The 271,018-nt window shown below is 35.7% G+C and overlaps 3 protein-coding genes across 3 annotated transcripts; 2 read left to right on the forward strand and 1 right to left on the reverse strand.

Annotated features, from left to right (window-relative positions):
• Nucleotides 1-64,452: 64,452 nt before the first annotated feature.
• On the forward strand, nucleotides 64,453-209,157 carry LOC129943302 (protein NDNF). Its single transcript, XM_056052634.1, has 10 exons — nucleotides 64,453-65,000; nucleotides 78,706-79,099; nucleotides 182,630-182,715; nucleotides 192,940-193,171; nucleotides 193,410-193,588; nucleotides 199,545-199,789; nucleotides 199,922-200,152; nucleotides 200,263-200,402; nucleotides 200,547-200,684; nucleotides 208,855-209,157. The coding sequence occupies exons 2-10, from the start codon at nucleotides 78,891-78,893 to the stop codon at nucleotides 209,033-209,035; spliced, it is 1,641 nt and encodes a 546-aa protein (XP_055908609.1). The 5' UTR covers nucleotides 64,453-65,000; nucleotides 78,706-78,890; the 3' UTR covers nucleotides 209,036-209,157.
• Nucleotides 118,927-121,925, reverse strand: LOC129943298 (uncharacterized). The gene is made up of 4 exons (XM_056052623.1): nucleotides 120,819-121,925; nucleotides 120,192-120,750; nucleotides 119,690-120,064; nucleotides 118,927-119,621 (listed from the first exon to the last, which is right to left on the reverse strand). The coding sequence occupies exons 1-4, from the start codon at nucleotides 121,713-121,715 to the stop codon at nucleotides 119,179-119,181; spliced, it is 2,274 nt and encodes a 757-aa protein (XP_055908598.1). The 5' UTR covers nucleotides 121,716-121,925; the 3' UTR covers nucleotides 118,927-119,178.
• Nucleotides 209,158-239,414: 30,257 nt separating the features above from the next.
• Nucleotides 239,415-250,805, forward strand: LOC129943301 (tyramine receptor 1). The gene is made up of 3 exons (XM_056052633.1): nucleotides 239,415-239,790; nucleotides 239,866-240,189; nucleotides 249,457-250,805. The coding sequence occupies exons 1-3, from the start codon at nucleotides 239,455-239,457 to the stop codon at nucleotides 250,675-250,677; spliced, it is 1,881 nt and encodes a 626-aa protein (XP_055908608.1). The 5' UTR covers nucleotides 239,415-239,454; the 3' UTR covers nucleotides 250,678-250,805.
• Nucleotides 250,806-271,018: the final 20,213 nt, after the last annotated feature.

Below are 271,018 nucleotides of genomic sequence, written 5' to 3' on the forward strand. Positions count from 1 at the left end.
AGCTGGATAAACCGCTCCGTACAGGCCTGGGCTCCGAATATGTCGAAGAAGCCCTATAAGGTGTTCACTAAGTAGTTCAACCTTACTGGAACTGTAGACGCCACCGTTGATTCTATCTCGAGAATTCGTCCGCTGCCGCCTGGATAAGGAGAGGTGCCTTAGTGGAAACACCTCTCCCCCCTCTCTCGTTTGCTTTGGAATTGACTTTCTTTAAAAAGAGTATTCTTAGTTCTATTTAATATAAAATATAACAGCACTCTATACATTCCGTTCATAGTTTTAAAGCTCTTGGAGTGCTTTTTAGTTCTAATCTCGATTTCATGGGACTTGTTAATTTGATCTTAGTAAAACCAAGTCTATATAAAGATTTGTCAAACGGTGCTCTACAAAAGTTCAGAAACTTTAGCGTTTTACTCTCGTTTTGTTTAGCACTTTAAATGTATGTTCTGTCCGCCCTTATTTCAAATATTAAATCCAGGTATAGTGACTTTTTCCACAATAATATGATAGAATTTGCTTAACGTAACTTCATACCTTTCTCCTTAAGAGGTCTACCATATTCTGATCCTTACAATTTTCTTGCATATGAACATTGGATAAAACTTATTTATAAAATTGTATAAGTTCAATGAAGGTTACCACAATACCCGTAGTTGACATGAACTCAAACCTCTTGATTTTAGTATGAATAAGAAGATTCTTAAAAACACATTAAAGACGTTTATACCGTCACTCTGGGCTATATCTAGAATATATTATTCAGAACTTTTTTGATCTTCAAATGTTCTCCTTATTCAAACTTCAAAGGATAATTACTTTAACTAGTCCCTTCGTTGTAAGGCTTTCTTAAGTTCTAAAGAGTTTATTTTTGTTTATTGTGGTAAAGTAACAAGCCACAATTGTACAACTCCTAATATGTTCACAGATAATTAACAAAAAGCCATCCACGTGTATATTCAAACCAACCAACTACAACTAAATATAACATCCTGTATTAAGGGCAGCTTATAATATGTAAGAAACAAAATCTCATCAATTATTCCTGTAGAACAACCCACACGTGGCCACAGGGGGGTTGAATCCACTTAATTATATCTTAAATATTAAACCATCTTATAAGATTATGTATTATGGAAGGTATCTCAAAAAAAAGTACTTCATTGACTTCAACGCAACAATAATTATAATTATACATATATTCGTAGACTCCAAGTTTGATTCTGATTTCTAACGACAGTGTTAAAGAAGGCGTTAAGTAGTTTTCTCATCAATTATATTGAACATGACAGTTGTCAGCCATTTTGATGGCATTGCGAATTCATCTATAGATATCCTTTTATCCTTTTACCAGCCAGACTAATGCTTTCCGAAAATAGTCCTTGAACTTTTCATAAAATCAACTCAATTCTCATTTAGTCAACTGATATAATATTATAATGCTTTTCGATACTTAATTAATCATTAAGGATCTGTTTTGTTTTTTTTTTTTTCTTCGGAGCTTATGAATATTGGTTTCATTATAAAAGCCCTTATACCTAATTAGAGTAAAATTATAAGCCTCTAGGTCAAGAAATTAATGTTGCAAGATTTATTTGATATTAAGTTATGGATCATTATTTACTTTTGTATAAATCCCTTTGAATATACCATAAATGAAGGATACACGAATTTAAGTGAGATATTATGTTTTTTAACTTTTATGGTTATAATGACTTCACCCCACACCACTCACCTTCATTCAATTGAAATGTAAAATATTGAAATAATATTTCTTTTCTTTGCATTCTTTTGTATTTTTATATGTATTCTTCTTGGAGAATAAAATTAACTCCAAAGATTGCTAGAAATTAATATTATGAATAAGAACGCAAGAGAAATAAATCCCCTTGAGATGGAATTTATTAAATAACTTTAAAGTAAAGTATTTTTGAAATCAAAAGTAAAATCATTGCATTTTTTGAATTTAAAACTAATTCATGTGGCAACCGCTTGATGGTATTGCATCATATGGACTAAAACTATATCTTCAAAAACTTTTACAAAATATTGGATCTTATTTTCTTCTCGGACACACTTAATGATGTCATTGCTGAAAATCTAGCCAATAGTCACAGCAGATTAAAATTACAATATTCCTAGTGCATTGAGACATTACTGTATTTTCTTAAATTTATTTTATGAGACTACACATTTAAAAAATCCTCATCATAGTTCGAAATAACTGATTCTGAAAAAAAGGAGACCCTCTTAACTGCACCAACTATAGAGGCTTCAGTTTACTTAACATCTACAAAATCTTCTCTGCCGTATAATATGTGAACGTCTAAGGCCCATTGTCAACAATCTGGTAGGTCATTATCAGTGTGGTTTTAGACCGGGAAAGTACACAGTCGATCAAATATTGACAGATCCTGGAAGAAACGAAGAACATCAAATCAACACCCACCATCTTTCCATCGATTTCAAGGGCCCAAATGACAGCATCTAGAGAGAAATCCCTGCCAAACTCGTCCGTTTGTGCAGGATGACCATGGAGAATTCACGCTGCTCCATAAAGGTTAGAAACAACTTAATAGAACCTTTCGATGTCAAAAAAGGTTTTAGACAAGGTGATGAGCTGTCATGTGATTTTTTTAACATCGTGCTTGAAAGAATAGTGCAGAGCTCCCACGTCAACAACAGAAACTTTACTTTTCAAAAGTGTTTCCAATTACTGGCATATGCTTTTGACACTGACATAATCGGAAGAATTCAGCGTGATTTCAATTGAGGCATAGGCGGTAAAAATGGGTTTAACGGTTATTGAGGGCAAAAGAAAGTACATGCTGTCATCAAGAAAGGACCTAAAACACCGACGACTCGGTCAAACCGTCACCATCGTTGAGGTAGTTAAGGACTTCGTCTACCTATGCTCCACAGCTAACCTCAGTATTGTTTGCCCGATCCTGAAAAAAGGAGATCCTCTAAACTGCAACAACTATAGAGGAATCAGTCTACTTAACATCGCCTATAAAATCTTCTCTGCCGTAATATGTGAACGTCTAAAGCCCTCTACAACTTTTAGAATAAATAACATGTCTTTGTTAACGAACATAGCTGAAGCAATTTCAGAAATGTTAGCAATTTTTTTCAAAGTAAGAAACTCCTGCGAAACGTTAGAATTATTGGTCCATAAAATCAAATTTATAGATCTGAATATAATCAGCAGTTCGGTCTCTGAAAATGATTTCATTAAAGTTTCAAAGCTTGACGTTGGTTGTTGCTCAGATTCATATATTGTACCTTCCTATATTTAAAATAAATGCTGTCCTATTTATGCTATCCTGTTCATGTAGTCTTTTATATGAAAATCTCACATTCTTAATTTTTGTTGGGAAACCAAACTGAAGACCATAGGCTTCAACGATAAATTTATTATGTTGGTTTCTTCTTACTTATATAACACATTTGGAGTACCACAAGGAAACCACTTGGGACCATTACTATTTTAGATCTTTAACTATTTATAAACAAGTCAACGGTTACCAACCTCCTTCGTTTTACCTCTTTTAGTCTAGATTTATTTGAAAAAGGAAAATAAGCTTACTATATCGTCACACTTCGGAAAGGATTTTGATAAATTTTGACATAAGATATTAGTTGCTAAACTAAACCAATGGGTTTTAACTACAAATTTGTTATGTGGGTTTCTCCTTACTTATACAACAGATCGTAAACCGTTACACATAGGAAAGTGCGGTCATCACAATTTAACAACAAATCTGGAGTACCGCAAGAAAACCACTTAGGACCTTTACTATTAATTTTTTATGTAAACGATTTCATAATCCAATATGAAACACTTATCCGTTTGAATTTACGCGGATGACATACAAATTTTCAAATGTATCAAATTTAGGTGGTGCAAGGCAAGGCAACAGTCCGTAGAGAACCAGTTCTTAGTTGCCATTCTTATGTGCGAGTCATTTCAGGGATAGAGGGGACCTACAGTTTTTTATGTCGCATCCGAATAACGCTTTTCGTGACAAGAATTACTCATGGAATATTTGCCAATTCTTAACAAAAGGAGTAAGACATAGTTAGGCGAGTTTAATGGTCCATTGTGATACCACATGAGGCTTTCTTCTAACCTCAATAAAAGCAGTTTGAGTCCCTTACGAAACGTGACTGGTGGATTATGTTAATATGATTTGGATCATTTAGATAGTTATAAAAGAATATTTCGGAGGAATTTTTTGCGTTTTTGAGCTAGAGCAGGGCATTTACTGAGAAGGTGAGGAACTGTTTCCTCCTCTTCCTTATCCATACAGCTTCTGGAAAAGTCATTTGAGATACGCCAAGCCGCGTGGCGTGCTTTTCTATTAAACAGTGCCCGGTTATGACACCGATTATCGAGGTCATATGCAATATGCTTAGTGATATCAAGCACCTTAAACAAATAAACTAGGTGGCGTAACAGTCCGTTGAGAACTAGGTCCTAGTGACTTACAACTTTCAACCATTCCTATGTAAGAGTTCAACTGCCTTACAGTTTCCTGGAATGTCTCTATGCCCCGTCAAGGTGAATATTAACCTAATGTGCCATTTCCATTAGAGATGATCGACACTTATGGATTGTTATAGAGTTTGAAGAGACATAGTCCAGAGATTTGACAGGGACTTGACTATCTGAGAAAATATGGATATCAGATGTTGATATCACGTTTTCTTAAAGCCAGGACAAGAATGCTTTTATCGCCAAAAGTTCCACCAAACACGCTACAATGATTTTCCCGAAATTAGAGACTTTTATTTCAGTAACCAACACCTTCTTTTGTTTTTGACCCATCTGTATAAAAGTCGACGGTTTCGTCTTCCAAGAATGCTCTATCCTCCCAGAAAGATCTGGAAGGTATAGAAATCTTGAAGTTTCTGTCGAATTACAGTTGCCTTGGAATTTATTCTTAACACTTAAGAATAACGCAGTGGTGAATGTTTTTGTTAATACACTGCAACTTAGGTTTGAGGTGAATAGCAGACCTTGCAGCTACTTGTTTACTAAATACATATATCAAGAGGTGTTAGCTAAAGTAGGGTGTCCAGTGCCGCATCAGTTGCGCTTGTACGAACGATCCGTTTATACATAGGCAAGGTGAAAGTTGGACTTTTTTTGTCACGGCTTACAGCTTTTTCTAAAGCAGTCCACCATACTGCCACACTGTACGTTAAAATCGGTCTGATTACCGATTTGTATAGATAATGTATGATTCTGCATTGTAAGCCCCATTTATTACCAATAGCTTTTATGCAAGAAAGGATCTATCATAGCTTTTTTGACTCTTTCTTGTGCATTGCGTTTCCAATTTTTTTTTGTCTAAAATAAGTCCCAGATACTTAGCCTCGTCTGAAAACTTTAATTGGTATCATTTAATATAAGATTAGGTATGGTTGGAGTGGCTGTCGAGATGTCATTGACGCACGTAGACCTCAAGGGTCAATTGTGATACAACTAATGAGGTTACTCATGGGAGAGTAATGAATTTAAACAAACCATTTTGTACTCTTAATGAAGTTAGAGAGACGTTTTGTGTCAATAGTTGCCAGTTCACTGGTGTTATCGAAGAAGGGATTACCGAGGAAGCTATTCCTTCTAATGGAGAGTGCTGGACATGTACATAGAAGGTGTTGGACCGTTTCCTCTTCCTCCTGGTCCATGCAGCTTCTACAGAAGTCATTTGTGTAGACCCCTAGCCTCAGAGCATGTCTTCCTATGAGGCAGTGTCCCGTTATTACTCCAATTGTAGAGCTTATACTCTATCTGCTCAGTGAAATCAAGCCTTTCGATCAAGGCCTTATTTGCTTGGTTGCTAGGCAGGTGGTACTTTGTGACCATCTAGCATTTGTTGTTTCTAGAGCATATTGCTTGAGAAGATATTTGCATGTAGCAAGTGGTGTTCCTATGTTATGTTTTTGTCTAACATGAGGCAGAAGTGTTCCGTTTTTGGCGAGCTCATCGGCTTTACAATTTCCCGAAATGTCTCTGTTGCCCGGCACCCAAATGAGGTGAATGTTAAACTGTTACGACAATTGTGGACTGTTTTAGAGTTTGTGGAGACAGAAGCGAGAGATCTAAGAGTGGCTTGGCTGTCTGAGAAGATTCGTATATCCTTACAAGATATAACGTTTTCTTTGAGCCAGGATAGTGCTTCTTTAATCGCCATTACTTCGGACTGGAATACACTACATTGATTGGGAAGTCTATATGATAGACAGAGATTCAGTTGTTCCGAATAGATACCACGTCCAACTCCGTGATCGGTCTTTAAACCGTCAGTATAGAAGTGTACCGCATCGTCTTCCAGGGGTCTCTCTTCTTCCCAGGAGGATCTTGAAGGGATGGACACATGGAAGCTTTTACCGAATACCATTTTTATACCATTTGGGGTGGTATAGTCTAAGCGATCTGGGATAGATCTGAAACTGTCTAGAATAGTAGTATGTCCAGTATTGTTACGGGTCCATTGAGAGGCGGCTCTAAGCCTTACACATGAGTTGGCAGCCACCTTTTTAGAGAAGATGTCAAGTGGTGTTAGGTTTAAAAGCACTTCCAGTGCTGCGGTTGGTGTTGAGCTAAGTGCTCCGGTGATGCACATACCTGCTGACCGCTGGACTTTGATGAGCTTATTTAGATTTACCATCTTGTCCAGTGCGGTCCACCATACGACAGCTCCATAAATGAGTATCGGTCTGATTACCGAAGTGTATAACCAGTGGGTTATTTTTGGGGAGAAGCCCCATTTTGAACCTATAGTCTTCTTACAAGTAAAAAGCACTACAATAGCCTTTTTTACTCTTTTATCAATATTTGCCTTCCAATTTAGTTTTTTGTCTAAAATGAGGCCCAAATATTTAGCTTGATCGGAAAAGCTTAATGGTATTCCTTTAATCTTGGGTGGGCTAATCTGAGGAATTTAATATCTTCTCGAAAAGAGTATTAATTCTGTTTTGTGTGGGTTGACGTCCAATCCACATTGCTTAGCCCATTTAGTTAGCCTGTTTAGGGCATTTTGTAAGAGTTCCGAGAGAACTTGGGGGTGCTTCCCAGAAACGGATATTGCAACGTCGTGAGCATAGGCAATCACCTTGAAACCCTCTGCTTCCAATGCTGTAAGTATGTCGTTTACTACCATGTTCCATAAAAGAGGCGAAAGGACTCCACTTTGGGGAATGCCTCGATTCACCGATCTGGTAGTAGTAAAACTACTCATGTTAGAAATTATTGTCCTGCTTTTGAGCATGAGACTTATAAGATCTATATGTGATTTCTCTAATTTCAGCTTAATATAAGGAGGGTAAACAAATGTAATTTTTATTTCCTCGAAAATAGGACTAATTCGGTTTTGTGTGGGTTAACATCCAGTCAACACCGATTAGCCCAAAGTGTTAGTCTGTCTGAGGAATTTTGTAAAAGTTGTGTTAGGTTTTAAAATGCTTTCCTGAAACCGCTATAGCAACATTATCCGCGTAGGCTATCACTCTGAAACCCTCCGCATCCAGACACTAGACTCCAGAGGAGAGGGGATAGAACACCACCTTGTGGTGTCCCTCTACTAACGAATCGTCTGCTAGAAGAGTTGCCCAGTTCTGAGTTAATTAATCTGCTAGTCAGCATTAAATAAATTAACTCTCCAAGCGAACTCCCTACGTTTAGAGATGTTAGTGCAGATGTGTCCACGTTATTGAAAGCTCCTACGATGTCAAGGAAAGCAACCCATAGTGAACTCTCTATGATGGAGTGAGTATTTGATGGTGCGTATGAATGTGTAACGTCCATTTCCTCCGATTTACCTTTACAATAGGCTTGTTGAGAAGAAGACAGAAGTCTTGTATCAATACTTGCCCTTAAATCGATATCAATCAATCTTTCTAAGGCACCCGTCAAAAGTCTTTTAAGTGGTTTAAATGTAATATCAGCTTCAAACTTTAGCGTTTGTTATTTATCGAATTTATTTTAGTAATCAAATTAATAAGTTTATATCTCTTAGGCTTCGTAGATTTTAATATTGTCAAAAATAAAAATTACAAAGTTTCGTAACGTGATGTTATTTAGACCGTTGCAACCTTTTAAGCTGTCATTTTTAACAATTTACAAGTAAAATAACGCGCTTAAAGAACGCAAGACTTAACCACTTTTAGCAAACAGTAAAATTAATGAAAACATTTCAGCAAATTAGTGATGTCCTGAAGATAGCTTAAAAACAACGCTCTTGAATTGATTCAAGAATTTAAAGATAGAATTGTCGAAGTTATCGATAACATACAGCCGAAAATCTAAAATTTTATAGAAAGGTCTTGGTGCTGTAGCCCAAAGCTTTAACACTATTTTGGCAGTTATTGTTTTCCATTACTTGACATTCATTCCTCTTGACAGTAAAAAAAAAACTTTTATGGAATTCTCTTGAAAAATATTCGTCTATTATTGGAAAACTTTGTACATTTATATCTAAAAACTTTTGTTGCTTTTTCAGAGGCTGAGTGTGAGCATGTCGAGTGTTCATTTACTATTGCAAGTTTATAAGAGCATTTTACTTTAACTCCTTTGAAAATGTCTTCATTCTTCAAGTTTTTCAACTGCTCACTTTTAAAAGAACAAATAAGAAACAGACAGTTTTTATCCGAAAATAGTTTTAAATGGGTTTATGATTTTAATAAAAATGATTAAGCTTCTTAATTTTAAGGCCATTTTGTGTTTAAGAAGACCAGTTTTTTAGTGAAATAAATTTTATTTGTTTAACAAGCAACATCTCAAAAATTAAAATTACATTAATTCCTCAATATCACATATTTGATCCTGTAATCACCTCGTAAACATCATTCTCATAAGGTCACTTCCTACACCTCAGAACTCTTGTCTCATATACCCTCGCATTGATAATATGAACTGCAGCGCAAAAACGCATCAATTTACCAAAGATACATAAAAAAGGTTCCGCTCATCAATAATTCAAGAGGTGCCCCGTCCAATCAATCTCAGCAGGATCACCGAACGCAGTATACAAAAATAGCCCACAAAACTTCCAAGTTGCAACTATTACTCCAACAAGACCATGAATCAGTGAATCAGAGTTGTTCCGTGAGAAGAACAAACAAAAAAAAAAAAACGTCACCGAGTTGATTGGCCCTACCCAATATCAAAACATCATCATAGCCCCCTGGTTGACATAATGATGTTTTTATCTTCCGTTTTGGACATGGGCCCGTCTTGATTTGATTGCTGTACCGCGATGCTTTATACACAACATCACCAACATCCATCGGCTACTCGAAAATCCAACTTCGAACTTCTGTGTGCGGGCTATCGTTCTTTAACCATATACGTTGCTGGCGCTGCGCCACCGCTGCCACCGCCGCCGATCACTGTTACCTTTGTTTCTGATGTACACCGCCACCCAGAAGCACCCATGTGAGTGTACAAAGTTATGCAAGTCGGTCGAAACGCATTCATAATGCGGTAATGAGCCAATTTCTAGAGTGAGAGCCTTGAGATAGAGGATTGGCCCTGGGAAATCCCACACACTGATCGCAAGATAACCTTATTTTGTATGTATAGGAGGTATAGGTACTTTTTTTTTGGGAAGCTGTGTAAACGGTTCTGTATTTAGGCCACCGGCATCACCCATCGCCATCATGCATCACCAAGTGCTTTCGCTTCGTCATAATAATTCTCCGCGAGTTTGAGAATCTTTTGGACTAAAACAGAGTAAAGATGATGAAATCGGGACCAATGACCATGTTTTTGAGAGTGATTTATATCCGTGCACTGATCATGACGTTGGGGGTCCGTTAAATCATGAACGATCCTTTCGATTGAATTAAAAATCAATCATAATATATTTCTTGTAATTGGAAGCAAATTTCTTCCTTTTTTTGTTACAAAAAAAAATGGGTAGGGGTTGTTGCTTTGTAAGGTTTGTTTCAGTCACATAATTTTGCTTAAAACGAACAAATTATTCCGAAGTTTCAAAGTGTTTTGAGCTACAAGCTTAGTTTACCTTCGAAGTTATTTAGATGCATCACTTTTTTAAATGTTTAAAAAACACATATTTTCAAATTAAGGAATTTCTTAAAGTATTTAAAAAACAGCGCGAACTTTACTAAATTTTAAATTTAATAAAGGATGTCCCAAGGCTAACAACTGATTTTATTGGCCGAAACAAATTTACGGCTGAAAGTTAAGGGCTGATAAAAATCTTACACTATAAAACAAGATGTCTTCATTATTGATTTACATGTATTTCAAAAATACTGAAAGTTTGGAGGCCGGGCCTAAGACTGAAAAATGCTTCTTCAAATGTGACGAGATTATTTAAAAATTCCAGAAGACAGGATCTATTCGAGACCAAAAACAAGTCGCTCAAATGTCAACTTCGAGGCAGTGCAGAATCTCAATTCGGCTTTCGTGGAAAAGAATTGAAAATGTACATGCTTAAACAATTCGTTAACACAAAACTTAAGCTGAGTGGATATTGAGCACCAACAATTATTAATAGATAGATTCTTTATTTTTGAACAGATAAGGCTTCACAAAAATTTGCGTAGTACCCAGCTTGTTCAGATATTTGATATTGGATATGAATCTACAACAAGATATTTGACCCACCCACGGGATATCACAGTTATTTATCTTTTGCTGATTAAGTGATAAAGCACAGGCTTTTCTTTTCCTGGTCAAAAAGATTGCCTGTGTTTTTTCAGCATTTAGACTTACTTTCCATGTTATGAAGCATGTTGCAAGTCATTTTCAATTTTATACCCAATTTTATTTGAACTGTAAAAGGCGGTATCATTGGTATATCGTAATGTATAATAATGGACTTAATACTGACCCTTGAGGTACCCCCGATGTTATATTTTTAACTGGAGAGAGTTTTCTATTTAAATTGACATGAAATTGGCTGTTTCCAAGTAAGCTTCGTATTAGTTTTATTATATATAAAAGACAACCGAATTATTAAAGTTTATGAAGTAGACCATCATGAAGGACAAGACCCGTTGATTGTTTTGCCTTCATTTTGTCTTTAGCATGTTTGCAAATTCTAAGAAATTGATGTGTCGTATAATAACCTTGCAGAATCCAAACTATTGGTTTGGCACAACATTCGAAGACTCGTAAAAATCAAAAAGTTTCTAATATTTTTCTAAAACTACTAAGAAGGCTTTTTTTGGTCGATAACAATTAGGTTTGTTTGGTGGTTTTTCTGCCTTGAAGATGGATATGATTTTCGCAGTTTTCCATTTGCCTGGAAAGTATTTTATCTGTAGACAAGCGTTAACAATAAAACATTTAAAGATACACCAATTATTGGTAGCTCCTTAAAGTAGGAATTTTTCGGAGTATCTTCTCCTGGCTTACGAAAAATAATAACAACTTGGATACAAGTAAAACCAGTTCATGTACTACTCCTGGTGCTTTATTGTTCCGCATACCATGTATTCGTATTATTCCTTTAATATCATCGTTTCTAACAAAAACATCTTCAATTATTGGCCAAATATCCTTAGCGAAGTAAGCATATTGTTGCCTTGATGGATATGTTAACCGCCAAAATGCTCGCTTTTAGGAGTTATAACATCTGATTGGTTAAAAACAACTTGTCACTGTTTAGTGTGAATTTTGAGCAGGAGGAACAATTGGATCATACTTCTTTGAAAATGACATGACGGTGGTAAAGCAGTGACTGTAGTTGGTGGCCGATTTTGCTTTATGATAATACAATTCTTTTTTAAGGACATCGGATGATATTGATGTGGTGTCAATAAGACGGTGTCACAAGACTTATTGCCTGTGAAACGCACTTCAATTTCTGTATGATGTATTTCCAGGTCGTATACTCTCTCATTTCGTTGATCAGAATTGTCTCCTTAGATAGTGTTTTTAACACCATCAAATTTCTTTTCATGGAGTTATTAACTTCCCATAGGAAGTTTTTGCAATGGGTCGATTTGTCTACTTAAAAATGTTGACATTTCTCGACGTTTCAAGGTCCCTTGAGTCGAAATAAAAGATTTTTAGAAAGATGTCTGTGCATGCGTGTGTACGTCCGTATGTTCGTGACGTTTTTTCGTTGTCCATAGCTCAAAAACCAGAAGAGATATCGACTTCAAATAAATTTTTCAAAAAAAATCTTTTAAAAATTTGAGATTATGGCTTTCAACTTATTTTAACTTATAAAAAATATTGTTGTCAACATTCTGAAAAATTTTGAGAAAAATCTAATTGACAGTTTTTTTACAAAAAATAAAAACCTAAATAAAAATATGTAAAAGTTGGTAAAAATTGATTTTCGACTCAAATATCTTTTCAAAAATATTAGATTATGACTTCCATTTAATTTTAACTTATAAGAAATATTATTTTTAAATTTCTGAAAAAAATTTTGAGAACAAATTGAATAGACAGTTTTTTATAAAAAATAAAAACTAAACAAAAAAATTAATAAAAGTTGTTAAAAATTGATGTTCGACTTAAAAATCTTTTCAAAACTTTGAGATATTGACTTTAAACCGCTTTATTCTTTAAAAAAATATTGTTGTCAACACTCAGTAAAATTTTGAAGAAAATCAGCAGTTTTTTTTAACAAAAACTAAAAACCTAATTAAAAAACAATACTAAAACTTGGTAAAAATTTGGTTTCGACTCAAATAGCTTTTCAAAAATGAAAAATATTTGCTTCAAACTTATTTTATCTTATAAAAAATATTGTTTTCAACATTCTGAAAAATGTTGAGAAAAATCCAATTGACATTATTTTTTATCGACAGACGGGATGGGAAGTTATCAGTGTGGGTCGCATCCCAGCCTCTTTTTTGGAAATAAAATCATTCCTTCGTTCAGGAATGCCATTTACAATATACCGAAGAAATTCATCAAACATAGTTTCTAACTGATGATAACCCATCGAGTTATTTAGGTTCAAGTGACTTGAGTTGTCACTTCTGGGAGCAGGAATATTAGTTTGATTTTTGTTTAAATGACTTTTTAATATTCCAGAACGGTTTACTTGCATATTGCAGGCTTTGAAGTTTTTGGTTCCAAGAATTATTTCTGTGAGTGTTAATCAACTCTTTTATTAGTGAATTAAGTACTTGAACCTCAGACAGCAAGCCACAGTCTTTTGCTCTCATCCATCTTGTTAGTAAACTATTTTGTATCTTTATTACTCGAACTATTTCTAAAAGCAATTTATTCCAGCTTTCATAACTTCCTCAGAAAGTGAGTTTGGCATAGATTGAATTTTGTTGCTTAAATTTTGTTTATCGAGATTCCAATTGACTTTTTTGAAATCAAAAATTTAAGTGATCTGAGCAAAGTTCTTTTAGAACTATAGGTTGACTAAAAAGTCTCGGCAAGTTAGTTAGATATTTGTAGGGTATTTATTGGTTCAGGTGGATATAAAAAATCGAATGAATGTCTTGTATTTAAGTCAAAAAGTAGATTACCCCACGTATTGGCTCTGAGACACTTCCAATGTCTATTTCTGCTATTAAAGTCACAATCAATTTAACATGATCATTCAAACTAATGAGTTTCCTAACATCGTTATTAAAATCAAAGCGATTTTGCGGAGCTGCACCTCCCGAAAAGTAAGTAGAATATAGTTTTTTATTGATGACATATGCAATTCACTTAGCTCTCTTTTGTTTTCAATTTTAAAGGTTGGTAATATTTTGCTTAACGATGATTATACATTCTGTTTCTTTTTATTTGTTGTTTATTTAAAATTATTGTATGATTTCATATAAGCTCGGCAGATCCTTCGCCCTCCAATTAGTTCGTGATTCTGGAGCTTTGTTCTGCAGTTATCTGAACATGTCCTTTTGAGTTTTGCGAAGCACCACTTTTCAATTTGAAATCTAAACAAAGTGGAACGAATTAATAATAAAACAAAACAAAATGACTTAAAGTAAACGGTGATTTTTTAAGAGCTTGAGAACTTTTAAAAAAAAAAACGCATAAAATTTGCAAAATCTCATCGATTCTTTATTTGAAACGTTAGATTGATCCATGACATTTACTTTTTGAAGATAATTTCATTTAAATGTTGACCGCGGCTGCGTCTTAGGTGGTCCATTCGGAAAGTCCAATTTTGGGTAACTTTATCGAGCATTTCGGCCGGAATAGCCCGAATTTCTTCGGAAATGTTGTCTTCCAAAGCTGGAATAGTTGCTGGCTTATTTGTGTAGACTTTAGACTTGACGTAGCCCCACAAAAAATAGTCTAAAGGCGTCAAATCGCATGATCGCGTGGTCAACTTACCGGTCCATTCCTTGAGATGAATTGTTCTCCGAAGTTTTCCCTCAAAATGGCCATAGAATCGCGAGCTGTGTGGCATGTAGTGCCATCTTGTTGAAACCACATGTCAACCAAGTTCAATTCTTCCATTTTTGACAACAAAAAGTTTGTTAGCATTGAACGATAGCTATCGCCGTTCACCGTAACGTTGCGTCCAACAGCATCTTTGAAAAAATACGGTCCAATGATTCCACCAGCGTACAAACCACACCAAACAGTGCATTTTTCGGGATGCATGGGCAGTTCTTGAACGGCTTCTGGTTGCTCTTCACTCCAAATGCGGCAATTTTGCTTATTTACGTAGCCATTCAACCAGAAATGAGCCTCATCGCTGAACAAAATTTGTCGATAAAACACATTTCGAACCAAACACTGATTTTGGTAATAAAATTCAATGATTTGCAAGCGTTGCTCGTTAGTAAGTCCATTCATGATGAAATGTCAAAGCATACTGAGCATCTTTCTCTTTGACACCATGTCTGAAATCCCGCGTGATCTGTCAAATACTAATGCATGAAAATCCTAACCTCAAAAAAATCACCCTTTATATATTAAATTTCATTTAGGTATGTTGCTTAAAAAACAATCCAAAGATAACAATAACATCATCCAATTCCAAAACAAAAGAAATACTCAGCACTACAAAACAACACTTAGACAGCACTTAGCAAGCACTACAAATACAATGAATTTCTATGAATACTAAAGTCAGACTGAGAAGTGCATGCCTTCATAGTGATTTTTTGTTTACAAACTGTTTATCTTTGGGCAGGTTCAAGCAACATAAGGGACTTCATTTGCAGTCAACTTCATTCTTTGAACGTAAATTTTGACCAAGGCAACTATATAGTTACTTTTTTACTTCACAAACCTCAACTTTGAGTTCATAGTACAAAAAGTACCAAACAAATTACAGTCTACGAAAAATTCCCTAGAAAAGCTACAAGTCGATCTCGATTTGTATTATGTATTGTAAAGAAATATGAGTTATTTCTTTTCCAAATTGACAAGGAACCCTTTTTCAGAAAACATTAAATAAAGTTGTGCAGAAAATAATTAAATCAAAGAGTAATAAAGTTCAGCTTTCAGCTTAATGAAAAAAAACATGATCAACTGTCATTTTGACATTAGTAGACTTGACTTGCTAGTTGGGTAGATTTTTCTTGACTAACTTTCCATTAAAGTTGCCTTAATTGGAAGGTAATTTTTTGGCAGCTGGTCAATCTGATACTAGAGACTTATATCCCTTATGTCGTCTTAACCTGCCCATTATCATATTTTAATATCACAATATGAGAATTTCATGACACTTTTACTAAAAACTGCATGCATACATGAAGATATTATGGGGACTTCGAGATTTAGTGGTGATTTTGGTAAAATGAATTATTTAGTTGGGGATTTCGTCCATTTGTCTTACGTCTCTGGGGATACTAACAAAATGGATTAAAAGTGTTTCGGGCTATTATCCCGTGCGGATTCTTTTTTTTGGTGATTCAATACGAAGCCCGATTAATTCTTGTCATAAATATTATTTTCTCAAATTAGCCATTTGGATTTGGCTCGAAACTGTAGGTACCCTCTACCTCTGACAACATTACTCTTACACAGGAATGGTTGAGAGTTTTAAGTCAATAGGCCCTAGTTGTCAATTTACTATTGCACCACTTAATTTATTATATTTATAAAAACATCAAATTCTTTTCGATTTCTCGGCCATTTTGTAGATGTAACTGTGACAGTACTGTCAATAAGTATTTTTTCGCTCCCCACGTTAAATTCCAAAAATGGTCAAATGTAGATTTTCTATCTGCTTCTGAAAGAACACCACATTTCAAATTATCTTTGCTCGTGTTTTAGCGTGAACATTGTTCTTTCATCGGACGTGGTTGTTTTTTAATGTCGTATTGCCATGTTGAGTTGTCTTTTCTACGTCTACCGAAACACTTTAGCCCTTTTTCTCTTAGTTTCAAGTTTTTCTGTGACAGCCAAATTTCTTTGTTCAGCCGAAATCTTTTCCTTCGAGACAAAGCTTTTTTAGGAAAATCTGTGGATGTTGTCGAGATCGAATCAGAATGTTGTGAATATTGAACAAACCCCATACCAAAAACATAAAAAGAGGCTGGGATGCGACCCACTCTGATAACTTCACATCCCGTCTGTCCATTTGTCTTGCTTCAAAGTTTGTCTATATGTACTCGTATCAATTTTTACCAAATTTGCGTACTATTTTTTGTAGATTTTATTTTTTATGAAAAAACGGACTGTTGGATTTTTATATAAAAATTACTGAATATCAAAAACAATATTTTCTGTGAAATAAAATAAGTTTGAAGCCAATATTTTTAAGTTTTGAAAAGCTATTTGAGTCGAAAGTAAATTTTTACGAAGTTTTAGTATTGTTTTTTTTAGAGTTTTATTTTTTGTAAAAAAAATTTTTTTAAAAATGTACCAAATGTTGCACACAATATTTCTTATGAAATAAAATTACTTTGAAGCCAATATTTAAAATTTTTAAAGAGATTTTTGAGTCGAAAATCAATTTTTACCAACTTTTATACATTTTGTTTAGGTTTTTATTTTTTGTAAGAAAACTGTCAATTCGTTTTTTTTCAAACTTTAACTGAATGTTGACAACAAGATTTTTTGAAAGATAAAATTAAATTAAAGCCAATATCTCAAAGTTTTGAAAAGATATTCGAGTCGAAAATCAATTTTTACCAACTTTTATAAATTTTTTTTTAGGTTTTTATTTTTTGTAAAAAAACTGTCAATTCGATTTTTCTCAACATTTTTCAAAATGTTGAAAACAATATTTCTTATAACATAAAAAAAGCTTGAAGCCTAAATTTCAAGTTTTTGAAAAGATATTTGAATCGATATTCAATTCTTACGAACTATGAGTACTGTTTTTTTTTATATTTTTATTTTTTATAAAAAAACTGTCAATTAGATTTTTCTCAAAATTTTATCAGATGTCAAAATCATTTTTCCTCGTTGCACAAAATTGTTTTAGAGATGAAATCATATTTCAGTCGTAAAATTTTGGAGGTGACAAATTTTTTTTTTCAGTTTTATTTATAAAAAAAAATCGTTATATTGATTTTTTTCAAAAAATATACCTGTTTGGTATCACGTTACAATATATTATATAAAATTTAATTCAAGTCTCTAGAGTTTGTGGTTCGTAAGATATTTAGGGTTAACCAAAAATTTCACCTTTTTTTCAAACTGCTGTGAGAGAAATTTTACAAACATCTACCACTATCCAGTTACTTAGGAGTATTTCGAAAATAGTTTCACAAACACTTCATTTAAACAATATCACAACACGTGCTGAATTTCCAGGAAAACTGACTTAGCAGATTTTCGCATATCTATTTTTGAAGGTTTGGATATAGCAGGAATACGTACACTGATATTCTTCAATAACGAAGTTGAATTGGACTTACCTACGTATTTAAATGATTTTTAAAACATTTTTTTTTCTGTAAAAAATTACATCAAAATCTCAATTTTACCCAAAAGTGGACTTAGCAGTTTTACATATATAACCGACGCATTTCTATTGTTCTGAGCATAAAGTCAATATTCATCCGTCATAAACATAAGAATATACTATTTGGTGCCCTTAATGAGTTAAGGAAGTATCTCAAAAGCTTCTCTACTTCTTCAAAACGCTTGTGTAACAAAACTTGAGCTGCATAACACACGATCGCTTCACCGTAGTTTTAAAAATGTGATATTTAGCTTTTTTTCCACGTCTTTGTTGTAAGGACAGTTTTTCATTGCCCTAGTTTATAGTGCTTCAAGTTTAATGTTCGTTAAATTTTTACTCTGAGGTTATTGTATTCATTGACGACCTAAATATAGGGTCCGCCAAATAACATTTTTGTTTTAAAGCTATAAAAGCATCGAGTGTAGCTTCGGTTGTGTGGCACGTATCGCTGTCCTGTTGATACCAAATGTTGCCAATATCCTCCTCCTCCTTTTGAGAATACAAATTCGTTCAACATGGCTTAATGACGATCTCCATTGGCTGTAATGGACACTCCTTGCTCATTTTCGAAAAAAATGTCCTCTGGACCAGTTTTGGGTTATCGGCTTTTCAATGTTTGCGTGCGGGTTTTCTGTGCCCCAAATGCGTCAAAATGAGCTTCATCTGAAAAGATGTCTTTTTGGTAAAATTGGAATCTTCTCTAAGCGTTGTTCCCAGCGGTGTTCAAGCGTATACACAACCATATTCGCTAAGCGAAAAGATAAAACTAATTGGCTAAGCGTTACCATTCCTCAAACAATATATTGATCATCAATTGGGGACTTGAAGGGGATTCAGCAAAGACAACGAAGTTATCTGCGAACTTAAGAACTTCGGTTCAATAATGAACTGACACATTTACTTCTCCTTGCAAAACATCTTCTATATCATATATCAACAAAGCAAACAATGTAGGACTAAAGCTCCAGCCTTTTTTCAATACTACTTCTATTGAAAATTTTGTTTCCTCATAAAATTGCAGAAGTTGAATCGTACAATTGTTCTAATCAATTCCCAAACTTTTTAAAAACCCTTCTGTTGTACAAAATTAGTACTATCCTGCCTATGGTGTCGAATGCCTTAAAATCAACTAAGAAGCTATGTTGATCAGTGAATATATCTGGTCAACTGTAGAAAGCCAGCTTGTGACTCACCTATTTGTAAACCACTTTAGAAAGTATAAAGGGTGTCCCACGGGAACCGGATCAACTCGTAAACGCTTGATTTTAGGTATCCCCAATGGAAAAAGTCACATGACACGTCCCCAGAGCGTGACACAAGGCGGTTAGGGAACATCTCGCTCAAGAAGGCGATTGTGGGTTTAGAAGTGTGAGACGGGGCCACATCTCGCTGAAACAAAACATCTCCTTAGTTGACAATTCGTCTTCTTCTGCGTAATTAAGGTCTCAAAAATTTATTTATCATGTCCATGACGGTTTCTCTGTCTTCTTCAAAAAAATAGAGAACGATGATAAATTTTCTTGACATTGCGATAGAAGTGCGGCTCATCGCTCATGAGCAGCAACATATCGTCTTTCACTACAAACAACGAGAGCATCTCCAATGCGAATGAAGAACGCTGTGCGTAATCAGTAGGTTGCAGCTTCTGAACGATTGCCAACTTGTACGCATGAAACTTAAAATTATGCTTGATAATTCGACCCACTGAAGAGGATGAAATGTGCAGTGATTGAGCTCGCTTGCGCACGGAACGGCCAGGGCTCTGGAGAACAGCTACCCTCACTCGGTCAGCGTTTTGTTCAGTTGCAGCTGTCCGTACGGGGCCAGGTGGTTTCTTTTTCATTACACTGCCCGTACTCCGAAAAGAAGTAACCCATGTCATAATTGTGTTTCTTGAAGGAACAGTACCGTGACGTCCAATGTTGATTCTGATTCGGAAAGCCCGCCGCACTGCCACCACCGATTGATTCCTCCAGTGCGAGGACACGATGAACCGCTTCCCAACGATTGTCGTAACTAAACGGCACTACCTGAGGTTTCTAACGAGCCCATCCCCACCTCGCTCGACCGGTTCCCGTGGGACACCCTGTGTTTGTTTGGATTTCCACTAAAGAATTCAACAATGATAATCACTTGCATTCTCACTGATAAGCCTCTGTTCTCATTCTTGAGGAAATATAGCTGACGAGAAAAGGTAGTTTTCGGTTTTTTCCTTTAAAACTAACTTTAGACATAACTCAAACTAACCAAGTTACCTCAACTGCAGATATACAAGTACAGAATATGTTTTGAAAGATACGTCCAGTAAGTTAATGAGTAAATTCCTCCCTTGAAATAAATATTTAAGTACATGTCCGCATATCAAAACTAGATAAAGCTCTTTAAGCACTGCAATCAGTCTCCGCCTGCCATCAGCCAACACAAAGCCATTGCCACCGAAGGATACGTCCTCTCTGTCTCTGTCTTCTTCTCTCACTCTTTTTATGCAAAGAAGGAATTAATCTACATTCCAACACTTTATACAGACAGAAGTTGCTATACAGAGAGCTTCAACTCGCTTAAAATCTAATTATTGAAATGTTAACGTAAACGTTTTGAGTACCAAGATTTTACATTGTGTCACCAACATTATCATTAGGTATGCTGACAAGGACAATGATGATGACGTTTATGTTGCCACAATGTGTTTTATTGTATCTATGTGCTATTACTGCCTGCTGCAATTATATTGTTGTACATATGTATGTGTGGGGCTGTGTGTTGTGCATTTTGTGACGACAATAAGCCAGATTACATTCAATGTGCAGTGCATCAGGCAGCACAAATGGAGAGGACTGCTCCGGCTACGTCATATCTAAAAAGGATGCTTCTAACACAATGTCTCAATCTACCATCTCCATCCCTTTATTTACAACCCCCATATCCGTCATCCCAGCAGCAAAACCCCCCTTCCCCCTCCAACACACTACTTGACAACGGTACCCATGTCAAGATTATTATTAGAGAATACTGATTGCACACATTATTCAATGAACAGGATGTCGCATCCGGAGAACCGGAAGGGCAATTGATTTACCTTAATCCAGGTGATTTAATAAATTGACATTTGTTCTATTTTGTGTTCTATGTTCGGCGTGTTGTCCTATAGTTCTGTTTCTGTGTAGGTAGAGACGAAGTTGGAGCTGTAGGTGGATCGTTAATGTGCTTAATGGGTGATTCCCATCCATTCCAAGGATGCATCTAATGGCTACTCCTCGTTCTGCACGTATCTGTGTGTAAGCATATATGTTGCACATATGTGTGTAGTTGTATTTTTGCTTCTTTGCACATTGACATGTTGTCAAACATGGAATGTTATGTAGGATCAAATTGGAAATTTAATGGATGATGTGCGATGGCTTTGATAGTGTTTCAATTGCATGATTGTTCAACTGGAAGTCGACAGGATGCAGCAGCAAGCGCACGCAAACCTAGAGGGTTCGGTATATTGGTATAAATTACAAATGAAATGTTAACTGATTTTTAAATGAAAAAGTACAAAAAGTGTTTTGTTTATTGAAAGGTACCTACCTAAATTTATTGAAATAGTTGTTTGACATTTAAAACAAAAATGAGGGCTGGGATGCCGCCCACACTGATAGTTTTCCATTACCACATTAAATTTTTTGTTAGAAACGAAATTTTTCTTATTTGATGAACGTTGAAAAGTATGTACACAAATAAAAATGTGACCTGTTTTCATTTACACAACATTTTAAATGACCAATTTGCACATTTCTTCGACCCTTGATGACTTCATGAATTTCATATATAAGGTTTCGAATCTATCTAAGGATATTGGCATAATAGTAAGTAGGTTAGGTTAGAATGAGAGGATGACAGTTGATGTCTTTACAGTCACAGTTAGATCAATACAGATCCATTGTGATACCCGTGAGTATTGCTAATCAAGCTAATAAGAAAAACCTATATGTTTAGTTAGTCAAGCCATTTAGAGGCTTTGACGAAGTTTAGAATGTTCGTACCTGGCGTACTAGAGAGTTCTTCTCAATCCCCGAAGAAGTAGTTGCCAAGCAGTTTTTTCCTTTGATGCACTTATTCGTCACCGCATCCTCTGCAAAGATCATTTGAACTGATTCTCGTCTTTTTCATATGACAACCTAACAGATTATGTCCGGTGATCATTGTCACAAGAGAAGTGATCCCTTGTTACTTACTTACTTACTTAAGGTGGCGCTACAGTCCGCGCGGACCTGGGCCTCAACCAACATGCGTCTCCAGCCAGCTCGGTCCCTAGCTAGCTGTTTCCAGTTTCGTTGACGTCCTCTCCCACCTGGGTGCGCCACCTGAGTCGCGGTCTTCCTCTACTGCGCCTCGGGATTGGATTCGAAGACTTTCCGCGCTGGAGCATTGATGTCCATCCGCTCTACATGACCTAGCCATCTAAGCTATTGGACTTTAATTCTGCTAACTAGGTCAGTGTCGCTGTACAGCCTGTACAGTTCGTCGTTATATCTTCTCCTCCATTCTCCATCTATGCGTACGGGACCAAAAATCACCCAAAGAATTTTTCTCTCGAAGCATCCTAAGACGTTCTCATCTTTCTTTGACAGGGTCCAGGCATCAGCGCCCTAAATGAGAACCGGGATGATGAGTGTCTTATAGATGGCGATTTTAAATGCTCGAGAGAGGACTTTACTTCTCAATTGCCTTCTAAGTTCAAAGAAGAAGCGATTTGCAAGAGTTATTCTTCAGCGCTGGTGTCGTTGTCTGTATTAACAGCGGTGCCTAGGTAGACAAAGTCCTTAACTACCTCAAAGTTATAGCTGTCCATGGTGACGTTTTTTGATGACAGCATATACTTGGTCTGGCCCTCATTGACCACTAAACCCATCTTCTTCGCTTCCGTTGCAATGCTCAAAAACGCTCCACTGACATCACTCTTTGATCTTCCAATTATGTCAATATCATCTGCGTATCCGAGTAATTGGATGGACCTTTGGAATATTGTGCCTCTAGTGTTGACGGTTGAGCTTTGCACAACTCTTTCCAGAACGACGTTGAAGAAGTCGCATGACAGTCCATCGCCTTGTCTAAAACCTTTTTCGATATCAAATGCATCGGTAAGATCTTTTCCAACCTTGATAGAGCAGCGTGCATTCTCCATCGTCATTCTGCACAAACGGATAAGTTTGACAGGGATGCCAAAACTAGACATTGCTCGGTAGAGCTCTTCCCTATAGATGCTGTCATACGCGGCTTTAAAATCGATAAAGAGATGGTGGGTATCGATTTGAAGCTCCTGGGTTTTTTCCAAGATCTGCCGTAGTGTGAATATTTGGTCGATAGTGGACTTTCCTGGTCTGAAGAAACACTGATAAGGACCAATCAGGCTGTTGACGAATGGCTTCAGACGTTCACATAATACGGCAGAGAGGATATTATACGCAATGTTAAGGAGACTGATGCCTCTGTTGTTGGCGCAGTTTAGAGGGTCTCCTTTCGTGTGTATCGGGCACATTATGCTGAGATTCCACTCATCAGGCATGCTTTCTTCCGACCATATTTTAAAAATGAGTTGTTGCATGCTCCGTACCAAGTCATCGCCTGCTTCTTTGAATAGTTCGGCAGCGATGCCGGCAGCTCCAGCAGCTTTGTTTGACTTAAGTTTAGATATAGCTATTTTCACTTCGTCAAGGTCGGGTAGGCGGAATTGTTGATCTGCGTTATCCCTTGTGCTGCACAAGGGATTCTTTCCATTATTTGTTTGGTAAAACAGGGCCAGATCTTTCTTGTAGTGCCGCAGGCCTTTCATGGGCCTTGATAGTTATTTTTTTTGAGATTTCCTGTTTTAAATAACAGGTTAGAGTGCTAACTAGCTGAGCTTGACTTACTTCAAGCATTGACCCTAATCTTGCTAATTTATCAGCTTTATCGTTGCCTAGTATATCGCTGTGGCCTAGGACCCAGCAGGGTCTAATGTTGTGTTGTGTACCTTAAGCTCTTCGCGGCAGCATGAAACAAGCTTTGATTTTACCCCAGTTGCAGTAATCCTTCTATTGCCGCTTGGCTATCAATGTAAAGGTGATATTAGCTCGTGGTATCGCCATCATTGATACCTTTTTAGCAGCTGTTGTCACTGCCAGGACCTCCGTTTGGAAGACGCTACTGTAGTTTGGAAGCCTAAGCGATGCGGTTAACCTGAGAGCTTCAGAATAGAAGCCTGCCCCTACACCAGTGTCCATTTTGGAGCCATCGGTATAGATAGCTATTGACGACTCATTGGAGTATGGTATATTATCTATCCATTCCTCTCTGCTTGGGATGGCAACCTGGAATGGTTTATTAAAATCAAGTCCGGGTATTTTATAGTCTGTTGTAGTACTATTACCCATAACTTTATGAAGGATAAGGGCATGTCCTATGGAACTGTTTATACAGACTTTAGATTGACTAAGTCTCAGGGATTGGATCTCATTGCTCCCGTAATGGAAGTGCACGCAAGTCTTTGAATTTTTGTCAAAGTTTTCAGGTTTGTGCTCTTTTCTAAAGCTTTCCACAATACCAAATTAACATAGGTTAGTATTGTTCTTATTATTACCGAATACATCCATCTGATAATTTTAGGGTTTGGTCCCCAGGTTTTCCCGAAAATTTTATTGCAGTAGTAAAAGGCAATCGATGCCTTTATGAATCCTATCTTTAGTGTTCAAGTTCAGTTTTTTATCTAAGATCACACCGAGATACTTTACGTGATCAGAAATTTTAAGAGGGAAGCCTTTAATTAAAGGTATTTGAAAATCAGGTAGTTTGCGCCTGTTAGTAAAAAGCACTAGGTCTTTTTTAGCTGGATTGACTGTCAGCCCACAGCTCATAGTCCTTTTGCTTACCAACGAGAGTGCGTATTCGGTTTGTTTACTGATAGTGGCTATTATCCTTACTCCACTTGATTTCAATTTAGAGAGTACCTATGCCGTTCATGACAAGAACCCAAAGTAGCGGTGAGAGAAATCCACCCTGAGGAGTGCCCCTAGATGTGGTTACTCTCACCCTTTCTTCCGCTAGCTCAGAGTTAATTTGTCTCTTTCTGAGCATACACATTATCTACTGTGTTATTGCCTTTTCGACTTTGTGGTCGTCCAAGGCTTGCTTCACTGTTTCCTTCTTCACGTTATTGAAGGGTCCCTCAATATCCAAGAACGTTGCAAGGGTGTATTCCTTGTCATTCAGTGATTTTTCTATGACGCTGACAACACTGTGTAATGCTGTTTCAACGCTTTTTCCTTTAATGTAGGCATGTTGAAATTCCGATATACAGTCCGGTTTCAGGGTGCTTTGGATGTGTATATCAATTAGCAATTAGCAATTAAAAAAAAAAACGATGTTAGACTAATGCGTCTATAGTCTTTGGCCTCCATATGGCTAGGTTTACCAGCCTTAGGGATGAAAACTACCTTTACCTCACGGCACGATAAGGGAACATACCCCCATTTAATGCTATTATTGAAATTGCTATCAGAGAAAATATTTTTCTATTCGTTCCATTTTTCGAGCCTTACAACTCTTCCCCAAAATATTTTTGCAATTACATTCATGAATGAAATTTCTCTGTTATTTTCAGGATAGTCTAATGATCCTTTCTTTGGGAATAGGGAAAATGACGGACTTTTTGAACAATTAAGGTAAGTCGAAATTCATAAATATTTTATTGAAAATAATTTTTAAATAGTTGAGAAACATAGAGGTTGCTTTTTTGGAAAATTCGAAAGGAATTCCATCTTCACCTTGCCTTGTTTTTAGCTTTGTTTAACACAGCTTCAATTTTTTTTCATCATTGTGGAAAAGAAGCTTAAATAGAGTGACAAAGGTTTCGGTAGAAATACTCGCACATATTTTATAGTTAGTTCCGTTGATTTCTCTATCAAGGTCGGAAAAGATCTTACCGATGCATTTGATGTCAAAAAAGGTAGACGATGCACTGTCATGCGACTTCTTCAACATCGTGGAAAGAATTGTGCAGAACTCAACCGTTAATGCTAAAGACACAATCTTCCAATGGTCCATACAATTACTCGGATCCGCAGATGATATAGACATGATTGGAAGATCAAATCCTGATGTCAGTGGAGCGTTTTTGAGCATTGCGACGGAACCGAAGAAGATAGGTTTAGTGGTCAATGAAGGCAAGACCAAGTATATGCTGTCATCAAAAAAGCAAATTGAACAACAACGTCACCATGGACAGCTATAACTTTGAGGTAGTTAAGGACTTTGTCACCTTGGCACTGCTATTAACACAGGCAACGACACCAGCGCTAAAATCAAACGAAGAATAACTCTTGCAAATCGCTGCTTCCTTGGACTTAGAAGGCAATTGGGAAGTAAAGTCCTCTCTCGAGCATCTAAAATCACCATCTATAAGACACTCATCATTCCGGTTCTCATTTATGGCGCTGAGGCCTGGACCCTGTCAAAGAAACATGAGAACGTCTTAGGATGCTTCGAGAGAAAAATTCTTCGGGTGGTTTTTGGTCCCGTACGCATAGATGGAGAATGGTGAAGAAGATATAACGACGAACTGTACGGTCTATACAGCGACACTGACCTAGTTAGCAGTATTAAAGTCCAACGGCTTAAATGGCTAGGTCATGTAGAGCGAATGGATATCAACGCTCCAGCCCGGAAGGTCTTCGAATCCAATCCCGAAGGACGGCGCAGTAGAGGAAGACCGGAACTCAGGTGACGCACCCAGGTTTGAGAGGACCCCAACCAACTTGTCGTGCGAAACTAGGGACAGCTAGCAAGAGACCGAGCTGGCTGGAGACGCATGTTGGTTGAGGCCCAGGTCCACCCGGACTGTAGCGCCACCTTAAGTAAGTAAGTAAGTTCCGTTTTTTCGCAATTTTCCAGAATTAGTAAGGCCTTGTTCAGAAGATTTTTTATTATCAAAAGCATATTTTTTTGCATACATAACATTTTGTAACTTGCGTTCGCTTCCAGATACCAGCTTCTCAATTGTAAATCATTTGATGACCGCAGTGCTTTTAGAAGAGCAAACGATTTTTTCCGGGCTTTGTAGCAGTCATAGTCAAACCGCATTTTTGCTTGAATTTTAATGTGGGTGAGAGTGATTTTTTAGGCGTTCCCAATTCTTGTGATAACGTCTAAAAGATAAATACTGTCACATAAATTAAATTTCAATTTTTCGTGGCACCTAATTGTTGTTGTCGTTCAGAACATTCACTTTGGATATCTGCAGTTCAGATGTAGTTAAGTTGATTTTTTGATGGAAATCCGGATCATTTTGATGTATTTCACGGAACCAATTACCGAAGTGTGCAGGTGATCGAGCGAATTGAGTTCTTATGTCAACTGATTATTAAAAGCCTTCTTTAATAAAACTATGTAATGCCGTTTGGAGAAGTCCTCGTTTGAGATATCTCCAATCTCCAAATGGTGTTACATAAAAACTAAAGTCTTAAACATGAATATTCCTACTTCTAATTTTGTGACGCACACGTCACGCTAGTAATTTTTCCTAACACCAGTCGGATTCCTACTTTTGCAATTATCCGCCGGCTAAACGCTTTGGTAATTTTTGGATTGCATCATGAATAATGTTTCTTTGGGGCCTGAATTATCCAAGAAGTATAAAAAGAAATCTCAAGTTCTGAAATCTGACTACGAAACTGGCCATGAAAATTATCTGTATTGCTGATCAATGTATTCGGATAAACTTAGTCTAAGCCTTTCCATCGACATCCTAGCTGTGTGCGGAATGCCATCTTCCAGTTATAATTGTGTTAAATCATTGTATCCTGAACCCTGCTGCGTAACAGACTAATCAATCATAGGGCAGTACGGCGGCTGCAGAAGTGACTGTCTCACTTTGGTTAAAGAAGTAAGTGCCAATTATACCGCTCCCTGAAATGTCACACCAAACTGTCGTTTTTAAACAACGTTAGCGTTTTTGAAGGCGTTGTCTAGAGTTGTTCGGACACCGGTATCGAATATCGAATTATTATGCAGGGAAATATGCTTCAATATATGAATTGTGTTTTAAAGCGTAAGTGTTATTTGAAAACGTTCCAACATTGTTCTCGCGAAGGATTCTAGCAAATTATATTGACTTTCTTCCTTATCGACTTATCGTAGATATCGAATAATTTTATTTCAAACTTGAGACACATGTTCTGCCGTTGTTACAGATGTTGGAGGCAGAAGAATTGGTCTATTGACCATTGTGCCTTCTTGCCTGAATCTTTGTTCCATGATCAGATAAATTGCGTGCTTGACATATCTTATCTTAGTCGTCGATTATACAAATGAGTACAAAAAGCGGGACGTGCAAGTACTAATGATTAACCGAACTTTACATATTTCTGCATCACAAACGCTCGGAGTGCTCTCCCGGCAGCAATTGAAAGTAGAAAAACTCCGGGTGGACATACTATATTTTTGGTTTTAAAGTCTTACTTACTTACTTACTTAAGGTGGCGCTATGGTCCTGTGTTAACTAGGGCTTCTCCCAACAAACTTCTTCATCTAGCGCGGTCCCTAGTTAGATGTCTCCATTTTCGCGCTCCAAGTTGTGTGAGGTCACGTTCCACTTGTGCGCGCCACCTGATCCGCGGTCTTCCTCTACTGCGCTGTCCTGTGGGTGTGGATTCGAAGACTTTCCGGGCCGGAGCATTGGTTTCCATGCCCTCTACGTGACCCAGCCATCTTAGTCGTTGGACTTTTACCCTTCTGGCTAAGTCTAACTCGCTCTACAGCCCGTACAGCTCGTCGTTCCATCTTCTTCTCCACTCTCCTTCGATGCATACGGGACCGTAGATCAAACGAAGAACTTTTCTCTCGAAGCGACCCAAGGTGCTTTCATCCGCTTTTGTCATAGTCCATGCTTCTGCACCGTAAAGCAGGACGGGGATGATACGGTGTTTTCTGCGTTTAAAGCGGAGCCTAGGTAGACGAAGTCCTTGACTACCTCAAAGTTACGTCTGTCGATTGTGACATTTTGACCTAGACGTCGGTGTTGTCTGTCCTTTCTTGACGACAGCATGTACTTTTTTTTGCCCTCACCCATTTTTCCTGCCTCTGCCTCAATAGTCACAAAAACCCAATTGATATCACGCTAAGTTCTTCCGATTATGTCAATGTCATCAGCATATGCTAGTAATTGGACAGACTTTTGAAAGATACTGCCTCTAGTGATGACGTGTGAGCTCTACACTATTCTTTCAAGCACGATGTTAAAAAAAACCAAAACCTTTTTTGACATCCTATTAAAGTCGTTTTTTTAAATAATCAAATGTTTAATAAAACCAAAACTTATTTTTTTGAAGTGCAAGTCTTACAAGTTATAAGAGTATATAAATATTTCCATATATGTTCAACTAGCTTTAACCCTCTCTTCGTCCGCATTAAATATTTTTTTTTGGATAGTAGTATGAAAAAATCCGAGCTGTACTTTATTTGTACGTATGTTTCAATTGTGCCGAGTTGGATGAGGTCATACTAAGTGTGATTGTCATAGCTTAGGTTAGGTTAATACATTTTAAGAAGAAGATAGGTTACTGCAATACATTTTTATATGAGACGTTTTTTGTTTTTCCTTGCTTGGCCATAACGTCGAATTTGTGGGTATGAGACTCGTGAGCACGCTACATATAATTCTTCATGGGAAAAACAGTTTTTGTTTTAAGTTGACAACTACAACTTTCAGCATTTGCCCCTGAGCTTTATTTGTTGTTATTGCAAATGCTGCAGTCATTTAAAATGAAACCTCAAATCGGTTGGAATTATCGGAATGCGGGGAATAAAAACATATTTTCCCTTTGCTATTCCAGTTATCTTTATAGCTTTTATAATATTCCGTCCTAGGTGAGTAATCTGTAGCCGTGTACCAACACATAACTGGCGTCAAGATTTCTCATTAACAGGACTGGAACACCAACCTTTAATCTCAACTTAAGAGGAAGCACCCCTGATAATTCCAAAGAATCAAAAAACTCTATGTTACTTGCTCCGTGTCCATAACGATGTCTACTGAGAGGTACTTGAATATTTGACAGATTGACAGATCGAGCCGTTAAAGTCTGTTGGCATATAATCTTCTCCAACTTTTAGAAGAGCAGCGGCATACTGCCCTGCTTAAGAATCTTGTGTAGCTGTACTCGCATATTCGTAGTTAGACAAAACCTTTGTACAGGTACCCATAACACAGAAGCTTCAAATATGCGTTTATTTTATCTGCCGGTGTACCTCTTGTAATCACCGGCAGGGTCTGTCTAAAGTCACCAGCTAAAAGAACCACCATCCCTCCCATGATAGCCCGGTTGTTCTTGATGTCTTTCTTCGTACAATCTAGTGCTTTAACTGCTTTTTGTGGGGCATTGTACCTTTATCCTAAACCAACAATTAACACTGCTGCAACATTCTTCCACGCTCACTATTTTTGCTGATATTACATACTGGCGTTTCCTGATGAGCTAAGTTCAACGACAGTTTCAGAACCTTGTGCGCTGAGGAAGCTACTTCTAAAGCAACTCCATTGTTTTCCCGAATTTGAGCTAACAATAGATTCAAAAAAAAAAAACTTTTTCCTGTGCCTGCTAGATCTTCTAAAAATAGTTAATCATCTTCTCCGCTGGTAATTTTGTGTATAATTGTGTCAAAAACTATTTTTTGTTCTGAATTTAAAAGTGGAACATCCTCTGTTATTTTCTGCTCTAAAGCGAAAGTATCATAATTTTATTTTCGAACTTACTTCCTCAATTTTCTGTGGTCTGGTCATCCCAAATTCAAAAAAGTTAACTCCTCATTGTATATTATATCAGTCGGATTTTGTTCTTGAACTCCATGTAAAATATCATCCGCTATATCATTTTTAAAGTTATCCCACAATTGTTGAAAATTTGATAGTCCACATGTTGCTACTAATGTAGAAAAAAGCTTTCGCAGGCAGATTTGCATTGTGCGGCCTTTTCTAGAGTTAGTTCCCAATAGTTGTCGTTTTCTAATAACCTTCTGGTTTCACACGTCTCTCGAAATGTTGTAAATTCTTGATCATTATGATTTCTTGGATCATTAAAAGAGGTTTACCCACGCACGTTATGCAACATCATTCTCAAACAGAAACGTTTCATGTTACTAACATGGGCCGTGTATACTCGCCCTAAGGAATCTCCGGATTTGACACTAGGCCCATTTTTAACTGGCACTTCTTGAACGCGACTTTTTCATTCTTTTCGTGTTGCATTTAAGGCCTAATACCTTGGCTCCTCGAGGTCAAGAAGCGTTATCACAAACTCATCTCTTGTACAAAGTTAAAAAAAAAAGTGGTAAGAGTCGTTTTAGGTGGAGAAGATAGCCTCTCTTGTAAGTTATTTTCCGTAAAATAGACACTTTCGCGTTTTCTAAATGCACACTGAGGTGAGTAACAGAGGGGTGCCTTCCATGTAAGGAAAACCCTAACAGACGCCACACAGCATCGTTGCTGCTGACATAACGGCCAGACTGATAGCTTTGTACCTCATCCACGTAATTTGCAGCTTCCAAATTCCTGAAATTAAATATTGCTGAGTCGCTGCCTTCATTAATATATTTGCAAATGTATTTAATAATGCGTACTGCCGTTTCGGAGTTTAACCGATGCATTTTGACCTCCGTCTGCTGGCGTTCTCTTACGATACAACGAATAACCATAATCTTTGTGGACAGTCTCTTTGATTAGCTGGTGAGGGAGGTTTTTAGTGCATTGCCCATCCTTTATCAAAGGGCTTTGATGGTTTTCAGGACCACCAGGAAAGAAGGCGTAAAAGTGATCAGCCCACCTGAATTTTCCCATGTGGATGCTTCATTTTCCCCATACCCTTTCTCGGCTATCAAAATATCTCCATACCAAATTTCATGCAAATTGGTTCATTAGTTTAGGCGTGATTGAGTAACAGACAGAAAGACAGTGTTACTTTCGCATTTATAATATTAAAGTATGGATTTACAAAGTTCGCTGTTTTCAAATTTCAAGCAGTAAAAGCAATTTTTAAGAACTTTCAAACAGACAAATAAACCATGCTTAAAAATAATGAACTTATTTTGGTATAAATCCTAATAAATAACCCTAATAACAAACTTTTAGTCATTTAAATGTTTGTAAAACTTATTTAATAAAAATTTTCCTAAAATTCAAAATCCAATGCACGTAAATATAATATATTGCCACTTTTTTTCAAAATTTTGAAATTAAGTTCAGTACATGTACAAAATTTTATCACAAAACAGTTTTAATTTGCCTTCGCATAGGTATACCTCCTTTACACCCTTTTTTGTTGTTGGCCCGTTCCTTACCTTCTCGCCAAAATATCTGGTTATGAATGCAAACCACAACCGCGCTTTCCAATCAACATCTTTCATAACATTGTCCCACTTTGTAATGTGACACCATCCTTCTTTTCACAAATTCACATCACGAACTGGCTGTAAAAAAGAAATTTCCCTTCATTATATAGTCGACCCCATTTTGTACCCCGGCCCAGCACCCAACCCTACCCACCACCTTCAATTTACCTTCCTTCCTGCCGCAGTGCCGCATCTGTCTTTATTACAAAACTTCTTATATAACCAGGTTAACAGCAACATTTTTAAGTGTACTATGACATTAGAGCTAAAAATTACCTGCATTTACGACAACTTTATCGAATGACACTAGGATTATTTGGTGTTAAGCCCCGAAATCTCGCCAGAACTCCCACACTTGCCATCTTTTATACCATCGACCTTTCCTCGTTCCACACTTATACAACTCTGTAAGGCTATCTATATCCGTTTTATGTCCTTCTATTTTCAAAAGCCAAACCATACCATGGATGGTGGGATGCTATGATGCTTATAGATACTTGGATGCTGTGATGTGGCGGCAGCGGCAGAAGGCGTGCTGGTTCCTGGATAGAAAAGAAATTATGCAAAACAGTCACGTAAAGCAGAAGATTACACCACTTCCGATAGAGAGTCAGAGTAGTTGCGAAGGCATTAAATTAACACCAGGATTACCGAATCCCTATAATTTTGACCTAGGACACCAAACAACCCCAGGAGACGCTCACACTTTGCGCATGGAGTCGACAATGCCACCACCAGCATTCAGCATCCAGGCTGATGCCTGAGTACCATCACACACAAAACAAAAGCAAGAGCAAATAGTTTCAAGCACTATAGAAACGAAACAGACAAAACCCAACAACAAATAGGTATCTCTATGTTCAGTTCATCTTCTTTATAGGTGTATAGGTATAACTGTGGAAAAATATCCTGCACAAGGACGACAGTAATTTCACTCTTGGGTATTTAAATGGGTTTGCGGGAGTCTCGAATTTCTTATAAAACTTTCACCGTTCGTTGTGTGGAGCAGAGCAGAGTTGAGCGGGGCCGTGCTGCTGTGGAGTGAATCCAAATCCTTGTGGGTCCTTCAGTCGAGTCGCTCTTCTACTCGTATCTTTATCGTTTCTCGCTACGTGCTTACATACAATGATGTTCCTTCATCTAATGGCATCGTAATGGGTAACCCTTAGAGACATCAGTCCAAAGAAAGGGTACGAGAAAGAAGTTGGGACTCCACCAATGCCGCCAACGATTCACCGCACCAGAACTAACATTAAAATTATATGCATAAGGGAAAAGGGATGTACGTACCTTCATATAGTTAAGACATGAACCAAAAGTCTGAAGAGAGAAGGAGGAAGGAGTTTTTAATTGCATTTTGTTTCGAATAAATCCTTTTCATGATTTTGTGTGTACAATAATAATCGAAACTTAGTGTTGAGTCTTGATGGAGACAGTTCTATAACGACCGACCCGACGACAAGCAGTGTGCATGACGATGACGACAAGGACATTATGCAAAGAAAAAAGATAAAGTAAAGAGTTAGAGGTACCAAGAGAACAAAACGTGACGACTTTTGTGGATGATGAGACAGAAAGACTGAAGCTCATCCTTTTTAGCGATTAATAAAGTAAGACTTCTCTAATTAGAAGTCGAATCCTTAATCCTTAAACAAAATAATGTGAACGAAATGTAGTTGGAAATCCATAGTTATAAACGTAGCATGTCCTTCTTTTATTTTTCTCTTTTTTTGGGTGTCCCCAATCAAAGGACAAGGCCAGGGTCGGATTAAGGAGGCACAATGTATTATATGCCTATATTAACGAATACAATAAAATTTAATTAAGGATATAAGAAGGAAAAAAAACAGTCCTATTTAAGGATCTCAAGCAAAGCCATGCATGTAGACATTATTTTATGAAAGATACAATCTTGTATAATTAACATATATCTAATTTTACGTGTTGGAAAGGCTGAGATTTGTGTTATGTAGTTCAAGTTCGGACATCTATTGGTCTGTTAGTATCCAAGGCGCTGAATTGTGAAAGAGATTTTTATCAAACTTAGGCCTTAAGATTTTAATGGGATTTTCTGATTGGAAATCTTGAAAGATTGAGTCGTAAATAGTTCTTGAAAAAATCAATATGCGGGGATCTCCAATAAGAGGTTTCACTTTGATGTTACAATTAACAAACATTGGCCAACTCTCATTGTTTATGAATGTCCTTGGTTACTTCGAAAATTCCATCTTACATAGATTGTGGATCATTACATAGAACTTAACTTTAATGTAGCTCCAAGTAAAAACCAAAGCTATGTTCTTACTTACAATAAGTTGCACTTCAGTCCAATGTTAACAAGGGCTTCACCCAACAAACTTCATCAATTAGCTCGGTCCCTAGCTATATGTGTCCAGTTTTGCGCTACACATCTGCGATTTTCCTGTACTACGCTGTCTAGTGAGTGTGCCTTCAAAGACTTTCCGGGCCGGAGCAATGGTTTCCATGCGCTCTACGTGATCCAGCCATCTTAGTCGTTGGACTTTTACCCTTTTACTTCGATGCATTCCTGACCGTAGATCATAATGCTTTCTTAACCCAAAGAAACAGCGGTTATCAAGAGTTATTCTTCGTCTGATCTCAGTGCTGGTGTTGTTTTTTGCGCTCATAGTGGAGCCTAGGTAGACGAAGTCCTTAACTACCTCAAATTTACGTCTGTTGATGGTGACGGTTTGACCAAGACGTCGGTGTTATAAATTGTTTTTGACAGCATGTACTTTCTTTTGCCCTCATAAACTGTTAAACCCATTTTTGCCACCTCTGACTCAAACTCACAAAAGCCCCATTGACATCACGCTGAGTTCTTCCGATAATGTCAATGTCATCAGCATATGCCAGTAATTAGACAGACTTTTGAAAGATAGTGCGTCTTGTGTTGACGTAGGAGCTCTGTATTATTCTTTCAAGGATATTGGAGTAACCTTTATGGTCATCCTGAACAAAACGAAGGATTTTGGCAGGGATGTCAAAACTAGACATGGGTCTTTAAAGCTCGTACCTGTAGATTCTGTCGTATGCGGCCTTGAAATCGATGAAAAAATGGTGGGTGTTGATTTGATGTTCTTTGGTTTTAATATTAGATTGACTGTGGACTATACTAGTCTAAAACCAAACTGAAAAGGACTTATCAGTTTGTTGAGGCTGGGTATTAGACGTTCACATATTAGTTCAGTGAAGGTTTTACAAGCGATGTGAAGTAGACTCATGCCACTATAGTTGATGGTCAGAGGGTCTCGTTTTTTCAGAATCGGGCAAACTATACTAAGGTTCCATTCATCGGGCATGCTTTCTTTCGACCATATCTTACAGATAAGTTGGTACATGCTCCTAACCAAATTATTCCCAGCGGCCTTGAAGAACTTGGCATTCAAGCCATCTGCTTTACTTCGTCTAAATCGGGAAGACGGGATTGTTGGCTTTCGTCGTCTGTTTTGAATAAATCACCCTGCCCGATAGCCGAATTGGGTTCCTAATCGCCATTATACAGTCCGCAGAAGTGGTCCTTTCACATCCTCAGAATTTGCTGCGGTTCCAATATGATATTTCCACTTTCGTCTTTGCAGCCTTCGGTTCGAGGTTTATGAATTTGTGAGTTTCGTTTCACCGACTCATAAAACTTTTGAACTTCATTCCTGCTTTGGCACCTCTCAATATTTTCCACCGCACAGAGAATTTCGAAAGAGGTTACTTGTGACTCGGTTGGAGAATTATTTGGCGATCTCTTGTGGTTAAAGGCGTACGACTTTGTACTTTCTCGCAGCGTCTCCTTGTTTTTCCTTGGGTCTGGAAACCCAAAGTGCTAACTTGGCTACAACGAGTTAGTAGTCCGAGTCGATGTAAGCTTATGGGAAAGTTCGGACATCCATAAGGCTGGAAGCGTATCCAGTAATGTAATCAATCTGATTGACGGTAGGGTGATCTGCAGAACTCCAATTTCCTTTTTGGATGTTGAGGTGTGGAAAATTTTACCATGACGTACCTGTGATCACATTTTCGAAAATTATCACGTTCAGAAAATGTTGGCCTCAAATTCCTATGATTGTTTCGTTTCTTTTGTAACACGTAGTTCTACGATGCCATCATATTGTAGTCTACATATCTCGGTAGTAGTACCCGTGGCGTGGACTGTCATGCTGGAATTCTTGGGTTCAATCCTTTCTTGGGCCAATCAAAGTTTATTCACAGGTACAGCTTCTTACGAGAATCTGACAAATCCTCCAATAGAAATTCTTCTCATTAAAAGTTCTTGCTCAAATAAGCTGCTCGGATTCGGAATTTACCTCCAACCCTAACATGACTAGGTCTGTTGCGCCACATAATTTATTTTTTGTAAGGTCATATCACATTACAATTGCACCGCCACAAGCTACCGATTTCTAAGGATCAGGGATGTAATTGTCCGTAGTACAAAGTCAACCACATTGAGGAAAATCGGAAAAGTATCAAATAAGCTAGAAAGATCTGCAACGGTAATACTCGACGAACTAAATGTTTACCAGAAATGACGGCAACAGAATTTACAAGTTCAAGAATTTAGTACAAGTTTCAGGTTATTTGTACAAAATTTACTTACTTGGTTCAAAAGCTCGTTTATAATGAACCTTTTTAAGTAAGCTTGATGGATAAGGCCAACTTGCTTGCAATTATCCCTCATTTTCTTCCAAGATATTCCTCAACCACTGTATAAGCTTCTTCATCTTTCGTATTCTAATGGTTCTAAATGGGTTGAAACCAGTATTTGTCCAGTCTGTCCCTAAGAAAAGCCAAATCCTCTTCCGTCAAGAAATGCTGATCAATTTTAAGTTTAAGAAATATCTTGAAGAGCAAAAGCATACCGTCAGTATGGCTTTCGTAGCAACAGTTCTGTTGGTGATCCCATAGTTAATCTTACCAAACAATGAAACTAATCCTTACATCGATCTTTTTAGAAAAGGTGAGATTATTGCACTTGACATTTCCAAAGCATTTAATAGAGTTAGGCATCAAGCTTGTTTATAGAAAATGTGTTCTTTTGGTATTGATGAATCTTTTATATGTTGGACAAGAAACAACTTTTGTAACCGTTCATTAAAAGTAGGATGGGAAGGTATTGAGTGTGACATTGATAAAGTAAATGCTGGTATTTCTCCGCTTTGACTCCGAATATCTGATAAGCGAAACATTTATATCACTCGAACATCGCTCCAATATCTCGTGCCTTTTAATGTTTTACTGATATTTTTCCTTACCATGTTCTGTCGAATAAGCCAATTCAGCCATAATACTCACACTTCCAGGAATGCTCATCAGTTTAGCCAAGAGATCAATTGTTTTCTTTAAAAGCTTCAAGTCTGTTGTAATGTCCATTGTTAGAATGATTAACCCTTTATCAACGCAGTGAAATACAGCAGCAATATTCTCAGTTGTTCTTAAGTGTCTCATAATTTGTACTAACAGCTCAAATTTTCCACCAATTTTACTATTAGCTGCCCAGTTGCTAGACGACGGTCCCTCAACTGCTCTAATTTCTGTTAAAGCACGTATCGTTCTCTTTAGTAATGGCTTAGTTTTAACTTGTCGTACGTTGAAAGCTAAAAAAGTGACAGAAATCTAGCAGAAATCAAACTTATTTATTAAAAATAAAACCTCTTCGTGGAGAACTTTTTATTATGCATGATATTTTTTAAAACGAATTTTAAGAGTTCCTCGGGTAAGTCATTTGGGCACATTATTAGATATTTTATTTATTAACCACCTTGTATAACCTGATTTTTGCTCTGTTCAAATTTAAAGTTCCTAAATAGTACCGAGAACATCTATTTCCATTTATCAATTTATTCCCTGATGTTTTTTTTTTTTCTGAGCCTATTAAACTTATATTAATAGCCTCAAATTTGTCATCAGTAAATACACGTTAACACTTACATAGGCTGATTTATTTTCTTTACTGATCCACTCCTGTTCTACTATAAGTCTTATTTTTTCAGATAGCTTTCCTAAGTATAGTGATGGCGAGGGAGAAAAGTCTCCCATAAGCTCATCATTAAATTCGTTAATAATGATGGCAAAAGGACTCACTTCTCCTCTGGGAGGATTTGAATATTCTCGAAAAGGATTTGTCGAGTAAATTATTTGGATATCAATATGGATTTTCTTTGTACAAAATGGGATAATAGAAGAGAATAAAGAAAGAGAGATGTAAATAGGTATAGGATACATTCGTATAATAGTTTTGTTAAGGCATCATTGAAATTTAAATTTTGCCCTAGAGAATTATTCTGTTACAATGTTACAGATAATCCCTTTCAGAGCTCATGAAATTTATTTTGGATTTGTTAAGCTTTTGAGTTTTCTTATACAACGAAAAGGATGGCGGCTCGCGTTATTTAACTTTGAAAGTTTTTCTTTTTTTTTTTAGTTGAAACTCAAATTAAGGCTTTTCTAAATTTATACAGTTGTTCGAAAGGATAATTAAACGTAAATAGAAGTAAAGCTGATGAATAGAAAGCACCTTGAAAAATTAATTGGTTGGTACGACGACGAAGCATTTGTAAATTAAAAGTGTGCTTTGGTTTAAAATAAAATAATGTAGAAGAAAAATGTTTTGAAACGTTTCTTGTCCTTCAGTCGAAGAACGTTTTATATAAAATAAATTTATTAATAATTAAAAAATAAATGTATTGGAGCCACTTTCCGAAGGTTGAATTTATAATAATAAAAAATTGCGTATACGCCCAAGTGAACAACTCAATCTTAATTGCAGATTCCAAGGTAGATTAAATAGTTTGGTACTCTTGTTGACTGTTTTGGAATACAAAACTCATGTGCTACTAACATATACATTCAAATTTTCTGTAATGATAAGTCTCCCAAAAGGCCAGTTTTTCTAATAAGTTTTCGAGAAGCTTAGGTTTCGGCAGAGTGCTTCGTTAAAAGTGCTTTTAAAGTGTAATAGTAATTTTACGTAGACTGGAAAATAAAGGAAAAGATAATGGAATGCCCAACCGCACTAATAACATCTATTATTATATTATATCTGATATTTCTTAGTCAAATTGCCAATTAAACCAATTTTTTGTTTGTCAGTGTTCAACATAACTTGGGAATTTTTTATTTCCAACTCGTTATTTTGAGTAATTGAATTTCGATTTTCGACTTCTGATTTCTCAAAAAAGAAGAAGTATACTAAGGAATTAGGATACACAAATCGATTTTTTTGGTTTTGAAATATAGATTCATACGTAATGTTAGAAATTGCTTTGTACTTTGCAAAAGAGTGCTTTGATAGTCTAGATTAAAACTTGAATTTGTGTAAGTTTAAGGAAAAAAATATCTCTATAAAATTATCGAAGCAAAATGATTAACACGGAAAGTTGCGGAAAAACCTTAATTTTGTTTTTATCGAATGTTATTCAAATTTCTCATTTCAAGATGATTTAATATAAGATATAGATTCTTCATTCAAAAAAATAATACGAGACAAAATATAAGTTTTCAGAAATTATTACTTTAAGAAGAGTATTCTATAGGAGCTTTGTTCCTAAGTAAAGGGTTTTTCAATGAAGGGAGTAAATGGCGTTTGCCATGTGGCTCGTAGCGCTCGAGCCGTACTGCTGGAACAACATGTCGTCTAGGCCAGTATGGTTTAATTTGAGACATGCAAAATTAGTTATTATCGTTATGTAGCGCTCACAGTTGACGGTTGCCGCCTCACTAACGTCGTTTTTAAAAAAGGACGGACAAATTACGCCTCGTGCCTCCCCGAAATCCACACATACGGTAACTTTTTGAGGATGCATTATTACCTGGAGAACCTCGCTTGGGGTGGTGCCGTCCCATATGACAATTTTGTTTGTTAACACAGCCATTCATTCAAAAATGCGTTTCGTCACTAAAGCTGATTTTTCGGCCAAAATTGGTGTCCTTTTTCGAAGGATTCGAAGCCCAGTCAGCGAACAAACTGCGTTGTCTATGGTCATGAGCGTTGAGCTTCTGGGTTAGTTGGATCTTGTACAGGTGTAGGCCAAGTTCTTGTGCACGACAAGGTATACACTGCCACAGGTTATATTGTACAATTTTATGGATCGCACCAATGTTCTCGGCCGATCTTGCGTTTCTTGAACGTTTGGGTGTTACATTTTTGTTTACTCAGCAGGTCGTTTCAAATTTGGCCACCAAACGTTTAAGAGCCTACTGTGAAGGGCCACCACGTCTGCTGTAAAATGGGAGAATGCGCGCAACGTTTGCGTTAACAAACATACAATCTGACAATAATGTTTTACTATTTGAACGTGCTGTTCAATCGTGTTGCTTGCCATGATGATTTGGCATAAGTAACTTAATAATAAGCAAAAGATTTGACAGATGGCTTCAAAATCTAAATGTGCCAATTGAAAAACTCATTACAATTTCAAGACTAAAAAAGAAACATAAAATAATTCGAAAATATGCGTTCCTGTTAGTTTTTCAAAATCTTGTTATGTATGTACATGATGCTCCACTTAAGTTGGACTTATGACGAAATGGTCCATCTATGTTGAAGCTTTATCAAATCTACGAGTATGTACACTCTCTAATCGCTTCAGTTAGTTCTTACACGGAAAGAAATACATTGCGAATATAACAATGTCAGTATGAGTGTGAACGCAATACTGTATGGCTTAGAATATTTCCATTGGATAAAAAGTTGTAAGCATAGTTAACTTGGCCATAATGAGAATAGTAACGTCGACAATCGTTATAGCCGATACGTCAATGCCAGGACCATACTGATTGGCGGCATGTACAATGCTCCTAGCAGAAAAGTTTATACATTATTGTTATGTCCTTTATACTTACACTATTGACAGAAATCCAATAAAGGCATCGATTATCACGCCATAAATTATTGCGGGAAAGACAAGTAGCATTGCGACATCTCCGATACAGTATGGGGCTGAAGGCAATGCTGTCTCGTCAAACGTACTATGAGCCCTTGCGTTACAAGCAAAGATTGTGGTACCATACGGTATATTACATAATCCCATACTTATAGAAGTTGTAGGAATATCACCGACCATTTTTTAGTATGGGACCATAGGACCAGGCCATACTAACATTGTCATAAATGTCATACTCTTCTTTCCGTGTAGGAATCAAACGAATTAATCCCTCTACCTGTGACTTGGCGTTATGCATTTTCGCCCAAATCAAAAAATCGTTAAAAACTCCAAAGCGAATGCCATAACTCCAGATATTTTTTTAATAAAAGAACGCCCAAATTGTTAGCTGTGATTTTGCCAGAAAGATTATGACTTCTATTGCCTTATGTCTTACCACCCAACGATATTGTATAACCCAAATCATAAACATAAAGCTCCAAAAGAGAAACGTCGAACAAAATATTGGCGTTAGGTTTTTTTCGGCTGAATTAAAAATTTCGTAGCGCCAAAAACAATTTTATCAAAATTTTGCTGTTGTATGATTTGGGCAATATTACCGAATATTTGGGCGTTAAAGGATTTCTGGGTTTTATGAAAAATTGCATTCAGTCTTATTGCTCAGTAAAACAACATCAAGATATTAATAATGTCAAATGCCAAAAACTTTGTCAGAAGAAAATTTAAGAGTATCATAACTTTTGAATTACTAATTCTAATACCGCCCAACAGATGTCATGTGTTTCAAAATTTGGGTATTCTGAACAATTTTTTTTTTTTATTTTGGGCACTACTATATTTTGAGTATTAAATTTTATCGGCCAAACCTAAGCATTCAAAAACGAAACAAATGTCAGATCGCCAAAATTGGAACGTCAAAAAATCGTAAAAAATATGTTCGGTCTTTCAAAAAGCTAACTAAAGCGAATTGAAACAATATGGTTTGCTTGTTTACAGTATGAACACATTGTATTATGGGTTATAAATTGTTATATACATCTGTATGAGGGACGTGATTTTTTCTCCTTCTTTGTTGCAATTTCTATTGCTGCGAAGAACGCTGCAAAAATTTTAAAAATATATAAAATAAGAAAGATCCTGATATCAAGAATTGTCTAGCTTTTTTTGACGTAGTTTTTTCGGATTCAATTTTCGGTAGTCTGTAATTTTTATCGGTATCAGCCTGCTGACTCGTAGATTTGAGCTGATGCTGGAAAATATTTTAATCTGAAAAAAGTCAACAAATCTAAAAAAATGTAGAGAGTCAAATGTTTGTTTCTTGAATTAAAGGAAATTAAGGTGCATTCATAAAGTAAATAAGTTTTTTGAACAGAAAATAAAATCTAGTTAAGGTAAACAAATAAGTTGTTTGAAAACTTTTGCTGTGACAGTCACAAATTACACGTTTTAGAATCTCTTTTTACTTCAGTTATCAAGACTTTAATATTAATAGATATGAAACATGCGTTGTGTTTTTTCAATTAACCAATAGTTTATCAAAAGTGTCACTTTTGCTGTTTTTCGGACATTTATATCGTTGAAATTCGTGTTTTAATCTCAGTTCTGGAGCAAATTTACTTCAAAAAGTAGATTTCTTTATTTTTTAACATCTTAAAAGTGTTTGTATTCAACAGGAAATCAATTTTAAAGGAAATAAAATGCCCCACTAGGTCTCTAGAACTTTCTTATGTCTTCCAAAAAATCAGTTCAAAAGTATTTCCTAAAATATTTAAATGCCATTTTATTTTTCAAAAACCTAAGTTCTTAATTAAAGTTTCCAAAATCATTACAGGTTTTTTTTTTTTAAATTAATGTTTATGTCTACAATTTTATATGTTGTCCTTAAAACATTTTACATTTAAATAAAAAAAATGTTCATCCCTTTGTGAGATATCAGGTTTTAAAAAGAAAATATTATTTTTTTTTTAAATCAAAAATAATGACATTTTTGATCACCAAGAATCACCATCAATTGGAACATTTGATCATCAACAAGAGCTTGTACTGAAAGAGTAGATAATTGAAATCGGTCAATTAGTTCTTGAGAAAACTTAAACACAATATAACGGTTTCATGAGGTGTTCCCGTCTGAAGCAATACCAAAATAGGTTTTTCTTGTAGAAAGAAGACGAATTTAGTTTAAGTCTGTAGGGGCAAAGACAGACAAACGGAATTAATGGGGGCCCGTTTTTTTCGACTTTTCTACCATCATTATGCCTTGTTTGATTCGAAATTTTTTACGGATGCAATACTTTCCATATAGTTCTTATTTTTCCCAAGTAAAAATCATTTCAATGTTCACTTCTTATGAGCGTCCAAAAAAATAATATTTAATTGGAAGCTAGTTTCATTAATTCAAAGGCAACTCAATATAAAATTAACGATCTCTTATTCAAGATTTTTAATGGAAGTTAACCAAAGCCTATAATTAAAATGAAAGTTATCAAAATATTCTTAGAGTGATTTTATATTGCCCAGGTTTCTACTATTACTTGCTTACTTAAGGTGGCGCTACAGTCCTGTGTGAACTAGGGCCTCACCCAACAAACTTCTCCATCTAGCTCGGTCCCTAGCTAGATGTCTCCAGTTTCGCGCTCCAAGTTGGGTGAGGTCACCTTCCATTTGTACGCGCCACCTGATCCGCGGTCTTCCTCTAATGCCCTGTCCTGTGGGTGCGGATTTGAAGACTTTCCGGCCCGGAGCATTGGTTTCCATGTGACCCAGCCATCTTAGTCGTTGGACTTTTACCCTTCTGGTTCTGGCTAAGTCTACTTCGCTGTACAGCCCGTACAGCTCGTCGTTCCATCTTCTCCTCCACTCCCCTTTGATGCATACGGGACCGTAGATCACACGGAGAACTTTTCTCTCGAAGCGACCCAAGGTGCTTTCATCCGCTTTTGTCATGGTCCATGCTTCTGCACCGTATAGCAGGACGGGGATGATAAGGGTCTTATATAGCAACACTTTGGTCTCTCGAGAGAGGACTTTACCACTCAATTTCTTTCTTAGTCCAAAGAAACAGCGGTTAGCAAGAGTTATTCTGCGTTTGATCTCAGCGCTGCGCTGCTGTTAGTTTCTGCGTTTAAAGCGGAGCCTATGTAGACGAAGTCCTTGACTCCCTCAAAGTTACGTCTGTCGATTGTGACGTTTTGACGTCGTCGTTGTATATCCTTTCTAGACGACAGCATGTACTTTGTTTTGCCCTCAATTAGCGTTAAACCCATTTTTGCCGCCTCTGCCTCAATACTCACAAAAGCCCCATTGACATCACGCTGAGTTCTTCCGATTATGTCAATGTCATTAGCATATGCCAGTAGTTGGACAGACTTTTGAAAGATAGTGCCTCTAGTGTTGACGTGTGAGCTCTGCACTATTCTTTCAAGCACTATGTTAAAAAAAATCACATGACAGCTTATCACCTTGTCTAAAACCTTTTTTGACATCGAAAGGTTCTGTTAAGTTGTTTCCAACCTTTATGGAGCAGCGTGAATTCTCCATGGTCATCCTGCATAAACGGACGAGTTTGGCAGGGATGCCAAAACTAGACATGGCTCTATACAGATCATTCCTGTAGATGCTGTCATATGCGGCCTTGAAATCAATGAAAAGATGGTGGGTGTCGATTTGGTGTTCTTGGGTTTTTTCCAGGATCTGCCGTAATGTGAATATTTGATCAACTGTGGGCTTTCCTGGTCTAAAACCACACTGATAAGGACCTATCAGGTTGTTGACGATGGGCTTTAGACGTTCACATATTACGGCAGAGAAGATTTTATAGGCGATGTTAAGACTGATTCCTCTATAGTTGGTGCAGCTTAGAGGGTCTCCTTTTATCAGGATCGGGCAAACAATACTGAGATTCTATTCATCGGGCATGCTTTCTTTCGAATATATATTACAGATAAGTTGGTGCATGCACCTAACCAACTTATCTCCAGCTGCTTTAAAGAGCTCGGCATTCAAGCCATCCGCTCCAGCGGCTTTATTAGACTTCAACTTAGATATAGCAATCTTTACTTAGTCTAAATCGGGAGGACGGGATTGTTGGTTTTCGTCGTCTATATTGAATGGATCATCCTGCCTGACAGCGGAGTTCAGGTCGTCGTCGCCGTTATACAGTCTGCAGAAGTGGTCCTTCCATATCCTCAGCATTGACTGCGGTTCCACTATGATGTTGCCACTTTCGTCTTTGCAGCCTTCGGTTCTAGGTTTATGTACCTGTGAATTTCGTTTCACCTCTTCATAAAACTTTCGAACCTCATTCCTGCTTTTATACCTCTCAATACTTCGACCGCAGGCTTCTCATGCCCTCTCTTTTTCCTTCTGAGAAGTCGGCGTTCCTCTCGCCTCTTCTGCTCATAGAGCTCACGAGCAGCTCTCGTCCTTTAATGCAGCTCCGCTTTGCGTGCCTGTTGTTTGGCTGCATTTGCCTGCCGACATTCCTCATCAAACCAAGGGTTCCTTGTTGGTGGCTGTTTGTAACCGAGCACATCAGTGGCGGCTTCTCTGATTGCATTTTGGCAATGTTGCCAGTGGTTTTCGATACATTGTGTTGGCGGCAGAGAACTTCGAGAGGGGTAACTTGTAACTCGGTCGGAAAAGGATTTGGCGATCCCTGGCGATTGTAGCCGTTCGACGTTGTTCCTTCTCCCATCACCTCCCTGTTTTGCTTTGGGTCTGGAAATGCGAAGTGCTACCTTGGCTACAACGAGGTAGTGGTCCGAGTCGATGTTAGCTCCTCGGAAAGTTCATACATCCACAATGCTGGAAGCGTGTCTGACGTCGATCGCAATATGGTCAATCTGGTTGACGGTAGATTGATCTGGAGAAGTCCAAGTTCCTTTGTGGATGTTGAGGTGTGGAAAACGCGTACTCGCTACCATGACGTTTCGCCCCGCAGCAAAATCTATGAGCCTGAATCCATTGTCGGAAGTGTTGTTGTGCAGGCTGTTCTTCCCGATTATTCCACCAAAGATGTCTTCCCTTCCTGGCTTGGCATTAAAATCGCCCAGAACTATTTTAATATCGTATCTAGGGCACTGCTCATATGTTTTATCTAGGAGCTCGAAGAACATATCTTTGGTGTTGTCGTCTTTCTCTTCTGTAATGTTGCCGAATTTAGCCTTGATGCGTATGGTCATAAGGCGTCATTGATGCACCTATAGCTAAAGACTTCTTGCCTAGGTCTGGCTCCAATGACGAAGCCGCATCCAAATAAGGGCTGTTGGTTTTCGTTGTAGCAGTCATAGCAGAGTAAATATCGCAGTTTTACATCCTCTTTTTGCCCGGCCCATCCTGGATGGCGGTGATATCTGCTTTATATCGGTCTAGGGCCTCCGCTTATTCTTCGGCCGCACGTGGTCTGTTAAGGGACCTAACATTCCACGTGCATATCCGAAGTTTGTTGTCCCTTATTCGTTTGCGTTTTTTGTGAACAGTTAATCCGTCCGTATCCGAGGCTTGTTGGTGCTTCGCAACTATGAAAGCTTTTACGTGGCCAGGAAGTCACGCAGAACGCACAGGTTTCTACTATTAATTGTTCAAAAATGTTATAGCCGCAGTAAGAATTCGTTAAGGGTGGTTAGCAAAAAAGGAGGTGAAACTTGTTGTAGTAAAATTTACCGGAATAATTGTATAAGCTTTTTGGCTTATATGACCCCCGCCCCCAGGGTCATCTATTGGTCAACATTTAATTAATTTGTGCTAAGTTTTTGGAATCGAGATGAATTTCCGATTCATATTATATTCTTTGGTTTGGTTAATATGACATTTTATTTGAACTTTATGACGTTTTCTAAGTGATATTTTTTGGGCTTTATGTTATTTTATGATTTGGGTTATAAATATGTCGTTGGCTGATTAGATATAAGAATTTCGGTAAATCTTCTTCTTCACTGGGAGTAGTAAATCCAGTTGCCATATCCGTATTTTGTTCTTAAATATTTATAAAGTTAGCAAATAATTCCGTGGGGAATTTCAAACATAGTATTTTTCAAGAATTTGAAATATTTTAAAAAAAATATACAGAAAGTGAGTATACGTCCAAGTGAATCACTACGGTATATCACAATACCTATGTTAAAATTAAGAAGAAGCAATTTTAACTTTATAATTAAATATAGTTACTTTGCATACATGTTTGTTTTGATACAAAACCGCCTTCAAGTTTGTGCTCTTAAATTAAGGCATGATTTAAGCTAATTATGAAGATCTGAGATCTCCCACTGCTAATCGTCTAGATTTGATCGACGCTTTGATTGTTTTGTCAATCTTAACATACAATTAATTTCACACCTAAATAATAAACTGCCAGTCAGAAAAAAGGGGTTTCAAGAGAAAATATTTAAGTTGAGTTAAGTCCAATATTGCCCAAACTTAAAGTCCGTTTATATGTGTAAAATTGAAGATCACATCAGATTCTAAAACTTAAATTTCAATTCTGATCTGAATGTGGGTCGTTTTGATTCGATTAAACCTGCAAAGTTGTTCAATTGAAAGACAATTCAACTTTAGTCGGAACTAAATCCGATTTAAATCCAACCTAAACAATTATTTAAAGTTCAGAACGATCTCAAAATCTTTTATCTTACTTTCGAAAGGTTCAATTCACAAGTAAAACACAAAACGCATCACGTACCTATCCAAACTTGAAACATCACCTGATGGCGCTTCCCCGTCATCGCACATCATTATCATGATTGACATTCCTGCGTTGATTGATCGTTGCGCTGGTGGTATACCCACTACCCACCAGCACCAGCATCAGCACCATCAACCGATATCTTGGGAGAGTACGTTCATCAAGATGATGATGATCGCTGCCCCTCCGCCGCAGTCATTACGATCGTCACTGATTAATACAACAAGAAAATATAATGTTAAAGGAAAAACTTCTGTGTCCCGGAGTCCGAGTTTGGGTTTGTTCAAGTCCAACTCCAACTCGCAAGTCGAAGTCCAAGTCCGACCATAACCTTCCTTCCCATTGTTGAGCTGATTGTGCTGGTGCAGTGCAGTGTGCGGTGATGAGCTTTTGGTATTAATGCCAAAAACGGAGATCTACCTATCAACAACAAAACAAAACCAAAGACCTCCAATTTCAGCTTGATACCTGCACGAAGATGAGCTTGAAGACGAGGAGGATCGTTTAAAATGCGTGATGAAACCAAGCGGCGATCATTGAGTATCTTGTTTGTTTACTCGCATGTTAACAACGTAAAAACAATTTCAGTGATGATCTGCTGTGTTGTTGCGTACCGTACACGTTCACCGCGCAGCTTAACCACCCCAGCTCCTTCGACAGGCATCAGCATCACAGATTTTTCGGTAACACAAAGGTCTTAACCAACTTAAGCATCACTCAACCCGATACATATACCAAGTATTTCTCTCTCGATTAGCCTGCAAGGCACAAATTAATTCATTGCAGTTACGTACCGTACAACCTTACAACCGTGTGGCCCAAGAAGAACCTGCAACAATGTTTTCAATTGATTCCTTCCGCTGCACCGCCCTCAGTGATATGTTATGAAGTCCGATCCTCCGAACCTCTCCGATCTGAAGACCCGTTTCTCTTTGCCCTTTCGTCTTGATGGAATTGTAATGATCACTTGTCCACGCTCACATTTCTGCTGATTTGGTGCCTTCATGGAATTTCTGGCACACGCTTTACCTGGACCTCAACGGAATTCGGTTGGATAGCTCAGCAGTCGCAGTCAGTGATGTGTTCGAATGAAACCTGCCAGAATGCGTGCACACAGCTCGTTTACCGGAAAAGGAATTCCGAGGACCACATTAATGGTGATAGCTTTGGTGATGGTGGTGGTGGTTGTGGTGGCGGTAAAGTGGAACGAGAATCTGTGTGTGAGAGAGCGCCTCGGGAAGAGATAAATTAACAAAATTATTAGGTTTTACGCGGCCCTCAATAGCAGTTAATTAAGTGCTTATTTATGCTCCTTATGCGTTCGTTGTTGCTTCTTGGGGTTGGGTTGAACTTCCTGCAGGTTTTTAATGTGCATAATGGTCGCTTTGTGAGAGAACAAACGAAGGCTACGGCTATGGCTACAACTACGGCCGGCCATATAGGAATAATTGAATAAGGATTAGGGTCGGTTGGTCGGTGATGATGGTTCCTTGGGAGAACACGCGTGCAAATTGGAAATTGGGACAAATTGCAGGAGGAAGAATTATTAACGGTGTGGTTGGCCTTCTAATTATGAGTAATTTAGCTATGAATTTAATATGAGATAAATCTACCGCGACTTAGTTGATTCTAAAGGCGAGCGAGAATAACACAAAACCCTGCACGAGGGTGGATGGATGCTGCTGGTAAGGATATAATACGTCAGACTGCGCGAATCGAGATTATAATTGATATAAAGCTTAGATAAAAAACTTGAAATTCAGCAGCGTGTTACTGTTGATGATGAAGCGGGTTTAGTTAGGGGAAAAGAGTTTTATTCATACGTGATTTGAGAATATATTATAAAAGTCTTCTTAATCTTATATAATTATTATTCAAATATTTGATGGATTATTTTCTGATGTATATAACAACTATTTAAATACTTAGGTTCACGTATAGGGTTCATGTGGAAGATAATAACAATACTAAAAAAATGGACGAAGTTATAAGTGGTAATGATTAAAGAAAGTTTTCCTTGAGTTAATGATATAGTCACTCAAGAATAATAAAAATGCTCTTTTAAGGGCATGAACCCTTTTAAAAGTTGATTAAAACACTTAAATTCATTAAAAGAGTAGTTCTTGGTCGGATTACCACTGGTTTTGATGAGCTTCTTGGTAACTCCAAAATGTAAAAGAAGTTAAAGTTTTCTGGTGTTGGGGAATCCAAATTATGAAATGGCTAGCATGTAAAATGTCCCCTGGTGTACTTATTCACTCCAATCTTTTCTGCGAGAAAGTTTTGATAAGCAAAAATATCAAATTAGTTTTATTAAAAGTTTTGAAATGTTGAAGTGACCTAAGGGTTTAATGGTGGCGGCTATTTTGTTTTGAAGGCATCTCTCAGATCTTTTGTTTATTATTCAGTTGTTTATGCCAATCATCCTGGCAATTTACACGATTGAACAGCAGTATTAAATGATACCACTTTATAATCAAAGCGGATTCTCGTAAACGCAATTTTATGGTAGACGTGGTGGCCTGTCACAGTTGACACTTCAACGTAAACAATCAGCCAACACCCGTTCAAGGAAAGCAAGATCGGCTGAGAACATCGCCGCGGTCCGTGAAAGTGTACATCAGAACCTGAAGCAGTCTATTCCCCGCCGTGGACGAAAACGCGGCCTTTCGCAGTATTCAACTTGTCAAATTTTCCTTCGGGGCTTAGGCCTACACCCGTACAAGATCTAACTGACCCAGGAGCTCAAAGTTCATGGCAATATACAACGCCGTTTGTTCGCTGACAGGGCTTCGAATTGTTTGAAAGAGGACCAAAACTGCGCCTCGTTCAAGCAAGACGGCTCTACGTGCTACACAGCAAATGCCACTATTGATATTTTGCATGAATGATTTGAGGGTAAGGTTGTCTCTCGCAGGGTGATGTGAATTGACCACCAAGGTCATGCGATTCGATCACTCTAGAATTTTTTCTGTGGGGTTTCTTGAAGTCGCAGGTCTATCCAAATAAACCACAATCGGACGAGATGCCCTAAAGGTGAACATAACACAGGCTATTGCTCAAATTCAGTCGGATCTATGCGGAAGAGTCATTGAACCACTCGATGTTATATTCCACACTAAATGGCATACATGTGCCTGTGAAATAAAAAAATAATTTTGTTAATACCTCACACACAGCTTGTTTTATTCCATTTCAAAAAAATTAAGGTTGCTCCCTTTCCCACGTTTTAAGAATGAAGTGGAGTTTTATCGAAATTACTCCCGAACCATTGATTTCTTTGCGAAGAGTTGGGAATACAAATTTAAACTCCTCTAGATTAGGTTAGGTTAAAGTGGCTGTCCAAGATGGAAACGGACACACTTAGGCCAGTTTAATGGCCCATTGTGATATTACATGAATTTTGATTCTTCCTCCTAGGCTTAATGGACCCATCTTAAGTCCCTGACGAAACCTAAGCGGCTGACTATGCTGATTTGATTTAGATCGTTAAAGAAGAATTGTCCTAGGTAATTCTTGCGTTTTCCAGCCACAGCTGTTTTCTCCTCTTCCTCGTCCATACAGCTTCTGCAAAAGTCATTTGAGATTACGCCTAGTCGCGTGGCATGGTCTCCTATTAGATAGTTTCCGGTTATGACACCTTGAACGTTTTAAATCCAGTGTTGGACACCACCTCACAGCGTTTTGCATTAGCAGCAGTTTACAAGTAGCGATTGGAATGCCAGTACTTGCCAAACGTAGTAGGATGGGCTGCACTGTACCGTTCCTGGCGAGTTCATCTGCCCTATAGTTACCTGGAATGTCTCTATGGCCCGGCACCCAGGAAAGGTGAATATTAAACAGTTGTGCCATCTCCATTAGAGATGATCGACATGATCGACAGTTATGGACTGTTATAGATTTTGTAGAGACAGAGTCCAAAGATTTGATAGCGGCCAGATGTTGATATCACGTTTTCTTTAAGACAGGACTTGACTTCCTTTATTGCCAAAAGTTCTTCCTGAAACACGCTACAATGATTAAGAAAGTGGAATAGGAGACTTAAATCCACCAACCTCTTCTCCTCTAATTCTACATAAAAATGTCTCCACTTTATCCGTACAATTTCATACAATTGATAGATTAGTAGATCTATATCTCTAGGTTATGTTTTGAAAAACTTTTTTTCCATTAAAGAGTACATTTTTATTTTTTTGGAAATACATATCATCGTTTTATAATTCAATTCAATTAGATTTTTAAGAATTTGAAAATCCAATTTTTTAAATAACTTGATAGAGCCTTAAACAATACAAATTTCTCAAACTTTGCTCGTCTAGCTTAAGAAGAATTTGTAGATAGTACGAATATTTTCTGTTAAATAACTTCTGCAAGACCTAGACCTTTCGTGATGAATCAAATAGAACTTTTTAAAATAAAAGGTTTCATTTTGAATAGCAATATATTGACACTTTTAAAGCTTTCTTCTTTTAGCATTTTGACAGATCAAACTTCATAATTCATAAAACTTAAACGACACACGCTTCAACTACATATAGACATTCAAAAATGTTGAAGACTTTGCTGTCCGAATTCGTAAAAACTAAATTACTTTGGCGTGAATACCTTAAAGACCTGCAATAGTGAATCTGTTAAACAAATTTGAGCTTTTGGCACTGCGTCCCGTATTTTCGACGGAAACCCAGATAACATAAAAACTCATGTTTAAGGGTTTCTAAGCTGAGTTAACCCATGAACACAAAAATCTACATCGTATCTTCGCTGATTGGGTTCTTGATCATGCATCATTTAGGGCTCGGAAAATTTAAGACTGTTTGTTGAAAAGAATCAGAATCTTCACGGTTTCAATGTTGGGTGTGGTTTTTAGGCACGCGATGGTGGTGTGAGTGGATCTTACTTTTTCAAAAAGTAAGCTGGTATACATTTTTCAGTGAACGTATTGTACTATATCATCCTATTACACTGCTGAACAAGGTGTCCTTACTAGCAATAAAATTGACAAGAGTTTTAATAGATTTAATACAATTCTGACTTTAAAATGAATCTATCACTTTGGGTTTTGATATATCACTTTTTAAAATTTGGAAAAAAAACACGAATATAAGGCTATTTGAGGATATCAAAGTTTATGGTGTAGCATTTTTTCATAGAAATCCGTAATGGTTTTCCAAACATTCAATCTCTTCCTTCAATATTCGATTGTAATATTCTATATTATTTGTTTTAACATTCGAAAAATCTTCAGTGCGTTGGACTGTCATGCCAGAGGTCTTGGGTTCGATCCCTGCCTATGCCATCTAAAGTCTTTTCACGGGTACTGCCTCTTGCGAGGAATTGACAAATTCTCCAAGAGTAACTCTTGTTATGAAAAAGTGTTTTCTGAAATTATCCGTTCTGATTCGGTATATAAACTGTAGTTACCCTCCATTCCTGACAACATTACTCATACACAGGAATGGGTGAGAGTTGTAAGTCCCTAGGCCCTAGTTCTCAACGGATTTTTGCGCTGCCGAATTTATCATTCGTTTTTATATGTACGTTGTTTAAAAAATATTTTTTTCAAATCGTTTAGGCTTTGCTTTGCATGCCGTCTGCCCATTGACTTCTGTTTCAAAATTAACAATGTTTATCTTATTGAATTTTTTTTTAAATTTAGAATATAAATTAAATACATTTCTGTTTTAAAAGGATTCGTTTATAATATGATTGCGGTAAGATATTGTACATCGAAAATAACTAATAAGGTCGAATATTTCTTCTTATTGCTGCCGAGCAAACTTCTGCGTATTTCATATAATATTGGACACTTTTCTATGAAATGGATTACATCATTCCTTACTCTAAAGCTTTAAAGGCGGCAGTAGATAGGCAGATTCTCCCGATTTGGTATATAATTAAGACTTATAATTTCTCCTCTCATTTTGAAAATAGCCGATATCAGCTTTTGTTTGTTCTCGTTTCGAAAGTAGTTACGTTCGCATAAATTGTGATTTAGATGGTTGTACGTTGATCTAAGCACCGATGATGTAGCTTCATTAATAGTGTCGACACTCAGTGTTTCATCTAATTATGCAATAAGTTTCCAGAGTTTGTCATCGCAGTATATACCATTTCAAGCATTTTCGGGAGTCTTTTATCTGGCATATTAAAAACTTTTTCGGTATATGTAATCAATTATGACTTTTAATAGTTTCGATGAAGAGCGGTGATAGTCCTGTCTCAATTGGGATCATACAGTTTGGTGTGTTTTTCGGTAAACGAAAGCATATTTTAATGAAGAACCTCTGAAATTTTTCGACCGTTTCAAACTTCTCCTTTCCCCATACCTCTGCTGCATACATAATAATAGATTCCGCCACTGCACTAAAGACCTTATATTTAACACTATGTGATATTGAATGGTTTGATCACCATTTCTTCCATGTTGTGGATATTGTACTTTTAATCAGCTTTTCCTTCAGGTGTGTTTCCATATTAAGATTGCTGATTATGGTGAATCCCAGATATTTGAAAGTTTTAACAATCTCGATGGGTTATCTGTCATATCACATTCCTGATTGTTCTGCCAGAACCATTCCGGAATCTCATCATCTTAGATTTGCTCAAATTGACTATCAGATTCCATAAGTCGGTTAGTCATCAACTGTAGTGTTTCGGGCGAGTAAGCAGACAGTATGATATCATCTGCAAAGAGCAAGGCTTTGATGAGTGTCCTTGATACTTCAATTCCACCAAGAAGAAAATCAATCAGGTCCTCTTTGTACAAAGCAAAAAGATTTGGGCTTAAATTGTATCCTTGCTTGACTCGAATCTTCGATTCGGAACTCTCCGACTTTTCAGCGCAATTCCATACCGCTGCCTTATTTTCAACATAGATGCTTTCTAGTACCTGCCCAAATTTGTCTAACATCCCATAATATGAGAATCTTGAAGAATAGTGATCGCCGTTCAACGGTTTTAAAAGCTGCCTTGAAGTCGACAAAAAAATACGTAGAGCTCCTTTTTTTGTTTGATAGAGGTTGCCGCTTTGCTCTGCAGTACAAAAATATTGTCGATAGTCGAGTAGCCACTTCTAAAACCTGCCTCAAATTCTCCAAGCAACTTATTATCATGAATCCAACGGGTCAATCGGTTATTTAATAATGTTCCGAATATCTTATAGGTGGCGTTGAGAAAGGATATCCCACGGTAGTTGGTTGGATCATCAATGTTGCCTTTCTAGTGTATGCGAAAAATTAAGGGATTTTTTAACTGTTCTGGAATACTTCCAGTATCCAAAATTTTATTGAAAGTCGGTGTAAAATTTAAAGTTAGCCTTTCTGTTCCATATTCAAAGAATTTCAGTGGTATACCATCATGTCCTGAAGCTTTTCCGTCTTCAATTTCTCTAATACTGTTTTAACTTCATCATGAGTTATGACACTATCCAAAATTTCATTCGATTACGAAGGTTAAGCGTATTGGTAAGGAAGTGTAAGCCTCTCTGGGCTCAACAGTAACATAAAGTGATTATGCATATTACTTTGAATTCTGCGTTTGCTACAATATACATTTTTTTTTTGAACGAATGGCAGCTGAGTTTTCTAAAAGCTTTTAACCATTCGAACGATTTTTGCGTGCTTTTTCGCAATACACGTCAAACAAATCTTCATAATTTGTTATATTTTAGCTGTCGTAAAGAAAATTGTTAGATAGGTTTTTAACAGAAAAATTCAATAACCTTTTCAAAGTAAGTTTTGTTCTTGTAACGAATTCGAACTCCGTTTTTTTTTACAAAGTTTTGTTTTGTTCGTAGTCTCGAAAAAAAACCTAACCAAAAAAAGTTCCGTGGACGTGAGATTATTCGAACGGGTAAACACATTTAGGGAAGTTCCCGTAGCGTGATGATTAAGTGCGCAGGACTGTCACCCTAGAGGTTTTGAGTTCCTTGCAAAGTGACAAGTCGTGCAAGAGTAATTCTTTTCATGAAAAGTCCTTTCTCAAATAACCTTTAGGTCCCCTTGATCCCTGACATGACTCAAACACAGAAATGGTTGAGAATTGTAAGCCACTAAGCCATAATTCTCTTTCTTTTTTCTTGTGCTCGTAGTAACCTTTAAATAAAACCGGTATCATGAATATCTAATAAAAAGTGTCACCAACTTTGCTGCGCTAGGAACCATTTGTTTTCCTTTCCTATAAAAGTCCAAGAGTCACTTGGATAAAGGCTTTAAAATAACCATTGTGTATCAATTTATCAAAATGGAATCATGTCTAAAACTAAGAACTTAAACTATAATAACCATGACGTTATAGCTCTTAGCATAAAATATATTTATATTTTTATTCGATGTTAACACTATAAACCATTAAGTTCGACTCTCATGTAATCCAATTAAAGGGCCTTATCAAAGTCTACAACAAAAAAAATGTCAACACTATTATGTATTCGATATCACGTCCCAACTACCTAAGACCTTCATAACCTTATTTAGCTTGCATACAGCTGTTTGCCTCTGTAAGAAAAAGGTCTATATGACCTTCAGTCTATAACTGTTTCGTGTTAACATGGACTATTAAGTTTACGAAAAACTCTAAATTAATTTTGAATAAATGCCATAAGGTCCATTCACGCACAGTTTGTTTCTATAAACGGGCCAGAATTTCAATCGTAGTTTTTCGCAGTTCATTTAAACTTAAAACAGATTAAAACAATGACAAATTGTTGGCGTATTATTCAAATAAGGTAGTACCGAAAATTAACGCAGTTTTGACATTTTTTGAATTTCATCTGGCCCCTTTTTTAAGGCTTCTTGGTTCTTATGAGTGGAAATTAAATAAAAATCAACTTATTGTCTCGAATATTAAAAAAAAGAAGAAAAATCACAAATTGTTTGCTAAGCGCTCATCTGAAAATCACTTTTCCAAATTAATTTCCCATAATAAAGAGACTAAGAATTTTCCTTCTATAACAAAATTTCCATCTCATTTAATTTATTTAAATTGGAAAATCATCTTTTATATCTTTCTGTGTATTTAAACATTTTCGTTTTCTTATTTTTGGGACAAGAGTCCTTTGTCCTGTGTGGACTAAGAAAATGAAACAAAATATAAGAAAGAAAAAATGAGTTTTTACTCTAAGTGTTTTCCAATGTTATTCTAAAACACCATATTTTTTTTTGAAAATCTTTGTATTTTTTCGTCATCTTATCAGATCCCTTGGGAGCTGATGCGTGAGTGCTCTTATTCTATAAGATGATGTACATTTCTTTGGATGTTGTCCAAATTTCCAATTAAAAAGCCTTCCATTTGAATAATATAAGAAAAAATATACGTTGTAGGTACCTACTATACTCTCAAACAGTGGCGTGCAGAAAATTTATATCTAAACAATTTCACAATTTCTTAGTGTTAAAAAATAGGTGGACTAAAATGTATCAAATTTTATTTAAGTTAATAGTTCCTCGTGTCTTTGTTCAAGAGTTTTTCAAAAAGAGGTTGGATTGCACGATTTAAGTGTTGATAACTCTAAAACAAAGAATCTGACAGCTGACAGTTGAAGATTAGTAAAAATAAGGCATTGGAAATAAGAGCGGAAATTCTTTGAAGAAAATTAATGAAATGCGAAAAGTGCTGACAGAGTATTTGTTCAGAAAAATAATAAGTTCCCTTGGACGAAATTCGGACAAAATGCAATGTTTCAATATTTTGACAACTTTTTAGTTACGAAAGCATTCCTACTCATTTACAAATTTCTTTATCGATCTCGGTCCCGAAAGTTGGTTGAAGCCACTTCCACTTCTCTGCACTACTAAAAGAATAAAAGCATTTCAAAAAGTAATTTTACAAATGTCATAGCGAGAAAAACGAGCTTAAAGATGAAAACAGGTCATGTGAGCGGTCGTTTTTTAGTCTTCTTCGATTCGGAGAGTATTAGACGACTGTACCAAAGAGTGTCGTGAGTCCTCCCTGTACTTGAAAGCGTAAACGATTTTTGGGACGAATCTTCTTTTGCACTCGTGTAGTTGAAAGTGGCTTTAACGTACAGAAACCCTCTGGACCGGGTAGTATCTCGCCTACTCTTCTGAAGTAGTGTTCTTCAATGCTGGGAAAACCTTTGCGTAAGCTTCTTCATCATCCCTACTCTCCAGGTATGTATGCTGTAGGTTTGAGAAGTAGGAAAACGAAATCCTTGCTGCAGGAGTATGTCCTTGCTAGATGGCAATCTAGATGGACTAGTAGTGAGAAGGCAATTGTTACTTTTGAGTTCCTACCCAATGTAAAGCAGGCATTTGGTGGGAGGTTTTTTGTTCACAGAAAACTGCTCTTGTAATGCATTATTGCATAAAATTAATCGTGCCTCGAAGTCTGAGTGGTCCTGTGGAGGGGCTTTCGAGAATTGGCTAAACGTCATTATCGAGTGTTCCCTCTACGAGGATATAAAGAATCTCTCTGTTATGGGAGTAGAAGGTTACGAGGGAAACTGGAATATTAATAGCATCCTCTCTAATGTGGAGGCTACTGTAAATCTAGCAGCGTTCGCCAATGAGGCCTTCAGGAGAAGAAGGCTTGTTAGGTTGCTTTAGGTTGCTCTAAGTTGCAATATGAAATTGTCGCTGTTCACTTGTTGTTTTTGCGTCGTGTTGTTGTCCTGCATTACTCCCAGTTCTTCAAGTTGTGGGCACGCAGGATAACATGAAGGCTGCCAGGCCTTAGACTGTAATTAGTCGATCTGAAAGAAACTTTCACGGTTTCGAAGCTCGACGTGAAGCTATATTCGGGTACCACGGGAGACAAGAGCCACTGGGTCTTGTTGGTTCTGGTGTCTCATTGACACTGGTCGGCCTGGCACAGCCTGTCTAAGAGGGAGCCCCTAGTGGGAGTACCGTGGTGGCTGTGGTTGCCATATGCGGAGCTAAATCTTGTTCAAAGGGTTCTGTTTTACACCTACGACCTTTAGAACAAACGAAATGCAGTTCATGCCTTACACATGACTGTGAAATTGTACTGGGGTAAAACTCGTACTGCCTTGGGTTTTTGGCCAGGACTTTTCATTCGTCCTGATATTGTAAACGGAAGGTGTTCACGTTAAGCATATCAATAATATATACAGGTATGTTTCTAAGTGTAGTACCCTTGGCATGATGGTTAGTGCGTTGTACTGTCATGCGAGAGGTCTTGGGTTCGATCCCTGCCTATACCACCTAAAGTTTTTTTAGGGCTACTGCCTCTTGCGAGGAATTGACGAATTCTCCAAGAGTAAGTCTTGTCATAAAAAGTGCTCTCTCAAATTTGCCATTCGGATTCGGCTTAAAACTGTAGGTCCCAGCCATCCCTGACAACAATACTCGCACACACAAATGGTTGAGAGTTGTCAGTCACTAGGTCCTAGTTCTCAAACGGACTGTTGCGCCACCCAATTTAATTTTGAATTTTAATGTTTCAGAGCGAATGGAAAACAGCATTTGTCCAGCACATCTCTAATTATTGTCGGATTGCACTAACTTCTATTCTTTCCAAGTTCATGGAAATGCTGACTGATTATCAGCTGATGAAATATCTCCAAACACGGAAGATTTTAAATGACCGGCTTTCGATGTAAAAGGTGCAACGGTGATTTTGTGGTTTATCTAACCGAACAGTGGAACAAATATTTCCATTCGGTTGGGGAGAGTATATTTATTACACTTGATATTTCAAAAGCATTTGATAGAGTTTGCTTTTAGTATTGAAGAATATCTCCCTTATTGGATTATAAACTACCTTTCCAAAAGTTCTATAAGAGTTGTATTGGATAGTGGTTCAAAGTCTGAAATTTAAAAAATTAATGCTGATGTTTCTTAGTGTTCCCTTTTGTATGTGACACTGTTCCTTTTATTCATAAACGATTTCCGGTCTCCCACTTCTAATCCATTAAACTGCTTCGCTGATGACAGTATTCTATATTTTTTTATATTAGTTTTTAGATTCATATTCTTGTGCTTTGGATGTGGAATTTCAACGGTCGATTATAATAAGCTCATTAAGTTCCGATCTCGACAGCATTCCCAAATTTAATGCTTCAAAAACTTCATGCTGCTTCCTATCTTTAAAGCATAACTCACCCCTGATGCAGCTATCCACGAATGGCACTTGCATCCAGGCAACTAATCAACTTTCAGTACTCGGTTTGATATCCCTTATGGAATTATCACATATTCTACATTGCCAAATAACTGCTAATTGCTTTTATGATTTCTCCGACGCACGGTACATGATTGATTTCACCCTTTCTGATTTGGCTGTGATTAAAAAAGCCTCCAAAAGTCCAAAACCTGAATATAACTCGCGTATGGGCTGGGCAGATACCTTAAAAAAAAGCCTTTTGGATAGAATCCAATTTTGAAAATGATGGGAGACACAATTTTAACCGAAACATTCACATCTCTCGCACACAGCCCCCTTTTTTACTGTCTTTCGTTGTTTTTCCGATAATTTTACAAACATCTCAAATTTTTGACAAATGAAATTCAAATTCCATAATACTAGAATTTCCTTACAGTTTACAGTCTGTATAAAAAAGGACCTATATAAGATTTAAAAAAGTTTGTCTTTAAAGATATAAATGACATTTGATTTGTCAAAAAAGCCTAAATTTTTCATTTTTTTTGTTTGAAAATCGTTAGACTGGTTTTATTTAAATTAATTTTTTTATATATACAAATTTTCCATTTCTTTTAAACACATTTTTGTTATTCAGTTGTTTAATGATTTAATAGAAATCTGGTCTGGACGACACATCATCTTATATTTTTTCGTTAGCTTGTCTCCCTTTTTTGGTTCTCATACGAAACTATTTTTAACAAATAAGGTGTCAAAACACAGAGAATTTTCCATAGACTATTCAAATTGTATTTAATTGAATATTAATTTATAATTTGTTGAAAAAAACTCAACTTTTTATTATAACATAAATATGAAATTCTCAGAAAATATTATGTTAAGGAAAATGGTTTGTGTATTTGAATCAACTTATCGAATACACACCATTTTTTGTCGGTAAGCTAGTTTCATCCCAAGACACAACTCATCCTAGGAGAACTCATCCCGGAAATGAAATCAAAAACAATTGTTTGTGTATTCAACTAATTCGTTAAAAGCTTTTTCCTACGGATAGCTTTATTTTAACTTCATATACGAAGAACCAGGATGGAAAATAAATTATCTGAGAATAAGAAAGAGGCAGAACATTCTATATTTAAATTGTAAAGCGATCGCCTATTGGTTGTGTAGTTAGGTATGTGTCTAAAACGGATAACTAGTAGTTCATTGGCGTGCTCAGCTTTATGCAGATACATAGATAAGACATGTTTATGATGATAATGAAGCCATCGTTGGTATTTACAACAGTTATAGTTATAAAAATACATAAATATGTACCAAATGCATTTATTTGGATAAAAGATAGAAATTTAATTAAAATTTTGCCGAAAGAATCCGCTCTTTTTAATTAATTTTGTATATACACAATTTTTCAATTTTGTTTTAAAAATATTGTTGGTATGCAGTTGTCTAGGGATTGTAAATACTACATTTAAATGTTGAACCGTTTATGAGTTATAGAATTTTGAAAAAAAAATTCAATATTTTCTTAAAAATTGAAAGAAAAACAATTTCGCTTTTGATAATCAAATATTGTTATGGCAATATAAAAGCTTGTTCAAAATACAAATAATTGAAATATGTTTATAAGTTGCTGAGAAAATTAAAAAAACAAAAAAAAAAACGGTTCTATGAGCGGTACGTTTCCGGAGCAATACAAAAATATGTTTTTCTTACTAAAAGAAGCCAAGTTGAAAAAAAAAAATGTTATGAAAAATTAAAAAAAGAATATCGGTTTATTTTTAAGAAAATTCGAATTTTTATTTTGAATAAAAAAATTGTATGGGTGCCACTGTTACTTTTGATCTTTAAAAAAATGAAAATAACGCCTGACGCGAATCTGCTCAAAACCTTAACTTACAAGCTTGAACTCAATCAACCCAATGTTTTAGGCTGTTGGAGCGTGGACAGATAGATAGGACAGACGAACGGCATTGGGGGACCCACTTATTTCGACTTTTCTACTATCGTAATATCATGTTTGATTAAAATCTCGACTTCGAAATTTTGCACTAATGCAAAACTTGCCATATGCATAGTTCCTATATGTCACAAGTAAAAATACATATGGTCTTGACATTTTAGGAGAATATTTTTGAATATATACGCTGTCCAAATAGGAAACAAAATAATTTTTTAAAAATTGTACACTATCGCCCCTCAAAATTTTTAAAGTATGATATTTTATCAATTTTATAAATAGCCCAAATTCATAATGCCCCAAACTTTTAATGTACTGTAATACACTTAAATGAAGCTTTGTTAAGAAATAGTTTAATAGAAATAATTGTTTTCTATTGTTTGAATTTTTTAAATACTGTTAATTTATAGGACTCCACAATTGTTGGTATTTTTCAGATGGTCAGAAAATCAAAGCGATTTTTCAAAGATTTAGGCATAAATTCATTGTTTATGTACAACTTAACTCTATAAATTGTATGGCTCTCCTTGCACCCGCCATTTTTTATAAATATCCGATAAATTATAACTCAATTAAATTTTAAGCAGAACTTATGACCTAAAACTAGTCCCAATTTGTTTGCAATAAAACTGTAACGTTATTAAAGCTTCTTAGAAAATTGACCGATTGTTTAATTTTGTTTACAGAGGTAAAACTTTCCGTCAAAAATTTGAGCGGAAACCAGATGTCCAGTCTTAAAAGAAACAACTAGGCCAAACTTAAACTCCTTTCTTTTTGTGAAATGTCACTTCCCTCATGGCTTGGACTAAACAAAAACTGATATACACTACTTTAAAAGTCAAAAAGAAATAACACCACAAAGAAGCTCCTAAACAAACCTCCAGAATGTCATTTAAATTCATCTAACAAATTAACATTACTAAATAATTTGCACCGGACTGTCTTCAAATACAAACAATAAGATTTCCTTCTTTCAACCTATGACAGTTAACTTGAACAACAAAATTTAAGAATAATTCCCTTGAAAATTAATAACAAAAGAATCGCACAATAAAAACAAAATAATAATAATTCGTTGACAATGTACTTTCGCTTTTTTCTCGCGCAAAACTTTTGCCTGAAATAACGAATCAGCTAAGTCCACTAACCCAGGGAACACCATTTGCTGTACCTACATATAGAATAAGTTCTCCTGAGAATTGTTGTAACCGAAAACTTGCGCCGGACGACAGGTAGACGACGGAATATCCCCCACCCACACCCAAGCCCACACCGACCGACAATAGCATGATGAGGAAATTCGCTGACCGGGAATTCCGGGAAATCCCTGTGTGTTTGTGTTTATGATGCATCCACCAACCTTACCGTCGCTACTGCGACATCCAAATATATCGTGAAGCCGATGACGGATAAGCAATAAATTTATTAGACCAACTAATTGCTGTCGTTTGCTATAAGCCCGCCAAACAACAAAACTACGTGGAGTCCCCCTCCCCGCTTTCTTGTTCCGCTTCTGAGATAGTCGTGTGAGCTCCACCAAAACCATAGCTTAAGTAATGTTTCCCAACATGTTGCAATCTAATTTTGTTGCACACGCGACCACAACCACCCCTTGGGGGGTTGTTCTTGTTGGTTGAACGTCTTCTGATTCGAAAAGCTCTCAGAGATGACACACGATGCGCGACCCCAAAGAAAAGAATCATCTATCTATTTATCTATCTTTTGCTTTTCCCAAAGAACCGATAAAAAATCTTATGTCGCCGACGTCTGCGTTTCGTTTATTCGTTTCGCAGCGATGCGATGGCGATATGGCTATAACGTCGGTCGGTGTCGTGCAATGTTCTAAGGTTTAGGTTGGTGTTGTGAGTTGTTGGCGTCGTTGGTTGGATTGAATTGGATTGGATTTGGATCTCCCCAATGTGCAGCCCCACATTGAAACGGCAACGGAAGGGACGGGGACAGGGAGGGGTAGGTTAGAGGGATGGCGGGCAGCAGATACCTACCATTGACGGAGTCGTAGACGACTTGGGAATTGTTTTTCCTCTGCCTTTTTTTCCGTTTCGTTTCGTTTCTTGGTGTGGTGTTGTGAGGCGAATTGATGGTATGGCATCGGCATGGCGTATGGAGGTATGGAGCCGGTATAGGGCTGGCTTGGGGCTTCTGCTGACTTCTGTTGCCTAATCCCTGCACTCCCTGTCTGTGTCTTCCTTCACTGTACTATGTTCTGTTGGTGCTACATTCTGGTGCGGTCGTGTGTGAGCTTATACTACGACGAAGGCGATGGCGATGACGACAACGAAAACGACAATGAAAACGACAACAACGACTACGACGACGGCGAGCGACTACGGACGACGGACGACGGAAGAACGAACGCTTCTCACCAAATCATTTTTCAATCTTGTGTTGTTGTCGGTCGGTTGGGTGCTGGCTCTGCTCTGCTGTGCTGTGCTGTGATGTGCTTGTGCTGTTTGGTCGAATTTTCGTAGGGTATGTCAGGAAGGAGGGAGTTTTGTATGTTTGGTGCTGTTATGCTGTGCGATTGTTGTTATTGTTGTTGTTATTGGATGATCGGGTGCTGCTGGTCTTCTCTACGCGTCGAGTAAAAGTCAAGAAGCCTCGAGCAGATGCAACGTGGTCGCCGCAGCAACTGGTCGGCTTTTTCGGGAATTTCTTCCTCACTCGCTTCGAGCAATATTTTTAGCTTCACATTTTCGATTTACGTATCGAACATCAGAGAGTGTAGTACTTACCGAATATCGAATACTCAATACCGATTGTCGTACTCGTGTACTCCTGTACTCGTACTCGTAGTCTTATAGTCGTTTAGTCGTTTAGTCAAAGTCGAAGTATTGTAATTTCGTAGTTCAATTCAGTCGTTGGGTTGTTCTTGTTCGTGAACTTTGGTGCTTAGAGAGTGTGTTATTTTGATTTGTATCTTTTTCTGCGAATCCTGTATTTATAGGTGATTTGTTGGTCATTATAGACTCGTTGACGGACGGACGCGACGCACAGTGAGAACAGTGAGAACGAGAGCGGTGTAGTAGTTGATTCGTCCATACTTACTTACACCTTATTCAAAATTCCGAGAGTGCGTAAAAGTTTCGTGCCGGGTTTTCGTCGTGTTTATCGTGTGTTCGAAACAGAGTGAGGTGAATTTTGTTGCAAGGGGTTGATTTTGGGGAGTTGGGCAAGGTGGTAGCTTTTGTCGGTTAGGGATGGTGTGACAATATTTGTTCTGCGTTTCTATTACACATATTGATTGTATTGATAATTGAGCTTTTACGCTTCGAGAGGTATTTCCATGCGTTCTTGTGTTTCGTAAAATGTGTGATGTGGTGTTTTGATGGGGGTAAGTGCTGGAGGTGGTGGCGATGGTGACAGGTGTGTCACGTATAGTGGGTGGTTAAGGGTTGATTCAAAGATAGATATACAAATGGGATTTAAGTCTTTAAACCGTTGGTTTTATTTTGTGTGGATAGTGTTGTTGTTTTCCTTAACACAGAAGAAAAATAAAAACAAAAAAAAAGAGGTGTTGGGAAAAGAAAAACAATATAGAGCCTATTTAAACGAGGTTGGGTTCGTGTGGCTACGCATGGATGTATAAAGGTGCGCACTCCGATACGATTTAAATAGACAGCTGTATAAAGTCAAAGTAGGTATTTTGGTGGTTTGAAAAAAAAAAAAAAACAATATGAAGGAATGGATTTAACGGTGTTGTGTTTCACGAAACAGTGTTGCATTGAAACCTTTGGAAAATCAAATCAATATAGGATTAGGAATCAGTTTATGACACTTGAGTTTGTTTCTTTTTTTTTTGTTTTTGTTACTGTGTTTTGTAGGTAATTTCATTTGGAAACTGTTTATTTTGTAGGTGAATTTATTTGGGTATAGTTTTTTGACGGAATTAAAGTTGATAGATTTTCTATTGATTTGCTGTCAAATTAAAAGGTGTGTAGGTATTTAGTTGTGTAGAATAAGACCAATAGCATTATTAGTGACACTTAGTTGACTTAAAGTGACAAAAAAAAGGTTTCATAAGATTGGATTTATGTCTTTTTTTTGTATTTTAATTGAATTAGGTAAAATAAATGGGACGGTTTTCATGATACATATAAGTATATTGATAGAATGTGAATTTTAGAAAAATAATAGGTATATAATATTTTGTATGTTTACAACAGAGAATGATAATATGTGATTTACAAAATATAAACAATTGAATTGTTAACATTTAAACACGAAATTTTAAAGTAGATAAATATATATTCTAAAAACAATTTGAAATAATCAAAAGACACAAAATATAGTATTTTAAAACATAGCCTTAAATGTTTTTCTATAAAACAGTATGAGATGAATTCGGTGAGATTTTTCGATACTAAAGCTTCTTTACAAATACGAAGTGTGTTAAACTTCTAATATTTATAATTATAACTAAATTTCCGTTCATTTACAATTAAAATAAAGTATACTTAAGTAATTAATGATAAAAAGTATCATAAAAACAAAAAAATCTATGAACATAAATAACCTAAAACCTACCTGTTGCTTTAATATTTGTGCTAAGTGAATGCTAACTCTTCTTAAATTTATTAAAACATTAAAGCAGTTTTATTAAGTTACTCATTCATTGTTTTAGCATCTATTATTTTTAGTAAAGTTTATTACAGTTTAAACAAATACTAGGTACCTTTTTTTGCCCAAACTATCAATGTTAAGAAGTTCTAGATGCATTGTTTTTTTAAAAAAAAAAAGGAGATTAGTATTCTGCAAGTCAGCACAAAGATTAAATTATCAAATAGCTTGTAAATTGGTGGCTACTAAAATGCTTAACATTACATTTTTCAAAATTAAAATTAAATATTTTGCAAAACTTTTTTATCCCATTCCTGATGAAAAGCAAAACAAAAGTCGCTTCTTCAATTTGAGCGATAAAAAAATATGTAAAATAAACTGTTCGTTCGTCCAATATTTTGCTAAAAGTGGATCAGGTAAAGATGATTCTGAGTACTTAAAGTGTACCTAATTTTTTCAATAACAAAACTGACTTATTTGATAAAAAAACTATTCAAAATAATGTTTTTCACTTTCTCACACAATATGAGTATTTTCGAAATCAAACACCAGTATTTCTGAGATCACAACGAATTTTTAAGTTCAAATATCTAAAAGTGGATACGACCCATGAATTATTAGTGGTTTTGTTTTATATTTTACTCGGGTTTATGTTGATTTACAACACATTTTTTAATATCATTAATTCGGTAAATTTCAAATTTCAGTAGAAAGTGGTTTCAAAGACCGCATTTTAATGGGTGTTTATGGGCATCACCCATTCAATTTTGAATTGTCTTTGTTATGCTTAACTTTATGTATAATTATTTTCTTTTTAAATTTTCTAATTTTTTTTGAAGAAAATAAAGACAGGTTAAAGAAAAATGGTCTTAAATTACTTTTTACATTCAAAGGGGATTAGCACTCACCCTTATAAGCTCTAAATAGAATGTTAGTTAGTTAGTTTTGAATATGAAAGTATTCTATAACATTTTTCATGTGGGGGAATGAAAATGGTTACGATATTTCTTCCAAAAAAAATAAGTCATTTACAGACAGTTATATGCATATCATTCAAAAACAATCAATTGAAGAAATTAGGTGGTGCAACAGTCCGTTTAGAACTAGGGCCTTGTGGCTTACAAGCTTACAACCCTCAACCAATCCTGTGTGCTAGTAATGTTGAGAACCTACAGTTTGATGCCGAATACAAACGGCTAATTTGAGAAAGCGCTTTGATGACAAGAAATATTCTTGGAGAATTTGTCAATTCCTCGCAAGAGGCAGTACCCGTGAAAAAAAAAATTTAGATGACGTAGGCACTAGACAGGGATCGAACCCAAGACCTGTCCAATGCACTTTTTTCAATTAATTTTTATTCATTATTTCTTAAAACTATCTTAAACCTGGACAAAAATTCATAATTCTAGCCTAATTATCCATAACTTACAACTTACTTACTGGTCCCATACGGATACCCCACGATAAAAAAGAGGCTGGGATGCGACCCACACTGATAACTTCCCATCCCGTCTGTTGATTTGTCTTGCTTAAAAGCTTATCTATATGTACTTCTATCAATTTTTACCAAATTTGCGTACTATTTTTTGTAGATTTTATTTTTTATGAAAAAACGGACTGTTGGATTTTAATATAAAAATTACTGAATATCGAAAACAATATTTTCTGTGAAATAAAATAAGTTTGAAGCCAATATTTTTAATTTTTGAAAAGTTATTTGAGTCAAAAGTAAATTTTTACCAAGTTTTAGTATTGTTTTTTTTTAGAGTTTTATTTTTTGTAAAAAAGCTGTCAATTCGATTTTTTTTTTAAATTTGATCGAATGTTGAAAACAATATTTCTTAAAAAATAAAATTAGTTAGAAGCCAATATTTCAAATTTTTGAAAAGGTATTTAAGTCGAAAATCAATTTTTACCAACTTTGGTTAAATTTTGTTAAGTTTTTAATTTTTGGTTTAAAAACTGTCAATTCGATTTTTTTTCAAAATTTTACTGAATGTTGACAACAATATTTTCTGAAAGATAAAAATAAATTAAAGCCAATATCTCAAAGTTTTGAAAAGATATTTGAGTCGAAAATCAATTTTTATTAACTTTCATTCATTTTTTTTTAGGTTTTTATTTTTTTGTATAAAAACTGTTGATTCGATTTTTCTCAACATTTTTCAGAATGTTGAAAACAATTAAATAAGTTTTAAGACTAAATTTCAAGTTTTTGAAAAGATATTTGAATTAATATTCAATTTTTACCAACTTTGAGTAATTTTTTTTCAGACTTTTATTTTTTATAAAAAAAACTGTCAATTCGATATTTCTCAACATTTTATCAGATGTCAAAAACATTATTTTTCGTTGCACAAAATTGTTTTGGAGATGAAATCATATTTCAGTCGTAAAATTTTGGAGGCGACAATTTTTGTTCAGTTTTTTTGATTTATAAAAAAAATCGTTTAATGGATTTTTTTTCAAAAAATATACTTCTTTGATATCACGTTACAATATATTATATAAAATTTAATTCAAGTATCTAGCGTTTTTGGTTCGTAAGATATTTAGGGTAAACCAAAATTTTCACCATTTTTTCAAACTGCTATGGAAAAAAAACCACCCACGCAATTTTCTTGAGAGCCCTTTCTGCATCTTTCTGCCTTATTGTCTGTATAACAAAATTTATTTGAAATCGATATCTCTTCTGCTTCTTGAGCTATGGACGACGAAAAAAAAACGTCGCGAACGTGCGTACACAAGCACACACAGACATCTTTCTAAAAAATCTTTTATTTCGACTCTAGGGACCTTGAAACGTCGAGAAATGTCAAAATTTTCAATTTGACAAATCGGACCCATTACAATAAGTTCCTATGGGAAGTTATCAATAATACTTAATTCTAATGTCTTTAGGCCCTAAGATTTATTTAACTTTAATTCAATTTTATTTATTAGAAAATTTGCAAAAAAACAAATACCAATATCCTTTTTTATTTTTACTTAAAAACTACGTACTTAAAATTAGGTCCTTGAGTAAAACTTAAAACTAACTTAAACTACCTATTATGCCTGGCAAATCTAACTATCTAACATTTTTTTTAATATATTTTATTGCCATTTTTAATTTAATTTTATTTTATTTTTTGTTTGTGCCACCATGCTTATTCTACTTAAAACTAAACCCTAAAACTATAAAACGAGTGTGTAAGCCGGCCAAGGCTTAAAACCTCATCCCTACTACCTATTATCAAGTACCGATTGAAGCCACCAAAACTGGTTCTCCTGCTTCACGCTATCAGTTCGGTCCGGTTCGGACACAGCCCTACTGAACCGAAGGAGCTCTGCTCAACCTTGTGCCATGACAGGAGTCGCTTATCTACGGGTCGTCGTCCGACGTGGCAGATTAGCGGAACTGCGAATGTATCCTGTATCAGACCGCATCTGTCTAAAATGAGGAATGCCTCTGGTGGAATGAAGCCGATCAAGCGTGCACTCTCAAAATACTCTTCGTTCGAATAGAATGCCCCGAAAATTAAATTGTTGGTCGAAGAAATAGCTCTTGCAATGTGACTTTGGACGAGTTTTATCACGAAATTGTCAATTCTTTTGATTCGAACCCCGTTTTATAGGACCCCATTGGAATAGTACTCCAATGCACTAACCATTATACCACGGGTGCTACTAGAATGCTTAGCCTTACATTTTTCAAAGTTAAACTTAAATATTGTGTTAAATTTAATTCAGAATATTTTAAATTATTAACGTTTTTTTTTAACATTTTAATCATATTCCTGATTAAAAAAGTGTTTCTTTTATTTGAACAAAAATACAATTAAATAGCCTCTCCGCTGTTCCAGTATTTTGTTATATAGGTATCACTCAAAGCTGATTCTAAGTACTTAAAGTTTTATTTAATAACAAACATTCATTATTTTACAAATAAGTAAAATATTTAATATTTTGAACGTACCTTAGGTGCGACAATACTATTTTTTTTTTAAATCCGTAAACCCTTAACCAGCTACCCACCTGTGGGTTCTGAGCACGCAACAAATTTTCAAGTTCAAAAATCTTAAAGTGAGTGCGTCCTATAAACAAGAAAATCCCTGTATTCCGTAAATTTCAAATTTTAGTCGCAAGCGGTTTCAATTTCCGCAAGGGGTGGAAAAGGGCGTGTCCCATAGAAAAAACAACTATTTTTAACTGTATTTAAATTAATATGTTTATTTTTTTTTATATTAATTTAATATAATCGTAGGATTTTCATATTTGCCAATTTTTACAAAAAAATTGTACAAAAAGTGAGAAATTCCGTTTAAAGGGGTTATAGCTACCTCTTATAATTTTAAAGTCCAAAAATATTGCGAGTTAAGCAGGTATTTGAAAGGATACTCGTTTTTTTAAGTTTGGAATATCAAAGTAGGTGATTCACATTATTTAAAGGGGGGATAATGAACTGGCTACTTTGTAGTAGGATATTCCTTCTACAAAAAATAAGTCACTCAAAGGCAGTTATGCCTTTTTGTGACAGGTTGCTTATATTTTACTCACATTTCTACAGTGGAATCAAATGTTTGAGGTTTGAATTTATCAATAAAAGAAAAACTGACAGGTGGAAATTGAAGAAAAATATAAGCATTTTGTTCAAAATTATGAAATCAAAAATCAGTTGGTCATTGAAAACGATTTCTTCATTGAAATATTAAAAAAATAAACTAAAAGAAACCTTCTGATTTGAATAGTTTTTAATTTAGTTTTATTGACTTGGCATTTTGTGTGGCCTTTTGTTAAAAAATCTTGGTTTATAATTCAGTTACGATATTTAAATGTTTGAACGGTGAAATTATAAACCACTTTCCAACCACGAGATCCGTTTAAGATTTGTAAGGGGTTTCTTCTTAATCCAATGATTTTTTTTTAAAACAGGAGAGACAGCTTTAAAATGAAACACATCTTCTCTTTCATTACGGTTACATAAAGTACATAAAATAGGTAACTCAGGACGGTGTTGTTTAAAATTAAGGCGCAATCAGGTTCTGGTGTTAATAACGCAAAAAGTGTACCTGATAAACAAAAGAAAAAGTCTAAAAAAAGAAGCCGAGAAAACTCTGAACTTGTTAGAAATTCAACAAATGTCAGCATCACCCCAATACCTACAGATCCCACCGGAACTCCTCATATACCTCAAATTGTTGTCTCAGATTTAGCTTCCAATAGTGACTCCCTTACAAGAACTGTAATAAACAACTTCATCCCTATCAAAGCCGTTTCGAAACCAAAAATAATGTTTATATCTCGTTTGGACCCAGTTACAACGCCAGAAGATATACACTTAGTATCTACCAAGAGCATAGCTTCCAGCTTATCCATCAGGTGTACTAAGATCAGTAAACCAAATAGCTTTTTTTCCTCTTTTAAATTATAAATGAATCCCACTTACTTTGAGAGACTTTAGTTAAAGAATTTACTCAAAGTCATAAACAGGGTGTTTCTTTGAAAACCAAGTCAAAAAACTCAACAGGCTTGCGCTCTTCTACCAAAACCTAAGGGGACTTCGAAGCAAGACTACTGACATTTTTCTTAACTGCCAATCATTTCCACACGACGTATTCGTTTTGCAGAAACGTGGCTTAATTCAAACTATTCCCACACAGAACTTTTCAGTCAAGGGTTCGAAGTTTACAGAAACGATCGTCATGTTGGTAATGCAAAGGATTTAGGTGGAGATGTTCTCATAGCGGTAAAAAATACATATTTCTCTTCTTCTGTATCTTTTCCATTTGTATTATCAATTGAACTGGTATGTGTAAAGATAATGATACAGACTAATACTTTTTTCATTTCAAACGTTTACATTCCTTTGGAGTCTGCTTATAACGATCTCTCGTTGGCATTAGACTATCTTATAAATTTGTCCAACTCTGACTCTAATATTTTACTTCTAGGTGATTTTAATTTACCACACATTGACTGGATTCCATCCGAAGACGAATCCTGCCTTGAAGCCTCTCCTTCTTCTTCACAAATGGAACTATCTCTTCTCGATAAAGTCCTTTTTACTGACTTACAGCAAACAAGCTGTATTCAAAACTCAAAAAATCGAATTCTCGATTTAATCTTTTCTTCGGACGCTATTAGTACTCTTGTTCTAGAATCTAGATCAGGAAGTACTAATATTGACAAATATCACCCCGCTTTGGAAATTTTTTTTTTTGACTTAAGTAATTACCTTACTGATCACAGTAATTCCTTTGATTGCTTATATAATTTTGGTTTCAGAAGAGCCAATTTCCAGCAGTTGTCTGAAGATTTAACCATTTCTAGAATTGCTGATACACTAGCATTTTCTAACATTGACGAAGGAGTTTCAACTTTTGTTTTGAAAAAAATGTACCCATAAAGAAATCAAGAAATACCAACTTTAGCCATCCTTGGTACACTAAAGAATTGCGTTTACTGCGTAACAAAAGAAATAAGGCATGAAAAACGTATCTCAAAACTCTGTCTAAAATCAACTTCTCTTTTTATGTTGAACTCTTTAACCAATTTAAGTCTCTTTCTAATTTTTTATATCAAATCAAATCAAATGGAGTGGCGCAACAGTCCGTTGTGAACCAGGGCCTAGTGACTTACAACTCTCAACCATTCCTGTGTGCGAGTAATGTTGTCAGGAATGGAGGGGACCTACAATTTTATGCCGAATCCGAACGGCTAGTTTGAGAAAGCACTTTTTCATGACAAGAATTACTCTTGAAGGATTTGTCAATTCCTCGCAAGAGGCAGTACCCGCGAAAATTAATTTTTTAAATTAAGGTGGCACAGGCAGGGATTGAACCCAAGACCCCTTGCATGACAGTCCAACGCACTAGCCATCATGCCACGGGTACTACGAATTTTTTATATGCTTGTTTTTTATATGCTTGTTATGTTACTGATATGGGCACCTCTTTGAAAGAGAATCCTAAAAAATTTTGGAATTTTGTAAACTCAAAGAAAAAATCAGATGGCTTTAACTTCACTTGCAAGAACCTTTCGTTAGATAAAACTGTTGATATCTGTAACGCTTTCGGAACAAATTTCCGGAGTCTTTTGTTAATAGCCCTGAATCTTCACTCCTTTTCGCAAACTAGCTGTAGTCACATACCTGTGCTACAGAGTATATTAAATGCAAACGTACTATTTGTGGTAATCTTAGCTTATTCATTGCTTAAACTTGCACTTTTAAGTTGAAATGAATCTTTAAGAGTATCCAAAAACATAGGGGGAACACCAGACTCTAAATGTAACGTATAGTTGAGTGAACTAATCGTAGTAACTTCTTAACTGTTTCGTAGGGTTGGAATCCCCACACTTGTGCCCATAAAACAGAATAGAAGTTGCAACTATTTGTTTTGAAGTATGTATGTAAAATACTCTTCTTGTGTATAACAACTACCCCAAACCTAACGAAAAGCGTTCTCATGTTAGAATTCGATGAATTCAATACTCCCCGATATTTTTACTCCTCTACAATTTCTATATATCCTCTCCTTGAAAGGCCTTCTCTCACTTCCCGATTCGTGAGTGTCTGCCTTCAACTAGTCTTAGGATCATCATTTTCGATCTGGCCAAGTTGACAGATAAGTTCCAACTTCTACAATACCTTTCTAATCTGTTTATAAGCTGCATACCAGTCTCTTCGAGTAAAACTATGCCATCTGCATAGTATAGTAAGCCTGGAATTTTTGTATGCCGGAGCTCAATTTCATCCGCTTTTGTCATAGTCCATGCTTCTGAACCGTAAAACAGGACGGGGATGATAAGGGTTTTATATAGCAACACTTTTGTTTTTCGGGAGACGACTTTTCCACTCAATTGCCTCCTCCACAGTTCGGCTTTATTTTTTTGTTAAATGTTTCCCAACAGCACATTTTAGATCTCCTCCAAAATGTTCAGTGGGATTTTAGACAGGCTATTGAAATGGCCACTCCAAAACGCTGATTTTTTGTTCTTAAAATACTTTTGAGTAGATTTGGATGTGTACTAAGGGTTATTGTCCTCCTGTAGAACACATTTGAAATTATGTTCTCGTCCGCATAAGGCAGCATCGTATCTTTCATGATATCCACCTACATATTTTGATCCATTTTACCCCCAATCAAATGTATTGGTCCAACGCCATACCAAGAAAATTAATTCCGAAATATAATATTTACGCCACTATTCGTGATCGTTTTCTGGATGTTTTTCATATTTAGTTCTTTCAAAGGAAGCCTTTAAACCGCGTTGTTATATTTTTTTCCTTTGAAAGGTTACCATTCTTGCGATCCCTCTAAACAAATTATCTTCAACAAGTCTCCTACGAACAATTCTGAAAGTTATTGGAAGTCTTAGTTTCTTATTTTTTTGGGGTTGTTTTGCTTGCAATCAACTTGAGAGATCTGCTCATTTTTCTGACTATTTCCCTCAAAGATTTTCTTTTTTGGAAGTTAAGGTTTTGAGCAGGTTCGGGTTACGCGTTTTATCGTTTTTTTTGTCCAACGTATACCTTTGTATATAGGTATTACGGACAACCTCTTCATAACTTAAAATCGAAAACGCACAAGAGCCTGACTGTAAACAACACATCAATAGCGATTTCTTGTACCTGTTCATATGCTTGTTTTTGTTTTTAACTTTAACAAAAAATAAACCGAACGTAATAACTCCAAGTCTGCGCTGAAAATTTGTAGGAAAGAAGGAATGTGATTGGATTGTAGTAAGTACCTTCTACCTAGCAATAACATTCCCTCATTATCATTATAAACGTGTCTGTATCTATCTATCTGCATAAAGCTGAGCACGCAAAATGAACTATTCTTTACCCGTTTTAGAACCCCTACCTAACTACAGAACCAATAGGCGATCGCTTTACAATTTAAACATACATGTTCTGCCTCTTTCTTATCTTCAGATAATTTATTTTCCATCCTGTTTCTTCTAATTTGAAATTAAAATAAAGTTTTCCAAAGGAAAAAGCTTTGAACGAACTAGTAGAATACACAAACAATTGTTTTCGTTAAGTATGATTACAAGTATTTTTATTTCTGGGATGAGTTTTCCTCGGATGAGTTGTGTCTTATAATGAAACTACCTTACCGACAAAAAATGGAGTGTATTCGATAAGTTCATTCAAATACACAAACCATTTCACTTAACATAATATTTTCCGAGTACATATTTCATATTTTTATAATATTAAAAAGTTAAGTTTTTTCAACAAATTATAAATTAATATTCAATAAAATACAATTCGCATAGTCTATGGAAAATTCTCTTTGTTTTGACACCTTATTTGTTAAAACTAGTTCCGTTTGAGAGCTGAAAAAGGAAGACATGCTAACGAAATTTCTATTCAGTCACTAAACACCTGCATAACAAAAATATTTTTAAGAAAAAATGGAAAAACCGGTCTAAAGATTTTTAAACAAAAAAACTGAAAATTGAGGGTTTTTTTTGACAAATGAAGCGGCATTTATTTAACTTATTTTTAAGGTATATTTTATTTTTAAGGTATATTTTATTTTTAAGGTATATTTTAAAATCTTAGATAGGTACTTTTTCAAACAGACTCTTTTCATAAAGGAGCAAGTTCGTGCGATCCAGCATTTTATTTTGATAAGGGTTAAAACAACTTCAATGCATGTTTAATTTGGTTTTACGTTACTACTGTCTTTGTGTCTATTTTAATCTCCATATCTGTAACCTCTTTCTAAACAACAAACTTCTTTAATTCTCTACTATCTACGAATATTCCTTCGAGTTACAGCATTGTTATAAATTGTACCAATATTTGAATTCGAGACTGGAGCAAACGTCAAAATTCTATCCAGAGTTTTACACTACTTCTTCTTTCTTCTGTTTGCCAAAAAAAAACACACATATTCTCTATAGAAAGTTTTTAAGAAGTTTTGGGCTAATATTCATTCTCATGACATAATTTGTCATTCCTTCAAACTCTTGAAACCCTAGTTTTATAAGTCAATGTTTATATGTTACATATTAGAAGAACGAATTGTTCAAATTCCATTGACGTATCCCAAAAAAGTAGTATTGAAAAATAATACTTACTATAAACATGTATATGTAGATTTGACACTTCAACACTTTCCTTAAATGAAAATGACATTTTGGTACCTCATTCGGCTTTAAATGTTTTTTTACCAATGAATAAAATTTATTGACTTGAATAAAATATAAATAACATACTTAAAAAATTAAATTAAAAAGTTGTATTTTAATACTAAACTTACCTAACTTTAGTCATGTTTTCCTTAAATTCAGCAAAAAACTAAAAATGTTCCTATTCTATACAATAACGAAATACATATGTTAGTTTGTTCTACTCACGTGGCTTCTATTTATAAAATGAGAAACCCTCAAAAACTGCTTAATTCTCCATTCAGGCATTTGACACCTCAACCTTGATCATGATCTGTTCATGTGCGGATGAAAATCTTGTAGGTGTCACAAAATTGTCTAGCATTATGATTTACGTCACAAGAAGTTATAAGCTAGCGGCTGAATTTATACCAATGAATGCCTTAACCATGAGCTTAAGAGTATAATATTTTGAGAATAGGGCCCCGAAAATAATTGTCAAAAGAGGTTATGATTGTTTCCCAATGAAAAAGGATTTTTTTAAAACTCATTTTAATAGTTGTTTAATTTTATACAAATTATAGATAAAGTAAAATCGAAACCCCGACATTTTTAACCTCCAATTTTTGAAAACTGTCATGCCAAAGGCCTTTGGTTCGATCCCTGCCTATTAAATACAATTTTTTTTTTTTTACGGGTACTGCATCTTGCGAGAAATTGATAAATCGTCAAAGAGTAATTCTTTTCATGACAAGTGCTTTATCAAATTAGACGTTCGGATTTGGCTTAAAACTGTAGGTCCCCTCCATCCCTGACAACAGTACTCGCACACAGGAATGGTTGAGAGTCGTAAGGCCCTAGTTTTCAACGTACTGTTGAGCCACACATTTTTTTTTTTTGAAGACTTATTATTTAACTCGCTAGCAGTTTTCTAAATATGGAAACAAATAATAGCTTAGCTTTTAACTCCATTCTTTACAAACATTGCATCTAAACACTTCTATACAATGACAGTTCGTCACAAAGCAAACAAACCTAAATCTTGTCAACGAACCTATTAACTTAAAATGTCCAAAACAAAGAAGTCATATTAAGCTTATTACTTAAAGTTAAATGTTCACATGTAGTAAAAGATTTTTAAATTTAGAGAACTATCTGTTGAACTTATAAAATGAAGGAAGTGCTAAACATTTTTCAAAATCACCTGAAATGTTGAGCCATTAATCCCAGTCTTTAGCTCAATCATTTATCTCTTGTGCCTAACATAATCTTCAACACTGTTAAAATCCGGCACTGACTTCACTGTTTTTGGAAGTTCCTAGATCTGTTCTGTATTTCATCATTTTGCGGTTTGGCATAACGGAACATCTGGGAAAAACTCGGGCACTTGATATTCAGAGAACATTGTCAAGTATGTAGAACCATATTTTATTTGCTTGTTAAGAATAAAGATTAGATTTCAAATGAATTCAATGGAGGCTTGACTTGTCATATGCTGTTTTTTTTTTCTTTCCTTTTTTTTTGCTCCAAAAAGAAAAAACTTGAATTTGAATCTGAATCTCAAATCGGCTTCTTTTTTCTTTTTCAAAATGTGTCTCATATCAGCCTGTCAATCATTAATTACCCACATGGAACATCATCTTCTAACAAACGTTCAATCCGCGAAACATCTTCATCTTTATCGTCAAACTTGTCAAATCAATTAACCACCCAAATTGTTGAACATACTCTCGAACATATTGAAGAAGTTCAGTGTCCTTTTGGTAGCCTTAGGCCAAGCTTATAATGTATAGGTACATATATTAGTTTTTGATAATTTTAAACATTTCTTGGAACTCCATTTGAGCTACGAAGGCAAAAAAGTGGGAACCTCTGCATCTCTGCAAAAATTGATTGTCTTCTTAAACTGCAGCTGGGCGGTCCGTCGGCCGCACCGGTGGCATTAGAAATTTGCAACCAATTGAATTTTGGACAATTTCTAAGAACCAATCCGAAAACTCCGATTCATTTCAATCAATTAGTGGCAATTTAGGGAAAGCATCAACTCAACTGCATATCGCCACACAATAGTGCGAAACACAAAAGCGGGAATAGCTAGCCGGCGGCGCGCGCGGAGGCGTTCGCTGCGTGGCGGCAGCTATTTGATGACAATATTTTATTTTTGCATTTCAGATTCAGATTTCACCAGAAAAGATTGACCGTGAGTCGTCGTCAGGGGGAATTGAAATTGAAATTGAAATAAAGTAAAAGTAGGTTTATTGAAATTTTTGTATCATATAGTACTGACTTTCCGGTGACATATAAATAAAAATAAATTTAAAAAACAAGCAACAAAAATAAAACAACAACATTCGAACATGGTCAATATCCAAAGGATGTACGCGTCCATCTGGATTTGGCTAGTGAGCGTGATAATTTCGAGTGCAGCATCAAATGTAGTGCCTGATTCGAATAGCCGATGTTCGGCGCGGAAATACACATCGATTTTGAATTCAATCGATGATGTTGAGGATTTGGAAATCGACGTTCCTGTCAATATTGCTTTTGAAACCATGCAGAAGAAGAGGTAAGTTTTTTTATTTTAAACTTTACAAAATGATATTCGTGTAGTCAACACCTACATTTATGTATCTTTGTGTGTATATTGTATGTACAAACGAACCTATGTTGGTGCATAGTATTTGGAAGTTCGTATAAATTAAAACATCATTGAAATATTTTGTATCAAATTATTTCAATATGAGTTCATTTCCTTTTAGTTTTTTTCTTTTGTTCAAATTTTTAATTATTATTGATTTTCGAAAATCGTCATCAATTTGATTTCAATGTTTTATCCTGTGATCTTTAAATATTTGGTATAAAAGCTCACTGTAGTTAACTTTCAAATCAAATTATTCCTTGACTTAAGATAAAAACGTACAGATGATTTTCTGAAACAAATTATTACAAATGTCTAACAATTCTGTGAACAATTGTGATTGACAATATTTCTAAAAATATAATTTCCAGCAATTTTCCGATGGAGTTGAAAATTTCGTTCCGTAACACATTTTTTTTTCAGCTGAAAGTGTGACCTTTACGAATCAATCGCTTAACTATCGCACAACGCATACAAATTGTTAAGACTTTTTAAAGGGTTTTTATATTGGTGCGGGTAGATTTTGGCGGCCATTTCGTTTTGGTGGCATCTGTTAGATCTTTTGTTTATTATTCAGATGCTTATACCAAACCATCATGGCAAGTAACAATTCCCAACTGGGCAATCGAGTGTTTCGGAAAACGAAACTTGCTTTTTCTGTTTGTTCAGTAGATGAATATCAATTAGGTAAAGCAATATTTTCTATTAAATCCATATCAACTGGACTTGACAACATACACCCAGACTTTTTAAAAATCCTTCTTCCTTTCATACCTCCTCACATAACCAACATTTTCAACACCATCATAATGACCTCCATCTATCCCACCTCCTGGAAAAAAATCTAAAGTTATACCCATCCCTAAACGATACAGAGCAATAGTTATCCTTCCTTTTTTATCTAAGGCTTTTGAAACTATCTTAAGTAACCAGATCAAAAATTATATTGAAGATTCACGTCTTCTTAACCCTCTCCAGTCGGGATTTAGATCTGGATACAGCTGCATCTCAGCCCTTTTAAAAGTTTCTGAAGATATAAGACAAGATTTAGACTCTAATTATACAACTGTGATAACCCTACTTGACTTTTCCAAACTCTAGCCTTCTCTGTGATAAAATGACGACTTATTTCAATTTTTCTGATACAACCAAAAATCTTATTTATTCGTATTTGACTAATCGCATGCAAGCCGTATCGTGTAAAGGTAAAATGTCTTCGTGTCTTCCTGTCAATATAGGTGTTCCTCAAGGATCTATCCTTGGTCCTTTACTGTTCTCTATGTTTATTAATGATTTGCCATCTGTTTTATCTTACTGCCAGTTTCACATCTACGCTGATGATGTACAATTATATATAAGTTTTCCTATCGGTATGATTGAAGATGCGATAAAAAAAAACATTGATTTATGGTCAATATTCGATGGCTCAACTCGTAATGAACTTGTACTTAATCCAGAAAAAACAAAAGCCATTCCAATATGTAAAAATAAACCCCACCTTGTAAATTTTCCACCCCTTTACTTAAACGCCTGCCAAATCGAATATGTCACAAATGCAAAAAACCTAGGTATAACTTTCTTAAGTAGGCTAACGTGGGACACCCATATCGTTACTGTTATCTCCAAAATGTATGCTTCACTCCGAGGACTATCTGTTACTAGATCAATTCTGCCTCCTCAAGTTAAATTAAAGCTGGTTAAATCACTTATCATACCAATAGTAACGTATGGGTGTGAGATATTTGCAGATCCTGACTCCAACTCGCTTCGTAAGCTAAAGGTAGCGTTCAATGCCATTGCTCGGTTTGTTTTCAACCTCCGAAGATACGATCACGTTTCGTTTCAGGCTCGTCAACTTTTAAATTGCAACTTGGAAGCTTTTTTTAAATATCGGTGTTGTTTGCTTCTCTTCAAACTAATTTTTAACAAGACTCCAAATTATTTGTTTAATAAGCTCGATTTTTGCTCTTCAAATCGTTGTACCTTATTGCGCTAACCCAGGTTTACCTGTTTGGCAATACGGAGGAAATTTTACGTTTATGATGTCAGACTGTGGAATAAACTTCCCAGTCACAATCGAACATAGAAGGGCTCATCAACTTTGTTTTGAATATTTCTCAAACTTTTTTGTAATTTCTTCTTCTTGTGACTTTAGTGTTTAATTTTGTTTTTAATTGATTGTTATTGAATAAATTATTAATAGTTTGCTACAATTGTTTTGCACATAGTGTTTGCATACTTGCATTATCCCTAATAAATATTGTATTATATCTTGTCCTATAAGTCACTCTTGATGTACAGCTGTTTTTTTTTAATCAATAAATATCAAAATAAATATCAAATAACACAATTGACCAGCACCTTCAAATGATACAATTTTACTATCAAAATTAATGTTTGTTAGCCCGAATTACGCCCATTTTACGGTAGGCGTGGTGGCCCTTCACCAGTTGACTCTTCAACATTTGGTGGACAAATTTGAGACGTCCGGTTTAGCTAACAATCAGCAAACACCCGTACCTTCAAGGAACTCAAGATCGACCGAGAGCATCGCCGCGGTCCTTGAAAGTGTACAGCAGAACCCGAGGCAGTCTATTCCTCGTCGGCTTTTGACAGACTTTAACTTGGCAATTTTTGCGTTTTGACTTGGACCTGCACCCGTACAAATGCAACTGACCCAGGATCTCAAAGTTCATGGCCATAGACAACGCCATTTGTTCGCTGAGTGAGCTTTGAATCGTTTGGAAGAGGACTCCAATTTTGGCCTAAAAATCATCTTTTGTGACAAGATGTAGACGCCCTAATTGAAAAACCCTATACAAAAATGGTGATTCTGCCAAAGCCACATGTCGTGTTTTAAGGGGAGATTATGGTTTACATAATCGTCCACTTATGCAGCAGTTGGCAAAATTGTGAAAAAATTCGGAGACCCTGGATTGGTTACCGATATTGTAGAGTCTGTCCATAATTGTTTCGCTCATACCACTGAAAATATCGCTGCTGTAAGTGAAAGTAGTTGTTCTCATGAATTAGGACATCCATTTAAAGTCCAGTTTACACAACAACTCAAGCCAGCATACACAACATCGTAGATACGTCGAATATGTGCTTTAGCAAAAAGCGATGGTTTACGATTTTTTGAACAAAATTTTCTTCAGCGACGAAGACCATTGCTCACTTGGTTAATAAACAAAATGTTGAATCTAGGGTTCTGAGAATCCTTAAGCAATTTAAGAGAAGCCATTATATCCACAAAAAGTCACTGTTTGGTGCCGTCTAAGGTCCGGAGCGGAGATGTGATTGGATTTTACTTCTTCGAAAACGACGATGGAACTACTGTCACCGTCAATTCGGAGCATTATGGTCACATTAAAACCGACTTTTTTTGCTTGTCATTGAAAAATACGACTTGGAGAATATGTGGTTTGAATTAGACGTTACAACATGCCACACAACTCGGGTTAATATGGCTTTATTGCAAGAGACATTTCCTGATTTTGTAATCTCTCGTCGTGGCGATATCAACTGGCAACCAAGATAAAACTATTTGATACAGCTGGAATTTTCTTTGTGTAGCTACGCCAAAGCCTGTTTAAATTCTCAAAATGGATAACCCTGTGTAAAAAAGATAGTTCAAGTTTTATTTTTTGAAACTTGAAAAAATAGTTTTAAATAATTTACAAATTTCCAGAAACCTTAAACCCCTTAATTTTCTTGTTATCTTTTGAGTTTTTTTAATACGTTAAGGTATGAATTCCCAAAGACTTGGCAAGCTTACGAAAAATTAGCGCTTAGATCTTAAGAATGAATATCGAGGGTGAAGAGTGCACACATTTTCGATCGATTGAAAAAAAGAAGTAATAATGAGATAATGAGTTTAGGGCAGTAGGTGTCTCAAAATCCATTATAATAAACAAAATAATATCTTATTACTATTAATTTTACTATTCTATTTTCTAAAATGATAGTTCATCAGCCCAGCCAGTTTTGTGGTACAATCCTTTTTTCCCGTCAGTGAAACTTTCTCTTTATATTGTTCTTTCCTTACCGTGTGCATTACCAGCTCGGTTAAAATAACTTTTAGTACATTAAGTGAGAGTAAAAATGTGGCTCAGATCAACTATGATCGAAGATTGTTTGAATATGTAGCATAATTGAATAATCTCAAAATCGTAGTTTTTAGACTGATATACCCATAATATACACAGTGCTCCATACCTACCCTATGCCAACAAGTGAATTCGTATGGTTATCCCAAGTAATACGGTGATTAAAACTAACTCCAAGATTTTTTGCAGACTCCACATACTCAATTCGAACATTACTGAAAACAATGGAAGGAAAATAATAAAATAATTTTTTCTGGATATTACCACACTTTTTAATTTTGTGTGGTTTTAACATAAGACCACATCTTCTCAGTCTTTATCAACGCCCCAATAAGCCTCAGAGGGCAGCGCAGCTCATCTAAACTTGAACTTCATCCATTTAAAATGAATAGTTTTGAATGATTGATAGAAGTTTATCGACATACACACAAAGAAAAAAGTAGAGGACCAAGTATCGAACCCTGAAAAACATCTGGAACATTTTTGTTTTTATTTTATTTATTTCAAAAATCGGTTACAATTTAGGTCATGAGTCTTATAAAGTGTTGCAAGCCCTAGCATTAATTTCAAAATTTGAATAAAAATTACAACCCAAGACTTTCATTTACATATTTATATAAAGAAAAGGAAAATTAACTTTAAGCTTCTAGGCTGCAACCAGGAATCCGTACCATAAAAATGGATATGGAATCATAACAACGTAGATTATAAATATAGCGGGCAATATTGTTATAAGCAACATTCAATTTTCGGTCAAACAGTTTAGTTGACGAAATATCTTAGCAAGTAACAGTTTAGTTTTGATCGGGATGAAATTTCGAGTGACTGGAAGAAGGCGGAGACTTCCATTGACTTTACCAATGGCACTATGAAGGTGGTCATCCCAAGTGAGAGTGCGATGGAATGCCACTCCTAGGTTTCTAACAGTGGTAACATATTCAATGGTTTTGTCGTCAAGTTTTAGGTTTAAACCCGATAGATCAAAATTTTGCGATAGATAAAGAGGGTTGTTGATTTGACTGGGTAAATGTGGAGATCGTTCTTTTTTGACTACTGTGAAATGCGAAACAGATCCTTGTTCGCATTGTTGCCTTCCGCTGAGACACGAAAGAACAAGCTTACGGACTCTAAAGAAAACACAAAGTTAATTCGCATCTTTCTACAAATAATTGAGTTAATAACAGTATTAAAAGCCTTTGAATAATCTAACAGTGTTAACAATGTTACATGATTACTGTCCATTGCAATTCTTATTTCATCAGTAAGTAAGTCGAATTTGCAGCTGCGCTTAGGTCGAAAAACAGACTGATAGGTACTTAACAGGTTGTTAATTGTAAGATATTTTTGGATCTGCCCCAGAATAGTTTTTTCAAACATCTTCGAAAGAAACGGAAGAATTGCAATCCGCAGAAATTCTGTTTGCAGTACTTGTTTGCTTTTTGGGTATGGAAATAATCTAAGCCTTCTTCCATTCTAAATTAAATTCGGAAGTAGTCAATATGCTGTTAAATATGTAGGGTATGTAGCGCAGTATACATGGAAGCAGTAGTCTCAAGAACTAAGGGTCCATTTGGTCCAGGCCAGTAGCATTAGATTTAATCGTTATTGTTGCCTCTACAATTTCTTCCTCTTGTATTCTTATAAAACTTAGAGAGCTGTTGATAGCAGTTGGTTTCCCCTCAGTAATGGAAATAGCGTTTAAGGGCATGGACGTGAATTTTTTAATGAGAACATCACAATCGACGTCTCAAACAGGCTTTTAAGAATTGTTGCCAATACCGATTTCAAGCAGGTTTTTTTTTGCCAAAAGGTAAAAAACAAAGTTTATTTTTATAATAAAGTCTTTTTGCCGGTCCGACCATTACTATAACTTGATTACGTAGTCTGCAATACAATTTGTGGAAGTGTTTTAGTTTGTAACATTTCCATTGACTGTAGGTGGCATCTCGTCCTGACATTAGAGCAGTGATGTGGCTATGCAGCCAAAGTGGAGCTTTATGCCGTTTGACGTTTTTCCGTAAAAATCTGCATTTTCTCACATTATGCATATGGTACCGTGAGTTCCATTCCATTCCATTAATTGGGAGACGTGGCAACAGTACGTCTTCACATTGTTCATATTTCTGTTGACTGAGAGTGTGGTAACATTTATGTCGTGGTGGATTTATGTTTTGAAGAAGAACGATGAATACGCCAGTTTTCAATGTAAAACCGTGCGGTGGCATGCCAGGAAAATCAAGCGGATTCAAGAATTCAGTCGGATAGTTGACAACCTGGTCTTGATTCTCCACAGGATCGATGGACTAATATATGTTGTCGTTGCACTGGGTATTCCATGCTGAATGGTGAAGGTGATAGTATTGCCAATTTCTGTTAATGTCGCCCAAAAACTCATGATGTGTTGAACGTGGTATAATTAGCAGTGTTTGCCGAAAATCAGCAGACAATAAAATAAGTGCGCCACCGAAAATCCGTCTGTTTCCTTTCTTACTTACTAAAAATACATAGTCATACCGATTTTAATAACAGTCGGTTGAACGGGATAGAAGTCGCTATTCTGCAGCGCCACCTTTTGGCTACTGGCATCTTCAAACCTTCTCGTTTATAATTACATACTCGTATATGGAGTTTTTCAAAAAGAGGATACTGCTGCAATTTCACGTTCGATATTCGTACGAAGTTCATCATGACGTAGCCCCGTAGAAATAGTCTTACGACGTCAAATCGCACGACCGAAGCTTCCAAGCAACTGGACTATTTCCCTAAATAATAAACTTGGTTTCCAATTAATTGATTGTGACATTCGCTGTGTGGCTTGGTGGGTTGTCTTGTTAGAACCACATATTCTCCAAGCCCATATCATCCAATTGGGACCAAAAATATTTGGTTATCATTGAACGGTAGCAATCCATATTCGAAGTAACGTGCCAATCTTCATCATCACGGAAGAACTACGGCCCAATGACGCTGCCGATTCATAAACCACACCAAACCGTATTTTTTCAGGATGAAATGATGACTCATTGAGTAAGTTTGGATTAGTGCCTCACCAATACCGCATATTTTGTTCATTGACGAAGCTATTCACCCAGCAATGAGCCTCATCGCTGAAGATGATTTTTTGATGAAAATCCGAATCATTTTCAAGTTGTTGCTAAGCTCAACTCACGGACATACGACGCTTCTGGTGGTCAAGCGGCTTCAGTACTTGCGTCAATTTGATCTTGTAAGAATTAAGGCCAAGATCTTTTCGCAAAATTCGGAAAAACGACGTCACAGAGAGTCACAAGCCCAACGCTTGAGAATGACGAAGTGTGAGAGACACATTTAAGCTTTCTGCAACTAAAGCCTCAGAGGCAGCAATATTTTCGACACTACGGTCACTTCTTTGCCTCACTGGCACGGGAATATTTTGTACTGTGCCTGTGGATTTAAATTTTTCCACTAGACGCTCAATTGTTGATCGGATAGGACAATTATGACGACCATAAATTGGACGTAGAGCTCTTAACGTTGAGGTCACTGACTCTGATTTTCGGTAGTGAATTTTAATAATTTCGACTCGTTGTTGGCTCGTATATCTTTGTATCATAAAATTGCAAACCTTATTCAAGAGAAATTTCAAAAGAGCGGCAAGAAATATGGCGTCATGGGCTGTCCTTGTCGCTCTACTTTTGTAGCGTCCCTGTTGAAAACCCTTTTATATAAAGTTAATAGTAATGTCAGTCATTCATTGAAACTCATCACAGTTGATTGATTTTATCAAAAATGTTGCTTACTTTTAAAACCCATGTTAAAGGCGTTAAATTGTTTAAGAAATATCGACACAATTTAAGAATGTACACCACTTCGTTTACATTTTAAATTAAAAAAAAAACTTATCATTTAAGGTTCGTCTGCATTTATCATCTCACCTTAATCCTTGATTTTGTAAGAAAAAAAAAGAATATTCATAAATATTTTAAGGCAAAATTAATTGGCGTAAAAATATTCAACATTATTTACCTATTTACCTTTTCATATCATAATTCCTTTGTTAAAAATAAAAACGACAATAAAAACACAAATCCTCTTATGATCCCAGCTAAAGTGGCTGCCTTATGACTAGCAATTTAATATAAACTTCTTTTTGTATCCCTTGTTTTCCTATCTCAAGAAAAAATATATGTATATCCTTTCAAATCCACCTTGCGGTTGTGACATGACTCAGTATTATATTGCAAAACTTTTTTTCTCCAATCTTCTAGTTGGAAAAAGGAACCGAAAAAAATAGAACTAACTATTTTCTTTTCTGGACACTTTCCTTGTGTTTTTCCAACATTTCTCTCTATGTTTTCCCTTATACACTCGCCCTTTTCCTATTGTTCGACATCCACAAATTGTATTCGTCACTTAGGCTTCTTTCATAACAAATTTGATGCCATCAATTTGGACCCCCAAAAAACAACCCTCTTTTTCAATTTTGACCAAGGAAAAAACTCAAGATGTAAACTCCTCATGAAAAGATCCAACAAAGGCAAACACAAAAACAAAAAAGCTACAAAAAATACTAACCGAAAACTTTTCCAATTGGCCCTGCTCTGCCTGTCGACCAATTTGTCATTGCTAGCTTCTACTATACACAATATTCGTGCCCGACATCAGCAACTTTTCTGGCCAAACTATGAGAGTATGGAGTGTATGATGGCCAAACTAGCCCCACAATGTGTTCCGTTCTTAATTCCACGCGGACGAACCCAAAACCAACCCCATTTCTCTCCACCACCACCACCACCGAGCAAGTGAAGAGGGTTAAAAAAACTAAAAGAAGACTCAATAGCAATACCTTTCAATAAATCCAACTAACACCCCAAAAGTATTTACCCGAGGCGTCAGGATTTATAATGCCTGATGCCTTTGTGGCCTCTGATCCGAGAGCCCCGCAACTACTGTAGTTGGTAGTTCTAACTCCCTTGCATCTTCTTCATCGTCTTCTACTTTCGCATTATGCGGTTTTGTTTGTTGTTCGGCTTTAGTTCTAAATACATTTTTGCAAATGACAGGCAAAATTTAAAAGAATATAAAATACGACCATAACCCAAGCCCAACCCCTTCTAAGAAGTTTCTACTGCTTCACTTATACTTCTACTTCACGTCATCGTTTACGACGACGAAAGGGGAAAAATAACCTTTGGGGATTTGAGAAATAAGAAAATGAGAAAAAGGATCAAGGAAATTGCAAAAATTAGATACTTTTCTCATTATGAAAAATTTTGGCACGAAATTTTCCGGTATTTTCATCTTATCGAGAATATCCTGGACGTGTGCTATCCGATGTGCTGAGTCTTATTCGAAGGATAACAATTTATATCGCCATTTTTATGGGGTGGCAAATTGGATCGAAGAAAAGTTACAGTGTGTACGAGGAATGTATATAAACTGCATTTGGTATAAATTGAAGATCTTCAGCGTTAACTTAACTAATGCGGGACGGCGTCTTCACTTTTAAAATACCAATAGGTTTGTAGGTGGGAAGTCTTCGTCGTCGTCGTCGCTTTTCGAGTTTATTTAACATGGCTGGATTGTGCTACTTTGGATTTTCAATGAGGTGAAGAAAATTTGTTGACTGAGAAAATTAAAGAGTCCTGTGTATTTCTATGGTATTTTTTGAATCCTTTATAATAGACATGTCAAATCCCCAGTAATTCACTTTTCACAAAAGGTACCATGAATTTGTCAACTTCAATGTTTCGATGAAAAAGAAACAAGTATTTCGAGTATTTTTGTAACATGCACTCTTCAGTATTTGATAAATAAAATATAATTCTCGAGGACTCATTTATTTTTCACATAAATTTCAAATGGGGCCAGATTTGCTTATATTTGTTTCCTTAAAATTTGGACTGATCGATTTTTTAAAATTAGGGACCTTAAAAATCTTAACTAATTGTTTTGGAGTGGTACCTTTCTTTCGAAAAAAAAGAGAAACACATTTCCATTGATCAACCCATGGCATGATGGTTAGTGAGTTGGACTGTCGTGCCAAAAGTCTTAGGTTCGATTCGTGCCTGCCATCTTAAGGTATTTTCACGGGTACTGCCTCTTGCGAGGAATTGACAAAGTCTCCAAAAGTAATTCTTGTCATGAAAAAGTGCTTTCTCAAATTAGCCATTCGGATTCGGCGTATAACTGCAGGTCCCTTCTATCCCTGATAACAGTACTAGTTCTCAACGGACTGTTGCGCCACCCAATTTATTTTTCATTCAATTGATCATCTCTCATGAACGAGGAGAAATTAGGTTAAGATGTGATAAACACTGAACTTAATTTCCCATTAGTGCCCTTAAAAACGTTCACCAGTTTTCTGTAACAACAGAATTAAGAGTTTTGTTTTTTGTAGACGTGTGATTTTCAAGAACAAATAAAACGCATGTAACTTAATGCTAAGGCAAAAAAATTACCCCTTTTTTATAAAGATAGGGGCTAATCATTTGTTTTAAAAATTATTTCGGGCAAGTTGAAGCTGTGGCTTTGTTCAAAAAATTCTATTCCAGAGGCCAATTTTCGAACACTTTTTTCAGCAATTAGGTCCGTATGTCATCAATAACTCACCAATTATTCTCGATCTTATCATCGTAGATAAGCGTCTTCTCATAACCCCCAGAAAAAATAGTTCAGCGGTGTTAAACCGGACAACCTTGTAGGCCTAGCCATAGGCTCACGAAGACTCGAGAAAACGGGTTCAACAAAAATTTAAAATCAATTGAATTGAAATAATATGATTAAGATAGTTTAGATCGTTATAGAAGAATTCTTAAGTTAATTCTTGAGATTTTGAGCTAGCGTAGGTCGTGTACAAAAAAGGTGAAGAACTGTTTCCTCCTCTTTCTCATCCAAGCAGCTTCTGCAAAAGTAATTTGAGAATACGCCTAGCCACCTGGCGTGCTTTCCTTTTATACAGTCTCTAGTTATGACACCGATTATCGAGCTAATACTCGATCTGCTCAAAAATAGCAAGCACCTTGATCGGTTTGAATCTAATGTAGGCAAGATGTTTTTTGTGACCTGACACGCGGTGATGTTGTTCCATCTTGTGTTTGCCTTCATTATAGTGTCCTAAATTAGCAATAGTTAACATGTAGAAATTAGTATGCCATCATTTGCCAAACGTGATAGAATGGGTTGTACTGTACCGTTCCTGACGTGTTTATCTGCCTTACAGTTTCCTGGAATGTCTCTATGGCCCAGTACCCGGCAAAGGTGAATATTAACCTGTTGTGCCATTTTCATTAGAAATGATCGACAATTATGGACTGTTATAAAGTTTGAAGAGACATAGTCCAGAGATATGAAAGCGACCTGACTATCTGAAAAAATATGGATTTTGATATCGCGTTTTCCTTAAGTCAGGGCAGGTCTTCTTTCATCACCAAAAGTTCCGCCTAAAAGACGCTTCAATGATTGGGAAGCCGGAATGAGAGACTTAATTTCAGTCACCAACCCTTTCTTTTGATTTTGATCCATCTATATAAAAGTGGACTGACTCGTCTTCCAGGAATGCTGTTTCCTCCTAGAAAGATATTGAAGGCATAGAAATTTGGAAGTTTCTGTCGAATTGCAGTTGGGATAAGGGGTAGCCTGTGTGCTTTGGAATTGGTTCTAATTACTTAAGAATTAAGGAGTGGCCAATGTTGTTGTTAATACTCTGAGACGAAGCTTTGAGGCGAATAGCAAAAAGGTGTAAGGTAGAGTAGGGTGTCCAGTGCAGCAGATGGGGTCGTGCGAAGCGATCCGCCTAAATATAGGCAATCTAAACGTTTTATTTTATTTATTTTTTCGCGGTTTATAGCTTTCTCAATGCAGTCCAACATAGTGCCACACCGTACACTACAGAATTAATACTTGCCCTTAAATGGATTGAGCTATTGTAAACTAACGATGATAGGTTATGATTTAGAAAAAATGTAGCAAGTAGATTTTCGATTTGGGCGCGTTAATTTTTAAACACTCTTGTAAAAAAAACAAAAATTCTTACCAAATTTTTTTAGATAAAATTTAACCAAAAAAAACAGGTGTCAAAAACGCTCTTCACCCAGGACAAGACACGAAACATGCATATCAATTTTCGTTCTTTTAATGTTAGACTCGAAATATATGTATATTTGTTAAGTTATGTTATGTATGAAATTAAAAAAAAAACAGTTAGTTTACTTTTGACAAAGACATCTACAAAATTTATATTTTGTTAGAACTAAACCATCCACTAAATTGTGTTTTTAAAACTAAGGATTTTTGGCTCAGGGACTTTAATACGTTAAAAAGTATTCCATATTCAATTCGAGAACTCAGAATTTAAATAAATTTTATGCTTTTTCAAATAAAACCACTACAGTAAATATTTGTACAGGTCTTATCAAAAATTAGCACTTGATGAGTAAAATTTAAAGATTTCTTACAGAATTTGAAAAAAAGTTAAAATAGTCTTGCAATTTACAAGTCGCTTCTTCACTCTTTTCCAACGCAGTTGACCAACTCTAGAGTTGATATTCAACATAAAGTTGAAACTCAAGTTCTGAATCCAAATTTAAAAGTTAGTCTGCTAGATTTTTTGAAAATGTAATTTGAGAAATTTATAACAAAGTAGAATAATTTTGTTTAAAATTTGTTATAATTCAAAAAATACGTTCTTAGCTTTTATAACAAATCTTTTGCAAAATGAATGCTGGGCCAGATACAAGTTTATTTTTCAAAATGTAATAAATTGAAGAAAATTATTTTTTTCAGTTTTTGTTAAATTGGTTCTGTCATTCCAATTTTCAACCACCTTTTTGATAGTTCTGAGCTGCAGCTTACGGATTGCCTGGATGATATTGGCCTTAAATGCTTCATTCATTTTCACAATGTTTTCAAAACATGAGTCCATTATGGTTCAACAAAAAAAAAAGTATGAATTGGTCGAATAAAAACTCCAAAGTGGCCAATTGGAATCGTCAAGACGTCCACCAATTACCGAAACGTTGCTCTCAGTCTCATTTTCGAAAAAAATTGACCAATGATGTTAACACTTATCTCACAGTATTAGCTTGGTTTTCGAGCCCCAGATTCTGACATTTCGTTTTTGTTTTTTCGTCAGTAGAGACGATTTTTTTCTCAAAACCGTTGTCCTATTCTAGATGTTTTAATTCCCCAACTGTTAAGTAAAAGTGAAGCGAATGATCGAGTGCCTTCAATTGCTTAGTCAATTGGACTTTGTGAACGGATAATCTGACATTTTTGTGCATAATTCTTCTTAGGAACCTTTTTGATATATACATTAATGTAAATGTTGAATAAATGTTAAAGGACCTTTTGGTTAAGTAAAAACAAATTGTTGGGACTTTTAGATTAGTTACATAAAAACAAAAATGTATTCCGTGAACGGGTTCTTATGCCTGTTAATGGTTTTGATCATAAATATTCATCGATGATTCGCGCGCTGTATTATATCGCTTTTTTTTGTAGAATTCATAGCGGCCCATTTAATTCACACTATTAAATTTGTTCATAACCTCTTCAACTTGCAGAAAGCTTTTTTCAAATTGAACACGCTTTATCTCCGTCAGCATTGGACAAACACCTAGAAAGTGTAAAACTTTCTGTCTCTCATGCTGATTACACAGTGTGCAACGATCGCTAACTTAGTTATCATGTAGCCTTAATTTAAGTCTGATCACTTCTCCTGTAATCCTTAAATATGGTTCCAATGATAGAATTTTTTTATTCCTTGGTGAAATAGTTTCTGTCGTTGAGATTAAACACGCACTTTGAATAATATTGCCTATCTGTTGATGATCGAGCTTTTTCAATATGCGCATACCTTTCATTCTCATCAGTGAAGGATATTACTTGGTAAAGCATCTTCTTCAATTGAACCGCATTTATACTCCAATTCAAGGTCAAGCCACCGTCCGCGGCTAGGTTAGGTAAGTTTAGGTTATAGTGTCTGTCCAAGATGGAAACGGACACACTTAGGCCAGTTTAATGGCCCTTTGTGATACCACATGAATCTTGAGGCTTCCTCCTAAGCTCAATGGACCCAGCTTGAGTCCCTTACGAAACGTGCGAGGCTGATTATACCGTTATGATTTAGATCGTTTAGATCGTTAAAGAAGAATTCTCCTAGTTAATTCTTGCGTTTTCGAGCTAGAGCAGGGCATGTGCAGAGAAGATGAAGAACCGTTTCTTCCTCTTCCTCGTCCATACAGATTCTGCAAAAGTCATTTGAGAATACGCCTAGTCTCGTGGCGTGCTTTCCTATTAGACAGTGTTCGATTATGACACCTATTATCGAGCTTAAATGCGATCTGCTTAGAGAGAGCACCTTGAACGTTTTAAATCCAGTGTTGGCGAGATGTTTTTTGTAAGTTGACACGTGGTAATGTTGTTCCACCTGGTGCCTGCCCTCCTCGCAGCGTCTTGCATTAGCAGCAGTTTACAAGTAGCGATTGGTATGCCAGTACTTGCCAATCGTGGTAGGATGGGCTGTACAGTACCGTTCCTTACAGTTACCTTGAATGTCTCTATGGCCCGGCACCCAGCAAAGGTGAATATTAAACATGTTGTGCCATCCCCATTAGAGATGATCGACAGTTATGGACTGTTATAGAGTTTGTAGAGACAGAGTCCAGAGATTTGGTCATGCCCAAGATACGCCGATACCAGCCAGAAACTTCCTTTGGTTGTTTCCAGCCTAGCTACGGTGGTATCTTTGTCACTGAAACGATGGAGTAAAAATACATTTATGCTACGTTTCACTAGTATGCAAGATCTAGGTTCACCTTTATCTGTCACACAAAGTGTGTAGTATCCAGGAGTCCTGAGTCCTCGAACAACGGATCCTACAATCCATGGCTCTTGGATCAGGACAATGTCTTCCCCGTTACTCGCCAGACGGAGAAGAAGTGAGGCCGAGGCCTTTATGGAGTGTTGGAGATTAATCTGTACTAACTGCAGCATTTTGGCTACAATTAGGCAGATCAACCTCCACCACGGTTTTGTTCTGATCCTCTGAGTCTGAGGATGAACCCAAGAGTTCGTCCTCGCTCAGAAGGATCATGTTAAATTCGTCCTCAGTCTCAATTAAGGATGGACTGTCCACGACTTTTGTAGAGGGTGCAGTCGCGATTGGAGAGGACAAGGGTGCATCGTCACCCTCTGTTAGGAGAGCAGACGACGTCCCAGGTTCACCAACAGCTAGTTCACCTTCGTTAGTTTTTGGAGGCCCGCTTTCCGCGTTAACCTCATCTTTTTTATAAATTCGAATTTTAATGGATTCGAAACCATAGTTTATGCAGCCCTCGTTTAGGGCTAGAGGAGCCAAGGATTCTTTTTTGAGTACCACAATAGCGCTCCTATAAAGACCCTTCACTTCCTCTAAGCTTGGCTATTTTCCAGTTATGCGTCGGAAGGGACGGGTTACACACATTGACCATCTCGAGAATGTCCTCGATACCAGCAATTTCGATCGGTATCCAGATTCGGGCCTGCTAGGAATGTCTTCCACAGCGACAACCTCGAGCTTCGCACCTGGCCAAACTTCACCTAACCGGCTGACAGCAAGCTTGTATAGGTCACAAGACCTCTGGTCGCCAAAAACCATGAGTTTGACATGGCCTTGATGCCAACCCCCATCGCTTATGGAAGGAAGTGGTTCTGGAAGCTCCCTCAAAATGCTCAAAAAGCCACCAGAGAACTTAACCTTGACCAACTGCCAACGATCAGCCGATATAGTGTCATTATCATCGCTCCTGTCAATGCCCGCAACCACGACTTTGTCCTTCGCGACGTCACTGAAACTGGATTGTTTCCTGATGGGATTGATTGGGATGCTGGTGTTGTACACCCGAGGCCGTTTTGGTGTCGGTGCGGCCCCCTCAAGAGACTTTTCTCTTTTGGACGTAGAGTCCTTATTGGACCTTGTTGTAGCAAGTATGCTTTTAGCCCATTCGACGCTAGCGGTTTGCTGCGGTGTCCTTTCAACCCCCGATGATGCACCAGAGGCCTTTAAGATTTTCGCCGCTTGTCGCCTTTGTCTATAAAGGCTTTTTGAGAGTTTTCTATTTCTGGAAGTATTCTCATTTGTAGTGGTAGGGCCATTTATCACAACCCTGCCACTACTGAAATTAGGTATCGCTACCTTTATATTCTCGTTGCTACCAACAGCAGAGGAGGGTTCATGGTTAGCCACTACTCCCTTCTCTGTGTTGGCCGCAAGAGATGCGGCAGCAGGCTTTGACGCCAAGCTGCCGCCTGGCCCTGAAGAGATACCGGTCTCAATTGTTTTTGACAGATAAAGCTTGTTAATCCGGAGGTCGCCAGGTATCCGGATACTCCGTTAGAGACTGGGCTATTTTTGAATTGGGCCCCCAGCCAGGCTGATCATCGGCACGGGTCGTTTAACACCTTAGATCCAGCCCAATAAAGATTAGAGGTGGTTGAGGAGGAAGAGAAAGGGTGAGGAGTCAGTTGATGTTAATTTATCATTCTGATGTGTAAGGAAAAGATTGGGATTCGGTAACAGCAATTCAGCTAGTTTACCTAGAGTGAGAAGGAGTAAAGGAGATAGGACCACTGCTAGCTTTTTCGCCATTACATCGTGGGGCTGGTATGCTTTGTTTATGTGGGAATGGATGATGATTTTGGGAACGATAGAAAATTGAGCAAAAAGCTCAAGAATTGTGTTAATGTCAGTAGAATTATCTCCTCTAAAATTCTGTCACTATTCCGAGCGGGAAACAGCTGTCAGTGTCAAAATGACCTAAGTAAAAACAAGAAACCATTATCTCGTCTACCCTGTAGAATCAGTATGGTTCACAACTAGTTTAAGTGCCTCTTTCATTTTCTTTAAGATTTTAGTTCGGTTACTTCCCATACAAACTTATTTATTTTATTAATAAGCGTGGCGCCCTAAATAATACCAGGTCGCTGGTTTGAAATGGTGTCACAGTCCAACCCTTTTCAATTGGATATTATTCTATTGCAATCCCGAAATCCACTCACAGAGACCACATTTGTCGACGTATGGCTTTTATGATCTGATGATTTCCTTTTTTCTCTGGATTTGTTAGGTAATTTTGAAAGATGGTACATTTCCAGCAACAATCATACAAACCAAGAGTACACCTTCCTCATCCCGCATTCAACCATAACCATCACACTATCACCATCACTATATGTTCTGGAAAGATGACCCTGTTTCCTATCGCACCCCTTGTCCGTACATACATACGAGGAGTATTATTATTCGTTTTTGTTCGTGCTTCTCGATGGGTTTTTGTCCTGATCCCATATTCTGAGTTCTGAAAGTCCAATATGTTCAAACACACGTCCATACATCCGAACACACGAGACATGACCTCAATGAAAGATTCGATTTGTTCAGGTCTTCAGAGTTCTCACATCTGAGCTATTGTTGTTTTTGTTGTTGATTTTTCTTTTGCTTTTGGAATGAAGGGCAAAAAGGGGATGCATGGGGCTAATGGTCATGTACTGCGTTCTACACATACTCACCCCTCAAGCCCCAATCATTTTCAACAAAATTGGAATTGTTTTTCTCGTCTCTTCTTTATCTATCCGTATTTTATATATTTTACTGTAGCTCTGGTTCTGGTCTTGTGTCTTTTTTTAGTCTTTTGATTTGTACTGATTTTCTTTTTTTTTTGTATATTTTATTATTATTTTCTTTTTATTTTGGTTTGAAATTGCAAATTGGTTTTCGGAAATTGCTGTCGAAAATGTTGAAGAACTTTTCTTTTTTTGGTTAGTTGGCACACGTGATTTAGTGATTTATTGTGAAAGTACACCACCGCGAGGGCACCGTGAGTCCTGAGTTCCGTCCCGTGTTGGAATGTTCGTTTGGTTTTGCGCGATTATGACGCTGCTGCTGGCTGTAATACCAGAAGCAGCGCCATCGCCACTGTGTGGCAGGAGGCAAAAGGCAAAGCAGAAAAGCGGCATCGCGCATTCAAAGAAGTGCGACCATTATGCGAAAGCGAATTGCTCATATTCTTGTATATGTAAAAATAAAAAGGTCCAAAAACTTGGATGGGATTTATGATTATTTTGGGAAATTGGGTCATTATGTGTGGTGCTGGTGTGTTGTGTGCGGCTACGGATGGTGTGCCATACGCGCGAATGAACGAGCCGTACTTAAGAGCATCACTGATGGCACTGATGGGTGGGTATGTGGGTATTGGCATGGGTATGGGTATTGGCATCCTCCTCCTCATCGTCATCATCATCAGCAGCACCAGGAATCAGAAGTACGAAAAGAACAAAACAACAGAGCATCATCAGCAACGTTCGCCATCTGCATCACGGAATGGCAATCAAACTGCTAAGTACCCGACCGACATTACAAAGAGCGCAAGAGGGGCCCGAGGAAGAACATACTAGGTTGTGTAACAGAGCATCATCCAGAGGACACGACGAATGCGATTCCCTGCCACCACCCCTAGCCTGTCTCCTCCTCTGATGATGTCGTGGGTGATATGGCATGGCGTGGCGGTACATGCACAATTTCAGTGTGTCATTTACCTGTGATCTCTTGGGGGTAATGGGGGACGACACGTGTGTTTTTGACATTTGTTGCCCGATTTCGTTTTTTTCCGTCTTTTTATTTTAGGATTTCATTTTTTAACTTGCGTCGTCGCGGATTTCGTCGGTGTAGCAGAGCAGTAACTACGAACGTTTACCAATGGTGTTTCAGGGAATCACTTTCAGGGTTAAAGTGAAAGTGATGTGATGCTTGATGCTGGAGTTGGAGGGAAGCGAAGGTGTTTGGTTAAATGTACATAAAAGATGTATACGCGCATACAATATTCATGGAAAACGAATAAAATTCGTTTCTTTTCGTTTTATTTTGAAGAACTTCAAGGATACGCCCGTCATCATCATCATGTGACGAGGAAGGTAAAGTTTGTTTACGATGATGATGATGAAGATGAAGATGAAGATGGTTGACAAAAAACATCGAGACAAAGAAGGAGACAAATTTTGTACATATATTGGAAAAGACTTTATTTTAAGCAGTGTCTTGGGAGTCTTGTCACGTACTTTGAAGGAGTTTTGTCAGGGCATTCGATATTCAATTTTAAATAAGCATTAGGGAAAAATTTGATATTGTATGTGTAGGTATTGTATAAAAGGTATATCCATATATACCTATGTAATACGTTTACCTAAGTAGATACTATGTATATAAATACTTACATATATTTTGCATGACCTATCTCTTGAGGAATCTTTGTGACAATGAATTTATACATACACATTTATTGCTATAGGTAGCCGTTTTATATAGAAGTTGAACCGATTACTGAAGAATTTTAAGGACGGAAAATATACATATTTCTAAGTAGTACACATCTACCTTGTGGTACTAAGAAAAATAAACAATTGATGATTGGAGAATTAAAATTAATTTAATAAATGTGTTCATGGATGCTTAAAAAATCTTGAAAATATATTTTCATTTTTCGAAAAGGTTTTGCTAGATTAAATCGTCCTCTTAAAAGAAATGAAGATCGAAAGTATTATGAGAAGGGCAAACGAAATTCTCAAGTGTGTAAACTTTTAACCGAAGATTGAAAAGACGAAAGTGGAAACATCATAGTGGAACTTCGGTCAATAGTGGAACTCCCTAAAGTTTATCGTAAGAACCAAAATAAATTTTATCGTAAACGACAAATCAAAAGCTTATTGCTGGCCCTTGAAACAACTTGTACCCATAGTCAGTATTGGAAATAATTAATTCAGCTTAAGTTAAGAAAAGACAATAGCCTTCAAGGCTCAATGTGTTATTAGCAAATTTTAATAATTAAGTTTTCTTTTTTATTGAAAATGTCGCTTGCGATTAAATGGCTTGAAGGGCTTGATGTGGAAGCACCACTTCAGAAGACTGTATAACGAGAAGGACTAACCGAATTACGCTGTCAGGCAGGATAATCCATTTAACATAGACGAAGGAAGCAAACAATCCCGTCTTCCCGACTTAGACGAAGTAAAGATTGACATATATAAGCTGAAGTCTATCAAAGCTCCTGAAACAGATGGCTTGAAGGCCGAGCTCTTCAAAGCAGTTGGAGAAAATTTGATTAGGAGCATGCACCAACTTATCTGTAGGATATTGTCGGAAGAAAACATGCCCGATGAATAGAACCTCAGTATTGTTTGCCAGATTCTGAAAAAAAAAAATTCCCTCTAAACTGTACCAACCATAGAGGCGTCAGTCTACTTATAAATCGCTTTCAAAATCTTCTCTGCCTTAATATGTTAACGTCTAAACGTCTAAAGCCCATCGTCGACAAACTGATAGGTCCTTAGCAGTGTCGTTTAAGGCCAGGAAAGTCCACATTCGATCAAATATTCACATTACGGCAGATCCTGGAAAAAACCCAAGAACATCAAATCGACACCCAACATCTTTTCATTGATTTCAAGGCCGCATATGACAGCATCTACAGGGACGAGCTGTTTAGAGCCATTTCTAGTTTTGTGATCCCTGCCAAACACGTCCCTTGGTGCAAGATGACCATGGAGAATTCGCGCAGCTTGATTACGTTGGAAACAACTTAACGGAACCTTTAGTTGTCAAAAAAGGCTTTAGGCAACGTGATCACTGTCATGCAATTTCCTTAACATCGTCCTTTAAAGAAAAGTACAGAGCTCCCACGTCAACACTAGAGGCACTTTCTTTTGAAAGTCTTTCCAATTACTAGCATCTCCTGATGACATTGACATAATAAGAAGAACTCAGCGTGATGTCAATGGGTCTTTTGTGAGTATTGAGGCAGGAGCGGTAAAAAAGGGTTTAATGGTTAATGAGGGCAAAACAAAGTACATGCTATCGGCAAGAAGGGACCTACAACACTGACATCTTGGTCAGAACGTCATCATCGACAGACGTAACTTTGATTTAGTCAAGGACTTCATCTACCTACCTAGGCTCCGCTATGAACTTAGACGACAACACCAGCGCTGAGATCAAACAAAGAATAACTCCTGCTAACCGCTGTTTCTTTGGGCTAAAAAATCAATTGACTAGCAAATCCGTCTGTTGAGGGACCAAAGTGTCGCTATATAAGACCTTTATCATCTCCGTCCTGTTATACGGTGCAGAAGCCTGGACTATGACAAAAGCGGGTGGGTCGTTTCGAGACAAAAGTTCTTCACGTGATCTACGGTCCCGTATGCATAGAAGGAGATTCGAGAAAAAGATGGAACGACGAGCTATACAGCTACGTAGACTTATCCAGAAGGGTAAAAGTCCAACGACTAAGCTGGCTGGGTCGCGTAGAGCACATGGAAACCAATCCTCCGGCCCGGAAAGTCTTCGAATCCACTCCCACAGGACAGAGCAGTGGAGGAAGACCGTGAATCAGGTGGCGCGCGAAAGTAGAGAGTGACCTCACCCAGCTTGCATCGTGAAACTTGAGACAGAGCTGGATGGAGCAGTTTGTAAAGTGAAGCCCTAGTTCACACAGGACTGAAGCGCCACCTTAAGTAAGTGAGTAAGGTTCAGTTAACAATCAGCCAACACGTGTACGTTCAAGGTACCAAAGATTAGGCAAGAATATCTCCGGGGTCCGGCAACGTGTACATCAGAACTCGAGGCAGTCTTTTCCTCGCCGTGCACAAGAACTCAGCGTTAAGCAGACTTCCACTTGGTGAATTTTGCCTCGGGACTTGGTTCAACACCTTTAAAAGATTCATTTGACCCAGGAGCTCAAAGCTCATGACCATAGACAACGCCGTTTGTTCGCCAACTGGATTTCGAATCGTTTTTAAGAGGACTCCAATTTTTCGGTATATCATCAGTAGTGAGAAGGCACATTTTTGATGAATGCCCGTGTTAACAAGCAATTTTCCGTTTATGGGAAGACACCAACCCACGCGAAGTTCACCAGAAGTTCTTCAAAAAGTTACTGTTTCTTGTGGATTTTGGCCCGGCGACGTAATTGGTCCATACATTTTAGAGAACGGCGTTATTGAGGCGATGACTATCAACAGCGATCTCTACATAACGATGATAACTAATTTCTTGAACCATATGGACCTAGAAGACATGTGCTTTCAGCAGGACGGTGCTGCGTGCTACACAGCAAACGCTATGATTGACATTTTTATCATCTACCCGCTCTTATTGAAAAACCCTTTATTTGTTTTAATTAATAATATTAACATTCATAAAGGGGGCACACCCAGGTGGGTGAAGACCTCAGACAACTCGGAGTGCAAAACTGGACATGGACACAACTAGCTAGATGTTGATTCAGGCCCAGTTCCGCCCCGGACTGTAGTAACATTCATACAAAATGGAGTACCCGTACCATGATGGTTAGTGCGTTGGACTTTCAAGCCAGAAGTCTTGGGTTCGATCCCGGCCTATGCCATCTGAAGTTTTTTCATGGTTTCCGACTCTTGCGAGAAGTTGACAAATTCTCCAAGGGTAATTCTTGTCATGAAAAGTGCTTTCTCAAATTAGCCGTTCGGATTCGGATTAGAATATTAGTAACTGATAAATCGAATATGTTTAGGTTAAAGCTTTTTTAATTAGACTTCTCAGCTGTTATATGCTTAAATAATTGTATCATTGAAAATACCTTGTTATCTATAACAACCGTTTGGTTACGTCGTTGTCCGTCCTCCCATAACGATAAGTTGCATATCAGTTTTAAAGACCAAGGCCTTACAACTTGTATATGTACCTAGTGACCTCTGTCTTCATTTCAACTCCAATACCACCTATAAACAGCAATATATTTCCTTCTTTATCATCTTCACGTGTCGTCGGCAATTTAAAGGATTTAACTCAACAACTTGGCCTTACTCCATAATCACGTATGTAAGTATTACTAAAGCTACATAAAACAAAAACAAAAACCTACCTCATATGCATATCTATACAAAAATGCTGGCACCTAAAACCCGTTGAAATTTTTGTCCTGAACACGAGAACAGCAACACCAAAAAGAGCAAAAAATTCAGAACACAAATTTCCATAAATATTGCATCTCTAGATGCCATTGTCAGATGTGACACTTTTTACCCAGAGAGACAATATACCCCCGAACCATAATATGGCCGCTGCAGTAATCCGACTCCGCTCCAATATACATATGAGTGTTATGGAGCCGACATAGTCTGCTCCCTCCAGGTCCAACGCTGCGCTGGATGCTCCTGCTCCTCTGCATATGCAGCAAGTATGTTATTTGCCAATATGAAACCGATAAACATCATGCTGCCACAACATCCGAACATCTGAACATCCCAACTAAAAAAAAACTTCAGATACACCACACAATACACAAAGGCAGAAACCATTCATAGATACTTTTCGATTCATTCATATGGTCGTGGTGTTGTGTGATGTTTTGGTTTTATTTTTATTTTGTGTTATGCTGTTTTAGATTTGTTCAACATTTTTCTCCTTTTTTCCAACTCTCAATGCGATCTTAATTGGACTGGTTGGTATCATCATCATCATCATCGCCACAAGGCGACCATATGGAGGGACGAAGCTCTAAGGCTTGTAGCTGAATCTTAGAGCAAAGGGAGGGTTATCGCGCCCGCCGCTGCCACCGCCCGCCACCGTGCCGCAGCCAAAGGGCGAACGACGATATATTTTTAGCACAGAAAGGCATTTTGTATCTTTTTGTTTGTTTTGGGGTATCTGTGTTGTGATTTGGGATGACACACAGCCAATTTCCTTGCCAATTACTCAAACCAGCAACTGAAAGCGCCCATTAGTCTACTTTATACAAGTGCGAGAACCTAAAACAACCAACTCCACCGCCGAGCTGCCGAGCCGCCGCGCCACACCGATATGATAAAAATCTTTACATCTAAATTTTTCACATTTCCGCTCTCAAGAAACGATGCGGCAAACACGGAAAACAGCACTGACCTTCGATAGTCGTATTTCTGTTGTTAATTTCGTTCTTGTTTTAGTTACTGCAGCAGAGGACTTAAAGATTCAAATTCAATCTTTTAAAAGGGGGGAACTCTTATAACTAGCATTGAAAAGTGTAATAAAGTTGTTTACATTTGTTAAATAGCTTTCCTTTGCCCCGCCGACCTACACGCCGTCATTATCATACCCTTCTGCTTCCATCAGCAAATTAGCTCTAAAAATGAGATCTATAGGACGCCCCTGAAGAGTTACGACTCGCAGTTAGTGGCTCATAAAACTTTGTATTTATTATCCCAGTGAGGCGCAGGTTTTGTTGTTTTTTCAATTTTATTTCCAAAATTAGCGAACAAGTGCGGCATTAGGAACTGAGATTATTTTTAATTTTATGGATAACAATTATGTTTTTTCGTAAGTGTTAACATTTAAAGTATCTGACATAGATTTAGATGGGAGACAGTTTGTTTTTCTGTTGTACCAATAAAAATTATATCGACGGAGAGGTCTTTTAATGGGGAACCACCACCATTAATGCTAATTCAATTTCTTTGTCTTATTTTAAACTGTTTCGGATAAAGCAGTTTTATGGAACGAAAAGTAATTGTTACTGATTTTCTAACAATTAGGTAGAATTTCTGGTAGAAGTTTTTGAGAATTCGTGGTGGAAATAACATTTTCCTGCTTTCAAACACATGATCCCAACCAAAAAACCCTTAAACAAATATTTCAGGAAACTTATAAATTAAGTCGATTAAGAGGCTTATGCATACCGAAGTTAGTAAAGAGGTTTATATCCATGTACATAGTACATACTTTATAGCTTTCCAATTAAACTGAGAAAACCTTATTCTTTCTATGAAGATCTCAATAAAATTGTATCAAAATCAAGATCAAAAATTCTCTACATAATTAAAATTTTGAACGCTAAAGTGAACTTCAAAAAAGATGGTAAAGAAGGTATAAAGGGAGAGTACGGATTTGGATCCAGAAACCAGCAGCGTGGTGAAAAGATGATAACATGGTTATGTCAAAATTGTTTAACCGTCTGCAACAGTCTGTTTAAGAAAAAGACAAAAAATATGTAGTACCGTTTAGTAAAAAAAATATTGACTTAATAGTTACAAAGAAAAGGAAAACAGTTCAAGACGTCGCTATTATAAACCGGTTGAATTTTGAAAGCGATCATCGAATGGTACGTGCTAAAATAAAAATCAGCCACAAGACGAAAAAATACTATAAATCCCAACCTAAAAAGGATGCACCTAAAATTATATCAAATGAAGACAAGACCAGCTACCTTGAGATAATCAAAAGTTTGGAAATCATAAAATTCTTAAGTTCAGTTCAATCCCAATACGATGCTTTCGAAAAAGCTCTGCTCTTCTCACCAAATGAAAATAGAATTAAACCTTTTCCCAAAAAGCCAAATAAAATTTCAATTACCCACAACAAAAAGCTAAGGTGGCGCTACAGTCCGGAGCGGACCTGGGCCTCAACCAACATGCGTCTCCAGCCAGCTCGGTCCCTAGCTAGCTGTCTCCAGTTTCGCACGCCAAGTTGGTTGAGGTCCTCTCCCACCTTCCGGGCTGGAGCGTTGATGTCCATCCGCTCTACATGACCTAGCCATCTTAGCCGTTGGACTTTAATTCTGCTAACTAGGTCAGTGTCGCTGTACAGCCCGTACAGTTCGTCGTTATATCTTCTCCTCCATTCTCCATCTATGCGTACGGGACCAAAAATCACCCGAAGAATTTTCCTCTCGAAGCATCCTAAGACGCTCTCATCTTTCTTTGACAGGGTCCAGGCCTCAGCGCCATAAATGAGAACCGGGATGATGAGTGACTTATAGATGGTGATTTTAGATGCGTGAGAGAGGACTTTACTTCTCAATTGCCTTCTAAGTCCAAAGAAGCAGCGATTTGCAAGAGTTATTCTTCGCTTGATTTAAGCGCTGGTGTCGTTGTCTGTGTTAATAGCGGTGCCTAGGTAGACAAAGTCCTTAACGTCCTCAAAGTTATAGCTGTCCATGGTGACGTTTTGTCCAAGACGTCGTTGTTCAGTGTCCTTTTTTGATGACAGCCCTCATTGACCACTAAACCCATCTTCTTCGCTTCCGTCGCAATGCTCAAAAACGCTCCACTTACATCACGCTTTGATCTTCCAATTATGTCAATATCGTCTGCGTATCCGAGTAATTGGATGGACCTTTGGAAGATTGTGCCTCTAGTGTTGACGGTTGAGTTTTGCACGATTCTTTCCAAACGTTGTTGAAGAAGTCGCATGACAGTGCTTCGCCTTGTCTAAACCTTTTTTGACATCAAATGCATCGGTAAGATCTTTTCCGACCTTGATAGAGCTCGAAGAATATGTCTTTGGTGTCTTCATCTTTCTCCTCTGTTGGGGCACGCGCGCATATTAGGCTTATGTTGGTGAATTTAGCCTTGATGCGGATTGTCGTGATGCGCTCGCTCACTTTGTTGAAACTCAAGACTTTTTGCCTGAGCCTAGTTCCAACAACAAATCCACACCCAAATCGACGCTGCCTTTGTTCTCGGTAGCAGCCGCCGTAGTAGATATCGCAGTCTTTTAGTTTGCGTTTGCCCGGTCCATCCCATCGCACTTCTTGGATGGCTGTAATATCTGCCTTGCAGCAGTTTAGGGCTTCCGCTAATTGTTCGGCTGCACGTGGTCTGTTAAGGGACCTAACATTCCACGTTCATATCCGTAGTTCGTTGTCCTTATTTCGTTTGCGTGGGTTGTCAACAGTGAATCTCCGTATCCGAGGCTTGTTGGTGCTTCGAAACTCAATATATTTTTTACGTGGCCAGGAAGTCACTCTGACGGCACAACCCCCAACCTGGAGGGCCAGATCCTCCAAGGAAAGGGAGCCGGATAAACCGCTCCTTACAGGCCTGGGCTCCGAATATGTCGAAGAAGCCCTATAAGGTGTTCACTACTCGTAAGTAGTTCAACCTTCTGAAACTGTAGACGCCACCGTTGATTCCATCTCGAGAATTCGTCCGCTGCCGCCTGGATAAGGAGAGGTGCCTTAGTGGAAACACCTCTCCCCCCTCTCTCGTTTTCTGCCCCCAGAACTTTCCACTGGGGCTGGAACCCAATCTCTAGTTGAGGTACTAGTCTCCCGATGTTCACCGCGGGGAGGTAAGAGTAGGTGTTGATAGACAGAGGTGGGTTTTGAGAAAAAACCTGTGGACGCTTGTGTCCTCTTGAATGCACATGTCCACCATTTGAACATCAAAAAGCTTAATTGAGGAATGAAAAAATCTTCGTTCATAAAACATTTTTAGATGAAAACGACAAACAAACTCAAATTTTTGAGAAAACGTATCAAAAAACATGTTAAAGATGACATTGAAATATATAATGAAAAAATCTTCGTTCATAAAACATTTTTAGATGAAAACGACAAACAAACTCAAATTTTTGAGAAAACGTATCAAAAAACATGTTAAAGATGACATTGAAATATATGATGAGAAAATGTTGAATATGTACTTAGAAGATAACAAATCAATCAAAAAAGGATATGAACACTTTTCTCAAGGAAAAGAATGAATGATTGCTTTAGATAACAAAAACAAAAAATAAGGGATAGAAACGAAATAAATATGTACGACACAAATTTTTTCAAAGACCTATACCAATCAAAGTTTACTTTTGATGAAACCACTTCAGAAATGTCAGATTTAGATCATTATGATAGCTTTCCAATGTTTTTGAAATCGAAAGTGGAAGAATTGATCAACTGAAGTCGGGGAAAGATTTGGAAGTGACGGTATAAAAGCTGAAATGCTTAAAATTGGAAAAAGCTCGATCTTAACCTTCATTGACAAAAAGGGGTTAAAAAGATGTTATTGAAGATAATTATAGACCAATAAGCATTATATCAATAATAAACAAAGCATACGCCAAAATTTCTTTTAAGAAGTTGTAAGGATACATACAACAGAAACAAACCAAAAGACTATCTTCAACCAATCAACCAACTGATTGAGAAAAGTTGATTTGTTAATTTTACAAGGCATTTGATTCTGTAGAACATTTTAAAATATGGCAAGCCTTAAAGCAGCAAGGTATCCCACACAAAATTATTAGAATCTTGAGAATCATATACATAAGGACTACATCAAAAATAATGAACTTTGAGCTCCTGGGTCAGTTGGATCTTGTTAGGGTGTAGGCTTTAGTACCGACGCAGAATTCGCCAAGTTGAAGTCTGTGAAAGGCCGAGTTCTTGTGCACGGCAAGGAACAGACTGCCTCAGGTTCCGCTGTACATTTTCACGGACTGCGGCGATGTTTCGGAGGATCTTGTGTTCCTTAAACGTACGGGTCTTGGCTGGATTGTTTACTGAACCAATCGTCACAAATTCCCGCAAAATGCGGCCAACGTTTGTTTTTGTATCAGTTGAAGAACCTGTTCAATCCTGAGGAACTGAATAATAAACAAAAGATTTGACAGAAGTCACCAAAACAAAATGGCCACACGGGGCGCCAAAATCTAGCCGCGGCAATTGAAAAACTCTTTACATAATGTTTAGTTTTGAGTTCGAAATTTTAGACCAATTATACGAATTTCCAATTAATTGGTTAAATTCTGTTAAGACATGTTTTCTTTATAAGGGAATTTGCAGTTTAAATATAAGTTGTCAATCTATTCATATCTACCGTATTTCTGCCATTAAATTTAATGATAAGTTCTTATTCATTTAGATACAGTGCTGTTCGAAAAATGTTGGTCAAATATTTTATTACTTTTTTCGAGATCAGTTCTTGGAATTTAGAAACGCTACGGGTTTTTTGGCACTAGGTAGCATCATGTCATTCAAACACTGCATTTAAGTTGATGTTATTATTAATAAGAGCTGCATTTGGTTCGGGAAAGTAGTCCAATACCAACCGAAGTGATTTTGTGGAAAAATATGGGAAAAATCAGTTCGGAACATAAAGCCAATATTTTGTTTCTGTCAATTCTAAATTTGAAAGTATGTGAAATTTCTAAGAGACTGATTATTGCTCAACAAACAGTGGCATGGAATTTGAAAAAAAATATCTTGGGGCCGGGACTACCAGCAGGAGAAAAAAGGCTCAGAAAGTCCAAAAAAGACGACCCCAGCGGAAGACCGTATTCGGCATTCTTTCAGGATTTCAGTGGACCATAGAAACGATCTGTGTCGAGCTACAGGCAAAGTAATTTTATTTAGTTCAGTGAGAAAAAGGCTTATGAAAGGTGGGCTTAGAGCACTCAAGCTGGTGCTGAAGACGGAATTTTCAAAAAAGAGTCAAATAAAAAGATTGATCTGGATTCAGGAGCACCTAAATTAGACTCAAGACATGTGGGACAGTTTCATCTTTTCGGACGATCCAAGCTCCATTTTTGAGATGGGAGGATCCTTGCGCGAAGATAGCCGAAAGAAAGACTAAGCTCTGATTGCATTGTAGGGATGCTTCTCTGAAAATGAAAAAGGTAGAATGAGCTTTCTAGAATCCAAAGTCAATGCAAAAGTTTACCTTCGAGTCCTGGAAAACGTATTGGAGCCCACAGTGCTAAGGCTTTTTGGGACCCTATTAGTTTGATTTTTCGAAAAAAAAATGCTTCTTGTCATACAGCAAAAAAAATTGTTCGAACTTCTTTTTATTTTTACCACGACTGACTACTATTAAGCTTTAAAAAAAAGCTAATTACTAAAAATATTATTTGGATTTTGTTTTTATTTCTAAAGTTGAAAAGTACTTCGAAGAAAATAAAGCCGATATGTGAAGTTGGCCTTTCTACGAGCAGATCTCAATCCAATTGAGAATGTTTGGTCTATAATGAAACTTGAGGTTGCGAAGAAGCGCCTAATTTTATTTAAAAAAATACGGACCTGGAACACGATTCCTGCATCCACATGGAAAAACCTATCTCATCCACTGTCTCTCTGATGTGCAGCCATAATAAAAGCAAGAGGAGAAAAACAAAGTTCAAATTAGATACAACATTCTGTTAAACAATAAAAAAAAAACTCACCAATAAAGAATTTTTCTTCAATCCTTAAAAATGATGCAGGTACCTAAAAAACTTATATTTCGGTGTAATCATTTTTTGCTCCCGTGACCATTTTAGAAAAATCTCAACATTCTTATTGTTTTATAGAACGATTAAACGAAACGATAAAAAAATATTTTGTTATTTCAACACATTTGACAAAAAACTAAAAAAAAAAAAGTTTGGCCAACTTTTTTTGTACGGCACTGTACGTATCCCTTTTCCAAATACCTTATTATAAATTATATAACCACGTAGTTAATGTTGAGCCTATGATTCCGATTCTGCTACCATTGAGATAACAACTTGCTTTAAGATCTATGTAATTAAAATGCTATCTAGTATTCCAACAACTTAAACATTCTCGCTCTTGTCTCTCACAATTTTTTTTAATTATCGAGAAATACAGCTATAAATGTGTGATTTTGATGCTGGAAAATTGTATGAATGCACTATGACACTGCAACTATATCTATTTTATCTTGTATATATAACGCACGATTTTCCTTTCACCCGTAAAGTTTGACACATCGCGTTCAGCCCACTGATGTTATTTTCCATGAGACATATATCGTCGGCATAGTCTAAATGGCTAAGCCTTTCAAACGTTCTCCATTGAATACCTTTCCTCTCAGTTGTACCGACGCTGGCCGTCAGAAAATCATCTATCGCCAGCAGAAAAAGAACTGGCGATAAAACATCCTCTTGTATCACACCCTGACGCATTTCGAAAGAGTCGGATAGCTGCCCATTATGCAACACGAAACACCTTGCATTATGCAATTGTTTGCAACAATTTTTTGCTGAATTCCTCTCCCAAGAAGTGATCTCCATATACATTCTCGGTTAAAACAGACTGCTCAAGAACAATGTGTAAGGTGTTTATATGGTCAACGCACGACCGACCGCTGCGGAAGCCAGCCTGATTCCTCTTGAGTATAGTCTCAATTCTAGCCTTTATCCGTTCGAGGATTAAAGTTGCCAATAGCTTTGGGAAAACGGACAAAACGGTAATACAACCTTTTTTTTGCACCTTAACAATCACTCCATCCTTCCATTCCCTGGGATAGGTTTCGTTTTCCCAAACAGTTTGTATAAGCGGATGCAAGATACTAGCTGCTGTGGCAGGATCAGCTTTCAGGAATTCCGCTGGTACTCCGTCAAGCCCGACTGCTTTGTTGTTTTTGAGGAGATTAATCGCTGTTTCAATTTCCGCTACTGAAGGGAGTTCAATGTCAATACCCCTGCAGGATCTGCGCATCTCGTTAAGTTGGGATCTGTTCAAAGGTGTCTTCAATTGATATCAATAGTGTCCCATCCACATCCATTACAGAATGATTGTTGTTGCTTTTTTTCCCGACAACTTCTTTGACTATTTGGTACAATTCTCGGATATCTGCTCTTCTTGCAGCGTTTTCAGAATCATCAGCGAGTCCATCTATCCTGTCAAGTCTCGCACAACGATTGGCCATCTTGTGTGCAATCCGATATTCGTTTCGCAAATCAGCCTTTCGTTGAGCGTATGTCTCGGCGTTTACTTGCAGCTTCAACCCACCCATGTGACTTTGCTGCACGTCTTATGTTTAAGTACAGTCCCACCAATTACAAGACGATTTGCGTTACAAAAGTCGACAAGCATGTCATCATATTTATTACGTGACCCCAATCCACTTTTTCCCATAACTCGTTCCAGACCTTAATTGTCTGCACCGATTTGAGCGTTGAGGTCTCCCATGACGATTATGATATCGGCTCTCGGAACACTGCGCGGACCCTTGCAGTCATTATTCTTTCAAATATTTGCGCATAGGAAATAAGAAATAATAGCTACTTCGTTCAAAATAATTCCAACACCATGCAGTCTTTGGCCACCCTCTCTTTCATCCTCTCTGGAATACAGCATTCTCGTTTGTCCAGTTTCAGATCTGTATTCAGCTCTTCCTCTCCACTTTGTTTCACTAATGCCCAGGATACTGATCTTAAGGCGAAGCATTTCGCGCTCTAGCTGTTCGTATCTTCCTTCGTCATACAAAGATCCGATTTTTGTACGTATTCCATAGCCAAAAGTATCCATTGCATTTCTTGAAAGACTTCTACTAATTGTTGACGATTCATTTATTATTATGACACCTTGATTGAGGTTTTTGCATGAAAGATTCTGCACCTCCAAATTTCTCATAAATTATACTCGATTTTCTTAAATGTCCAAATGAAACCTCTTACATATATTATGATATTTTCCCATAACAAAGGTTCTTGAAAAAAAAAAACAGAAACCATAAAAACGTGCCGAATTTAAAGTCTAGTTGTCTAGTCAAAAATTCTAGGCGATTTTCAAATAAGCTTAATTGTTTCTCAGAAATCCCCCTTCCAGACATCCAGCACAATCGCTTTCTACTAAAAAACGTATTTTCAGCGCTTTAATGTTGCATCAATAATAATATCATGATGGCACATTGTTTTGGGCTATAGACAATCCTCTTGTGGTTTCGAATGTGAATGGCACATCAAACAATGAGCCTGTCTATACCCTGTCATTATACAAGTTACAAGAAAGCCAATAAATACATCATTGCGCTTGGCTAAAGTAACTTATACTCCAAGAGCTGTAATTAATTAGTTTTCAAGTGACTCAAGTATATTCTGCCCGGCTGCTTGGTGCACTTGTCATGATGTGCTTTTCTTCCCCACTTTACCTCCCCCACATTAAAACCGAAAATAATGTTTCTTTGCATCAAGTTCGGGTTTTGGAGTGGCGCCACTCAAGGAACCCATTTTTACGATGGTCATGAATAAATTACTACAAAGTGCTCATCATCACAGAATTGGGCCATTTAATGACCTAGAAGAGATGGTTGTATGTGAAGTTGCATCCAGCCAGAGCGTCCGGATAATACATTCAATACTTCTGTTTACGTTTGTAACTTGGTTGGATCTTTTTGTTTTTTTGATTTTTTGTTTCGTCATATAAACATGTTGCTGATGCATTCATAGTACTTCAAACTCCCACAACGATTCAGTAACTAAAATTGAGCAATTAAATCCAGAAGAGTCAACACGCCTCGCCGCCGAGTCTTTCAAGAACTGTCTTAGTGGGGATGATGGTGCTGTGCTGGTGCTGGAAGACGAAAACGAAGGCAAACGAATGATCGTAAAAACGTCTCGTTATTACTCTTCTCAGGGTCTTTATTTTGTAACCTCGCTAACCAAAATACGGATACAACACTGCTTACGAAGTGTTTTTCAGACTTAATGAAAGCTTACAGAACTCCTCAGTTGTTGGGCAGCCAATGTACCGAAAGTTCAATGAAACATATTTTTATGGGATGACCCAATGTTCGGAACGTGCTTTTTCAACGTTGACAAAATATATTAAAAAGAACATTTCTGTTGACTTCCATCGTCAAGACATGCGCCACCGGTCACCGCCAAAATGGCACCAATTGATGTTAATTCAATGTTTGCATTAAACGTTGTCAGGTTATTCAAGTATAAAAATCAAGACCAAGTCTCAGTATAATAATGAAATAGTACATTAATCCGATTAAATGAGCTGTTCCTTCGTTCCTTAATGTCAAACCGACTGGACTTATTCTTGGAATGCTGTAGTACATATTTAATATTTTTCCATTTTTCCTTATTTATGGGACACTCTTGTGGCATAAAATAGAAAAATGGGGTTATGGTGTTAGTATAAAAGTTAATCGATATAATGTATTATTTTTATAAAGATCAGAAAGGGGAAATGAAGTTCATGAAAACAAAGAAGGTTTTCAGTTAATTTTAAGGACGTGTTGTAACAAATATTTTATGCTGTTAAAAGCGACCTATGTTTACAAATCAAACAAATATATTGGTTACAATGTCAGCATTAGCTTAATTGGAATTCTTCTTTTAAAAAACTATATCCAAAACAGCAGTGTAAATTCTTAATTTTGAGCTTTACTATTTTTCATTTCAGTAAAACTATGCATTTCAAATGACATCTAAAGTACTTTAAAAAGAAAACCAGAAGCTAATCTATTTACGGCGTGAAAAAATCTTGAGAATATTGACATGTATCATTGTATCCTGTACAAGGCTGGCCACGACCTCGTCAAATTCGAAAATTTTCAAACTCGTCTCGGTCTCGTTCTCACTTCTCGAAAGTTGTTTCCTGAGTAGTCTTGTCTCGAATTTTAATTAGCAGAAATGTAGTAAATTATTTTTAGTTTCAAGGTACTCAGACCTGTTAAGTCCATTGGGAACCCCTTGAGGGTCATAGGGCCTCTACTACACCTGCTCTCTCCAACTTTTACTTAGTGACGCTGATTTCTCCTCGAATGTCTTGCGATATGTGCTTCTCGGTCGTACAGCTCTTCTTCCTTTTTGTGTGTGCGGATTCCACTGCATTGCTTGGCCTGCATTGCAGTCGTTACCTTTCCATTGCCACTTACGCCTTCGTATTATAAAGTCTGTAGGTTTCTGGTCTGTGAAGACATTCACGAAGGTTTGCATCTTTCTTGTAATGGCTGAAGTAACCCATAAAGAAGCACAGATTCGATCGATATTTGTGCGAAGCAGTCGTAGCTCTGTTCTTAAGCTGATAGAGTAATTACTCTTAATTTTTCGAAAACATACCGAGACCATTCTCCTAAGGTATTGAAATCTCTCCACTTTTTCCACCGGTTGCGAGAAAATAAATATTTGAGAGGATGGTCGGGTTCCGAGGCTGATCATTTTTGTTTTACCGGAATTAATTTTCAGTACCACAACTTCTGCTTCTCTGACCAGATATACTCCTTGTTAACGCTATCAAAGGCCTTCCCGAAGTCTATGAACAGCTGGTTTAGTGATGATCGATATTTACCGCACTGTTCAGTAATGATCCGCAGGGTATTGATATCATTAATACAGAAGGATCCAGCGTGGAATCCTGCTTCTTCGGCATCGAGTGTGGACTCAAGATGTTCTCTGATGCGTTAAAGTATGACTTTTGCTTTTATTTTGGCAACATCAGGTAGAACGCAAATTCCTCTCCACTTTTCCCACTTTGTTAGATCTTGTGTTTTTGGAAGCTTGACGATAATTGTCTTCTTCCACTCATCGGGAAAGCTTTCGATGACGTTGGCGCTGCTTGTAAAAGCTGTGCGGGAATTCCATCAAGTCCTACCGCTTTGTTGTTCTTAAGTGCTTTAATTGCGGCAACGATCTCATCTTTACTGGGGGGTGCGGTGCCAATTCGGGGACTAGTTTGTTCAGGCGCTTCAAAAGGCATCGGCTGCACATTGTTTGCAAACAATCGGCTTAAAACCAAGTAAAAGTGTTCTTTCCAGCTTCTGACTTGCTCATCCACCAAAATTATCACAGTACCGTCTGCATACTTCTTTCACCAGCTGTTGCTTTGAGCTGAATACACTGGTCAGATCTTTGGTTATTCTGTAAAAGGTCCTGTTCTCGCACCTATTTGCAGCATTTTCTGCACACCGCGCGAGGAATCCAGCTCATTTCTTTCTTCCCCTTGTGTAGCAGTTATTTGAGACCTTAACTGTTTGCGTTCGTTGATCGTTGCCCAAGATTCTTCTGAAATCTGAGTGTTGTTGTAATGTAATGAAAACATTTCACAGCAATCCAATGGTGTTCGATGTATTCATGTACTGTGTTTCTGATTGTTCTCATTTCGTCAGCCAGGTGGTCACTAAATTGTTGACAGGTCGTGGGATCCTTTAGTCTGGCGATGTTGAATTTGAGGGCTCGTGTTATTCCGTTGGATCTTTGAACTGTAGCTGTTGGCAATTTTAGGGTAGCTATCATTAAATTGTGGTCACGGGCAAGTCCCATGTCGGTGCCTCTTCTGTTTCGGACATCCAAGAGACTGATTCTAAAGTGTCGACTAATCGCGAAGTGGTCAATTTTTTGGAAGACGCTTGCCTGTCCGTCTACACCCAGCTAATTTTATGACACAGTTTATTTTCAAACATAGTGCCACCAATAACAAGGCCATTGTCGTTGCAGAAGTCAATGAACCTCTCACCATTATCATTGCAATTGCCGACATCATGAACGCCCATCACATGCCTTAGCCCGTGTTGTTACTGCGAAACTTAGCATTGAAGTCTCCCATAACCAAAATACTATCTCCGCGGGGATCATTCTTTCTCTTGATTAGATGCGAGCTCCGTCGGGGGGTAAAACTTTATAATGGTGACGGGTCGTACTCTACTCTGAAAGCTAGCTTTGATAAGAAATGTTATCTTGATCGAAGTTATCCTCCAACTCGACAGCTATTGCAATCCTAAAATATTATATTTTATATTATAAAATATATATTCGCTAAAATCACCCACTTATCCTTTCGCCCAAGATAATAATGCCCAAATTAAAAATATCCTATCGCTTTATTTCAATTTCAGAGAGCGAATTAAGGTCAATTTTTAAAGTGATGGAAAACAAAATGGTTTGCCTGTTTATAGTGTGAGCACCCAGCATTATGGCGTATAAACATTAAAATGTACATGGGTGGGCATACCTGCCTCATAAAGTTTGGGATAGGTACGAGGTTGTGTGTATGCAAAGTTACTTTAAATCCAGATTATTTACATGCGAAGAAACCTATAGTGAGCCGAAGCAGGGAAATTGCTGGGTGGCAGCAGACCCCCCAACATACATCACGGTTTATTCGCGTCTTAAAGCCAATCCACATCTTTTGATCTTCTAAATTGAGGCCTTACAAGAGTTAATGTTGGTTTGGATGATATGACATTTAATTTGGGCTTTGTAAAGTTTTCATAGTAATGTTTTTACGATGTTTTTTTTGGGCTTATTTTATGATTTAAGTAATATGTCGTTAGGCGGTAAAATATAAAAATAGTAAAAATCATAACCGTTGTACAAATTAAATGCAACATAGCCCAAAACCCATGCCATAAAACCCTTATTAAAAATTATTATGTTAGGCAAAATGACAACTTACAATTTGGGTGCTCTTTTATTTAAAATGTGTTTTGGCGTTGGGATTTTTCGAGATTTGTTTTTTTACTTTTTGACATTTTAGGATTTGAGTAAAAAAATGTATAGCCTTTTCAATTCCAATTCAAATTTCATATAAAACCTGAATAGACCCACAAGACCGACGAGACTCTCGTCAAATTTCGGTACAAAATATACAGTTTCGTGCGTAAGCTTCAAAAGTAGTATAGACTCGTCTTGTTACCAGCCTTAATAGTGCAGGAGAAAACCGTTTTACTGTTTGTATACAACTATCAAAATCAAAAAACAGTCCTGCAAGAAAGGGGAAAAATTTATTTTAAGGAGTATAGAAATTGTAATTCCGAAACACCGTTCATCATTAACTCTATATTTATGACTGGAGTTTTTTCTTAAGCGTGAAAACAAGCTTAAATCATTCCAGTACTTAAGGACCTAAATGAAAATGGACCAATTGCCATTCTAACGTTTCTATCCCAAGTCGTTGACAGAATTATGATTTTGGCTTCCGTCCAAAGTATAGTTGCACAACTGCTGTAACAAATTTGACAGAAAATTTAAGACAAGTTGTAGACAGTAATCAAATTACTTTTTTTGTCCTTCTTATTTTTTTTAAGGCATTTGACATTGTAAATCACAATCTTCTATGCAGTAAACTTCAAACTTTTAATTTTCAACTTTTCTTCATCGTCCACAAACACATTTTTTTAACTTAAATTGTTGATCATAAGCAGTTGTTTCTGATAACTCTGTATCAAATTTTCTTCCACAATCCTAAGGTGTTCCACAAGGCTCGATTCTCGGCCCAATATTTTTTACCATGTACGTTAATGACTTGCCTAAGTTTCTATAAAGTTCCTCAGTTGATATGTACGCAGATGGTGTGGAGATGCGCAAAAGTTTTTCTTGGGTCCCTTAGAAAACGCTGCTTGTGAAGTAAATGAAGATCTCGACAGGATTCTTCAATGTTCTCGACCGAACTCTCTATCTCACACCATTACGAAATAGTTGTTTAATTTCTGAATGAAAATTCTATATTCACGAGATTCGTTTAAGGAATTCCCTTCCTTGAAACATCTTCAAAATAATTCTAGACAACATTTTAAAGTCTTCAAAATAGTACTCGTTGACAAAATTACGTTTTTCCTGGCCCACAAACAAAACAATACTTTTTCAAAAGATTAAGGTGTCCTTAATCACCTCTAAGTTTTTCTATCACATCAGATTTTTTAAAATACGTTCCTTTAAAATGCTAAAAACAACTACAAACAACAACACACGATGATTTTAAGGCTAGATTAAAACTCACTTTAAACTTATATTTTAATAATAAATTGTATGATGATGTTCCAAATCACGAATCTTTCCTTTCTAGATACAATTTACCCCATTTTAGCATCTTACTTAGTTTTTAGAAATTCGCATTAGTTGTTAGTTTTAGTTGAATCTATATGAAGTTTTGACAAAGCCTTAAATTTGATACTTTTATAGTTTTGAAAAATACGTTTTAGAATCCAAACCTTTATTTGAGCTATTTGCTATTTGCTCAAGTTCTATTACATACCAGTTTTCGACATTGTTTTTTACTTTTTAACATGTTTCAAAAACTTGATATAATATAGGGTCCGCCAAAAAACTTTTTGTTTTCAAACAGGGCGCAATACAACGAGTGTAACTTCGGCTGTGTGGCACATAGCGCCTTACTGTTGAAACCAAATGTTGCCAATATCTCCTTTTCAATTTTTGTAAATAAAATTCGGTTAACATTTTCCGAAAACGATCGTCATTCACTGTAACGGCAAACTCCTTGCTTATTTTCGACAAATGGACCAATTATGCCTTTAGACCAAAATCTGCACCAAACAGTGACTTGTTTTGGGTGTATCAGCTTTTCAATGTATAAATACGTCAATTTTGCTTGTATGTAAGCCCGCCAGGGTCAAAATGAGCATCATCTGAAAAGATGATTTTTTTTATACAAAATCGGCATCTTCTCTTAGCGTTGTTCTTAGCACTAGTTGAAAAAAAAAGTTAGATAGCCGACCCTATACAATTGTGATGAAAAAATATTTGTTACGTTATAAGAGCAAAACTTTATTTCAGAATGTTTTGCCTTTTCTGTTGAAAACCGTTTGAAAATAATGGTTTAGCGTTTCTTTCAGCTTTTTAAAAAAAGAAAGCTACTTCAAAATGTCGATATCATCAAAAAGCCTTATACGCGGGTGTTTTCGAATTTAAAAAAGCCATATCTTAAAAATCTTACGTGATACATTGATTTTGAATACAGATTTGAATTAAAGCCTCCAAAACCTTATCGATTTGTGTAATCCTAAGAAAAATCGAATCGACAGTAAACAACTTTAACAACCACTGCCAAACTGTTCTTAAATATTTAATAAGAATTACAAAATAATATTCTACATTACAATAACAAACTTTCATAAGAACATTCTTTAGTTACAGCAGTTGAAAAATAAAAACACAATTACGAGTAATTTAACTGTATTGTTTTTTTTGCAATTATCGTTGTAATTAATGTTTTTTGAACCATCATCGGTACAAATAAAAAGAGACTTTTTCATAAAATTTCTACAAGACAAACGTAATAAAATAAATATTATAATAAAAAGAAAAACATTTTTAATTAAACTTTTTTAATACACAATTTTAAATACAACCATATCAAAATCACAACCTTATATACATATGCATATTTTATTTGTATGTCTACAACCCCAACCGAATTTAACCGAAGGGTATTGCATGTGTACCTACACAATGCCCCATTGAACCTACATATTTACCCAGAAATCATTAAATTCATATCGAACTCTACATTTTGTGAAATTTGAAGTGGAAGTGGAGCTGGAGCTGGAACTGTAGCTGGAACTGCTGCACATATTTTTGCAATTTTTCCGTAGTACCCTCGAGGCTACTCAGTATTCACAATCACATATTCAGTCCAATCGAATCTTCCTTCTCTTCAATGGGGTGAATCGAATCTGTTCCATTTCAGCACTGATGATGGCTCTCGTTCTCGATTCAGTTTCAACCCTTGTTGATGCTGCTGCTGGTGCAGCCATTGCCAATGCCATTTCCTTCTCCCGTTTCTTCCTTACGCCTCTGTCTTTGCCACGAAGTTCATGTTGATGATGTCGATGGGGCTGATGCTGATGATGATGATGATGATGATGAGGATGCTTCCGTGTCTGATAATGGTAGTGCTTGTCGATTCCCGTTTCAATTTCAATCTTCCAATTGAATTTTTTGAACAGCCATGGCCGAAAGTATCTGTAATTGATTTGCTCCCCGGCGAATGCCGTACAGCTTAGCAGAGTACCGAAAATCAGAAAAACAAATGCACCTTCCAAATGGTGTATCGTCAGGACCATTATTGGTTCTATAAAGGCCAAACAAAAAGTTTATGTTTATAGATTAAAAAAAAAACATATACTCGCACAAATGTACCTTGAAAATCGTCCCTCAACTCGCGTATCTTAACCAATACAGTGTAACGATAGCGAAACTCACTGTCAATTTTATTAAAAAATCCCCCGTCCTGCAGCTGGCGTATGAGCTCGTTGAAATTTCTCAAAAACGGAAATCCACGTTTTGCAATAATTTCCACCGAACTGGAGAACACATTGGCCGGAAAACCATACAATCGATTTAAGTTCCGGTTGCGCAGCATGAACATGCGATTTGCCAATATGACACGTTCACCCATCATCACCGCACGCAAATTATGCGTTCGCGGTATAAAATTATCGCTGTCATTATAACCCGTGTAGATTTCGATGTCGTCCGGATTCTCGAACCAGTCACGACTTTCTGCTGGTCCACCTATTTACAATGTACATATATAAAGATATATAGGTACATAAATATCGATGAACGAAGTGAAGTTTGACACTGCGGTCGACCGTCATCGTCTCGTTCGTCGACCACCAACACCAATAATAATGCTTACCGTACGGAATCCCCTTATGAATAACCTCCTCGATGGTGGAAATCTGGTGTTCGTGGCCAGGATCGGCAAATACCGCAATCAGTTTGGAGGTATAGATGCTCGTCACGTTCAAGCCGTAGAGGCATAAGCCGATGAAGAAAATCCGAGACGTGTGACATTCGGGACGGTCGTGCACGGAGGCGCCTAAAGTCACACCCCACGAATTAATAGCTGTCAGGCTGGTGGATTTATGGGCCTCCTTCTCTGGCAGGATGCAGCCGATTGTCAGCCAAAAGAACCATGTGATTAGGAAGACGAGTTCTATATACAGCCACATTTGTGGCTCATAGATTGTGTAGAGAGCCGTCGATGCGGGTCGAACCTTGGCTGCAGCAAAGAACCATGTATGGCTGTCGTAGAGGTAGGAGTCGGTTGACCAAAAATCTTCACGAACTTCGTCGTCTGAATAGAAACCCCCAATGATGAAGTCGCAGCTGCGGTTATTCAAACGACCCAGCAAATCCGTCCAAGTGCCGTTCTCTCGAACACCTCTCTTGTTGTGTTCACATGTGACATTCAACTTAAGGGATAGAAAAAAAAATAAAATAATCAGAAGTGGGATTAGGCTTTAAAATGGAATTTATTTACCTGGAAGCCGATTTTCTGCTCGATCATGTTGATGAGGCGCATTTCCAGCCCACTTTCACAGTCGTTCTCGATGAATGGTGCTGCGATGGCGGCACACATGTAAAAAGTGCAATTCTTGAGGCTTGATCTCCGTGCTTGCTTATGAATTGCTCGTCTCACAGCTGACTCATTAGGAATGACCCCCATTTCGCAGGTAGCAATTTTCTTGGAATTCACATTGCGACAGGATTCCTTTTTGAAGTTGTCAAGGATGTAGTAGTCGTAGCCTGTGTTGTTGACTGCGTACAGCAAGGACACTGTGTTCACGTAGAACCCATGCAGGAGGAGGTTGAAGATTTCGTCGGCAACGTCCAGGCTTCTATTTCGGTCATCGATGTGATTGTAGAGAATAAGAAATTTGGCACCCGGATTCCACGACTGCATCCTGCTGATGTAGTCCTCGAAGAGCGTGTATATTTGGTCAACCTCATCGACAATAATCACATACGCGTCCGTGTGGACGATATAATCGGCGAGGAACTTCTGCGTGGGCAGGGGTTGGGCATCGGATATAACACTCATGAGGTACGAGCCCAAGAGTTTGTTCTTTGAACCCGGGTTAACTGCTCGGTTCTTCAAAATTAAGTACTGTTCCTGAATTTGGGAGGCCGGTGAGGTCATGTTCTCGGAATGTGTTATGATCATATTTAGCTTGACACGTTGGGATATTCTCGACAGGAACAATGACCCGATAGCCTGGAGACATTTCAGACCCGATTGCCAGGTAGTTGGACCACGTTCGTTGGGTGCTCGCATGTACACTGTCCCAGGACCAGTCCCCACCTCCGCCGCCACCATGGTATTGTTAATTGCAAACGTAACTTGCCCCCATAGAATCATCACCAGGAGTATGTTCATTTTGGTCCTTTGCCGGGCACATAACTTGAACGAGTGTGTTTTGTCGTTTGGCGAGGACTTTTGAATGGGGACTCTTCAACTGAAGCAATATAATTGAGTTCCGTTCGTTTTTTTTGTTTTATTTTTCTTTAATTAGACTTTGGTCACGGGATTTTTGTTTACTCTGTCATAGGTGGCGCTATAAAGTTAGCTATAGGAATGTCCTGCAATCTGCAATAAAAACGGAGATATCTTTTAGGGAAGGAAAATATTTGTTTATGTTGTTGGTGAGGCGCATGCAATCAAGCTGCAGGCTGCACAGGATGATACTCGTATATAGCGTGCAAAGGTAAATTCAATGAAGTTCAACTTGTATCTTGTATAATGTTTGCTAAATGAATATATGAGGGAGATATGGAATACTGAAAATAGGATGCCGAAAATTGTTGTCCTTTTATTTACATTGAAAATTTCAAATTATAAAATTTTAAAACAAGAACGCGAACTCAATTATTTAAAAAAAATATAGGTTTTTTCTAGAGGTCTTGTGTGTTTGGCAGGTAGACACCCCTTCCTTAAACAAACCATCGAACGACTTGTGGTCAATGAGTACATTACTTTTTAAATTACATTCAGAGTCAACTTGTTTTATTTTCACCCTCAACTTGTTAGATTTTGTAATCTGTTTTTAAAAAGTTAGTTGTTTCATGTTTTGTTTTTGAAGGAAATGTTTCCAAGCTGTATGCATTGCATAACTATAGAGGATTGGTATTAGTTTTGGGGACATTGTTTTGTATAAAATTGACTTTAAAATAATTGAGATGTTCATTCGTGACCATTGGGAAATGCTTGTGTCTGTTTTAGCTTAATTAACAAGTTTATTTCAAAATATTGGATCTACAAACATTGTTCAAAAAATAAAACTTACACATCCATGGACATCGATAAAATGTGTCGTCAACGCCTTTTAAATATAATTTTAAATGAGCGCAATATTTATTATTTTTCAATTACACAATATAAAATAAAAAATTTCAGAATTGTATAAAAATAAAATGTACGACTGGACTTGCCTCTGTAAGGTAAGTTATTCATTTATTTACATTTCAATATACAAATTATGAATTAAAGAGCTATGGCTAAGCCGTCAGTCTGGTTGGCAAGTTTATAACTTTAAAATCTAATTAAATTTTCAATAATCAACAAAAAAAGGAACTAAAGTTCAAACGTGTTCTGATATTATTAACATCCTATACTTGTAAACTGTTTTTAAGAAATTGCTTAGGGTTTTCCTGTCACACTCGTTTAGAAGTTGTCAAGGATGTAGATAAAATTCTTCTTTTGTTGTAAAACCCATTTTTCCATGTTAGGTTTAGCAAGGTTTGAGAGCTATTGGCTTTTTCGGTTAGGTGTTTGTTGAAATTTGAAGCCGGATTTAGTTTAGCTCCCAAATATTTGACCTCTTTAACGGTTTCTAGAATATGACCGTCATAAGTCCATTGCCTTTTGTAGTATATCCGTAATCCGTCCACGAGGTGCCTCCGTCTAGTAATGTAAAATAAGTGTCATGTTCAATGTGTATATGTCAAACTTCTCCTGGATCAATGAGTGCGTTCAGCAACAGAACCGATGATCAATTTACACGTACTATTCAGGCCTAGTTTACACGGACAAATATGTTTATGTTACACGGACAAATATGTTTATGTTATAGTTCTAAATAATAAGATATCATTGTGTGAATTTAACACAATCTAGTAAATCATTTATAGGATCTATACACTACATCCTTCCTTGTTATTATTTTATTTGTTTTTATTAGCCTTGGTTATACGATATAATTCGAACAATTTTTTTTTCCAAATAAACTTTTAATTCAATCAATAAAAAAAATGTTTGAGCTTGTTATAGTTCGACAAATTTTTACCTCCTTATATCGACTGTAGTAGTCAACGATTACAAAAATATAATCCTTACTTGGCAGTGGTCCCATCAAATCGATTGCTACATCAATCCAGGGTTCTGTTGGTAATTCACGACGCTTTAGTGGATTAGGTGGGTTGGGTGCAGAAACTAGGGTACACCCTTTGCAGGCTTTACAAAGATTTTCAGAGTCTTTATCGCATTTTGGCCACCAAATTTTTGTTCTTAATCTGCTTTTCATAGCCACGATGCCAGGATGGCCCTCATGTGCAGCTTTGAGAACCCTATCTCTTAGTTTACTTGGTATCACAATTTTTGATCCACGCAGTAAAATGTCACCGTAAAAACATAGTTCGTTCTGGAAGATTTTATAGCTTTTGACTGCTTCATCCCAATTTTCACTATAGAGGCCTTCTTTAACTTTTTGTATCTCCGAATCTTGTTTGGAACATAATTTCTTGTAGTGATACAGCAGTTGGTCTTGAGTGTTCTACAACGCTATGAACATAACTCTCATAAATTGTGGATGGATTTGTTGCTAGCCTACATAGTCTAGACAGTAGGTCTGCCACATTATCTTTACCCGGACTGTATTTTACCTTATACCTATACGACTGTAGCCTCAGAACCCATCGCTCTATACGGGCACAAGATTTAGTCTTCGGTCCAAATATGGTTTCTAGGGGCTTGTGATCGGTTATTAAAACGAAGTCTTTACCGTAGAGGAACATATCAAAATGTTCACACCAACTCCAAAGCTTCCTTTTCCGTCTGACAGTATCGACGTTCACAATCACTAAGAGTTTTGTTACCAAAAGCAATTATCCGTGGTCCTTTTTCTTTGATTTGGACAAGAACTGCTCCAAGCCCCACTGGACTAGCATCCGCTAATACCAAAGTCTTGTCATGAGGGTTGTAGTAGCTTAATTGGGGAACGTCAACAAGTGCATCTTTTAAACTATCAAAAGCTGTCTGTTGACTTTTTCCCCAGTTTTCTGAAATATCTGAATTCCTCTTACTTTTCTGTCGCAACAACATTTTTAATGGCTCGGATAAAGTTGCCAGATGAGAAATCCACTTTCCAATAAAATTGATAAGTCCCAGGAAACTCTGTAACTCTGCAATGGTTGTAGGTTCTCTAAATTCCTTGACAGCTGAAATATACTTTTCTAATGGCCTCACACCTTCTACAGATAATTCATGGCCAAGGAATCGGATCTTTTTCAACCCATAAACGCATTTTTCTTCGCATAGGACAACATTATTTTGTTGCAAGACTTCCTTTACATTGTTTAATCTTTCATGGTGCTCTGTTTCGTCCTTGCCATACACCAAAATGTCATCGATGAAGTTCATAACACCATCACATTTCAAAAGTATTCTTTCCAATAATTTTTGAAAAATCTCAGGCGCACAGGTAATGACAAACATCATTCGTTTGTACCTAAAGAGTCCTTTTGAAGTGATGAAAGTGGTGATGTGTCTTGAATTTGGATGTAACTCTATTTGATGGAAAGCATCTTTTATGTCAAGTTTACTGAAAACTTTAGCATCACAAACTTTTGGCAAAAGTTCATTCATCGTTGGCAAAGGATGGTTCTAACGTTTGATGGCTGTGTTCGCTCGCCGCATGTCCACACAAATCCTAACATCTCCGTTGTCTTTGAGCACAGGCACAATCAGTGAAACCCAGTTCGAAGGTTCAAGTACTTCCTCTATGATGTCCTTATTGAGAAGATCTTTAATTTTAGCGTCAACTTTGTCCTCTAAAGGAATAGGAATCCTGCGATATGGTTGAGAAATGGGTTTAACAGAGTCGTCTATAGGAATTTCAACTAAAACATCTTTGAATTTCGGAAATCCTTTCTCTTTCACTTGGTTTATCTCAATATTGATTCTAAGGATACCCAAGGATGTCGCCGTAATTCTTCCCAACAAGTCTCATGTTCCATTAGCAACCACGTAGAATGTTGTATTTACGGATTTACCAGCAAATTCGATTGCAGCGTCAAAAGACCCTTTCATTGCGAACTCTTGGATATCGCGCAAACACCACCATTATTAACTTCTCTGTATAATTTGTAAGTCCCCATCTTTTGCAGTAACACGATAAGCGATTAATCATTAATTGCATATGTTCATGTGATTCAGAGTGTATGACAAGGTCATCTGGATATAACAACACATAAATGGTAGTATTTGGAATGCTTATTCCTCCCAGAAGATCATCTACTACGTCATTTATAAACAGAGAAAACAACAATGCACTGAGGAGACAGCCTTGTCTCAATAGGATGAGCCATCCCAAACTTCTAATGAAGTTGGAAGATATGCCAAGTTGTGGGAGCTTATAGAAGAGCGCATTTCTTATAACCAGGTCGAAGGCAGCTTTAAAGTCAACAAAAATGAGTAAACCTTTTTGTTCCTGGCATGAAATGCTTTGACAATGGATGACAGAGTAAATATCTGATCAATGGTTGAATCATTTTTTCTGAAGCCAGTTTGAAGATTCGACTCACTTTTTCAGTCTCACTACAAGAACGCCACACAATATTTGTTGTACGGAATTTGGAGATTGTTAAAGAATGTAGGTGTAGCATTTTTAAAAAACTCAGATGGAATCCCGTCTTCACCTCGAGCTTTTCCATTCTTCGCATTTAGGATCACAGCTTGTATTTCCTCACTTGATATATCAGCGTCTAATGTGTCATCAATAGTTAATGGTTCAGCGTAAGAGAACATTAAATTAGAATTGTAGGAAAGAAGGAGCCTGAAGTGAGTTTAAAGATCTGCATCAGATACGCCTACGAATATTTTTTTTATATCATCCCATTGATCTCCCTAGCGGTTTTCCAGAAATCCTTTGATATTCTTGCTTGACCCAATGCTATTGCTTGTAGATTTTCAAATTAAGTTTTCTTTTGAAGACAAAGGTTTTTTTAATATGTGTTAGCTTTCGATGTACCAAATTTTTAGTCGATGATTGTTAGAAGTTCGCATGGCTCCTTATCGAACCACTTTTGTTTATAAGAAGTGTTCTGGCTTATAGTTTTGTTTGATGCTGAAATTCAAATATATTCTGTGAGCTGATTTGAAAGTGTTTCTGTGGGTTTTGTAATCAACTCGTTTTTTGAAAAGAAATCGTCCAAATTACGCTGATAGGAAACTTTTTGTTCATTTTTCCAAGAAAGACGAGGTAATAGGTGAAGATTTATTTCTTTTGGTGAAGATTTGCATAAGAATTCCACAACAATAGGCATTTGATATGAAAAGTTTTACACTCAACTTCAAATTTATTGATACGTTCTAATTAACAGCAGTCATAATTAACAGCACAAAAGTCGATAACAGATTTTCCTTGACCTCCGATGAAAGTGTAGTTGCCTTCCTTATCTCCAACAACCATTCAGAATTATAGTATCGAACATTTGAAGCAACTGAAGAAGATCTACTCCATTTTTATTAGAAACGATGTCAGCTGATTTTCTGTTAGTGTGAAAAATAGCAGGTTTTGATTCATTTTGTGTAATTGTAGTTTGGGAATTCCCAATTCTTGCGTTCCAATCACCAATCAGTACAACGCTCATGTCAGCTAGGAGTTGCATTGTATACAGCTTTTGCTGAAAAGAAATTGTTCATGAGTTCCTGAGGAAATTGAAAAACATATAACGGTTCTATGGGGGCACTCTTTTGGAGCAATTCAAAAGTATATTTCCTTTATTGAGAAAAACCAAGTTAAGAAAAATAATGTTAAAAAAAATCATTAAAATCTATGAATACGTTTTTGAGTAAAATTTAATTTTCAGTTTTTGACCAACAAATTTGTATTTTTTGATCGTAAAACAAAAATGAAAAAAATAACCCAGAAAGAATCTGCTTAAAAGTTTAAGTTTTAAGATTAAACTCAATAGACCCAATGGTTAAGGCTAAAAGGGCGAATACAGACCGACAGACGATATCATGGGTTCCCAGTTTTTTTTAACTTCTCTATCATCGTAATGTCATGCTTGATTAAAATCTCAAGTTCGAAATTTAAAACTTGCCAATAGTATAGCTTAGACGTTAAGAAAAGAATTTAAATATAACTGCAAGATTTTCTTTAGCCCATTTGTAAAGCGTTGATTTGTAGAAGTTTTCTTTTGAGTCAACTCAATGGGTACATTGAAATGTGGGTTTGGAAGTGATGGATATTTTAAGTCAACAATTTTAGTGATTTCAGTGAAATTCAATTCTTAATATAAAATTTTCATGAAAATGGGTACATCTTCGTGCAAAAGCAGTGTTTAAATAACTTAAATCGACTTAATTAGAGTATAAGGCTTGACCCGACGTAACGTGTAATTTTCTTAATGAAAGATAAAACAAAAGGTTAGCGTAGAGCAAGTTGCCGCACCCCCCTAACTCTTATTCAAACTTTCACTAAAAATAGGCAAATTTCCCAGTATATGAAAAAAGTAATTTCTAACACCAATATAAGCAACTACAGGCCCATTTCAAAGCTTTCTTGTATTCCTAAAGTGTTTGAGCAAGTTGTTTCTGAAAGTGTAGAATTTTTTAGTAAAAATCTCATTTCGGAACAGCAACACGGTTTTGCGAAAAAAAGATCAACCGTTAAAAATCTCCTTCCATTCTCAAAAATATGCTCAAACGCTTATGAACAAGGTTATGAAGTTGAATGACTTTTCTAAAGCTTTTGACCAACTTTGCAACGGAATTATTTTATTTAAACTTAAAGCTATTGGTTTCCCAAATTTTTTTAGCTTGGATTAAATCATACCTTGAAAACAGATCCTATGAGGTAAAATTTAGAAATTTTCATTCTGAACCTTTTGTTGCTCAATCTGGTGTTCCCCAGGGAAGCCATCTTGGCCCTTTTGTGTTCATCCAGTCTATTAACGTTGTATCGTCATGTCTACGCTCAAGTGAAGTTCTCATTTTTGCTGACGACATGAAGATTTTTTTTTAAAAATAAAGTCCACCCATGATCGTATTCTTTTACAAGCCGACATTGATAGTTTGACATTTTGGTGTTTGAAAAATAGCCTTTCCCTCAACCCTTTCAAATGCCAGACGATAACTTTTACTAAAAACGAGTCGTTAATGTATTTGATTATTGTATATCAGTGCAAAAAACTCTGTCGCTTCTCCACATTTAAAGATTTAGGTGTTCAATTCTGTTCCAACTTAGAACTTATACATCACATTAATTCTATTGTTAATAAAGCAAGTTCTATGCTTGGTTCTATAAAACGCTGGGTAAAGGATTTCAATGATCCCTATGTTACTCTTCCTTTGTACAATTGTCATGTTCGTTCGCATCTTGAATATGTGTCGCATGTATGGACTTCTTATTACGAAATTTTATAGAAAACGTATTGAATCAATTCAAAATAATTTCATTCGCTTTGCTCTAAAAGGTTTTCCTTGGAAGATCCCTATGATCTGCCTCCCTATGAACATCGTATTCTACTTCTTCAAATGCAATCTCTCCATCAAAGGCGTGGTAATAATGACTTAGTATTTTTTCATCAACTCATTAATGGTGAAATTGATGCACCTTATTTGCTATCTTGTGTACATTTGAATTACCGGGGCGGAACTCATCACCTTCGCACATTTGATTTTATACATATCGACTTCCATAGAACTAACTATTGGAAGAATGAAGCTTTAAGTCGAATGAGCATTTTATATAACTTAAACTGTTCATCGATAGATTTAAATTTAAATAAGGAGGGATTTAAATCATTGTTTGGAACCAATGCTCCACTATCGTAAACATCTTTATTTTATCTTTTGTTCTTATGTTTTGTATTTTGTATTTTTAGCGTGTGTTAGGCTATAATTGTTTAATTTTTTTACTAACAACTAACACATGCACTTATGATCCTCTGATCGTAGTTTGACGCTTGCTATAAGCTAACTACTTTCTGAAAATTCTGAAGTGTACAAAAAGACATCTTTATTCAATGAACCTTGAGAAACGCTAAGCTAGAATGGTGGGGCTTGGTCTTCTATATCCTTATTTTGACCTGATATGATGGGTTCAACTTCACCGTAGCCTTGAAAGAGTTGTTATGCCATCGAAGCAATCTGTTTTTGTAACACATTTGAGTTCGAGGTCGTTATATCACAAAACTACTGCAGCTAGGATAAGGGAAATTTGGAAAGAAAGTTTCCTAAATTTTCTAAAATTTTTGTACCGCCAAAGTTGACCAAACATTATAAAAACTAGGATAGAGAAGCAAAATTTACTTTGACTTTAATAGCTGCAGTATTCATCTTATTTAAAGATCATTAAGAATATTTGAGTCTTCTTACTAGGTACGTTTAGTTTATCCGAGTTTATGTTAGATTTTAAGATACAAATCTGTAATTTCGGCACTTAAGTTAGGGTGGCGCGAAATTTCATTAAACTGTCTTAAAATGCTGTACGATTCTATCCTAGAAATTTAAATTTACAATGTGATTAAAAGTTAAAGTGGAAGTATCCATTATTAAACTTTAAACTTTTTACATTCCTATTTAACAATTTAAATGTTTGTCCCTTTTCAGTTGATAGAATTTTTGCTGATAGAAAAATTTAAAGGTAGGCGGTAAGAAAGTATTAATTGTATTTGGATAAGTCTTTTGGATTTTTTTCAACAATTTAAGGGAATAAAAGGCGTCAACAAATAGATGTCAGTATAACCATTAACATTTGGAAACCTTAAAAAATTTTGTGCTTATTCCAGTAAAGAGAACTGTATGTCTACCATCTGAGCTAAATTCAAAAACATGCTTAAATATCGGGATTACATCCTCAATGGTGAATTTATATATGTAAATTATTGTTTATACCTGTTATATTTTCTGGTATTAATTCAAGTTATCTTTTGAAGAACTTTTAATACTCTATACGTTGAAGATGTTTTTCAAAAGCATTTTCGATACGTGAATTCCATTATTAAAAACTGAATGTTATTTCTATTTTCAAATTTACCAACTGTTATTAACATTACTGCTCTCTAACTAAAATTAGCATCAAGACAATTTAGTTTTTTAATACTTTTACCAATTTTCTAATTTTTAATGTTTATTTATTAAAGAAATAGTCCATTTAATTTTTCTAAAACTTTGACCACAAATGTTGAATAAAACTTAAGAGACGAAAAGAAATGCATAATAATTTTTACAAGTAATTAATGTAAGATTTAATTTTTCTGATTAAATTCAAACTACATCAATTTTTGTACACAAAAACGTCGTTCTGGAAGTCCGATTATCAGATATATATTAATATGGTAAAAGTGGGTCCCACGATTCTGTCTGTTGGGTCATTTGACTTAAAATTTGGAATTTAAGATTTTAACTCGATTCGCGTTGGGCGTTTTTTTTTTTTTAATTTTGTTTAAATGCTAACAATAACAGTAGTCCACATAAAAATTTGTTTGTCAAAAACCGAAAAATCTAATTTTCTTAAGAACGAAACGATATATTTTGTATAAATTTTCTCTAAAATGTTTTTCTTAATTTAAATTTTATTGATTAAATATTTTTGTATTTTGCATTTAAGTTTTCTCTAGAACTAATGAACAGATTTCATTAATTTGCAATAAACCTTATACTGCCTCAACAAAATTTGATGATCAAAAATATGAAAATTTGTTGCATTTAAAGTTCCTTACAAAATGTGTGAGGCTGATTATGCTAATATTATTTAGATAGTTATAAAATTAGCTCTGGCGTTTTGAGCTAGAGCAGAGCATATACAGAACAGCTGAAGAACTGTTTCCTCCTCTTCCTCATCCATACAGCTTTTGTGAAAGTTTGAGAGTCTCTGAGAGAGATGATCAACAGCTATGAACTGTTATAGAGTTTGCAGAGACAGAGTCCAGATATTTAATAGCGGCTTGACTATCTGAGAAAATACGGATATCAGATGTTGATATCAGGTTTTCTTAGCTGGAACAAGACTTCTTTTATAGCCAAAATTTCCGCCTGGAACACGTTACAATGATTATGAAGGCGGAATGAGAATCTTAATTTCAGTCGTTCAGGGTACACACATCCACCAACACCTTTTTTTTCTGTATAAAAGTGGTCTGGTTGAGATTTCGTTCTACAAATAATAACATAGAAAGATGCAAAAAAAACTTTCAAGACAATTGAGAAATTAAAAAAAGTAAAAATTTAAGTTGACCCTAAATATTTCACCAGCCAACAACGTTAACGGCTTGAATTAAATTGCATATAATATAAACGGTGATTTTTAAGAGCTTAAGAACTTTTTTAAAAAAAAAGCATACAATTTGCAAAATCTCATCGATTCTTTATTTGAAACGTTAGATTGGTCCATGACATTTACTTTTTAAAGATAATTTCATTTAAATGTTGACCGCGGCTGCGTCTTAGGTGGTCCATTCGGAAAGTCCAATTTTGGGTAACTTTTTCGAGCATTTCGGCCGGAATAGCCCGAATTTCTTCGGAAATGTTGTCTTCCAAAGCTGGAATAGTTGCTGGCTTATTTGTGTAGACTTTAGACTTGACGTAGCCCCACAAAAAATAGTCTAAATGCGTCAAACCGCATGATCTTGGTGGCCAACTTACCGGTCCATTCCTTGAAATGAATTGTTCTCCGAAGTTTTCCCTCAAAATGGCCATAGAATCGCGAGCTGTGTGGCACGTAGCGCCATCTTGTTGAAACCACATGTCAACTAAGTTCAGTTCTTCCATTTTTGGCAACAAAAAGTTTGTTAGCATTGAACGATAGCGATCGCCATTCACCGTAACGTTGCGTCCAACAGCATCTTTGAAAAAATGCGGTCCAATGATTCCACCAGCGTACAAACCACACCAAACAGTACATTTTTCGGGATGCATGAGCAGTTCTTGAACGGCTTCTGGTTGCTCTTCACTCCAAATGCGGCAATTTTGCTTATTTACGTAGCCATTCAACCAGAAATGAGCCTCATCGCTGAACAAAATTTGTCGATAAAAAAGCGGATTTTCTGCCAACTTTTTGGTAATAAAATTCAATGATTTGCAAGCGTTGCTCGTAAGTAAGTCTATTCATGATGAAATGTCAAAGCATATTGAGCATCTTTCTCTTTGACACCATGTCTGAAATCCCGCGTGATCTGTCAAATACTAATGCATGAAAATCCTAACCTCAAAAAAATCACCCTTTACAATGTGACGTGATACTAAACATTCTCAATTTTGAAAAATAAAATCAATAAACAACAAACAAATGCCTTAACTTCAAAATCAGTTGATTCTGCTCAATTTTTGAAAAAAAAAAATTCACTTGACAATGTTGACCTGCATAAAAAAAAATTTTGACTTCAAAATTTCTTTATGTTATACAAAGTTCTGTCAATAATAATTTTTCAAGTAATTACCAATTGAAAGAAAAATACAAATCTGAAACAAAAAGTCTAATCCCCGCTATTATTCTGAAGAGGTGTTCTTCCACTTACAAAACCACTCCGTATGCTTTTCTATCTAACCTATTCTTTTGGGCTCGTTCCAAAGGTGAATCTTCTTCTCCCCGAAATAACCGACCGATAGCACTAACGTCCCTTCTTTCTAAGGTCATGGAAACGCTGCTTAATATTATCAGCTTAAGAAATATCTTGAGGAACGGAAGCTCCTTAATGACCGGCAATACGGGTCTCGTAGCAACAGGCCACTGGTGATCTCATGGTTCATCTCACCGCACAGTGGAACAAATTTTGGAGAAAGTAAGATTATTGCACTTGATATTTCAAAAGCATTTGATAGAGTTTGGCACCAAGCTCTCTTATCGAAAATGGGTGCTTTTGGTATCGATGAATCTCTTCTTCTTTCTATTAGAAATTACCTTTCTAACCGTTCAGTACAAGTTGTATTAGATGGTTTCAAGGCTGAAACCCATACAAAAAATGCTGGTGTGCCCCAGGGCTCCGTTTTGTCTCCGACCTTTTTCCTCATTTTTTATAAATGATCTCTTGTCTGCAACTTCTAATCAAATACATTGTTTTGCTGAAGATATCACTCTTAGCTTTTCGTATTCGTTTCCAGACTCACAACCCTCCTCTACGGATGTGGAACTGCAACGGCAAAATATGATTAGCTCATTAAATTCCGGCCTACACTGCATTGTACAATGTGGAATAAAATATCGTTTGGAATTTAATGCTTCGAAGACGCAATGCTGTCTTGTATCGTTAAAGTGAGATAAACCATCTTTGCTACTATCTATGAGTGGCACATGCCTCAACGAAACGGAAAATCTCGACATCCTCGGAATGCGCATCATCAACCACCTTTTTTGGGGCGATCACATATGCGATGTTGCCAAAAATTCCCCAAGATGTCTAAGTTTTTTAAAACATTTTTCTCTCCGTCTGATCTGGCTACAATCTATAAAACGAATATACGTCCGAAACTTGAATATAACTCTCATCTCTGGGCTGGTGCTTTGGTAACTTATTTAAGCCCTTCGAACAGTATTCAAAAAAGAGCCTTTAAAATGATTGATGACATTAACATTATCAACTCGCTTATGTCAATCGAACGTTGACGCAAGGTTTCTTGCCTCACCCTTTTTTACCGTTATTTTAACGGACAATGCTCTACTGAAAAAGCCAGTTGCATTTCTCCCCTTAAAAAATTTAACCGTAATACCCGCGCTTCTAGGAATGCCCATCAGTTTACCCTTGAGCCGAACTTCGGCCGTACTATGAAGTACAGAGATTAATTTTTTAGCCGTATTACGTGAATGTGGAACGCCTTCATTCAATTAATAGATCTCCACATTAAACAGCTTAAACTTTAAATTTCAATAGCATATGTTAATAATAACATCGACTTCTTAAAAAAATATCATTTGAAGATTTTAAGCAAATAGCAATGTTAAGTGTAGGTCGCATTTCAGCCTCCTACTAAATCTACTGGCTTTTTAAAAGTTTTCTGCACGTCTTGATGTTTTATCTGCAAAATAAGTTTTATTTGAAAGATGTAAAAAGTTTCCTACAGACATACCTGTGTACTCATGCATCTCTCTAAAAGCGGTTCATTTAGAATCTAAGAACCTTGAAACGAATATGAAAATTTTGAATTCCAAGAATCAATGAATGAAAGAATCAATTATAATTAATTCATCCCGGTTTAATTCTAATTTCATTCCATAAACTATCATCCTTTAATAAACTTCTATAAAGAACTCTTGTAATAAATAATTGTTTGCATTTATTTACTTTTTGACCTTGTTTGTTTCTAATATTTGTTACAAATGTTATCAAAGCAGTCACGTTTATGTTATTCACTTTGAGATTAAAGACTTTCTTAGGCTATTATTCATTTTGGTTGTCTCGAAACGTCTAATTTTTGACTTGAAAAGTCTTAATAGATTACGTACTCCTACCCATCATTCTGAAAACTATCTTAAACGAATGGAAATAAAATCTTATACCCTCGAAATGATTTAGATATGTCAACATTTTGAACCCTTCAATACCTTAAAAAACATTCCCCACAAAAAAAAGCCTCCCCCAAACATACTAAATGTATTAGTACTTTATTTTCACACGATTATGATCAAATATAAATTTAGAATCCCAAAACCCATAAACTTTAATCTTCACATCAGAACAAGATTATTCTTCGTGGTCGATGAAAGCCGACAAAAGGCTTTTCCAAATGAATGTCATGTTAGAATTCAATACCTTCCTAACTTTATATACAATATATCAGAAAAGACCTTCTTATGTAATCAATTTTCCTAAAGGCAGCCGCTATCTATATGTTTTATCAAAAAAGCCCTGAGACGAGAGCAAAAAAAAAAACTTTCAATTTACGCCAAGGTCTTGCCTTTATAAATTACACGATACACCTCCCGCTCGCTGCCAAAGACTTTAAATTCAACGTAAATTTCATCCAATAAAGCACGTCTTCACATTTCACCAAAGGTACGTACATACATATATAAATGTCCCAAATTTCTATATAACTCTCTCTCTCTTACTTTGGCAAAGAACCTATTCCACTGATAGCTGAATTATACTTTAGCTACGAGCTTACGACAACGACGACGAAAATGCTAAAACGAGCGAGAAAATGTTCCCTAATGCCTGCTACAGCCGAATCTAATTTCTTAAATTGCCTAAAAGATAAACGACTTCAATAAATCCCCCCAATCGGATTTCGGAATCATTTAAGAAATAAAATTGGATTAAGGGTAACTATCACCTATCTATCTGTATGAAGGTAGAAGACTGTAAGGTAGGTAAGGACTATAGCATACCTCATTCAAGTTTTGGATGAAAGTAAAAGGACGGAACCTGCTTCTGCAACCAACAAACGACACAAAACTCTCGAGAAAATGCATTCATTCATTTATCCATTCCCCCACGGCTCCCAACTCTCAGCTCTCGGAGGAGGAGAAAAGCATCATGCCTGCTAATGATTCTCAGAGGCATCAAGTGCAATAAAATACCTTGAAACGGCAATCTTCCACTTTCATCACCTCCTCGTTTCGTATCCTTATATTAGACTATATACATACTTACAAAGCTTGATATTTATAAGGCGATACCTTTCCTGGCTTCCTTGTGATGCCACCAGCTTCCAGCATGCCAGAGAGATAGCAACTAAAGAAGCTACAGTAGCTTCTCAGCAAGATGAAACTTTTTAGATTAACTTCGTTGTGGGGCACGGTACAGTGTGAAAAAAATAAAGTTTTGCTATCCCAATCCTATCGAGTGGTTCTGAAGGACACCTTTGGAGAGCGAAGGCGACAGGTTAAATGAGCGCAACACATCTGTTCCAGTCGTAACGTTTCTCGTCGTCGTCGTAGTTGGCGTCGTTTCTCGGTCGTTTATAGTCTTTTCAGTTCATCCTTTGATTGCATTTTTCTCTCTTCCTTTCTTGCTTTGTCGTCCTTTAGCTCCACTCCTCTAGCTATTCAATTAGATTAATTAAATTCGTTAAAGGTGCAGAAAAGACCTGGCTCAAAGAGAATACAAGGAACAAAACAAACAAAATAGTAAAAAAAGAAAACAAGATCTAAGCCAAGCGAACCACGAACGAAATATATGTAAGAAGGACGAAACAGGATGTATTTTGTAATTATTGTACGCGCTGATTACTTTACACTTTGATTTGTCTCTTTTGGTTTGTTTTTATGTTGTGTTCCTTTTTGTTGCCATAATTTTTCCTTTTGAATTCTTATCCCTAGACTCCATCACGGTAACGGTTCGAATTCGAAGGATTCACATTTAAAAGTTATTCTCGCTCGTTTTAGATTGTAGCCGTTGGAGCGGAAAATTGTCGTTTACTCGAACTTATAGAACGTGCGTTTGTTGCTCAAGTTGGCTCTTATTCAGTTTACGACGAGTGTATAGCCATTTTTTCACCGCCACCATATCCTGGAAAATCGCAGATAAGGATACGAACCTCTATCAAGGATAAAGAAGGATTTTGTCTTTTATATAGCGTCATGATGCTAAAGCACTGCTAGAACAGTGGGATAGGCACTTAATGTCTATTCGAGTCCATCTCAAGTAATTTACGATTCGGGGGACAATTTTTTCCTCCGTATTTTTGTGAGCCCGAAAGTACGAAATTTGTTTGTCTTTCCCATCGACGACGAAGCCAAGCGATGTAGAGATACAGAGGGACAAGTTGGTTTGAAGATTGGACACTTAAGGACAGAATTTAATAAACTTTTTCCGCAAAATACGTAAAAGCTTTGCAACTGGTATAGATTGAGGGTCTTACAGTAAGAGGTTTCATTTTGATATCATTTCAATTGTAATTTTTGATATTCTGTATATTTGGAAAACTTCACGAATTCAATCTTAAAGTTCTTCAATCGATTGTAAAGCTTTGAAATGTAGGTCAAAAGAAAATATCTCGGTAAGCAATTGTGATATTTGAAAAAAAAATACATTTAAGAAACTCTTCTTGGAAACATTTACACCATTTTTGTAGTAAATTTTAACTTGAATGGTTTGATTTTAAGAAATGTAGTAGTTTGTACTTGCCAAATGTTAAAAGATGACTTTTTCTAATATGATAGTTGCCCAAATAGCTGCATATTCTAAATGAAACCTTTTATTGGGTAACCTATTATAAAAGGTTGACAAATATCTCCCTTCCTTTAGCGTCTTCTAAGTGAAAATTTTAACGATCAAAGAGGTTCTCTCCTGGCTAAGAGAGTATTATCAACTTCTGATATCCGCATCTTCTCTGACAGTCAGGCTGCTATTAAGCCTCTTGATGGTGTCTCAACCAAATCTCATACGGCCCTCGATTGTCCATCGTCTCTTAGGGAGATGGCGAAGCAATTTAGCCACAGAGACATCACAAAAATTGAAGAGCCGATGAACTCGCTAAAAATGGAACCGTCATACCTATTTCACCTGAAAGGGAGAAGATAGGTATACCGATAGCTACATGTAAACTTCTGCTAAAAGAAACACCTTTTGCGATAGCAAATTCTAGGTGGCACAATTTACCAACATGCGCAGCCACAAAACTTATATGGCCTTCACTGAAACCAAATCTCTCTAAAGACTTGTTATCTCAAAGCTTAAAGTCTTATAGGCAGACACGCAAGACGACTTGGTGTAGCCTCTAATGATTTTCTCACCTTCTCACAATCTCTCACCTCCTCTGCACTTACTCTTCTCTTTCACTAAGACGCAAACTTCATCTGGGAAAATACTCTTTTGATAATTCCAGTGAACTAGCTAAAAAGGATATCAAATATCTCCTTCGCTTTATAAAAAGCTCAAAATGGTTCGACTAGTGGGAAGTAATTCTCTAGATTTATGTAGCTTAAGTTTTTGGATTCTGAATCCGCAACCACTTTAACCTATCTCCCTTCCGCTTTTTTGTTCTTTATTTAATGCTTTCTTAAAAGTATTATAGTGATCGGATTTAGTTCAAATATGCGCCGTTTTGTTTGATAATCTGTTTCTATCTTGACGAAAACTTTTTTACGAAGAACTCGGACGACCACTTTTCACAAGCATCTTTTGAGTTTAACTTGACGACACCATCAAGGACGTTAGCCATGGACAGGAACAGGTGGTAATCACTTCGCGCTATGTTCGGCCTATATGGCGGATGCGATAAAACCTCCCATCCGAGCTCCAGTAGCTTCTGACGAGTCATCAACGATATGTGTGGGCCAGCGTTATTTTTTTGGAACACTACATCCTTCTTTTTGGATAATTCTGGCCAGTGTGGTCAATTGCCCGTTGTTAGGCCTGCTTCAAGCGGTCCAGTTGTTCGCAGTAGATGGTAAAATTAAGCGTATGGACATATGGGAGCAGCTCATAGTGGATGGTTTCCTTTCAATCCTATCAAATCCTTCGACCACGACCGTCGAAACCATTCCTTCGCAGTTCGAAGTGAAAGAGTATCATGCCCGAAAACAAAATTAATGTCACGGTACGTTTCTCTAGGTCTAGATTTGCCTTTAACGAAGGAAACCTTTCAAATAGTGCATATTTGGGCCTCAGTTAACCCCATGTTTACACTTTTATATCCAAAAATATCATGCATAGCGTCGTTTTGTAGGTTATGTCAAGACCTTTCAAATGATGTATTGTATTGCCAGATTCAAGCTCTTTAGTGCTTTTTACATCGCAGCGAAATTCAAAGGACAAAAAGGCGGAAGGGAGATATTTTCCAACCTTTACATGTTTGATTCTTGCAGATTTGAATCTGTCAAACATTAAATGGGTGTTCGATCCTAAAGACCTTCATCTCTTGGCATTTAATGTAAATTAAAATTTTGAATGTGAAGTTATGACTTTTTCCAAATTAGTTGTTGTATGTAGGATTTTATCAGTTCTACCAATTGTGTGAAGTTGGAACTTTATTACTTTTATCAATTGAATATAACCTTAAACAAAATTCTGGTCCTCTATTAAAAGAAAAACAAAATTCGAGTGGTTTTCTCAGCTTTATGAATTTCCTTGGTTACAAATTTTCAAACTTATCAAGTATTTCTGATTCCTTCGAAAACTATTTTGTTTTGAATCTTATAATTTTAATTCTAATGTCAGTTGAGCATAGGGCGCCGAATAATTGTCTTTTGAATATATTTCAAAAATTGAAGATGATCTCTTGAGTTTAAATGATTGTAATAAACTAGGTCGAGACTAAATTCCAGCTATTGTTCTTAAAAAATATTCTGCTTCTCTTGCTGAAAACCTTTTTCAATTTTTTGAAGAGCTCTTTAGTGAACGGAGAATTTCTTCCAGCATGGAAGACTGCCATGTCCTTTTCCGACCGAGTCTCTAATAAACTCTTAAGGAGTCTAATGTCAGTTGGCAACATTGCCTTGCAGCCATCGAAGTTCCGCCTCTGAAGTGCTAGGTTTCAAACGGCCACCACAGAGAAACCCCTGGTTTGACGACGAATGCGGGCAAGCGCACGCAGCGAAACAAGAGGCATACAAAACGTCGCTGCACAAAAGGAATAAAGCTGCTCGCGAGCTCTACGAGCAAAAGAGGAGAGAGGAACACCGGCTTCTTAGATGGAAAAAAAGAGAGCATGAGAAGCGCGCGATCGAGGAGATAGAGGGATGTCACAACAGGAATGAGGTTCGTAAATTTTACCAAAAGTTAAAAAAAACCTCTCAAGGGTGCCAGCCACGAACCGAAGCCTGTAAAGACGATCAGGGGAAAATCGTAGTAGAACCGCAGTTGATGTTGAGAATATGGAAAGACCACTTCTCAAAATTATATAACGGCGATGACGAACCGAATTCCGCAGTATGGGAGATAGAACCACTCAACCGCGGCGACGCAGATCAACAATTCCGCCTACCAGACCTTGACGAAGTGAAGATAGCTATATCTAAACTGAAGCCAAACAAAACCGCTGGAGCTGACGGCATTGCTGCCGAACTATTCAAAGCAGCAGGCAATGACTTGGCACGAGCATGCACCATCATCTGCAAAATATGGTCGGAAGAAAGCATGCCCGATGAGTGGAATCTCAGCATAATGTGGCCGATACATACGAAAGGAGACCCTCTAAACTGCGTCAACTACAGAGGCATCAGTCTAATTAACATTGCGTATAAGATCCTCTCTGCCGTATATGTGAACGTCTGAAGCCATTCGTCAACAACCTGATTGGTCCTTATCAGTGTGGCTTCAGACCAGGAAAGTCCACTATCGACCAAATATTCACACTACGGCAGATCTTGGAAAAAACCCAGGAGCTTCAAATCGATACCCACCATCTCTTTATCGATTTTAAAGCCGCATAAGACAGCATCTATTGGAAAGAGCTTTACAGAGCAATGACTAGTTTTGGCATCCCTGTCAAACTTATCCGTTTGAACGATATGACGATGGAGAATGCACGCTGCTCTATCAAGGTCGGAAAAGATCTCACCGTTGCATTTGATGTCAAAAAAGGTTTTAGACAAGGCGATGCACTGTCATGCGACTTCTTCAACATCGTTCTGGAAAGAATTGTGCAAAACCCAACTGTCAACACTAGAGGCACAATCCAATGGTCCATCTAATTTCTCGGATACGCAGATGATGTTGACATCATTGGAAGACCAAAGCGTGATGTCAGTGAAGCGTTTTTGAGCATTGCGACGGAAGCAAAGAAGATATGTTTTGTGGTCAATGAGGGCAAGACCAAATATATTCTGTCATCAAAAAAGGACACTGAACAACGACGTCTTGGACAAAACATCACAATGGACAGCTATAACTTTGAGGTAGTTAAGGACTTTGTCTACCTAGGCACCGCTATTAACACAGACAACGACACCAGCGCTGAAATCAAACGAAGAATAACTCTTGCAAATCGCTGCTTCTTTGGACTTAGAAGGCAATTGAGAAGTAAAGTCCTCTCTCGAGCATCTAAAATCACCATCTATAAGACACTCATCATCCCGGTTCTCATTGATGGCGATAAGGCCTGGACCCTGTCAAAGAAAAATGAGAGCGTCTTAGGATGCTTCGAGAGAAAAATTCTTCGGGTGATTTTTGGTCCCGTACGCATAGATGGCGAATGAAGGAGAAGATTTAACGACGAACTGTACGGTTTGTACAGCGACACTGACCTAGTTAGCAGAATTAAAGTCCAACGGCTAAGATGGCTAGGTCATGTAGAGCGGATAGACATCAACGCTCCAGCCCCCCAACTTTGATTTCAAAATCTATTTCTGTAAGAAGATTTTAAGTAGAAACCCAATTTTAGTAGCACTTGTTTACTTTTTTTTGTAAATTTAAATTTTTTATGAAAGAACTGACTTAGATTTTTATAAAATATTTACTGAATGTCATAAGTAATATTTTTAGTGAGATTAAATTAGTTTTAAACCAATATTTTCAATTTTTGAAAAGATATTTGAGTCTAAAGTACATTTTTCCCCTAATTTAGTAGTGTTTTTTTTTAGATTTTTTTGTAAAAAACAGTTTATTCGATTTTTCTCAAAGTTTAACAAAATGTTGAAAACAATATTTCAAGATAAAATTAATTTTAAGCCAATATCTCAAAATTTTTAAAAGATATTTGAGTCGAAAATCAATTTTTATCAACTTTTATTAATATGCTTTTCAGGTTCGAAACTTTACTAGACATTATTCTTCATAAGACAAAATTATTTTGGAGATAAAATCATTTCTTGTTCTTAAAATGTTCGAGGTGACAAATATTTTCTTTTAGGTTTTCTGATTTATAGAAAAAAAGTTGATCGTAATATTTCCAAAAACATACTTGTTTGGTATCACGTTACAATATATAATTTTTAAGTTAATTCAAGCCTCTAGCGTTATTGGTTCGTGGGATATTTTGGGTTAACCAAAATTTTAAATTTTTTTTAAAATAACTATGTTAACAAAAAACACCCACGCAATTTTTTTGAGAGCCCTTTCTGCATCTTTTTGCTTTATTATCTGTATAACAAAATTTTTTGAAGTCGATATCTCTACTCGTTCTTGGGCTATAGACGACAAAAAACTTTCGTGAAACGTCGAGAAATATCAAAAATTTCAATTCGACAATTTGACCAATTACAATAACTTCCAATGTAAAGTAAATAATCTCGAAGAAGGACATCAAATTGATGCAATTCATACCGATTTTTCAAAGGCATTTGAACTTTAGTTTTCATTCTAAGTTTTTGAAATGGTTGGAATCCTTTCGTAAGGATCGAGTTCAATTTGTTTGCATTGACTGAGTTCTCTCAAAACCAATTTTAGTTTCATCTGGTGTCCCCCAAGGTAGCCATCTTGGACACCTTCTTTTCCTAATTTTTATAAATGATTTACAAAATATAATCCTCAATTCTAGTCAACTACAAGATGATATTTCGAAATTATTTCAATGGTGCACGAAGAACCAATTAATGTTTTTTTCTTTTTCTCGAAAGTTTACTGAAATCATCTTTGATTACAAAATATAGAATCAAGTTCTTGAAAGAGTTAGAGAGAAGAAAGATTTTATTGCAATTTTGGTCATAAACTTAACTGTGTTAAGCACATTGAATTTAGTGTATCCAAAGCAAATGCAAATTCCATTCTCGGTTTTATCAAATGCAATAGCCCGAGTCAAAATTTTGGCCCTATTTTCGTCCCCAAAGTTTAGGTTCTCTTAGGTTGAAAGAGATTCAAAAAATGATCACTTACTGTTAAAATGTTTCTCCTAATTTGAACCTAATAGTAGCAAGTATTGGACAAAATACGATCTTTAGGATCAAATGAGGACGACAGCAAAAACCATCAAATGGACCTTTTTTTAGCTTTTTTCTTTGTTCATTTACTCTCTCTCTCTCTTTCTTTCTCTTTTTCTAAGACTAGTTTTTTAGACTCTCTTATCTTTAGACTCTATCTTATTTTCTTTCTCTCTCTCTCTTTCTCTACTTGCTTTTGTTCTTTCTCTCTCACTTTCTTTAATTTTATTTATTAGGAAGCTTTTTTTAAAATTAATTTTATTCTTTTTTTATTTATTATTGATTAATTTATAAGTAATAATTCTTCGTCGAAATCGTCTTCGTTGGCGTCGTCGTCGTTGTTGTCCTCGTCATTGGTTTCGTCGTTACCATTTTCATTATCACCAGCTCCATCCATGTCATTTCCAACATCATTGTTGTCATTGTTATCATCTTCAACAGCGACAACAACAAAAAATGCAAGTAAACGACCAGGCAGGCTTATTAAGTATGAAAAAAGGATGACATCTATTTTATATGTTGATAAACCTTCATGTAGGATGAAATGAGGTTCAAATTCTAAAGATTCATGTAGGACGGAATGAAGGATAATATGAGGTTCATTTTGCTGTATGTAGGAGCAAATGAGGAGAAAAGATCCTATTAAGGATCAGAATAGAGCCAACATTTCGACTCATGAGCATACATAGAATTTAAAGATCATTTTGCTCTTTAATCGCTTTATACATCAATCTTGGAACACTGTTATGTGATCTGCAATTAATGTTACATTCTAAGAGAATTAAAAACTCAAAAAAAAAGTTTACAAGATTAACTATTCAAAAATTTGAATGGTTCATCGAAACTCCATCATACAAAAGTAGATGCCACCTTGTAGGCATTCAATCACTTGAAAATAGATGTTTTCAGTGATGTTTATTAGTCATATTTTTTCTTATCATATTGAATGACCTTTTTTGTTGTCTTTAATAAATCTGTATACTCCATCGCTCCAACTTCGAGTACGTTGTTTGTTTCGAAAAGATGTGCTCAGAGTTAATTACGGAAAACATTAAATAATAACCCGCTGTGTCAAAAAACAAACCTTATTTCAAATTGTATTGATTTTGATTTTCAAATGAGTGGATCTTCTTTGAAAAGTAAAGTTTTATAAATGAAATGAAATTCAAATTCATTTAAAAGTATTGTGACTGTAGAATTCTAAAAATTGTCAAACATTTTACACTTTGTCCCGCTGTTACAAAAGTGATGGCAGTGAAATCCCCTCGATAGATATAAAACACTTGTCGTCGGCTTTCCGTTATTTGTGCGCTTATTTTTATTCCTTTTGCAATTATTATGAAAAGATTTTCTCCTGGGGTGGTCCTCTATATTGTCCTTTTTAGTCCGTTTGTTATTTTATTTTTTCGGGGCGGTGTGATGCGGCGGCTAGAATAGATTTATTTTTTAAGTATTTTTATTTCAGCAAGTTGGTTGTTCTTTGAACTAATTGCTCCAGAGTGGATTTCGTATACACTTTGGATCCAAACCGAACCGAACCGCACCGCACTCTTCAAAGGATCTCTCTACAAGGACGAAATTAAAAATCACAGTTAATGTTATATGCTTAGTGAATGTGCCCCATGAGAAAAGCAAGTATGGCGAGTCTAGGATGAGCTTATATAGGTACATTTATTTTTTAGGTTGGTTGGTCGATGGCAGTTATCCTTAGAGTAAAGTGTTTCATTGTTATTAAAATGTCCTCTGGCCTTACGGAAAAATTCCTTTTGGTTTTTGGAAATTTGCTTTTAAATTGTTTTGTCAGGGCTATTTGGGATTGACCTTCAGTTCAAAATGTGTATTTACTTTCGCCAATGGCAAACAATTTTGTACGACTTTTTTTGACGAAAATTTAGTTTCATTTTTGTTGTTGTTTTATGAGGATAAGCGAGAACTTTACATAAGGCAACTGTAAGGAATAAATTGCCCGAGAAACAGCCTTTGGGAATCAGCAGAGAGGATGACTAGAAATTTAACTTGGAAAGACTTTGAGAGCTGTTGAAAATGCAATTTGTGGATAAAAAAGACTTCTTGTTTTTATTGGCTTTCATCCAAAGCGGATTTTTAATGTGTTATTTCAAAAAACAGTGTAGGTATTCATTTTATGTTGATTTTAGAGGCCGAGAAGTTAAGATGATATAATTTTATAAATAGAAAGGACATACAATAAAAATGAACGATGCAGTTTTTTAAAATAATATTCGTACATTTTTCAATACCAAATTTTTGGATGATATAGGTTGAAGTTGCACCGATATGACTTTAGTTAAAATACATTAATTTCATAACTTCATATAGGGAAGTACCCGTAGCACAATCGTTAGTGCGTTGGACTGTCATGCCAGAGGTCTTGGCCAGAGTTTCAGTGCGTTGGACTGTCATGCCAGAGGTCTTGGGTTCAATCCATTCCTGTGCCTTACGAGCAATTGACAAATCCTCCTAGATTAATTCTTGTCATGAAAATATCTTTTTCAAATTAGCCGTTCGGATTCGGCTTAAAATCGTAGGTCCTCTTCATCCCAACAAAGTTACTCGCACACAATGATGGTTGATAGTTTTAAGTCACTAGTTTCTAGTTCTAAACGGACTGTTGCGCCACCATATTTATGTATTTATAACTTTATAGAGGAAAAATGTGAAGAACAGAAGAAATAATGATTTTTCATAAAATTGAAAAAGTTATTATTATTGAATTCAAATCATAAAAAATTATGTTCACAAAAGTATGTATTCGTAAGAAACCTTTCCTTAAAACACATGAATCTTCAAATATTTTTTTGAAATTAAGAAATTCACTTGTTTAACTTGATAGAGGTGTGGTTTTCAATCTTGGAATACTTTTTTCGGAGTTGGTATTTTTGACAGCTGTCAATTGATTTATGCTCAATATAGTTTGAACAACGTTTGCAAATTGTGCAAATTTATTACCAAAATAATGGTTCAGTTCAAGTTAGACACCTTTTCATTAAATAAAGCTTTTTATGAGCGCTTTATCTAGCTTTGCAGCCCAAAACGGTGGACACCTTGGAAGAGAATATTCGCTATATTATTTAGAAAATAATGCACACTAAATTGTTCGAAAAAAGGTGTTTGGTACAAATTGGTTATACTTTTAAGCTAACTTAACAAGAGTGAACAGTGAATGTGATGATAAGAAAATCATTTAAATGTAAAGAATTGGCCATAACAAAATTAAATTTGTTCCCCGAGGTACGGCTTGTTTGTTCCCATTTATTATGGAGCAAAACTTCGGTCAAGTGTCTTGCCTTGCCTGGTTTCATAGGAGCGCATTCTATCGCTCCGATTGTCCAAAACTTTTTTGATGGTGTCGAACTGTAGATCACGAATTGCTTGAATGATATTGGCCTTAAGTGACAAGTTTTTGTCGACATAACATCGGGCCTTCAAAGCTGATATCACAATATGGTAAATTGTTTTCCATGTGTTCAAGTTTAGTATACAAAAGAAATTTCGCGACCCAATTCAGAAAAGATGATTTTTCGCTAAAATTAGTTGACTAATCTAAGCTGTTCTAAGGCCCAGACTGCGAAGCAGCAACAAAGCATTTGTCGTGTGTCTTCAATTAATTAGTCAATTGGACCTTTTAAACGCAGTTATTCGAGATCTTTGTGCATCATTCTTATCAGTCAATTGTTTTAATGTTAAGCTGTATTATTACTCTCTACAGCAAAACACATTCTAGCCTGTGCACACTGTACGACAATGGAGATTATGAGTGTTCTCTATAACCAGCATTCCAGCCTTAAGAGCTTTTTCCACAAACTTGCATCACCTAAAATAAGCCTGTGGTCAAACTTATTCTTCTTCTAAAAAATGCACTGCATGGGCTACACTTTGAAAATAATTTTTTAATAATTCTCAATGAAAATTCCAAACATTTAGTTTTAATTGTAAACAGTTAAAAGTTTAGAGACAGAATTGTCCACCTTTGTTTGTTTAAGATGTTTGAAAATAGCCAATTTAAAAGTAATATTTGGATATAAAATTCAATAAATAAATTTATGACGTTAGGTTTTTAAGATACGGCCTTTTACAGTTCTTAAAACTCGCTTACATGTATTTGGCTTTTTGGGCTATGAAAATGATGAAAGAGTTCCTTTTCTCAATTAAATACGTTGTGATTTTATGAAATCTACAAATCCCTTACTACGATAGGTATAATATTTCAAAATTTTCAGTATCTTTCAAAAAAATCCTCAATAGAGGTAAGCCTCCATTTTTTTTTTGACAGAAGGAAATCTTCAAAAGACACTTGGCAGTATTCAACACCAAGTAGTGTGGGACTCTTAACCACTAAAACCACCTCTTCGTCAGGACCAATCTTGAAGGATCGACTTCCGATTTTTGTTTCTTAACTTTGTACAATCACTTTGGGGGAAGTTTAAACTTTTAATACTTTCCCATGTTTTTTTTAGACCATAAGCTCATGAGGCTTGGTTCCTCTTAATCTCCGAACATGGTTTCTTATATTCAAGACGGACTCCATTTCAGAATTAGTATTACTTTGCAGTCTCTGGTTGTTTGATACAGCGTATTTTTTAACAACTTCTGTAACCATTTCTATTTGTAAGTCACGATGTAGATCGGTATTTCTTGTGCACCAAGGTGCATTAACTATTCCACAAAGGACTTTGTTTTGGAATTTTTGGATGATTTCGGTATTTGTTTTCTTTGTACAGCCTCTTAATTGGATTCCATAGGTCCAAACAGGCTTTAGTACTTGATTAAAAAGCATTTTGTTTTGGATTGATAAATCAAAGTTGTTATCAAGCAACCAGTTCATTTTTCTATATTTCAAGTTTAGTTTTTCTCTTTTCCTGTTGATGTGCTCTTTCCACTTTAGCTTTGCATCCAAAGTCATTCCAAGGTATTTGGCCGTATTGGCGTAAGGTACAGCTTGATTATTAATGATTATTAGAATATTGTTTTTGTTTTCGTATTTGTAAAGTTTATATGTGAAGATTTTGTTTCATTGAGTTTGATACGCCATTTTTCGTTCCAAGCTCTCACTGTCTCGACGGCATTTTGTAGTTTTACTGCTGCCTTGGAGACACATTTGTCGGGTACCAAAATTGCGGTATCATCTGCAAAAGTAGCCATTATGGTGTGATTACCAACTGGAATATCCCTTGTGTATAGTAAATACAGGGTATTACCTAGGACACTTCCTTGTGGTACACCGGCTTTTTTTTCATCAATTCCGTGTATTTTTGATCGTACCTTACTCTAAACAATCGGTCTGAGATGTACGATTTTAATATTTCAAAGTACTGCCGGGGAAGATCTCTTTGCAGTTTGTACTCAAGTCCCTTATGCCAAACTTTGTCAAAAGCTTGAGCAAAATCTAAGCAAATAGCTGAACATACTTGTTTTTTCTCTAATGCTTATTGTATTACATCCTATATTCTATGAACTTAGTCTATCGTGGAATGTTTATTTATAAAGCCAAACTGCTGGTTTTTGATTAACCTTCTTTCTTCTATGATTTTGCTAAGTCTCTTCAGAAGCAATTTTTCAAAAGCTTTTGCCATAATTGGTATAAGCGATATTGGTCTGATAGCCATCACTTCTGTTAGTGGTTTACCTTGCTTTGGTATGACAATTACTTCAGCAATTTTCCAATGGTGCGGGACATGCTTAAGACATGCATTTATTATATATTGGAGTTTTATGAAGGCTTTCAATGGCATTTCTTTAATAACCTGAGCAGTAATTAGATCGTAACCTGGTGATTTTTTATTAGATAATTGATGTAAACACATGCTTTTTATTTCTGTAAGTCTTACAATTGGTATTTCACTTTTATCTATATTATCAACAAACTGTAAGTTATTTTCGGCCGCGTTTGATGAGTATGGCTTAAAAACATTCCCAAGATGTTCAGCGAAAAGGTTAGCTTTTTCTTTCAGGTTACCGATCCATTTCCCATCTTGAGATTTCAAGGACGAGTTTTGTAACTGCTGTCTTTTCCGGCGCTTGGCTGCTTTCCATAGGGAAAAATCGGTTGAAGCATGAGTCGTTAAATTCCTTAGGAATGTACTGAGTGAATCATTTTTGAATTCGTAAATTTGTTTTTTAAGATTGTTGCTAGTATTTTGCCATTTTCTTCGAGCTCTTCTTTTCTCTGTTATCAACTCTCTTATCTCTAAAGGATATTTTATTTCAGTTGGTCTTCTATTAGAAAATGTTGAAGTACTTTCTTCATCGGCCTTTTGCACATCAGCAATAAATTGTTCCACTTCATGGTCAATTTGCTCGATTGTATCCATGGGAGATCTTAAATTTATAAAACTTAAAAGCCTTTCTCTAAAACCACTTCAGTTTGTTTCTTATTTTCAAGCTTTGGATTTCTTATTTCTAGTACTTCCGATTCACTTAGTGATAGAATCACTGGAGTATGATCTGGTGACAGGTCAAATTTACCTTCGACACTAATGTGATTTCGTTTGATTCCTTTAGCTACGAAAAAGTCAATAACGTCTGGTATTTTGTTAGTATCACAAGGCCAGTTAGTTGGCGAGCTGGAGGAATAAACCCTTCAAGTGACATATACATAATTTTTTTACAGAAAAGCACAAAACGGTATAAAAAATTCTTAGTTGAATTCGTACTCTTAAGTTTTTGGATGATATTGAAATAGTTTTTCTCACTTACAAACTATTATCTGTTTTAGCTAAACTAAAAGCCCATTACCAATATTTTTCTTTTTTTCCTTAATTTTTTTTTTGTTTTGACTAAACTAAAAGTCACATTTTTTATTAAACATGTAAATACCTGTTATTGCTTTTTTATACTATATATATCAAAATACACTTTAATGGTGAACATTATTCCATATGGTTCAATGTTTTCTTTTTCTCTTTTGTTTTTGACTAAACTAAAAGTCACATTATGAAAATAATAATTTAAAAAAAAAATGTTTTCTTTCATATGTATATTTATATTTAGATTTTCTTTTTTTAACTATGAAACTTATTTTGTGAAATATTCTCTCTTTTTACCCAAATTGTACTTTTTTTTTTTGTTGTTTATTTAATTAGTTTTTTTTCCGGCAGACGGCTTATAAAGCCATGCTTTGTATATCTTTTATTATGAAATATTGTACTTATAAGAAAATTGAAAAAATAATGAACTTATCTATCTATCTATCTATTGAAAAAGATATGAACATAATTTTGAAAACCAGTGTTTCTGAGATTTTGCACATATTGTTACAATTGGACTTCAGTGTCGAAATCAATACTAAAAATTAGCTCTTTAAACGAATAATAAAAAAAAAAAAGAATTAAATTCAAAGTTATTCCAAACTTCAAAAGGAATCAAATGAAGACCCAGATTTGTTTTCTTCGTGCACAAGAAAACGAACTTTATTTTGTCGTGTTATAGTTAGGAATGAAGTTATACTTTGTCCAATATTCATACAGTAAAGCTCACTTTCAAGGTTCTAAACAATTTAAAAATATGCCATCAGCGGACCGCTATAGCTTCAGAACGAATTGTCGTATAGGCGTAACTTGTTAAAAAAAATATCTGAAAAAAGTAACCATACTTGTTACATTTACTACAAAGAAATCCTTAGTTTTTAATAAAAAAATATTTTTTTCAAACATAGCCGAATAAAAGTTCCCATCAGAAAATATAATGTTTGATTTTTGCTATACCTCAATTATTTTTAATCTTTTTCCCAAAACTTATAATTTTCCAATGTTAACTTTTAAATTAAAGTAGAAAGACAGATACAGATTTTATTGAATTAATGTAAAATTTACATTACACACCAAAAATGCTTACAAAAATCATTATAGCATGGCGATTTCTGTCTGCCAGATTGACAACAAAACTCAATGAATGTAAAAAGCCCTCAATATAATTACTTTTCAATATTAAAAAAGGTATTTATAATTTTTTAACTATAGACAGTTCATGATAAATTACAAATAATTTAAAAAACAGTGATAACTTCTATATCCAAGCGCAATTTTGCAAAAGTCGTAAAGATTGGCAACATCCATTTCATTCAATAAACTTATCACTTGGTCTTCTGATAAAAAGTCTTTTGTTAATATATTCCTTCTGATTTCTCTCCGAATGGGGCATTTTTTCAAGAATTGGACAGTATCCTCTCTTTCTGATAGGTTGCACAATGCACATATTACACTTTAGGGGTAAATTAGGTCTGTGTGGAATGAAATTTAAATCTATTAGTTCACAACGTAGTCTGACCGTCATGGAAATCACACGGACATTATTAAAATTCTTAAAATAATTGCTCTTTGCAAAGTTATGATTTAAGCTGCTGTAAGTTGTACTGTACAAGGAATTAGACGCATCAGCGATATATTCAGCTCTACATTTCTCATCAACCTTTAAAATGACTTCATACAAGATATTTTTAGCGGTTGTTAAATCCTCGATGGGTAAACTAAAAGTAATTTGACATTCCTCAGCAAGATCTTGCCACTCTCGATACCAAGTGCTTTGATCTTGTATGGCTTTTATGTCCACTTTTTCCACGACCCGTGAATCATTCATTTTAAAAATGTTAAGCAAGAAGTCCGCTTACATCTTCAATGTTTTATAAAAAAAAAAAAAGAGAAACCCGTTTCCAGCATTATAAAAGTATGCTCTCGCCTACTGTTTCAAACACTTTAAACTTGCTACTATAAGCTATCCACTTATTCATGAAGCATTGTTTCCAGGTCATATAAATATCAGTTTTCGCCTTAACCAATTTCTCCTTCAAGTGTTTATCCATATTTAAATTATTTGTAACAGTAATGCCAAGGTATTTGTAGTCTCGCATACATTAAATATTTTCGCGATTATCGCTGCCTTTTTTATGACCTTCGATTTATCAATATTTACTATTAAACTCCATAGCTGACAATACTGGTAAACCCTGTTAATCATGAGCTGCAGAGTTTTCGGTGAATGCGCAAAAATCTGTGAACAGAAGTGCCTTAAACCACATCCCCTCGAAATCCACTCCACCCTGCAGATAGTCTAAAAGGTCATCTATGAATAATGCAAAGAAAGTAGGGCTTAATATACAACCTTGTCTCTCTCCCGATGAGGTTTCAAACCAGTCTGAAAGTTCTTCACCTGTCCATACAGCCGCCCTTGTTCCTCTATATACATACATAGGTGCTCAAGAACGCAACCGAACTTTAATGATATCCCAAGACTTCACAGCTTATAGAATAGTGCATCTCTATCGATTGTATCAAAAGCTACTTTAAAATCGATAAAAAATACATACATCTTTTTTCCTTTGATTCAAGAAATTATCTATTGCTGAATATCGTGGTCTAAATCCAGCCTGGAACTCCCTCAGCAAGTTTCCGGACTCAATCCAACTAACAAAACGCTTATGCACCATTGTTGTAAATATCTTGTAAGATGCATTTCAAAAGGAAATCACTCCGTAGTTAGCTGCATCAAATAACGATCCATTTTTGTAAATTAGAAATAAAATACCACCTCGAAATTCATCTGAAAACAATTCTCCCTCCAAAACTGTATTACAAAATTTGAAAAGGTGCTCTTTGAGCATGACGGTCCCATATTTAAAAAATTCCACTGGTATACCATTCGAACCTGCTGCTTTTCCATCTTAAGCGTCTCCAGCGGTTCTTCCAACTCGCTAAATGTAAATGCATAGTCCAGAGAGTCGACTATGGATCCAGGTGCTGCGAATTGCCACTTTGTCGAAGTTATTACATGATTTAAATGATCCTTGAAATAGGAAAGCATTACATTTGTAGGGATAGTCTATACAGCTCCCTTGCCAGTTTCCAAAAATTAACGGAGTTTTTACAAGATACCAATCGGACTACTTGCTTTTCAGCGTATAACTTTTTTTTTATTCTTACAAAGCTCTTTAAACTTCTTATTGGCCTCTAAATAAAAACCCTTAAATAATTCTTGGGTGGAGTTTCGAAAGATCCTCAACCACGCAAATGATGTTTTACGATATTTAGAGATATTTCAATAAAACTGCAGTTTATCCTCCCTCAGGTGTATCCTTAGAAATGTTGACCCTTAATATAAACACTTTTAATTATGTGAATTTGTTTTCTCAAGATTATGTCTCGGACTAGCTCCACCTATTGATTAAGTAGATATGTGTATGTTTTTATTGAGCTTTAAAGTCATAAATTCCTTAGAAATTAAAAATTTTAAACTTAATGAAGTTCCTAAGGTTTTAATTCCAAAAGTAAATATTTGTTTTCACTACCTTTTGCTTCCTCAACTTAAATCCTGAACTGAACTGTATGGATGTACCAACAGACACATAATATTGCTCCTTGTTCAAGTCTGATGGCGATGAGTTTAAGCCCATCACTGTTCACCCGCAAATCCTCCCGACCATTACAACACCTTCTTTTCGTCAGGTTCATGTTACCCGTTTTAATTTTTCTTTCGTCGCTGGTTGCTGTAAATTTTATCCTTACATTTGCGATGATGTAATCTTATTCTTATGTAATGTTATCACATCACGAGGAGGAAATTTCAGAAAGAAAACAAATCAGCTCGTCTTCTAGATTAAAATTTCAAAATTGAAAACAGTTTCATTTAAAAACATCACACGTGTGACGTGTTTATACGATACGGCATACGGTATACTGTATACAGCATACGACAAACGGGTATCAGCAGAAGTCACACAACCGTTACATCCCATTAAGGATACGGAATCGCTTCATTATGGTTGCTAAGATGATTTCATAAAAATTGCTTTTCTGATCACACTCCACTTTAGCAATTCATTTGAAATTACATAGCAAAGCACAAGTGCTGTTTCTTTTTTCCAGAAACAGCCCTTACGCGGTACAACGGTATAGGTATAGGTATGCCTGGGAGCTGCTGTGACTATCTCAACCCTATGCGACGCTCCGTGCTGCTGCTGTGCCGGTTTCCACAAGTCCCCACAATTCCACCATATAACATGACACAAATCACATAATGCTCCCCGAAGTGGAAGAGTACAGCCAAACACCTTTCAAGTGAATTTAAATTGAATCCGCTATCACTGCTGCACGACATGGACGTGGACGACCGACCGTATTCCATAAGTTTTGATGACTTCGACTTCGCCTTCGCCATTCGTCGTCGTCATCGTCGGTCGTCATTTCCATCGTCATCGCCATCGTAGTCGTCGTTGTCGTTGACGTTGTCTCCGTTCGCCACTGAGCTGAGCAACATGGTCGACTTCCTTGTCCGTATAACATCAGCAGCCATGATGACACATGGGTATTCTTGTTTAAATGATATTCACAGTGCGTCCGTAAAGCACTTTGCCTGTTGCTGGTGCTGCTTCTGCTTCTGCTTCTGCGGCCACCCCCTGCGATGACACATTTGATCAAAAAAGAAGCAAGAATAACAGAATCTTGCCACACGACACAACAGACAGTTGAGTGCATTGATTATGATATGCCAAGCAAAGCGAATAACGCATAAATTGTATTTTGTCCACAAGACGCGGAATAATGTCGACTCGGGGCGGCTGAAGTTGAGTGTTGCTAAAAATGGATGTTGTGTTAGCCCTGCCCAGCCCAACGCAGCCCAGAAGCCAGGGAATATGTCACTCTGGTGAAGAAGTCAAGCATAATTGCATCGCGTAATGAGACAAATGCATGTCAGGAAAGTGTGACAGCAGACCGATTGAAAAATGACGTCAAAACTAGGGCGAATTCTATAGATGTCAGACGAAACACACAAAAGCTCATAAATGTGGAACAAATTGGAGGGTGAAAGAACAAACAACAAGTTGGAATTTCTAATAATTCTTTGAACTTTACTGACTCGTATTAGAATTATTGTTATCTTAGAGAAATTTTCGGAATCGTTAATAATTCATGCTGTGGGTTGTTTTTGTTGAAAGTAATTTCACCGAAAATTTACAAGAATATTTGTATATATAACGACTAATGTAAAGTTTGAATTTTTTTAAGATTCAAGTCTATTTAATTCTAAGTGTAGCTTTGCTTTACTTCATATTTTAATAATGACCAAATAGTTCCTGAATAATTTTTCCAATTCAAAAACGTAGGGAACACTTAGAAGAATTATACAATTCTTACAATGATGGAAATGACCTTAAAGGCACATAAAGAACTCTAATTGGTTTCAATGAGCTAACGAGAAAATCTTTATGGCCAACAACTGGTCTAAGTGTATCCTAGTCTATCCTGGACACCCAATTGAAATTAACCAAGACTAACCTTCTTTTTCTTTTTTGAAAAATGAGATACGAGTATGGTTGTTCGTCGGTGAAGTAAATAAGAAAAACTACAAACAATTTTTTTAAATACACTCTGCGAAATAATGATAAGGACAAAAAACCACTGCTGTTCCGTCTGTTTTCATAAAAAATTGCTATCAAAGAATGACAACCTTTTTTTTAATCTTATATTTTTATAACTTACTTACTTACTTAAAGTGGCGCTACAGTCCTGTGTCAACTAGGGCCTCACCCAACAAACTTCTCCAACTAGCTCGGTCCCTGGTTTTTTCAAAGTCCATACTTCTGCACCGTATAGCAGGACGGGGATGATAAGGGTCTTATAAAGCAACACTTTGGTCCTTCGAGAGAGGACTTTACCAGTCAATTGCTTTCTAAGTCCAAAGAAACAGCGGTTATCAAGAGTTATTCTGCGTTTGATCTCAGCGCTGGTGTTGTTTTCTGCGTTTACAGCGGAGCCTAGATAGACGAAATCTTTGATTACCTCAAAATTACGTCTGTCGATGGTGACGTTTTGACCAAGATGTTAGTGTTGTATGTCCTTTCTTGACGACAGCATGTACTTTGTTTTGTCCTAATTAACCGTTAAACCCATTTTTGCCGCCTCTGCTTCAATACTCACAAAAGCCCCATTGACATCACGCTGAGTTCTTCCGCTTATGTCAATGTCATCAGCATATGCCAGTAATTGAACAGACTTTTGAAAGATAGTGCCTCTAGTGTTGACGAGTGAGTTCTGCACTATTCTTTCAAGCACGATATTAAAAAAATCACATGAAAAAATCGCATCACCTTGTCTAAAACCTTTTTTGACATCGAAAGGTTCTGTTAAGTTGTTTCCAACCTGTATGGAGCGGGGTAAATTCTCCATGGTCATCCTGCACAAACGGACTAGTTTGGCAGGGATGCCAAAACTAGACCTGGCTCATATGCGGCCTTGTAATCGATGAAAAGATGGTGGGTGTCGATTTGGTGTTCTTGGTTTTTTTTCCGAATCTGCCGTAATGTGAATATTTGATCAACTGTGGACTTTCCTGGTCTTAAACTACACTGATAAGGACCTATCAGATTGTTGACGATGGGCTTTAGACGTTCACATATTACGGCAGAGAAGATTTAGTGCAGTTTAGAGAGTTTCCTTTTTTCAGGATCGGGCAAACAATACTGAGGTTCTATCCATCGGATTTAAAATTATGGAGTTAAGCGTAGTTCAAGTAAAAACCTAACTTAAACTAGGGAGAAATCAAGTGCCTAACCATTAATGAATCGATAAGCCTCACGAAAATTTTTAACATTTTAGAACCTCAATGTGTTTTGAAATTTGTAAAAATATTGAATATGTGAAACGCGTCCCGAAACCAAAACCTACATCTCGTCAAAAAGCGAACAGATTGAATTTCGCTTAAAAGTATCAATTTCTTTGAATGAGACAAAATTGAGGAGGCCCAGACGGTTGCGAACAATTTCGGCATGATAAAGAAACTGAAAAGCAACATAGAAATGCTCGAAATTTTGAAGGTGGTACGTTGATGGTTTGGGTGCCATAGGTTTCTGTTTCTACCAAAATAAATTCCCAAAAATATACGGACGAAATGTTGTCTTCGGAGTGTATCTTTCACAAAAATAACGATGCTATTTATGTTTAAAACACACAAAAGGCCTCCATGCAGTTCTGATTTGCACCCGAATGAAAACGTTTAGGCAATTTTGATACAAAAGGTTTTTAAAAACATACGTTTATCTTTCACTACAAATTATTTGACAAGAGTTGTTTATTAATTTAATAAGTATGAGTCAAATAAAATCAACAATAATTACAATACTACGACGGAACCGAGATTACGTTCAACGAAATGGATAAAGCATCAAATTTTAAACGCCTTTTTAGAAACGTTTTGTTTTACTTAGAATTACTTTTAAAAATTGGTCCTAAAATTATTACGTTCCGAAAAAAAGTCTAATTTTTATATTTAGGATAGTTTTTGGGACGCTTTTTCACATATAGACCAGAAAGTCCTAACTCTGCTTTGTACTTAGAAGTGTACTAAATATTATGTAGAAAACAAATAACTCAATTTTTCAAGTTAAAAGCAAACAGTTTTTTAAATAAATGGTATTTTACAACATATTTTTATTTGTATTCTAAGGGGTTTTCAATAAAGAGATTTTGTTTTGGAAAAACTCTCCACTTTTGAAGCTGTCATCTTTTTTAATTTGACAAGCCAAAACATTGCCATTACTGATTTAATTGTTGAACATTTTCACAGTTAGTGGCAGTTAACAAAACTAAATCACTTTTGGGCAAAGACACTACCTATAAAGACCGGAATCTTTCGTACATTTCACCCTCCAACACGTAAATTTAACAATTAGAACTATAATATTGCTACTATCATCTCAAGAATAAACTACTTCAAAAAGAAAACTATATTTAGGCATGCACAATTTATTTTTGTTGCAAGTTATTCACTATTAAAAAAAGATAAACATCAATTTCTTGAATTTTCAGCATTTTCATTAGCAAAATGCATAAAGGATGTGTTCATAAATGTTCGATTGTTGAAAGTTAGAATTTTATTAACTTCCCATAGGAAGTTATTGTAATGAATCCGATTTGTCAAATTGAGAATTTTGACATTTCTCGACGTTTCAAGGTCCCTAGAGTCGAAATAAAAGATTTTTAGAAAGATGTCTGTCCGTGCGTCTGTACATATGTACGTGCCTGTGTTCGTACGTTCGTAAGTCGGTAGGTTCGCGACGTCTTTTTCGTTGTCCATAACTCAAGAACCAAAAGAGATATTGACTTCAAATAAATGCTGTTATATACAGATAAAAAGGCAGAAAGATGGAGAAAGGCCTCTCACAAAAATTGCGTGTTTGGTTTTTTAACAGAGCAGTTTAAAAAAAGGTAAAACTTTTGGTTAACCCTAAATATTTCAAACAAAAAAAATTGACAAAAAAAAATTGTCACCTCGAAAATTTTACGAATATAAAATGATTTTATCTCCAAAACAATTTTATGCAAAGAAAAATAAAGTTTTTAACATCTGGTAAAATTTTTAGGAAAATCGAATTGACAGTTTTTTTTTATAAAAAATAAAAACCTAAACCTAGGCAGACTAAAAATGTATTTAACAAAACTAGATTTTCAAACTAAACTATTTCTTTATATGAAAAATATTATTTGTAATTTTAAAATTTGTAAGAATAATTCAACTAACAACTTTTTCAACCCTGCCTACAAAAGTTTAAGCAAAACAAATCGACACACGCGATGGAAGTTATCAGTGTGGGTTCTATCCCAGCCTCTTTTTTTTCGCTTGGATTTGATCAGTTGCAACATTATTAAAACAAAAAGTACTTTGAATGGGTATTTGGAAATTGTGACGAAACCAATAATTGAGTCATAACTACGAACCAAACTTCAAAAACGTCATACTTTGTTGCATATAAATCTGTCTAAAAATCTTTGAATTAAATTCTAGGGACATCGAGAAGCAAAAAAATACACAAAATGAAACAGAGAATTTCAACTCTTTCGATTTAGTTCATAATCCCCACATTCTGAATCAGTTGTATTACATTTTCCTTTACTGACTAATTGTTGCACAAGCTTGCCCATTTAAGGAAACGTAAGTACTTTAAAATTCGTTCTTCTCATTTTCATACTTTTTGAACACTGTTCAAATTCCATTTATCATTAATTCATAAAAAACTGATATTAGCTATAAAAACTTTAGCTGCCAACGTGTGCGTGATTTGCACCTTAAAATCTATTGAAATCATCCGAATTTTCATCTTTAACGAACTGTTACGTTTGGGCCTATATGTGTTTCGATACACCTCAATTTGTCACTGTCGGTTGGGTTTTTTGACGGTGTGATTGGACCTTAATTATTAGAAAATGAGGCTGGTTAATCTGTTACTTCTATTGGATTGCACTATACAGCTGTGAATTATGATGGCTGAAATTGGAAGAAACTGATTGCCATTTTATTTCAACAGGATGGTGTATAGTGGACAATTTTTCTTAAATGGTTTAATTGCAAAAAATTGTAAAATCAAGTCAAGTGAAAAAAGACTTAAATTTATCTTTGATTTTAGGATTTTTGTTAAACCCCATATGCCACTACAAAAGGGATAGAGGGTTTGAAAGGAGGTGTCAGTGGACATTTGTTTTAGATTCCTAAATACTAAAATTACTGGGAAAGAGACTCTCCACATTCACATAGTACGGCTAAAGAATGAATATCTTCACTTGATAGTACTACCAAAATTGGACTCGAGGGTATACTGATGAGAATTCCTGATGGCGCGAGTATTACGGTTGAAGGGATAAATCCTACTGGATATTTCCCTATTGCTAACACCGCCGTTCACATAACGGTAAAAAAATAAACAAGAAATCTTACGGCGGTAATCAAGCAACATACATGATTCAACGATTCAATACTCTCCAAAAGAATGGAATAAGATACAGGAGAACCCAACCAACCCAAATATGGAAGTAATACTCAAGCTTTCAATAAATATTAGATAACAGTCAGATCAGAGGGGAAACAAACTTTTTGCATGGCCTTAAAAAGTTCAACCATCTTTTGTCATTTTTGGCCATATCGTGTATTTCGTTCTTTCACAAGTGGAAGTCCGAGATACACATACCAATAATTACGAGGTTTTTAGTCTCCTTGTCAAGTCATGGATAGTGGCAAAAGTGGTAAATTTTTTTTAACGACACTAAGAAACATAAAGTTTTTGACGCGTTACATTGTACTCGATTTTTAATTCTCTATTTAACAATGCTGTCTACGTCAGAATTGAATGAGCTTGTCATATATTGCCGCACAAGATCGACATCTGAGGTGCAGGGTTGTGAATCTTAAAAAGAAATGGAGATCATTAAAATGAAAACTAGTTTCGGAGATAGAACATAGCCCTGAGGCACCCCAGCATTTATTTTGGTTACTGGGAAAGAGACTCTAAAATATTCGTATCTAAAATTTATAAATTTTTCATATTACATGATGTTTACTAGATGGAAGTGTAAATCTCCTTTTAATTTTTTTAATTGTTTTAAATTCGCCGTTAACAATAGTACAAAGCTCTTTTAACATATAAACGTTACAAAAAGACGAACAATGGTTCTAAATTTGTAAGTCAATATGCTGTACCTTTAGCTGTGTAATGAAAACTATTCACAGATGAATAAATATTAACACGCTATCATAACTTAAGTTTTGGTCACAACTGAATTATCTTGTAAATAAAATACTATTTCAAAATTCATCTAAAATTTTATTCTTTTCTAAAAGGCAACAAAAGTATTAAGCAAAAAAATTTAAACATACAAAAAAGCAAAGGTTTAATTCTTGTCAAAACGAAAGTACCTGGATTGATCCTTTATCGTCTTGATTCTTGAATAATAAAGAAAAGAAAACTTTGATTTAGTTTTCTTGATGTCTAAATCGTAACATAATATAAATTATGTGACACGTTGTTTGTTTGCGATGAGCTCCTAAATGTCTAACGTCGTTCCCCTTCAAATCCGAAACCAGTAAATTTGTGTACAAGCTTAAACGTTTCCGTCTTCATTCGTAAATAAATTTATTGTCAAAAATGATAACGTTAGTCGAAAATCAGTCATAAGAGACCACATGTTTTTTTACTAGTGACATCTATGTGAAAAAGAATTGTGGTGCCCATGTCTAGTGTTCTCTTACCGTTCCCTTAAATAGTTTACACAACAATGAAATATGCCAAAAAAACGTTAGCCGCAACAACGCGTAGCCGGGTCAGCTAGTATGTATTATGTATGGATTTTTGAATTTTTTATAAAAAAAAAACTAATGAATATCGAAAACAATATTCTCTGTGAAAGAAAAAAAGTTTTAAAGCAATATTTTTAATTTTTGAAAAGCTATTTGAGTCGAAAGTAAATTTTTACCAAGCTTTAGTATTGTGTTTCTGTTAGATTTTTATTTTTTGTAAACAAAACTGTCAATTAGATTTTTCTCAAAATTTAACTGAATGTTGACAACAATATTTTTTAAAAAATAAAAGTAGTTTAAAGCCGGTATTTCAAAATTTTTAGAAAATTTATTTTAAGCAACTTTTATTAATTTTTTTGTTTAAGTTTTGATTTCTTGTAAAAAAACTGTGAATTAAATCTTTCTCAAATTTTTTTTATTTTTTAAAAGATAAAAGTAGTTAAAATCCAATATCTCAAACTTTTAAAAAGATATTTGAGTCGAGAATAAATTTTTATCAACCTGTCAATTCGATTTTGCTCAAAATTTTCCAGAATGTTTAAAACAATATTTCTTATAAGACAAAATTAGCTGGAGACCATAATCTCAAAATTTTGAGAAGATATTTGATTTGAAATTTAATTTTTACCAACTTTGAGTAATGTTTTTTTAAGGTTTTTATTTTTTATGAGATAACTGTTGATTCCTCAAAATTTTACCATTTTGCTCACAATTGTTTTGGAGATAAAATGTCATTTTTTTCAGTTTTTTTGATTTGTAAAAAAAACTATATTTATATTTTTTCAAAAAATATACTTGTTTGGTATCACGTTACAATAAATAATATACAATTTAATTTAAGTCTCTAGCGTTTTTGGTTCGTAGTATATTTAGGGTTAATCAAAATGTTCACCTTTTTTTCAAACTGCTATTGTAAAAAAAAACCACCCACACAATTTTCTTGAGAGCCCGTTCTGCATCTTTCTGCATTATTATCTGTACAACAAAATTGTTTTGAAGTCGATATCTCTTCTGGTTCTTGAGCTATTGACGACGAAAAAACGTGTACGTTCGCACGAACAGACATCTTTCTAAAAATCTTTTATTTCATTTCTAGGGACCTTGAAAAATGTTCAATTTGACAAATCGAAACCATTACAGTAACTTCCTATGGGAAGTTAAAAACAATCATAAACTAAGACAAATTATTCGAATGTAAACTCTTGTTCATTTGTTTAAGACCAAGGTTATCATTTACGTCTAATTCTATTATTTTTAGACATTTATTGCAGCACCAAAATACAAAGTTATCTACAAATAAAATCTTGATGCTGGTTCTTATAATTCTTACCAAAGAAAATTAGAATTAAATTAACTCTTCCTGACAAAGGTCGACAAAAATATATTAATTCAGTTAAAAGATTAAAAACACAAAATAAAACAACGAAACGACAAAAAAAAAAAAAACAAATTAAGAACAATACTGAATATGCACTGTGTTCTCTCTCTGTGGAAATTTATCCTCGCTCCAAATTTTCCAAAACTGAACTCATTTCGAAAATGCCATTGTTTCGGTTGCACACATTCATGCAATCAATTTCAGCTGCAGACAATGCGCCTTCTCTTATTATTAGAGATATGAATGCATCATCATACAAACCCCCATCACCACCAGGACTATACCACACATATTCAGGATATGAGCTGAGCACAAAAATTCATTATCCTGCCTAGAAAGCATGAATGTGGCTGCTGTTTGAATGCATTGCGAAAAGCCCAACACTGTTCTAGCCTACACAGCCCAAACAGCCCACACAATTGCCGGATCCTTAAAATTCCTATTCTCATCTTAACATGGGTGTCTGTGCATATAGAAGGTACGAGGTATGAAGTTCCATAGATAGTTGGGCATCGCATATTATATGATTTATGAATGCAATTAGTTTTGTGCGGGTCTTTGCAAATTCAAAGAGCAGCGGAGTATAATTTTCAAGACGTTTGTTTTTTTTTTTTGGTATTATTTGTTAAGACGATGAAAACGTAGATGACGACAACGAGATCGAGAACGACGATGAAGAAGAAGAACACTACGTACGTAGGCAGTTATATTCTTTTGGTGAGAATGCGATAAATTTCCAAAAGGACTCCCAACTGTCTTTGTTATAGCTCCCCACGCATATGTGCAGAATCCACCAAAAGATATGAGGATAAAGCCATTTGATTGCCAATCGGTGGTATTCTTGTCTCACAGTCTCTCTTCACGCATATTTAAGTTAAATTCCAACATATCCTTGACAAAGGACAATATCCGAAATGAAGATGTATTTGAAAGGATATGAAGGAACATTTCTTGTCCTGGCGTTGTAATTAAATTTAATTTACGAGCATTTTTAATGTCCAATAGAGTTTGATTGGTCCCCTCGGCCAGTGGCATCACCAGTAGCGACGGTGGCGGCTAGTATACTATATCACATAAACCGAAGGGTCCTGAGAGATCATCTGTCCAGCTTTTAAGTGTCCTTTTATTGCAGATTGTATCAAAGGAGTTTTGTTCTGTTTTTTTTTTTGCTAGGGTTTTAATGTTTTTCTTTTTTTGTTTTCTTTCTCTTTTCTATACCTTTCTTTCTTTGAAAGCAATAAAAACATGATGCTGTGTTTGTTTTTCTATAGAAAAGAAACTTTATTTCATTTTCTTTAATTTTTGCAGTCCTGTATCTAAATTTTCAATAGAAAGGGGGACTGATTATAAATCCTCAAACGCAAATTGAAATGTCGTCAGATTAGGCTGTTTTTTTTTTTTTGTTTTTTAGACTCAAGCTCAAAATGCAAAAGAACCCTATAATGCAAAAAATTTGGAACGCAGAAACAAACTGAAGTTGCAAGACTTTTAAGTATACGTTTTCCATTAAAAGGTTTCTTATTGATATTGAAAAATATTAAAAATTAAAGAAAAAACTAAATATTTGTTTCATTTTAAAGAGGGAGGTATGTGATTAAGAATAGAAAACCTATATTAGACAAATAGCCATTAGGGCTGTCGCTGCAACACCATACTTGTTCATGAAATTTTGTATAGACGGTTCGCACAAAGTTCTAGTAGCCAACGGTTAAGACATCGAAAAATTTCGATAATTTCGTTGCTTCATATCTTCTAAATCCATCCATTAAAATCATTCATTACAAATTCGTCTATTAGCAGCTTATAACTGCATTAAATAGTGACGTTGCGAAAGAAAAGGCTTTTCAACAATCATTCTTAGGATTTCATCTATTGTCCTTTTCCATACACTTAAAACCTAAGGGACTGATCCATGCAAAGTCTTAAATTCTTTAACTTCTTCTTGGTCCCGAAGAAGTATTTTCCTAAAAATTTGTAGTTTTTATGGCATAATGCTTGGCAGTGGCATAGGCATAAAGTTACGTCTCTGTGCTCTTCCTTGCTTGCCGTCGTAAACAAGCCGCATTTCCTTCCTGTGGTATCCTATCAGGTTGTGGCCGGTTATTATGCTAACAACCAATCGTAGAGACTTCTGTCATGGTGCTTGATCGAACGCAATATTATAAAATTTGGAAAATAATTTCTTGGCGTCAGTAATTTTAAAGCTTTGATTTGATCGTTATTGTAAAAATCGATGTTACTTCTGCTTGCCTATCAATAAAAATGGTGGTACGACCCTGTCATAGTGCCATCATTTAAACCTGTTTTACAATGATTATTACTGCCAATACCTCGGCTTGAAAAACACTGCTTTAATCATGGAATTTGAAAGAGTTGGAGACATCAATTGCACCTACTAGAATAAGTCAGGTTGTATGGAGTATTTACAAGGTTTGATCACAAGAGACAAGCTACAATGAGCTCTCAACAGCTTCAAACCATTTAAATCTGCAGGACCAGATGGAATATACCAGCCGAAATACAAAAGATATAATTGCACCAATCCTTGAGGCAATTTTTACCAGCTGTCTTCACCTGGTCCATGTTCCCTCGCCATGGAGAGAAGTTAAAGTTGTTTTTATACCCAAAGCATGTAAATGCTCGCAAGATCTACGACCTATAAGTCTATCATCATTTTTTCTTAAGACCTTGGAAAGATTGATTGATATCCATTTAAGGGAAAGTACTTCAAGACTTGTGTCTTCGTCTCAACATGCCTACTGTAAAGGTAAATCGGTGGAAACAGCGTTACAGACTTTAGTACGCACCGTCGAATATTCCTTCCATCACAAAATGTTCACTATGGTTGCTTTCCTTGACATCGAAGGTGCCTTTAACAACGTGAACACATCTGCACTAACATCTCTAAATGTAGAGAGTTCGCTTCCGGAGTTAATTCATTTACTAGCGGAATAATTAACTCAAAACTGAGCAACTCTTCTGCTAGAAGATTCGTTCATTGAAGGACACCGCAAGGTGGTGTTCTATCTCCTCTCCTCTCGAACCTTGTGATGAATGAAACCCTAACTAGTCTGGATGCGGAGGGTTTCAGAGTGATAGCTTATGCGGACGACGTTGCTATAGCAGTTTCAGGAAAGCATCTTAACACCTTAAAAGAACTCTTACAAAAAGACAGACTTATACATTGGGCTGATCGGTGTGGATCGAGGAGATACAAAATTCCATTTGTCAACCCTCCCTATATTAAAGCAATCCAATTAAAATTCTCAGTTGAGGCTAAATACCTGGGTCTTGTCTTAGACAAAAAACTAAATTGGAAACGCACAGAAAAGAGTCAAAAAAGCTACTGTAGCTCTCTATCCTTGCAAAAAAACTATTGCTAATAAAGGGCTTACTACCCAGAATCACGCTTTAGCTATACACATCGGTAATCAGGCCGGTGTGGCAGTATCGTGGACTGCTTAGATGCTTAGAGAAAGCTATAAGCCGTGATAAATTAAATAAAGTCCAACGTTCAGCATGTATAAGCGGATCGTTTCGCCCGATCTGCGGCACTGGACACCTTACTCTACTTAACACTTCTTGACATATTTAGCAAACAAATAACTGCAAGCTCTTCTATTCGCCTCAAAGCTTCGTCGCAGTGGACTAACAACAACATTGGCAACTCCGTTATTCTTAAGTATTTAGAAACATCCTCCAACTGCAATTCGACTGAAATTTCCAGATTTCTATACCTCCCAGATCTTTTTGGGTAAATAGTACATTCTTGGAGGAAGAGTCAATCCATTTTTACACGGATGGGTCAATAACAAAAGAAGGTGTTGGTGAAGGTGTGTACTCTGAACGACTAAAATTAAGTCTCTCATTCCGCCTTCCCAATCATTGTAGCGTGTTCCAGGCGGAACTTTTGGAGAAAAAGGAAGTCTTGTCCTGGCTTAAAGAAAACGTGATATCAACATCTGATATCCGTATTTTCTCAAATAGTCAGGCTGCTATCAAATCCCTGGACCGTGTCTCTACAAACTTTATAACAGTCCATAACTGTCGATCATCTCTAATGGAAATGGCAGAACAGTTAAATATTTACCTTTGCTGGGTGCCGGGCCATAGAGGCATTCCAGAGAACTGTAAGGCAGATGAACTCGCCAGAAACGATACAGTGCAGCCCACCACCACGTTTGGCACATACTGGCATACCAATCGCTACTTGTAAACTGCTACTAATGCAAGACTCTGTGAGGAGGGCAGGCACCAGGTGGAACAACATCACCACGTGTCAAGTCACAAAAAGCATCTGGCCAACACTGGATTTAAAACGTTCAAGGTGCTTGCTATCTCTAAGCAGATCTCATAAAAGCTCGATAATAGGTCTCATAACCGTACAATGTCTAATTGTAAATCACGCCACGTGGCTAGGCGTATTTTCAAATGACTTTTGTAGATGCTGTAAGGACGAGGAAGAGGAGGAAACAATTCTTCATCTTCTCTGTACATGCCCTGCTCTGCTTCAAAAAACGCAAGAATTACCTAGGAGAATTCTTCTTTAACGATCTAAACAATCTAAATCATATCAGCACAATCAGCCTCTCAAGTTTCGTAAAGGACTCAAACTGGTTCCATTGAGCTTAGGAGGAAGCCTCAAGATTCATGTGGTATCGCAATGGGCCATTAAACTGGCCTAAGTGTGTCCGTTTCCATCTTGGACAGACACTTAAACCTAACCTTACCTAACCTGCCATTGCACTGTTCGAGAAATCAAAACCAATGTACACTAACATCTCTTTTCCGTTATGCTCACACTTAATCTCTTACATAATAAAGGTTAAAAAAAGAAATGTCTATTTTTGAAGGGTGTATGGTTCCATTTTCTAACACGATGGTGGGACCCACACCACACTGATAACTTCCGATCTCGTCTCTGTCGATTTGTCTTGCTTAAAAGGTTTGTTAGTGTTCGTGTTTTGTTTAAAAAGTTGTTAGTTGAATTATTCTTAAAAAAAAAATTAAAATTACCAACAATATTTTGCATTTAATGAGATTTTTAGTCAAAACCCGATTATATTTTTTTTAGCAATTCTTAAAAGTTTTTATTTCTTATATAAACAAATGCAAATTGGACGAATGATATGAATTTGAAGTCAATATCTTGTTTAAGAAAATTTATTTAAAGTCGATATCTGTAATGGTTCTTGAAGTATGGAGCTACGTTCACAAGCACTCACACTCTCACACACATCTCTCTAAAAATCTTTTATTTCGACTCTAGAGACCTTGAAACTTCGCAAAATTTAAAAATTTTTAGTTCGTCAAATCAGACCGATTACAGTAACTTCCTATGGGAAGTTAATAATGGCGTAAATTTAAGTTATCAAAAGTAAAAGCTGTCTAAGTAGAGGCTTATTCAAAATAAAACCACCTCTTTGAAGTGCACACATTACCCCTTCCCCTTTTAGGCTCCCGCATATGTCTTTTTTCATTATACGTTTATCTCAATACACAGATATACCATTGTAACCTTCCTTCTCTTTTCATTTATTTGTTAAAAAAGTTAAATCCTTTTGAAATAAAAATACAACTCAAAGGAAGAAGATAGGTACAAAAAGGACATTGAACACATAAAAACATAGTTTAACTGTCCCTCGGTTCCTGTTGGTAATGCTCTGGGAATGGTCATCCTTTCGATTGAGTGCGTAAGCGTAAGTTATATCACACTTCGTCATCGAACACCCATACGATATCCTTTTCAAATAACAGTTGGAAAAAATGGTGGCTAAGAGCGTAGCTGACGGTTTTGCTTTATAGCTTCTTGACGTTCCAAAGTGTCCAATTGAAAGAATTATTGTTTATCTTTGCCCCCGCGAGTTTAGCTTGACATTAATCCTCTTGACTTTTGTTCTATTTTATTTTCGTTTGCTATTATTTTATGTGGCTAGACAGTCTGGTGTGCCAGATAAAAGAGAAATAATAATGTAGAAAATCTATATGGACAGTTAAAGAAAAAAGAGAAAAATAAAAAAGGACATTAAACAAAAAAAAAAAAAAACATTTAAGTCATTCGAGGAACATTAGGAAAGTTTTTAAGTGCAAATTCTATTTTTCTTTTGCTTTGTCACTGTTTTTCTATTTGGTGTAGATGTTTTAGGTACTTTGAGATTGGAAAGAAAAGTTTATGAAAATTTAATTGAAAATATAAGTTATTTCCAACAAAAAGGTCAATTGAGAATTGAGATTATGTGTTTTAAGTTTTAGAAAAGATTTCGTCAGCATGACTTTGTTTTGATGAATTTAGTCACTCAAAATTAAATTATTTTATCAGTGCTTTCAATGGTGGAAGTAAGACTAGGGTTACAAAGCTAAAGAAATAAAAGTTTGTGTATTTTTAACTATTTTAAGTTAAAAATTATTTGAAAAAAAATAGAGACGCACCTATTTCTTTTAAAGATAATACAACTCGAACGATTGTAGCTTTGCTTTGATATTCAAAACATTGCAATATTAATTGATATTTATGAAATCCGTCAGTGCATTTCTTTTCCGACACTAAAATAAAATAGTACACTTGGGCGTATACACTCTTTTTTTTCTTAAATAGTTGTGTACCATTTCACCTGAGTATAGGGTTAGAATTACTGCCATTAGCAATCCTAGTCTTTTTTTTAATAAAATTTAATTTAGAAAACAAGAAAATACTTTTCTTTTGTTTTATTTTTGAAATAACAATTTTTTAAATACATATACATATGTCTAACATCTGTGTTCGTTGTAATTAGGTAGGACTGGCTTAATTTATATGACAGAATAATAGAATATAAAATGTATCATTTGTGTTTAATAACGTACATTATGTATGCAGTACATAATAAAATATAGAATTTCTGTTGTCAAACATAAAAACGCAAATTATTTTCCATTGTATTTAAATTCATCTGCGTATAGATACAAAAATTCAATTTACATTCCAATAGACAAATTATCAGAATTCGCTACAAAATGGATTAGTATATAATTTGTGTACCTATTCAAAAAAAAAAATAATGAAACAAATGATTATACAATGAATAAATCAAAAACCATATTTCCTGAAAATACAAGGTAGACATTTAATATAATTTTTTTTAGTTTTATTAGAAGTAAAAAAGACAATTAAAACCATGACTTGGTCGCACTTACTTGTTGACATTAGTTGATTACTGTTAAAACTTATTTTACTGATTAAAAAATTAATCAATTATTATAAAGAAGGGCCAAAATTACGGCAAACAATACTGCAATGTCCCAAAGGCAGCAAAAATATTTGGTCATTCGTAAAAAATATGAGGAATTCTTACACTTTATTGGTTCCCGCACTCTTTGTCAATCATACTGCATTTGGTAGCTCTAACGAGAAGCTAATCTCTTTGGTAAGCAATTTGCCAACAATTGAACTCTACCTGTGAGTGTTATGACTCCACCTAAACATTGAGCGCGTTAGTGTTTTTATGGGGTCAATCTTTTTTCGCACTCGTACTATCGCGAGAGTCCTATAAGATCTCAATATCCATCCATCTACTGGTCTAGATGTTATCCCCGCTAATGTTCTAAAGATTTTATTCTTTAACCTATCCTCTTCTTCAGATCTCTTTCCGAGCGTATGGGCAATAAGTCCACTGGTGATCTCCAGCAAATCTTTGCATCTTTTTTGAGAAATTTGATGGCGTTTGGCATCAAGCTCTTTTATTAAAAATGCGTGCTTTCTGTTTTCATGAATCCCAACTTCATTGGATTTTACTTTTCGGATGGTTTAAAAAAAGTAGTATCGAATGGGTTCAATTCTGAAAACAAGAAAATAAATTCTGGTTTGCCTCAGGGCTCTGTTTTATCTCCAAAACTCTTTCTTATTTTGTTTAATAATACCTATCCAATACGTTGGTCCGCTGACGATAGTAAACTTAGCTTTTCATATTCGTTTTCAGACTCACATCCCTCTTTTTCGGATGTGGAACTGCAACGACAAAATATGATAAGCTCATTAAATTCCGACCTAAACAGCATCGTACAATGGAGAATAAAAAAACGCGTGGAATTTAATGCTTCGAAAACCCAATACTGTCTTGTATCGTTAAAGCGATATATACCCCCCTTGCCATCATCCATAGATTGCACTTGTATCTCGATATTCACGGTATTTGTATCACCAACCACATTTTGTGGAACGATCACATACACGATGTTGCCGAAAATGCCGCAAGATGTTGGGGTTTTTTAAGGCGATGCAAAAAGTTTTTCTCCCCCTCTGATCTGGCTGTTATTCTACAAGACTTGTATATGTCCAAAGCTTGAGTATAACTCCCATATCTGGTCTGGTGCTCCTGCAACTCACTTAAGCCTCTTGGATAGTATTGAACGTATAGCATTTAGATTGATTTTTGATATTACCATCATAAGATCACTTACGTCGCTTGGAAATCATCGAAATTCTTCTTGTCTCACACTCTTTTACCGTTATTTTAACGGTTTTCGCTTTAGAAAAATAGCCAGTTGCATTCCTCCCCTTAAACAGCTCAACCGTAAAACTCGCGATTCTAGGAATGCTCATCAGTATACCCTCGAGCCCAACTTCAGTCATAGTACTGTCAAGAACAGATATTCGTTCTTGAGCCATACTACGCGAATGTGGAATACCTTTCAATATTCAGGAATTCAAAACTAATGTGCACCGACGCCTCCTTTCAACCCCTCTCTCCCTTTCCTTGTGTTCACACTGTGTCTTTATCTATTAAGGGTGGTGATTATTACCTTGAGTGTGCGTTTACTATAAACAAACAAAAAAAAACAAAAATTAGCCAAAGTTCTGCAAGAATTAGATGTATATTTCGATGAGACTGAGCCCGGGAGCAGACTAGCATAAGCATTGTCGGGTCTCCTTTCGTGGCCAGCTCTAGCAAAAACTTTAACTAACATAGGGTCCGCTGATTAACTTTGTTTTTGAAAATGCTGTAGCTTCGGCTGTTTGGCATGTAGCGCCTTCCTGTTGAAACCCAATGTTGCCAATATCCTCCTCTTCAGTTTTTTGTGAACAAAAATTTGTTCACAGGCCCGATAACAATCGCTATTGACTGTAACGACCATTCCTTGCACATTTTCGAAGAAAAATGTGCCAATTATGCCTTTGGACCAAAATCCGCACAAAAAAGAGACTCTTGGGTGTATGGATTTTCAATATATGCGTGCGAGTTTTCTATGCCCCAAATACGACAATTTTGCTTGTTTACATACCCGCTAAGATCAAAATAAGCTTCATCTGAAAAGGTTTTGTTTTTTTTCGCAAAATCGCTATCTTCCCTAAGCCTTTTTTCGAGCGTTGTTCACAACCATATTCGTAAAGCGGAAGGATAAACCTAATTATCTGTCAAATCAGACCCAAAAAATTCCAAAATACCTGAAGAGAAGAACAATATTTGATATTTGTTTTTTTTTTTTAATTTTCAAAAGTGACGTGATTCATGAATTTTTAAGTCGAATTTGAATTGAGGTCATCAAAACTCTTTGGAAATGTTTATTTTATTGCCAGAAAGAAAACATAGCCGACCAGTGTTTTCATTTGGTGCGAACTTTCAAAATAATTAGAATGCTACATTGATTAAGTTCCAGACTTTTTTAAGTCCGTTTTAAAAGAACAAAATTAACTTGAAATTCATATTTCTGAACGTTATTGTGATATTGAATACAAACAAAATTGGTATTGCCGTCCCCTTTTGTAGATTTTCTTAAAAGACATCCCCAGGCCCCTGAATCTTTTGTTGTCCATGCATACCCCATTGGTGCATTATCTTTTTGGAAAGTAGTTGTCCATCAAATAATTCAGAAACCTGCGGCAACGCTCTTTCCTGAATCGACTTGTAAGTGGTTAACGTCATTTAAGAACATTGAAAATGATTGCTCCCTATATCATTGCACCGTCTCCTTTGTTTTGCCGTTTTTCAAGAAAGATTTCTTCCTTTCTTATATCAGGAAAATAGCAGCTATATCCATCAGGCATGTCCAAATAATTTTGGTTTTTTTTCAACAGAAAAGACTACGGTATGGTAAGTTCGATTCGACCTGATGTGATTTGTTGCAAAATTGAGGAGTTGGCTCTTGCGTGTAGCATCCAATGGTGTTTTTTTCTTCTCTCTCGGGAAACAGTCGATCTACTAGCATTAACCCCAGTTTCTGCCTTGATTTTCCTAATGATAGTATTGAATTTGAAGCAGCTCTCACCTTTCCTGAAATTATGTGGCTTTCTTTACTCTTCTTTTGTGGTTTTTTCCATACCTCTCTGGGTCCTTGAGTAAGTTATATACAACATTTGACCTTCTTCTAAAAAGACTTGTATTTATCAACTTTATCCAACATTTTGAGCTTATCCAAAAAACGTAAGGTTTTGAAAATTATCGTCAAATAAAAAAAGCTTCTTCCTATTTATGTGACACGAAGTGAACAAATTTATGTCACTTAAAACGTGTTTTTTGTAGGGTTGTTCCTTTGTTTAATTTTTATTTATTAAAAAAAAAATATTTTTTTGGAATTTTTCTACAGTTTTGATTCTGTTTTCCTAAAACGGAGAATTTAAAACATTGAACTTCTACATAATCTTATAATCTTTAAATACAACTCCACAAACTACTTACCATAGAATAGTTTGGGATAGTTTTCAAAAGCGTTATTCCAATCCAATCATTTAATTTCGTATGTTAATTATTTAAACCTATTACTCTATCTTTTCCAGCTTACAAACGGAATTACAAAATTCATACTGTTTCCATTTGTCTTCATTAGTGTGCCTTTGAATACTGATGTTTCTTTTAAAAACACAATATCAATTCTTTTATTTATTCCACAAACAAAAAACATTCTGAAACATTTATATTCGAATTGAAAATAAATTTCACAATATTATCAGAAAAACGTTAACAATTTTTTTCATATTTCATTGATGTCAATTCAAAGAAATACAATTTGTTTTACTTCTGGGAAATCCCATTTATGAGCTAGGGTGAAAAACTGTTTTTATTCACAATTTTTTTCTTTTTACTGTTGTATATTTTTCCATAATTTTCAGACTGATTTGAAATTTTATTTATCATATTCTCCTTTGATATCAAATAAACTAAAACATCAAGAGAAACTGTACATTCACTTTGTCGTCCTTGCTCCCATGTCCTTTGTTGTTTTTTTTTGTCTGTTTGTTGAAACTGTTTATGTCAGCAGAAAACCAAAAATATATAAATGTCCCTTTGGCTCTTTTAGTATCAAAAAGTTTAAAACACAAATAACAACACAAATGATTGCCATTTTACACACAGCAAAGACAAAAAGAAGATACGAGTGAATCCATATCCAAATAAAATATATATTCTTCACATACTAATCAGAGGGCATATCCTTAGACATATCCTTAAACATTGGCTTTGTGGCTGAATGCTAAATAAAGTCTGTTTAAAGTGTGTGATGGTGTCATGTCGCATATCCATTTACAGCTATGGCCAAAATAATAGGAACATTTTAGGAAAAACCTCACACTGTAGACAAATATCTGTTAACATTTTTAATCTGGGACTAAATTTGAAAATAGTGTAAAAGTTCTCTTTAAATATGTCACATAGTAATTGGGGCAGCAAAACATATTGTTAAAGTTATTTTAGCTCTGCATTAAGAAGACAAGTAAGTGAGATCGCAAAAGCAGACTGAAGTTTTACCAGAATTTTACTTAATACCATGAAAATGTTAAAAAAATCCACAAAAACCTAAGATCAACTTTGCAGTGAAAACATTAAACTTATCTTTAAGATATTGTTCCATGTAATCTTCAGCGAGGTTTTGAGACGCAACCCAAATATGATACGTTAACATTGATGCCTTAATGTTACTTCTGTGGGGTCACCGGTGTTCAATTTTTGTTATTGATTTAATTATTTCGAAAAAACCGTGTTCTCTGATATGCCTTAAAAAGGTGTCTATAAGAATATGCCTTTTCGATGGTGTTTTCAGCAAGATTACTACCCATGCGTACTGTAATGTTAATGAAGGCCTCATTTCAAAGAGACAAAATTTATGTTTTTTAGTGGTACACTCAATAAATAGTGATTAAGAATCACATTCATTTGAGCGCAAGATTAAAGAAACAAGACCTAATCCAAACAAAACTAATATTTAAAGAACTGTCAAATCAACTCCAGAAGAAATATGTCAATACCAAGTTAACTAACTTGGATGGCACAACAGTCCGTTGAGAACTAGGTCCTAGTGACTTGCATCTCTCAACCATGGCTGTGCGCAGTATCGTTGCTAGGTATGGAGGGGACCTACAGTTTTTTAAGACGAATCCGAACGGCTTATTTGAGAAAGCACTTTTCATGACAAGAATTACTCTTGGAGAATTTGTCAATTCCTCGCAAGAGGCAATACCCGTGAAAAAAAAAACTTTAAGTGCCATAGGCAGGAATCGGACCCAAGACCTCTCGCATGACAGTCCATGGTACTAACCATCATGCCACGTGTCAATACCAAGTTGGCTCTTTGAAAAATAGAATTCAATTTACATTTTTAGTAACTTAACTTGCCCTATTATCCTGGACGAACCTGGGACTCAAACAATGTGCATGTCCAGCAAGATCTGCGCTGAACTAGCTGTCTTCAGATTCACAACTGGTTAATGTCCTTTCCGATTGGAAGATTCGAAGACCTTCTGGCCTGGAACGTTTATTTGCATTCGCTCTACATGATGCAGCCATCTTAATCATTGGACTTTAATACCCTTGAGCGGATCCTTGTCGCCGTACAGCATGCACAGTTCGTCATTCCATCTATGCAGACGGTACCAAAAATCACCCGAAGAATTTTTGTCTGGAAACATTCTAAGACGCTCTCATCTTTTTTTGACACGGTCCAGATCTCAGCGACAAAAATAAGAACGGTGGTGATAAGTGTCTTGCAAAGGGTGACTTTAGATTCTCGAGAGAAGATTTTACTACTTGATTGCTTCTAAGTCCAAAGAAGCAACTTTTAGCAAGATTTATTCTCGGTTTGATTTCAGCGCTGGTGACGTCGTCTGAATTTTTAGCGGTGCCTAGAAAGACCAATTCCATAACTGCCTCAAAGTTATAGCTGTCCATTGTGAAGTTTTCCCCAAGATATTGTTGTTTAATGTCCTTTCTTGATAACGGTATATACTTTGTCGTGACAACATTGAACACTAAACCCATCTTCTCCGCTTCAGTTGCTATACTTAAAAACCTACCACTCACATCAGTCTTTGATCTTCCAATTATGTCAATATCATCCGCGTATCCGAGAAGTTGGACGGAACTTTGAACGACTGTGTCTCTAGAGTTGACGATTGAGTTTTGTATAATTCTTTCCAGAGCGAAATCGAAGAAGTCGCTTGACAGTACATCGTCTGTCCTGACATCCAAACCTTCGTTGAGATCTTTTCCAATCTTGTTAGAACCGCGTGCATTCTCTGTCATGATTCTGCACAAATCTACAAGTTTGATAATAATTCCAAAACTAGACATTGGTATGTAAAGCTCTTTCCTATAGATGCTGTCATACGCGGTCTTGAAATCGATTAATGGATTTTGTCTGTCGATTTGAAGTTCGTTGTTTTTTTTTCAAGATCTTCCGTAATGTGAATGGTCAATAGTTGACTATCCTGGTCTTAGACACACTGATATGGACCTATGAGGTTATTGACGAACGGCTTCAGACGTTCACAGAATACGGCAAAAGGATCCCATAAGCGCTGTTTAGGAGACTTTTTTTTTTTTCAAATTCATTTTTATTTATTCAATCCTAAACCTATCTTAAAGCTAGACAAAAATTCATAAAACTAGCCTAATTATCCATAACTTACAACTAACTTAATGGTCCCATACGGACACTCTAAGCTAAACTATAACACTAATTACTAATGCCTTTCGGCCTTAAGATCTGCTGTTTAGGAGACTGATGCCTGTGTAGTTGACGCAGTTCGAAGGGTTTCGGCAATCTATGTTAATATTCTAGACATCGGACATACTTTCTTCTGACCATATTTTGCAAATAAGTTGGTGTATACTCCTTATCAAGTCATTGCCTGCCTCTTTGAATAATTCGGTAGGGATGTCGTCAACTTCCGCTTCAGACATATGTAGCTACATATCTGTACTTGTCGAGGTCGGGCAGTCAGAATTGTTGCTTAGGTCGAATGGTGATATTTCCTTACAGCAGATGCAGAATTAACTTCGTCATTACCTTTATAAGGTTTGGGGAAATGTATGTAACACTGATCGTCTTTACAGTCTCCGGTTAGGGGGGGAAACGTACTTAAGGAACATTCTTTTAACTTTTTATTTAAAATGAACTAACTTAAATCCTGTTGTTACATCCTTCTAACTCCTTGATCGCAAGCTTGCCATCCTCTCTTTTTTGTGCTGAGAAGCCTGTGTTCCTCACTCATCTTCTGCTCTTAGAGACCATGAGCAGCTCTGGTTTTGTATGCCTGTTATTTAGCTGCATACACTTGCCGATACTGGTCAAAATCTCTGATGGCTGTAGTCAGCACAGAGCTGCTTAAGAGGTTTTCAGAGACTTGATCGGACAAAGACATGGCAATCTTTTGCGAATGTAGCCGTCTAACTTTGAATCTTCTCACAGTACTTCTTGGATCGGGATATCTGTAACCGTACACCTTTGCTACAATGGGGTACTGGTTGGATCCTCGAAATGTTCAGACATCATGTATACTAGAGAAGTATCATGCTTTGATCGCAATTTGGTCAATTTGGTTTAAAGTTGCTTGAGCAGGAGATTTCCATGATCTCTTGTTGATATCGGGATGTGTGAATTGCTTAGTAACTACCAGAATGTCTCTTCCCGTAGCGAAATCGATCAGCCGTTGACGAAGGTGGTGCCGTGCAGGTTGTAACTCTCGATTGTGTCACCAAAGATAGCTTCTCTTCCTCATACAATTTTAATGTCCTAGCCAGGAAACTGCTTTTATGTTTTGTCCAGGTGGCTGAAGAACATGTCATATGAGCAATTGATGCTTGAATATGAGGAATGCAATTTTATTGATTTAATGTAAACAAATAAAATTAATTGACATTTTATGTCGAAATGTATGAAATTGAAATCAAGTGCTCTTATTTGTTTGGTTTCATAGTCTTGACAATCAATTCTATAATTTTTTAAAACAAAAAATATTTTCCATTAAATTCTTATTTGTTAAATTCCACGCAAGAATAAAAGAACAAAATTACCAAAAATTTAGTTATGTTCCTATTATTCTGGCTATTTCTGTAGCCATACCTAACCACATCCATATAACACAACATCCTCTTTGATTTCTGCACCATCAAGGATGAAATCTCGATATGTATTCCTATGTGGCAGTTTGTTGACAGAGTATCACATAAATTTATTGTCGAAATTCGCATTGAAATGATATCCTTTTTGGCATTTTATTTATTTTCCTTTTACTTCCACTATACAAATGTATGGGTATAAAGGACCTTTGTTTATTTTTGCGTGTGATTTTTGTTTTAAATTTTCTTTTTTTTTGTTTCAAAAGAGGCGCGTGTGTTTTATGGGGAATATTTTAAAATAAATTGACAAGCAGCAGTTTGTAAGAATTGAGATTTAAATTGGCTTTATCTTTACCGATAAGTGATACTTTCGGAAGAGAAAATACTCCTATATCTGCATATTTCAATTTATTTGTGTATTTTTATACAGAAAGCAGATGTGTTATTGTTTATGATAATCATTTTTGAAATACAATTGAAAATTGAAAATCGAAGAAAAATTGGAGTTTTATGAAGTTATTTCCACTAAAATTTGCATATTTTTTTGAATATCCTCAGAAAATATGAATCTTTTTATTGGCATTAAACAATACCCTGGTGGAAGAGTGCTTTTCCTTTATATTTTATGCGAATGGAGAAATACGAGGACATAATGAATTGCCTATATATTTATTTACTATGGCGCGACTTTTTATTGACAATTTTATTTTATTGATTGAATATAATTTTGTGTTTAAAAAAATATCAAATTTTAATGATTCAGAACTTCAATGAAAGTTTTACATGAATGCAATTCGAGGGGTTTTATTTTGATACTTAAAAAACTGGTATTTTTAAAGAGAAATCAATGGATTCATTAAATCAAGGAATTTAAATGGAAAAAAGAGGCTGGGATGCGACCCACACTGATAACTTCCCATCCCGTCTTTTGATTTGTCTTGCTTAAAAGTTTGTCTATATTTACTCGTATCAATGTTTACCAAATTTGCGTACTATTTTTTGTAGATTTTATTTTTTATGAAAAAATACTGAATATCGAAAACAGTATTTTCTGTGAAATAAAATAAGTTTAAAGCCAATATTTTTAAATTTTGAAATGCTATTTGAGTCAAAAGTAAATTTTTAAAAAGTTTTAGTATTGTTTTTTAGAGTTTTATTTTATGTAAGAAAACTTTCAATTCGATTTTTTTTAATTTTATCGAATATTGGAAACAATATTTCTTATAAAATAAAATTAGTTTGAAGCCAATATTTCAAAGTTTTCAAAATATATTTGAGCCGAAAATCAATTTTTAACAACTTTTATACATTTTTGTTTAGGTTTTTATTTTTTGTAAAAAAAACTGTCAATTCCATTTTTCTCAAAATTTGTCCAAATGTTGAAAATAATATTTCTCATAAGTAAAAATTAGTAAGAAGCTATTATCTCAAATTTTTAAAAAGATATTTGAGTCGAAAATCATTTTTTACCTACTTTTGTTAATTTTTTTTCGGTTTTTAATTTTTTGTAAAAAAATTGTCAATTCGATTTTTTTCAAAATTTTTTGAGTCGAAAATCAATTTTTACAACTTTTTATCATTTTTTTTTTTTTAGGTTTTTATTTTTTTATAAAAAAAAAACGGTCGATTCGATTTTTCTCAACATTTTATGAGATGTCAAAAACATTATTCTTCGTTGCACAAAATTGTTTTGGAGATAAAATCATATTTTAGTGGTAAAATTTTGGAGGTGACACATTTTTTTTTTCAGTTTTTTGATTTATAAAAAAACCGTTAAATGGATTTTTTTCAAAAAAATATATTTCTTTGATATCACGTTACCATATATTATGTACAATTTAATTCATGTCTCTAGCGTTTTTGGTTCCTAAGATATTTATGGTTAACCAAAATGTTCACCTTTTTTCAAACTGCTATGGTAAGAAAAACAACCCACGGAATTTCCTTGAGAGCCCTTTCTGCATCTTTCTGCCTTATTATCTGTATAACAAAATTTATTTGAAATCTATATCTCTTCTGGTTCTTGAGCTATGGACGACCAAAACGTCGCGAACGTACGTACACATGCACGCACAGACATCTTTCTAAAAATCTTTTATTTCGACTCTAGGGACCTTGAAACGTCGAGGAATGTCAAAATTTTAAATTTGACAAATCGGACCCATCACAATAACTTCCTATGGGAAGTTAATAAATACCAATACGAAATATACTTTCCATGAAATTTTTTTTTGTGACCAATTAGTACATCTGTTTGTTTTTTATTTTATTTTATTAAAATCTCAAAGCTAGACAAACATTTAAAAAAAACATCTTTAAGTGACATTCTCAATTTGAAGTCACCAAAACTGGTTCTCCTGCCTCACCCTATCGCTTCGGTCCCTATCATAAACAGTCCTACTGAATCAAAGGCGTTTGGCTCCATCAAGTGCGAGGGCTTCTCGACTGTAAAGGAGTCGCCTATCTACAGTTCTACGGCTAGCGTGGTAGATTAGCGGAACCGCATATCTATCCTGTATTAGGCCTATAATGTCTAAATAAAGGTTCGGGGGGAATGTTGCCAATTAAACGTGCACTTTCGTATTACCCTTTGTTGGGGTAGTAAGCCCCAAAAATTAAGCTGTAAGTCGACGACATTGCTCTTGCAATGCGACCTACCAAGCTTCAGCAAGAAATTATCTATTCTGTTTATGTTGGTTCTGTTCTGTTGTATAGAACCTGGTTGGAACAGTAATGTTTGTACTCCGACTCTTGTGTTCTGTGTAGTCCAAGGCAACGTCGCAGACATGTTCTCTCAAACAACCCAATCGTTCCCATTTGATATGGGGCAACGTTGAACCATACCGGGCACCCATCGGCCGGATAAGAGCCATATAGCAAACCACCTACAAGAAGACTGCTAGGAACAACCGTTTTGTCAGGGCAAAAGCTCCCCTAGCTCTGGCCAGAGCAGCACTCATATGTCTGTCGAAATAGAAGTATTGATCCAACCAGATGCCAAGCTAGTTTACCACACTTTTATTCGCCAGTGGCTGTCGATTTGATCCAACGATCACTAGATTTTTCCAGTTCTTTCTCGTATCCCTTGAGGCTCCATACAGCGGAGTACTGAACAGAATAGTTTCGCATTTCTGAAAGTGTTGGTTTTCAACTTCCAGGCATCGCAATATTGCTAATCTTATCGAAATCACTCTTCAAAAGTGTCTTGATAACCCCAATTTGTAGAGCCGTTCGGTTAACAATTAGCTCGTCGGCGTACGCTATTGCCTGAAACAGACTTGCTATCAGATCACTGGTGGAAATTCTGAAGAAGATCGCCAATTCTAATATCAAAGATTTTGGTAGATGTCACAATACCAATTTTGACAATAAACCGTCTACCCGTACATTGCCTTTGAGATTTGTTCCACTGGATATCAGAAACAAGCTTAGACGCAACATGAATAGTGGCATGTCCCGCCTAAAGTCCAACGGGAATTTAATAATTAATGAATAATTCACGAATTATTTTGTTGTTCTCAGCTCACTTAGACAGAGCTCTATTCACAACCTTCTCGAATACCTAACTGACACTCGGCAAAAGACTTATCGACTGGAGATTCGCCGGATTAGTGTTGGGCTTTCCCTTTTGTCAGGAAAGGATGTACCACAGCTGACTTCCAAAGGACCGGATAATATGCAATTTTCAGAACGCTTTTAAACAGAGTGGCATAAATGTCCAGAGCTTCCTGAGGTAAATGTCGTAGTACAATGTTGGATGTACCATGAACACCTGCTGACTTCATTTTCTTTAATGAATCGAAGATGAGCTGGAGCCCTATTTTCGTAACTAATAGGGTATTAGTCCCATTTTGCCCTACGATGATGGTATTTGCCAAGAACATCTGTGACTTTGGGTCTTTGATTCCGGCTCGAAGGTCTTAACTTTTTAAATCACAAGATTTTTGTGGTCAATTGTGATCACCTCCTACAGAAATAACAGGGGTAGAATTTCTTAAAAATTACGATTGTTATATGACTGCAAAACTTTTAACAGATTTGTAGTGCATTTTAAAAATTTCAGTGTAATGTTGAAGCGTGCATCTTTGAAATTTAAGTATTGGCACAAGGTAAAAGTGAAATGTCTAAAGATGATATCTTCAAAAGTGACTGATACACAAATAGCGCGCCCTTGAAGATGAAACAGTTTATTGGAAATTAAGTTGAAAAACGGAAAACAATTGATGATTAATTATAATTTGTCTTTTTTTTTAACTGATCCAAGGAGAAATGTACATAATAATGTTTTTTTTTTACAAAACAAATTCAAATTCAATGATAATTGATTACCAAAAAAAAAATGCTGAATTATTTATTAGATAATCTTGGTCAAGGATAAAATAAAAAACATTACCCTTTTGCTCATTCAAATGAAACCCTAATAAATCTAAGTTAATTATAATAAATTTTGTATAATCAGTATCCTTTCCGTTCATTCCATTCAATTTGATATTTTTTTTAATATAAAAAACCTCAAGCTAATTAACAACCTAATCAAATCCTTTTTTTCGTTTCTTTTTCTTTCATTTTACAGGTTCATACTTTACCTCAATTCATCTTCGCCTCTTTTTATAACCTTTTCACAAAATGTGGTCCGCAAAATCTACTTTAATCAAACAAGTGAGTATTCATTTATATTTATGTAAATAGATTTGATTTATATATATTTTATAATTTATGTTAATCTTATCAATTTTTGTTTCAAGACTTTTTCATCTTTTTCATTCAAATCATATAATTTTGAAATACTTTATTGGGTCTACTAATATGGTTTTAAATTTAGATTACTTTGAATTCTCAGTATGATTGGTTAAGTCGAATATTAGATTTTTTATGGGATTGATTCTTTTATTTTTGTTAGAAATTCATTTATATCTTTAAACCGGAACTGGTTTCAAATAATTTTATAAAAACGAAAATCAAAACAATTTATTTATTTTTAATCCTTAAGATCAAAAATAATATTGGAAGCCAACATTTTTTTTTTTCCAAATCGAACACTACTCTTTCAAAGGATTTTTTGGCATTAATAATAGTCAAATTTTTGAGATCTAGCTTTTTAAAAATGAAACAAAATAAATAATAAGGTAGAACTAAACATACACTTCGAGTCACATGGATAGGGCCAAGATTTGTTCGTTCTTTATTTGACGGAATAAATGAGGTAGGTATTAAGTTTATATTGAAATTTTGGATTAAGTTAATGAATACAAGTTTTCTGGCGGTTTTTCCTTCGTTTATGGGTTCAATAATCTCTTCGGTTTTTTGGTATAGCTGCCCTCCTTCGTAGACTTTTCTTGAAGACATTTTTCTTGATGTTTAGGTCAGGAGAACATGAGAGCAATGGTAATAGGTTCACATTTTGCGGTTTGTATTGGTACATTATCTTGTTGGAAAGTCCATCACTGTCCATTAAATAATTCATAAGACTGCGAAAGCTCATTCTTGAATCGATTTTTAAGTGATTTATTTATTTATTATTTATTCATCAAGCAGAGACACAGCTCTTAAAGACTACTTAAAAATATTTAACAATATTGGTAAAAATATAACAAAATAAGTACATAAATACTAAATACTAACCACCGAGATTGAGACTTAGTAACGATCTTTTTTTAGAACAATCTCTACTCATATATACATTAAAATCAATGACATTACATAAAGAGTTAGCTTGTCTTAAACAGCGATTTAAGGGTTCATTGGTTGCATAGTTCATTTCGTTAGGCACGATTTGAAACGTGGAAACCCACTAACGAAAATAAATCAGGGCAATTGATTTTATAAATAATTAAATCGCTTACAAACATTTTTTTTTGCCAGGAGCAAATCTTCAAAAGACACTTGGCACTTTGGCAGTGTTCGACACCAAGTAGTGTGAGACTCTTAACCACTAAAACCACCTCTTCATCAGGACCAATCTTGAAGGATCGACTTCCGATTTTTCTTTCTTAATTTTGTACAATCACTTTGGGGGAAGTTTAAACTTTTAATACTTTCCCATGTTTTTTTAGACCATAAGCTCATGAGGCTTGGTTCTTCTTAATCTCCGAACATGGTTTCTTATATTCAAGACGGACTCCATTTCAGAATAAGTATGACTTTGCAGTCTCTGGTTGTGCGATACAGCGTATTTTTTAACAACTTCTGTAACCATTTCTATTTGTAAGTCACGATGCAGATCGGTGTTCCTATTCCACGAAGGACTTTGTTTTGGAATTTTTGGACGATTTCGGTATTTGTTTTCTTTGTACAGCCCCATAATTGGATTCCATATATATGTGAAGATTTTGTTTCATTGAGTTTGATACGCCATTTTTCGGTCCAAGCTCTCACTGTCTCGACGGCATTTTGTAGTTTTACTGCTGCCTTAGAGACACATTTGTCGGGTACCAAAATTTCGGTATCATCTGCAAAAGTAGCCATTATGGTGTGATTACCAACTGCAATAACCCTTGTGTATAGTAAATACAGGGTAGGACCTACGACACTTCCTTGTGGTACACCGGCTTCTATTTTCTTCAATTCCGAGTATTTTTGATCGTACCTTACTCTAAAAAATCGGTCTGAGATGTACGATTTTAATATTTCAAAGTACTACCTGGGAAGACCTTTTTGCAGTTTGTACTCAAGTCCCTTATGCCAAACCTTGTCAAAAGCTTGAGCAACATCTAAGAAAATAGCTGAACATACTTGTTTTTCTTCTAATGCTTTTTCTATTACATCCGATATTCTATGAACTTGGTCTATCGTGGAATGTTTATTTCTAAAGCCAAACTGATGGTTTGGGATTAACCTTTTTTCTTCTATGATTTTGCTAAGTCTCTTCAGAAAACTGTTTACTTCTGTTAGTGGTTAACCTTGCTTTGGTATGACAATTACTTCAGCAATTTTCCAATAGTGCGGGACATACCGGTGCTTAAGACATGCATTTATTATATATTGGAGTTTTATAAAGGCTTTTAATGGCATTTCTTTCATAACCTGTAATTAGATCGTAGCCTGGTGATTTTTTATTTGGTAGTTGATGTAAGCACAAACTTTTTATTTCTTTAAGTCTTACAATTGGTATTTCACTTTCATCTATCTAATCAAAAACTGTAAGTTATGTTCAGCCGCGTTTGATGAGTATGGCTTAAAAACATTCGCAAGTTGTTCAGCAAAAAGGTTAGCTTTTTCTTTCGGGTTACCGATCCATTTCCCATCTCGAGTTTTGTTTGGCTTGGCTGCTTTCCATAGCGAACAATCGGTTGGAGCATCAGTCGTTAAATTCCTTAGGAATGTACTGAGTAAATCATTTTTGAATTTGTAAATTTGATTTTTAAGATTATTGCTTATACGGTTAAACGTTGTTTTATCATCTGGAAATCTACTATTTTGCCATTTTCTTCGAGCTCTTCTTTTCTCTATTATCAACTCTTTTATCTCTAAAGGATATTTCATTTTGTCTTCTACTAGTAAATGTTGGAGTACTTTCTTCAGCGGCCTGTTGCACATCAGCAATACATTTTTCCACTCCATGGTCAATTTGCTCGATTGTATCCATGGGAGATTTTAAATTTATAAAACTTAAAAGCCTTTCTCCAAAATCATTCCAGCTTGCTTTCTTATTTACAAGCTTTGGATTACTTTTTCCTAGTACTTCCGATTCACTAAGTGATAGAATGACTGGAGTATGATCAGATGACAGGTCATAATTACCTTCGACACTAATGTGATTTCGTTTGATTCCTTTAGCTACGAAAAAGTCAGTAACGTCTGGTATATTGTTAGTATCGGAAGGACAGTAAGTTGGCGACCTGGAAGAATAGAATTCGCAATTGTATTTAAGGCCTGCTTGGAAAAGTCTTCTGCCTTTTGTTGATATAAGTCTTGAACCCCAATGGGTGTGTTTCGCAGAAGATTAAATAGATCTGTATAGTCATCTTCTGTCAGGGAGCGCCTTGGTGGGCTTACAAACATGACATCAAAATATTTACGGCGTGTTTCCAAGGACTGAATGCCTAATAACAAACACCTCGTTTAATATGATGGCATGTCGACATTCCATCGTAAAACCCGGATTGCTGTTCTAGTGAAGCGTTTCTGTATTCTTTCAATTCTATTAGCATGAGCAGCATACAAAGGATTCCATATAGGAGGGCAGTATTCTAATATTGGTCGTACATAACAAAAATATAGAGTTCTTAATATAAAAGGATCTGAGAAGTTTTTAGCATTCCTTGAAATAAAACCGAGCATTGAACTGGCCTTAGAAATGATGTAGTCGATATGGTTGCAAAACGTGAGTTTTAAATCAAAGATCACACCCAAATCTTTTTTTTCTGAAACCTTGGACAGACCAAATCTATTTATATCGTAGGAAAACAATATTGGAGACATACCACGGTAAAACATCATACAGACATTTAGAAACGTTCAAATGTAGATCGTTATTGGTACACCAAGAAACTAAATTATTAAGATCATTTTGAAGTTTTATACAATCCGCTATGGATTTAACCCGTAAGAACAGCTTAAGGTCGTCTACGTACATTAAACAAAGACTATTACTCAAAACATTTGAAATATCATTTATAAATAAGAGAAAGAGAAGGGGTCCTAAATGACTCCCTTGGGGAACACCGGAAGTTACAACAATCGGGTTCGATGTAACGTTGTTAATACAAACGTAGTGAACTCTACCAGTAGGATATGAATCGAACCAATTTAATAAGTTAGAGCAAAAGCCATTGTTTTAAGAAGAAACCTTCATAGAGAGAGCGATTAAAGATAATTTTGAGAGGGAATTATTGGTGCAATACCATCAAATCCCGATTGCTTTTCATCTTTTAATTTCAATATTTCATTGATTATATCATTTTTCTCTACATATAATTGACTTACATTGAAAGAATCAGAAGAACACATAAACAGAGGTCTTGTTTGCTGGCACTAACATGTTGGTTTAAAGACAGAACGAAAAAAGTCCCATATATCGGACTGAATTTGCAATTCCAGTGGAACTTTTTTTGTTATTAATAAATTTTTAAAACGATTTGCTATTTTTTTTAAATCTACTTTTCATACTTAATAAAAAATTTGTATAAAGGAAATTAAATTCACGGTTAGTTCGAAGGTAATTCATATATTAAGCATTATTATCCCTGGAATCATGGTAGAGTTTAAAAGCTTTGTTTCTCCGATTATTTAGATTAATTAGCTTTTTATTAAACCAGCAACGCTTGGATTGAGATTTCTTTTGAATTTTTGGGATATTCAAATCAATGGCCTCATTTATTAAATTCGTTAATATTATGAAAGTTTCCTCAATATCATTGTTATCAAAAATAGAAAACCAATTCACCCTATTCAAAAACTAGAAACATTATCAAAATTACATTTATCATAGTTTAGTATATGGCCAATATCCGATGCTTGCTTTATATAATCATATAATTCAAAGCTTATACAAAGTACTACATGATTATCAGTGTTAGGCAATGGGGTGGAGTGGGACTGTCGATACACACACCTTATTCATTATCAGTAAATACTAAATCAAGATACCAATTAAGATGATTTTGATAACAATTGATCTGCTTTAGTCCGAACTCAGCTAGAGTATCGACAACCACACTCTCACAGTGGCTGCTAACGTTGTAAGGAATTAAACATTTGTCATCGTTATCTAAAACCCAATTTAAAAACGGTAAAATAAAATTTGATTGCCGTCGTTTTAGAGCTTTTAAAAATCCAGCTAAACGGTTTCGTAATAGTTATTTGTTCTTCATAAGATTACACCACCTCCTTTGCTGAGCCGTTTTCTAGATAGATTTCTACCTTTCATAGAAATAGCAGTTATATCCATCAGGTCCGTCGATTCCACCTGATGTGATTTGTTCCATTGGCTTTTGCTTGCAGCATTTAATGGTGGTATTTTCGCCTTCTGTATCATCCGAGCAACAGTCGAACTACTATCATTTACCCCAGCGTCTGCCTTGATTATGCTAATGGAAAACCTTGAATTTAATGCTGCTCTCACTATCACTCGCTTTTTCTGAAAGGATTTGGCTTTCTTGACTCTTCCTTTGGGTGTTTTTTCATTCCTCTCTGAAACCTTGAGGTAGTTGTGTGCAACATTTGAACTTCTTATGATTTTGATGGCTATTAAACGGAGGGACGAGATCCCGGTAAGCTCGAATTAGGCCTATTTCCTCCTTGGTTAGACCCTTACGTCTACCCATACTTCTAGATCCTATCAAATAATTACTTGTACTAAGTTCCCAAACAATTAGAACATCATTTTCCGATTTAAAGACGCTAATAGTTAAAATAATATCTTGTCCCTAAAATCATTCATTCCACATTGAGGTTTTTGCAAAAAAAAAAAACTAAGGCTTTGAAAAAATAACGTCAATAAGAAAACGAAACAAGCTTGTTCCTATCCATGTGACACGAAGTGTAAGAATGTATGACGATTTTGCAAAGTGCAAATCTCTGGTTTTTGTATAATGTTCACATCCCTAGGACTCTTATTGCACTAAAATTAGAGCAATTTTATCGTTGTAATATTTTCCCATAGCTTTTAGACCATCAGTTCATGAGGCTTGGTTCTTCTTAGCCTCCGAACATTGTCTTGATGCACATTTAAGACAGTTTTCATTTCAGAATTGATACGACTTTGCAGTCTGTGATCATATGAATGATACAGTATTCTTAACCACTTTTCCATATCCATTTAAATTTGAAGGCCACAATGTCGAACGCTGTGTCTTATATACAAAAAAGCGCATTTATTACTTCACAAAGGACTTTTTTGGAAAGGTTCAGCATTGGTTTTCTTGGTTTCAAAGTTGGATGCTGTTAGTCCAAAGGGGTTTTGGTAAAGTTGCTTACATAAATAAATAAAATAAGCTAGGGGCTAGTGACTCACAACTCTCAACCGTTCCTGTGTACGAGTTATATGCTTTCTGGGATGGAGGAGGGGACCTACAAGTTTAAGGCGAATCCAAACGGTTAAATAGAGACAGTTCCCATGAATACAAAGTTTAGATGGCACTGTTTATAGAAATTGGAACGTTATTTATGTTTTCGTAAGTTCATTTTTTCGATTCGATGTTGATACAATTACCTGAAGTTTATATTTTAATGATTTGCCACATAAATAAAAAGTAATAATTTAAAATTATTTTGAATTTTTGCAATTGTAATGATTTGCCCCATAAAAAGTAATAATTTGAAGAAATATTAAGAGAATACAATTATCAAAAACAATTCCGATAATTTAAAGCGTGTTTGCAAAATTTGTATAGATTGAGTGATATCAAACTTTTTTGAAAATACAAGCGCCGAATTTCTTATAATATAGGACAAATTAGCAATGAAATGGTAAACATCATCACATTCTCTTCTGTTGCATAAATCACAAGTCTGTTGAAGATCAGTTCTATGAGGGATGTAATTCAGATTAAGGATTTCTACTCTTGCTCTGAAAATGGTACTTTTAGCCTCAGACGAGTACTAAATGTTGAAATAGCTATTCTCAGTTAGAACTTGATGGTTAAGGTTCTTGTAGAATAACCTCGAGGTTGACGAAGAAGCTCTGATTAGGTGCTGGTCATATATCCTTTCATTTTTCTTAGCAATAATCGATGTAAGTATATTGTGCCATTCGAAAACGTTCGCCTCTGTTAAAGACAGAGAAAGGTCATTGGACAGGGCCACTACCTAAAAGGATACTGATTCAATTGCATTTATGATTTATGAAGACTGGTATTATTTCTCCTTATCACTTTTATTAGATAGTCTGCATGTGCTTTTAAACTGTTAATGTAGATGGGTGGTAAGCCAGATTCCACGTGTATTGCATAGGTAGGTGATGAATTCGGTAACCGAAATATTCGTTTGAAGAAAAATCTTTGAACAGCTTCAAATTCTTCGAAGGGCGTAACACCAAAGGCTTGCACCCCATAGCACATGCAAGTGGTGACTGTAGCACTAACACTTGATATTTTGTTGAATGGTCAATGTTTTGGTTAGCAAAGAACTTTTTCCACAAGATATTAAGCGCCAGCTAGTTTCAGTGCTTTTATCCTTAGCATGCTTGCCAAAGTTTAAGTTCAATGTAAATCAAACTCCAAGGTACTTGAATTCACGTACTATGTCAATCTGTTGATTGTTGAGCCACCACGTTTCCTCAGGTAGCCTCACCCTTCTATATCGACTCTCAAAAATCCCAAGTGGAGATCCCAAGTCTTACAGTATTCATCCAAACGATTACTTTGGCGTTGAAGAGTAAAGGGGTTGTCAGCTACTAGTACCAGTTCATCACCAGCGTAGAACTTTGATGAGAGTTCCATCAAACATAACGCCTCCAGGAAGCATTTCAGAGATATCATCGATAAAAAGCCCGAATAAAAGAGGACTTAGAATACATCCCTGAGGGACACCTGCTGACGTCTCAAAACACTCTGACAAATTGAAACCATCCCAAACTACTGCACTAGATAACGACAAGAAATTGTTATAAAGCATCAGAAACTTCCGAGACACTCCAAGCCTCTCCAGCTTATAAATCAGAGCCTGTCTGTTGACGGTATCAAATGCGGCTTTAAAATCAACAAAGCATACATATAGTCTCTTATTTTTCTCGGTACATTTTCTAGCAATGCAGTTTAAGGCAAAAATGTTATCCATTGTGGAACATCGAGAACGAAATCCCGCTTGAAATATACTTAAACTGTTTGTTCTTTCTATCCAGTTCGTAAGTCTTCTATAAAGAATTCCAGCAAATAGCTTTCTTAGAGAATTGAGTACTGAGATTCCTCGTTAGATAGTTTTCGGGCTGCATCGCATCACCTTTTTTAAATATCGGGAATATGAGGGCTTTTGAAAAGGTCGTAGGCACGTAAGTATTGTTGTACAGAAGATTTAAAAAATTAACGATATACATTTTGAGCTGGTCATTGCTGTTTTTGAGAAATTCAACTGAAATACCATCAATATCTGCAGCTTTGTTGGTTTTCATTCCCAAAAGAATTGCCTCCAATTCTCCTAAAGATATCGGCGCATCCAATTCAGACACATAAAAGTCTTGCGTAGCTGGAGGTATGAAGATGCTCGTCAGCCGACAATAGAGTTTTAAAATGTGCTGCTAAAATCTTAGCGTCTACAGCAATCTTCATACCTCGGTGCAATCCACTCAGTCCACGTACGCTAGACCAGAATTCCTTAGAGTTTTTACTATGTTGTACCTGTACGGCCAGATTTTTAAGGTATTTTACTTTCTTAGCCTTTGTAATTGGTACCAATTTTCTAAAACACGTTCGTATCGATTCAAATATCCATTGTATATATAAGATTCAAGTTGGGTCCTGGGACACTTCCTTGCGGTACACCTGCTTCTATTTGCGTTAATTGCGAGTAATATTGATCGTAACGTGTACTCTAAAGAGACAGCTAGTACCATAAGATTAAAGTATTTCTTAGAACTGCCTGAGAAATTTCCTATACAGTTTGTACTCAAGTATCCTAAACAGTATTTAGTAGAAAGCATCTTCGTCAGAATTTCAAGAAATCTAATTAGTGAATCATTTTAGATCCTGATCTTTTTTTAGTTCGTTGTTTAGTTCGTCGTAGACTGCCATTTCCAACGATCTTTCCTTTTTCCAATATTATTTCCTTTATTTCGAAAGGATATTATATTTCTGTTTCAAATAATAAATTGTTTCAGCAATAAATTGTTTAGCCTCATTTTCAATTTGTTCAATTGTTTGCATGGGAGGTCTAAGGTTTATAAAATCTCTGGATTCGTTTCAGCTTGTTCTCTTATTTACGTGCTAGAAATAATTTTTCTTCTATTCTCGCTTCACTCAAGGATGTAATTACTGGAGTATTCTTTGACGATAAAATGTAGTTATTTTTGGCACTTAATATTTTTTTTAACACCTTTAACAACAAGGAATAAGTCTATAAGTTCTAGTATTTTGCTACAATCAGATGTCTAATATTTTGGCGAACCAGACTTATAAAATTTCGCAAATGTATTTGAAGCCTGCTTGCTAAAGCCGTTTAACTTTTGTCTATATAAGCCTAGATAATCATATGATTAAGCATTAAAGTCGCCACCAATAGCTTAGTTACATCCTAACAACTTTAGGAGTTTTGCATAGTCTTTTTTAGTTGGAGACCTTCTCGGAGGGCCATACGTAGCTGCTATCCAAAAACCTTTTTTTTTCATGCCAATACTAATTATTTATGCTTGCACGTCTTCAGTACTATACTTTGGTTCATCTTAGCGTGTGAAACACTTTTTTTAAGTAGTGCTGATCCTCCCTTATAGCTTTGTGGGGACCGTGATAACACGTATATTTTGTTAATTGAGGTTCTTTAAAAAACTTAACCTAACGTTAATTTTCTATTGAGTAGAAAAAGACTCGCCTACTTAGAATTGGGAAACACTTATAAATTGATACTTTAAAAATACTAAGGTTCGGTCTTGATAAACTTCACTTACTGAAAATTACAAAAAGTGGAAAATTCTCATTTTATCAAAGCGATTGTCAATTGGTTATTCAGTTCTTGTTTAACTTTAAAGTTCTGACCCTTTAAAATTAAAGTATTTATCAGTTTCAATAAATTCTCTACCTTGACATTATTTTTTAAATTAAGATTGGTCCAGTGTTAATGTTATTTAATTCTTTATTTTTACATTAAATATAAAATAGATAGATACAAAACATCTTTACTAAATCTAAATATTCATTAAATAATATTCTAGTTGCTATTTTAAAATTGTGTAAGGCTATAGGTACATATAGATGGTATACAATTTGACTCACGCCATTCCCACTTTCATTTCAGCCAATTTATCCAGAAACTTCAAATCGGATTTGAAAGAAATCCTTTTGCCGTGTGCGTTGAGTGGCCAATACGACTTATTCGTGCGAGCCAGGCAGCGTGGCTCAATGAAAATGGAAGCTCACGCTCAACATCCGCAATCCAATTGGGCGCTATTGAACCGGACGAATCAGATTAACATTCGCAGTCAGAATCGAATGCGGAAAAGCCAGATGATAATTAAGTGGAGCAAGAGGTGAGCTTTAAAGTGTTCTTCTTTCGATATATTCATCATATGCAAGTCCAACATACATGTGTGGCTATTATGTTCCATGTACTGTTGTTCGCTTATCCGTCCGTCTGTCTGTATGATTTTGACCGGATATTGATGGATTTGCCACATTGACGTTGTAGTTTTTACGTTGTCGTCGTCGTTTTCGACGTCGTCATCGTTGAGGTCGGTTGATATTCATTTCACTATTTCTTCATTGCAGCAAGTTCGACATCCATGCGGTGCACTATTGCTTGGTGATTAATGCAAAGCGAACACAGAAGAATTTCTGTGCGGCAGTAAATGAGTTTGTGGTGGGATCGATGAGGAAGGGTAATTGCTTCCCTGGATCAGCGATGGACTACGTTTGGCAGAAGCCAGCCGAAAGGGTAAAGAAGATTGGTAAGTAGGTTTTATAATATGACCAACGCAAGTACATAAATAGAAAAAGAATGGTTGATTGGTAATTAATGAGCTAATTGAATTGAATGTATGACAAGGTCTGGAAGATTGGACCAGTTCTTCTTTGTTCTTATCAAGACCAAGGTAGCTGAAAGTTTTTTTAATTTTCTCTTTGAGATATTATTTAAAAGTGATTAATTTTATGTTGATTAAAATGTATGCATCTCTGCCTTGATTACTACTGCGTGTGCAATACTTATAAGGGTGGTTTTAATGCAGGTGGATAAAAATCAGCACTTATTTACCATTTTTTCAAAAGAGTTGAGTCCCATTTCTCTCATGCAAATGAAAGCCTGCAGTATGGCAATTGTGTTTTGTATCAATTGCACCAATAATAATAAAAATAATAATAATCTTGATGTTCCAGAAAGTTTTATCTAAGTTTGACGAATGTGTGCTTAGTATCAATTTATTCAGCGCCTTAGAATTTTCAATTTGTATCCAAGTTAACGGCGAACAGTGCTCTTTACCTTTTTTAAAATCTAATATTTTATTTAAAAGATTTAAGGTTAAAAGATATTTTTATAAAATTTTTCATTAGTAAGCATTATTTTTTGTCAATTTAAAATCGAGTCATACATTTTTATCAAAATAATAAAAACTCCATTCCAATCAATATAAAAGATTTTAAAAAATTAGAAAAGAAATGAACAATACTTTTTAAAACCCGGAACTCAAACTTTTTCCACAATTTTTTTTCCCCAGTATACAATTTATACTAAGTCGAAAATATGTTCGCTCGTCTTAATCCACAATTGGAAAATGGGAATGCAACTTTTATTTTATAGACCTATTTGGAGTATGCGACATCTTTATCACATTTCCCTTAACTGCTCTTTGATTTATCAGTCCCATTTATATCAGTTAATCAACGAAACCCCCTTCCGACATTTTGATTCTTCACTTCTTTGATCACTTGATTCCCTGATTTCCTTGCTCTTGCCACCTTTATACCTCCCAGGAAGTTTGTTTACAAATAGTTTTCCCAAGTGGCACACATTTGAATTTTGTAACACGAAAGTGACAAAGTTATTCGCGTTTCCTTGGAAAAACTTAGTTGTGTAGATGTTGTTGGACGCCTTTCATTGTGACTGAAAGCTAACTTAGTAATAACTAAACAGTAATCTTAGTTACAATAATTCATAAACTAAAATTGCATAGTTATATAAGAAACTAAATATGTTTTTAAGGGTTTCAAAGTAGTTTTTTGTAACTTTTTCTTCGGGCGTGATCAAATTCCAGAGTTGTCGACAGCAAAACAAAGATTTATTACCACTTTGTGAAGTGTTACACAAAATATGTTTCTAAAATTATTTACTTTTAATTAAAGAACAAACAAGGTTATCCACTTTGCGGTTTCAAAAGTAATTGGAAATAAAACACTATAAAAAATGTTTATTTTCATGATATTTATTTTTTTATTATAAAGTTTGAACGTTGATATTATTTGCAAAACACTACATCATTTAAATTACCATTACGCGTATTGTTCCAAGCTTCGATAAACAAGGTCTTTTGCTAAGCCCCACACAAAAAAAGTCCAACAATGTCAAACCGCATGGTCTCGGTGGCCAGTTGATATCGCCACGACGAGAAATTACGCGGCCAGGAAATGTTTCTTGCAATAAAGCCACATTCGCTCGAGTTGTGTAGCATGTGGCACCGTCTCCACATATTCTCCAAGCCGTATTTTACAAAAACAGGCAAAACAGTAGGTTATCATATGACCATAACGGTCCGAATACGACAATTTTGTTTATTAACATACCCACCGAGTGAGAAATGTGCTTCGTCGCTCAAGACAATTTTGTTTGAAAAATTGCCCTCCACCACCTCGCTTATTGTTTGAACACCTATTGACGTACCTACGACGACGCGACGTTATAAATGGTCAGCTGGCTTCGGTTGTTGTGAAATCTGGACTTTATATGATAGAAAAAATATTATAACAGTCCTAAGAACGACAAGGAATCGAAACACTCGGGTCTTCGGTATCACTTTCACATACAGAAGCGATATTTTCAGTAGTACGAGCGAAACGGCTCCCGGAAATTATGCCAGAAGAAATTACGCAAGATTTTTTTTTGGAAAAAACGCCAGAAAATTCTTCATGCAAAATTATGGCTTTTTTTCCTAAGAATAAATCCCAAATTTTTCTGGCAAAATTTCGAAATTTCAGGCATTTTTTCCTAAAAACTTTTGTGGCGTTTTTTCCATTTACAAGATGGGAAAAAGGCAAAAAAAAGAATTTCTGGCGTTTTTTCCTTTTTATGTTTATTAAAAAAAAGCCAGAAAACTGTATTTTGTATAAATTGTTGTAATAAATAAACACTTATACTACACATTCTTTGTCTCTATCATCTATTGTAAGAATTATTGTTTAGTTGCTTTCGCGAATTCATTATTGACAATTGACGTAGTGAAAAAAAAACATGCAACGTTGTGTTGTTGCCGTGCAGACATATGAAAATATGCTCGGACTGCAACTTAGTTGCAAGCTCAAGCAGTTGCAGATTCAAACGAAAATTACAAATGTCCATGCTGCTGGGAAATTGTAACAGACACTTTGCAAGTTAACATTTGGTAAAAATATTTTGTTCTTTTCTATTTTTTTAAATAAATTGTTACAAATAAAAAAAATTAGCGCGCCGCGTCCGCAACGCCATGGCCGCGCCGCTACCGCCCCCCCCCCCGTGGGTGCATATCAGAGGCTGTTTTTTCCTGTTGTGATAAAATGTCTACAATATTGACCAAGTAGCGACTTTTAAAATGCAAAACATTTTCTGGCCTTTTTTCCAAATTGATATTAGGAAATTAGGCCAGAATATATCAATTGGCCCAATTTCCATTTTAGTTTCTGGTTTTTTTTTCCATTTCTGTCTGGCACAATATCCAATGTTTCTGACTTATTTTCCACACAAAATTCTGCTTCTTTTTCCAATTTAAAGCAGAAAACATTTTCTGGCGTTATTTCCGAAAAAAAAAATTCAGGCGTAATTTCTTCTATCGTAATTTCCGGGAGCCGAGCGAAACGATATGTACAGACCTTACAATATCTGTAACCAATCCAGTCTCTTCAAATTTCTTCACAATTTTACCAATTGCTTGTGGAGTTCGACGATTATATGTAAACCATAATCTCTTCTTAAAGCAAGATATGTGGCTTATGCGTTGTGCGAAAGATAAGCGATCCATTATCGTAAATCTCCGACTTTCAGCTGAAAAAAATATTGGTTTCCTAATTAGTTTGACAGATGTCGAAATCCAGCTCTATACTTTTGAAACCGCAAAATTTATAAAAAATAGGTGGCGCAACTGTCCGTTGAGAACTATGGCTTAGTGACTTACAACTCTCAACCATTCCTGTGTGCGAGTAATGTTGTCAGGGATGAAGGGGACCCCGAATTCCTTGCTTGAGCGACCGTTCAGGAAGTTTGCTTTCAAGTAGTGTTCCCATGTATCATACATCACCTTCCCAGTGGGTGCCGGGCGGTAATGATCACCACAGTTGTCTTGCACGTTGTCGAGATGGAGATCAGCTAAGGTCAGGTTGAATTGCTGAAGTTTCCTACTCATTAATAGTAGCAAGCATTAGAAATGCAATTTGACCATAGATACGGGGTCCCTAATTTCAGTGGTGGTGTGAGCGTCTTACATAATCCGTGCCGAAGAATGAAATACTGGGGGCGAACCAGTCGCTAACGAGCTCATTCGGATGCCTTGGCAGGGTCCCTCTTATCTTCTGCCTTACCCCGGTAAATCGGCTCTGCCGGGACTGACCTCTTTTTTCTGAACTACTCGTGAGACCAAAATACAATAAACTTAAACAAAATGGACAAAATAGACAAGACGAACGTAGAACCCTCCACAGACTTGGAGGATGAACTCTTGGCCTCCAGCCAGGGAGGATGACATCGTGTGATAGGTTTCGACACAACCATCTTTACTGACGGTACAAAGATGGAGTGCGGAGTTGGTTCTGGGATCTTTTCTGAGTCCCTAAATGTAGCCAAATCCTTTAGGCTTCCTGACTTTGCTATCGTTTTTCAGGCTGAACAGCTGGCAAAAAGGGAGGCATGTAAGATACTTAAACAAAGAACAAACACAAACCGAAATGCGGCTATCTTCACAGACAGTCAGGCAGCTGTCAAAGCCAATAACTCGTCCACATCCTCATTTAAATTGGTCCAGCAATGTCGCGATGACCTTGCGAACCTGAATATTAACCTCGGTATCACCCTTGATCTGGGTTCCGGGCCATAATGGTATCGTGGGAAATGAACGGGCTGACGAGCTAGCCAGGCAAGGATCGGCCCTTCATAGCTCATTTGCGGAAAGGGTTAACATTCCTCTTGGTGCTATGAAGGGTAAAATCTTTTCTATCTACCAAACTGAATCAAACCGAAGGTGAAGCAATTTACCCAACTGCATTATATCTAGGAAGATATGGCCCTCATATAACAAAACCCGTACAAACCATCTTCTATGCAGGCCAAGGCAAGACAAAGCCAGGATTGTTCATGCAGAGAAGTTGGGTATCTCTGACAATACCTTTTGCCGTAGCTGTAGTGACCAAAGAGAAAGTGAAACCATAATCCATTTGCTCTGCAAATGTCCTGCTTTGGCAAACACCAGAATGAAATGCTTTGTAAAAGCATTCTTTCAAGAACTTGATGAACTATCTGAGACAAAGATTAGAGACCTAATCTTTTTTCTCAATGCGACAAAATGGCTCCAACATAATCGCTATGAAGGTTCTCTATCAATCTATCCCTTTCAATCAATAGTCAAACGAGTTTTTGGTATCAAAACGGCGCACTACAGCGTTAATTGGATCTCAGGCTAGGTTGCCTTGAGATCGCCTTTTCTACCTACCTACCTATCACACATCTAATTTTGCAATCAGAAAGCGACAAATTTGTCATAGTCGCGTTTTCTATACAGTTTCCTTGAAACAACATAGCTCAGTATTTTGATTGTGACTTGAAAGTCGTCTATCGCCAAAAGTTAATGAATAGTTACAGTGCAGTTTCGGAAAAATGCGTAACTAACCAAAAAGTCATATTTCCAGAAATACAACTTATAAAACGCCTAACGAAACTCAAGCTAAATATTTCTGAAGTCACCCTCATAAATGTTTTATAAAAGATTTAATGAGTTCTAAGATTTAGTTTTATTTCTGTCACAAAGGTGTTTGGAAACTAAAGTTGAATGAATTACACCTTTTTTACAAAGCCATTTTTGAGGCTTATTAGTAACGTGACTGTGACCAGTTACAAGGAAGTCGCCTTTACTTATCAAAAACAAACGGTACCCCTTGGGTTATTTCTTCAATAAACCAATCTTTATTTTTGTAAAGGAAACACCATTCTCTTTTAATTCAGACTTTTCATCTATATTAATAATTATTTTGTCTAAACGCCTTGATATTCAAGTCTTTATAACGTTTCTGTCAAAGAGCCTTTTTGAGCTTTCTTTCAACAAATGATGAAGCTGTTTTCTAGGCTTGGACAAAAACTAAGTAAAGCCATCTGGAACAATAGAAAAAAGAATTAGTTAAGGTTACTCAATGAATATTTTTTTTTAGTACAAATTTAGTTAAAATTATTGGATTCATTTTGACGTTTCATCAATTTGTAACGCTCCCACACATTTTAAAACAAATGAAAAACGTTTGCCCATTTACCAACCTTTCTTTAAAAATTAAATAAGAGCGAAGTAAGCTGATGATACATCGAATTAAGTCGCTTTAAAAGAGTCTAATGGAAACCCAGTGCAATTGTTGCACATTTTAAATTGTGTTAATTCTGGGTTACCCTTTAATTTAAAAAAGAAAATTCAACGTATACTCCATTCGATGATATATTCTTTAACTGTAAGTTTGCTTTGATTCCAGATCCTCGAATTACCAATGTCATTTGCACGGGTTCACGCACCCAACAAGTCCTCAAGGGACTCACACCCAATACCACCTACTTTGTGGACATTTTTGGTGTGCATACCAAGCGGCAGAATCTCACTTTCCATATCGCTGCAACAACTGTTAAATTTAACAGAACCCATCCGTCATCCCTGCGCGAAAATGACTTGAGCGTGGAGAAAATCTCGGGCATGACCAGTGTGTCGGTTTTTAGCTTTAAGGTAAGCCTAGCACATGCTGTTCCAGGTTCGGTTCAGTACCGTTCAGTTCGGATGAGATGGTTGTATATTCACATCCCATCCGAAATCAATGAATTTTCAATTGTAAACTTTGAATTCAATTATTCCAAATAGGTTCCATCGGACGAACTACGTCCAGCATCGCAATTGCGCTACCTTATTCTACCATGCGGTGGCAGTGAAGTTGATGCAAAAATCCTAAAACAACGAACGGTTGTAGGCCAGGCCGATGGAGTTTACAAGCCCACCTACATTAACATGAATAATGCCTTACCCGGTGACAGGTATATTATTCGCGTTAACCCAAGCAACGAGGACGAGGTCCTGCGAGCAAATAAAGTCGGGGTAAGTACATAGTAAGGGTTGTGTATGCTTTTGCATACATTGGGATGATATCGATTCATGATCGAGGTTGTAAAATATATTTCTGTGGATTTTCGGTATCGCCCAAACAGTTGGCCGTAACGACAGGCCGTACATTCAATAACCTTCCTGAACTGCCCGAAAATGTAACCGTGTACGAAGTGCGGTCCCGCAAGAATTGCAAATCGACTACAATAGCGTGGTATGCATCGCCTGAAATCAGGGCAATTGGGTAAGTCAAATCGAGGTCAATTTAAGCAGCTAGGGCTGGGGCTACGGCTCGGACCCGCATGATAATCGTTTTAACTTTACCTTTAACATTTTCTCTTTTTCTTTCTTTTTTGTTGTTGTTGTTTTGTGTCTCCTTTTTTCCCAGATACTGCATCATTGTGTTCAATCTGCCGAACCGAAATCGCAGCTCTGTCGATTCAACTAATTACTGCATGGATTTTGGCAAGCGTATCATGCAGCATCCGCAGTTCTATTCGATTAAGTGCTCAGAAAGGAGTAAGATGTAAGTATAAACCCTTTCGAATCTATAGAGAGTGCGAGTTGTGAGTTTTCAGTTTTGAGTTTCGAGTAGAGGCGAAAAAATAAATGCACTCGTGTTAGTGTTAGTGTTGGTTTTGTAACGATATTTCCTTTCGCTTGACTTAGCTATTTAAACCACGGAACTTTAGGTTCGTTTAACCTAATTAGCTTTTAGTCCTTGAATAAAGGTTCAGTACGAGTATATACACATGGAGTATGTACCGAGGACGATGTAAAATGGCTGATGCACTGAAGCTTGTTTTAGCAGCATAATTGACAAAGGAAATCTACGCAAGCTATACGCGCGTTAGTGGATTGTGCTTTTGCTGAAATTTTCACAGCCCTTGTGGGTTTTCACCAATTGCAACTGTATTTTGTTAGGTTGAGTATATGTGGAGTGCGTGATTCCAGTTTTTCGTGTAAGCATCACTCGTATATGTTTACCACAAGGATTGTGTACTCAGAAAAAAGAGTCAAGAACATTTGAATAGTGCTACACGAGAATACAAATAATGCTGTTTTCATTCCGGTCGATTCTTAGAACTTCGTTTAACATGGCTCCCCTAAATTTGTATCCGTACATGTGTACATAGGTAGCTACGCTACGGTATGAAAGTTGCAGCCTGGAAAACAATCAAATGTGAGGGGCTTGAACAATTTCAAGGGAATTTTAAAATGTACAAAACTTAGGTAACATTTTATGTGTTCTCGTTTTTAAGGTTAAAAACGGTACATTTTGTTTAAAAAGTTTCAACACTGTCGAAAGTTCACCCACAAACAAAAATGTTGACGTTTGGGGTCATGAACAAAAATAATTATTAAAATTCGAAGGGAATTAGTTTTCGAGATTCTAGAAATTTATGAAGCTATTAAAGAAGCTTAGGTTAATTAAAAGCTGAGCGCGGTGAGGGCTTAACCTATATTCTGATGCTTAAAAGAGAGAAACTTATTTTATCTCAATTGCAGATTTGTCCTTTAAACATAAACTTGAAAGTTCATGATATCCTTAAATCTCCAGATTTACTTTTTTTTATTTTTTTTTTTATTTTAAAGGGTCTCGAAAAAGAACCATTTCGCTTAGGGTGTTTTATCTTATCCAATCTAAAATAGTCCAACCAACCTAAAAAAAGAAGCGGCAGTCCTTTTGATGTAATTATTATTTTATCTTCAATTAAAAGAGGAAAGCAAAAAAAATCCCTTTGGAAAGGGTGCTTTTGTTTATGATTTAAAAAAATAATTGTTTACTTTGTCCTTACACAACCAAGAATCAAAAAAGGCTCTATACAAATATAAATATTATTTTAGCGAAAGGTATTGTAAAGATTAAAGAATTACATTTCTCAAATGCAGGTTCGATATCCTCCAGTTATGTTGAGTGGAATACTGGAAGCTCCAAAAACAGGGTTATTTATTTAGCGGTTTCAAAAGTAAACGTAAATAAAACACATATAAAATGTTCTTTTTTTATTATAAAGTTTGAAAGTTGACATTATGTGTGAAACACTTAATCATTTCAATGACCACCACGCAAATTGTTGCAAGCATTGACTCTTTTGAGTTAATTTTCGACCACTTTTTCACACATATTGAGCGGTACCTCAGCCATAACTTGACGAATGTTGATTTTTAAGTGCTAAAAAGTTAAAGCTTTATCTGAATAAACACGGTCTTTCGCGTAGCCCTACAAAAAAAGTCCAGCGGTCAATGGAAAGTTTTTAATACGAAGCAGCCAGAAATTTTAGGGACTATAAAAAACTATAAAAAAGTTGAGAATAAACAAAACTGTCTGCAATTTTTTTTCTATTGAAACGTCAAATCTAATGACGTCTTTAACTCCTGAAACACACCCGAAACGAAAGTCTCTTTATAAAGAAAAAATGTAGTTTAATTTTCAAATCAAATGGGGTGGCGCAACAGTCCGTTGTGAACCAGGGCCTAGTGACTTACTACTCTCAACCATTCCTGTGTGCGAGTAATGCTGTCAGGAATGGAGGGGACCTACAATTTTATGCCGAATCCGAACGGCTAGTTTGAGAAAGCACTTTTTCATGACAAGAATTACTCTTGAAGGAATTGTCAATTCCTCGCAAGAGGCAGTACCCGCGAAAATTAATTTTTTTAAATTAAGGTGGCACAGGCAGGGATTGAACCCAAGACCCCTTGCATGACAGTCCAACGCACTAACCATCATGCCACGGGTACTACATTTAATTTTAGCTTGGTAAATAATCCATTTGGTTTGTTAACGAGTTGGTTTATCACTTGATTATTGGACATGGATGCAGTTTTCACGATAATATCGGGTTTCTGATATGGACTTACCAACTTTGAATTTGATTTGCAAACGCAACCTTTACTAATAATAGAACTGTCATTGTCAATATTTTCAGTGAACTCAACATTTTCATCATGGTGACCTCAACTTTAAGAGCATTTACTCCAAATTTTAGTCATATTTCTACCACAGTAAGGCCAATGTATTAATACAAATTTTAATTATATGTCGCTCAAATTTACTGTTGGATGAAATCGTTGTTACGTTCGATGTACACAATTCTTCGTGTCTGCGCTTTTCTGGTCAGACAACACTTGAGGAAGGTATGCCGAGATTTTTGCTGAGTTAAACCACCTGACTCAGTGAATTGACGAGCAAACTCGAATTCCTGCAGGTTAATCCGCCAACACTCTAGATTTGTTTCTTACCTCTATTCCTAATAAAAATACTGTCAGTGTATTATCGCCTTAAGGCACATCAGATCACAGTTTAATATCTGCAAATTCTTTATGCCAAAAAAACACCAGTTAAGTTAAAACCCTCACCAGAACCGTTTGGCAATACGACACGGTCTCAAAGACTTCTTCAGGAACTTTAACTGGTCTTTGTTTTAATGAGAAATTAATTTTTTTTTTTTTAAACTCATAGTTTGATTCGAGCTGTAAAGAGGTTATAAGGATCAAAAATGTAAGTTTCCACAATTACATAGTCAACCCCAATGAATAAAACCGGAATAAGGTCAAACAAGCTTGAAAGACCTGTAACAGACACATTCAACGCATAAAACTTTTGCATTACCAGAAATCACGCCAAAAAATACTAACACTACGTCTTCGTCAGTTTCATAGCTCGTTTCTCATGACACTCCTTTTGTAAGCTCGATTAATGACTGCACCTGTACTTGAAAGCGTAGACGATTCTAAAGGACGACTCTTCTTTCGCACTCGTTCAATTACTAGAGTAGATAAATGTCTTGCCAGTCACAAATCCGCTGTCATGGATAGTATCCCCGCAATACTTCTGAAGAGGTGTTATTCAACGCTAGAAAAACCACTGCCTAAGCTTTTCATCTGTCCTTTTCTACAAATGTCCTTCCTAGTGAATGCAAAACAGTATTTGTCCAGCCTGTCCCTAAAATAGTTCTTCACTTTTTAACTATCGTCCAATTGCACTTAAGTCCCTCTTTCCAAGGTTATGAAAACACTGATTAATTATTAGCTTTAGGTATATCTCGAAGAACGGTAGCTTCTTAATGACCAACAGTATGGCTTTCGTAGCAATATCTCCACTGGTGATCTCATGGTTTATCTCATTGAACAATGGACCAAATCTTTACATCGTTTTTGAGAAAGAAAGATTATTGCACTTATTATTATTATTATTATTTATTAAAATATAAAATAAATTTACATTATAATATAAGGAATTAACAGCACTAGCTACCAGAGACTTTAGGCTGGCATTTGAAAATGCGTGCATTTGGTCTTAATGAATCTCTTCTTTCATGGATTAGAAATTACCTTTCTAACCGTTCAATACAAGTTGTATTGGATGGTTTCAAGTCTAAAATTCATAAAATAAATGCTGGTGTTCCTCAGGGTTCCGTTTGATCACCGACTCTCTTCCTCATATTCATAAACGATCTCTTGTCTGCCACTTTTAATCCTTTAAACTATTTTGCTGTTGACATTACCCACAGATTTTCATATTCTTTTCTAGATTGAAAGAACAAGGATTGTCCTTTAAGTTTGGACCTTTAACGCAACGTATGTTAAGCTCATTTAATTCTGATCTTAACAGCATAATCGGAATAAAAACCCGTGTAGAATTAAATGCTCCGAAAATTCAATGCGGTCTCCTGTCGTAAAAGTGTAACACTCCCCCGAAGCCGCTATGTATGAGTGGCACTTCCATCGAGAAAACTAATCAACTGATCACCTCTTGAATTCGTTATTGCCAAAAATGTAGCTAAGTGAAGAAATTTCGTCACCTCTCTGATCTAGCTGTAATTTACAAAGATTATATCCGCCAAAAGCTTGAATATAATTCTCATATCTTGGCAGTTGCGCCTAAAACAAGTTTGAATCTCTTGGATATAATTCAAAAACGGGTTTTAAAAATTATAAGCGATAGAACGTTAACCGAAACATTTACATCTCTCCAACAGAACCCCGCAATATTTTATGCCTTTCGTTGTTTTACAGATTATCCAGTTGCATTCCCCCTCAAAAAATTCTGCCGTAATACTCGAACTTCCACTAATGCTCATCAGTTTGGAAAAAAATGTTTTACATTTTGATGCTCAAAACTTTAAAATCAATGTGGACCGGTATCTCCTCTTAAATCCTCGCATTGTGTTTAAATATAAACACATAGAGGGTACTAATAACCCCTTCGTTTTTCATTTAAAAATGCTGTCGACAGTGTTTTGAATTCTGTCACATTTTTGTTTGAAGAGGCTGGGATGCGACCCACATTGATAACTGACGGGATCTGTCGATTTGTCTTGCTTAAAAGGTTTGTAGGTTTTCTCGATTTGTTAAAAATGTTGTCAGTATTCTAAAAAAGATTTAAAAACTACCAACAATATTTTGCATTTGATCGACTAGTTTGATTTCAAAATCTGTTTTTGTAAACTTTTAGACACTTAGTCGAAAAATAAATTTTACCAATTTTTGCAGCATTTCTCAAAAGTTTTATTTTTATTCAAACAAATACAAATTGGATGAATGAAACTAATAAGTCAATATATTGTTCACGAGATATCGAGAACTGAACATCAATTTTTACCAATTTTGCGTACTATTTTTTGTAGATTTCCATTTTCTATGAAAAAACAGACTGTTGTTTTTTTTTTATTTACTGAATGTCGAAAACAATATTTTTTGAGAGGTAAAAATAGCTTAAAGCCTATTTTTTAAAAAAGATATTTGAGTCGAAAGTAAATTTTTACCAAGTTTTAGTATTGTTTTTTTTTAGGTTTTCATTTTTTTGCTCGATTTTGTCGATTCGATTTTTCTAAAAACTTTACTGAGTGTTGAAAACAGTACTTTTTATAAGACAAAATTAGTGTCTTAAGATATTTGAGCCAAAAAACAATTTCTACCAATTTTTAGTAATGTTTTTTTTCAGGTTTTATTCTTTTGTAAAAAATCCGATTTTTCTCAAAATTTAACCAGATGTCAAAAACGTTATTTTTTATTGCACACAATTATTATGGAAAAAGACATTTTTTGTTCGTAAAATATTCAAGGTGACAAATATTTATTCAGTGCATGACAAAGTACTAGATTTATTACGTAAAAAGTAAGAAAAACTGTAATCAATTATATAAAAGTATACAAATAATGTTAGCTTATAATTAGTACTTTGCTGCATAACCATTGTTTTTTATGATGCTTCGCATCTAAGTGGCATCGAGTCCAATAAAACCCTACACCTCTCGACTGGTATTGCGTTGCACGAATCACGCACTGTTACCCACAATTTTTTCGAATTCTATTGTTTTGCTGTAGGAACTGTGTTCTTAACATCCCCCACAAATTTGCGATGGGGTTAAGGTTGGGGAATTAAGCGGGCCACTCCATAACGGATAACTTCTTCTGCGCAAACCATGGTTTTGCCTTTTTTGACGTATGCTTTGGGTCATAGTCTTGTTGGTATACCCAAATCAACGGCATTTCGTCTTCAGCATTGGGTATTATAACCTCCTCGAGAATTTTCACATAATCGGTTGCATCCCTTATACCCCCCCATGGGATAAATAGGCCCGACCCCGTAATATGAAGAGCAAGCTCATATCATAATTTTTCCTCCACCATGCTTCACTGTTTTTATAGCGTACCGTGGATAGTATGCTGCATTTTAGGGTCTTCTCACACGACCCTTGGACCCAAAAAGGATGACTTTTTTTGCATCGCTCTACAGAACATTCCTCTATTTCTCTTTTGCCTAATCTCTATGCGCTTTGGCAAACGCCATTTTCTTTACCACATGCCTTTTCGTCAAGAATGGTACCTTGCGTGGACTTCGAGCTGTTAACTTTGCTTATAAAAGACGTCTTCGTATTGTGACAGGCTTTACTGACAGTATTTGCTAAGCAGCCTAGGATGTTTTGAACAATTGGTAGGTTTTTCCCTAATGTATTGTTGTTGTAATGGGTCCGATTTTTCAAATTGAAAATTTTGACATTTCTCGATGTTTCAAGGTCCCTAGAGCCGCAATGAAAGATTTTTAGAAAGATGTCTGTGCGTGCGTCTGTACATATGTACGTGCCTGTGTCCGTACGTTCGTAAGTCGGTAGGTTCGCGACGAGTTTTTCGTCGTCCATAGCTCAAGAACCAGAAGAGATATCGATTTCAAAAAAAATTTGTTAAACAGATAATAAGGCAGAAAGATGCAGAAAAAGCTCTCAAGAAAATTGCGTGGGTGGTTTTTTTTACCATAGCAGTTTGAAAAAAAAGGTGAAAATTTTGTTCAACCCTAAATATCTTACGAACCAAAAACGCTTGAATTAAATTTTATATAATATATTGTAACGTGATATCAAAGAAGTATATTTTTTGAAAAAAAAATCCATTGTAAAAAAAATTGGTAGCCTCCAAAATTTTACTACTAAAATATGATTGCATCTCCAAAACAATTTTGTGCAACAAAGAATAATGTTTTCGACATCTGATAAAATTTTGAGAAAAATCGAATTGACAGTTTTTTTATAAAAAATAAAAATCTAAAAAAAAACATTACATTAAACAAATATCTTTTCAAAAACTTGAAATTTAGGCTTCAAACTTATTTTAGATATCTTATAAGAAATATTGTTTTTAACATTCTGAAAAATGTTGAACAAAATCGAATTGACAGTTTTATTACAAAAAATTAAAAAACCGATAGAAATTTAATAAAAGTTGGTAAAAATTGATTTTCGACTCAAATATCTTTTCAAAAATTTGAAATATTTACTTTAAACTAATTTTATCTTATAAAAAAATTGTTTTCAACATTCGATAAAATTTTTCGAATTTAAAGTATTTTTTACAAAAAATAAAACTCTAAAAAAAACAATACTAAAACTTGGTAAAAATTTACTTTCGACTCAAATATCTTTTCAAACATTAAAAATATTGTTTCAAACTCATTTTACTTCACAGAAAATATTGTTTTCGGTATTTAATAATTTTTATATAAAAATTATACAGTCCGTTTTTTCATAAAAAAATAAAATCTACAAAAAATGATACGAGTACATATAGACAAACTTTAAGCAAGACAAATCGACAGACGGGATGGCAAGTTATCAGTGTGGGTCGCATCCAAGGCTCTTTTTTGGACTAAAATTAGTAAAGCTTTTAAGAAACGATTTCAAAAATAAGTCCACAGACAGACTTACCTGTCAACCTTATGACCAATTCTTGTTTTTGTTCTGTAATCCTATTTAAATATCGATTAGGGTGCAAAACTTGGCAAAAACTAATTATATTTGTGATAAAAACTAAAACATTTTTTCATTAAAAAGTTTTGATACACAGAAACGTAAAATTAAATTTCATGGGAATTTCCTTGAATTGCTTTTAATTCAAATCTAAAATTTATATATTCAGGTTTGATTAATATGCATTGGCTTTTATATGGATTCCACGAATATGTTTTTTTAGGTTTTTAAATAATAATAAATATTCAGTTTGTATGCCGTTTTAAACACATTTATATTTACACTGTGCATCTTCTCAAAACCATGAAAAGCAAATAATGAGCTTATAACATAAACAAATATTATTTGAATAACGATGTAACAGTCGTGTAATAATACAAATATTTCAATTTAACATTTGGAACATTTTACTAAGAATTTGTTTTATTTTTCTTTTTCAATTTTTAGTCAATCACCACTAGAAACACACACCATTTTTAACCTAAGTCCTGGCGAAAGCTATCTTATCTACGTCACGGTTTACCTGATCGACGGTAAAGCCTTACCATACGAGAGCCTCAAAGTACGAATGAGTCATCAGTGTCACAACGAACTATACGATTCTCGGGAATCAGCAACTTACTATTAAATAAGTTATAAACAAAAGCAATCATCCAGTAAATAAAGCCAAATGAGACCAGTGTCTTGCCGCCACAATGCCACCAGAAATTGTAACCTAACGAGCCATTTATATACAAAAATAATAAAAATAACTTAAAAAACAATCAATATAAAATAATATATTTTAAACAACTTATGAAAACATATTCCAAATCAACAAAACAAAAATATAAAATAATATAAAACACAGGAACATACTCCTCCCAAATGAAAAAAATAAAACTATTAACATAACAAAATGCCGTCTATGTATTTAATGTTCTTTATATTAATTAAGCGAAAAAAGACTTAAATTTAAATTAAATAAGAAAAAGATAATAAAATAAAAGCTTTTCTGTAGTTTAAAACAATTAAAATTATAATTTTAAGCTTTAAAAAATAAAAATATGGTATACGAAAAATTCAAACGTATTTTTAAGTTTTAAATTTATATTTATAAATATTTTATTATTTAATTTACTGTGTTAAGTTTAATATTTTATGTATGATATAATAATAATTATTTTAAATCTTTAAATAATGTTATATGCTTAAATAGTTTGAAGGATATAAATTATATTTTTATTGTGCAAGCTTTAATTTTATATCCGTAAACGTGTGAATTGAGTGAATGAATTGTTTTAAATTTAACTTTTTGTTTGATTGAGCGAACAGTTATAATTTTAATTGAACTTATTTAGATTAAAATTGATAATTATTTTAGTAGGGTTTTAAATCATTATGTTGAAGAATTAGATAAGCTAAGACCCACTTCACAAACACAATGTGTTTTTTTTTCCTTTATTGTAAAATAACAACCAAACTAAACTTATAACATTATATTTGACAATAAATTTACAGTTTCATGTTAAATTAAAAAAAAGAAAATTAATAGAAAATAAAAAAACAATTTTAACTTAAGCGAAATAGTATTTTTAATGAGTTTTATTTTTTGGGAAATTGTTTGTCAATAACAACGTAAGTAACTTAGCAAAAGTTTGAATTAGAAAAACTGTTTCCTTCATAAATACAATAAGAAGCCAATTTTAGAAGTTCAAAGATAAACTTTAGAAGACATAAAACAGAGGTGGAATGCACTTTGATCTGCACCAGGCGACCAGGATGCGTAGTAGGTATTGTTTCTTTCTCTACTTTCAAAAGATCAAAACGAAATAAAGGAATGTGCATTAATGTGAAGAAATATTTTCCTGAGTCTGAATCACGCAAGTCTCTGGTATAAAAAAATTAAATTGGATGCTCTACACCAGGCGACCATGAAACGTAGTAGGTATTCTTTTCTCTCTTTTCTTTAAAAACTGCTCTCAGAACTTTTGAATATGTAGATCAAAACAAATAAGCAAATATTGCGCGTCTTGTAGTGTCGATTGCATATTATTTATACACAAACAACCATGATCGCCAATACTGCTAAAGGTTTAACCGCGCCCATTTTCCTCAATTCCTTTTTAAGCAATGCAGAAGCCAAAACAGAAATTGAAGAGCAAAGCACAACTAAAACCAAATCTTTAACGAAAGGCAAAGGCATAGCAAAACAAAAAATGTATGTACCTTCTTCAGTAGCATGATCGCCTTGTACATCAAATTGAATTGTGTTTAGCCTAGACGGATTGTGTGAAGGGGGGGGGACATCGAGTATTTTTTAAGCTAAACCACTCAATTCCATTTGATGTACCAGGCGAACATGCTACAGAAGGAGGTACATATATTTTATGCTTTGTTTTGATTTGCATTTCGTTAGAGATTTGATTTTAGTTGTGCTTTTCAACTTCTATTCTGGTTTTGCACAGCTTAAAAAGGAATAGAGATAAGTGGGCGCGGTTAAACCTTTAGTAGAGTATGGCTGGCGATCATGATTGTAAATATTTATAAATAATATGCAATAGACACTACACCACGCGCAATATTTGCATTTGTTTTGAAGTCTATATTCGAAAGAACTGAGAGCAAATCTTAAAGAAAAGAGAGAATAGAATACCTACTACGCTTCATGGTCGCCTGGTGCGGAGCATCAAATATAATTTTTAAATTAAAATACCAGGTTAGCGAACGATTTTATCTGTACATAGATTAACCGTGATTTTGGCTTGAGGGGAATATTTGTTTTTTATAATTTATTCTTCAGACAATATTATTTTCTTGTCCAGAACGCCTACACGAGTAGTAGGGTTCAAAGCTGGAAGTCACGGATCACTTGCACAGAAATATCCCCGTCATTTGAAAATAGCGCATGTTAAAAAAGCTCCGACAGTTGCATATACACAAATTGAATTGTATGTTTCGCACCAGGAGACCATGTAATGCAGCATGAACTTCTTTTATCTCTTTTATTTAAGATCTGCTCTTAGTACTTTTGAATATGTATAGCAAATTAAATGCAAATGCAAATATTGCGCATGGTGTAGTGTTTCGCTAAAAATACAAACATGACCGTCAACCATACTCTATTAAAGGTTTAACCGCGCCTATTTTCCGCAATTCCTTTTTAAGCAGTGCAAAACCAAAATATAAATTGAAAAGCACAACCAAAACCAAATCTCTAACGAAATGCAAACCAAAATAAAACACAAAATATACAAATGTTTGTATGTACCTATTTTAGTAGCATGGTCGCCTGGTATATCAATTGCAATTGATTGCTATTCCATGCTCCATTACGGCTGAAACACAATTCAATTTAATGTACCAGGAGATCATGCTATTGAGAGGTATATATATTTTAAGTTTTTGTTTTGATTTGCATTTCTAGATTGGGTTTCAGTTTTGCTTTTCTATTTCTATGTTTGCTTCTGCATTGCTTAAAAGGGAATTAAGGAAAATGGGCGTGGTTTATAAAAATATAATGACACTAAACCACGCGCAATATTTGCTTGTGTTTTGATCTACATAATATTTAAAAGTAGTGGTGACAATGAGCAATAGAGATCAGGAAGAGCAAAAGAATACCTTCTGAGTTACATGGTCGCCTAGTGCTTAGCATCAAATATAATTTTAATTTGAATACGTAAGGTTTGATGGAGGTTATCACAGCAAGTGTTAGATGGACTGAGCGAACTATTTTAACAGAAGATTAACGACGTCTACTTCTTCTGCTTCTTCCCTACTTTATTCTTAAAACAATTTTTTCTGTAGAACATATATAAGACATAAGAGTAGTAGGGTTCGGAGCTGTAATGCTTGGATGACAATATTTATTGGCTCCATTAGTGTTTGTTTCGTTTCCGGATTAATTGGTCTTTCACTGTTGGTTTATATGCTCTGTTAGAACGCTAATTGAAATTTGTACATGAATAATCAAAGATATGTATTTGAAGAATACTCCTTAGGCTTTTGCTTATCTAAGGAACTTTTTTATATATATATTAATTACCCTGATTTTGAACTGAGGGGAATTTAAATTCTTTTCTTATTTAATGGGTATGGTAAATCAGTCAGTAGTATTGGTGATCATAATTGTGTGTTTATAAGCACTAGGCAATCGACACTAGACCATGCGGCTTCTGTTTGTTTCGTCTACAACGTAGTGGTGCCAATGAGCAATGGAGAGCAGATCATAAAGAAAAGAGATAAAAGAAATACCTGCTAGCGCCTGCTGCCAAGCATTAAATTTAATTTTTTATATTTGGATCCCATAGGTTGGAGCTTTGTTTTTTAGAATGCGTGATTTTGGAATGTGAGGGATTTGTATTCTTTTCATTAAGGCAATGCTAATTTACAAGGTGAAGAGTAATTTTGTTTAAAATTACAAGGAAATTAAGAAGAGTGGTGCGTGACTTACAACTCCGAACCCTACTACTCGTGCATGTGTTGTAGACAAGAAAAGAGCATTTTCTTAAAAATAAATTATAAAAGAATAAATAAATATAAATATTCCCCTCACGCTTAATCTATGTCTTTGCACAAATCTCTTTCGCCAACCTGATACTCGCATGGTGTAGTGTTGATTGCCTAGTTTTTATAAACATACAATGATGTTCAACAACACTACTAAAGGTTTAACCGCTACCATTTTACTCAATTCCTTTTTAATCAATGCAAAAGCCAAAACATAAACAAAGCACAACTAAAACCAAATCTCCAACGAAATGCAAAGCAAAATAAAACACAAAATATAGGTAACTCCTTTTGTAGCATGGTCGCCTGGTACATCAAATGGAATTGAATGGTGATGAAATTTCCTCCTTCCACGTTTATTACGGCTGAAACACAATTCAATTTGATATATCAGGAGATCATGCTATTGAGAGGTATATAGATTTTAAGTTTTTGTTTTGATTTGCATTTCGTTAAGGATTGGGTTAAAGTTGTTGTGCTTTTTAATTTCTATTTTCGCTTCTGCATTGCTTAAAATGGAACCTGAGGAAAATGGGCGCGGTTGAATCTTTAGTAGTATTGGCGATCATGATTGTATATTTATAAAAATATAATCAAGACACTACATCACGCCCAATATTTGGGTTTTGATCTATACATACATAATATTTAAAAGTAGTGGTGACAATTAGCAAATCAGAGCAGAAAGAGAAAAGGAATACCTTCTAAATTACATGGTCGCCCAGTTGTGAGCATCAAATATAATTTTGCATAAAAATAGCAGGTTAGTGCAAGAGTTTTTGTTTATAGATTGATAGATTAAGCGTGATTTTGGCTTGAGGGGAATATTTATTCTTTTATAATTTATTCTTCAGACAATGTAATGTGCTAGTCCAAGGGGTTGGAGCTGTGAGTCACGGATCACGTGCCTTAACTTTCTTGCAATTTAAGTAACTAAACAAAATTACTCTGTTATGTAAGTGAATCTTGCCTTGAATATAAATTAGAAAATAAAATATGCTACAACCTCTGTAAATACAAAAGTTAAATTCGATGCTCTTCACCAAGAGACCATGTAATGTAGCAGGTATTCTTTTATCACTTTTCTTTAAAATCTGCTCTCAATACTTTTGAATATGTGGATCAAAACAAATAAGCAAATATTGCGCTTCTTGTAGTGTCGATACTACTAAAGGTTTAACTGAAGCCATTTTCCTCAATTCCTTTTCGGCCAAAATGAACATGAAAAGCACAACTAAACCAAATCTCTAACGAAATGCAAACCAAAATAAAACAAAAAATAGACTAGGATGCGACCCACACTGATAACTTCCCATCCCATCCCGTCTGTCGATTTGTCTTGCTTAAAGGTTTGTCTATATGTACTCGTATCAATTTTTACAAAATTTGCGTTCTATTTTTTGTAGATTTTATTTTTTATGTAAAAACGGACTGTTGGATTTTTATATAAAAATTACTGAATGTCGAAAACAATATTTTCTGTGAAATAAAATAAGTTTGAAGGCAATATTTTTAATTTTTGAAAAGATATTTGAGTAAAAAGTAAATTTTTACCAAGTTTTAATATTGTTTTTTTTTAGAGTTTTATTTTTTGTAAAAAAAAAAGATATTTGAATCGATATTCAAATTCTACCAACTTTTGTTAATTAATTTTCGGTTTTTATTTGTTTGCAAAAAAACTGTCAATTCCATTTTGTTCATAATTTTACTGAATGTTGACAATATTTTTTGAAAGAAAAAATTAAATTAAAGCCAATATCCCAAAGTTTTGAAAATCAATTTTTACCAATTTTGAGTAATGTTTTTTTTTTTGGATTTTTATTTTTTATAAAAAAAATTTTAATTCGATTTTTCTCAAAATTTTATCAGATTTCAAAAACATTTTTCTTCATTGCACAAAATTGTTTTGGAGATGAAATCATATTTTAGTTGTAAAATTTTCAAGGTGACACATTTTTTTTTAGTTTTTTTTGATTTACAAAAAAAACCGTTTGATGGATTCTTTCAAAAAATATATTTCTTTAGTATTTACACTTTATTTGAAATCGATATCTCTTCTGGTTCTTGAGCTATGGAACACGAAAAAACGTCGCGAACGTACGGACGTACAAACGTACGTACACACGCACGCACAGACATCTTTCTAAAAATCTTTTATTTCGACTCTAGGGACCTTGAAACGTCGAGAAATGTCAAAATTTTCAATTTGACAAATTGGGACCCATTACAATAACTTAATTTGGGAAGTTAAAAATATTAAAATCTCCTTCAGTAGCATGGTCGCCTGGTACATCAAATGGAATTGAGTATTTTGGTTTAAGGAATACTGCGTTTCCATTGCTTGAACACAATTCAATTTGTTGTGCCAGGCGATCATGCTACTGAAGAAGGTACATACATTTTTTGTTATGCTATGCCTTGGTTGATTTTAGTTGCGCTTTAATATTTTTATTTTGGCTTTGCATTGCTTAAAAAGGAATTGAGAAGTATATGTGTAGATAAACCTTTAGTAGTGTTGGCGATCATGATGAAACTAGACCCCAGGCAATATTTACTTTTGTTTTAATCTACATATTTTAAAGTACTGGATTAGATCTTAAAGACAGGAGAAAAAAAAATACCTATTTCGCATCCTAGTCGCCTGGTGCAGAGCATCAACTAAAATTTTGTATGTACATAAATATTAGGCGTGATTTTGGTCTAATCTGAAATTTATTATTTTCTAATTTATTCATAAGACAATGACTATTCTTTTCTAGAGCACAAGTGAGGGTAGTAGGGTTCTGAGCTGGAAGTCACGGATCGCTTGGATTTAAGTTCTTTAAAATTTTAGTAACTAAAAACAATTACCCTGTACCTTAGAAGAAAAGGAGAAATATTTCCTCAGTTCAATCCAAAAGCACGCATGTAAATATGTTCTAACCTCTGGCATTTAAATACAAAAATTAAATTTGCTCCGCACCAGGCGATCATGTAATGCAGCAGCATCAATTACGACTGACACAGAATTTGTATTTGATGTACCAGGCGACCATGCACCAAAGGAGGTTCATATAATTTTGGTTTTTGTTTTGATTTGCATTTCGTTGAATATTGGGTTATAGTTGTGCCTTCCAGTTTCTATTTTGGCTTTTGCATTGATTTAAAAGGAATTGAGGGGAATGGGTGTGGTAACACTACACCACACGCAATATTTACTTTTGTTTTGACCTACATATTCAAAAGTACTGAGAGTAGATCTTAAAGAAAAGCAAGAAAAGAATACCTACTACGCTATATGGTCCCCTGGTGCGGAGCATTAACTATAATTTTAAATTAAAATACCAAGTTAGCGAAAGAGTTTATTTCTTCATAGATTATAAGATAAAGCCTGATTTTGGCTTGAGGGAAATATTTTATAATTTTTTCTTCAGACAATGCTCTTTTCTTGTCTTGAACATATGTACGATTAGAAGCTGTACTTCGGAGCTGTACGCCACGGATCTTGCCTCAAGTTCCTTGTAATTTTAGTAACTAAACAAAATTACTCTATACCTTCTAAGTAAACATCACCTCCAATATAAATTAGAAAGGAAGAAATATCGCCATTATTCCAAAACTACGCATATATTAAAAAAGCCCAAGCTTTGGTTTTTAAACACAAAAAATAAATTAGATGCTAAATTAGGGTCTGCTTTCAATTGCTCATTGTCACCACTACTATGTAGATCAAAATAAAAGCAAAAAAAGGCGCATGTGTAGTGTATGTCGATTGCCTATTTTTTTATAAACATACAATCATGATCACCAATCAATACTATACTGATTTATTAACAAAAACAAAGAATACATTTCCCCTCAGTTCAGTTTAAAGTCAGGCTCTTCGCCTCCTAGGCCTGGTATTTACATGCAAAATTATATTTGATGACCAGGCGACCATGTATCGTTGCAGGTATTCTTTTATCTCTTTTCTTTAAGATCTGCTCTCAGTACTTTTGAATATGTAGATCAAAACAAACAAGCAAATATTGCGCGTCTTGTATAGTGTCGATTGCATATTATTTATACACAAACAACCATTATCGCAAATACTACTAAAGGTTTTGCCGCGCCCATTTTCTTTAATTCCTTTTTAATCAATGCAAAAGACAAAATAGAAATTCTAAAGCACAACTAAAACCAAATCTCCAACCAAATGCAAAGCAAAATAAAATACAAAATATAGGTAGCTCCCTCAGTAGCATGGTTGCCTGGTAAATCAAATGGAATTGAATGGTATCCCTCCTTCCACATCCATTACGGCTGAAACACAATTCAATTTGATGTACCAGGCGAACATGCTACAGAAGGAGGTAAATATATTTTATGCTTTGTTTTGATTTGAATTTCGTTAGAGGTTAGATTTTAGTTGTGCTTTTCAATTTCTATTTTTGCTTCTGCATCATTGCTTAAAAAGGAATTGAGGAAAATGGGCGTGGTTTTTACTTTAGTAGTATTGGCGATCATGGTTGGACGTTTATAAAAATATAAGCAAGACACTACACCACGCATAATATTTGCTTGTGTTTTGATGAACATAATATTTAACAGAAGTGGTGACATTGAGCAATAGAGAGCAGAAAGAGAAAAATAGTACCTTCTACGTTACATGGTCGCCTGGTGCTTGGCTACAAATATAATTTTAATTTGAATACGTAAGGTTTGATGGAGGTTATCACAGCAAGGGGTGTTTAATGGACTGAGGAGTCTATTTTAAAAGAAGATTAACCATGTCTACTTCTTCTGCTTCTTCTATATTTTATTCTTAAGACAATTTCCTCTAGAAAACATTTAAGACTAAGTAGTAGGGTTCGGAGCTGTAATGCTTGGATGATAATATTTATTGACTCCGAAAGTGTTTGTTTCGTTTTCATATTTATTGGTCTTTCACGGTCTATTAAGACGCTAATTGAAGCATGTAGGTACACGAATAATCCAAAGTATGTATTTGAAGACTTCTCCTCACGCTACTGCAAGTCTAAGGAGCTTTTTTCAAAAATTTGCATTGTATAGCAGCGGTGCTAAATTTCTGTCGAAAATTTCTTAAGAAACAATGCTTTGCTTCAACATAAGACATTCCCTTTGGAAAAAAGATTTCAATATTTGTCAACGTTTTACTTATTTTGTTTTTCGTAGGTATAATTTTTTCAAGCGGGAAATTGTTGTCAGTTTTGAACTCTTCATTGACTCATATATATTTCTTTTGATTCAGGTGATGATGGATAGTGCTAGAAGAGTGGACAAAACTTTTTAACTTTTGATGACTTGCTTAAATTCTTTTGTACACATGACAACGTTATATAGAATAATGCTTATTTTGAGATTCGAAAGAAACTTTGATTCGAGTGATCCATTCGTTCGAATGAATTTTGTTTACTTCCCATAGGAAGTTATTGTAATTTGTCCGATTTTTCAAATTGAAAATTTTTACATTTCTCGACGTTTCAAGGTGCCTAGAGCCAAAATTAAAGATTTTAAGAAAGATGTCTGTTATATTTTGTTATCCAGATAATAAGGCAGAAAGATGCAGAAAGGGCTCCCAAGAAAATTGCGTGGGTGTTTTTTTTTTAAAGTGAACATTTTGGTTAACCCTAAATATCTTAAGAACCAAAAACGCTAGAGACTTGCATTAAATTTGATATAATATATTGTAACGTGATATCAAAGAAGTATATTTTTTGAAAAAATCCATTTAACAGTTTTTTTATAAATAAATTTTGACATCTGTCAAAATTTTGAAAAAAAAAATCGAATTGACAGTTTTTTCTATAAAAAATAAAAATTTTAAAAAACATTACTCAAAGTTGGTAAAAATTGAATATCGATTTAAATATCTTTTCGAAAACTTGAAAATTAGGCTTCAATTTTATTTTATCTTATAAGAAATATTGTTTTCAACATTCCGAAAAATGTTGAGAAAAATCGAATTGACAGTTTTTTTACAAAAAATAAAAACCTTAAAAAAAATGAATAAAAGTTGGTAAAAAATGATTTTCGACTCAAATATCTTTTCAAAAATTTGAGATAAAATTTTGAAAAAAATCGAATTGACAGTTTTTTTTACAAAAAATAAAACTCTAAGAAAACAATACTAAAACTTGGTAAAAATTTAGTTTATTGTCTTCAAACTTATTTTATTTCACAGAAAATATTGTTTTCAGTATTCAGTAATTTTTATATAAAAATCCAACAGTCCGTTTTCTCATAAAAAATAAAATCTACAAAAAATAGTGCGCAAATTTGGTAAAAATTGATACGAGTACATATAGACAAACTTTTAAGCAAGACAAATCGACAGACGGGATGGGAAGTTATCAGTGTGGGTCGCATCCAAGCCTCTTTTTTTTTTGGAGATTCGAATGAAAAATACTCATTGCAGAAAATGAACCGAAACGAACCATATTTTGGAGATCAGCTCTTCTAAATGATTTTGCATTTTGATTTGATTTAGTGTGACCACGCTAAATTTTTATTTTTGGAAGAATCTTATTTTTAATTCAGAGTTTGTAACAGATTAACAGTTTTTGAATTGAAAAATTAAGTAAAGTTAATACAGCGATAAAGAAAAACATTCAAGACATGAAATTAAACATTTTTTCAACTAAGTTAACCATTTTTGTTTAAATTTCCATGTTGTGTTTATATCGTTTAAAATATTATGTACATTCCTCACACATGGTCACACTTTCAATTGAAATAAAAACAATCCATGTTTAAACTTCAAATCCAACTAGATTGATTTTGCTTTGTAGATTTGTAAAGAACTTTCACCTCAATATACGGGCATTTAAATATGGGACCCATGGCTATTGAGTTTCACGGCAGCATCTCCCCAAAACCGGTCAACATCTACACGGTTTACAGAAAAAACCCTTTGTTACCTCCGGATTCTCCTCCATCAACTTTATCAAGACTTCTTTTTGCTCCCTATTGCTCCAATTAAAATGTGACTCTGCCCTTTATAAAATAACAAAAGAAAATCGTCAATATAATTTCGTTTAATTATCTTATAAAAATTGTTAAAACTTACATGTTTCTTTAGCTATTCACCAGAAAATATCTGAACCAACGACACAAATATGACATTTGATTCGAATCCTTCGAAAGTCAAAGTTAGCTTAGTTTTTTTTAATGAACTTTGAATCAGCAAACTTTCGAATCGATCGAATCTTAAAATAAAATCTTCTCGAGTAACTTTCGATCGAAAACGAATCTCAAAATAAGGTTGAATGTATATAAATTTAGAAACTTGTCGACTCTTTTTATAATATAATGTAGGTATTTGTCTTTACTTTGTTTCCTAACAAAACTGAAACAAGATGTTTTGTAAAAGGCAAATTAAGAAGGCAAGTAAACATTAAATTTTTACATCCACATATTTTTTTCAAGACATAAAATATGCAGGCAACATTCTTTGATATAAAATTAAAAATTTAAGTAAAAAATACCCAGGAACATTTGTAAAAAAATTAAGTTTGTACTTACACTTAAAAATTAATATAAACATTTACTTGAGTTTTATTTTCAGGTAAGTTGCTAAATAATTATGTCCTTTTCACTTTATTTATAATAGATTTATGTTTATTATATAATGTTTTAAAACTTTACAGATTCCACTGAATAATGCACTTAATTTATTGAATTTAATCACGCAATAAAAACTAATTTTAATAAGGTGTGAATAAAACAATACATATCACAGACATGTGAATTACTTTTCTAAACTAAACATGACAAGAATCTTTTATAATATAAATGGTTTGATTGTTTTTTTTTGTTTTAACTTCACTTAAAATATTAGCTTTATTGTGGTCATTATACCGAGGTTTGTGTAAGCCGCCCAGTTATAAAAGTACACAATTTATTTTTGTTCATTAAATGGTTTTGAGATTTTTATTTCAACTAAGTACATTGAGATACTTAAAAAACGAAATTACATCAAAACTTTGAAATAGTACCACATGTAATGTTGTATTTTAGGAATTATCTTTTCTAAAAAGCTTATAAATTCGAACTTGTCGAAACAGTGACTGACTAAAATGTATTGAAAAGTTTTTAAAAATTAGCAAATATTATCGACGTTTTATCGACGCAAAAAGTCATTGAGACGCTGGTAAAAATATAAGGAAACACTGAAAAGACAAGCGATCTAGAAAATAAGCCAGTTGCATCCTTACTTCCTTTTAATCAAAACCCGTGCTTATAAGAATGATAATTCGTTTTCGTTTAAACTTTATTTCGCACGCACTGTCAAGAAAAAATATAATTTTTAACCGCACTTCACGAATGCGTTCTCTATTTCTGCTACGCATCTGAAATTTATCCTTCCTATTTCTATCCTAGTGTTGGGGCACTTTGATAAAGTTTTAAAGGTATTTATAACTTTTTGAATGCGTGTATAAAATAAATAGAAACCTGTACTTTTGAATGTCTTCTTTCAGGATCTTAGGAGTAAAGTAAATTAAAGTAGCCCTCAACAAAGCTGTAGTCACTAAATTTTGTCAATTATAAAATTAAAGGCAAAGTCTCTGGTGGATCCCAGATTAGGAATTTACTTCGGAAAGAGTAAAGGAGAGCTTCAACAGAACAAAACCAACAGAAAATCAAGTTAGAACCAGGGTGGATTTAGAGGTCACATTTTTTTGTCGGGGGAAGGCAGCTGCTAACTCTTGTCCATCGGCTGTTCAATTCTTTGATTTCGTGCAGAATCTGTACACGTTTTTTACAGCCAGTACAGAGCGGTAGCGAATTCTAATTGAAAAATTATCGGATAAGAAAAGCGGCCAGTTTTAAAAAAGCTTAGGGACACTCGTTGACCGTTTGTCTTATCCAACCCTAACCATCATATCTTCTAATAAAGATAAAAAAGACATCGTGAAGAATGAAGCAACGCACCTTCTACAGAAGATGAGTGGTCTCGAAAATGCTTAATTTTCAAAATTTTGGAACGATATCTTGTAGCGGTTCAACGCTACAGACAAGATGTTGTAAGACCCAAAAATGATTCTTGCATCGGCAATGCGTGCACTAGAATCATTGAAATCAAGAAACCTTGAACGTTTTAAATCCAGTGTTGGCCAGATGGTTTTGGTGACTTGACACGTGGTGATGTTGTTCTACCTGGTGCCTGCCCTCCTCACAGCGTCTTGCATTAGCAACAGTCTACAAGCGATTGGTATGGCAGTACGTGACAAACGTGGTAGGAAGGGCTGTACTGTACCGTTCCTGGCGAGTTCATCTGCCTTACAGTTACCTGGAATGTCTCTATGGCCGGCACTCAGCAAAGGTGAATGTTAAACTGTTGTGCCATCTTCTTTAGATATGATTGACAGTTACGGACTGTTAAAGAGTTTGTAGAGACAGAGTCCAGAGATTTGAAAGCGGCCTAACTATCTGAGAAAATACAAACATGAGATGTTAATATCACGTTTTCTTTGAGCCAGGACAGGACCTCCTTTATCGCCAAAAGTTCCTGGAACATCTGTGTAAAAATGGATTGACTCATCCTCCAAGAATGTCCTATCCTCCCAAAAAGATCTAGGTGGTATATAAATCCGGAAATTTCTGTCGAATTGCAGTTGGGGGATGGATTAGTCTGTGTGCTTTGGAATTGAATCTTAATACCTAACAATTACGGAGTGGCCAATGTTGTTGTTAGTCCACTGCGACGAAGCTTTGAGGCGAATAGCAGAGCTTGCAGCTATTTGTTTACTTAATATGTCAAGAGGTGTTAGATAGAGTGCCCCAGATGAGGTCATGCGAAGTGATCCGCTCTGATTCAAAATCAAATGGGGTGGCGCAACAGTCCGTTGTGAACCAGGGCCTAGTGACTTACAACTCTCAACCATTCCTGTGTGCGAGTAATGTTGTCAGGAATGGAAGGGACCTACAATTTTATGCCGAATCCGAACGGCTAGTTTGAGAAAGCACTTTTTCATGACAAGAATTACTCTTGAAGGATTTGTCAATTCCTCGCAAGAGGCAGTACCCGCGAAAATTAATTTTTTTAAATTAAGGTGGCACAGGCAGGGATTGAACCCAAGACCCCTTGCCTGACAGTCCAACGCACAAACCATCATGCCACGGGTACTACGATCCGCTCTGATTACCTTTGTGTATAGCCAATGCGTGCTTCTGGCTTGGAAGCCCCATTTTGTATCTCCTCGAAAATAAGACCAAATCGGTTTTTTGTGGGTTGACACCCAGTCCACACCGATCAGCCCAAAGTATTAGTCTGTCCAAGGCATTTGCTATCACTCTGAAGCCCTCAGACTAGTTAGGATATCATTCACCACTAGGTTCGAGAGGAGAGGGGATAGAACACCACCTTGCGGTGCCCCTCTACTAACGAATCATCTGCCAGTTGGCCAGTTTTGAGTTGATTATTCTGCTTGTCAGCATTAAATGAATTAACTCCCGAAGCAAACTCTCTACATTTAGAGATGTTAATGCAGATGTGATTGCAGATGTTTCCACGTTGTTAAAGGCACCTTCGATGTCAACGAAAGCAACTACAGTGAACATTTTATGATAGAGGGAATATTCGACGGTGCGTACTTAAGTGTGTAACGAAGACACAAGTCTTGAAGTACTTGCCCTTAAATGGATATCAATCAATCTTTCCAAGGTCTTAAGAAGGAATGATGATAGACTTATACCTCGTAGATCTTTAGGATTGACTTGGGAGCATTTACCTGCTTTAGGTACAAAAACAAATTAACTTAACTTTAACTTCTCTCTATACCGAGGGAACATGGACCATGTAAACACAGCTGGTAAGAATTGCTTCAAGTATTGGTGCAATTATGTCAGAAGTCTTTTGTAATTCGACTGGTATTATTCCATCTGGTTCTGCAGATTTAAATGGTTTGGAGCTGTTGAGAGCCCATTGTAGCATGTCCCTTGTGATCAGACTTTGTGGATGTGTTGTATTTAAACTTTAACATATATAATTGTTGCAAGTTTCGGTAAAAGAACTACCAGGAAAGTGAGTGTCCAATAGTAAGTTCAGCGATTCATTACTTGAATTTGTCCAGGAGCCGTCTGCTCTTTTCAAGCAGCTGGACAACTTGAAAGAATTTTCTGTAACCTAGAGGCTTCAAAAGTTTCTTCTACGTGCCACAGAAGGATCACCAAGAAGATCGCTTAGGGATTTTTTGTAAGAATTAAAGTGAGAGGCTAGTCTTGTGGCTTTAACCCGGTTGAAAAGTTTCCTGAATTTTTTCCACCATTGTGGTTTCCTCTTTCCTCTTATGTTTATAAGTGGAGGTAAGGCTGAGGTAAGGTCATTGACTTTTTTGTCAAATTCATTAGCGTTAGAGGAAGGACTTTATAGACCAGGTTCTGGTAAACTCTGTAATGAGTTCCTGTATGAAGCTCATTCAGTTTTCCGATAGTTTCGAAAAGTCAATGGGCTGACATTTATATTGAACTGGATATATTTATGATCAGAGAACGAGTGTTCTTTGGATACTTTCCAGTCCAAGATCATATGATGTATACTATCTGAAACAAGAGTTATGTCTAAGATTTCTTGTCGAGTTTTAGTTATGAAGGTTGGTTCATTTCCAAAATTACTTACTAAGAGGCTAGTACCAAGAATATAATCAAAAATAGACTCACCTCTGTCGTTGATATTCGTGCTACTCTATACAGTATGATGAGCGTTAGCATCGCTCCCAATAATAAGGCGGATCTTTTGCCTTTCCGCTTCAGCGACGACTTTCTCCAGGGTTTTTCCAGAGCCAAGATACGCCGACACTAGTCAGAAACTTCCTGTGGTTGTTTCCAGCCTAGGTACGTTGGTATCTTTGTCACTGAAATGATGGAGTAAAAACACATTAATGCTACGTTTCACTAGTACGCAAGATCTAGGTTCACCTTAACTGTCACACACAGTGTGTAGTATCCAGAAGTCTTGAGTACTCGAACAACGGATCCCACAATCAATGGGTCTTGGATCAGGATAATGTCTTCCCCGTTTCTTGCCAGACGGAGAAGTGAGGCCGCGGCCTTTATAGAGTGTTGGAGATTAATCTGTACTAACAATTAGGCAGAGCAACCTCCACCACGGTTTTGTTTTGATCCTCTGAGTCTGAGGATGAACCCAAGAGTTCGCCCTCGGTCAGAAGGATCATGTTAAGGTCATTCTCAGTCTCCATTAATGACGGACTGTCTACGACTTCTGTAGAGAGTGGAGTCGTGATTGGAGAGGGCATGGGTGCATCGTCACCCTCTGTTAGGTGGGAAGACGACTACGTCCCAGGGCCACCAACCGCTAGTTCACCTTCCGAACGTCCTTTAGTTTCAGGACTTAACTGGAGACAATTCTCGAGAATCATAGACCTTACTCAGCTTCTACAACTCGACAAGTTCGACGTTCAGAGGAAATGAATGAACGTTGAAATTAAATACGAAAAGTAATCAATATTTTTCAAAATTGCTGTATCAATGATGTCTAAACAGTGAAAACGCATCTTCTGTCGCAGCCAAGCGAGCTACAGTAGAAAATATCTAACGGTGTCAAATCTATAATCTTAGCGGTGAAATTAAGCAATCAGGAATCTTCTCACGTAATAAAACCATATTTGTTCTAGCTTTCGCTTTGTTGCCCCGTCTTTTTGGAAACGTATATTAAACACAAAACAGGGTTCCTACTCCTTCAGTTCCTGCGAACACCACAGCAGCGCTGGTAAATCTATAAATTTGGATCACTAGCATTTGCAATTGCAGCAGAATTATTTTCGACTCAGCGTGCATTAGAATGATGCAGAGGTCTTATGGCATCAGTACCGCTTTCACTCTTTTCAAATTTCTTCACAACTTCAAATAACATCGCTATTGACTTGAAACCACGAAATTAACAATTCTTTAAAATCTAAATTTATATGTTTGGTTAAGATTTTTAAACAACGCCATGACATTTGACTTTGCAATAAGCTTCAAAAATACCTAAAATTCTTTACAATCATACATCTTGGACTATGAAGGGCCATCAACCAACAAATAAAATATGCTTTTAAATTTTAAATTCGGGCCGTGAAGGCTCTGAGGCATGAAATGTGAAATTCAGTTACAATTAAGGAACGCGTGCCAAATGTTGATTATTCAAAAAGTGGCTGCATTAAAAGCAGTGGACGTCGATGTCGGTGTCGACATTCGCGACGATTTAAATTTCGCTTTCGACACACTGACGAAGCAAACATCGCTACCGCTCGACAAAAATAAAAATACGAACGATAATAAAGGATATTAAGGATATTTAGTCTGTCATCATTATGCGAATGCTAAATGAGATGGCAAATTGCGAAATTTCATTCCTGTTGCGGTTGCCATTCCACCTACTCCACTTAGAGCAAGACCGAAGAGCTCGAGAATGAGGCTTATTGCATTTATTGCCATATTTGCCTTAACCATTCTATACCTACTTTTGCCCACACTTGTATGCTATTTGAAAAGCAAACACTACACGAAACACGTACCTTTTGAAATGAATGCCATATTTGCGTTACTCACAGAGTGAGAGTCCTACAGAACATCAGATCCCTCGACCTGGATGGCATAGCATTGCTGGCATGGCGTTTGTGTTATGAGGCTGTGAGGCGTGCCTATGGGGGGATTATTGTATTAATTTCCAATCAATCACACAATTGATGGAATTCAATTAATTTCTGAGCTTAGAACACATTGCTACGTCGGTCGTCGACGCTCTCACGTATAAAGGCAGGATAACTACGAACGCCGATGACGACGACGCCGACATACATGGCGACGACGTACCACGTGCATTTCCAATGTGGCAGAGGCAGTAGGCAGCAGTATTATGCTTATGCAAACGCATTGAAAATGAACAACGCCGCATACTTTTAGGTGTTGCCAATACAAAATTGTTGTATGATGCGACACTAATGCCGAGGGGCGTATGAGTGATTTATTTAGCATTTTGTTTGTCGATATGGCGGCCTTGCGGCGAGGCGTGGTGTGCAGGCGACGAGACGGCAGTATGGTGCTACTAATGCAATTTATTGTCCTTTTTTTGCCTGTTTTATTATGGAATCAATTAAAAAGCTTTTGTGTTTGCTGCTGCTAAACGATTGGGTGGCAATAATTGATGTCAAAATTAAATTGAAAAATGCATGTGTGCACTTAGTTAAGAGGCGCTAAGGGAGATGGGTAAGCAACTTTGCAATTTATTTCGGATTAAAAATCGTAAACACCAAAGTGATGTGGATTATACTGTATATACATTGTATACAGTGCACCATGAGAATTATTGAAGGGAGGGAAAGGGTATGCACAAAACATGGAATATGAATGCTGCAGACACAAAAGTGTGGTTCAACTATTTAACAGGGGAAACATTTTGTAGCAGCTTAAACGAGGATCAGTAAATTTTGAGAGAGAGAAAGTAATCTATTTGCGGATAATGTGTGTATTATGGCTAGCAGTTTGCTTTTATTAATAAATTTTTAATTGTTAACGTGTTTCGAAAGCCGAATTCACGTTGTGAGGATTTAATTGCTGTAAGCCCTTATTTTAACCAATTTTATGATTACGTGGGTAAGTAGGCAGCTACAAGGAGTATAGAAATGTTAGGATTTAAAATTTATTATTTTCACACGGAAATTATAAAACAAAGTGGTTATAAGGACGAAATATCCTTCTTATATACTCAAATGGGATATACTAATTTGGATCAGGAAAATTATACCAAAAATGTGGAAACTTTTAAAAATCTACCGCAAAGGTAAAATTTCGTTAAGAACCTTCTAAAAATAGTTTTTTATATTTTTAATAGAGGATTAAAGAATTGGAGAAGTGAAGAGAGGATTAATTGAGGTTTTTAAAATATACTAACATATTTTAGCTGTTATTTCTTTTATCGTAGTGAACTTATATTCAGAATTTGAAATGCTCAGTTTTAAGAGCATCTCCCGCATTTTCTCAAACAAATCTTAACACGAAAAAAATTTTATTTTATTTTAGTGGGGGAAAACCCCCCTTTTATTCGGCCTTATTCAACTATAATTTGAATCTAACTTAAGAACTAAGATACTTATAGCTAAGGATGAGGCTGATCAAAGGGACAGTTTTTAAGACTTTGTCTTAAGGAAGACGTCCTTGCATTGCAATCAAAGAAGTTTTTATTTAAAGTAAAGTAGCATGCAAGTAATGGGCTTTTTTGAACCATAAGAGGTGCGGTGAGATTGAAGATAAAAGGGGTGGGTATTTCTTAAATTACGGCGGTTAATGTTAAGAAATATGGAGTTATAAAGATTAGGACAAATAATGGACGCAGAAAGCAGATGGACTAAAGAGATGTCAGATATCTATCTACATTCTTCAGATTTCAATTTTGTTTGAATATGAAGGGTTTTGTAAGGGTACCATACTTGAGATGCGTATTCAAGGAGGGGTGGACAACTTCCAACCAACGTTTAACAAAGCCAAGTGCTGAGTTGGTTTTGGGCATATATAAATATATATATGTTAGGGATTTTGTAACTGCCGCTTGTTTGACTACCATTTGTTCTCAGCTTGATAGGGATTTTGTTCTCAGCTTGACCTTTTGTCATAGGCGAAAAATCTAGAACTAATACCGAATCAAACAATAAATTGTTCTTCGATGTTCGCACTGCTGACAACGTGACAATAAATAAACAAAAACACACGTAATTACTGCCAGAATATAGAGGGCATTAGTAACTCTAGGGAGAGCTCAATTTAAGTAAATAATACCTAAGGCCGTCGTCCACGTACCTATTCATGATTTTATCTCACATATATAAGCCTGATAATCAAACTCTCGGTTACTTAACCTCAACAGAAGAAATAGGTTGGTTGTATTTGAGGCGTGAAGTTCTTACTCGCTTTCGTGAAAAAAGTTAGTACCTGACATTTGTGAAGATTTATTCCTTAGCCCACAACAGACTAAGAAACTGTTGAGATTTTGTTGAATAAGTTCAGAATCATGCTTCGACGTAATGGGCTTGAAAAAATGATGTGTTATCAGCGTATGGTGAGTTATGGGAATATTTAGAAATCAACTTCGTATTATTTATGATGAGGATAAAAACGAGAGGCCCTAAATGGTTACCTTGTGGTATTCCAGTGGTAGCATAAAATTCATTAGAGAGAGCATCTGAATGAAGCGGAAATTAAATACACCACTATCTAGTTAAGGAAAATTACCGACTGGAAGCATTGGCCATAGATTTATAAGATTGGAGCTAGATGAGTCTTTGTTAGCCGTGTGTTCGAAAGATATAACCGGAAGAAAACTACTACAAGGTGGGTCCTTTGTAAAGAGGTTTTGATTATTTTCATATGGACAGTTTCTACATATAAGACAATGGAGGATTCAGGGGAGGGTCGTAGGGGTCATGAATTTTAACCGGTTAGTAAAAACTCATCTATATGTTAGGTGTGTAAGCCCCCCTGATTATAAGTCTGGATCCGCCCTTGATCTAAGATTTATGAATATTTTTTCTTAGAGGAATTGACTGCAGTGCGATGAGAATTCTTGAGAAATTAAACCAAGAAAATTCTATTCTCAGATTTCTGACAGCAACCATTCGAAAATTGTTCAATTCAACTTCATCTAAGCAATCTGTGAGCTTCAGCCCAAAACCTATAGTGCGGTGGCAGCCGAAGTGCTCACGGAGCTTCGTTGCGTTCCATAATTATGGGAATGTTTACTCGTACTTATGAAACTGCAGTTCATGGACAAATTTCAATTAAATTCATTCTTTTGCATAAGGAACTTGTGTTTAGTTATTTGTTTAAAAAATTTTAGTTCTGGTCAGCCATGCTTGAATCAGATATTTGTTTTTAAACAGTCTTGAACGATAAGGCTCATTTCAGGCTTAACGGGTCAGTTAAGAAAAAAAAATTGCATTTTTGTAGATTAAACTCTATTCTTATGAAACTCTTCAGACTCTATTATATCACAAAAAGATCATCCGCTAACGCGGCTTAAATCGATCTATTTGTCTTTAAATCATACATTGGAGCCAACATTACCGTGAATGGCAAGCTCTATACTCAAATACTTCATGATTTTTGTGTGCTTCGTCTTATTTCAAACCATTTGTAGAGGAAATGATTTCAACAAGACGGGTAGCGCCCATCAAACAGCACGCCCAATCATTTCTAAAATGTACATGTCTCAGAATGGACCACCTCGTTCATCTGATTTGAAACATGTAGACAACATTTTGTGGGTATGTAAAATTTAACTAACAAATTCATGAAAAGCGTGTTCTACAAACCATGCAGCTTTTGGGACTTAATATTTGGCTAAACATTGCGATTTCATTTAATTAACTTCGTCCTCTTTTCTTGGTTTTACACTGTCTTTCGAAATTACCAACTTTCCCACAGATGTGGTATATAAAGTTCTGTTTTTTCTTATGTTTTAGAGACTTAAACTTTGGTTTAACAAACATACCTATGGCATTATCAGTCGATTTTGGATTGTGTTTGAATTTTGACAGCATCACAAGGTAATAAAGGGTGATTTTTTTGAGGTTAGGATTTTCATGCATTAGTATTTGACAGATCACGCGGGATTTCAGACATGGTGTCAAAGAGAAAAATGCTCAGTATGCTTTGACATTTCATCATGAATAGACTTACTAACGAGCATTGCTTGCAAATCATTGAATTTTATTACCAAAATCAGTGTTCGGTTCGAAATGTGTTTCGCGCTTTAAGTCCGATTTATGGTCTACATAATCGACCAAGTGAGCAAACAATTAATGCGATTGTGACCAAGTTTCGCACTCAGTTTACTTTATTGGACATTAAACCAACCACACGAATGCGTACAGTGCGTACAGAAGAGAATATTGCTTCTGTTTCTGAGAGTTGTAGCGACCCTGATTCAAATAACAATTAATACAATAATATTTAGGTGTGGAATTCCACACATACTTGAATACCATAACACCCTGTCAATTGTTCGAACAATTCATTCGAAAGTCGAGCGGCTTTCGCCGAACTTCTTTTTCTTTCGTTAAGTGAAAAAGGGAAGTAGACATCCGTCTTTTCGATTTTGGCTAGGGCGGTGAGCAGTCGTGTTACAGTGCAGATTACCAGAAATTTTATTTTATCCCTCAAACAATAATATAATTTGCGAAGAAAAGCTATAGCTGAACCGAAGAGCAATTGACCTAGAGAAGTCTGTATTCTCTACAGTACCTACCTCTTAAGCATTTGTTTCGGACTCCTCAATTGCGTACACTCTAAAGATCGGTGGCCAACGCAGCCTCACAAATCTTACAAGCCAGAAACAGCGTCGCAGCCTCCACTAGGAAGAGCAGACGACGACGGCACACGCTTGCCGCCTACGCCGCCGTGCCTAAGCCATCACCTTTATTAGGCCGACTCCTCAAATTTTCTCGACATCACTTACCCACTTTAATCACCGCCGAAACATCAACTTGAATTTCCTGCCAGTGACAGCATCAGCAAATCACGGCACATGGCCGCAATCAAAATTGGAATCTAATTAGATCGTTTCCAGATCCAATCAAGTAAAAGAGAAACCCCAAAAACAAACAAAATTCATCACCAGCTGTAACTACTATCAACCTGAACATATTGTAATTCTTTTTCATACGAAATTTATGTAAACTCCCTCCGTGATCGGTGATCTTAGGACTCTCTGAATCAGAGTATAAGTAGGGTTAAGAAGGCAGGGTGAAGAAGGGAAAAGGGAAAACAAACATAGACAAAGTTAAGTATACAAACTTCTATCCCAAAGCAATTTGTGTTTAGCAGTGAAAGAAAGTAAGAGCTGTCATCCCACGTATGCTGTGCACAACATCGTCGGAGAACGAGCCAACATATAAAAATTGCGAGTAATAAAAGAAACGCCCGGTAAGTCATTATTAATAAAAAACGAAATTTAGTATCTTAAGCTTAAGATAACAAGTTGATTTGGGGGTGGATATATTGAATCGCTTTTCAATTGAGATTTCAATTAGAGTTCCAATAAGTTTTACATATGAACAAATTAAGAGAGTGTAATTAAAACGTTAAACTCGCGAGAAATAAATAATAAGAGAAGAAAAAAAGTAATAAGTTAGAACTTAGAAATCAAAGAAATTTGAAGAGAGTCGTAAAAGGTTCAATTACGTTAAATTTGATTTTTTTATTTAAGCGCGGAAAAAAAGGTTGTGAATTTTAAACAACAGGTGTATTAAAATGTAGGCCAAAGGCAAACAATTCGTGTTGAAAGAAACAATACAAAATTTAAACACAGACAATACAATTAAAAGATTAAAACTTAAAGCTAATATCACAGATCAAGAGAAAATAAGAAAAATAAGGAAACAAATTATATGTAAATATAATGTATATATAAATGGATAGACACGTAGTAGAGGAACCTAAAGTTTAAAACCTAACAATAAAAACTATTATTTTGATATCACAGAAGATCACAGAGAGAGTAAAGAGATTGAAATGATTGTATACAATCCTAATTTATAAAACAAATAGTTATAAAATAAAACCTAAAGTGAATTGTAAAAATGTCGGTGTTTAACTATAATAATTTGATTTGAAGATAAAATGTAAATATGCCGAATTAGGTTCGTCTGTTCGTGCGAAAGGGGGGAGAACAATGAAGAGGTACGATCGACGGATAAGGTGTAAATCATAAAGATTTGCACCTCTTTAAATTAGGGGCTAGTGTCATATAATTCGCGAGACGTTAGCCATGGATGGTCGTGTTATACTCATGTAACATAACTGAGGGTGGGTTCACGATGGAAACACACTACACCAAAGTTTCCAACTGAACATTTCAGACTATGAAATAGATATTGTGTGTGGTATAAATAGGTTCGAAGGTTACGCAAGTATGTATGAGGTTATTAAAGTAAAACAGTCAAGGCATGTAATTCGTAACGAGTCCGGTAGTAGTGCAAGATCCCACGACTCCGTCGAGCTAGTGTCGCGCGTAAGCCAGCATGCCTGCCGCACTTCTCTACCAGGACAACCCGACCTACGTCCTTTTGGAACCTTTAGAGGATTCCTGTGCCTACTTTGGGATTTGGGGGATATAATATTCGCGTATCGTAGTATAGGGTCTTATTAACGTTACAGAGTGTTGCTGAAGACCGTGAAATGTCGATTCCTCGCCGTTCGCAGCAATTGGGTTTGTGTTATTCGACCACATGGAAGATTTTACGCAAAGATCTTGGTGTAAAACCGTATAAAATACAGCTCGTGCAAGAACTGAAGCCGAACGATCTGCCACAACGTCGAATTTTCAGTGAATGGGCCCTAGAAAAGTTGGCAGAAAATCCGCTTTTTTATCGACAAATTTTGTTCAGCGATGAGGCTCATTTCTGGTTATTGGCTACGTAAATAAGCAAAATTGCCGCATCGAAAAATGCACTGTTTGGTGTGGTGTGTACGCTGGTGGAATCATTGGACCGTATTTTTTCAAAGATGCTGTTGGACGCAACGTTATGGTGAATGGCGATCGCTATCGTTCAATGTTAACAAACTTTTTGTTGCCAAAAATGGAAGAACTGAACTTGGTTGACATGTGGTTTCAACAAGATGGCGCTACATGCCACACAGCTCGCGATTCTATGGCCATTTTGAGGAAAAACTTCGGAGAACAATTCATCTCAAGGAATGGACCGGTAAGTTGGCCACCAAGATCATGCGATTTGACGCTTTAGACTATTTTTTGTGGGGCTACGTCAAGTCTAAAGTCTACACAAATAAGCCAGCAACTATTCCAGCTTTGGAAGATAACATTTCCGAAGAAATTCGGGCTATTCCGGCCGAAATGCTCGAAAAAGTTACCCAAAACTGGACTTTCCGAATGGACCACCTAAGACGCAGCCGCGGTCAACATTTAAATAAAATTATCTTCAAAAAGTAAATGTCATGGACCAATCTAACGTTTCAAATAAAGAATCTATGAGATTTTGCAAATTGTATGCGTTTTTTTTTTAAAAAAGTTCTCAAGCTCTTAAAAAATCACCGTTTACTTTAGATCCGGGTTTCCCAAATTGTGCTCCCCGGAGCACTTAGTGCTCCGAAAATAATATTCAAGAGGTCAGTGGAAATATTTGAAAAAGAAAAAAAATTCCAAGACGGACTAGTAACTAGTTAATTTTAAGCTTCTGACCTTGTAATTTTGATAATTGATAAATTGATAAATTTACATACAATACCACGAAGACTAGTGAGAGTGCCATTTGAAATAGAAACAGTTTTACTACTGACGGATATATTCAAACAAAATCATAATTTACATAAAATAGCAATCGATTTAACCGCACAAAATGATTTTAATGATTTAATTTTGTTTGTTAAATTTCGGTTTTCCATACACTTTTTTTAGTGTGAAGAAAAATGACGCAATACAGAAAAAAGATCAGTTAAAATAATGTACCACGAATCTATGAATTTTGGATTTGCTGAGACAAGTGGCAACAAACCTCAATGTGTTATTTGCCGGAAAGTTTTGTCGAACAGTGCAATGCTTGCAGCAAAAATCAAACGTCACTTTGCAGGGATTCATCCAGATTGGAAAAGCAAACTGACTGATTTCTTCTAAAGAAAGTATGTTAAACATACTAAATCTCAAACCATTATTACTTATCACTCAAAAGCAGTGAACGAAAATGTGTTGATGGCATCCTACTTGTTAAGTTTCCGAATATGGCAAACTGGTGAAGCCCATACCATTACTGAAAACTTACTAAAGCCATGTGTTAAAGACATTGTTGAATGCTTGTTGGGTTAAAAGACCAAAACATTTGTTGACACCGTTCCTTTGTCAAATAACACAATATCAAGACGAATCGGAGACTGAGCGGAGAATGTGAAAGCTACTTTACTTTAACGAATAAGTCACAAAATTTGAGCTGCAAATGGATAAATCATCGGATGTTGCAGGGTTGGCTATTTTAATAGTATTCATGCACTATTTTCGCTTTCAAGAAAATCAACGTGTTGGACGATAGCGTAAAAATAATTAACTTTATTAAATCACGGCCAAAGAACTCAAGGCTTTTTAAATATTGTGTGATGACGTGGGTAGTCTACATAGGTCTTTAATTCTTCACGCAGAAGTAAGATGGCTTTTTCGCGGAAAAACACTGACGCGGTTTGTCAAAGTGAGAGCTGAAGTTAGAACCTTCTTGATTGAAGACGACTTTGTTTTGAGGGACATGTTGTGTAATGAGCGTTGGTTTTTGAAATTGGCGTATCTGTCAGATATATTTAAAAAAATAAATAATTTGAGTGTATCACTTTAGGCACTGCGTGACACATGTAACTGCGAAAAATGGCATAAAGTGCTTCGTGACTAAGAACACAGATTGGGAACCGCTGCTTTAGATGATACCCAAACGTTTATATACTGCAGGCAACCCTGCCAACATCAACGATGCAACAATTTCGCCATCATTCTTTAGTTCAGAAATTATTGAAGTTACAAAGATCTTATTTACGAAGTCCTTCATGGATGCACACTCGTTCAACAAGCATCCACTATGCATGAATAGTTGTGTTTGAATAGTGTTTGATGTAATAAAATAAGATTCGACTTTGCCTTCAGATCAGATGCTTCTGCGGCGTGGCCGCAGCTTCCAGTTCGTTTTCAAAGCAATCCTACAATCCTCTAGTCCGTCGAGTCGTAGGGAACCCACCCCCAATAGATAATTTGTTTGTATTTTTTTAGAAATTCCCTTCAATTCAAAACTAATCATATTGCGTTAATGGATATGACCCAAATTATATTTTGAATTATTTATTTATTTAAAAGATCAGAAATTCATCAAATTTTGACGAATGAACGATCCAGGGGGGGGGGTCATAAAGCTTATACAGTTAAGTGGTAAAAGTAAAGATTTCACCTAAAGATTTGTTAGTAATTTAACGACATTCACCAAAAAGTTGTTTGTTGTCAAAAACAACTAAAATTTGTGTTACTTTAGTAATGCTTTAAATTATTTTCATAAAATTTTTTTCTAAGAAAAAGAGCAAATATTCATGTTTTTAAAATGAAACCTTGAATAAGAGATCGTCAATTTTATATTAAATATGAACCGATAGATTTTTTTAAAACTTTCTCTAATTTTTAACAAGAAAAAACATAAACCGAAATTTAGTTTTTAAGTTTTCTTGTCGATGATAAAATTTTCAAATCGATGATGATTTTTGATGATCAAAAATGTCATTATTTTTGTTTTGAATTTAAAGAAAATAATATTTTTTTTTACAAAACTTGAAATCTCAGAAAGGGGTGAAAACGTATTAAAGGAATTTAAATGTAAAATTTGTATGTATAAGCACTAAATAACTGCATACCGAATGTAAATAATTTGAATACAAAATTTTAAATTGTATGTATCAAAATTAAATTAAAAAAAAAAAACCCGCTGTAATGATTTTCGAACAAATCATTGAATCTCTTTAGAACTGAAGTGAAAAGAAATTCTTACTTACATTCTTAAGGTGGGGCTACAGTCCGGGTTCGACCTGTCCCTCAACCAACATGCGTCTTGAGCCAGCCCGGTCTCTAGCTAGATGTCTCCAGTTTCGCACGCCAAGTGGGTTGAGGTCTTCACCCACTTTAGACTTTTATTCTTCTCTCTCTCGAAGCATCCTAAGCCGCTCTCATCTTTCATTGACAGGGTCCATAGCTCAGCACCATAAATGAGAACCGGGACGATGAGTGTCTTATGGTGGTTTTCAATTGCCTTCTAAGTCTAAAGAACCAGCGATTTGCAAGAGTTATTCTTCCTTTGATTTCAGCGCTGGTGTCGTTGTATGAGTTTATAGCGATGCCGTGCCTAGGTAGACAAAGTCCTCAACTACCTTAAGGTTATAGCTGTCCATGGTGACGTTTGTCTAACACGTCGTTGTTCAATGTCCTTTTTTGATGACAGCATATACTTGGTCTTGCCCTCAAAACCCAACTTCTTCGTTTCCGACGCAATGCTCAAAAACGCTCCACTGACATCACGCTTCCATCTTCTGATTATGTCTATATCATCTACGTATCCTAGTAATGAATGGACGTTTGGAAGATTGTGCCTCTAGTGTGGACGGTTGAGTTTTGCACAATTCTTTCCAGAACTATGTTGAAAAAGTCGCATGACAGTGCATCGCCTTGTCTAAAACCTTTTTTGAACTCAAATGCATCGGTGAGATCTTTTCCGACCTTGATAGAGCAGCTCGCATTCTCCTTCGTCATTCTGCACAAACGGATAAGTTTGACAGGGATGCCAAAACTAGACATTGCTCGGTAGAGCTCTTCCCTATAGATGCTGTCATACGCGGCTTTAAAATCGATAAAGAGATGGTGGGTATCGATTTGAAGCTCCTGGGTTTTTTCCAAGATCTGCCGTAGTGTGAATTTGGTCGATAGTGGACTTTACTGGTCTGAAGCCACACTGATATGGACCAATCAGGTTGTCGACGAACGACTTCACCCGTTCACATAATACGGCAGAGAGGATCTTATACGCAATGTTAAGGAGACTGATGCCTCCGTAGTTGGCGCAGTTTAGAGGGTCTCCTTTTTTATGTATTGGGCAAACTATGCTGAGATTCTACTCATCAGGCATTCTTTCTTCCGACCATATTTTGCAGATGAGTTGGTGCATGCTCCGTACCAAGTCTTCGCCTGCTGCTTTGAATACATCGGCAGCGATGCCGTCAGTTCTAGCAGCTTTGTTTGACTAAAGTTTAGATATAGCTATCTTCACTTCGTCAAGGTCGGTAAGTCGGAATTGTTGATCTGCGTCGCAGTTTAGGGCTTTAGGTCTATTAAAAGACCTAGCATTCTGACGTTCGTTGTCCTTATTTCGTTTACTTGGGTTGTTACAGTATACAGGAAGTCGACCCGATGGCACAACCCTCAACTTGGAAAACCAGATCCTGGATAAACCAATCCTTATAGGCCTGTACTCCGAATATGTCGTAGAAGCTCATCCCTAGTGGAACTGTAGACGCCAACGTTGATTCCATCTCGAGAATTCGTCCGCTGCCGTCTGGATAAGGAGAGATGCCTTAGTCTAAACACCTCTTACCTCCTCTCTTGTTTGCTGTCTCCAACAACTTTCCACCTCGGCACCCCGATATTCACCGCGGGGAGATGAGTGTAAGAGTTGATAGACAGAGCTGGGTTTTGAGAAAACCATCTTGGCGCTTGTGTCCTCTTGAATGCACATGTCTACCCTTTGAAAAAAAATTCTGAAACGTGTAATTTGTGACTGCCCTACAAAAGTTTCTTCCCAAATTATTTGTTTACCTTAATTTGTTTTTATTTTATATTCAGAGAAATTACATATTATGTACTTAAATGTTTTTATTTCCTTTAATTCAAAAAACCAAACATGTTTCTCTCTCTACAATTTTAATGTTTTGTTGACTCCTTTCAACAAAAAAAAAATATTTTCTAGCATCAACTACAACCTACGAGTAAGCGACTGATAGCGATAGTAATAAAAATAGTAGAGTCCGAAAAAACTACGTCAAAAAATTCTTGATATCAGATTCTTTCTCATTTTTTGGGTGTTGGAATGTTTGCAGCGTTTTTTGCATTAATATAGAAATGGCAACAAAAAAGTATATATTCTTTTTCGAAAAAACTAAGTTTCAAAACAATGTCTTACATTTCAGCGCAAAAGCAATAAAAACCCTCTAAACTATTGTGTATTTATTTAGAGAACTGTTGGAATCTTGGAATGCTTTCATATGTAGGGAGTGGACCAACAGCGTTCTAAAATAATTTAAAGTTAATATTCACATCATGTTATTGAAATGTTTGTAGGCTCTTTTACCCTCCCATTCTGATTAAAAATCTGGATCCGCCCTTGCCTTTAGTTACCTAAAAGGGTTTGGTTACAATTTTCCAGACACCAACATTTCCTCTTCCCTTCAGCTTTTCTACAGACACAGCTAAATGGACAAGAGTTTTAACCTGCTTGGTCCTCAGCAAGTTCTCACATAAATTCACTGATAACCTTACTTTATAACCTTGCTTTATGTAATCATAGCTTAACAGTGGTTTATATATAGCTACATAATGAATTTGTTATCTTTTTATTGGATAACATTACAGTAGTTAAGTTATTCATTCATTCACGACTGTGATTTTCAATGTCTAAAAATATGTACCTGACAAGCGTGATAACAATCAATTTAATCATCCACCAAAACATATGCAATAAATTGTAAATCTTATCAACAAACAAAAATCGAACAATGTCGGTAGGGAAGTGTCGACTTTCCAGGTCCAAAACCTCTGAAGTTCAATCGGTATTTAATGAATTCAAAATGATAGACAACGTCATTTGGTTGTAAGTGGATGATAAATAAATCCACTAACGGTATATAAACAGTTGATAAGATATAAATCATTTTAAATTTCCAGCCTTTTCTATTCTATAGTAAGGTGCGTCGGCGTTAGTCATTTTTATATTGTCATTCATTGCATACCTTTTGGTCGCTGATGAAATTTGAGTTCAAAATTTGTTATCAATTTATAAAAATATGGCTTTTAACACAATCGACTCGAACGAATTTCGCGGTGATAATTCTGAAGAAAACGAAGATTCAATCAAGAAAAACGACATCCCCAGCATTATGGACTCGGAACTGACCAGTTTCTCGCCCGGGCAGTACATAACGTTCACTGTAATCGTTGTCATTCTGTGCGGCTTATCGGTTGTGGGAAATATGGGGGCGCTGTATACAATTCAAAAGAGAAAAATGCGTTTGTTTTTCCGAAGTTGCCTCATATCATTAGCCCTAAGTGATCTCATTCAAACGGTCTTCATGTCAACTGGATATGTAGCTCAATTTTCAGCACCATATGTTCAAGTTTGGGTAAAATTCACTTAAAATGTTCACTATTGTTTTAGCACGTATTGATTTAAAAAAATATGTAATTATTTTTTTTAGTGCCTTGGTGAGGCAATGTGTATTTTTATTCCATTTGTGACGACTGGAGCGATTCTGGCCGGAGGCATGACTTTGGTGGGCATTGCCATGGATAGATACTTTGCTGTCATGAGCTCGATCCTGGGATCTTGGAATCCAAGCAGGACATTTTGTATTTTATCTGTGACGGGAATTTGGGCGTTATCTTATGGAATTGCGAGTCCAATGTATTCGGCTTATTCAACTTACAAAGTATACATTTTACGATCGATGGGACTTGAATTCGAAAGGGATGATTCAGAAGTGATTGGATTGACGTTGGTGGAAATGTGCGTTTCCGAGAAGGTAAATATTAGAGTGGTTGTGAATTAAAAATTAACAGACAAAAATAATATCTTGAGGACATTTTCCATTTGGGAAAGAAATTAAATCAATGGATTCTTGCTTCTAATAAGTTTTTCAACAAGAAGTTTCATTTTGGTATTAAAAATATGAGTATTTTTCAAAAAGAAATCAATGCATATTTGTTTCATTGTAACGTAGAAGGTATACCATTAGAAATGGATAGCAATATCCTCGAAATGGCTGCCACGGGCACAGTCGCACCCCTATAGTTTTAAAGTACCAATTTCTTGTCTTATGACCTCGATAATTCAGAGAATTCTTTCTTAGAGGTCTTGAATTGATTGTTGAGCATTATCAATGATTTTATCATTCATGTGGCTTTACAGAAAGTATTCTCAGGAATGAAGGCTACATAGGTTTCTGTCGCCTATTATGATAGTGACAAATATCACGCTCACGAGCTGTTATTGGATATTTGCGTTGCTACAAACCGCATTTTATAAGTGAGATTTTAAATTTTTAATTAGTAATTGCACGGAAAGAATTCTTAGATCAGATCAAGAAAAATAAGCTACAAACCACGAAAAATGAATCCAGTTTTGTATCTTGGCTTCGAAGTAAGTAAATTGCTACTTTTTGTTTGCAATTTCATAAAATGAGCAAAATGAAGATGTTGACACTCAAAAATCACATTTCACTACATTTGAGTAGCAATAATTCGATCCAGAACAACAAATATTGCAACAGCAAATTGCAATTTGATATCAATTTATATCAATTTGTTGTTTGTTTTAATCGTAAATTTCAGGAATTTGCAGATCTAAATTGTGTTCTTGTAGATTGTGAATAGTTTTTTTTTGTTCTATCTTCTCCTACACTCCAGTTCGATGTATACGGGACCATAGATCACACGAAGAACTTTTCTCTCGAACCGACCCAAGGTGCTTTCATCCGCTTTTGTCAAAGTCCATGCTTCTGCACCGTATAGCAGGACGGGGATGATAGGGGTCTTATATAGCAACACTTTGGTCCCTCGAGAGAGGACTTTAACACTCAATTACTTTCTAAGTCCAAAGAAACAGCGGTTAGCAAGAGTTATTTTGCGTTTGATCTCAGCGCTTGTGTTGTTCTCTGCGTTTACAGCGGAGCCTAGGTAGACGAAGCCCTTGACTACCTCAAAGTTACGTCCGTCGATTGTGACGTTTTGACCAAGACGTCAGTGTTGTATGTCCTTTCTAAACGACAGCATGTACTTTGTTTTACTCTCATTAACCGTTAAACCCGTTAAATACTCACAAAAGCCCCATTTACATCACGCTGAGTTCTTCCGATTATGTCAATGTCATCAGCAAATGCTAGTAATTGGATAGACTTTTGAAAGATAGTGCGTCTAGTGTTGACGTGTGAGCTCTGCACTATTCTTTCAAGTACAATGTTAAAAAAATCACATGACAGCGCATCACCTTGTCTAAAACCTTATTTGACATCGAAAGGTTCTGTTAAGTTGTTTCCAACCTTTGTGGAGCAGCATGAATTCTTCATGGTCATCTTGCATAAACGGACGAGTGTGGCAGAGATGCCAAAACTAGACATGACTCCATACAGCTCGTCCCTGTAGATGCTGTTATATGCGGCCTTGAAATCGATGAAAAGATGGTGGGTGTCGATTTGGTGTTCTTTGGTGTTTTCCAGGACCTGCCGTAATGTGAATATTTGATCAACTGTGGACTTTCCTGGTCTAAAACTACACTGATATGGACCTATCAGGTTGTCGACGATGGGATTTAGACGTTCACATATCACGGCAAAGAAGATTTTATAGGCGATGTTAAGTAGACTGATTCTTCTATAGTTGGTGCAGTTTAGAGGGTCTCCATTTTTCAGGATCGGGCAAATAATACTGAGATTCCATTCATCGGGCATGCTTTCTTCTGACCATATCTTAAAGATTAGTTGGTGCATGCTCCTAACTAACTTATCTTTAAAGAGCTCGGCATTCAAGCCATCCGCTCCAGCGGCTTTATTATACTTCAACTTAGATATAGCAATCTTTACTTCGTCTTAGTCGGGAGGACGGGATGGTTGGCTTTCGTCGTCTATGTTGAATGGATCATCCTACCTGACAGCCGAATTCAGTTATTTGTCGCCGTTATACAGTCTGCAGAAGTGGTCCTTCCATATCCTCAGCATTGAATGCGGTTCCACTATGATGTTTCCACTTTCGTCTTTGCAGCCTTCGGTTCTAGGTTTATGTACCTGTGAATTTCGTTTCACCTCTTCATAAAACTTTCGAACTTCATTCCTGCTTTTATACCTCTCAACATCTTCGACCGCACGCTTTTCATGCCCACTCTTTTTCCCTCTGAGAAGTCGGCGTTCCTCTCGCCTCTTCTGTTCATAGGGCTCATAAGCAGCTCTCGTCCTTTTATGCAGCGCCGCTTTGCCTATTTGTTGTTTCGCTGCATTAGCCTGTTGATATTCCTCATCAAACCAGGGGTTCCTTGTTGATGGCTGCTTGAAACCCACCCCACCATATCAGAGGCGGCTTCTCTGATTGCATCTTGGCAATGTTGCCACTTGTTTTCGATACATTGTGTTGGCGGCAGAGAACTTCGAGAAAGTTTACTTGTAACTCGGTCGGAAAAGGATTTGGGGATCTCTGGCGATTTTTTGCTTGGGTCTGGAAATCCGAAGTGCTACCTTGGCTATAACGAGGTAGGGGTCCGAGTCGATGTTAGCTCGTCTAGCGTCGATCGCAATATGGTCAATCTATTTGACGGTAGATTGATCTGGAGAACTCCAAGTTAATTTGTGGATGTTGACGTGTGAAAAACGCGTACTGGCTACCATGACGTTTTGCCCCGCACCAAAATCTATGAACCTGAATCCGTTGTCGGAAGTGTTGTCGTGCAGGCTGTTCTTCCCGATTATTCCACCAAAGATGTCTTCCATTCAAAACTTGGCATTAAAATCACCCATGACTATTTTAATATCGTAGCTAGGGCACTGCTCATTTTGTCTAGGAGCTCGAACAACATATCTTTGGTGTTGTCGTCTTTCTCTTCTGTGGGGGCGTGCGCGCATATCAGGCTAATGTTGCCGAATTTAGCCTTGATGCGTATGGTCATGAGGCGCTCATTGATGCACCTATAGCTCAAGACTTCTTGCCTAAGTCTGGCTCCAATGACGCATCCAAATAAGCGCTGTTGGTTTTCGTGGTAGCAGTCACCATAGTAAATATCGCGGTTTTTCATCCTCTTTTTGTCCGGCCCATCGCATCGTATTTCCTGGATGGCGGTGATATCTGCTTTTTAGCGGTCTAGGGCCTCCGCTAATTCTTTGGCCGCACGTCGTCTGTTAAGGGACCTAGCATTCCACGTGCATATCCGAAGTTCCTTGTCCTTTATTCGTTTGCGTTGGTTTTCAACAGTAAATCCGTCCATATCCGAGGCTTGTTGGTGCTGCGCAACTATGAAAGCTTTTACGTGGCCAGGAAGTCACCCCGACGCACAACCCCCAACCTGGAGGGCCAGATCCTAAGTATAACTACAAGGATGGGGAGCCGGATAAAACCGCTCCTTATAGGCCTGGGCTCCGAATAAGTCGAAGAAGTCCTATAAGGCGTTCACTTAGTAGTTCAACCTTACTGAAACTGTAGACGCCACCGTTGATTCCATCACGGGAATTCCTCCGCTGTCGTCTGGATAAGGAGAGGTGCCTTAGTGGAAACACCTCTCCCCACCTCTGTCGTTTGCTGCCCCCAACAACTTTCCACTGGGGTTGAAACCCAATCTCCAGTTGAGGTACTAGGCGCCCGATGTTCACCACGGGGAGGTGAGAGTAGGAGTTGATAGACAGAGGTTGGTTTTGAGAAAAACCTGTGGACGCTTTTGTCCTCTTGAATGCACATGTTTACCATTTGAACATCAAATCTACAAATACAAGTGGTAAATTTCAACGCTTGTTTTCTTAGACTGCGACCAAATAAATTGGTTTGCAAATGACAACTAAAGTTTTGATTCTTATTTTGTTTTAGACTGTAACTTTTGAGTCGTAATTTGAAACCGTTTCTGCGGCAATTTGTAGCTTTTAAAGATTAATTTACTTTCCATTTTCAAGCAATCATGTAGAGACTAGAGATTCAAGAACAATTTTTTGCAAAATCAACAATCTTACTAATTTTATTAATTTTCAGTAGACACAATCGTGGTCTTTCTAAGATTTTTTTGTGCTGGCCAATCCTTGAATAAAACTGAAAAGTCTTTTGTTTTCAAGGCTATTTCTGCAGCACGTTCCTTTTGACTGGTCTTCAACATGTTTTCCAATGTGGCAAATGGCGTGGAGTGCGTTTTTAACCACTTTTTGTCGTCAGATGGGGACAGGTCTAACGTATAAACAAACATTTTAAAAAGTAAACAATAAACACACAAACTAAGTTTATACTTTTACAAAATTTTTCTTTCTTCAGGAACATTGCATAGAGTCTCGCACTTTCTCCTTTTATTGAAAGTAGGTAGACCGTTTCGAAGAGGTCTAACGAGAATAGTTGTATACGTCGCTCGTCGATAGGAACCTTAATTTTCAAGTGAACTCGTTATAGGAAACAAACGCTTTGTAGTTCTTATTTTTCAACATAATCTTTTTTCTTAACAATTATATTACTTTTGGTTCGTTCGGGAAAATCAAACAAATAATTAAATGAAGAACAATTAATTTCTTTTCTGTATAACTTTGTTATATTTTTGTACAATACTAATCACAAACACAATATAATAACGCATGAGCGACTGTCTTGAGAATGAATGATATAGAATTTCAATTCAGAAGCCCAGTACAAAGCCAACCACATAGCTTTAAATGCTAAGATTGTATATGTGTATACAGGGTGTCCCATAAGTAATGGTCCAAACTGTCAGGTCATGACCTACCAGAATTTTGAGTTACGGTTGTTTTAATGAAATTTTCAAAAACACCTACGTTTAGTCGGTTTTTCAATCAACCTGTCCACAAATGATTTTTGTTTCTACTATATGGTAATATTTTACAATTTTGAATAAACATTCAGTATTGTTGCATAGGTAAACAACATTACAAAGCTAGCTTTGGTTCAAAAGCTATTAGTATTTTAATTTAATAAGTCACCATTAAAAAAACAAATATAAAAAGAAAAGAAGCCGAATTCGAACAGCTTGTTTTAAAAAGCACTTTTCATGTCTAGAATAAGCTAGTCTGAGGATTTGTCAATTCCCCGCAAAAGGCAGTACCCGTAAAAAATAAAATGCACGATTGGTTCGCACGAACTTGCTCCTGTATGCAAAAAGTCTGTTTAAAAAAAGTACTTATATAAGATTTTAAAATATACCTGTAAAATTAGTTTGTCTTCAAATATAAATGAGATTTGATTTGTCAAAAAAAAACCGCAATTTATCCTAACTCATCCTAGGACATTTCATCGTGCAAGTGCAATATACTTGTAAGCGTACTTAACGAAAACAATTGTTTATGTATTCAACTATTTCGTTCAAAACTTTTTCCTTTGGATAGCTTTATTTTATTGGAAGGACCAGGATGGAAAATAAATTATCTAAAGATAAGAAAGAGGCAGAACATATATGTTTAAATTGTAAAGCGATCGCCTATTGGTTGTGTAGTTAGGTAGTTGTCTTAAACGAACATAGAATAGTTCACTTGGCGTGCTCAGCTTTATGTAGATAGACAGATAATGACATGTTTATAATGATAGTGAAAGCATGTTATTGGTAGGTAGAAGGTACCTACTACAATCCAATCACATTTCTTCTTTCCTACAAGTTTACACAGTAAACATGGAGTTATTACGTTCAGTTTATTTTTTTCGTTAAAGTAAAAGAAATTGCTATTCATGTGTTGGTTACAGTCAGGCTCTTATGCGTTTTGAATTTTAGTTATAAAGTGACACGTAAGCAGTAGTTGTAGGGGTTGGACGTTTCTTTAACTGGTACTAAGTATTTATTCTTTTATATAGACAAAGGCAAGTAAAATATGTGTTAAACAACCTTATTCTTAAAGCACTCCATACACAGTTCAACTTGTCTTTCAATTTAATGTCAATTTCATCAAATCAACTCGTGTGTGGGCTTGAATTTGATTTTTTTGAAGGTTGACGATTGAGTTGGAAGAAAATCAAAAGATTTTAAATTTGTTCAAGTTGATGTGAATGTTTTCAACTTAGATGAGGTGTGTGTAGGCAAGTCATTTGATTTACTGTCAAACCAAACGCATTCCATCTCTTTCTTAGCAAGAAATTAAATGAGATAAAAAAACAGAGACGTGAATAATCTCAACAGAATTATCTCTGTGGTCATGTCTGATGTCTCGTCTCTCTGGTTTCGGTGCGGTTTTTTTAACGAGAAAAAAATGATGTTTTGACAGTTGAAGCAGAAGTCTTTCAACAACGTTTATGTAGTGTGGGGCGAAGCATCAATTTAGTTGACAACTAAATTGAAAATAAAATTGAATCGTGTATGGAGTGCATAAGGAATAATTTTTTAAAATCGTTTATGCATACAAAAGTTCCAAGATATTAATTCTTGATAGACACTTTAAACTAGATTGTTGATTAAACATATCATATTCGTTAATCCGATGCGCTACACGGCCATAGTTGGTATTTACAATAGTTATAGTTATAAAAATACATTAATATGTACCAAATGCATTAATTTGGATAAAAAATATTAATTTAATTAAAATTTTTGTCAAAATAATTAAAAAGAAATATTTTAAGATTCAAAAATTTTACCTGAAAAATAAGTTTGTCTTCAAAAATTAAAATTCCATTTTATAAATTAAAATTTCAATTATTTTTTTGAAAATCGTTAGAGCGGTTTTTTTTTAATTAATTCTGTATATATAAAATTTTTCAATTTTGTTCTAAAAATATATTTGGTATGCAGTTGTTTAGTGATTGTAAATACACACTCAACATTTGAATTTCGTAAAAAAATGTTGAATTATTTTTGAGATATAGAATTTTGAGAAAAAAAATTCAATATGTATTTTTAAAAATCCAAAAAATTAAAAATTGCACTTTTGATAATCAAATATTGTTAAGACAATATTAGAGCTTATTCAGAAAAAAAATTATTGAAATCAGTTCATAAATTGCTATGAGCGGTACCATTCCTGATAAAATTCGAATTTTCGTTTTTTGACCGAAAAAATTGTATGGGGGCCAATGTTAGTTTTGATCTTAAAAAAAAATTTTAAAAAATGCCCAAAGCGAATCTGCTCAAAACCTTGACTTCCAAGTTTGACCTCAATCAACCCAATGGTTCAAGCTGTAGGAGCATGGACAGACAGACAAAACCGACCGGACGGAATCGTGGGACCCACTTTTTTCAACTTCTCTACCTTCGTAATATCATGTTTGATTAAAATCTCGAGTTCGAAATTTTGCACGAATGAAAAACTTGCTATATAGTTCCTATATGTCGCAAGTAAAAATAGGTGACCCAGGTTAGGGTTTGAACACAGTCCACGGGTACTACAAAAGTTTTCATTGCAAAACTGATATTGATACATTTTTGGGTGAGCCCTATAAGAAAGAATTTTTTTAAATATCTCCGCTTGGAAAGTATTACTTTTATAAATAAAAAATAGAAATCCGAATATTTTACATACGCTCCTTCGTGACGTGTAAGACATTTTTACTTTTTTTTCTTAAATTATTTCTTCTTTATGAAATAAATATGGTACCGCACTTTTATAGCTTAACAACAAACAGCCATATTATTACCGGTTAAAATAGTAAAGGTGTTAGTACAAGTACTAAGCTAAAAAATCAAGCAAGTTTTTAAAAACAAGAACCTGTGTTATATGATTTTTTTTAATAAAACTATTTTAAAGTTCGATGCAAAACATTAAGTTTGATAATAATATTTAGCAAAATAGGGCCGAAAATTGAAATGTTTTAAATGCAACAATATTGAATGTTTATTCAAAATTATAAAATATTACCATATTGGAGAAACAAAAATCATTTGTGGACAGGTTGATTGAAAAACACACTAAACGTAGGTGTTTTTGAAAATTTCATTAAAACAACCGTTACTAGAAAACCGCGGTATAGACAAGTTACCAAATTCTGGTAGGTCATCACCTGACCAGTGACAGTTTGGACCATTACTTATGGGACAGCCTGTATACACTACAATGCAATTGTGTGTATTGTAATAACCCTTTGTTTAATGATGCTGGAACGGGTGACACGAGCGTTTCCGAAGTGACAAGATCGTGCTTTTTGAAACACAAATTTTATCGTTTTACGGTGACACAAAAAAAATTCAATATCTAAATACATATTTTTCACTTCAAATAAATGAATTTTGTGATATTTTTTTAAAATTGCTCCAAATGGAGTTAAAAGTATATTTTTCGAAAATACACGAACAGAACATTTGATGAAACAATTCAATGATATTTTTAAATATACAAATTATCGGAAAAACATCGTTTCTTCAGAAAATATGGAATTACATAGTGACGGGAGAAGAAAAAACATTGAGTGCATGAAAATCACAAAATCAATATTTTTAAATTATTGCCCTGGAGATAGTAGATTAAGACTAAAAGAATTGTAATTTACTGTTTAGTTTTCTTAAATCACCAAATAGGTATTTCGTAAATTACAATCTTGCAGCTTCAATATTCATAACGTGATTATATTTTATTGATTTGATTAAAAAATCTTAAATCACCGTACAGATACATTTAGCAAAACAAGATTAATGAGTAGTCAAATTAAATCATTCCCCTAAAGTAGTAGATTACTACTCAAAAGTTGCGATTTACTTTGATTTCAACAAACTCAAATTATGACTTTTGATAACAATTACCAATTTTTAAAATTTTGTATTTTAATAAAAAAAGGATTTTCATGAACATGTTTCCTTCCATTTCCTAGTCAAAAAGATAAAAGCTTCAAGATTATTAAATTCAGGCCTATTTAAAATGTTACTTCTTATTGGAAACCCATTGATTTAATACCCTTACAATTTAAAATGACTTGTTTCTCAAACTTTAAGAGATCATAACCGTAAAATGCGATGAATCAATTACATCAGCTTACTGTGAATGAAAATCAATTAAAAACACAATATTGACTCAAGTCATTCAAATTTCCATAATTATGATTATTATCCTACAACCTACACTACCATCACTATTCTTCTTATAAATACATATATACCACATTTTATATATTGATTTTCTTTCTTCTTTACATAGAAATCAAATGCATACTATTACATTGTTGTCCTGGCCATAATTTTCATTCCGACGTTGGTTGCCTTCGTTTGGCTTAACTCAATCATTGCCAATAAATTGTGGATCCGAAGACATTCTATCAATGCACCACCAGCTGCACCGCCACAACCCCAACCGGGAAAGGCAAGGGCAAAACTTGAAACTCCAACGCCATCACCATCACCAACGCAAACTCAAACACAAACACCAACAACAACTTCTTTGTCTGCCGCACTCAGTTTGAACAGGAAGCCTCTGGAGAAACAAATGGAAATCGAGCAGCAACAATATGAATACGACCATCCCTGCCATTGCCAAGGGGGCCATAAGATTTGTTCATATTCAACACTAACCGTACCGACGACGACAGCGACAAGGAGCATGGTGGCGACAACAACAACCACAATAACTACAACTACGACCGTGAAGTCCCTGGAAAGGGAGACCCATCTTCATGAGCACGACAACAATGCAAAAACCAATTCGAACGTTGTTGGAGCTACCGCTGCTGGAGGCAACAGTGCGAAGCATATTAGTACCCGCGAAGCTCGCCACCTGCGAATGTTCGCCATTGTTCTGATCCTGATGGCGGTGTTCATCTTCTTCCGGTTGCCTGCCTGGGTGTTTCTCATTATGCGAATGTACGGGACCTACACGCGTCCAGTTCACTGGATTTTGCATTTCTCCTTCGGCATCCTAACTCTGACCAGCTGCGTCCTTAATCCGCTGCTCTATACGTTCCTAGCTGAAACAATCCAATATACGTTGCTCATGAAAGGGAAACTTTGTGGTCTAAGGCGTTTCTTTGGGAATCGTGTTGGGCAGAATAATTGTGGAAGAACCATCCAACGACGACGACGTTGCCATTCCGATGATGACGATGGCAATGGCAACAAGGACAATAAGGACAACGACAACTACAACGGCAAAGACGACAACATGACTCACATTCCGAAACAACTTCAAAATGTTAAAAAACTAAATTTCAACTGCAAAGATGATGGCGATGGTTATGGTGATGGTGATGGTGATGACGACAAGGGTCATGCTAAAGATGCTGATGATGATGACTGCTGTTGCAAAGACGTCGTCGTCTTCGCAAGTAACGATGGCGCCAAAAGTACTTCAAAGACAAGTAATGATGAGTCTAACGCCAAAGTATACACCATCCTCATCCCGGTTCTCCAGAGGGAGGTTATGTAATATGTTAAATTGTATCTAAGGATATGTGTTGCAACGACACGACGACGAACGTCGTCCTGGAGATGTTGTATGATCTGATGCCAACATGCTTGAGTGCAACATTGTAGTTGTATAGTTAAAAATGAATAAATAGACAGATATCTAAATACTAAATGCACGCATATTTTTGTTTGCTTTTGCGGTCTTCAACTTTTGGATTTAAAACAGTGAAGCTGAAAAGTCCTTGGCTCAAAATTTATTGAAATGTTCAAGACTTTTCAATAAGGCAAAATTTTGTTAAATGTGTGCGTTAATTTTAATTTAAAATCACAAAAATTCCTTCTTTGTTATACGTCTTAGTTTCTGACAGTTCAAATTTGTATGTTCAGTCACAGATTTAGATTTGTTTGCTTTTTTACAAGAACTGTCACCATTTAGACGCGTTCAGATTCACCGTTTTTAAATAAAAACGGAAATTGTATTTTGTAGGGTGATTTCGTAAGTAAAGCTCTTAAAAAATTGATTTCGTTATAAAGATTGTACTTTGCCTTGAAAAATGAAAAATAATATCATCCAAATGGCCACTTCGGGGCGAATCGCTTATGCCTCTAGAGTTCGGGAATTATTAGCTTGAAAACGGTCTGCTAAGGGACCATGAAACTTTTAAACCCTTCAATTCTTCAATCGCCAGCTAAAAAAGAGGTGTGCAACATATTCAATTGCTTTGAACACAAGGAAATCAATAAATTCAAATCGTCAGCAACAGTGGCACTAGAAACTGTGATGGATCAAGGGGGAGGGACTGTCATAGGGGTCATGATCCCCCTAGAAGATTTGTTTTGTTTTAATTTTCCCATGCAATCGTATTGCCTTAACAGACCACGTGCAGCCGAACAATTAGCGGAAGCCCTAAACTGCTGCAAGTCAGATATCACCGCCAACGAAGAGGTGCGATTTGATGGACCGGGAAAACGCAAACTAAATGACTACGATATATACTACGGCGACTGCTACCGAGAACAAAGACAGCGTCTATTTGGGTGTGTATTTGTTGTTGGAACTAGGCTCAGGCAAAAAGTCTTGAGTTTCAACAGTGTGAGCGAGCGCATCACGACAATCCACATCAAGGCTAAATTCGCCAACATAAGCCTAATATGCGCGCATGCCCCAACAGAGGAGAAAGATGAAGACACCAAAGACATATTCTTCGAGTTTTTGGACAAGACAATTGAGCAAGCCAAGATATCCCGATCCGAGCCAAAACAAGGAAGTACTGTGAGAAGATTCGACGTAAGACGCCTACAATCGCAAAAGACTGCCATGTCCTTTTCCGATCGAGTCTCTAATAACCTCTTAAGGAGTCCTATGCTGCCTGCATTAAGCATTGAAAACCAGTGGCAACATTGCCTTGCAGCCATCAGATATGCCGCCTCTGAAGTGCTAGGTTTCTCACGGCCACCACAGCGAAACCCCTGGTTTGACGACGAATGCCGGCAAGCGCACGCAGCGAAACAGCAGGCATACAAAACGGTGCTGCACAAAAGGACTAGAGCTGCTCGCGAGCTCTACGAACAGAAGAGGAGAGAGGACCACAGGCTTCTTAGACGGAAAAAAAGAGAGCATGAGAAACGCGCGATCGAGGAGATAGAGAGATATCACAACAGGAATGAGGTTCGTAAATTTTACCAAAAGATAAAAAAAAACCTCCCAAGGGTACCAGCCACGAACCGAAACCTGTGAAGGCATCGTAGTAGATGTTGAGAATATGGAAAGACCACTTCTCCAAATTATATAACGGCGATGACGGACCGAATTCTGCTATAAGGGAGATAGGACCACTCAACCTAGGCGACGCAGATCAACAATTCCGCCTACCCGACCTTAATGAAGTGAAGATAGCTATATCTAAACTGAAGTCATACAAAGCTGCTGGAGGTGATGGCATCGCTGCCGAAATATTCAAAGCAGCAGGCGATGACTTACCCGTGGCATGATGGTTAGTGCGTTGGACTGTCATGCAAGGGGTCTAGGGTTCAATCCCTGCCTGTGCCACCTTAATTTAAAAAAAAATTAATTTTCGCGGGTACTGCCTCTTGCGAGGAATTGACAAATTCTCCAAGAGTAATTCTTGTCATGAAAAAGTGCTTTCTCAAACTAGCCGTTCGGATTCGGCCTTAAATTGTAGGTCCCTTCCATTTCTGACAACAGAACTCGCACACAGGAATGGTTGAGAGTTGTAAGTCACTAGGCCCTGGTTCACAACGGACTGTTGCGCCACACCATTTGATTTGAGGCGATGACTTGGTACGGAGCATGCACCAACTCATCTGCAAAATATGGTCGGAAGAAAGCATGCCCGATGAGTGGAATCTAAGCATAGTGTTCCCGATACATAAGAAAGGAGACCCTCTAAACTGCGCCAACTACAGAGGCATCAGTCTCCTTAACATTGCGTATAAGATCCTCTCTGCCGTATTATGTGAACGTCTGAAGCCATTCGTCAACAACCTGATTAGTCCTTATCAGTGTGGCTTCAGACCAGGAAAGTCCACTATCGACCAAATATTCACACTACGGCAGAACTTGGAAAAAACCCAGGAGCTTCAAATCGATACGAATGACGATGGAGAATGCGAGCTGCTCTATCAAGGTCGGAAAAGATCTTACCGATGCATTTGATGTCAAAAAAGGTTTTAGACAAGGCGATGCACTGTCATGCGACTTCTTCAACATCGTTCTGGAAAGAATTGTGCAAAACTCAACCGTCAACACTAGAGGCACAATCTTCCAAAGATCCATCCAATTACTCGGATACGAAGATGATATTGACATAATTAAAAGATCAAAGCGTGATGTCAGTGGAGCGTTTTGGAGCATTGCGACGGAAGCGAAGAAGATGGGTTTAGTGGTCAATGAGGGCAAGACCAAGTATATGCTGTCATCAAAAAAGGACACTGAACGACGACGTCTTGGACAAAACGTCACCATGGACAGCTATAACTTTGAGGTAGTTAAGGACTTTGTCTACCTAGGCACCGCTATTAATGCAGACAACGACACCAGCGCTGAAATCAAACGAAGAATAACTCTTGCAAATCGCTGCTTCTTTGGACTTAGAAGGCAATTGAGAAGTAAAGTCCTCTCTCGAGCATGTAAAATCACCATCTATAAGACACTCATCATCCCGGTTCTCATTTATGGCGCTGAGGCCTGGACCCTTTCAAAGAAAGATGAGAGCGTCTTAGGATGCTTCAAGAGAAAAAATTCTTTAGGTTCTTAAGAAATAACCTTAAATAAAAGATAGCCATTTTGATACTAAATTGCCTTTAAATTCCTGAAACTCGACTTTAATTCCTTCTCATTTTAATTTGATAAACACTTTTTTAAAGTGTTTTTGTTTTCTTTGAAAATTGTTTTCTATAAAATACAATTTTTTAAAGATTTAAAAAAAAATATAACTAAAATTTTGACATTTCTCGACGTTTCAAGGTCCCTAGAGTCGAAATAAAAGATTTGAAGAAAGATGTCTGTGAGTGCGTGGTTTTTGGACGTTCGCAACGTCTTTTCGTCATCCATAGCTCAAAAACCAGAAGAGATATCGACTTCAAATAAATTTTGCTATACAGATAATAATGCAGAAAGATGCAGAAAGTGCTCTCAAGAAAATTGTGTAGGTATTTTTTTTTACCATTGCAGTTTAAAAAAAAGTTGAAAATTTTGGTTAACCCTAAATATTTAACGAACCAATGAGGCTAGAGACTTAAATTCAATTTTTGTATTATGTATTGTAAAGTGATATCAAAGAAATATATTTTTGAAAAAAAATACAAGTTACTGTTTTTTTATAAATCAAAAAGAAAATGGAAACAAATATTTGTCACCTCGAAAATCTTACGAATAAAAATTGATTTCATTTGAATTGACGGTTTTTTTACCAAAAAATAAAAACTTAAAAGAAAATTTAACTAAATTTGGTAAAAATTGATTTTCGACCAAAATATATCTTTTTAAAACTTTAAAATATTGGCTTTAAACTACTTTTATCTTTTAAAAAATATTGTTTTCAACATTCAGTATAATGTCGAGAAAAATCTAACTGAACTAAAACTATGTGCAAATTTACATTCGACTCAAATAGCTGTTTAAAGACTAAAAATTTATTCTTCAAACTTTTTTTATATCACAGAAAATATTGTTTTTGATATTCAGTAGTATTTTTTTATAAAAATCCAACAGTCCGTTTTTTCAAAAAACATATAAGATCTACAAAAAATAGTACGCAAATTTGGTAAAAATTGATGTTCGGTTCTCGATATCTCTCAAATTAATTTCATTCATCCAATTTATAGAAATTTGAGAATTGCTACTAAAATTTGTAGAAACTTGATTTCGACTAAAAACTAGATTTCCAAACTAAACTATTTCTTTATAAAAAATATTATTGGTAATTTTAAAATTTTTAAGAATAATTCAACTGAAAACTTTTTTAACCCAACACGAAAACCTACAAAGTTTTAAGCAAGAAAAATCTACAGACGGGTTGGGAAGTTATCAGTGTGGGCCGCATGCCAGCCTTTTTTTTGTATAATAAGGGCACCCGTACCCGCGGCATGATGGTTAGTGCGTTGGACTGCCATGCTAGAGGTCTTGTGTTCGATCCCTGCCTATGCCATCTAAAGTCATTTCACGAGTACTGCCTCTTGCGAGGAATTGACAAATTATCCAAGAGTAACTATTGTCATGAAAAAGTGCTTTCTCAAAATTAGCCGTTCGGAGTCGGAATATAAATTGTAGGTCCCTTCCATTCCTGACAACATTACTCGCACACAGGAATGGTTGAGAGTTGTAAGTCACTAGGCCTTGGTTCTCAACGGACTGTCGCGCCACCCAATTTATTTTTTTTATTTAAGCACACATTCAAGGGGTGGGGTAATACTACCCTTATTATATAGACACAGTGTGAGCACTAGGAAAGGGAGAGAAGGGTTTAAAGGATGTGTCAGTGCGTATTGGTTTTGAATTCCTGAATATTGCAATAGCTGGGAAAGACAGAGTGTGGCAAGGCATTCCACATTCGCGTAGTACGGCTAAAGAACGAATATCGTTTTTGTGACAGTATGACCGAAGTTGGGCTCGAGGGTATATTGATGAGCATTTCGTGAAGCGCGATTATAACGGTTGAACTGTTTAAAAGTAGCTATTTCTCTAGAACATAAACCGTTAACATAAAGGTAAAAGAGGGCGAGACAAGAAAACATTTCGATGAAGTTCATGCGACGTAAAACATCTTATGATGGTTAGATCACCAATCAATCTAAATATTCCACGTTCAATACTGTTCAAGAGGTTTAAGTATAAGTTGCAGGAGCACCAGCCTAGATATGGGAGTTATGCTCAAGTTTTGTGCATATATAACTTTTGAAAATAACAGCCTTATAAAAAAACCCAAACATCTTGCGGTATTTTTGGTAAAATCGCGTGTATGGTCGTTCCACAAAAGGTGGCTGGTGATACACATACCGAGAATATCGAGATGTTCCGTCTCCTTGATGCAAGTGCCATCTATGGATAAAGGCAGTTCCACATCCGACGAAGAGGGATGTGAATCTGAAAACAAATATGAAAAGCTTACAGTACTATCGTCAGCGAAACAATTAATCTACTAATCTAATGCAAGTTGTCTCTTTATGTAAATGTAAGGTTAAGATACACATTATGTTACTTAGAGAAAGTTAAAAAACATTTGTATGCGGCGTTCAAAAACCCATCTTTATGTTAAGTGTATGAGGTATGACGCAAGATTGAAAGTCTAGATCTGCCCTTGACTGGAAACATCAATTTTTCGACAATACGTTCATTACGATGATGTAGCGGCTCTCTTTAAATGTTGTTGTCATTTCACCGTAATGCGAAAATAGTTGTAATATTTTTTCAAAGAATTGATTGAGGGTTAAGAGATGAAAAACATTTACCAAATATGTTGACCCTTTAAGTGACAGCTTCACAAGTATCAAGTATTAGCGCTGCCAACTTTAAAACAGAAAAAAATAACCCATTACTTCTTAGCAAGGGATTAACAAGTTGGAATAGCTAATAAGTTACTTAATGTTCAAATAATAATTGATAACAAGTAATATGCTAAGCTGAGTTGTTTAAAATTTGTCGCAAACGAACTTTTGAAATAAGTTTTCTCCAAAGCTCCTAACTTCTTGTTTTAAAAAGTCAACAAAAAGTATACTTTTTCATTTTCAAGTAAATATTGTAAAACATGCACTGGGGTCGACAAAATTTCGTTTCTTTTCTGCCACACAAACAAAACATCCTCTTGAAGTCGAATCTCACTCTAAAATTTGTCTATCATATCAGATTTTTAAAAAAATGACCCTAAACACACAAACTAAAACATAGATTCTAAACATATCGCTGAACATTACTTACATTTTATGATTATTTTGCAAAGTACAAATCTATGACAGGTCTTTAAGATACAGTTTTAATTATTTGAGTAAATTTAAGGCTTTCGTAATTTTGAAAAATACGTTTTGAGTTAATTTTTAGTGCTAATTTTCAATCTGAACTTTACTAAAATTTTAAAAACAACCAGTTTCAACAATATTTTTATATTTTTGTAATACATTTAAAAAATATACTCAATACAAAAATCAAAAACGAGGCTGGCATGCGACCCACACTAATAACCTCATATTCCGTCTGTCAATTTGTCTTGCTCAAAAGTTTGTAGGTATTCGTGTTAACCCAACAACAGAAACCTACAAACGTTTTCAGTTGAATTATTCTAAAAAAATTTAAAAACTGCCAACTCTATTTTTCATATGAGGAAATAGTTCAGTTTGAAACTTTGTTTCGTTAAATATATTTTTAGTCGAATGAAAACAAATTTTTATGAATTTTGGTAGCATTGAAATTAATTTGAGAGATATCAACATCCGAATATTAATTTTTACCAAACTTGTGTACTATTTCTTGTAGATATTATTTTTTTATGAAAAAACGGACTGTTGGATTTTTATCAAAAAAACTATATTTTCTGTGAAATAAAAAAAGTTTGAAGACAATATTTTTAATTTTTGAAAAGCTATTTGAGTCGAAATTAAATTTTTACCTGCCCTGATGCCTTAAAAATAATTTGTAAATTAATTTGTAAATTATTTGATTAAATAAATAAATAAATTTTTACCAAGTTTTAGTATTGTTTTTTATAACGTTTTAATTTTTTGTAAAAAAACTGTCGATTCCATTTTTCTGTATGCTGACAACATTATTTCTTATAAGATAAAAGTAGGTTTTGGAAAGATATTTAAGTCGAAAATCAATTTTTATCAACTTTAATTTTTTTGTTTAGTTTCTTGTTTTTTGTAAGAAAACTGTCAATTCGCTTTTTCTCAAATTTTTACCAGATGTTAAAAACGTTATTTTTCATGGCACAAAATTCTGTTGGAGTTAAAATCATTTTGTCTACGTAAATGTTCGTGCTGATAAATTTTTTGATTAATAAAAAACCTTTAATTGGATTTTTTTCAAAATACTTGTTTGTTATCACACTAAAATATATAACATAGAATTTAATTCAAGCCTCCTGCGTTTTTGGTTCGTAAGATATTTAGGGTTAATTAAAATTGTCACCTTTTTTTAAACTGCTATTATAAAATACCTTGTCATGAAAAAGTGCTTTCTCAAACTAGCCGTTCGGATTCGGCCTAAAATTGTAGGTCCCTTCCATTCCTGACAACAGTACTCGCACACAGGAATGGCTGAGATTTGTAAGTCACTAGGCCCTGGTTCACAACGGACTGTTGCGCCACCCCATTTGATTTTTTGATTATAAAATACCCACCTAAGCAATTTTCTTGAGAGCCTTTTCCTCATCTTTCTGCAATATAATCTGTATAACAAAATTTATTTGAAGTCGATGTCTCAGGTTTCTAAAAATCATTTATTTCGACTCTAGGGACATTAGAACGTCGAGAAATGTCAACATTTTTAAATTGACAAATCAGATCCATTACAATAACTTCATATGAGAAGTTACAAATACTTTCAAGCCCTTTGCCTTTTTGTATTAATACCCGGCTTAGCATAACTCGTTCAGAACTTCTTTCATTGTTTTTAATAGACAGGTGAAATCTAACAACATGAAATTTTTGGAAAATATTATGAAATACTAGAAATATTTCAACTGCAAATTGAAGATGGGAATTATACACATTTGAAAAACTATCAAAAAATCTTTGTTGAAAAATATACCACTTTATAAATTTAAATAGATTCAAAAAGCTCTATACACTTTTTTTTGTAAAATTTTTAAAAAGTTATATCTCAAAAAACAAAAAAGCCTTGTCAAATAAAATATTGAAAAATTCATACATTTTAGAGGCCAATTAAATTAAATTCAACAACTAAGATTTGAACCTCATGTATCTAAGACGATTCTAAACTGGCAATTCTTAAATTGAATACGAATACAAATTTTAAACTTTAGTGCAAAATTCAGAATTATGATAAAGAATAGGAATTTTGAAAATAGTTGTGCCAATTATCAATTAAAATTAAATTTATGACATCAATACAAATATGTGAGTTGCAATTCAAAAATACCTCAACAAATAAGTTTCATATTAATTTCGTCCAAAATAGCACACATAAGCCACCTTGTACTATTTAATGTAAAGTATCACATATAAATTAATTCTGGGAATTGTCTCCAGCTAATATTACTCTGGAATATAATTGAAATGAAATATAATTACAAAATAAGGTTATGTATTCGCATTAATTAAAACCGTTTTAAGTTAATTAAATTGTCTTAATGAATTTAAGAATTTAAGCGTTTATTATAATCTTTGTTTAAATTTTCAAATGTCACATTTCAGATTGGAATAATTTACAGTTTTTTTTATAATAAACGGGCACTCAATGGGTTATTAATACCCTTAACATGTTTAAAGTTTAAACACAGTGCGAGCTTTAGGAAAATAGGGAAGGATTAAAAAGGAGATTGCGATGCACATTGGTCTTAAAGTTTTAAATATCAAAATTATAGGGAAAAGCAGAGCTGGGTAAAGAATTCCACATTCTTGATGTGCGGTTAAAAAAAGAGTCTCTGTACTTGACAGTACGTCCGAAATTGGGCTCAAGGTTAAACTGAAGTGCATTCCTAGAAGTACGAGTATTTCGGCTGAATTGTTTGGGGGGGGGGGGAGCAACTGGCTAACTCAACAGAACACTTTTTATAAAAATATCGGTAAAACAACGAAAGGTTTGAAACATTGCGGCGGTGTTCAAGTGACGTTCCATCGCCTATCATTTTCAAAGCTCTTTTTTGGATACTGTCCTAAAGATCTTGGGCACCTGCCCAAATATGCGAGTGATTTTCAAGTTTTGAACGAATGAAGGCTTTGTAAATTGGAGCCAGATCAGAAGGGGGACAAATTTCCTGCACCGTCGGAGAAATCCTAAGCACCTAGCAGCATTTTTGGCAACATCGAATATGTGATCATTCCATAAGAGGTGATCTGTGATACACATACCGAGGACTGAAAGTTGATTAGTTTCCTTGATGCAAGTGCCGCTCATGGATAGCGGCATCAGGGCTGGGTTACGATTTATTTACAGGAGACAGCGTTGAGTTTTTGAAGCATTAGAAGCAGTTCCTTCAAATTTATTTTAAATAAATCTAAGCTCATGTAGAACCAGAGTTTCATGAAGTTTCACAGAAATGTAAGCCAAAGAGATATAAAAATTGTAAAATCTGGGTTTTTTAAGGCGGGCTTCAAGGAAAGCGACGAGATGTTTACAATTCTCGCTCTCTCCTTTCGAATTGAAAAATGTCAGTCTTATTTCGGATTGATCTAGATTTCGGTTTTGATGTCGCTGATTATCTCGTGAATATTTTAATTTTAATGTTTGTCTAGTTTAAGGATTGCGTTTCTTTAATTTAAGATATTAGGGTTTTAGTTTATAATAACAATTTTTTAGCGTAAAGGTTCAAAATATAAATATGGAGTAAAACAGAGAGATTTAACTTTTCTTTCAAATAGCTAAAAGCTTTTCGTTAAAAATGACACGTTATCGAAAAGCTCTGTTAGACTTTTTCGGAGTTAAATTTAATCTGGAAAGTTTAAGGTTTTCGTAAAAAACAACCAACAGCATCGTGAAACTGATATTGTCTGAGTTGCTCTATGCAAGAAAAACCTGAATACACAAACACACCATGATCAAAGTACTCAAAAACAATAAAGAAGTAAGGCTGGATGGCATTCGCGCAGAACTGTTGCAAGTAGCTTATTGCGGCAAACGCTCATAGAAGCAGCATGGGTATCAGAACGCTTCCCCGAAGAGTGGAAAAAGGGAATGATTGTCAAGCTTCCAAAAGAGAAGACTTGATGAACTGGAGAGGTATTTGCATTTTGCCTGCAAATAGGAAGGATGTCAAATGGAAGGGTTGCAAACGGAAACGGAGTAATAAGATGGACTCTGATAACATTTCTAAAACATCTTGATTAGGCAAACGATGTATGATTAATATCTTACAATATAATGGATTTTACATCAAAAGACAACAATGGTGGAGAGAGAAGCAGAAATCGTGGGGCTGAAAATCAAAACGGAAAAAATATAATGCTCAACCTCGGAACCTCCCATTCATCTTATCTGTTAACCATTACACAGGTGACAGGAATCAGTAGAAAAAGTAGTGAACTTTCAGTATCTTACAAGTATGGTCTCTACCGAACCAAACAAGAAATCGTAAGCCGTATCCGGAAATCTAATTTTAAGTTCGGAATTTTGTCTAATGTTTGGAGGAGCAACTCTTTCAGCTTGAAGACTGTTCCGCTCAAACTTTGGTCGAATCAGTACAGCAAGAAAGTTCATGAAATTCAAAATCCAATTTTGTATTATTAGAAAAATATTGTTTTCCATGCAGAAACAATAATGCACAACTAAACTGACGGGCCCAGCGAGATTCTTGTCGAATGTCTGTAAAACCGTAGGTCCTTTCCATCGCTGACAACAGTACACAGGAATGGTTGAGATTTGTAAGTCACTAGACCCTAATTCTCAACGGACTGTTGCGTCAACTAATTTATTTATTTTCAGTTTCTATAAACTTTTGCAGTTAACCGCTGCATTTATGTTTAAGTTGTGATTAGACTTAGATAAGAAAATAAATAACATTAACACATTTTTTTCCGAATAGAATGTAATTTAAAATTTAACATCTTCTTCTACCATTTTATAGAAGAAATCCATAGAAAATGTTCCACAATGCAATTTGCAACAAAAGTTTGGTTTCAGTAAAAATAATCTCAGCACTTTTTAGGGCGTTGCCTATAGAAACCTCACTACACGTAGCAAGAAAATATTCAATATTCAAAATCTAATTTCAATTCTTTTTTTTGTCACCAGTGTGAAGGCGGCATTAATAATTATCAAGTGTTCAAACGCTTGAATGATGCTTTACATAAACCTACTCCCGTAAGGAAGGAAATACCTAGACAAGAAATAAAACAATGACTGAAACTAGTATACTCGTAGTCGTATAGATGCTCCTTAAAGAACAAACTAAGTTCACTTGTAGTAGTTTTCTTCTTCACAAAATAATGGATGAGAGCACCATAACGCCTTCAAGGATGATAGAGATGCGAAAGCGAAGGCGAAGGCAAAGGATTCTGAAAACCCATAGAACCAAGAAACTTTGCACTTCGAGTTTTGACTTGAGGTTATTATTACTTCGAATGCACACCTAACTACCAACACGGGAAAACGAAACGTAACGAAACGAACTATCAGAGTACCAAAGTACCAAACCAACTTGTTTTAAGAACTGGAGCACGATGACAAGGACGAAGATGTGGCAAGAAAGAGGACAGGACGTTGATGAATCTCTGTACTGGGAATGCAAAATGGATTATATCCTAGCGCTCTCAGCTCTATAGCTAGCTGATACGATTCTCTCCTTCCTTAATGTTGTTAGTTTGTTATACCTTTTTATACCTACATACGTATATGAAGCTGTTGAAGCAGCAGATTCTAGCAGATCGATTGAACTTTTGTGTCCTTTTTGTGGGTTTTTGTTTCAAAATAGTGTTTCAGCCGCACTGACTGTGAAGGATTCGATTTGTGCTCGTGAGAGGTCTACCTCTAAGCTCTACTCTCTACCTCTATACCTTCATACTATAAACACTTTTGTATATAGTGGATCACTATATAGCATAGGGGTCTTGTCAGCTAGGACAGGAAATTAATGTTTTGCGGCTAGAAGGATTCTCTATATTATGTATTGTAGGTATATGTAAAACTTATACACAATCTCCTATGTTCCTATATAGCATCACAATAAAGCAAAGACTAAGTGGAAGAAAGTTTTAATTGAACTGAAAAAGGAAAGTGGGATTCTTATAGAAGTTTGCGTGCATGTCTATGGTTTTTGCTTAGAAGGAAAGAAGCGAGCGGTGTGGGAAGGAGTTTTCTTCAATTTCTTAGAAATAAGTTAAAATGGATAATTTGACATGATTGGATGTTGTTAGTGCTTTAGTTTTTGGAAGGACATTCCTAATGCATAGTTTGTTACTTTTGTTTGTTGTTATCCATACCCAGGACCAGAACCAGACCCAGAGTGATGATGATGAAGATTGGTTATTGGCAAAAGATTTGTGTTTGAGCGGGACTCAAATCAACAAGAAAACTTTGTCAAACTATGTTAAGGAGTTTTTGTCGATATATTTACCTATAGATACTTACTTATGGAATTATACTCTATGAGTAAAAATAAAATCCATATGACATTTACTTTGAAAAGTATAGAAATTTTCCAAAAACTTTAGAACCATGTTTATGCGAATGCAGTTCATATGTTCGACTACTTATTTTTCATTAATTAAAATTTGATAATTCTGAGTTTTGAGAAAGAAGCTAAAGATTAGAAATTCGCTACACATACAAACACTATAGTCAAAAATAGAAAACTTCTCCCCTTTTTGAATTGAACTATACTTTTTGCATATAAGTTAATTAAAAATAAATATGTTGCTAAATTATTCAATAAAGAATGTTATGATCTCACAAGCGAAATGAGCCTTGCATTGCACTTAGTTTAAAGTGCTTAAAATTTGGCTGATCAGAATAAAAAGACAAATTATTTACTTATTTAAGGTGGCGCTACAGTCCTGCGTGAACTAGGTCCTCACCCAATAAACTTCTCCATCTACTTTGGGCCCTAACTATCTCTAGTTTCAATATGGGTGAGGTCACTGTAATCTTCCTCTACTGCTCTGTCTTGTGGGTGTGGATACGAAGACTTTCCGGGCCTTTCTTGTTATGGTTGAAGTGCTGCAACTATAAAGAAGCACAGATTCGTCATTTGTGTGAAACAATCGTAGCTTTGTTTTTAAGCTGATAGAGTTATTCCTCCAAATTTTTGACAGCATACCGAAAGCCGCTTTTGCTTTGCAGATGCAGCAGATGACGTCTTATTCGGTTCCGCCTTCGATGGAAACGATGCTTCCAAAATATTGAGAGCTCTCCACTATTTCCACCGGTTGCGAGAAAATAATTATTTGAGAGGATGGTCGGGTTCCGAGGCTAATCATTTTTGTTTTGCCGGAATTAATTTTCAGCCCAACAACTTCTGCTTCTCTCTCCACACTTTGTTGTCAATTGAAAGAGATCCATGATGCTATGAGAGAGTAAGCAAACATCGTCCGCTTAATCCGAATGCTTTAATAGGATGTCAAAGTCCATTGGATCCCTCCGCTACCTGACAGACACTTGGATCCATCATATGTTGCTTTCATAATACCAGTTAGTTTTTCTAGGATACCTCTCCTCCGCGAGGCTTAAGATATACTCGTACTCCCTGTTAACGCTATCAAAGGCCTTCTCAAAGTCGATGAACAGCAGGTGTAGTGGTGATCGATATTCAACGCAATGTTCAATAATGATCCGAAAGGTATTAATATGATCAATACAGAAGGATCCAGCGCAGAATCCTGCTTGTTCGGCATCGAATGTGTCCTCAATTTGTTCTCTGATGCATTCCAGTATTACTTTTGCTACTATTTTGCCACCGGCTGGTAGAACGCAAATTCCTCTCCAGTTTTCGCACTTTGTAAGATCTGCTTTTCTTGGTAGCTTGACGATAATTCCCTTCTTCCACTCATGGGGGAAGCTTTCTGTGGTCCACGCTTCTTTTATAAGCGGATGAAGCAGTTCGCTTGATGACGTTGGCGCTTCTTGTAAAAGCTGTGCGGGAATTCCATCAAGTCCAAACGCTTTGTTGTTCTTAAGTGCTTTATGTGGGGCAACGATCTCATCTTAACTAGGAGGTGCGGTGCAGATTCGGGGATTAGTTTCTTTGGGAACTTCTGAAGGTATCGTCTGTACGTTGTTTGGAAATACTCGGTTTAAAACCGAAGAAAAGGGTACTTTCCACCTTCTGTTTTGCTTATCTACCGAATTTATCACAGTACCGTCTATTTCTTTCACCAGGTGTTGCTTTGAGCTGTGTGTACCGTTTAGCTGTTTGGTTATTTGTAAAAGGTCCTGCTGTCGCACCTGTTTGCAGAATCTTCTTGCGCAAATGCGTTGATGTAGTTACGCTTTGTCCATATCCTTAAGATATCTATCCTGTACCGCATAAATTCTCTCTCTAATTGGAAAAATCTGTCATTGCGCCGACATTCACTTCCTGCGTCCAGAAGCGTCCTCACATTCCAGAAACCAATCATTGTCCGGGTATAATAGCCAATAGTCAACGAGTTATCATTAATTATCTGAGGCGTAATTTCGGTTTCTGTAGCGGGATGGTTTTCAGTTACGAAGAATGCTAATCTCCGTGACCTATCCTGGAGAGTCAGGAAACTTCGCCCTTGCAATTTTTGCTAACTTATGTATATTGGTATACACAAATCATTGCCCGGCGCCACCACGAGGAGGTAAAGCAAGAACTTCGACATGGCAAGAAAGTTGTACTGCTGGCCTAAACCAAGTTTTAGGCAATCACCAACTACCCGAACTGCCATAACGCAGGCACCCAGAAGTGGTCCTTCCATATCCTCAGAATGGACGATTCCACTATGATTTTCTCACTTTCGTCTAACTGCCTTCGGTTCGAGGTTTGTGTAATTGTGAATTTCGTTTCACCTGCACATATAGCTTTCGAAATTCATTCCTGCTTTAAAACCTCTCAACATCCTCGACCGCTCGCGTCTCATGCTCATTTGGCAATGTCTTGTGATTGAAGCCGTTGGCCGTTGTCTCTTCTTCCAGCTTCTCCCTGTATTGCCTTGGATCTGGAAACCCGAAGTGCTTTATTGGTTACAACGAGGTAATGGTAAATGGAATGTTTGCTCCTCGAAAAAATCGGACATATGGTCAACGGTGGACTGATCTGGAGAACTCCAACTTCCTTTGTATATGTTGAAGTGTGTAAAACACGTACTAGCTACCATGAAGCCCGTAGCAAAATCGATGAGCCTGAATAGTTAGGGGAAGTGTTATCGTGCACGCTGTTTTTCCGATTATTCCACAAAAGACTTCTTCCCTTTCCAGCTTGGCATTAAAATCGACCCGAACTATTTTAACATTGTAGGCAGGACACTACTCATATGTTTTGTCCAAGGGCCCGAAGAACATTCCCTCGGTGTTCACATCCTTGTTTGTCTTACTTGGGGCGGGGGTATGGTATTGTTCGCATGTTAGGCTAATGTTGCCAAATTTAGTATTGATGCGGATGGTCATGGGCGCTGCTCGTTAATGCATCTTCAGCTCAAAACTTGTTGCCAAAGTCTGCCTCCAATGACAAAACCGAATCCAAAAAAGTGTTGTTGGTTTTATCAGTAGCAGTCACCATAGTAAATATCGCAGTTTTTCATCCTCTTTTTGCCCGGCGAAAATTTCTAACTCTCCGTATGGGTTTCAAATATGTCGTAGTAGCCTTATAAGGTGTTCACTATGAAGTTCAACCTAATTGGAACTTTAGACGCCAACGTTGATTCCATCTTGGGAATTCCTCCGCTGCCGTCTGGATGAAAGGAGAGGAGCCTTAGTGGAAATACCTCTAACCCCTCTCTCGTTCGCTACCTCTAAAAACTTTTCACTGGAGTTGAAACACAATCTCCAGTCGAGGTACTAGGTACCCCAAGTTCACCACGGGAGGTGAGAGTAGGAGTTGATAGACAGAGGTGGGTTTTAAACAAGAAACACCTTGAATCTTGTGTCCTCTTGAATGCACATGTCTACCATTTGAATATCATATTATCCTGCCTATGAAAATAAACTTTTTAGACGACGACATTGTGCAACAGAATAGCAACTCCTAATGTATGAAAAGATGAAAAAGCCAAATAAAACTTTACTTCGATCTGCTTTTTTTAGGGAAAACATTTTTACAGGTCTGCAGTCTGTTGGAAAAATTTAAATTTCACCTCAATTTTTTCTTTTTTGGAAAGTTCCATCTAAGTCTTTAATGGGTTCCGAAATTCTTCAAGAAAATGTATTATTTCGTTGAGAAATAACGACTGTTTTAATTCCAAGTTAAAACCATTTCCAACTCCTCTTTAATAACCTCTTTTAGCGAAAAACCTTAAAGTTGCAGCTTATTTTAAAAGTGGTACTGAAAGAGAAGGTATTTCAGCAAAATTACTTTTCATCAAAGTTTTAATATAAAGTAAAGCTTCTTTATTCAATCAGAAATACATTTGAAACTTGACAAATATTTTAATTAGTTCAAGTTGTAAAATAAGTTTTGTTAAATAATTTTAAATCAAGCAAATCCATTAGATTAGCTTTGGACTGGATACAGCGTCTCCTTTCTTCGTCGTTATCGTTGTTGCTTCCATGAAAAATACCTGGCCACAGCCACACTATACATTTCTAAGACTGGCTGGCCCTTGGGATACGCAAATTCGTTTTGAAACGACACGATAGCTGGAGTTGAAGTGAAACAGCTACAGCGATAAAAGTGAATAACTTTATACCATAGCGAAAATTGTCAATACAAAACTTAAACAAGTATTAGCTTACTTTCGCAAATTTTCAGCAAAATAAGGTCATGAAGTCCTGAAGAAAAATGTCGAATAGAAAAAATGGTGTGCTAAAAACTTAAGGTTTTTCGACTAAATATTAAATAAACATCTATCAACAACTATAAATAATTGCGAGTTCTCAAAATGTATTGATTTTGAAAATTTAAATTGAGCGCAAAAAATTTAATAAGGGTGGGGAACGTTTTTTTTTTTAAAACTAAGACTCAGAATAAAGCCGCCAGAAAAAAACGTAAAAACGTTTGTAGACAAAGTTATCTTACAACAAATGCAGACAATAGAATTTTTACAAGGTACGGTAATTCGGTCTTAAGTTGTAGCGATCTAAACTTAATTTTTTTGTTAAGATGGGCTTAGGAAAACTGAGATTTGTATGTGGTATTTGAAAACATTTGATTTTTTTTGGAAAATGTGTATAGCCCTTTTTATAGTGCTTTTAATACCTTTGCAATAAGCAGTATTTACATCACGAATATATACATTTTAAATACCCATAGGAAGTTATTGTAATCGGTCTTAATATGAATTTAAAAAAAATCGGGCAGAATACAAATGTACATATTGCCTTCAAACTTATTTTATCTTGTAGAATATACATACGAGTATGTAGCTGGCATGTAAGGTCGGGCCCCTCCAGAAATCGGTCACTAACTTTAAAATTTAAAGGAACAGATTTTTTTTAGAAAGTCTTAATTGTTCTTAAACTGCTTGCAAACAATTTATACATTGCAGCTGATGGTTTCCGTTTGTGTCAAGTGTTTGGTAAAATTTGAACATGTACACGTCTTTTAGAAAAAAATTACGGAAGAGGCCTACAAAAGTGTTGTAAATAATATAAACAAATACTGAGGAAATTAACTTTCATTTTTAAATTTTTAAAAAGACCTTAGAAGAAATGTTTTTATGGCAGGCTCTCCCTACCGACACTCTTTTTTAACACTATTTTGATATCTATTTTTGAATCTCAGTAGTTTTCTTTACAATGATAAAATACTACAAAAAATAACCCTAAAAATTGGTTCAAAATAATTTCAACTCGTATGACTTGAGAACAAATAAAGGTATTGACTCCAAAATTATTTCATTTTTGAAATCTTTCTTCACTTCCGTTGAATTTAATATTACAAAAAATGTGACGTGATACCAAACTATGTGCTATAATTTTGGAGAACATCAATTGAAGATATGAGTAGGTAAAAATTGATTACCGCCTCCAATATCTTGACAAAAATGAAAAATTATATTGGATTTAAACTGATTTTATCTTTTAAAAAATATTGATTTCAACATTCAGTCAAATTTTTTAATTAAAAATCTATCAGCCATTTTCAAAAAAATTCGATCTGTACATTTTTACATGAGTAATAAAAGCTTCAGCAATGCCATTAAAAATAATAAGAAATATTTTATTTACTGAAGTTTTAGGAGAACAAAGAAAGATATTGATTTTAAATTTTGTATTGTCATGGTAAAAATTAACCGCGACAAAAGTCAGAAGGGCAGCCATGGTCAATCAGCCATTGGTTTACTCTCTCACTAGTTTGACGAAACAAGAATCATCGATATCAATCTTGATATTGAACGTGGATAACCGAATGTGACGGATAGACCGGCAGTCTGATCCAGCAGAGAGAGAGTGTGGGTGACAGTTGGCCCCGGACGTTAGATTGAACGCATTTTCGTTATATTATTGTATCCTAGAGGGGAATAATTTATTCATTAATTGGAAGTAGAATTCTTGAATCCTGGTATTTAACGTTCTGCTTGGCTTTCTCGAAAGAAATAGTGGAAAAAGGACTAAACACGCTCATTGAGTTTGCCGCCCTTGGAAGTGACACCAGCGGTCGGCGATGACTGTGCATAAGCCGGGGAGTTATGTGTGAGTAGGTAAAACGGCTGGATTTCAAGAGCGTCGGCTCACTTCAGCAAATAAGCTGTATGATGCTGAATTGTGACGTGATCGAAGTCCGCGCGTTCCGGTTGGCCGAAAGCACTGGGGGATGAGTAACGAAGAGGTTTGGATAGAGATCAAAAACCCTGGAAAGATCACTAATTAGAGAGAAAAGTGCCAAGGTGTAAGAATTTTATTTCAAATGTTATAAGTGAAAAAAAAAGAAAGTCAAGAAATTTTGTGAGGAAAAGGAGAAAAATCGAGAAGAAAATAACTAGGAAGTGTGGGTGAAGGAAGGAAAGGTGGAAAAACAAAAGGGAAAAGAAATCAAGAGGGTATAGTTGGCAGAGAAAAAAAAGTAAGTATCGTGGTTTTTACTATTTTAAATTAAAACCGTTTGGTATTATACTGTAGAAGAATTCTAGAAAAAGATCAGAAATCGGTTGACTTGTGTCCCGTTTAAATGTTCTCTAAATTACGAGACGCGTTACTCATTAAACTTTTTAGTTTTTCTGTTCGGGAAAAAGCAATAGCGGACCATTTTTCATTTATTTCAAAATTTCCATTGTTCTTTAAAAGATCTTGGGTTTTACTCCTATTTAAAAGGGTTTCCCAAACAAACCAGTTTTCAAACCAATAAAAAGAATTAAAATCCTATTTCGGGAATATAAATTTATTCTTATTATTTAAAAGTGTTTTCACAAAAATTGCTGGCGCCCTTCGGTAATTACAAATCATTTCGTTTAATTTAATTGATCGATAAAAGGAATTTATTCGTACCATCAAATTAATTAGTGTAACCCACCCCTTTGATCTAGCCAAGGTGGTAGCATTGGAAGTGCTACCTGTTGCATTTCGAACTTTAACACCCTTTATCATAGTTTCCTTTGGTTTGACATTCGTCTGATAACCGCCGGTCGCGTTTCGGTTCGTCGTTTATTTTTCTTAAATTACAATTAAATACATAAGTAACATAATTGTTCGGTACGTTGCGGAAAAGTGCATGCGTATCTCACACAAAATATTGTTATTTTCTTTTGTTAAAGTTTTAAACAAATTGAAAGTCGGGCATAGATGATAAGTCATCAGTGGGGGTCGTTTTCCATCCTCTTTTTGAAAAACTTTTTTAGATAAAAGAAAACTTTTGCTTAAACTTTAACTTCGTCAGATTTTAAATTCAATGGCAAATAATGATATCTTTGTATTACAAAATAACATAACTACATTGAACGTAAAAACACTATGTATAAATATATGTACACATATATAAGCTCACCATAGGAAGTTATTGTAATGGGCCCGAATTTGTCAAATTGAAAATGTTGAAATTTCTCGAAGTTTCAAGGTCCCTAGAGTCGAAATAAAATATGTTTAAAAAGATGTTTGTGCGTGCGTGTGTACATACGTC

The sequence above is a fragment of the Eupeodes corollae genome, chromosome 1 (genome assembly GCF_945859685.1).
Source record: "Eupeodes corollae chromosome 1, idEupCoro1.1, whole genome shotgun sequence".
In the NCBI taxonomy this organism is placed as follows: domain Eukaryota; kingdom Metazoa; phylum Arthropoda; class Insecta; order Diptera; family Syrphidae; genus Eupeodes; species Eupeodes corollae.

Excerpts from the sequence above, each read along its gene's own strand:
- LOC129943302 (XM_056052634.1), top strand. The coding sequence starts at position 78,891 with ATGGTCAATATCCAAAGGATGTACGCGTCCATCTGGATTTGGCTAGTG. Across the intron at positions 193,589-199,544 it reads CGAAAGGGTAAAGAAGATTG|ATCCTCGAATTACCAATGTC; the intron begins GTAAGTAGGTTT and ends CTTTGATTCCAG. Across the intron at positions 199,790-199,921 it reads TGTCGGTTTTTAGCTTTAAG|GTTCCATCGGACGAACTACG; the intron begins GTAAGCCTAGCA and ends TATTCCAAATAG.
- LOC129943298 (XM_056052623.1), bottom strand. The coding sequence starts at position 121,715 with ATGAACATACTCCTGGTGATGATTCTATGGGGGCAAGTTACGTTTGCA. Across the intron at positions 120,751-120,818 it reads AGCAGAAAATCGGCTTCCAG|TTGAATGTCACATGTGAACA; the intron begins GTAAATAAATTC and ends CTATCCCTTAAG. Across the intron at positions 119,622-119,689 it reads GTTGAGGGACGATTTTCAAG|AACCAATAATGGTCCTGACG; the intron begins GTACATTTGTGC and ends TGGCCTTTATAG.
- LOC129943301 (XM_056052633.1), top strand. The coding sequence starts at position 239,455 with ATGGCTTTTAACACAATCGACTCGAACGAATTTCGCGGTGATAATTCT. Across the intron at positions 239,791-239,865 it reads CACCATATGTTCAAGTTTGG|TGCCTTGGTGAGGCAATGTG; the intron begins GTAAAATTCACT and ends TATTTTTTTTAG. Across the intron at positions 240,190-249,456 it reads AAATGTGCGTTTCCGAGAAG|AAATCAAATGCATACTATTA; the intron begins GTAAATATTAGA and ends TTCTTTACATAG.